The sequence below is a fragment of the Neolamprologus multifasciatus genome, chromosome 19 (assembly GCF_963576455.1).
Source record: "Neolamprologus multifasciatus chromosome 19, fNeoMul1.2, whole genome shotgun sequence".
Lineage (NCBI taxonomy): Eukaryota > Metazoa > Chordata > Actinopteri > Cichliformes > Cichlidae > Neolamprologus > Neolamprologus multifasciatus.
The window spans coordinates 24,896,274-25,124,028 of NC_140457.1; the positions used below are offsets into that span (position 1 = coordinate 24,896,274).

The window sequence follows — 227,755 nt, forward strand, 5'->3', positions numbered from 1 at the left end:
TGTCGCCTGCTCTGGCCCCTGGAAGACAATTGACTATGGTTGCCGGTGTCTCTAGCTTCACATGTCTGAGAACAGAATCACCAATTACCAGAGTCTGACCCCCGGCGGGTGTGTCACCGAGTGGGGAAAAACGGTTAGACACATGAACGGGTTGGTGGTGTACCTGGGGCTTCTGTTTAGGACTACGCTTCCTCCTCACCGTTACCCAGCCTTTCCCCAGCTGCTTGGGGTCTGCCGGGGAACAGCTAGCGGGGCCTACGCTATCTTCGGCTGCACCAGCTACAGGGGCCTGGCTAGCTAAGGGTGAGAGCAGGGTGCAAAGCCGAGTCTCCAATTCAGTAATCCTGGCCTCCAGAGCTGCAAATATGCTACATTGTTACAGATATCATTACTGCTAAAGGAGGCCGAGGAGTAACTAAACATCTGACACAATGAGCAAGAAAGTGCAGAAGGGACAGGTGAAGTAGCCATGGTGCTAACGGGTCGGCTACGAGCTAAGCTAGCGAAACAGTACAGAGACAGTGAGTGAATACTATAAATTAGGTAGTGAGTACACAGAAAGTGTGCTTCGGATGAAGCACGTGAAGATTATACTGTGAAAAAAGAATGTATTTAAAAGTTGTTAATTAAACTGCTAAGCAAATAAGCTACTCAGAAACACCACTGTGTTTGAGCAGGAACAGGAAGCGATACTATACCACTAGTGATGGGTCGTTCGCGAACGAAATGGCTCTTAGAGCCGGCTCTTTGAAGTGAACGACGCGAGCCGGCTCCTTATTGCGAGCCGTGAGGTTGTTTTTTTTGTTGGTTTTTTTTCTCCTTTCTCTCACCCTCTCTCTCGCCCTTTTTTCCGCTAAACTCCACATGCGCGGCCTGTACTTTGCGCTGGGCAGAGGGGGGAGGGGCGTTAGTTACACTGGCAGTAGCACAGGAACAGAGCCAGAGAGAAAGAGAGCGAGGGACAACAACGTCACATTAGAAAGGTATAGTAATCATCCGCTATTTTCAGTTGCAGATGATAAAGGATTCAGAAATCATGCAGGCCCATATGACAGAGAATGTGCATCTTCTTTTTGTTTTCATATTTTAATTTATATTTAATTGTGTTGTGGTTTGCAGTGTTTTGTGTTGTTTCACTTTAAATTTGTAAAAGGAAAAAGCTAAAAATTTAAATAGTTAAAATTTGAAATGTGAATAGTTGATTTTTGTATTATATGATTTATTTATTACATTTTATGCGGAGTGAATAAATAAAAGTATATTTACGGTGGCCCCTAGAGACAAAGCACAGACAAACTCCAAAACACGTACAAACTCCTAAGCATGTACAAACTCCAAAACACGTAAAAACTCCAAAACATGTACAAACTCCAAAACGCGTACAAACTCCAAAACACGTACAAAGTCCAAAACACGTACAAAACACAACAGAAGTGCTCCAGGATGCTAGGGCGCAGTGTTGAGCTTTTGTTACCCAGTGGCTACACAAGCCAGGAAGTTTCAACAACCGGATTTGGTGTGTGGTAGTAACAGGTAAATGAACTTTTTTTTTTTAATTATTTGAATAAATATGAGTGCTTGTCTATAAATACACAAACAATACACACATGCTCTCAATTGTGTAATTTAAGTGATCTGGGTAGCTCTGTTTTGGAAGTTCAGTTAACGCTAGAAATGTGTTTTGGAGTTTGTACGTGCTTTTTGGAGTTTGTATAAGCTTTAGAGTTTGTACGTGCTTTGTCTCTAGGGGCCATATATAAACATATATAAATAAAACCACTTTTTTTTACATTAGTAATTCCTTTTCTGCATAATTTTATATTATTGTTAATGATTAAATAATTAAAGCAACAAAACAACCTGAAGAGCCGGTTCGGAGCCGAAAGAGCCGGCTCTTTTTAGTGAGCCGAGCCGAAAGAGCCGGATCTCTAAAAAGAGCCGGAAATCCCATCACTATATACCACAGAGCGAGCGAGCGAACACCAAGTGAGAGCGCCACCACCAGCCAACAAAAGCATGTAAAGTTTTTGTTCAGTGAGCAGGAAACTTCGTACTGAACTACAAGAAGTGATTGGAATCAGGAAACTGATTTGTGCTTTGATACTGAAGCGTCCACTCAAAGAGCCATTTCAGCTAACATACATAGTATTGGAAGACTCCTTTAAATCTTTGAATTCAGGTGTTTTTATCACTGTCACAGGTGTAAACAAGAAGCACTCTGAGGGTGCAAACCTCCGCCAAGGCAGTTCACTCTCCAGGCAGTGTTGTATTTTCTATATACTGTTAGTTTTCCTTGTACTCTTTAAACTTACTTAAACAAGTCTAAGTGCAGGCTTTTGTTATTTGCCCTATTGAAACCCTATTTAATATTCGTGATGTAATTTTGACTAGAGCTATTTTTTATTTATTCATGTGGGTATAGTGCATGTGTAGCATTTGTTTCATCGTTTAGTAAAAGTCCTTTGAATGTAATAAATATCAAGGGAAAAAACATTTTTGATCAAAACTTTATTTTGTTTGTCCCCCCCCCCCCCCCCCCCCAAAAAAAAAAAAAAAAAAAAAAACTTATTCAGGAACATTGTACATGTATCCAAGGTGGTTAGGGCACCTGACAAGCATGCGTCCTGCGTGAGGTGTTCTGGGCATGTCCCACCGGGAAGAGGTGGGACAGACCCAGGACACGCTGGGTTTGCCCCGGGGCTTGGCTGGCCTAGGAACGTTTTGGTGTTCCCCTGGAAATTGGGTTCGGCACACGTCCCACTGCTGCTCTTCCCCAGCGTTGTGTACACGTTCTGACCTCATTCCTCTCCACTCCAGCGTCACTAAAAACAGCTCCATCATCACCCCATGTTGACCCACCTGCCTGGCTCTGCCCCTTGAGCTCATTGCACCAACCCTTCCCTGCAGCTGAGCCAGGGACCACACCATCGTCACAGATATGGAAATGAAAGTTACAGGAACTCAGACCTCGGAAACTTACGTAAAGTGAGTGTAGTGCATACACGCCACCTGCAGTATGTGTACAGCAGCTGGCCCAGAACCTTTATCCACAAAGTGTATTTTAATCCTTCCTTTTCTCATGCCAACCCTCTCTGCCTAGTTTCATGAAATCTGTCTGAGTCTTGCTAAGGTAGTGGGGAAGTGGCTTTGACTTTAATGCTTTTAGCCACCACAGCTCAATAAGGTTCTTTGAACTCCTTTTAGGTGTCAAAAAGCAAAAGATCATTGATACATTAATGCTTGTTTTGGAAGATGAGTGCAAAGGAAGCTCTCACTGAAAACAGAGAACCAGACAGGAAGCCCAGCGAGAGTATCCCAGACGGATGTTTATTATTCTGACACTACAGTTTAGGTGTGCAACTGCAAAACAATACATGAGTCAGTGTGGGAATCCAGTGCTGTGTCATACCACTGCTTCAACAATACAGTAGAAATTGAAAACATTCCAGCAGAAAAAAAAATAGAAAAGCTTTTCTAGTGGGCCCCATTTATTAAATTGATCCAAAGTTTGAGCTAAAGGTGAGATTGATGAAAAATTAATTCAGGTGAAAAAAGTCTGCAGGTTGTGTCCATAAGTGAAAAGATAAAAAACAATTCTATCACTCTCCGAGAAATGACTTCCATTTCTTTTCGAGTCATCTCGGATGCACTATGCAGAATTGAAAACAAACCAAAGGATAATTTTAATAAATGAGGCCCCTCTGTCCTGCCCGCCCATCCCAAGATTGGCGCGTTTGTTGTTTGTCAGTCAGTTGGCACGACAAAGAAGACGGTGCTTCATCAACATGCTTAAGGGAGCAGTTGCAGTTATGTGAGTGGGGATCATTGAGAAGGGAGAGAGAATGGAGGATCAGAAGGGTGAAGGTGGAGGAGACCTAAAATGACAGAACATAAATAAATAAATAATAAAACTAAAAAAACAAGGTGCTCATAGGAAAAAGAAGTGAGACAGAGCAGGACTTCCTATCAGGTTCAAGGCAAAAGACACAGAAAAGCTTCCAAAAAGTAGAGAAAAGCAAAATATTTTTTTCAGAAATAAAAAGAAAAGAAGAGAGAAGGGAAAAACTTCCATCCCTACTCCAGAAGAAATTCTCAGAGCACAGAGAAGGGACAGTATTTGGAGTGGGGGTGGGGTTGGAGGGGGGTTTGTACATTCAAGCGGCAAAGCCGAAAAATCCTGTGCTGAAAGGTGTGTGTGTAGGTGTGTGTGTCTGTGTGTATATAGGCCTCAGATCACAGAGTTGCCCTTCACTTGCTTGTCAAATTAATAAAGCCGAGGACGAGGACGCTGCTGTTTCTCCTCAGACAAGCCGTAAAGTTTCAGGTAAATTCGCTGACAGGAAAGCTCTCAAACTCAATCTAGTGCTGCAAGTTCTCCTGTGAGCCCCCTGTCCTGCACCTCATCATGTACTGCAACTACTCAGGGGATGATTTTTATGTCTGAGGACAGAATAGCAGTATTGTTAATGCAAAATTTAGGGTCACTTCTTCAAACTTGATCTTACTTAGCACTCCCAAGGTGCTCACAGTCTCGTCTTAAGACTTGCTGCTGCGTGATAAACAGACAACCAATTGGAAACCAATATTTTTGAGGTTTGCATCCAGGCCAAGACTTCCTGTTCCGTCTGCTGATCATTGTTTGCATTGTTTACAAAATGCAAGTACGTTTTTAAGAACCTGCAAAAAGCAAAACCATCATTAAATGGCAGCTGATGGTTTCTAAACTGCATTTAAGGTGCATTTAAGATGCAGCTCATCTTATGCTGTTGACTTCATGTTTACCTGCATAAAACCAGACTGTGCTCAGACCCTCAGTAGGTCTGTAGTACCTGGACTATAAGGAGACTATAAAAAGTCAATATGTGTCTGTTTATAGAGAACACATCGACCAATACATGATTTTTAATGAACAATTACAAAAGGAAACCTTCATGGTGGATTGATCTGATTAGCACTTTGCAGAGGTTTGGGTTGACACTCTGACCACTATGACTCACACATTCTCTTCCTGGTAAAGCTAAACTTTAATGACACTGTTTATTTTAATTTGAACTCCATTTGGAACGAGTACAAACATGACTGTGGAGGCCGTTTGAGTACAATGAACTCACTGTTGTGTTCACCAGAGCAGTTTGAGATCATCTTCAATTTTCTTTAGCTTTGTGACATAGCCCGTTATCCTGCAGCCGTCAGGAGATGGCTACACTGATCATAAAGGGATGGACACAGTCAGCAACAACACAGGTAGGGTGTTGTCATTAACATGATGCTATGTTCATACTAAAGGGCCCAAAATGTGCAAAGAAAATACCCCCTACACCCTTCCACCACTATTAGCCTGAAATATTCACACAAGGTAGGATGAATCCATGCTTACACCTACTCCAAGGTTCAATGTGTTGTCCATTCAGAGATGTTTATCAGCATACCTGGGTTGTAACAAGTGATTATTATTGTTGCCCTTCTATCAGCTCGATGTAGTTTGGCCATTTTTCTCTCATCAGCAAACTCTAGTAATGGCTATGTGGGAAACTTTCAGTAGATCAGCAGTTTCTGAAAGCCTCAGACCTGCGCGTCGCACCAACAAACATGTCACTATCAAACTCACTTAAATCACCTTTCTTTCTTATTCTGATGCTCACTTTGAGCTTCAGATGGTCGCCTTGACCATGTATGTGCCTACACGCATTGAGGATCCGCCATGTGTTTGGCTGATTAGATATTTTGTTAATAAGCAGTTGAACAAGTGTATCTAAAAAAGTGGCATTTAAGTGTTCATAAAATACATTCTTTAACCCCTCGCATTGAAAAGCAATGCTACTTAGTGACAGCAAGAGATCCTGAACAAGTCAGCTATAAATGAAACCAAGCTGTTTATTTGGGGTATGAATAATGTGTTTTTTAAAATAAAAATACACATTTTAGTTCCATGTTTGATACATTGTACTCTTTGCTTAATGGATATTTATTCTAACACATATTTTACTGCACTGAATAATTTTAAGAAGACATTTTTGAATCAATTATAGGTGATGTTCTGGGTGAAAAGTTGACCCTAATGTGATACTTTTAGGTTAAGGAAGTACTCTAATTCTCTTTTTTAGCACGTGCTGTATTTGTCTGTAAGGAAAATCTTTCCGTCAGGTAGAGAAAAACAACATATGATATACTCCAAACACAAGTATGTGGCATTGATCTCATGTCTTTTTGTGAAAACATATTAGACTCCTCCAAAGCCACAAATGTAAAGAAATGATCCCTTTAATGTCTTAAAATGTTTCTAAGGAGTTTGTATTGTGGCTTTATTTTTGTTATAAATTCTAATATGATAACATCCGACAAAACACATGTCTTTCAGATTCTCCCTAGACTTAAGAAGAGAAAAAGTCTGGGATGTTTGGTACTTTCTGAGAGCTATTAAGTAATTAATTTTACTGCTGCACTCACTCCTCCTCCTGCTGTGTCAGTAAGTGATTTCCTAGTTTCCCAAAACGCTTTTAACATTTCCATAGAAGAGTCTTTGTTGGTAGCTGAGCGTATGGTGGGGGTTAAGCCACAGTGAGTCATGCCCAGTTGGTCAAACTACAAAACCCTTTCACACACTACCATCTGCAGATCCACAAACATTAAAGACCGCTGTGTATTTTTGTCTTGTACTATGTTACTGTGGCTAAATAAGCTTGTTTGGTAGGTCTCACCGTGCACAGTGCAAAGTGTGAACAAAACCAGATCTTAAACTGAATTTCACAGCTTCAGTTGGAGAACTTTGAATATATGCAAGCCAATATGTGGAATGTAGCCTTTAGCTTGAGAGAAGATTGTTTTCAAGATCTCTTGTCCAAAGGTGAAGCAAGAGATCAATGTGAAAACCCCCTGATGGATATACTTTGAATAATTACTCTAATCCTGGCTTACCTATCTATCGTTACTATGACCTATCACATAGGAGAAGAAAGAAGAAAACTTAGGGTTCAATTGTTTGAATAGCTTTGCGTGATATTGACTCCAACTGTTAAGTGACGTGAAGCACACTGGCATGTTTTGCACTACACACATACATTGGGAGCCATCATTGAAGATGATTTCTGCAACAATCACTGGAGCCAAGTTGACTGAAAATGCTGCTGCGTTTCCCCTGAGCAAGGCACTTGCTGCTGATTCCAGCAGGGGATCTGCTTAGCGGCCTGAAGCACAGAGTATATGGCCCGCCGTGGCAAGTGACCAAGTGTGAGTGTAAAAAAAGATGTTGGTAGAGGGAATGGGCCTGTGCTGACAGGATTAATTTCCAATTTAAATTAAAAGTTGTCATTTGCATAAGTGCAGCCATTAAAACTGTATTCTTTCCAAATTGAACAACTTGATTAGCATGTCGTGACAGAAATCTAATGTCTAACTCGGACTACTGTGATTTTATGCCAATTAGCATCATAAAGTTATAATTTCTCATTATTTTTCTGCCTGTAGAGAACAGAGAGAAATGAATCTGAATGAGCCTTCACACCTATAATCACGAGAAATGGCAGGAACATTCAGAATAAATGCTTTGTTTTTGCTGCACCAAAAGTTTCTCCAGAATAAAAATCACGAGTTGTAACTGGGCTCATTAAAATTATAGCAAAACATCCCTTAATTTACTATTTTTCAAGCATGGGTGTCAGTCAAGATCAGACAGCACAATATATGTCTTTTGAAATGGTCACTATATCAGTTTGTGTAGTCATGATGGTTTAAATTTCTGCTGTGAATCCTAACGGCACGCAGAGGGGGCAGAGATGAGGTGTGAGAACAGAAAGAAGACATGGTGCCAATAGCACCACTGAAAGGCATCTAGGTTCTGATTTGTTAGAATTCTATTGGTCACTATTGGTCAAGCAGTGTACATTCATCCATAGAGTAACAATTGATTGCATTTCACCACTTTCCAGACTACATGTTTTATGTCGACAATGGAGGGCGATCGCTTTGGAACTTGCGTTTAGATGTATCTCCTTGGTGTTGCTTAAGCTACTAATTTGTCTTGTCTGTAGATTTCCTGGATCAGCAGTGTGACATTCTGACAGTCAATCAAGTTCAATATGACGCATTAGTCTGGTTAATGTGAATCCAAAGAGGTAAGACTTATTCCTAACAGCCTCCTGGAAGACATCTTTAGGGTTTGTACTCCTATTTGTTCACATGGGAGATGATAGAGATTATCTATGCTTATCAGAAGCTCAGCAAAGATGTAAAGCGAGGCTAAATATTGAGAGGATTGATTTTAATATGATATAGAAATAATTGCATGCAGGTTCCCTCTAAGGACTGATTTAGCCTTCAGCAGCAGGAAATCTACAAGAGAACTTGTATGACATAACCATGAATCCCTTTCAACCCTATTTCTAAACATTGGGTCAACAAAGCGTGGATTGACTGAATGGCTTGGAAGGTTGTAGCATAGGGTTAAAAAGTGTTTCTTTTTATGTCATTAGATTTCTTGCAGAAGCAGTTTCCACACCCATCCACTCTTTTGACAAAAGCCTATAATGGAGTATCTCTTTTTTTGTCCTGTCGCCCTCCCTTCACTCCCAACTGGTCGCAGCAGATGGCTGTCGCTCCCTGGGCAGAGGAAGCAACATCCAGAGGTTTCTTCCTGCTAAAAGGGAGTTTTTCCTTCCTACTGTCGCCAAGTGCTTGTTAGAAGATACTTTGCAGCAGCATCAAAACAGGTTCTTGTGTTTAAACCAAACCATTCACTGTGCAGAGGACAAACTGCAAAATCCTCAGTTTTGAATCTAATTCTTTACTTTTTGGCATATTTACTACTGTTCACTATTTAACTTACTATTCATTCAGCTATTCATTTGATATAACCACCAGAAAATAATTAAATGTTTATAAAACTTTCATGATGGCTACTGTACATTTGTGTTCTTATCGTTGTCTTATTAAATATGATTCTGAGAGTGTGTGTGTGTTTTTTCAGGGAATGAGCGCTGGTAGGAGGAGGGACATTGTCCAATTCACAGAGGACCTGAAAAGACCGTGACTTCTGACAAACCAACTGATCTGCCTTGTGTGAAGAAAAGGTCTTCGCGAGCCTTCGGGGTTCACACCACGAGACGCCTTCACACTGCATGTGTATGCACGAAGCAAATGTGTCACTTCTCACACGTGTATTTGTAAGCACTGCGGAGCATAAAACTGCTCCTTCACATGCAGATTTTTTACAAAAAATGATATAGAAAGTACGCTATTCCATTTTCATGACTTGCTAGCTTTGAGGCAAAGCTGTTGCTGCTTAATGGAATTCAGAGCAGACTTCAGAGAGACGCTAGCTGGTTAAGACTGCCGTGTGTGTTGCTGGGGCCGTGGGATTACATGTCACTGTGCTGAGTGGACTTTTGCGTGAACTGTGTTATTTCCCCAAAGCCTTCTTGTCACCCCAACTTTACCCAAAAGTGCATTCTGCCATCCCTGATTCATGCAGAGGAATGGAACAAAAAACCCCAAAGAAAACTAAACAAAAAACATCATTCATCAACGAGATTACAAAGGTACAATATTCTGGCAGCGTACCCGAGTGATGCATAGACACAAGGAGGGATCAAACAAAACAAGCATTTTTCAGGGTTTACCAGATATCAAACTGAGGCCAAGGGCATTTCTGTAATCAAAAATAGAAATCAATGATCATTATTATTATTATATATATATATATATATTAGAAAAACATATCAGAAATTCCCCTCCCTGTTTTAACAGATGCTGATCCTCACATCCTCACATCTCTGTGGTGTGAGAACAGAATCACACATCTGCTTCATCTGACAGGCAAAAGAAATGAAACAAAACCTCTGTCCCCTTATGTATAAATAATCCATGCACAATCCATCTGCCTGTAAACCCTTTGAGATTTTCAATGTTTATAGTGCTACTAGTATGCAAACCCTGAATGTCCACATAGTAAATTCATCAATGAAAAATATTTATATGTACAGTGTAGCTCAATAAAATGTCTCTTTGAATCTTATTTGCATGCAGTCAACTGCATAATATACAGGCAATAAGTACGTTTAGTAGTTGTTTCTTTGGCAGGCCAGAATCCAGCTGGACATGCATAGAGAGGTATGTACAATCAAAAAGAAAACAGAGTCCAGGTGACTGGAGAGTAAAGACTCTCACATCACCTGGAGACAAAAGAAAATCAGTGTGCAAACAAGAAGCCAGTTTTTTGTTTTCAATTTGGAATTGAGACCAGCGGTGTACGAGAGTCCACGAGGATGCCCAAAAATGAGAGTAACCTTGAATTGATAGAGCTAATGTTAATATAATCTCGCGCACTCTGCACCGCTGGTTCAGCTCTCTTCAGAGCCCGTCGTCTTTCTCTGAGTCTGGAGAAACGGGCCTGGAGACGGTGAAAATGTCTTGCCGTTGTATTTTGGTTTTGGGTGTGGCGGAGGCAGGTGGCGCCCCCGTGGACGGCTGTCTCTTATCCGACAGCAGTTTGATAATTTCAGCTACCTGACTCTCCAGGGCGCCCAGACGGCCTCCCAGAGTCTGGATGTCCCCCCGGAGCTCCATCCGGGTCTCGTGCAATGCAGCCTGCAGGGCCTGTTCCGGTATGGGGCAGAAAGAGTGAGGGGACCCCACTCCTCCGGGAAGAGGGCTGTGGAGAAGTGGGGTAACTGCCGCTGGGGTCCGCGGCTCCCCTGCCCGGTCGATGCGCAGCTCGCTCTTAGTGATTCCACTGTCACAGGAGTCCGTCTTGCGAAGTGGGTTGTTGCTGGAGACCCCGCCTTCCTCTCCATCCCTGCTCCCCCCTGTTTCCCGACCTTTACCGTCCTGAGAGAGCATCTCCACGGAAACAGCCTTGACATTGTTGTTAAGACCCTCCTTCCTCGTCTCCGCCGGAGCCATGTTGTTTTTGAGGCGCATCCAGCCACTCGCCTTGGCGGCCGGCTTTCCGAGCGCAGGGCTGGTGCTGACTTTGAGCCTGACAGTTTGCTCGCTGGCCCCTCCAGCAGAACTGGGCTGCAGCTCCATGATGTCACAGTTGTTCTGCTTTGCAGGTGCCTCGCTGGGATGGCCGTAAGCCAGAGAGCTCTGCATGGGTGTGACCTGAGACACAGTCAGAACGCTGCTGCTGGGTGGAGCCCCGTTCTGCATGGAGGTGAGGGGCCGCTGCAGGGTGAGCGGCAGGGAGTGCTGCAGACTGGAGTGGCCGAGCTGCAGGGTGTGGGGATGCAGGTGCTGGTGGTGCTCCACCTGCAGCTGGTTCTTCTCCAGGTCTAGTTGCGAGGCAGCTGCGGCTCCTTGGTTGCGGAGCTCCTTCTGCTGCTTGAACTTCTGGAAAAGCTTCCGGACAGGATGGTCCTGTGGGATGGTGAGCTGTACCTCGTTCTTCGCTCGCTGTCTCTCCTCCTCCTCCTTCTTCACCTCACTGATCTTGCGGAAAATTATCTGCAGGGGGAGGAGGGACACACATAAATAAGCAAAATGCAGCTTATCTGCAAACTTATCTTTTCATATGAATGCTATGAATAGTAATTCTGTCTCCGGTGCTCTCCGCTGAGCATTGCACATAATTCATCAGAGATAAAAGCACTTTTCTACAACATGAAGTAAACAAAGATTTATTATTATTATGGAAATCTGATGGTCTGTTTTAACATTTTTCACTTAAGAACACATGACACATTCTTCCTGCAGTGCACTCAGGTACTGCAAAATGTAGCTGACTTCTGGACAGTCATGTTAAATTATCCATCAGTGCTCCTACACCTCGCCTGTATTATTCAGCCTGGCGCCAGGCTCTCTTCTGGCTCCTCTTACACCCTAATTACATTGGAAATGACAGAAATCCCTGCCAGGCAGCCAGCCAGCCATCCAACTGGTAATTTAAGTGTTATTTTTGGTTAAAATGACGGTGCCCAATGGATGGGGAGCCGAGTCGATGTTTGACTTAAAGATGGAAGCGAGGGGAAGTCGCTCACTTCGCTGCCCAGCCATAATTGACCCAACTCACCACATCTAGCACATCTCCTAAACTCCTTCCATTCATCCATCCATACTTCCTGCTCGTCCAACCTGCTGCCGAGAGCTGCTGAGCCAACCCAAGCTAGAAGCTGCTCTGAGCTAGAAGAGAATCTGTGGTGGGGGTGGGGAATGCCTTACGTGTCACTTCATATCTCCATGTCTACCTGGAGGCATAAGCTGAAAGATTAGCACTTTTAATTAAATGAATTTTTGGCAAGAAGAGTACGATTTGATAAAAAGTAAATGAGAAGCGATCACTGGTGGGCTTTGTTCTCTTCCTCATTACCTTCTGACAAAAACAATGAGTCCACTGTTGCTGAATACAAATCAGGAGAATCTCTGTCACAGCTGAGCTGATGATACACGATGTGATCGGATTAAACATGATGAACCGTCATTGCTTCATATCAACTAAAGCAGTAAATGTTCCTTCCTATTATCATGATATGCATTGCAGATGTTATACAAAGTGCATCTAAACAGTGTGATTAAAGTGCTTCATCTGGTAAAGTGAAAGGGATACTGAGTGTCAGATGAAATTAGATTAAATGTCAGCAGATGTGAAAGTGCTGAAAGGAATTAGTGTCAGATAACTGTCAAGTAAAACAGAGGTTTCTTTCATCACAGTCCAAACTAACTCCCCCGGAAGAAATATCTGGAACAAATATATTTTTGCCTTTTGTTTGTGTAGATGAAATGTTTCACTGACGCTTCTGCCTGTTCAGTCAATTTACCGATTGAAAATGCTGGCCACAGGGACAATCTCCGCCAATCCTCTTAGAAAACGTCACATAGAGCTTAATATTAGAGTTGCTTTAGTGCACCCACAGTGGCTACAACCTGCAAGCCCCTTTGCAACCCATCTTGGCCCCAACTCCTCCTTTTAATGAAGTTTCTAACTAAAGCAATGTCATATTTTGGTGTCAATGATCTCTGTTCTGTGCTAAGTGTCTTGCTGCTGGTCCTAGAAGAATGCCACCAAATTAAAAAGAATTAAATGAATGATAAATAGACTGGCTCTTATTGTGCTTTTCAACTCGAGCAACTCATGGTTTAATCTTGCCCAAGGACACTTTGGTATGTAGACTGAAGCAGCCAGGAAACAAACCACCAACCCTCCAATTAGTAAATGACCGACTCCACCCTTAGTGGTTATTTACAAGCTAAATAACCACTGATTGCTCACTGATTGTCCTGACTGAAATCACATTTTTGATTGGTTAACTGTTAAATCACAGTCTTCTGGTTTAGAAGCTTTGTCACATGTCACTTTTCGCGCATCCAAATAAGCTGTCAGTGCCCAGCATTAAGCTAAATCTGATTAGGTCTAGAGCAGTTTTTAAATTCTTTTAAATGCCATTTTACTGGTAATAGGGGCTGAAACTGGTGAGTGGGCAGCTCAGATACCTGCTCTTAAGAAAGAGTGACATAAACATGACAAAACCTTGGAGAATAGCTGACAGCTGCCCACAGCAACCTTATGGATGCCTTATAATGATTTCTGTTCAAGGTGAAATCAGCCACTATCCCGAAAGATCAGCTGATCTGAGTACTATCCCGCTTCGGGCATCCAACAGGAAAATCCCTAACACCGCAGGTTATTTAAGCTGCAATACAACGCCTTCTTAATAAGGTCTGCTCTTTTCAGTGTTGGGGGCTTGCTGCTGCTCTGGGTGGGGAGGTCACATAACAGACAGTGCTGACGAAAATAACAATCCTTTTGACTGTAGTGGCCCAAGCTGAACCACAGCTTCTTTAATTACAGCGACAGCATCTGTTCCATTATGTCAGGACTTTTTCACAATAATAATAATCTTATAGTGTTTTTTTTCCTTCAAGTTCTCCGTGTTTCAGTTTCTGTTTCATTTTGTCATTAATATTTAATCTTTGCACACTCTTGTTGCTGACTATCGACCCTGAGGCAGGGATGCACACTTCACCAAGAATTTCCGGTCTATTTATACAAGTCGTTCCTAAACTCACGGCGTCTTTTCCAATGCCACAGTTACCTCATCTCCCAAAAAACCTTTTACCTCAAGCCAGCTCTTGGTCTTTAACTTACAATGTAAAATGCCTTGAGGCAGTTGTTGTGGATTTCTGCTTGACTTCAAAACTGACTCAAACTTATCAGCTGGTTATTGCCAACATATGGATCACACAAACTAACTCTGCTGTCACTGTTGGGATGAACTACTGAACTTTGAGGACTGACAGGACTCAACATTACTGGTTTCTTGGAGGAAGGCATGACAAAGATAATATTGATAATAGTTTGTGGTTAAATACAAAGTGTCGGGTAACCAGTGTTGGGTGTAACGCATTACATGTAATGCATTACTCTAATTGCATTACATTTTTCAGTAACAGTAAAGTAACAGATTACTATTAAATTCAGTCATTTAAATCTTTTTTTTTATTCATTTTTAATTATGTTGTTACTTGTGTTACAAAGGTTATCCAGTTATCTGGCCGAGGAATAAAAAACAAAAAACAAAACATCAAACAAACAGCCTTTTCCCCCTGCGTAAATGGGCTACGATCATTTGATTTCAGTTTGTGTGCAGGGCTACAGCTTTTGAGGAGTAGAGATATGCACATTACTTGTATTTTTATAGCACAGAAGGACAAGAGCTTAATAGTTAAGTGGAAACTGCATCCAAGACAGAAACAAATGGATTTTACTGATAACAGAACATTTGCACAGACAGCATGCTAACGCAAAGCTAGCCAAGAACACAGAGGGATTTTAAAGCTGAGTGTATGCCGACCCCCAACCCAGCAGGCAGAATCCGAACTTAAAACAGGTATCAAAAGTAGTGATGAGTCGTTTGTGCTTCTAGAGTATGAAACAGTGTGACGATCCTATCTCTTTGGGCTGATTTTCAACTGATTTTCAACTTTGCTTTAACTAAACTAAAACAAAGATTAGTTATGTTCTCATTAGAATTGGGATTCAGATTACAGTCCAACAGACTAACACAAGGTTTGTATTGTTAACTGATAATTATGAAACGGTGTGTTTTGGCTCATTTTAAGGAGTAATGAGAAAGTAATATAATGAGTAGTGTAACAAATTACTTTCTCCAGTGAGTAATTAAGTAACATACTGCATTACGTTTAAGAAAAGCGATACATTGATTTTCTGGAGTAAAAATCCCAACACTGGTTTTAACATGTAGAAACATTAGATCTAAGTTCTTGTCTCTCCTTTTTGCATCTCACTTTTTTTAAATCAGGAGGATTTAAATTTTTGTGTGAAGAGTTGGTTTTTAACTACCACATAAATATCAGATTCATTTTTTATATGGCTCAGAAGTAGAGACAAATCCTCTTACGGTAAACATGTTTCAACTAAATGAAAAAAATGAGATCTATTGTGAAACCGCCAGACTAACTCTAACAACTGAACCTGAACCTCTATTATCTGTGTAGACTTTAGTTTTCAGATGTAAAACGCAGTCGTATTGCCAGATAAGAATACACAATGGAGAACAATGGGCTTTGTTTAGTGCCAACATTATTTTTGCAGTGAGTATGTTTAAACAATAGGTGCAATAACTAAGGCGTTGGCTAGCAGCCATGCTGCTACTTTTCTCAAATGAAAATAAAGTTGAAGATGCTAAACACATACCGTAATTTATGACGGTGTTACAGACCTGGTGTGAACTGTGGTTTTGCTTGTGGGGGTGTTTTGCTCACTATCCTGCTATAAGCTTAATTTATGGTACTGCAATTGTGCCAGTTTGCATATGCACTGGAGGTTTTTAATCAATGCAAACATGTGTAGTATGCTGAATGCTGATGGCCTTCAGCTCTTTGTATGCTCTAACTTTGCTCTTCATCACAGCACAAGCAAGCGTACCCCACAGACATGTTGTATTGCATATTTTTGACACTGCCCCCATCTGACAGCAGACGCGCTCTGCAGACAGACAAGCAGTCTGCAGCTGCCCACGCTGCCAATGCTCGACCACTTCTGAAGCCCTGTAGGTACCGCCCTGAGATTTCACTCGGTGATTAGGAAAGAGAGTACTTAAGGTCAGGGAGACGAATGCTCCGGGGCCACAGTGACATTTTCTTGGCAGAGTTTGAGCTGTGTGTTTGTGGCATGGAGTAGGAGTGTGTTTTTGTTAACTTCTTTACTGATTTGTGTTTTGACCGATGTTCTTTTCCTAAAGTAATGATAACAGCTAGTCTGTCTCTTTTATTTTAAGTATTAATAACAAAAAGAAAAACCTGAGTTGGAAAAGAAACATTGTTATTTCCACAGTCACAGAAGAAGGTTTTCATCACAGCATAAAGATGTTTGCCAGCATCACTACTTAAAGATGAAGACTTTATTAAATATTTTAAAAAGGAATGGACTTCATATTTAGACTTTAATGACACTCCCGGAACATCTGCTTCTGTTCTATGGGAAGCAGGAAAAGCTGTGATGAGAGGTAAAATAATTTCTTTCTCATCACACAAAAAGAAAGAAGAAAACAAAAATATTCAGGAATTAGAAAAAACCATCAAATCCTTAGAAGAAGCCTACGCGTTCCACCAAGATCAAGAAATAATGAACAAAATATGCAAAACAAAACTAGAATTAAATGAAATTATTAATAGAAAAACACAATTCCTTGTACAAAGACTTCGCTTGCAGAATTTTGAACACAGTAACAAACCAGGTCGATTTCTAGCAAACCAGTTAAAAATAAATAAAGAAAAAACAACTATATGTGCCACTAAAGATTTATCAGGGAACACAATATATGACCCTGGAAGAATAAACAAGATTTTTAGGGATTTCTATGAAACTTTATATTCACCACAAATAAACCCGTCTAAAAATGAAATTGATTTGTTTCTTGACAACGTAACTCTTCCAAAATTACTAGACAGTCAAGCAATGGCACTGGATTCGCCACTGACGCCAGGTGAACTCCAGGAAGCCCTGATAAGTATGCCCATTAATAAAGCTCCAGGTCCAGACGGCTTTCCTGCAGAATTCTACAAAGAATTCTGGACAATTTTGGCACCAGTATTCCATGGAATGTTGCAGGAAATCAAGAAAAATGGCAGACTACCACCAAATATGAATTCTGCTAACATTAGTCTCCTGCTAAAACCAGGAAAAGACCCTTTATTTCCCTCAAGTTATCGTCCAATATCCCTTATAAATGTAGACCTTAAAATAATCTGCAAAGCTCTCTCAAAGAGATTAGAGAAAATAACCCCCCTCTTAATTCATCCTGACCAAACTGGTTTCATAAAAGGTCGGCACTCCTCAACAAATACTCGTAGATTTCTTAATTTAATAGACTACTCATACAATAAAAACATTGAAACCATAATATTATCTCTAGATGCAGAAAAAGCATTTGACAGAGTTAACTGGAAATTTTTATTTGCAACTTTACACAAATTTGGTTTTGGAAACTCTTTCATAAATTGGATAAGAATATTATACAATTCCCCAACAGCTCGTATCAGAACAAATGACCAGACATCCTCCAGCTTTTGTCTCCTGAGGGGCACCAGACAGGGATGCCCACTCTCCCCTTCACTTTTTGCAATTTTTATCGAACCTCTAGCAGCAGCACTTAGACAGGCTACAACAATTAAGGGCATAAAATGTAATAACGTAGAACATAAAATCAGTCTCTATGCAGATGATGTGTTGCTTTTTCTGCAAAACTCACAAATCAACCTCTCTGAGGTAATTACTCTAATAAACTGGTTTTCAAGAGTTTCAGACTATTCAATTAACTGGCCAAAATCTACAGTTCTTCCCATTAACTGCTCCTTCCACAATTCATCTTCTGCCCCACTACAATCTGGAAATATTAAATATTTAGGTATTATTGTTTCTCCTAAGCTTTCAGACTTAATTAAATTAAACCACATCCCACTTCTAAAGAAAGTAGAAGGCGATCTGACTAGATGGAAATCTCTACCCATATCACTCATGGGAAGGGTCGCCACTATAAAAATGATGATCTTGCCAAAAATAAATTACTTATTTTTAATGATCCCTAACAAACCATCACAAGATTGGTTCAGATCTCTGGATTCACATATTTCTAAATTCCTTTGGAAAGATAAACCCCCGCGCATCAGCTTAAAAACGCTACAAAGAACCAAGGATAGAGGAGGACTAGATCTGCCTAATTTTCACCAATACTTCTTAGCCAACAGGCTTCAGTTCATCTCAGAATGGTTAAAATGTACCCTCTTAGATGAGCCCTGGCTAGATGTTGAACAGGCACTATGCAATGATCTAGAGATTTCAGACCTACCATTTATTAGCTCAAACATCAAAAGACATGAATGCTTTAAAAGCATCAACATCAGCTTTTCTCTGTCAGCATGGTGGGAGTTTCTAAAAATAACGGAGTCTTCATTAATCCCATGCAAACGTACACCTATCTGGAATAACCCTGACATATTACAAAACAAAAATATGATTAATTTCCCAGAATGGAGTTGTAAAGGAATTAAATACTTAGAACATATATTAGAGGGAACAGAATTTATTCCATTTGACAGACTAGTTACACAATATGGGATCAACAAGAAAAGATTTTTAGAATATCAACAAATTAAATCCATAGTAAAAAAGAAATTTAACCTCAGTCAAGTTGAATTACAAACACCACCAAGTGTGGTTCAATTTCTTACTCTTAAATCCCCCAAACTATTATCTAAAATATACAGAACACTTTCTAAAATAGATGAATCAATATCCCTTCCTATTGCAAAGTGGGAAGCAGATTTATCAGTCAGCTTAGACCAAAACGTCTGGTCTCAGATTTGCTTAAAAACCTTTAAATTTATTAAAAATCCCAATCTGCAATTAATACAATACAAAATACTGCATAGAGTGCACTATACAGGTCATCGAATGTTTAAGATGGGCTTTACATCCGCCAACAACTGCTCACACTGTCAAGGCAATACACCAGACAGTTACATCCACGCTCTTTGGTTCTGTCCACCAGTGCAGAAGTTTTGGCACGAGATATGTGAGGACTTATCAAAGTGTCTGAAATGTAAAATTCCAACCTCCCCTTTAGTATGCTTGTTGGGAAATTTGGATGATGTCACTACAGAAATTAATACAGTCCACATGGTTTTTATTGCCCTATGCATCGCCAAGAAAATGGTCCTCATGAACTGGAAAAATAAAAATAATCTTAATTCTAGCCAATACAGAAACTATCTAATAGATCACATTAGTCTCGATATAGCCTCTGCCACCACATTAGATCAATCCCTCTGGGCTCCTTTGATCGGCTCCATCACCTAGCGGGGGTGGGGGGTCGTGGTTTGGTCCCGCCTTGGCTATTGTGGTTGATGTGGAGGTTGGGATGGGCTTAGGGCACCTGGAGGACCCCTAGAGACGTTATCCCTGGAGGGCTTAACCCGGGGGTTGTGTTCATAACCTGGTTAGTGGCTCTGGTCGCTCTCAGAGGTTGTTCTCCTCGTGGCCGCGTGCAGCGGGGCTGGAGGATGGTCTGTGCTGGCGGACGTAGGTTACTGGCCTGGTGGCCTGGCTGCCCCTGAGTGGATCCGGGGCGGGCGTGGGGGTTTGGGGTTCGGGGGTGCTTCGCCTCCGTGCTGGGGCTCTGGCTGGGCCTTGGGGGCTTCGGTCCTCGTCGGTGTGTCGCCGAGGTTGTGGGCGGGTGGGTGCACGGGGGCTCAGCCCTGGTGCAGGGGGCCTCTTGTGCATCGGCCTAACCGGGGGGCTCTTGAACTGGCAGGGAGGTTGTTCCATCTTTGCAGGAGTCCACTCTGCAGGTGGGGGAGAGACATAGGAGAGGTGGAGAATAAACTTAACCTGGGTGTCTGTGTCTTGTGTAGTCTGGGAGATGATTGAATGTTGGGGTGGGTACAGTTTCCTCTGCGGTGGGGTAGAGTGGGCTGCCCCGGGTCCTGTGGGGCTTGGCGGTGTTGCTGCCGTAGGCCCCGGTCTGGATGGGCCTGGGCTCCCTTGCCTTGGTGGATACCAGAGGACGGGGGTGCATATTGGGGTCAGCGGGGGAGCTGGCCCTAGGGAGGGACACCCTCCCCTCCCTTCTTTTCCTCCCCATCCCCGTCTGCCTCCCTCTTCACGCTCCACCACACCCACCCACACAGGTAGGGCTTTGGGGTGCGGGTGTGTCACCAGGGTGCAGGGGAGACATTCCCCCCCCCCTCTGTCCTCTTCTGGCCACCTGTGCCTCAATTTTATCTCACAACTTAGACATCCACATTACTTACACTCTCATAACACACACATATATATATATATAGGGCCTTGAGGGTGGGCACGTTAACGGCGTCCAGTAGACGGTCTGTGTATTCAAACCTGCCTCTGGCGCCGGTGCCCACCTCTCAATTTTAAATCCATGTAGACATTGAGGGTTCTCGGGAGGGGCCGTGCTAACACCTGCTGCTCTCTGGCAGCAGCACCATGCTCTCCCTTGTTTTAAATACACTTTAGAGCAACACGCAGCAACACTACACTTGAGCGGGAGGAGGGAGGTATGGGGTCTTAACACACCCCTGTTCTCTGCTAGCCATCGGGGCGGGGGGGCTGGGAAGAGATGCTGGCTGTCCGATTGGCCTCCCTGCTGCTGCGGAGCCTGGGGCGGTCTGCTTGCCTCCACCCCGGAGGGAAGGGTAACATCTCTTGGGTCTGGGTGCCGTTTCCATCTCTGGGGGTGAGGATACCTGGACCCGGGATATAGAGTATGTTTGGGGAGTGTGATTGTGTGTACATGTCCATTTACGTTTATTCCTGCGTTGGGTGAGTGCTGAGTGTTTGTATATGTGTGCATGAGGGTGGGAATGCATGTCTGTGTCTGTGTGTGCCTGTTTGTCTGTGTCTATATGTCAGGTCGGGTCTTAGACTTCACCTCTCTGGGAACTCCAAGGCCCTCCAAAGTGTGGAGGCCTATCTCCCCTCACCACACTCCCTGCCGGTGACTGATGCCCTCAGGGGTCGGTGCGTTGGTGGTTCTTGGTGTCCGGGGCTGGGCGCTCAGGTATGTACCAGCTCACTCCCGGTGACTACTTGGCGGGGCCTGGCGCCTGCTGCTCGGTCAGGCCTCTTCCGGGGCGCGGGGGGCCCTCGGGCCTCCGGCCTCTGTGCCTGCGGCTCGGTTCACTCTGGCACAGCTGGCTGCCGGCAGAGCCGGCGGGCACGCCGGTGCAGCCCCCTCTAGCTTCTGCCCGGTGGCTACTGGGTGACCCCTCATCTGGGGATCCTCAGCCCTTCCCATGAAGGTGGCACGGATGCCCCTCCGGTGGTCCTCCTTGGGCTCTTGCACTCTGGGGCCTCTGGATGTCTGGGGCCTGGATCTCCTCCATGCCTGCTTCATGCCCTGGGGGACGGGGCTATGGCTCTCTACATCCTCTAGCAGACCATTACATGGGGAAACCATTTGAATACAAGCGCGCCGATCCACACAGGTGTGCACATGGGTGTTCACTATTCGTAGACTTAAATCACACCTTTCTTGGCTGCTACTTCAAAGCACATTGTGCGCTGTCTGTCCTGCGTGCTGCACAACAACATTCAATATTTAGTATTTACTGCTGTTTTCACTTAGCTAGATTAATGCGATGGTGTTGTGTATAGTATGTTGCATTGTTTTGTTTTGTTTTTTGCTTGTTTTCTATTCTTTTTCTCTCAACAGGTGATCCCGGAGATATTTTTTCTTCCCCCCTTTCTCACTGTCCCTCTCCCCTTCTGTTTTTCTTTTCCTTCCTCTTTCTTTCTCCCTCTCCTATCCCTCACTCATGTCTGTCCCGTCTGTAACAACTGAAAATAAAATAAATAATAAAAACAAAGGTCGATCAAATGGACCAATACGGCAATGCCATGATGATCCATTTGGCAAAATAAATCCATTGGGTATCCTTGTTGGTCTTCAGACAACAATTCTGACGGCTAAAGAACCAAATGGGACAGGCGAAAAAAAAAAAAAAAAAAAAAAAAAAAAAAAAAAAAAAAAAAAAAAAAAGATGTTTGCCAGTATCATAGATGCAGTCGATGACCTGATTACGTCTACTTTGAAAGTCGGTCCAACATGAAAGAACTTGTAGTTTTGGCCATTAATCCCTTTCAGAGTCTGTTGCATCTCCTCACTAACAATGTCTGTTAAATTCTCCGTGTTCTGGTGGTGTCTGTGAGGTTGATCTGACCTCTTTAAAGTGAAACTTTGTGATCCCTGGAAAAAAACAAAAAATGTATTCCATGTTTTGTTTTCCCAGAAATTTTAAACTTGAACCTGAGGGTTTTTCTTAAAAATGTATGACTCCATAACCTTAAGAGATATTCAAGTTTTCAAGGTTTTTGTAGACTATTACCCCCACCCCAACATGTTTTCTGACCTAGAACAGCCCTAAAAATCCCTCTCAGTAATTTTTATTCAGATCCATCAGTATAAACACTTTGCCTGCTGGATTTTTAAAAGAAACAGAACTGGTTGGGTTTACACAGTTGTTGGGGGGCTCAGTGGACCTCAGGATGATCGCTCTCACTGCATACACTAGAGGGACCTGACTCATTTCTCACCTTTGACCCAAAGCTGACCCAATTATTCAGGCTTTCTGCCTGCTTGACAGCCAGCACTCACATACGAAGCCTCATTCTTAGTCTGAAGTGGCTGTCCTCCACGACTCATGTACAGAATATAACTAAGAGTTATGAGGACTGCTGCTGAACGGCTCCCTCTCAGCATCGTTCCGAAGTAAGAAGTCATAAGGAAAGGGAAGACAGATAAATGGGTTTCTTGTGAACCACTGGGCTGAACAGCTGTCAAATTAATGCAGGGATTACTGTGAACCTGACGTTCCAGTATGATTACTACAAAGAATACAAAAAAGTGGAGTGTGAGCTCTGCCGTGCAGCACCACAAAATCTTGGCAGATTGGTTTTGGCTTTGGATTTACTGCATGAAAAGTTTGAGATGACATTAAGGCTAAAATGATGAATCCTATTATATCATTTATATGTAAGACCTTTGATTAGATAAAACCTTTCAGCTCAGTGTTTGAATAGATTCTGAAATTAGTGCTTGTGTACTTCATTTGAATCAAAATGTTTGTTCATGTCTCGGAGTGAAAGGAATTGGATTTGATTTCCTCCCTTTGGCGAGTAGCGTTTTCACAAGCTTTTTAAAAGCTTTCCAAATTCACCAGCAGCGTATTTCAATTAATGATTCTTTCCTACTGGCTCTTCTTTTTTCATCTTTTCAATCTCTCGACCTGATGTGTCTCTTAAAGCTTCTCCTTTGTGCTTCATTTGTAAATATAAAATAAATGGGACACGTACTACGTGCAGCACTTGTGTTTGTTTAAAAACAGAAAAACAAAAAAATTATCTGGATATGGTCAAACAAAAAGCCAAAGTTGACAGTTTTTAAGCTGATAATCAGGCCGAGATTCCTTTTCCCTCTTCATAAAGACAAAAGTTGTGAAACTTTGAGTTGTTTCTTACCTTCACCACAAATCCTCCCTGCTATGGAAGGCTGCTAACAAAGCTTTGTTATGGCTAGTATAGTAATCTGTCATTAACCCATAAGTTGACTTTTTAGCAACCTGCACACAAGCTTCAATACGCTGATTAACAGTGTTGGGAAGGTTACTTTTAAAATGTATTCCATTACAGAATACAGATTACATGCCCCAAAATGTATTCTGTAACGTATTCTGTTACGTTACTCAATGAGAGAAACGTATTCTGAATACTTTGGATTACTTAATATATCATCATGCTGTTTACAGCTACATGAATGTACTATTGCTGTGATTTATTACTGTTACTGAAGGTCCGCGGCTCCGAACCGTAGTAAAGGGACCTCTGGCTAATACGGTGGGTTCTGTGTCGGCTCGTAGCCGAAAAATAGCTTTACTTTGTTGTCTGGGTCAACTTTGCTAGCGAGAGACAGAGAGAGGCGTTGAAAGGCTGCTCCAACAGAACTTATTGTTTTTGGAGGAAAACACGAACACGGTGTACAGTCGAGTCTTAATAGCTTACTTACAACTGGGCTCGTCAGGCACTCTTCTTGGCTGCAGTGGTTATTATTATATTTACATGCTTCCAGCTCCCGTTTTTGCTCGATGACAGCTCGTACTTTTCCTTTTTCTCCCTCCCTCGCTCACAGACACATAACGTGTATGGCAGTCCATTCTCCCTGCAGCACGGACTACACTGCCTATGATGCTACATTCTTTAGAGCTATACCTGTAGCATTCTGCCTGTTAGCTTAGCACAACAACAACAAAAAGGCCTCTCTCACCCAGGAAACACGCAGAGAGAGAGCGTAACCCTGTAACCATGGCGACCGTAACGCTGCCGCCTGGAACAACAGAACGTAGCTGTCAAACAAAACCCAAACAATCCTGACCCGTGACAATATGAAACAGGGAAGTACCGCCGTGTAATCCATTTATTTCAACAAAGTAACTGTATTCTAAATACCACCTTTTTAAACGGTAACTGTAACGGAATACAGTTACTCATATTTTGTATTTTAAATACGTAACGGCGGTACATGTATTCCGTTACTCCCCAACACTGCTGATCAGTAATTTAATACACAACAACTCTGGTGCACCATGTTTATTTTATTCCTGATTTTCTCCTGTTTAGTTATAACCTCGGCCAGGCTCTGCCTTCTGACATGTATTTTTCAACAGATAATGCAATGAAAGCTGCACAAAGCACAGACTTTGCGAGAGCAAGGATTTCTATTTTGCATGACAATTTTTAATTCTTAATTTCTCCTGGATTTCAACATCTATCTAATATTTGTGCAAGTAGTTAGGTACAGTCACAGTGCAGCTGTAGGTGAACGGTAGAACGGCTGCTTCCTGTCTGTTTCATTCTCTGCTTTTGCTGAGAAACTATTGTGCTACTTTAAAAAGGTGTTTGTCCCAAAAACGTATTAGTGTGCGTGTCTGTGTGTGTGTTCACCTGATTGTCACAGAAGGTCACAAGTATGAGCTGCAAACGTACTCTCAAGTCCATTTTCTCCTTATTGACTAATTGACTGATCAGCTAATGTTTCAGCACCAGTCAAAAGGTCAGCAGGACCATTGAAATAGTCTGATGTTACCACCTTTCCACAGGATAATCACTTTGGTGGCAATCATCTGAGAGCTGATGTCCATTAAGTCCGTACGGTCCTTTCATAGTCCGCCCACAGTACACTGGAAGCACTGCTGGGTTCCCCTGAGAGCTTCATATGCAAATTTGAGGATTCATAGAATGAAAACATAGAAGGGCACTGAGACAGTCTGGCGGCTTCTCTGGCTCGCTGCCTTGTTGTTGCTGCTCATGTTTGTTGTGAAAAAAGACTGACTTCCCTCAGTTTGGCGTTCCTGTCTTTTTTCTCTTTGCTCATTTACTGATCTATTCATCTGAGATTGAAGGTGACCATCTAGTTCTTGTCGCTTACTGTCAGGTAGTGGAAGTGGCTGCTTCCATAATTACATTGTGCCGTTTCAGAAAGGCTAAAAAACTGTAAGACATAGAGACACGTAGAAATATCACCCCAGTGATATATGAATGTTAAATGAACTTGTACAAAGTGCAGAGGCGAGGGGACCGTGACTGACTATTATGGCACAGGTCCAGTGTGTCCTTCTCTTTACATAGGAGCCAAATCAACACAATAAATCTGGTGAAACATTTCTAGAGAGGTCGAAGCGACCTGCTTTTGGCTCATACTAATGGCTCATTAGTAAAGAAGTTCCTCTGCTCTTCTGCTTGTTTTGTGACTCCCATTAACACAGCCCTGGTCAACAAATAAATACAAAAATGGGCAAAAAAAATAGAAATGCTTCAAAATGCATGTTTAGTTTAGAGGATTTAAGCATGACTAGAACCAGATTTGCATTAACGGAAAAACTTAAAGGCCAACTTTTGTGGCTACATGGTTGGGTTTAGTGGTCTGCTCCACCATCCACATACATGTACAGCCAAATGTAAATACCAGCCTTCCCAGTTGAACAAATAATTCAGTTATGGGGGACAAATATGGGGAATAATAATGGGTGGAAAAGAATATTAAACTGGATTACCTGTTGAACAACACATTAAGCGTCATTACCTCTAGTCTTTTTCAAATATTTTATATTAATCATCCATGAAATATGACCATGCTTATCGTTTTAACAGTGACACTCAAGGTCATTTTAATTGTTGAAAGCTGCAGAAAGCTGCATTTTTGCACAGTTTAGGTACAAAGAAGAGGGAGTGTTGGAAAACAACATGGAATTTAGATGGTGAACAAGCTCGTGTATAAAAGTTTTCTTCCTCCATTTTTATGCTAGCTATAGGGCAGAGTGAGGTTTCAATTCTGTATTGAACTACGGTAGAATTGTTGAAGAGCTGGACTTTGTGTTGGATCATACTGTCATAACGTCTGTGTGACAGGCAGGATTTGGGCTCAGTTGCAGAACACGGCAGACAGAATGTCAAAAACAGCTTTAACATTACACTCAAGCAAAATACAAAACAAAGGAATCCAAAAATTAGAGAAACACAGAGCAGGAACATAAACCCAACCAGGAGGGAGGACGTGACAATGAACAAAAACAAACTGACAGGAGACATCTGGGAGGACAGCTGAACCTAACTGAGAAAACGAGACAAGGGATGCAAATCTAATTAAAAAGCACAAGAGACCAGTGACTAACAAAATAAAACAGGAAGTGACTGAACACAGGAACAGAAATGCAGAGTTGACACAGAACAGAGGAGGGCAGGAAAAACAAACTCTGAGGAAAATAAAAGATTAAAAAAGGAGACTGAACCAAGACTAAAAGTAAAATCATGAAATGAAATAAGAATACAAATAAATACTCAAACTGGCAGAAGTATAAATAAATAAATAAGCAGAAAGATACAAACTGCACATTTATCAATAACTGAGCTTGAACTTGGGGCGATCAAGAGTTGTCCCAAGAGTTGGGAGTTTGCCTTGTAATCGGAAGGTTGCCGGTTCAAGCCCCGGCTCGGACAGTCTCGGCCATTGTGTCCTTGGGCAAGACACTTTACCTACCGCCTACTGGTGTTGGCCAAAAGGGCCGATGGCGCGATATGGCTGCCTTGCTTCTGTCAGTCTGCCCCAGGGCAGCTGTGGCTACAACTGTAGCTGCCTCCACCAGTGTGTAAATGTGAGAGTGAATGATTGGGTGTGTAAAGTGCTTTGGGGTCCCTAGGGGGGGACTAGTAAAAGCGCTATACAAATACAGGCCATTTACCATTTATATCCATGATACAAACAAAAAGAAGCTGGTTGCCACCACTACTTTCCAAACCAACCAAACCATTAAAGGCAGTGAATTCTCCCAAAAATAACTATGAATGAAGACAGAAAATACTGTACATATATTATAATATTAACATACATACAGCAACCCTGCAGTAGTGTTGCTGCAGGATTACTGTACATGGACTGAGAGTGACCGAAGCTTTTGTCTCATGAATTTTGTCCATGTGGCTGCAAACAATGAGCAGACCACTTTTTGGTGGCAAATCTCTCACAGAGCACAGTTTAGTTTGTCCAAAGTTGATGAGCATCTGCACGCCCCCACCTCCACCCCCAGCTCCTCCTTCCATGCTGCATCTGACTTAATCAAAGTCAATTCTGCTGTTGATGCCGGCACTCTTCTATGTCCAGATCTCGCTGCTGCTCTCCATGCCTCTACCTTTCCACACGTGCCCAATGCAGGGCAGAGAGCTCCTAGGAAAAAGCCATTTTCTTTTGACTGTCTGGCTCCTGACAGTCATGTATTTTATGTCTCTTTATCAGTTACATCAAAACTGTTCCTTCCACCTCACGCATCCAAAAAGATTTCAGTTTAAACTCTGTTAACCCACAGGGCTGAATGGAGAGAGTTTTATGATTGCAGTTTAAATTAGGACAGAATGAGCAGTGTCATTTTAACAAGTCGTGTGCGGCGATCTGCTTGATAATGAGAAATGTGACTGAATCCAGTTAGCTAAAACAGAAATGGATAATCACATTTGAAACATGCGTATCCCTGTGTTCTCAGCAGAGGTGCTCGAAGCATCTTGGCACCAAAGATCTATTTGGGAATTCAAAGTTTTAAAAACAGTTTAAATAGAAAGTGTATTTCATGACTATTTCAAAAGAGAGCACAGAGCTGGAGCGGGACTCACAACAAATGCGACATTGTGTTTGCGAGCTGTCCAAATGTACGTCGGGCTTGTTTAAATATTCAAGAGCAGAGCTGAGCAGAAGGAGAGTGTCAGGGTTTATCTAGGGGTTCGCACAGAGATGCTGGTTGGGCTGAGTAATGTCTTCATTTTACTCAGGTCATGATATTCTGACTGGAGGGGAGGAATGAAATAGCAAACTGCACACTGAGGAGGAAATGTGAAGAAGAGGACAGATTACATAATATTAAATGCAGTAAGTGTCTGATGTGTATAATATTTAATGCTGTATGTATGAACAGAATAAAGTGCTATGAACTTATGCTCATTTCATTTTTGTCTTTTATAAGTCCCTGGCCACACAATTCAGCGGTGCTAAATATGAAAGGATAACAAGAGGAACATGTGGACAGGACAAAAGAGACATGACAAAAGAAGAACACAGAGAAGACAAGAGGAAGTAAATAGTCGAGTGGAAAATGGAGAGAATGGGATCAAAGAATAAAGTAGTGAGGGCAGATAAATTAAAGCTGAGCAGCAACAGGAAACAACATACGTCATTACGAAGAGGGACCCAAAGAGAGCGAGAACAGGAAATACTAACAGAGCAACATGACACAACAAGAAAAACTGATGATCCAGAAAGAAAGGAAATAGATGGGTCAGAGAGTGAAAAATAACACTGTACAGTTAATTACGCTGAGAAAGGTTAGACAAAGCGGGAGGAAAAGAGCACACCACTTGCAAAAAAACAAAAACGTCATTACCGGAAGAATCTGTAATTGCACACATAATATGAAATACACAGAGTATATGAGAGCCTTCACTGCAGTGTGATTAAGCTTAGAGAAAGGTCATGTTTACTGCTAAATATATGATACATATGTTTATTGTCTTTAGAGGTAGGTGAAAAGATTAATGTCAGGCTTTTTAATACAAAGCTACAGCTTGCATAAAGACTAGTGATGGCAAAGGAAATGCTGACTAATGCTGTTGTACTTACAATAAGGATCAAACAAAAAGCTTTTATGCATCATTTTTAAAGGCAGTTATTGTACAGCTGATGTTTGGAAGACCCCCTAACACCTAGTGTGTCATATTTGATGCATAACTTTGTGACTTTGTGACACAGGGAATTTCAACGCAGAGGTCATTAGAAACATAACTGATATACGCCACATTGTACATCATGTGTTAGAACATCCTTGTACTTGTATATAATAACAGAAATGTCAGTTAGTAAAAGCTTTTAGCATTTGCTTTAAGATCATTTTCTGCAGTAACCTGTTTGGAAGAAGGTTTGACAAAGTCTTCGTGACTTTCATTTTGAGATTACCAAATGGGCTATGGATGTTAATATGAGGTACTTTGCAACATGCTTCTCCTGAAAATGCTCACATCTTGGAAATATATACTATATAAAGTAAAGATTAGCCTAAAGAAAGAAACAATGAAAAAAAACCAAAAACACGAGTAAATGAGGCATGAGAGTGAAAGAGAAAATGACCAGGAGGAATAACAGAGGACCTTATCTACCAAACTCAATATCAACTGTGGCCCGTAAAGAATTTGCTGCAAAGCATTGTGGGTCGTGATTACCTCCAGCCTCTCCCTTTCTCTGGCTACATATTATTATGAACTGATGTCACTCCTTTATCACTTTCACTTCACTCCTTTTTTATCTAGTGACGGTTTCTCGTTTATGCAGAGCTGCCTACAGTCATGCGGCGCTCTCACTCACCCATTCGTCACTGTAATTGTTCAACGGGAAGCAGCTACGTGTGAACGAGGTGAGAGGATGTTGTGGCAGAAATGACAGAGGAGGCCATTAGAGAGCGTGACTTGTTTATGTAACGGGTCAGACACATATACAGTACTGTGCAAAAGTCTTAAGTAGTCCCTCATTTCTGTATTTTTTCTAAATAGATACAACAATTTACTGAGCCTAAACTCTCTTAAGCAAACTTTCTTTAAATCGTGTTCAGAAAAAGCTAATAGGCTACTATTGAAAGGGAAGCCAAAGCTCTCCTTAGGATGTTGTCTGAATTTTGTTTGTTCTGTCAGGATGAGCCCACACTGCTTCAGTAACGCCGCGGTCTGGTCAGATCATCTTCCGATTTGCTTTTACTGTATTCCATCAGTTTTGACGGGATCTCCAATATCAATAGCTGAAAAGCAGCTCTAAAACATAACATAACTCATTTGGACTCATCATTCCACTGATTCTAATTGCTGGTCTTGAGTAATTTGGCATATCTCAGCCTTTTCTCCATATTTCCTTTCCTTAAGAAAAGCTTCAGTCTGCTTACATTTTGAGAACAACGTTTCTCTTTAATAAAGATTTCAAGCACACATGTTTCTTTGTAAGTTCTTAAAGGACAAACATTTGTTTTCCATGGCAGATGGCAGCCCAGCCTGAGTCCAATTATTTTGGACTCAGCCTTTGTAGAACCTGTTCCCTCCTCTGCCACTTAAGAACTAATTAAACAAAAAGATGGTCGCTCCTTCTACAGGACAAAAAAGGTTTCTTGTTTTTCCAATTACAATGTGTCAACTTTAATAAGCGGATAAAAACAAGCAAATCGAAAGTTTAATGATTTGATCAGTGGAAAAATTGCACTACTTTGTTTTTCTTGATCTCAACTGTGGAGATATACTGCGCAGTATATCGCTATAGATATAAATATATCCACCCAATATATCTGCCACCTCTTTCAGTTACAAGTTATTACACGCTTCTAAGCAGAATGTCAATAAGTCAGAAAGTTATATTCAGTTTATTTTTCTCTTCAGTTCCCAGAGTATCAAATGAAAAGTCGTTATTTTGTCCTCTCCAAGAAAAATCCAATTTGCCATGCTTCGGGTGTTATGAACATGCTATCTTAAGAAATAAAGATGATAGTATTGTTTCTATTACTTTTGCAACACTCTTTAATGAAACGTTTCAAACAGTACCCTAGCCTCTTTTGAACAACAACACCAAAAAATAAGAAGATAATTGAAGGTCAGCACTTCAGTAAAAAGTTTAGGTTTTTTTATTAAAAATGGTAGACGACAGCATTAGAACAAGTCTGCTGCCCTGTCTAAAGCAGAATGCATTCAAAGTTTGATTTTATTATTTAAATGTATCATACTTAAGATTTATACAAAACCATACCTGTTTCTGTCACTATAGTAGTCACCACAGTTTGCTGTGATGATTATACCGACGGAAAAATGATCCAACACAATGAAGCTTTATTTTAATACTGGATTTGTCACTAATCTCATGAAAAATCCCTACTAGAAATACTACAAATGTTCTAGTGTTGGACAGTAGCGAACCAAGAGTGATGTGAACCAGTCAGCTTTTATCCGGTCGTTAAGTGATGACGTGACGAATCCTACTTCCGGGCCTAAAGTAGTCTGCGTTTAATATGGCTTTTGTGTTGTTAACATGTTTAATGTTTTGTATTTTCTTCTATTTAATCTCAAAAAGCTCCTAAAACAGTCAGTGATCACTGTTGACCTCCCTCGGCTTTTATTACCGCTAATCATTTATTTAAGCTCAGTTTTTAAAACCTTAGGATGTAACTACAGCCCAGCCCATGCAGCAGTATATGAATGACTAGGGTTGCCAACTGTCCCTTAAAAAACGGAATCGTCCCGTATTTAGAAACAAAAGTACACGTCCCGTATTGAGCTGAAAAGGGACGCACTTTGTCCCGTAATACAGTGAGAATCAAAAGTAGTCTATAAGTTTTAATGTAATTAACGCTTTGTTTGAAAACATAATTCCCAGCCCCGCTCCTGCTTTGTGACCAATGAGCTGACAGCACACTTATGACAATTCGAGTATGACAATTCAGATTACCGCTCATCTCATTGGTTGAGGAAAGGACGCTTGCGGAGAAAATACCGGAAGACAACAGATGACCACAACAAAAAGCATGGCCAACAGGGAAACAAACGCCGACACTGGGGTGCAAGTCTCAGACGACAGTACACCTGAAGCTGGGCAAACACTGTGCGATTGGCTCGCATGGGTTATAAGTTCGTAGGTCACGATGCAGGGTCTCACACTATACCGCCCGATGCTCTGATGCGACCTGACTGCTCACACCTTGCCTCCATAAAATGAAGGTTATAACAGAAAATCTGTCGCTCGCTCTCCCTCTCTGTCTTTCACTCACACAGACACACACACCACCACCATCAACTTTGCTAAATTGCTAATGAAAAACATGATCAGGCAGCTGTGATTGAGCAGCAATGTAAATCCAACTATTTTCACGGTTGTTGTGGTCGTGATAATTTGGTGAGGTCACACCGAAAAGGCTCGGATGAGGTTTCCAAAGTTCTACAAGTTGTGCCTCCATCGCTTGTGTCCAGATCACACGCTGCACAGCCGTGCTGCGCCGTCTTTTTCACCGACGTTTACGTGTTTGCGTGTGAGCAGTGTGAGCGGCTGCGGTGACACCCTCACGAGCGATTGATGATCGGGAGCTGGTCGTGAGGTGTTAATCGCTTCTCGTTACCCCACGTACACTACACGATGCACGATGCACGATGAAGGCCAAAATCGGGCCGATCACCAAATTGGTCGCACGACTCAAAAATCGGCTCAAAATGGGCCACAAATCGCACAGTGTGAGCCCAGCATTAGACCAGCAATGTTTGTTCCTCTCAGAGAAAGATATAAGGCTGCAAAAGAAGAGGGAAGAATGGGAAAAGGAAAACACCTATACATGAAGCACATGAAGAACATGAGGGGCGTGAAAGCTCGGGGAACCCTTAACCAATTTTTGTCCACCAGGCCACGGCAGAAGCAGATATGGTATGTAAACACTGGTTTGTTTGTTTTTAAACCCTCTGGTTAAGGTTAAAATGGGCATGTGCAGTGAATATCAGCGCTATGTGGCCAGAAGTGTGATAATATAGTTTATTTTGTGTAATAAACAACTGCAAGGATAGATGATTACAACAAATAGATGAGTAATACATAAAAGTAATACATAGATGAATAATGATGATGAGTTATGATGCGTAATCATTGGAACAAGTGGGTTTACAAACGGGAGCAAAAGCTGAAATAATGCCTCTACTGAAGCCAATTGCACTAAATGCACTAAATGTGCACTGTTACAAGAATATTTTTCTTTCTATTGTTTTCTATTAATTTATATAATTTTAAGTTAAGCAGGACAGAGTTCTTTTAAAGAAAGATTTACTTTTATTCTCAAAAGTTAAGCATGACGGGCTTCTGTTTAAGAAAGAGACCTGTTTTATTGTGTTAATGTTGTCATTTTGAGCTAAAAATAAATGGCTAAATGATTTTTGTCTCCCATGTGTTGATATCACAAAGAATACACATCTACTTAAATCAAATTCAAGTCAAATGGTTAAAAAAATAATTTCACACACAAAAAAAGAGCTAAAAAATTCACCACACTGGGAAGAGTGAAGACAACTGTTGCTAGCGGTCACATAGCACATCATTATATACCAGCTAGCCAAACTTCAGTAACCCTACAAACGTCACTGCTGTTTAGTTTTCTGTCTTCATTTATGTTGGAAGTGATAACAGAGCTGTACGTTTTAATTTGTTTTCAAAACCCCGCAGTCAGGACATGCTATATTGTATTTAGATAGAAGCTAGCGAGCTAACTTCCTGCTAACTTCTAACTCCGTTAAATGTCATAAATTCCGGTTTCATGGATGCCTGCATGTGAACACAATTGTTACACCTGGTAGAGCAGAATGCTGATCATTTTATTAAAGATGAAAGACTTTAGACAGTTTTTCAACTGTCAGCAATGCCATAGTGATCGTTTGATATATGGACCTGCAGCGGAGTTTAGGCCCAGACACGGCTAGTGATGTCAGACTTAACGACCGGATAGAATCTGAATTTGTTACTGAGATCTTGGAGGTGTGTACTTTAGGGATGTGATATTCCACTGTCATATTAATAATATTGACACCATGCCTTTACGTTCCCTAGTGCGCACAACAATGAGATGAGACCAGACATGTCTGACTGCGAGAGAAAGCGTGTCACCCTCCGATGATAATTTAGCAAAAAGGGAGCTACTTCAACAACCTCCGGCAATGCACAATGCTTTGCAAAAAGAGCAAGAAAAGTTTTCCTGCTAAAGGTAGAAACACCAAATTTGTTTCATCACTTGAGGCAAAACTACAGTATCGAGCACAGCTAGGTTGTGAGGGCACATGAGTAGGAGACAGTAAGAGCTGATGATGTGTGGGCCAAAACTAAACAATAAAAAGATTCCACCAGGCATCATCGGAGCACATGCTGGTGCACTCCATATGATAGGAAGAGCGAATGGTGGATGAAAATTACTAAATTTTAATTTTCAGTTAAAATTTTCAATTTTCAAAGTTACGTTACTTTAATTTGTGATGTAATTACAATATATCGATAAGACAATACATGTGAATGCATCTAGGATACATATAGGCCAACCACTAGTCACCATCAGCTCTGTATAGTTTTGCAAACACATTGACACGTCTTGAAAGAAGCAGAAATTCTTCACTGAACATCTGATTAACACTGTGGAGCATTTGAAGCAAAGATGAAAATATATATGGACATTTTTACCATCATAACTTGGTTGTACTAATAAGTGCTAATTTTGACATGAAATTTTAGGCATCTAAATTATTTTAGTTTGTTTTTCCCAGGGGAAGATCAAACATTTGTTCCCACCATACTGCACAATGAGATAACTTCTAATTGGATCCCTTCCAAACGTGTCCCATCTTTCTACACAACTGAATACGTTTGATTGGCTCTCGTCTTTCCAATATATTTTCATCTTGTCTTTATTCGTTGACAAAACTGTCAATACAGTTGATCATATGTTTTGTCCTTGTGCATTCGTTTTTATTAATTATCTTGTTTTTGTCAGGGAAAAAAAGGTTGTTGATGTAAACAATGACAAAATTCACAGGTCAATAAAATTAGCACTGGATGGATGTATGGATAGAAGTTGGTAAAGACCAAAAACAAGGGAGTCCGATGGCTTTGCACGTAAATAATGCCTTATAGTGGATGGAGGTTTAAGTAATAACTGTTCACAAACATATTCACAGTATTATCTTAAGATTTGATGCTGTTAACCCTCAATGTTGTGTGTTTTTGCTGCCTGAAAGTGACCAAAGAAGCTGTCACTGGAGGTTACAAACTTACAGCATACATGCTCTCTGTCAGCTAACCTCATCATTTACTTATAAATACATAAATTAGACTCATTGAAATGATGATGACAATTAAAAGTATTTCTAAACTACCTTACTCTGCACTCTCTGATATAAAAACAATTTATGTAATTACCAGCAGGATATATACATAAAGCCAAAGCCAGCTCAGCAAACTGAAACACATCCAAACCCTCCCATTACCATTGCCAGCTAGAAATCTGTCAAACAGAGTCAATTATGCAAAGTAATCAGAGCAATAAAACCTAGTTGCAATCGAGGCGTTTTTGCTTTCATCTCACATTAGCTGTATCTATACAATAATAACATTTATGAAAAAAAGGTTTGAAGCAGCAGAAAGTGGCAGTTTAACAGCTCCTATAGCAGGCAACCGGAACCAGGATCCAAATGCAGATACAGCTGGTTTAGTAACAGGCAGTTTATGTAATTCAGGAATCAATACACAGGCTTATAGTTGGCAGGGTGTCAGGAACATAGAAGAGGCAGAGGCAGGTAAAGGGCACATTTGATCTTCAGAGAAATTCTACCCCTGGTTGTCCAGTATCGACACTTTATCACCTTTCTGCCCACGAGTGCCAAACCTGCTTTCACAGATGGTAACAATAGGCTTGTTTTGCCTTTCATAGGTGAAACAATGCTCATATGTGTAAAATGTGTTATTTCTGCATGTACTATATTGAATTGGAACCTGAGAGGGTTGCAGGTAAAACCACCTGAGCCTGGAACTGGCATGTGACTGAAGCATGTGATTTCTAAATGAAGACGATGGACAGTATGGCCCCCTTTTCATCATCATCATCATTAGTAGTACTTGCAAGGGTAGTTGCAAGAGCACCCTTTTACACACTGCAGTTTCAGTGCCACAGTGTAAACAACACAGTCACATAGAGTCAGCAGACTTATTTAGAATTCCCAGGTTAGCGCTGCAAGTTGAAGCAAAGCATACAAATTCTGCAGAAGTGATACTGATTAAAATGCCACTTTTTACCATCTGTTAGTCAGTCAGTTCCATAGCGATGCAAAAAACACATATTACAGCTGAATATTTTGTACTCTCAATTGAAATATGAATAGTAATTGTCAGTGTAAGGTTTTGTGGTGGAAGTTGAAGAAGGAAGGATAACGTTTTGGAAGCTTAATAGTGAAGAAAGTTTTCTGGGTGGTAGGGAAAAGTCACCAGTGAGAAAAGTAGACAGCAGAGAGAAGTGGAAAGTGGAAGGTCTGTTGGTCCAGACAACAAACTTGTCTTAAAGCTGATGAACCATACCATAAAGTTATGGGAAAGCTTTTGAAGCTAGGGTAAGATGAAAGGTGATCAGCGAGCAGAGAAAGTGCACGATACAGCAGGTGAAATAAGTATTGGACATGTCACCAATTTTCCAAGTAGATATATTTCTAAAGGTGCTGTTGACTTGAAGTTTTCACCAGATGTTGGTAACAACCCATCCAATCCACACATGCAAAGAAATCAAAGCATAGAGATCCATAAATTAGGATATGCGTAATAATGAGGAACACAGGGGAAAAAGTATTTAAAAAGGCTTATTGGAATGTGTTTAATACTTTGTCCAAAAGCCTTTTGAAACTATTCACATGCATTGTTCAGGTGTGATTTCGACCAATTTTGCCACAATCTTGAGGTTTCTTGAGCCCCTCTATAAACTCTGAGCTTTAATTCTTTCCACAGATATTCAGTTGGATTCAGCTCAGGTGATTGGCTGGGCCATTCTAGCAGCTTTATTATCTTTCTTTGAAATCATTTGAATTTCCTTGGCTGTGTGTTTAAGATCATATTCTTGCTGAAACATCCCCCCTCACTTTAACATCATCATCATGGAAATGGCAGCAAATTTTCATAAAGAATGTCTTGAAAGAATTTTTCCATTCATCCTTCTTTCCCTTACATGAAGCATTTCAGTGTCATTTGCTGAAAAACAGCCATGATGTTCCCACCTCCACACTTTACTGCTCGTATGGTGTTTTTGAGGTGAAATACAGTGCCTTTGTTTTGGTCTCATCTTGCAAGACTATATGCTCCCAGTATCTCACAGACTTATTATTTTGTACCTGTTGTGGCCAGTTTATGGTGAAATTATGTTCTTACTACTTCCACATTATGGCCCCAACAGTGCTCAATAGATACTTCAGTAGTTTAGAAATTCTTTTGTAACCAGTGTGTGTTGCACCAGTCTTAACAGAGCTCACTGGGTTTTGCCCATCATGAGATGTTTCTTGTGCGACACCTTGGTAATGAAACAGGTTTTTATAGGCCATCAGTTTGGTCTGAACCAGCTGATAGTAATTTGCATGTAGACAACGTATGTCAAAAGCACCTTTAAAATATACTTATTCAGAAAACTGGTGACGCCACCTCTCTGGGGACATCTCAGGCCCTCCAAGGTTTGGAGGCCTATCTCCCCCCACCACTTCCCCTGCCGGGGGCGGACTCCCTCAGACATCGGTGTGTTGGTGGTTCTTTGTGTCTGGGGATGGGCGTCCAGGTATACACCGGCTCACTCCCTGGCGGCTGCTTATCGGGACCTGGAGCCTGGGGCTTGCTCAGGCCACTTCGGAGGTGGGGTGCCCTTGGCCTCTTGGCCTGGGGCTCGGTCACTCAGGCACAGCTGGCTGCTGGTGGAGCTCACGGGCACGTCACTGCAACCCCCCCTGGCTTCTGCTCCGCGGCTGCTGAGTGACCCCTCATCTGGGGCTCTCCTCAGCTCTTCCTGGGACAGTGGCGCGGCTGCCCCTCTGTTGGTCTTCCTCGGTCTCTTGTGCTCTGGGGGCCTCTGGATGTCTGGAGTTTTGATCTCCTCCATACCTGCTTCATGCCCTGGAGGACGGGGCTGTGGCCCCCCACACCCTCTAGCAGATCATTACATGAAGGAACTTTTTAAAAACAAGCGCGCTCATGCTCACAGGTGTGCACACGGGTGCTCACACACACAAACTACACCCTTTTTGGCTCCTACCTCAAAGCACACTGTGCGCTGTCAATCTTACGTGCTGCACAATAATGTTTAATATTTAGTATTTACTGTTATATTCCCATAGATCATTGTTATGTTGTTTATTCTATTACTCTCGTTTTCTTCTGCTTGTTTTCTTTTTTCTTTCTCAACAGGTGATCCAGGTGATCGATATATGTATTTTTTTTTTCTGCTTATTCTGTTGGTTTTTGTTTTTTGCCCTTCTCTACCCGTTCCTCTTCTCAGCTGTTTTTCTTTCTCCCTTTTCTTTCCCCCAGTCAAGTCTGTCCCGTATTCAGCAAGTGAAAATAAAATAAACAACAAAAGGTGAATCAAATGGACCATTACGGCAAAGCTGGGATGGTCAATTTGGTAAAGTAAATCCGTTGGGCATCTTTCTTCGCCTTTAGACAATAATTCTGATGGCAAAAGAGCCAAACGGGACAGGCAAAAAAAAAAGAAAGAAAGAAAACTGGTGACGTGTTTAATACTTTTTTACCTGTTGAAGATGCAGTGTTTGTTTTGAGAGTGCTGACGGGCAAGAATAAAGTAAGTCAGAAGGTATCGCCACGTCTCTTTGTGGATCTAGAGGAAGTATGCGATAGGGTGCCAAGAGAAGAACTGTGCTACTGCACGAGGAAATCGGGAGTGGGAGAAAAGGGTGACATCCAACAGCGAGACAGTGGCGAGTTGTGCAGTAGGAGTGTGGTGGGAGTGACAGATGTGTTCAAGCAGTAGAAGCAACAGAGTGTGAATGAGAGTGAAACAAGTGTAACAGTGAAGCTGCAAGGGGTAGAAGTAGTGAAGGCAGACAAGTTTAAATAGCTGCAATCAACCATGCAAACCAACACACTGTGCACAAGAGAGGTGAAGACGAGAGCACAGGCAGGGTGGTGCAGGTGGAGCTGAGTTTTCAGAGGTGATTTGTGACAGAAGGATAGCAGCAAGAGCGAAAGACCTGCTGTGATGGATGGTTTGACAGAGTTAAAGATGTGAAGAGAATGGAGAGGATTAGAAATGAGTACATCAGGGAGACAGCTCCGGTTACGCAGTTAAGAGACAAAGTTTGAAAGGCTGAGAGGGTTTGGAGAGTGACAGAGGGACAGTGGATATACTGGACAAAGGATGCTGAATATGAAGCTAGCAGGTAGGAGGAAAAGAGGAAAACTACAAATAGGATTCATGGATGTGGGCTGGGGTGACAGAACAGGATGCTAAGGATACGGTGAGATGGAGACAGATGATTTACTGTGGTGAACCCCAAAGTGAGTAGCTGAGAGAAAAAGCAGAAGAAGTCAAGTAACCCATTCATGACTCATTTTAGCTACACTCTAAGTAAGTATGTCTTTCACAAAGATCGAGGTGGCTGTGGCTCAGGAACTGGAGCAGGTCATCCACTAATTGGAAGGTTGGTGCTATAATCCCTGGCTGATCCAGTTGGCATCCCGAAGCATCCTTAGTCAAGCTACTGGTGACTCATTCTCTGATGGACATTCTCTGATGCATTCATCAAAGTGTGACTGTTAGATAGAAAGCACTTAGGCATAGAAGAAAAGTCCTTGTATGAATGCGTGTGAAGGATGTTGTTCAAAGCACTTTGAGTGATCAAGTACAGTAAAAAAGCAATATAAAAACGAATCCATTTATCAAAGACGTACCTCTGGTATCAGCTCTGACAGACATAAAGTTGTGTTTACTTCTCATGTCATGATTTTAGGAATATTCTTTTCAGGTGAGAGACACTTTGGACTAGGGATGGGTATCGTTTAGGTTTTATCTGATACCGGTGCCAAACCGGTACTTTTGAAACGGTGCCGGTGCTTAAACGGTGCTCGAACCGGTGCTTAAAGAATGGAGAACACAAAATTGGTCCAAAAACCTCTCATGTTCAGCTGGTTTTTTGTAAAAAGATAACAATGTTAGCCTTTTCTGCAGCTATAGGGCATATATGGTATCACTCTTGGCTGGAAGCAGTGCTTAAACAATGGAAAAAACACAAACTTTGTCCAAAAACCTCTCATGTTTAGCTGTTTTCCTCTTTCTCTTTGGTCATTTTAGCCTTTTTGGCCAGGGTGAAGGGAGTATCTGCCATCAAACAAGAAGACAGCCGCATGTAGCTATGATGATGTTTGCTAGTTCACCTTACATGCATTAATTTAATAACATGGTTAGCCTACTCAACCTAAATTACACACGAACAGCATTAAGCTACTCACGCAGAGAAGAACGGCTGCTGCTGCATCATCATCCGTCATCATTTCTGCTACACTGGCAGGGCTACGGCTACACCCACAGTAGATGTGCACGGTGTGAGGTCTCGCAGCAAGCTATCAAATACGGCGCATTTTTCGGCTTTAAAAAAACACTATGCGTCGCCAGGTGTTTCATCGGATTTGAGGTGTTACCTCCTTTGACAGTATCACAGTATCAGCTTAAAGCACTTGTTGCAGGCTGCTGAGTTTGCATATTTTGCTGTGAAGTACAGTCAGACTTTGACTGCTTCGCCTTGGGCATTTTTAATCTGTAGCTCTGCTCTAAAAGAACGTACGTACCTGAGCCCGCCTACTATCCTCGGAAACGTAAAATGATTGGCTAGAATCTAAAGTGTATCACAGCTCAGGGGAAAAAAAAGCACCGAAATAAAGCACCGAAATGTGCGCTGCTTTTCGGTCTGGTTACTACCGTTTATGTCAGATACCGGTACCCATCCCTAGATCTTAGGAATATTCTTTTCAGGTGAGAGACACTTTGGACACATATAAACTTGGCAATAATAGTTTTTTAGCAGAAGATAATTGCAAGATATTTTCTTCTGGCACTAATTCTGAAGTCATTGTGAGGCTCTTCTGGTACCTGGTTTGAAGGTAACTCTACCATCTGTGCTAACATTTAGACACGCATCAGAAACATAACAGCCGTGCTGCTCTGTGCTTCTGTTATCATTACTCTTAAGAATCAGCATGTAGGGGGTGGCTCAAGTTTTAACAGAAAGTAGTTTTGTGTTTCACGTTACAAAGGGTGATGGGGGCGGTGAATCTTGTACAGACTTCGTGCAAGGAATTTATTGCTAACTGGAAGTAGCATTAATTATTTTAGTCATCAAATTAATTATTGTTTACTAACCTGGGTATAGCTTTATTTTACTTAAGACGCAAAGTCAAGTCCAGCAGATGATACAGGTAGATCATCTAATTTAAGCACCTTTAAAACATATTGCAATTTGAAACTGCTGCTGCAGTTTGATCCACCCAATTCCCTCCTTTTCATGCAGTGTATGACTTAATCAGTGTTGTATCTATTAGTACAAATGCCTACTCTCTTCCTAAATTGGGGTCTTCCTGCTCCCCCCACGTTTTTCCATGGGGACAGGGGCAGATCTAGAAGGGTCGCATGGGGTGGCAAGTGCCACCCTAAAATAATCTCTTAACACTTTGAGCATAGTTACAGTTAGTAGTGAATACAAATTCTAAAACTGAATATATTGCATAGTGTTACCCCGCTCCAGCATTAAAAAATGGTTCAGTCCATAGCGCAGACCGGCTTTTTTCTTGTTTTGCCTAGGATTGTGCCAGAGCACATTTTGAACAACACCATGGGAATTTAGGTTTCACGTAGGTGGTTGGTTGTTTCACTCTGGAAATAGAATGAAGGGGAGGGTTATTAACCCTCTGGGGTCCAGGGACACGCTGCACCTCCAAATCACATGACTGATTTAAGCTGACATAGCCATAAGACATAGTCTTTCAGCCTGTGTTGAAAGTTCGGACTTCAAAGTATACACCGGTTTTTAAATTTTAATTACAGGCCAGTAAATCCAGAGTTATGATAAAATATATATCGTCACTTTTTGTTTTGTTTTTTTTTTAAAAAAAAAGCATTTTCTAAGGACAGCGCAAAAACAGTAAAGAAAGAAAAAAAGTTACATGTATAGTTAGTCTGTTGTGCAGTCGTTGTTTTGTTTTGTGTGTCAGTGGGGGAACTAAGTAATGAATGTCACAAAAGCACATTGCAGTGTAAACACTGCCACCAAGTAGAAAACCAGCGGAGTGATACACCTCCTGTTGTCAGGCCTGCAGGTTTGTCCCTGTGGTGTTCTCCTCTGTCTTGTGGTGGAAAAACAATTTTCTTTTACTGGCACAAATAATTTGTGGGGCATCCTTTTGCGACACCTGATTGTTCTCTCATTTTAGTTATAGTAATATTTTGAAATGGTTGTACAAAATAAAAAAAAACGGCAGGTGTATTGGCTGCACTTTTAGATAACTAGTTGTATAAGTTTTCAAAATGTACAATTTATATTTGCATTTCAAGTTATAAAACTAATTTACTCAACATGTCTGTGTTTTTTTTACGGTAAAAAAAAATACTACTAGGATTTTTATGTTTTTTGCGCGATTTCAGATCAGTTGTGTTAATACAGTATATCAGTGAAAAAACAACTACATTCAGACATGTGAGGTTGAGCTGAAAAGAATGATACCAAGCCAAGGAAATAAAATAAAATGAAACAATTTGAAGGTGAAATACAAATTTAAATGAGGAAATTCGTGGATTTCACCCGTGAGCTCCACCGCTGCCGGTGGAGCTCACGGGAGCAGCCGCAGCTTCTGCTCCGCGGCTGCTGAGTGACCCCTCATCTGGGACTCTCCTCAGCTCTTTCTGGGATAGTGGCGCGGCTGCCCCTCTGTTGGTCTTCCTTGGTCTCTTGTGCTCTGAGGGCCTCTGGATGTCTGGAGCCTGGATCTCCTCCATACCTGCTTCATGCCCTGGAGGACGGGGCTGTGGCCCCCCACACCCTCTAGCAGATCATTACATGAAGGAACATTTTAAAAACAAGCGCGTCCATGCTCACAGGTGTACACACGGGTGCTCACACACACAAACGACACCCTTTTTGGCTCCTACCTCAAAGCACACTGTGCGCTGTCGATCTTACGTGCTGCACAATAATGTTTAATATTTAGTATTTACTGTTATATTCTGTTATAAAAATATTACTATAACTAAAATGAGAGAACAATCAGGTGTCGCAAAAGGATGCCCCACAAATTATTTGTGCCAGTAAAAGAAAATTGTTTTTCCACCACAAGACAGAGGAGAACACCACAGGGATAAACCTGCAGGCCTGACAACAGGAGGTGTATCACTCCGCTGGTTTTCTACTTGGTGGCAGTGTTTACACTGCAATGTGCTTTTGTGACATTCATTACTTAGTTCCCCCACTGACACACAAAACAAAACAACAACTGCACAACAGACTAACTATACATGTAACTATACGTGGCTTTTTTTTCTTTCTTTACTGTTTTTGCGCTGTCCTTAGAAAATGCTTCTTTTTTTTAAAAAAAAACGTGACGATATATATTTTATCATAACTCTGGATTTACTGGCCTGTAATTAAAATTTAAAAACCGGTGTATACTTTGAACTTTCAACACAGGCTGAAAGACTCAGCGTGGCTGCAGCTTGTTGCTATGTCAGCTTAAATCAGTCATGTGATTTGGAGGTGCAGCGTGTCCGTGGACCCCAGAGGGTTAATAACCCTCCCCTTCATTCTATTTCCAGAGTGTAAAAACCAACCACCCACGTGAAACCTAAATTCCCATGGTGTTGTTCAAAATGTGCTCTGGCACAATCCTAGGCATCGGTTGCTACTGAAAACAAGAAAAAAGCCGGCCTGCGCTATGGACTGAACCATTTTTTAATGCTGGAGCGGGGTAACACTATGCAATATATTCAGTTTTAGAATTTGTATTCACTACTAACTGTAACAACGCTCAAAGTGTTAATACTATCTTATTATGTTAAACAAAACTGTCATATGCGAAACTAGGGTGGCACTTGGGGTGGCAAGAGATTATTTTAGGGTGGCACTTGCCACCCCATGTCACCCTTCTAGATCCGCCCCTGTCCCCATGGAAAAATGTGGGGGGAGCAGGAAGACCCCTATTTATATAACCACCTATCGGGGATTAATTTTGGAACCTAACTCCCGCGATAAACGAGGGACCACCGTTTATAGATAAAACTTTTTATAGTTACCATGAACTATCCATCCATCCTCATCTTTCAAACCATTCGGGGGTTTTGGAGTCAATGCCACGAACTAATCTCGTATAAATTACAATCTTTGTAGTCCAAGATTGACTTTGACTTTACAGCATATCACATTAATAGACAACTGAGGCCGTCTGCTTCCTCTCCACACCTTGCCCTGCCATTTCAAAGAGGCCCCTGGAGACCAAGCACCAGGAGCCACCATGACAGGTGAAAGTCGAGTAATAACTCAGAGATGAGGCTGGTGTGGGAAGTTTAATTGAGAGCGCTGAAGAAAAAGATAGGTGTGTGTGTTTGTGTGTGAGAGAGAATGCCTCAGCGTGTGTGCGTGTGTGTGGACTCACTTGATTAAATTCTTTCTGTTGAGTTGTGGTTCTTTTGTTACACACACAAAATCAAACCAGCAGCAGTCACCATGATGGATAGATGCTCAATTGGCTCATACAACAATAGGTGGAGTGAATAAAGGAATCCAAACCGGACCACACGTCTGCCTGGGCTGGATCCGACCGCGATCCCACATCAATGGGAAAATGAAATAACAATAAGAGCATCCGACAGGAAGCGGCAGTGAGGGAGGGACATTACAGCTCTGTTCTGGCAGGCATCGAAGGAGCTCATATCATGAAGCCTCTAAAAATAGCAGCAGTGAGATCGAGAGACTGCTGGGCAGAAACAAGAACGTGAGGAGGTAGAATTGACTGACTTAAGGGACGAAATGAAGCTCATCTTTTTTTTTCAAGCAAATGTAGTCTCTTATAAATAGCAGGGAAACATCTACACACACTGTAAACATTAAATTAACATTAAATACAAAACATACAAACAAGAAAAAACAAAGAATCTCTTGCCAACCAAACATTTTTTTCATATCCAAAATATCTGTTACCACTGATGTGAGCATTGCCTTTAGCTGGGAGTCGAATTAGCCTTGTTAAAATGTTCAGGAAAATGACGTAATAGTTCACATATACTTGTTCATAATGATAACCTGGTTAACTTCATCAACAAAGTCTGTTGAACATTTGATCATATGCCAACTTTCTACAGACAGAAAGTAATGTACATAACTTTAGAATTATGCATGTGGATATATGTGAGTGCCTGTGTCAGTGAAGCATTCTGGTACTTAATCCACTACAACCATGATCAGGCTAACAGAAAAATAAACTATATTTCAGCTTCTCAACCATCCATGACTTTCATTAAGAAGTCTTTAACTGGAGATATGTCAAGAATCAATTTGATAATCCTAGGTGGCTTTCTTCTTGAATTATCAGATTCCCAGGATTTTCAGAAAACTTGACCTTGAGGTCGCGGTCACTGAAATTCTGGCTTGTTCAAGATTTTAAATAGATGCACTTATGGTATAAAATTGACGTACTAGGTCATGTCTTTCTTGAGTTATTGTGTTCACAAAGCTGGGTGTCCACACCGCCTGGGGTGACGACAATATGCCATCAGCTTTTTATCCTGAGGGGTAAAACTCCAGCAATCAATCTATGTATAAATTTCTCTGTATCCTGTACAATTGTGTCAGACGTATCATTTCGTATGTGTTATCAATTCTTATACCAGCACACTGTACAGCACAATAAATGTAATCAGGAGGTGCCAGCATCACTACAAAAGGATATTGCTGAACCTGCCCAAACACAAATAAATACAGTATATAAAGTGTATATAGTATCACATGTACAGTATTTACAGTACGATGTCCTTTATTTACTGTTGTATTTATAGCTTGTTTGTATGGCTCTCTGTCTCTCAGCCTCATGCCACATTCCAAACAGCCCTGAGGGACTGAGAGGAGAAGAAATCCTAATCGTGGCCGTCATCTCCCTGCCACGCAAACACCACGGGGGAACCAACACAGAAACTACATCCAAACATGCACACAGGGACTCCAGCTGCCTAGTGATGTGTTTACTGTATGTGAGGTGGTTCATGAGACACAGCAGGTTTTGCCTCACGTGGGATTGTCTGCTCTGCAACACTCCCACAGTTATTTCTAAAGAAACACCAAAGCACACCTCGCCATCACCGATCTCCACAAGAGGAATTGAACGAGACGATACAGAATACCAGGAAAGATCACTGCCCCCATGAGGATTATTTAAACTCCAATAAAGCAAAGATTAGCCTATTAGATGACTAGATTAAGGACATGGAGCTGGCATTGAGCAGAATATTTTCCTTTTGGACTTTGAAGGTCCTCTAACTTGAACCATGTTGAGCAACAGAGTGCTGGCACATGCTGCAACAGGTAGTTGTTTATGTTCAACATTTTCCTCTGTGGCATATTCTTTCCACAGGTGGACTTCACCAAAAGTCAGAGGGTAGCGATCAAGACCAACACTTATACTCTATTACATGTCCAATGATGACACTGATTAATCGACAATTTTTATAGAGGAGATTTAAAAGAAGAAAAATCCCGAAACAAAACAAAGTGATGAACAGAAACAAAATGAAATACATTTCAAAGTTCAAATTCTACTTCCTGTAACTACTGGACCTATCACTCTAATAATTGTTCATCTAATAACTGTTTTAGCACTTACAGGAAAATACTCAAAGAGTAATAACAGCACACACACACACACACACACACATCGGCTTTTATTGCTACTGTATTAAAAAAAAAAACTTTAAAGAACACCTACTACTAACTGTTCTGCTTTTAAAAGCATGTTAGTTTTTCTCATTTCTAGCAACTAGACCGCAGAGAAAATCCTCCCTCGTCTTTCATTAATGTAGCTCTTACTTCTCTGGAGACAGACACACAGGAGAGGAAAAGATGGGCTTCTTTTTCCTCTTAAGTTGAACAATTCATTATTTACCAGACAGGGAAGAAGAAAGAAAATGAGACTGTGTGCATGGATGACTTGCTCTACTCTCTGCTGCACCTCGTCCCTAATGCTGCTGCAGACTTTCTGCCCATCGAACCTTAGACAATCACAAACACACACACTCAACTAATGCACTGTGCTGTGCTACAATGAGCGCTCAGGCACACAATTGCACAAAGGGGCTCTCCTGTACAGCAATCAGGAGACATAACAGGAAAAAAAGTCGCTATGACTTCTACTAACAATATGCACACGTTTGAATACAGGAAGTGTACATTTTCATATTTTAAACACCAAAGGAAGCATAAACTATATGTTCAATCAGTTGTGAACATCTCTGCTCTGTTTATAGCCATGATATGTGCCTACATTATTTACCATGAGAATTATCCTCCACCATCGGGGCAAATGTAAAGGTATAATTATGGGAAATGCTAAACAAAATGAAATTTTCTATTTATTCACATTAGGACAGACTAGCTTGTCCAAAAAATACTCTTGCTAAAGCTGGGCAATAAAATTAAACAGTTTGAAACTCTACTGATGAGTGTCTCTACCAATTTTAATGACTCAACTACTAAAAACCAACTGGAAATCCATAAAAACAAGCAAGAGCTGAGGTTGACCACAGTTAGGTGATGCTTTACATTCTATTCTGAATGGACCACAGAACGGGGAGTGAAAAGTTGGCCGTCATACAATAGATCGTTTCTCCAAAAATATTCTCAGCTATCCCCAAAGTCAGTGTGGGGAAGGTTACTTTTAAAATGTATTCCATTACAGATTACAGAATACATGCCCCAAAATGTATTCTGTAACGTATTCCGTTACGTTACTCAATGAGAGTAACGTATTCTGAATACTTTGGATTACTTAATATATTATCATGCTGTTTACAACTACGTGAATGTACTATTGCTGTGATTTATTACTGTTACTGAAGGTCCGCGGCTCCGAACCGTAGTAAAGGGACCTCTGGCTAATAAGGTGGGTTCTGTGTCGGGCTCGTAGCCGAAAACTAGCTTTACTTTGTTGTCTGGGTCAACTTTGCTAGCTAGAGACAGAGAGAGGCGTTGAAAGGCTGCTCCAACGGAACTTATTGTTTTTGGAGGAAAACACGAACACGGTGTAAAGTCGAGTCTTAATAGCTTACTTACAGCTGGGCTCGTCAGGCACTCTTCTTGGCTGCAGTGGTTATTATTATATTTACATGCTTCCAGCTCCCGTTTTTGCTTGATGACAGCTCGTACTTTTCCTTTTCTCCCTCCCTCGCTCACAGACACATAACGTGTATGGCAGTCCATTCTCCCTGCAGCACGGACTACACTGCCTATGATGCTACATTCTTTAGAGCTATACCTGTAGCATTCTGCCTATTAGCTTAGCACAACAACAACAAAAAAGTGCTCTGTCACCCAGGAAACACAGAGAGAGAGAGAGCGGCACCCTGTAACCATGGCAACCGTAACGCTGCCGCCTGGAACAACAGAACGTAGCTGTCAAACAAAACCCAAACAGTCCTGACCCGCCACAATATGAAACAGGGAAGTACCGCCGTGTAATCCATTTATTTCAACAAAGTAACTGTATTCTAAATACCACCTTTTTAAACGGTAACTGTAACACAATACAGTTACTCATATTTTGTATTTTAAATACGTAATGGCGGTACATGTATTCCGTTACTCCCCAACACTGCCCAAAGTGCAATAAAGGGTTGGAAATTGGATTAAATGACATTTACATGTGATCATTTTCACCCCTGTATGACTGGTCAATCATAGCATGATGTAGATATAGTTTACCTAAAGGACATTGGAGGACGGTAATTAAAATTTACTTAATGCTTTCTGTTCATTTTGGCAAGAGGCATCCAAGAACAGAGCTTGAAACTCTCTCACTTCCACTGGTAATGGTGGACTAATTGCTCTGAGCAGCACAAGCGACAATGGATCTGTTTCCAGAGGACATCAAAAATTGATGAGCCATGCTGGACTTAAGATATTCACAGATTTCTGGGATCAATAACCTGGAAGCGAAAGGAGTCCAAAGAGCAACAACCTAATTTTCCTTAAACTAAATTGTCCTGTGAGACTCCAAAATCAATCACTAGCTTCACTGTTGCACAGCCACCAAACTCCCTTTACACCTCAATGGTCTTCTGTTGCCTTTCCTCCAATACTTGATTTGGAAAATGCACTTCCTTTTAGTGTCTTAATGGCAGGATAAAGAGACATCTTTATAACATATCTGCACTTACACCATTCTCTTACCCACAACAACTTACCCCTCATCTTTCAAAGACACACACAGCGATTCGTCTCATTCTGACAGTCCTGCCCACAAACATTTAAATTCCATTAAAAAGCCAGCCTCTTTAGGAGCATTTGAATGAAAAACAGTGCTGGCCTAAAGAAAGCAGAGACCATGACTTTACACAGTCACATTCAGTGAAACATTCAGTATTATACATATTAAAAAAAATTATATATATACATATACAATAGCAATAACTACTGTTTCATACTAGGACGCTGTTCAGGTCATAGCTCGTTTTGACTTAAAACATTTTAAATGCACTTATAGGAGCTATTATTTGGAGAAATTTTGATTTGCAAAAACTGATTGGAAAGTTATTTGATGCAGAGATCAGAGAACCTTTTCCACCAAATACAAGATAATCAAGAGAGATAATGACAGCTTACATATAACAGAACTCTTTCCTTGAACATGAACATAAGAGTTACCCATGTCTGGGTGAAAAGCACAGCAAGGGTTTAGTTGCCGTACAAGATCCATATATTTATAGAACATTAGACTGTGACAGATGTATAGAACAGATCTTGGAGAATGATAGCATACTAACTGACTTTGGAAACAGAGATCGTGTGAGAAATGAGTAATTGTTCTCAAAGCCTGAAGATATCCTGTCCTGGAAACTGAGATTTGGCTTGCAGCTTCTTTCCCTCTCACAATATGCCAGTTAGCCCATAGTTACATTCTACATTTCTATTTTTAGCTGTGAAAAATTGGAACCAACTATAGTACCAAACAAGGCTTTAGCCTAGTTTAGATTGTAACACTGTGAAGTGATAGTCAGGGTTAGACTAATATAAGATGTCCCAGAATACCATTAACCCAGGGGGAATTGTCTATAGAAACATTTGACTATATAATGCAAAAATGTAAGTTTTTAAAAACAAATGCTTTTGTATAACTGAAAAAGGCTTAACAACAGATCATCTCTGTGCATCTGTTTATGGGATGTCATAAGATATATTTTGCAAAAGGTGCAGTGAACACAAACAGCCGGGGTCTTTTCTAGTGTGTTTGCTCAAGAGCACACATGTGCAGCAGGGATGACCCAAAGACCTGAGCTTCTCTTAGTTATTTTAATCTCAGATGTGAGTAAAAACACAAAGATCCTCACTCTCCTTGTTTTGTTCCATACAGGAGAATGCTTTGTCAACAGAAACAGCTTTCTCCCTGCTGTTGGCTATGTATAATTACTGGCTTTCCAAAACATTATGAAAATGTTCAAATATTAATATGAAATATTAAAATTGACATTTCTAATGCACTGAAAAAAGACAAGATATTAACAGAGGTGTACATATCAATTAAATTACATTATTAAAGCCAAATTTTTACATAACAATTCCCTTACAGCAGACAAGTCAGGCAGATTATAATCTGTACCTAACATAAACTGTCTGGAGTTTTAGGGAAGAGCTTTCAGATGAGCAGTGAAAGTAGAAACAAACCCCTCTTCATGATCAGTTTGTTATCATGTTAACTTGAAGAGATGGTTGCCAGGGAAACGGGAGTGCTGCCTGCAAAAGTTGCAGAAGAAGAAACGTGAGCCGAAGTGCTGGATCTCAGCCAAATAACGAGAACTGTGGCTTTCCTGCAACTTTTGACCAATCACCTTAGTATCCTGTTAATCACACATAATAAAAAGCATGTACTGTCTGGGTGTGGGGCTCTTTGTTCATTTGGGTCTCCAGTGCGAGCAGAGAGAGAGACACAGCAGCCGTTTGTCTCTGAGCCAGAGAGAGGAGGCACCATGGCACCTTGTAAAACTAATTTGAAATTCTAAACGTTTTGACAATAAATTGTGGAGCACATTTGTCTTGTCTCGCATAAAAAACAGTTCATAAGTAATATTTTAGGTTCTGAACCAAACCATTTTTTCTTTACCAGTAACTCCTGTTTTGTAAGTCACATATCCAGCTTTGGCATGAACACAGCTGAAATGCCACCAGAGTGTGTAAGCTGAATATGTTAAAGAACACCATCAATGACATCATCAGAAGCTTCTCCATAGATATCAATCTAATTGACCAAGCTGCAAGGTGCTGACATGGAATAAATGATAAATATAAGCAGGAGACTGATTTAAAATCTGAGTGGCTTGTTTAACCCTTTAAGACCTACTATAGAACCAAGTCCGCCAGAGCTTATATTATATTTTTACATGTTGTGGAGCCATTTTTGGGAGCATTTTAAGTTGCTATACATCAATACAACCATTACAGCCTAAATGTTAATAATATGTCTGCATTAAGTGCATAGTAATTACATAAATTGCAAAAAAAGTGCAATAAACTACAAAAAAATTGAAAATCGTTTTTGTTTTTTTAACATATATTTCTAGTTAGAGAAATTTAAGAGGCTTATCCCTCAAAACTGTAAATACAAAAAAGTTGCACAAAATAGTTTCCCACCACAGGAAATTTATTTTGAGTGTCTTCATAGTTTTATTTTTGAAATACACCAATTTTTATACACTGCAGGAAAAACGAAAATAAATATTATAATGCAAATTTGCAAAAAAGCAGCATATGCATCAAAATAAACTATTTCCAGCAGTGCAATATGAGTCCTAAGGATCCCAGAAATGACACAGAAAGTCATAAAGTCAAACATAACTTTTAAAAACACCAGTATAGGCTCATGAGGCCCTGATGGTAACTCACTTCCGGTTTCGGGCAGGTCATGGCGGACATGCGATAGTTCGTGCTGACGTCTATTCCAACGTAGGAAGTGTTATGAACAGCTGATCGGATCGGCAAAGCGTGTTTCTGGAATATTACGTTTTTGTTGCTGCAAGTGCTTTTTATGCAGTTTTGCAAAGCTATATGTGGAAGGAAACCGTGACCGAGGACAAGCTGATGGCATAAGATGTAAGTACAACTCCTCCAGTTTCATATGCAAAAAAAATTATTGCGCTAGCTTACGTGGTTGCAGTTCTACTGGGATTTAAAAGTAGTTGCGCAAAACGGAGCGTGCCGCTCTGACCGGTTTTAAAGGGTTAAAGTCAAAACAGAAAGCGATCTGAGTCACTTCAGGAGAAAAAAATACAGTAAAATAAAATACAAATTCATCATGTAATGCAATAGTGTGGTTAGTTTTAGTTTAGTCAAAGTTACTGCGATGAATTAATGAACCAATATGACACTGATAGGAATTGTTTCCATGGTGTAGTTTGATTCTAAAATATCAGTAAAATATAAAAATTTTGTACCTATTGTGGGGTTTTTGTACCTTACAATATAAAGCATCTTGAGGCAACTGTTGTTGTGATTTGGCACTATTTAAATGAAATTCAAATGAACTGAAATCAAAGTAAAGAAATGGAAACGTGAGGCTTAACGCTGCACTGATAAATGCACTGGATCACAGCACTTGATTCATGTTTATTGTAATTGTTTGTGTGTGCACAGTCACTGATGTTTTTTCGGTCTTGGAAAAAATCCCCTCAGCAGTTCCTTTATTCGCTAAGGTTAGACGAGTGTCGGTGACATGCACACATGCTGCTGCACAGTCAAACTGCTTCCTCACACAAAAGGAAGTGCAGCCACACACAGGCAGGCACACACCAACTCAACATGCACGCCCATCCGCTTTTTATTCTCGGTCACATAAATAATCCAATTGAAGTCTGGTAAAAGCTTCCCAGTCTGCAGGCTTCAGCCCTTAAGTCTGTCCCTCCCAGCATACAAGCTGTCCCGAAAAACCCAGCACAGCATGCTAAGCCTCCCAGCAGACGCCTTTAGCAGCCCCACTTCGCCAAAAAAACACACTTACGAGCCCTGTTTATTTGGTTATTCATGTTCCCAAAATTCAGCAGAACAAGGATGAATACCTCAAAGAAGATACACACCAAGTCAACTGCAGCCAGCTCCTTCTGCTGTGTAATCAGATCTGTTTGTGTGAACTTACTTTGTGAAATCAAATCATTTCGCATGTACACAAGCATTTTTTATGGTTTTTACAATTAAAGTCAAGCTAGCAATATATGTTTTTTTTAATTAACCAGAATAAAAAACTTTCTCAAGACTATTAAAAGGTGGTTTTAATAAATGTGAAGGGATTTATTATAAAAATTGTATCTAAATATATTCTGATAAATTACAGGAAGTACCATTTGGTGTGTGCCTTAAGGTGGATTTTCCTTTGGTTTAGCCTCGTCTTTACATTTTACTCAAATCTTTCATTATTTATCATTTAATTTGGGTCGTATAAACATGATTAGCAACAAATCCGAGACCAGGTAAAGGCACAAAGAAGTATCCTTAAAGCTTTAAACTTAAAGGCACAGCCAGTCCAACACTGGAATGTTTGATGTTTCTGGTGTCAGAGGCTGAGCAGGCAGTGCACAGTAGGTTCTGCTGCTAAAAATAGCCAACAACTAAAAGAAGTCATGCTGGTAAATGTGCTGGCATTAAACCATACAGATCATCACAGGAACTGCACGTCCCATAAGAAACAACTCGGTGCTACTATTAAAAAGTTAGCGGTTTATTTAATCAGACGTCTAAACAGGCAGAAATATGTTCAGCCTTTTGTAACAGTTTTCTTTAAAGTTTGTGATCGCAACACTAAAATCACACACTGTACCTTCTGACTCCCCAGTTAACAAAAACAGAGGAATTTTCTGATGAAGACAAAGCTGCAAAGTTGGGATTTGAAATAATAAGCCCCGCTGATGCCCTGAGAACAGCAACTGAGAAACAGCAAATTTGCACTTTTCTAAGGGTAATAAATCCTTTTTAGACTGGTGAAGAGGTGTAGTAGCCTAGGGAAGTAGTAAAAAGAAGAGCCTCACTTACAGAGTAGTTATGTAATAAGAGCTCTGGTGACTTGAGGTTTGGCATGCTATGACTCCGAAGCCCCATTTGCACTGCATCCCTCTCTGGCTCACATTGTGCTGCTGCATCACTTCATTCTCTCTATTTACCTCAGTGCCTAATCTGCTCTGAAGGTAAGGACCTAGTGTCTACTCTCTGCTAAAGGCCCTGTGAAAAAGAGTTTTGAGTTTTTTCTGCTGACTTACAGATAGCAGGGCTAGAACAAATAAAATAACTCAATAAAATGACTCTACTGATGCTGGCACTTCTGTTTGCTTCATGTTAATGTGAGGAAGATGAGTTTTCTTTCTTCATTACGCCACACAGACACATTTATTCACTTGTTTCCTTTCATTGAACAGTTACATTCTCTGTTATCAGTACACACACTTTTCTGTCTCAGCCCTGTTTCCTGATGTATGATGTTTCCATGCAGTCTTTATACTTAATTTCAAAACACACAGAAAAACATGAGTGGATTTTAAAAAACAACGCAAGAACTGCACTATGATAACGCAGGATCCTAATTCATTTCAGTCTCGGTTTTAAGATACATGGCAAAAAATATTGCCACAGAATAGCAAAGTGCAGGTGGGTGGTGAACAATTCAGAAATATCTACTACATTTACTGTACGTTCACATCACACACAGAAGACCCTACGTGTCTTGTCTAAGATAAAGGTTAAGTGTATGTTTCACAAAGTTTTATTCAATTCAATTCAATTCTATTTATACTGCGCCAAATCACAACAAGTCGCCTCAATGTGCTTTATATTGTACAGTAGATATTAAATGGTAAATGGCCTGTATTTATATAGCGCTTTACTAGTCCCTAAGGACCCCAAAGCGCTTTACATATCCAGTCATCCACCCATTCACACACACATTCACACACTGGTGATGGCAAGCTACATTGTAGCCACAGCCACCCTGGGGCGCACTGACAGAGGCGAGGCTGCCGGACACTGGCGCCACCGGGCCCTCTGACCACCACCAGTAGGCAACAGGTGAAGTGTCTTGCCCAAGGACACAACGACCGAGACTTTCCAAGCCGGGGCTCGAACCGGCAACCTTCCGATTACAAGGCGAACTCCCAACTCTTGAGCCACGATCGCCCACTCTCTGTATCTATTATTATTACAATAATAGATACAGAGAAAAACCCAACAATCAGATGACCCCCTATGAGCAAGTACTTTGGCGACAGTGGGAAGGAAAAACTCCCTTTTAACAGGAAGAAACTTCCGACAGAACCAGGCTCAGGGAGGGGCGGGGCCATCTGCTGCGACCGGTTGGTCTACACTCATGAAGACACAATTGCTCCGGAAGTTTTGTGCAGCTTTACAAACCTGCACTGTGCTGCCTTGTTCTTTTTTAGAGAGAAGAGGCTACAACAAGCCATTGTTCCGTCTTTTCTCAATGGACTTTACCATTAAAGATGCTATCTGAGGCCTGCAGAGTCTAAGATGTAGCTCTCAGGGGTTTTATGCAGTTTCTGAGCCTTGCACGGTCTTTGACCATCATGAATATGTTGGGACATCCACTCCTTGTGGCACCGTGTTACACACAAGTGAACTGCTAAAACTTCTGCTTTTATAGACAAACAATCACACTTGATGACTACAATTGCTTAAAGAGCACATGTTCCACTTTGACATCGGGGTACAAAACTTATAATTCTTAAGATTCATCACACAAAATTAGATGTGTTTTTGTTTTGTTTTTTTAAAATCTAAGAATCTATTCTTTGTAATTCAAACTGATGAGTTCTGTTGGATCTGCCTATAATGGTTTTGATGTCATTTACAGTAGTCTTAACCCAATACTAGGCAAAGAAAAAAGCTATTTATATTATAATTTATTTTTTGATTCTAACCAGTCTGTGGAGCAAATGAAAAAAAGCCCAACAAGATAACAACAATCACAATTTTTGGTTTGTGAATCATCAGGTCCAAGATATACAATATAATGTAAATCCATCTATATAATATTAGTATTGCTTTAGTGTATCTTGTGTCGATGGTCTGCCCTATGAACATGCATTTATAGTCATGTCACATTACTGGGATGTCTTCAGTGTTGAAACATGACTGGTTCACAGCCTCTTGCGGCCACCAAAGGTTCAATATCTTGCATAAATCTATTAGAGCTCTAATCGCTTGTCTATATTAGTTTATACCTAAAACGACCTAATTACTGTCAAATTGCAAAGGAACAGACATACTGTACACTTTAACACTTTGTTTAAGGTGCTTTTCAAATATCTGGACAGCAGAGCCTTTTATCAAAAACTACAATTGTGCAAAAAAAAGAGTCAAGCACCTAAAAATACCACCAAATATTTATTATCAGCAGAAAAAAAAAACCCTCTCTGAATTTGCATCCCAGCAAGTTTTGCATCTTAATAAGAATGAAACTGCAGACTTAGCTGTAAATTGCTCAGCAGTATTGAGCTGTTGGCTTAACGTGTAGACGTGACCAGCGTGACCGAAAATCCTTTCTCCCCGACACACTTCTCAACATCCACGAAATATTGAAGGAAAAATGCAAATCCAGCTGTGTGTTCTGCAACTGCAGCATCAGCAAAGAATTTGCCATTTGTGATGTTGCTATTAGAGGATGAAGTTACTGCAGAAACCGAGACTCAGAACAGATGATGGTTTTCCATTCTGTGATTGTCCAATTTTGGTGAACCTGCAACAGTTGTAGCCTCAGTTTCCAATTCTTAGCTGACAGCATTCTGCTGCTGCAGACCATCTGCCTTGAGGTTCAGCATGATGATGCGTTTCTTCATACCTTGGCTGTAACAAGTGGGCTCCCTATCAACTCAAAGCAATCTGGCCATTCACATTTGACCCCCTGGGATCAACAAGGCAGAGAACTGCTGCTCACTGAAGATTTTTTAGGGGGGGACCTTTCTTTGTGTGTAGAATAATGCAGGTAGATTATCAGTTTCAGAAATACTCTGGCAAGCCAGTCTGGCACCAACAATCTTCCCCCTTTCAATGTCACTTAAACTGCCTTTCTAATTGTTAATATATCATCTTTAAGTTCAAAAGTTCAAAAACATCTAGATAAAAAAGACAATTTAAATCTCTCTTTAATGACTTGGAGGGAATGGACCCAAATTCAAGACACGCAGAGAGTAAAAGTTCAAAATCCAAATCTTAAGTCAAAGCAGACAAGTCATATACAGAAGAGGCAGCAGCAAGTTGATCAGGTGATCCACATTTGATGAGTGATGGTGATGAATTGACAGAATACAGGACATAATTGTGGAACACAACACCAATGAAACTAATCAGACTGGGCCAAGCAAGGATGGAAATTTACTAAATACTGACAGTAATACACAAGAGCCAATGATTACAAAGAATTTGAAAAAAACAAAACAAAACAAAAAGTCATCAAAACACAACAATTGAAAAAAATCATGACACTGATGGCTTTAGTCAAAGGTGCAGTGTTTTAAAAAGTACTGCGACCAATGGTTAATCAAGTGGATGGCAAATATTGGAGAAACTGATTGTTCCATTTCTTTTTGGATCACAAAGGAGGTCAAGGTGTCATCGAAATAATGGAAATCGATTAAAACTGTTTGGAAAGCCTGTAATGGCAAACTGTCTATCCTCAACATGATCCATCAACTCACACATAGCTGGACTGGCCATCGGCCCACTGGGCATAAGAAAAAAATACTTTTCTTTCTTATTCTCATTTAAAATATCTAGCTTTTAATAAATAATTATCTGAATCTTACAACAAAAGTGATCATCTGATGTAAAATGTATAGAAATTCATTATTGTATATAGTAAACATTAAGTCTAATATACCCTAGTAAGCTATAGTACTTTTTCCTTTGGAAAGGCACCATGTGTGCAGTCTGCACTTCTGTTGAAGAAAGATGTTGAATCTATTTAATTACTGTAGAAAAATAATTGGTTTCTGGGCATTTGTTTTACCCTGGCAAAAAATGAAAGTTGATTACGTCAAATAAGCATCATGAGGCGGAGGGTGGGGATGGTTCCCTATTTTTTTTTTGCTGGGAGTTGGCAACACTGCTAGTTAGGTATATGTAATTATGGATTAGGTTGTTTGATATTTCCGGTAAGTACTGTTTAAAATACCAGAATAGGGAGGATTGTTTAAGGTTTAAGTTTATTAGATTGATAAATATATACCAACAAGATAGTGTACATCACTGTCACAACAGCATTTGTTTTCATAGGCTTTATGCTTTTTCCTATAATACCTGGTGGGCTGGTCTCTAGTCAAAATGCCCGGGCTGATTTTTTGTCCCAGTCCAGTCCTGAACTCACATAATGCAGAGTCTCAGCCTCTTTTTGGCTGCAAGGTAATCTAAAGAACTAAAAGTCTAGTGTTTTAATATCAGTTTTTAATTCCAATGTTTGATAGCAAATATTTCAACAACATCAGTAAGATCCACAGTCTTGACATGCTGCACAGCTAATAGGACTAACCTTATCATCAACTTTGAATTTAAGTGTCATCCAAAATCAAAAACAACCAAAACAAGAAAAAAACTTTGTTTATATTCCTTTGTTTTCAGGCCACTTGTCTTGCTATAGTGCAACCTCATCTCATCTGAATGTTTTTGCTAGAATTCCTTGACTGTACAGCATCTAAATCAAAAGGTTACCAAACGAGTTATTTTAGAAATGGTAGTGCCAATTGTGTCATGTCATGAGTTCTACAGCAGTTTGTTCAAACATACACAGTTGAAGTCAACTTTGATGGGGTATGTGTGGCAGGGGTACAACTAGATATGAAAATTTAAAAAAAATATATTTGGGGGACGTGAGACTTTGCGTCGTGTCTTTGTAGTTAAATGGATTATCCCACATTTGGAAGGTAAATGCCAAAATGGAAGGCATTTTAAAAAGAAATTAGCTCATGTTCAAACTGCGTAGGTGAGCTGTTAGATGAACCAATCCATTAAGAAATCCACATCTATGAACGAGGTACTTGAGCCCTCCAGCAGGGTCGTAAATAAAAACGTTTGGCACTCTACTGAGTACTGTCTAACACAGAGTTCAAAGATTTAGCTTTTAGCATTCACGTTTCAAAAACAAACAATATTGTGCTGGAGAACAAGAAACATGAGGAGTCAACAAAATGAGGAAATATAATTAAAGTCAAAGCATGACAGCGAAAAAGAGAGAATGACAAAGAGAAAGGGCTGAAGGGAGAAGGTAAAGTGCTTACAGGCGTAGATTGGTAGCCAGCCACGAGTGACAGAACGAGTTAGAGCTGACACATATTCTGGTCTCCTCACAGTCCCACAAGCCCAGTCTTAGCTCCCTCCAGAAGCTGTATGTCTCCATCATGGCAGCAATGTAGCAGCTGTCAACCATCCTGGGAACTAATGAGCTACAGAAGAGAGGAGAAAGCTCTGGCTGCAAAGCTTTCTCTGTGTTTACATGAAGGTACCGCTGGGTGAAATTCCTACAGGGCACTGCGAATAAGTGTCCATCTTTACAATTACCTCAGTTTAGAAAAAGAGCCGTCCAAAGACCAGGGATTGCTTCCCACTTCTTCCCAGTGCAGCTAAGCTCGTTTAAAGGTTCGTTCATGAATCAAGTCCAGTTCTTAGGAAGGTGATGAAGCTGTCAACGCATGAAGGAAGATTGCGTTTAAAACTAAAGCAGCTAGCTTATTGTAATGTTTAGGGGTTTTGTTTTGGTCTTTTTTACTTTTTAAAGCTTCACTTAGCAATTTGTTAGTGCACTGCTGCTGCATAATCAGCCTAAATCACTCACTGGGGATGCAATGAAAATGAGCATCATGTCCTTTTCTAACTGACATGCACTCATTACTAAAATAACAATTGAAACTGAGTTGTTCTCAGTTCATAAGGACCGGACAGGACAAGTATACATGGAAAAGTAGAGAAATTACGCTCCAGCCTCCATCAGAAAACCAGAAATGTGTTTTTTTTCTCTCTTTTCACTTCTTAAAGTAATATTTCGCCCAGAGACTTAATAGTATTTGGTAGAAACAGATTGTTAAACAAAATGAATACAATTAAAATATAATTATGAGAAAGATGTAGGAAATTGACCCTTGGTATGCGCATGAATTATTAAAACATGATGAGCCACGATGAACACTGGTGAGCTTTACACACAACATTAATCCCATTATTAATCCCATTATTGTCACGTGATTGTAGCTTTCAAATGTATGGAGTAGTTCTTTTTCATTACTCTGATATTTTAGAATTTTAATTAGAGAATTTGGAAAGTTTATATGCAATGACTAACTCTCATTCATATTTTGACAAGTTAATGTCAAGTAATAAACTACATCTAGTGAAAGGTCATAGATGGACTGCCAAATCATTAACTAATTAATTTATTAAATTACAGTATTTTAGGACATGTAGATGGCTGGTGTGACAGAAGTGGATGCTAGGTATAGGATGATGGAGCAGCCAGACGAAGAGGATTAAAGCCTCTGGTAGACCTTTAGCTCACAGGTCTTTTTGCATTTTGGAATTTTATATTTTCAGTAAGTATTCGGGTGGAGTTTCTGTTTAGAGGGGTGCAATGGTGAAAGGCTGACATCAAGACAGTCCTGAGTTTAAATCTGCCAACCTGCTGCGGCCTCTCTGCTTGGAGTTTGTACGCTGGCCATCAGTGTTACTGTGGGAGTGAATTGTTGTCGGTCTATATGTCCTGCAATAGACTGATAATAATGGTTTGTTTAGTTTTTTACTGTTTCCTAAAGTTTTGTGTTTGTATACTTTACCCTGCAAAGTTATCTTTAATAAAAAATTATTATTTTACAGGAAACAACAAATTTGTTGCTATTATTTTCAGCATTATTTTCAATACTAACAATTATTGCTTAAAAGCAATTTGCATGTACATAAATTACAGGTAAAGAAAAAGAATTGAACAAATAAAAGAAGTAAAAGTCACATATGATAGGTTTACATTCCAACATAATTTGCAATTCAGAATAAATATAGCATCAGTCAAAGGGGCTTGCAAAGAAAAGCGTCTGGAATTCTTTAAGTTATTTTACAGTAAGTATATTTTACACATGTTGGTATGGGATATTGTATTTGTTTTAAATGTTATATACCTATGTGGTATGTGACTTTTGTTGCCATGATGCCAGGTCTCTCTTGGAAATGAGATTTTTAATCTCAATGAGATTTTTTACCTGGATAAATAAAGGATTAATAAAATAAGTTGCTTGAAGACATTTCAGCTCTCATCCAAGAAGCTTCTTCGGTTCAGAACTGACTACGATGACCTGGATGACTGAGAACCTTCACAGTGTTTTTCATTTCTACTTTTGTTTGGTTTTATGCAACTACAAACACCCACCCAGACACCCACAATCAAAAGTTAAGTAAGAAGGTCAGCTTAACTGACCAGTGAAATCAGGAATAACAGGAGCTACTGTCAAACCTGTACTTGATGCCAGACTAAAGCCGTGTGTATAGAGCACTGAAATTATAGGGCTAGATCGATGTGCAGCTATCCTGTTTTATCAGACAGGCAAATATATCTGCAGCCTGCTTAAGGTAATTTCTTTTAGACACAGGTAATCAATATATGGTACATGTTTTTACTTAAGAGAAGAAGCCTGGATCCATTCACTTCCCATTCTGAGTAAATGTAACTCTAGCTTGACTGAAAACATAGATATCCTAGAAATAATATCTTGAATTTGGATGTAAACCTTTTCACCCACATGTTTACATCATCTCTAAAATTAGAAATATCCTGTCTCAAAGTGACCCTGAAAAACTAGTTAATGCATTTATTACTTCTAGGCTGGAATACTGCAATTCATTATTTTCAGGATGTCCTAAAAAATCCCTGAAAAGCCTTCAGCTAATCCAAAATGGGTCCTTGTTAAATCCAGAATTGAGTTCAAAATCCTGCTCTTAAGGTCTTAAATAATTAGGCCCCATCTTATCTTAATGACCTTGTAGTACCATATCACCCTATTAGAGCACTTCGCTCTCGCTCTGCAGGCCTACTTGTTGTTCCTAGAGTATTTAAAAGTAGAATGGGAGGGAGAGCCTTCAGTTTTCAGGCCCCTCTTCTGTGGAACCAGCTTCCAGTTTGGATTCAGGAGACAGACACTATCTCTACTTTTAAGATTAGGCTTAAAACTTTCATTTTTGCTAAAGCATATAGTTAGGGCTGGACCAGGTGACCCTGAATCCTCCCTTAGGCTACGTTCACACTGCAGGTGAAAGCGCATCAAATCCGATTTTTTTTGAGCCTATGTGACCCATATCCGATCATGGTATGACAGTGTGAACGGCACAAATCCGATACTTTCAAATCCGATCTGGGTCCGATACATATCCGATGTTTTAGAAAGCGACTGCTGTTTGAACGGTCATGTCGCATTAAATCCGTCTTTTACGTCACTGACACGAGACAGACTCCAATTATCAGCGCCGGAGAAGCGCCCGAGAAGACATCGCGAACGCTTCCTGGCCATCCAGTGAAACTGTTAGAAAGACAACGTTGGAGAAACGTGAACATTTTATTTGTACTGTATAATCTGCAGATTCTGACAGAAATCTGCAGCTATCCTTTGAATCACCGCTCCTCTAAAACAGCAATAAGGATCATTATTAGGTTATCTACATTATTATGTAAATAACAAAATAACTTAAAGCAAAAATTGGGAAACGTAAAGTCTGAAGTCTTTATATTAAGGGCCATCAGTCAAACAATATTGTTTGCTCTGGGTCTAAACAGAGCGCGTTGTGTGTGACGTCTTCTTTTGCGCATGCGGGCCGCTTTGAGGGTTCACACTAGAGCGCGTTTGCTGTCGCATTTTATCTGTAGTGTGAACAACAACAAAAAAAATCGTATTTGATCAAAAAATCGGAATTGAGCATTAAGACCTGCAGTGTGAACGTAGCCTTAGTTATGTTGCAATAGGTGTAGGCTGCTGGAGGATTCCCATGATGCATTGAGTATTTCTTCTTCAGTCACCTTTCTCACTCACTATGTCTTAACAGACCTCTCTGCACTGAATCATACTTGTTATTAATCTCTGTCTCTCTTCCACAGCATGTCTTTATCCTGTCTTCCTTCTCTCACCCCAAACGGTCGCAGCAGATGGCCCCGCCCCTCCCTGAGCCTGGTTCTGCCGGAGGTTTCTTCGTGATAAAAGGGAGTTTTTCCTTCCCACTGTCGCCAAAGTGCTTGCTCAAAGGGGGTCATATGATTGTTGGGTTTTTCTCTGTATGTATGGCTCAGCTGGGGCCATACAATATAAAGCGCATTGAGGCGACTGTTGTTGTGATTTGGCGCATATAAATAAAATTGAATTGAATACATACATATTTAAACAACAATTGACAGTATACTATGTATTATAGATTATTATGGTGGGAAGATGCCAAAAATACAAAGGTTAAAAGGTAAACATATTATCCAAAATACAAAATGTCCTGTGTTATTAGTTACAATATACATCAACATGTTCATGTACTCTAGATGCAGGTTTAAGGGACAAAATAAAAGGTGTTCATGTGGCCATCAATAAATGGTAAACTACATACTCAAAGACATGAATACAAACAAACTGCAGCTTCAGAGAAAGACAAGATTTCCTGTTTGAATGTCAGTAAAATTGGGCAAAAGGGTGCAGAGCACAATGAGGCTATCTGTATTGTATGTATAATTTATCACATCCACACTTAAATGGGAAAAAAACCCTACTGAGCTGAGGGACCATGAAATATGAAACACGACAAGTAAACAACAACAACAGACTTGTTATGAAAGAAAATCAGACAATATGATGTGTGTGAAGAAAAAAAGAAAATGCGCCAGAATGGCAGAGAATAGTTTTTGATTAGGACTTGTGTTCACAAGCCCGTACTTTCAAATTCCTCTCAAAAAAGAGAGAGAGAGCATAGAAATCCCTAAAAACTTAAACAACAAGCCTCATGTGTGGCTGTGAAACTTCTGCTTGAAGCTTCACAGTTTTACAAAAGATGAGCAACGGTATCAGAAATTATCATCTTCTCTGGTAAAAAGGCCATAAAACCACTGAGGCTACAAATCTGCTCACACTGCACTAGAAAACTTATAAGATATTAAGCAAGTCAAATTTGTTCAACTGTATCGATCTGTTTTTAATGAATTCAGCTCTAGCTGAGCCATACTTTTCTCTTATTTGGAATGTCAAAACTTTTCAAATTTCCAAATAATATCCCACTTTTCCAGAGAAAAAAGAGCTTTGGCTCAAATGCGTTCTAGCATTTAGAGTTGATTGCATGAAATTGACAAGTAAATCATGGCGTCAGAAATTAAAATACTTGCTGTTGAACATTCACACGGCTTAGTCACTATTACAGTGAGTAAAAAAGCTTAGAAAGCTAACCAGCCTAAAGATTCATTCTCACTATCACCAGCATCCAACAAGTCATCAAACTGAACTTAAAGGCTTGATTACTACATAGAAAGTAGTGTATATGACACCTGAACTTCAATGTTTTATAGTTTTTCCAGTTGCAATGTTTTTTATATTTCAAAAGCAAGAATTTCATGCAGACTTGTCACATAAAAACAAGATTAGCCTTCAAATGAGGACTCGTGACTACCAATGTCAAACTTTGTGTTTTGATATATTCGTCACTAGAGCATGGCTGTGCCAGCAAAAGAAGTTGTATTGAAGATATATCATGTTAGCCAAAGTGTATCAAAGCTGTAATATTAAAAAAAACAACCTTACTGTAAAAGGTGAGCTGTTGTTTTGCAACAACACAGAATGCCCCCTCTGGTACAAAAGCAGTGCTGTGTGCTTCTCTTTACCCGACTGTTTTAAAAATTCAGTGTTACCGTGACATGTTTGTGTTGGTGTCTAGCATCAGCAGACACTGCTACAGCACAGACGTAATTCAACAACCAACCTGCATGATAATCTGATCTTGCGCTCTAATCTACATCATCTTGGCTTTCTGTGGGGAGTGGAAGTCCAGTCATCGCTTGATGCTATTGGCCAGAGGAGCAGACAGCTTGGGTTGGTAGACTAAATACAAAATTTAGGTGGCACTACTACTGACCCTGTCAACAGCAGCGAAGCCTGAAAAACTACGAGTCAATTGTGCTGTTGCACTGATGAGTACGGTTGTTGTCACAACAGCGTCAGTGCATCGACAATACTGTCTACTCATTAATGAAGCAAAGATGTAGATGTGTCACTTTGCTTAAATTTACAAAATCCCCAAACTTTTTATGTGTTTTTTATTTGTTTTATTTGATGGGTCTATGCACAGTTGTGGTCATGTACTCATGGTAATTTTGGGCTATTAATGATCTCTTAAACTGATCTTTTTACAGGGTGAAAGGATTTACAGCATACAACTTTATCCAAATCCAAAATAAACTCTACAAGTTTGAGTTTATTTTGGATTTTCCCTAATCCACACACACAGGGTCAAATACATACATACATACACCCTTGGACATTTAACCTTTGGTTATCTGTTAGAAAGCTGCACCTCAACAAGATATTTTTTCAACAGCTTTTGCATAATTCTGGCTGAATGTTTGACCATTCTTCTCTTCTTGGCACTGGTAGAGTTTAGTATCTAGGCTCATTTTTACCTGTTTCCTTTTAACTATCTGAAAACCTAAAATCATTCTAAAGTTGGCTTTAGAGAATAGGTTTTCTAAAACCAACTGTGAAGTCAAATAAAGAACAATCTGACTGTCAGTGATGTGAGAAGAAGTCATAAATAAATCCACCTACACAGAAAGCAGCAAGAAAGGTTTGTCACACTGCAAAGTGGAGTGATGTCTGTTATTATTACTATTCATGTACCATGTACAAAGAGCTGAATGCCTTACCCGCTTGCGCAAGTTACAGGTGAGGATGAGGTTGCGGGAGAAAGAGTTGGCGAAGGAACTGTAAAACTCCAAAACTTTGAGCAAAGCTTCCCTCTTGATGACGTGGAGGTCACAGTAGGTAAGCGCTCTAACATTTGCACACGCATGTGCAAGAGTCGTCTCTTTCCAAAAGACATCTCCGAACACGTCACCTTTTCCTGAGGACACAGTAAACAGGAAGAGCATTTTATTCATCAGTGACAACTATCGCAACATCAGTTGTTTACAAAGATGAGAGCTGAGGTAAAGCACAGAACAAGCCCCACACATTCAGTAAATTAAAACTGTGAAGTTACACATGTTATTCAGATTCCTGCTGCTGTGGCACAGCACAGCCTAATGTTGGAAATGCTTACCAACAATGAGTTACAAGCACGAACACACTAAGAAGAGCGCTGAACGAGCTCGTGTTCTCAGTGGGGAAAAAAAAAAGAAATCCTGTCCTGTTATCTATGAAACTGGAAAATCATATAAGATTTGTTTTGTTATATAAATCTGTTGTGTCTGCTTTTGTTTGGTAAAGTAAAATAAATCTATGTATGTGTACAGCGGCTCTTTTTATTTTGCAATTTGCAAGTTGGGAAAAGGTCTAATAATAAAGTTTAATAATTTATTTTATTATACAAACACAAATTTGCATTTAAGAAAACCTGACTTTTCTTTGTATAAATAAATAAATAAATAATAAATTAATTTTTATTTATATAGCACCTTTCAAGACAGAATCACAAAGTGCTGCACATAAGATTACAAGTCATAAAAGGATTTAAAAAGAGAAAATAAAACAGACAAAAAATTAACCAAAAGCAGTTTTAAAAAGGTAAGTTTTGAGTTGTTTTTTAAAAACAGCTACTGAGTCCACAGTTCTTAATGCTTGGGGGAGTCTAGGGGCCACAGTGGCAAAAGTATAGGCTGTCAGTTATTGGACATACAAAGAAAATCATAATTGGCAAAATACAGTATCCGCAGATCACACTTACAGAAAATGGTAAATGACAATCGGCCAATAAAACTGCAATTTGTGCATCTCTAGTTTAATTGAAAAAATATAGAAGCCTTTAAACAGTATCTGATAGAAAGCATGAATACAGTGTAGACCACAGTCATATAGGACTGGGGAGCTATCTGCGATCTTCTGGCAACTACGACTCACTACACCTGTCACTAGACCTGAATGAATGAGGCTGAATATACTATAAGAGCTGCTTGTAATGTATAACTTGAGATGTAGTAATTTACAAGCAATTTCTGAGTATGTCTACAAACAACCCTGTTGATGTCTGATATGGAGCCACATATAACACTGCTGCATATGTCTGTGTTTAACCACCACCCACCAAAGTGTGACTTTACATGAGTTAAATGGTCCCACAGCATGGAAATGTCATTTATATGAATTACATTAATATTTAATGAGAATGACATTAAATCTCTGAACCACACTCTTCTTCTTCTATCAGTCTACGCTTTGTTCCTTAGCAACAGTTTTACCTGGCCAAGTCCACAAATAGACCTGCTGATTTAACCATTTCCATCATTAAAAGTTGATGGCAGCTGGCATGTAGTGGGTATGGATACTGTTATGTTGCCAGGTAGATAACTAATAAACCATAGAATATTTTTTGAAACACGGACTATAGAGTTCTGCTTCACCCTTGGGTGTTGATCAATGTGTCTGAAGTATAGCAAGCTTCTTTGAAGCACTTCAAAGTTCAGCATCCATGACGTGTATGCTCAGTAGATGGTTCTTATATAGCCCTATTCTACTCTACTATTCCAAGTGCTTTATAAGCATGTTGGCACTGTTGGTAAACCTGGGTGAGCTACAGACAGCCCATCTAGCTGCCTCTATTGCCAGATGGAGCAAGTGTACAAATCATGTGGTGCAATTGCTCTGTAGGCTACTCTTGCTTGTGCAGTGGTTGGTCTGCCAACCAGTCGCAGAGAAGAGCAAAGCTATACCGTACAAACGTGTCTACTGTAGCCACTACCTGTGTTTTTTGTACTTTTTAAAAACTATTAAATACCTACACACACAGAAGACAACTGCAGTAGCATGACAGAGTATGCACGAGGCTTCTACATAACCTTTGTTTTTTTCTAGGAGATTCATAAAGTCTTTAAAATCTTTTTAAAAAATACAGTAGGGAAAATATCTGAAGAACAGCAGAATTTAAAAAATATCTTAAAAAAAAGTTATCACCTAGTAAATAAAAAAAAAATCGGCTAACACCTTCTGGATGATGAAGCAGATGACATATAGCAGATGTGTATAGAAAGAAAGAAGAAAGTGTACTTCATTGATCCCCGTGGGGAAATTCCTCTCTGCATTTAACCCATTCACTCAGTGGGCAGCCATTGGGCGCCCGGGGAGCAGTGTTTAGGGACGGTACCTTGCTCAGGGGTACCTCAGGGTAGCTGTTCAGGGGAATCGAACCCCCAACCTTCCGATCATGGGGCCACCACTCTACCTACTGAGCTATCCCTGCCTGCTTTTTTTTTTTAATTTTTTAAAGAAAGTATAGCAGATGAATGAATATTTACACTTGTGAGCACCTCCTGAGCAGTGCCATGCTTGTTGTCATAATAACAACACAGGAAGAGAACAACAATTATAGGAAAGAACGAATACATCATGTCATCAAAAAATGTTTGTAATTGATGAATTCAATGGGTGCCTGATAGTCAAACATGAATGTGTATCAATTGACTCCACAAAGGCTCCAACCCCACTGTGTTTCCTGATATGAAAAGAAATGAAGTCATAAAACACAAAAATAGCTAAAAAATGACCCATTATGAAATCAAGGTATCTTAAATAGGCAGCATACAGAATATAATGGTGCTTCTGCATGACTTTTCCCAGAAGACATCTAGGTGCACTCTGAGCTCAAAAAAGTGAAGACGAGACTCAAATCTGTGTCAAACTTTCCACAACTGTCGTCTCAGCACTTTTCTGACAGCTGACCTGGATAAGACGTGACAAAAAGCAGTCCACGCTGTCCACAAGCTGTCACAACACGCTGAGTAATACACATATACTGCTTCCAACATACAGTCGCAAAACTAAGCATGTATGCCACTGTGGGTGTGTGAGTGAGTGAATCTCGTCTTGACAATCCCTCCTTTGCACCCCCGAAGGCCCATTTCCTTCTGAACATCCAACAGAGGCTCAGGCAGCAGGACTCATCTGGAATGAGCTCCCTGGAGACCCACAGTTCCTTGCCAATTTGCAGTCTGGATGTGGATGTGGTCACGCACATTGCTGAAGATGGTGGCAATGTGTGCACTGAATCTAACGCGTACAATGAGATTATAGATGGATGAAGATGGATACATTGGGGCCATAACCCCCATTTCCAGGCTCTGCAATACTCCTGATCACTCAAACACATCTAAAGCCTTCATATTATTCTGCCTGTCTGCAAAAAGGAAAGTGGTGTGCAGTGTTAGACTAAAGATAAGAAGCAAAAAAGAAATAATCAACTCTCATATCCAGGCTTAAAGCCTAAATGTTATCTTTTTGACTGCATCCAAAGGTTACAATTTTTGGACTACCAGTGTAAGTCTTAAGTTATCAGCAAACACTGATAAGCTTTGTTAGAAACCATTCATACCTGCTAATAAGTAGCAAGTAACAGACTAATACAGTACTCGAATTTTACTCACCAAAACTGAAGCATAAACTTTGTTGCAGAGTCTACGTCATAGCTCAGCATATATTTTAATCTGGGGCAGAAAATGTGTGCCCACAGTAGCCTGCAGCGGGCTATTTTGGGTCGCTATATAGGTTTTCTATGGGCAAGACTATTATGGGTTGCCCACAGAAAACTGTAATGGGGGACCTTCAGGGTAAAACTACTATGGGGCCTGTATGGGCTAACCCACAAAGCAGCCACAGAGGGTTTTCTGTGAGCAAGCCCACCGTCAGGTACCCAGAGAATTTCCTCTTGGGGGTCCAAAAAGGCAAAATTGCTACAGGCCCCACATTGGCTACCTTTACCCATAGAAAACTCATGTTTAAGTGTTGTTCTGCGGCTCTAATTAGAAAACTGTCTCAAGCCCCTTGTGTCTGCAACCTGTTAATTAATGAAACCACACCCTTAATCTTAAGAATTAGGCTACGTCCACACGTACACGGGTATTTTTGAAAATGGAGATTTTCCGTTTTCGTTTTAAAAAATAATCCCGTCCACACGTAAAGGCGGAAATGAAGGAAAACGCTGCTAGGAACATGCCAAAGCAACAGGTGGCGATATATTCCTAACCGTGCAGAAATGTTGGCCAATCAGAAGTCTAGAAGCCTCGGAAAAAGTAAACAAAGCTGGGGCATAGAAGCAGAACCGAGTCGTATGTGTGGAGGGACAGTAACTGTGTGTGTATATGTAAGCATTTAAGCACTGCAGAGAGAACAATTAACAGTAACAGTATTGTAGAAATTCATTTCACCGAAACAATAACGTGGCGCACAGTGTGACGTCAAAAAAGGTGCACACTTTTGACGCTGCGTTTTCTGCGTTTTCTGCGTTTTTCTCATCCACGCGTAAATGCAAAAGAGTTTTCAAAAATATCCACCCTGGCCGGAGTTTTTAAAAATCTCAGTTTTCAGTGACCAAAAACGCCGTTTACATGTGGACGAAAGGTGCAAACGCACAGAAAAATCTGCGTTTTCAAAAATACCCGGGTACGTGTGGACGTAGCCTTAGTGTCACTAGTGGTGACAGCAAAAGTTGCAGGCCTTGAAACAAATAGCTGATGGGTTGTAGCAGCCACCACATTAGAGGCTAAAAACTATAAACCACCCTAAAATGGCAATTACCAGTTAGCATTTTCTAAACAGATACATTGCAAATTGCATTTTTCTTGCCCTCATCAATCAAATGCTGCTCTGCCAGTCTGGCATCAAAAATCTGAGATGATGAAAAGGAAATCGAGCTGACTAGCATGTTCTAATATTTGTTCATGTTGTTTGGACAGTATGTGTGACTGGTTTTCTCTACTATAGAGAATCTTCAACAACAGTTCAGGATTTTCTGTTTTCTGCAGTCCAGATGTTGATATTATTTAACCATCTATGACTAACAAAACCCTCACAAGAACAGCTTATTCAGATGGCTGGTAGTGAAAATGTTACAGCATGGCCTGGTAAACAAAGCCCACATTTTACTCCACCTTTGCTTTTGTGACCAACTTTAACGATTTTGGCTTCTCAGGCCAGACCACAAATTGTACGACCATAGCACTGGGATGTTGCACTCCTTCCTCTTGTAGAATCTTTAATTTGACTGTTTTATATGCTGTGAAGGAGTGCTACCTTTTCCTGATTGGGGCATGCACTTGTTCCTCATCCTGCCTTCCTCCCCTTTCTGCTTCTTCTCCATTCTGGCTTCTGTCACCAACTGATTGGATCAGTGCCATAGTTCTATGCTGCACCCTCAGAATATATATATTTCTGTTTTTTTAAAGGGCTGCCAACTTGCCATTCAAGGCAGCTGTGAGTTAGTATGAGCACCTAAACAATCTCTGCTCTTTGTGAGTAACTATATGTGAGACAAGCAGAGTTCAGGGTAGGGTTAGAATTCTTTTGCATTGATTTTTATAGTTCTTTATCCTCTTGCTATTCCCTGGAGAATGAGCCAAGAGTTAGATCTTTCTCTCTGTTGACTTAGATGGGGTCAGGGGCCTCACTTCCATTTTATTATTTTTAAATAGAATAATTAGGTAGGTTGGGATATTTCTGCACCCATTTGCCCTGGTTGAGCTGTGCTTGATTTGTATTTCCACTGTATAAACTTTACTCAATCAGAGTGTGTCCAAACGTTGCTTGGACCTCTGAACATTACTTTCCTGTTCCCTAGGAAGCTGCGGTGTAGCAGTACAATTATCTTCTTTCTTTATTATTTCTATTCTATTATTATTTCTTTATTTATTTCAACATAAAAACTAAAATCATTGAAAACGCTGAAGACAAATCAATCACAGGTCAGTAAATTAAATGAATGTGAAGTGCATTTCAGCATGACCCGATCTTAGAATGCCAATAAACAAGCTACCCTCGATCTCATAATAACCTCGTTTACTTGTTCAATCACATCTCATCCCGAATCTGTGTCAGTATAGTCTGAGTGCTTTAAATGTTCAATTTGGGGAAAAAGTCTTGTTTTTTTCTGATCTTTCACTAAGGAACCCCATGGTGAAACAGCCTTGGCAGAGAAAACAACAGATGTTAATTCCTCCCTGCTGAATTTACTTCCAAGGTTTGTTTCCCCCGTATTATCCCGACCCTCTGTGACACACTGTACAATAACACATCTTTGATCCCACTGCAATCCAACAGGACTCGCTGGGTGCCAAATCTTAGCCAACATAAACAACCCAGAAAAAAAAAAAAAGAATCAAAACAGATCACAGCTTTTCTTAGGCATCGGTGTCACTGAGACAAATGCGGTGTTATCCGGTGGTATTTGTGCAGATGAATGCATTTGCTCTAAATGAATTACACTGGAGAATTTCTTCTCTTTGCAAACACCAACTCACAGTTAACGTTCTGACATATGTGTATCCCCCATCAGCAGAAAAAGAAATTACTTGTGGGTGGATGTGCCCTTCTATTGCTTTATCTAGCAGTGCTGCTCAACCTGATGGCAGTCCAATAAGATGCATGTCAAGGTGGTACTTAGAACTGGTGTGCTGATGCTGCTGTAACCACTGTCAGCCCATTATCCTGAACCGAGTAGGTGGAGATAGTTATACAGCTGCAGTGACACTGATATCCTCCCACAGCAGCATTAGTGGTCCTTACTGTATTAGAAGCACCACTATTACCATTTGAAGCCCATGCTGGCCTTGCCGCAGATAAACTGTCCACTTGTAGAAATGCTGTAGATATGAATGATTAATAATTTCTAGCGAAGATATAATTAAGTTCATTCTATTCTCAACAACAGGAACTTGAACTGCCTCAAAGTCCCAACATGACCAACAAGGTATTAATCAACACTACTTACTCTAATTAAAATAATTAGCTAATTAAATAGAGAATGTTGCTGCATCTGGTTACAGCAAAATGTCAACAGCATTTACACAAGCTTTATGAAGTGTAACCAAGGTCACCTGAAGGTCTGAGAGGGTTTAAGCACCTGGGAAGGGATCTCAGGACTGCATTTTAGGTGGTTGACAGGTGGTGTCGTAAGCCACCACCTCTGTTTAATGATGGTTGTTTACAGTAGATACAGAAGGCTTCCTTTACTCGTCTCTCAAACCATCTGTCTTAATGGTCAGAAATGTGAATGTTCTTCTTCGGGTACAGATATACAGCTGAGTCTTGACTCGTTGAGGTAGCTGTTGAGGTGTTGTGCCATGCATCTGTAGAGTGGCTGTTTGGTTTGTACCATGTGGATGTCTCAGCACTCCTCACTACACTGCACAGCATAGACTATGTTGTGTAGCTTGTGTTTAGGAGTTTTGTCCTTGGGGCAAACCAGATTTTGTCTGACGGTTTGGCTGGGCCTCAAGTGCACTTCATCATACTTAGAATTAAATTGTTTCTCAGACAAACCTGCTACATAAAGGATGAAACAGAATGCTGTTCTGTTTGCAGTGTTGGGGAGTGATGGAATACACGTGCCGGCGTTACGTATTTAAAATACAAAACATGAGTGAATGTATTTGGTTACAGTTACCATTTAAATGGGTGATAATCAGAATATATTTACTTTGTTGAAATAGAATACATGGCGGTCATTTCTGGTTTCATATGTTTGGCTATCCCCTTTCTATGCCTTCTCCAATTTCTGTGATAACATGCAGTCGGGTGTAGGTTTAGCTCAGTTGGATGAGCATGTAGTCATCTATCGCATAGTTAGAGCAGCCGGTGCAGGTTTGAGAACAACTGGCGGCTCTTGTTTTAATGTTTTGTTTTTTTTTCTCAGTTTCCATCTGGGATTAATACAGTACAAAACACGCAAAAGAGGCTCTAATGTAAGCGTCCCGTTAACGCAGGTGACGTCAGTTACACAATAGACCCAAGCCAGCATCCATGGCCAGGATCTCTTATTTGGAAATTCCGACACCACTTCATAATAAGAATGGGATGTGTGAATCTTCAGTATCTTCAATGTGCTATTGCTATTTGATTTTCATTTATCTTTATTTATTAATGAACTCGTCACTGAGCTAACATTGTTAGCTGCCGTTAGCTGACTGCAGACTGTTAGGCCGTTTCTAAATACTCATGTACGCAGGTCTGTACTTGCGTTTTCTCTTGTCCGGACTTCGTAAGTTCACACGCGAGTCCAGACTTCCCGAGAACGCAGCGCGATTGTTCTACAATTGGAATGGCAGTGTACTTGATGACATCACAGCTGTCATTTTTACTGCCATCCCCTCTTAATGTAACTGTGATTAATATTTGCAATGGAAATTACACATGGCATAAAAACATTATACATGGTGTAGTAGACTTGTTTAAAAAAAAAAAAAGATAATTTGAACTGATTTGAACTAATCTGAATTGAATAAATATTTAAAATATAATCTGATCATTTTTGGAGCACCCTTCAGGATCTCCACATATTAACATGCTGTTTTTAGACTTGATGGATAGCATTAACAACCTGCTAGCTGCACATAATCATGTGCAGTTCCACATGATTAGAAACAGACCAAAAGAAAACATATGACTGATACAGAAATAGTTTTCTCTACCAGATCACTGCAAAAAGTGCAGCCTTGCCTAATGTCCACCCTATTGTTACTCATTTTATATTAAGATTTAAAAATCTAGTTGGTATTAGTATGGCGAGTAACTTTCAGTAATAGTAATAAATCACACAGCAATAGTACATTCATGTAGTTGTAAACAGCATGACAATATATCCAGTAATCCAAAGTATTCAGAATACGTTACTCTCAATGAGTAACTTGACGGAATACGTTACAAAATACATTTGGAGCATGTATTATTTAATCTGTAGTATCTGTAGTAACCTTCCCAACACTTTCTGTTTGTCATTCTGTTTCTTCCTAGTTGGTGTCTGGCCTTCTTTCCCATATATCTTCCCTGAGTTGATGAAGACCCAGTTGGTCTTCATCACGCTTTAAGAGGTCAGTATTTATTTATTTATCTATTTTTACGTTTCTGTTCCATTTCTTTTGTTGTGCCTTACAGGGAATGTTTTCTGTTGAGAATTGTAGGGTCCTGATTACTAGTGGTGCAATGGATCAAAAATCTCACGGTTCGGATCATGGTTTTAAGTCGCGGATCGGATCAATTTTCGGATCAGCAAAAAAAGAAAAAAGACGAAAATTGAACATTTACTTACCTACTTATTGAAGTATTTTTTGCCTGTTAAAAACATTCAACTCAAGACTCATTCCACGCAATTATTAAAAAAAAATTATGGTAGAATATAGGGCAGTATAGGGCTTTGTATCTACCACTCAATTCAATTCAATTTTATTTATAAAGCGCCAAATCACAAAAACAGTCGCCTCAAGGCGCTTTATATTGTAAGGTAGACCCTACAATAATACATACCGCTCATTATATCGCACTCCGCTATAATAACGTAGCTTTCCGTTGCCCTGGAGGTCTGCCCGTTTGTAGTAGTTAGGGCAACAGAAGATGCCTGGGACGGTTCAGCCATAACTTCAATCTTTTCCTGCTCATACATGCTTGGAACGATCTTGCCACTAAAGTGGACGCACAACAGGATATCATAGCGTGGCTCAAGCGCGTTCATCATAGTTTAAACCACTTGTTTTGCACAACGGAATACGGCCTCCCGTCTGCAGCTAAACACCCCAGTAGCTTTTGTAATGACTTTAGCCCAGTCGGACTGGGCAGCAAAGGGCTGCTTAAATACCGCAATTTCCTCTGCTCCTCCACTTGGACGGCTAGCACTGGCCATAACTATCACTTGACAGACCCACCACGCGCACCATACACATACTTTTTTTCTTCTTTTTCAGATCACGTGCGTGCCGAACCATACCACTACTGATTACCCCAAGTTTATGTTGGGTGGTGGGAGTCAAAGAGTACAGTAGGTACTGGTCTTTGTATTTGAGTTTCTGGTAAACCTTAGTGTTGAAGCTACATTTTGCACAAGATCCAGTCTTAGCTATTGTAGTAGAAGGTTAACTGGTGTAACTGGATTTAGATGATCAGTAGTTAGTAACACAAGGTTGCAAGGTTGAGTGAATTCTAATGCACACTTATACACACTTAGACATGCCATGATATCGGGTTATATAAGCATGTTAAAAGTCTGGTGTCTAAAGCAGATTTCCATTTCAGTAAAACTATATTAATTATTATTAAGTGTGTGACAGATTCAGCTGTAGCTGGTAGCAGTCTGTTTGAAGCCACGTCAAACAATAAAGTTGAGTTTGTATACTGAAGAACTCATAACAACAGTCACTTAGATGTAGATGAATATACTAATATTAATACTAATAATAAGAAAAAAAATACTGGCACTGTGGGTGAATTGTTAAGCATCACTACTCTGACTCAGATGTTATCTCACTGCACTCTTGAGATAATCATTCAAAGCAGCACTGCCTTAAAAAAGATATTACCCTCTCTGTGGAAGGTTCCCTTTTATCATTGTCTCTTTAACCTCTGCTTCTAATATATTCCTCTTTTAATGTATTACACATCAAAAAAGCTACACGATCATTCTTAGTACCGTATTTTGCAATGCAGCCAGTGCACACTTGTATGTGATTAGAGGCTCATCTCCTGCTGCTGACTGTTTCTCACTGGGCCAGAACATATTGCTATATGAATAGAATTCCAGGCCAAAATCCCATTCTCATAACAAAGCAGCATGAATATCTGAAAAATTAATCAGCTCGTCATTTGAGAGAAAAAACAGAAGTAAATTTTCTCAGAGCTATACCAGAGGAGAAATCAATACATATATAATACAGGCTAAAAGCCTGATTGTGAGCAGTTCCCTATTTATTCTTCTGTTCTTCCAAGTCTATGATGCCTGGACAGAAAGAAGGAGGGGAAACAAAGCCACCCTTTGTGGCCTCAAAATCCTTACATATATCATGGGAAAAAGCAAATATAGTCAGATTTAGGGCTGCCACAAACGATTATTTTGATAGCCGACTAGTCACCGATTATTTTTGCGATTAGTCGACTAATCAGATCATCATCCATTGGACATAAAACATACAGCTTATTGCACCAGCAGCATCAGCTCTTATATAACTATCATTAGCTTACAGCTTTAAGTGTTTAAGGTATGTGCTAACTAAAAATAAAGACAAGATTAAATTTATTAAATTTTAATGAAATTTGCAGATTGTTTCGGTGAAGTTTAATAAACTCCTTGCTATCTAAAATATAACGGGACACCGGAGTAAATTCTCAAGCATCTCACACTTCTGATAATCATTTGTCTGCTTGACATTTATTCAGCTGTGTAAAAACTATAACTTTAATTTCAGCCAACTACTCAGGAACAAATAAAATACTAAAAAAAAAAAGCCAAACAATATAATTTTTAAGTTATCTAAGTGACTCATATATCATGTTTAACCTGAGTAGCGAAAGACCGCAGTGGGTTTGAAAACGATTTGCCGGAGTCCGGTGCTCTCACGGGCTCTACTGAGCCTAGCCCCCGGCTAGCTATCAAGCTAGTGGGTAACAGATGTCTCCGAAAACGTCGGAGCGCTTTTGAAAATGTCTTGATAAACTGAGCAGATATTTGAGGTTTACACAGTTACATTCTCGCCTGAAATATCTTAAACGTTTATTTTGTGACCCAGAAAGAGTAATAAGAGTAACATTAAAACTAACTAGCTGCCGCCATTGTTGGAAACTGAGCTGGGCTGCGCTATTAATTCTGGGACACAGCTTCTTCTTCTTCTTCAGGGTTTGTCATCCTTGTACATGCAGTGCTGCCATCTTCTGTTTCAGTCCGTTATTACACTCTTAAATCCTACCACTTATTCCTGCGTCTTTTGTGATCTTACAAAGCTTCAAACGACGTGACGTCTATTAAATTAGTCGTCGACGTAATCGTGACTAGTGGACTAATGTGGCAGCCCTAGTCAGATTACACCCAAAGTTAATCTGGTTGCCCATAGGTTCATTTTCATTACCGACACTGTATTGCTCAACCTCACTTTTGCTGTGTGCTCAAGCACCTTATAGAACAGAGTTTAGTGTGGAAGGAGTAATGAGTAATGAGGGCCAATTTTTTCTCCCAGTCCAACCCTTGAAACAATCATAGCTAACCCACGCGAGAGATTCATAGATTTTTATTTTGAGCTATGCCTAATCTACGAAGACATTAAATCAGCACTTTGCAGTACACATGGTTTTTATATAAGTGACAGACATCTGTAGAGAGTTCTTGGTGTAAGGGGACACACTTATCACAAGACATATGTTGGTTTTGGTTGAATTCATTGACAACCAAGCAAAGCTAAAAGCAGGGGAAAAACTCTTTCTCAGGATCACGCAAAAGCACTTCTGTTTTTTTTCTCCAAGGTGCCTTGCGGGGCTCCGTAAAAGGCTGGTAATTGTTTTCCTAACATATTCAATAATGGAGTTAACACTACATGTAGTGTGTTGCATTTATGTGTGTTAATTTGTATGTCTTTGTTCTCCACTCTTCCACATTTCCACACAGATACTTTATTGTCCCTCAAGAGAAAATCTGTTTCCACAGCCTGTGTATGGAGACATTAAAGAGCCATTTTATAAACACACACTGGCATTACCACAAGTATCTTTGTTGTTCCAGAATATGTGTGCGCATACTTGTGTGTCACCTGATGCCACTGTACACTAATGAGAGCAGAGTGTGTTACATGCTCAAGGAGCATCCTCACCACTCAGCCTGGGGAAAATCACTGCTTCTAAAACCACATCCAGCACAGAGCAGCTTCATCCTCCTTTTCTTGTTCCTCCCTCTTTCTGCTTCACCTTCATTTCCATTAATTTCACTTCTGTCTTTAAGTTGTGTGATCATACTTATTTTCTCCTTTTTATTATTTTGTTTGTATAAGTCGACTGTGTTTTTCTCCCTGTTCCTTTGTTCCTTCATCCTTTCCTCATCTTCTTTCTACCCTCTCTTCCGCTCTCCACCAAGGATCATTGCATTCTGCTTTTTTTTATTCCTCTATTTTGAAATCACTTTCTTTAGTAGGCTATGATCAGACAGCTACCTCTTCTTTTCCCTTCCACCACTCCTTTCTTCAATTCTGCTGCTGTCCCTTTACATCCTGCAGTGCATTCTGCTTATGTTATTATATCCAATCATTGCTCTTTCCCTGTCTTCCTCTCCTCGTTTTTGTTTCTTTTTCACTAAAAGAAAAAAAAGACTAAGAATGGGACACAAGTACGAAGAGGAAAACTTTGCAGAAGAAGGCAATTATTAAAGTGAAGCCTTCTTTTCATGCCAGGAAATACAGAAAATACTCTTATCTTGCTTCCTTTAACCTCTACTATTTATTGCAATTCTTCTAGACCTTTCCGAGATCTTGTCGTTCCCCTTACACCTACACTGGCCTCACTCCATCCTCCTCTCAGTGCGCAGGCTATGATCAGACAGCTACCTTGTTCTCCAGCACAAAAGACATGTTGCAGCCCTAAGCACCACTACTGAGGAGACGTTTTCTTGGTTGCTATGCAACACAAACTTTAACAACAACTTGCAGGCAATCCAGTTAGGATCAGATGGGCTTGTTGCTACCCAAAGTGAATTCTGTGGAGAGATTTTCACATTCAATAAACAGTACTTAATTATTTCTTTCAGCATATGTGGAGAGGATATTCAAAGATCATCGAGTTTCAAGGTGTGCTATACATTATGTTACTTTATACATGCAGTCTGTTTATCTAGTTTTATAAAACATATAAATACATTTAAAAAACTGTGTTTTGTGCTATCATGCATACATAAATTACATAAATGCAGATATGTGTATTTGTGTGGTTTTTCTGATTGCAAGAGTCTATAACGAGTCTATAGTTATGATCACAACAGTAATGAAACTGTTATTATTGTAATAATTGGTTGAGCAGTGTGAGCTGTTACAAAGTGCTTTCAAAATGTCAGCGCCACAGTTTAAAGATAACGATAAGTGTAAAACGAAAACAACCATGTTAAAAATATATTTCAGTGCAATCTTGATCCTGTCTGTCTCCACAGTATCAGCAGCAGCAGACGACTAGCTGGCAATTTACTGATTAATGACCCCAGTTAGATCAAGCAATTTATCAAACATTTAATATGCTCTTTATGAACCTCAGGCTGCTTCCTCGCCTGCTGCAGTCTCCTAATGATGTCAAGGAAGCAAAGAGGCAACACAAACGGAGACTCTGCAGAGACCAGATAAGACAACAAGGCCCACTCTGACGTATTCTTGCCCGTAACCTTCATCTGCAACTGATTTGGTGATCTACGTGAGACCCATAGCTGCATAATAGCAGTTAACAATATTAGATGCCAGAAACAACAAGGGATTACTGTATTCCCTAACATTTGAACGTCAAGAGCGCACGCCATCTTGGAGATGTCCGCTGATCACACTGCATTCCTTCACACATAACTGTTGTGATCTAGTCCCATTTCAGAAGGTGGCATCCTGTTTGAGATCATTTTCCAATAATGTAATTTGATTGGCTCAGCTCACAAAGCTACAGAAAAATTCACTGGTCACCTATAGAAAACGTGTCCTCCAGCTTCTAGAAACATGAGACTGCAGAGCCCATAGAAGCAGTAACAAAATGGCATCAAAAATGAGTCTAAGTTGGACGTTGAAAAGACGTCCACAGCAAGGGCTGGACTGGGACAAAAAATCAGCCCGGGCATTTTGACTAGTGACGGGAACACCATGGTATTATAGGAAAAGCCATAAAGCCTTAATAATAAACTTAAACCTACACCATCCTCCCTATTCTGGTATTCTAAAGAGTACTTAGCAAAAATATAAAACAACCTAATTTATAATTACATATACCTAACTTATAAGGTTGCCAACTCCCTGCAAAAAAATAAAAATAAAATAGGGAACCACTCCCCCAACCTCTACCTCAAGATGCTTAATTGGCAAAATCAATTTTACTTTAATGCACGTATAAAACAAATGCACAGAAATCTATTATTTTTCTCCAGTAATGAAATAGATTCAACATCTTTCTTCAACAGAATCGCAGACTGCACAGATGGTACCTTCCCAACGGAAAGAATACTATAACTTATAGGGTATATACTAGACTTAATATTTACTGAATACAATAATGGATTTCTATACATTTTACATCAGATGAAAACTTTGGTTGTAAGATTCAGATAATTATTTATTAAAAGCTAGACATTTTAAATAAGAATAAGAAAGAAAAGTATTTCTTTGTGTCCCCCTTTCCCAGTTAATGCCCTACCTGGCCCCCCTGGTAAAACTTTGCTAGATCCGCCCCTGCACACGTAGCTGTCAGATACTTAGAAAAGGATCCTGGTGTTATTTGTCTTTCAGAAACAGTTCATAACTCCCCTTCAACTTATTTATGTCACCCATAAGATAAACCTGTTTCTCCATCATCTGCTCAGCTCTGATGAATCAGTAAGGACATCTCCTGGTTTCATCTTCATGTTTCCCTCTCACCACATATACAAACCGATATCATGACCAGCAGCTTTACAGCTGTGGCCCCAGCAAACATCAGCTGATACTAGAAAATAAAATTAAATAAATTCTAACAACAGCTGATCAAGCTTAAACGTGCTGCTGTTGTTTAGCGTGACCTCTGCCGGTTTCCTCTTTCTGGAGCAGAGAGAAAAGCTGATCATGGATCAGTTTCATGATTGAATTAGCAACTTTCTAGCTGAAGTAGTATAGGACAAATCGTCTAAGGAGCTTGGAAAGAAAAGCGTCTGGACTTCTTTAAGTTGCTTGAAGACGTTTCACCTCTCATCCGAGAAGCTTCTTCAGTTCTAAGGTCAAATGGTGGAGAGTCCCAGATTTAAACCTAGTGGGAGTATCCCCCCACAGAGGGACAAAGGACCCCCTGATGATCCTCTACCTAATCACATGAGCCGAGGTGTGAAAATAGGTGTGGGTCACAATCAGCCAGGGTTTCGGGTGAGCTCATTGTGAAACCTGGCCCCACCCTATCATGTGATTTCCTGAGGTCAGATGGCCCAGGATGTGGGCCACCATTTGACCCTTAGAACTGAAGAAGCTTCTCGGATGAGAGGTGAAACATCTTCAAGCAACTTAAACAAGTCCAGACGCTTTTCTTTCCAAGCTCCTTAGACTACGATGACCTGGATGACTGAGAACCTTCACAGACACAGCGTTCCTTTTCACCTCAACTTGAAAGTTCGACCTCCTCGGCTGTAATTGGTCCAGCCCAGAGTCGATCATGACCAACTGGCCAATCCACCACCATTCATTTATACCATTAAAAAAGAAAAGAAATAAAACCCCATGAGCCCATAAAAACGATGGCCAGTCCAGCCCTGTCCACAGCAACCACATCAGGACTATAAATAGCTCGTACACGGGGGTGGATGTCAACATTAGAGCATCAGTAGACATAAAAAAAGAGGTCACCTGATTTGGAGACAGAAAATTTTAAGATTTAAAAAAGATCACTGCAGTCTGAATTTTGGGAATGGCTGGTTTACAAATAAGGCTTAGAAAGGGAAAGACAAATAAAGAAACATAAAACCTGCAAATTTAAAGACTGTTTACAGAAAGTAATTGTGTATATTTTTTTCTGTAGCTTTGTTTACATATATATAGATATATAGATAGATAGAGATGCCGATAGTTCTATCTATCTAAAAACACCCATAAGTGAAATCATAACAACTATTCCTACATGCGCCTGCCTCTATAACCACAATGGCAGGCACATGCAGAAATACTTAATGGCTGGAGGGTGATGAAGATTATGATCTTCATTTCAAAGGTGAGAAAAGGAAGGTGAAGACGAGAACAGAAGACTAGAAGTAGTGTAGAGAGAAAGAGGTGAGGTTGAAAGATGAAGGTGGAGGGGTGATGGAGGAAAGGTTAAGAGAACTACTTGTTTAAAGGAGAGAGAAGTGGAGAGAGGAGGAAAGAATAGAAAATTATGGCTCAGCCTGAGCTGAACCTTCATCTCCTCCACCTTTGTGTTGCTGGGAGATTTTTTTGCTTTTGGAAGCAGCTCCAGATGCAGCTCTAGTTCGAGGCTTTCTTCTCCTGCTCTTTCACCTTCTTCAACTCTTTTACTTTCCTTTGTAATGTTTCCTTTGCTTCTTTTTCCTGCCTTTTCAGCCATTTGAGGGCTTTTTTACTGTCTCTCTCTGTAAGTTCAGTGTCTGCTATTTCTGTCTTAATTCCCATTACTTCCATCTTCTCCTCTACCAGTGTTGTCTGGACTTCCAACAATTCCTTCTTTCCATTTTCGGCTTTCTTCTTTGCACACAGTGTAAAGAGTTTGTCTTTGTAGAATGTTGTGAGTTTGTTTACTGAGTTTGTCTATTGTCACCTTCTTCTCCTTCAGGCTGCTTCACGTAGTTGCTCTTTCAGCTAGCAAAGTTTCAATGGCCTGCATATGTCTTTGTGAATCCTCTTTTAACTGGAAGTTCTCAGCCTGGGTTGCTTCTCAATCAATTCACAGATGATAGTTCGTGGAGCAGCGCTCACCAATCCTGTTGTTCACCTGGAAATGCAGCTACGTTAGAGAAGTTCAGAGTAGTTGATGTTTTCTTCTTCTCACGTTGCCTGTTGCAGACTGTAGTTTCTATCTTGTTGCACAACTACTTATGTAGCACACTTCTCTAGCAGTTGTAGATGTGGTAATGTGTCCGCTTACTGACAAATCAGACAGTTAGGAGGAGCTAAAATTTTTAAATAGTGTCTCAAGTCTTTGTTTTCCTGAATGAAAATCAGTAATAAATACGTAAGTCCTAAATGCAACTTTATTGCTTGGTTTTTAAAACCTTGTGGCTGCAAACAAAAGTGTCGCCTCATTCATGTTGTTGCGTTCACAAAGTTGGGCGTCCTTGTACGGTGAGAGCAACACCGCGGAGGCGTAAAAGCAAAAACTATCTTATGGAAATTTGAAGATGAATTTAAATGTCTCCCATGTCTTAACAATAAAGCTTTTATTTTTTAATTCACACAGTTGTCTTCCTGCCTTCAAACAGGTCACACCGCTCTTTTCCATTCTTACTGACCAAAACGTTTACAGCACTGTAAACACAAAGATACTGTACACTTTACCTCTTGCACCCAAGCCCAGTTACTTGCATTCTAATCTTATAGTTTACTCTTCCTTTGTAAAATCCACTGGGTTAACTTCGCAAGTTGATAATTAGTTGCTTGTGCCCACTTCTCCTGATCTCCTGAGTCAGGGTGTGTCAGTTCAGCTGGTAGAACAATACCCTGGGTGTGCTGAACCTGATTCATACCACAGGGCTCAGAGTTCTGCTGAACAGTCTATTTGTTCTAAAGTTTGAAACCTGCTCTGCCTACACTGAACAGTACACCAAAAACATAAAAACCTCTCCTGTTGCCAGTGTTGGGAAGGTTACTTTTAAAATGTATTCCATTACAGAATACAGAATACATGCCCCAAAATGTATTCTGTAACGTATTCCGTTACGTTACTCAATGAGAGTAACGTATTCTGAATACTTTGAATTACTTAATATATTATCATGCTGTTTACAACTACATGAATGTACTATTGCTGTGATTTATTACTGTTACTGAAGGTCCGCGGCTCCGAACCGTAGTAAAGGGACCTCTGGCTAATACGGTGGGTTCTGTGTCGGGCTCGTAGCCGAAAAATAGCTTTACTTTGTTGTCTGGGTCAACTTTGCTAGCGAGAGACAGAGAGAGGCGTTGAAAGGCTGCTCCAACGGAACTTATTGTTTTTGGAGGAAAACACGAACACGGTGTACAGTCGAGTCTTAATAGCTTACTTACAGCTGGGCTCGTCAGGCTCTCTTCTTGGCTGCAGTGGTTATTATTATATTTACATGCTTCCAGCTCCCGTTTTTGCTTGACGATAACTCGTACTTTTCCTTTTTCTCCCTCCCTCACTCACAGACACATAACGTGTATGGCAGTCCATTCTCCCTGCAGCACGGACTACATTGCCCATGATGCTACATTCTTTAGAGCTATACCTGTAGCATTCTGCCTATTAGCTTAGCACAACAACAACAAAAAGGCCTCTCTCACCCAGGAAACACGCAGAGAGAGAGCGTCACCATGTAACCATGGCAACCGTAACGCTGCCGCCTGGAACAACAGAACGTAGCTGTCAAACAAAACCCAAACAGTCCTGACCCGCCACAATATGAAACAGGGAAGTACCGCCATGTAATCCATTTATTTCAACAAAGTAACTGTATTCTAAATACCACCTTTTTAAACGGTAACTGTAACGGAATACAGTTACTCATATCTTGTATTTTAAATACGTAACGGCGGTACATTCCATTACTCCCCAACACTGCCTGTTGCCTAGCAAAAGCAGCTGTTGACCAATGGATGCTGTGAAAAGTTTTACTTTTTCAGGTTGTTTCAATGTTTATTAAAGAAGACACGTCCAAGTATCCCAGGCTGAGATGGAAAAGTAAAATAATGCCGGACAGTCGCTGCAGGAATTAACATCAGCCATTTAGTTTTCTTTAAACAGGAAGCAGGGTCCACCTCAGGAAAATTCAAGCAATCGGCACATTATTTCCTGCATTCTGGTGAACTTTTTCCCCAAATGTAATTTAACAGCTCAGAAGTGTTTCAGCTTATTTCTGCTCATGTTCAGAACTTTCTGTACTTTGCACACAGATCTGAGTTTTAGGACTCGCGTCTAAACAAGTCTGTCTCAAAACAGGAAGCACAGAACACACTATCCTAATAATAGGGAAATAACCATCACACCAATGTGACCATCACACTCTCGCCCTTTACATACTAGCATCTCCATCACTGAGATCATAACAGCAATTTTTATGGATGTGCATGTTTGTGCACGTGCTACTTCATCTAAGCCTCTGCACACGCACCAGTTGATCTTTAGCTGTGCAGCTTTGCACTCATTCTTCATTCTAATAATCGTTTTTTCTTGTTATTCGCTGTTGGTAAACGCTCATTTGGGGCCCGCTGATGATTATGAGAAAGCGCCTTTCACTGGATGCCTTGAGCATCAGTGCTATCTGTGCACACCTCAATAAAAAGCATTTTCCCTTTCTTCTCTCTTTCTTCTCCACCTCATAAATATTATACAGTACGAGGCAGCGGAGAGCAATATGTACAGCAGCAGATAAGAGACACACTGTTTGGGTTTAACACTTGAAAGTCCAAACTGACGTCAACTTGCTGATGTGACTGAACATAAATATTAAAGTGGCTCCTCTCTGAAGTGTGCCCACACATTCACTTTCTCTTGTTTGCAAGGTCCAATTGTTTATCTTGTGTGCTTGGAAAGGTTTGCAAAACCTGTTGTGTTGTGAAATCTGCTCAGATCTAAAGGGTCAAAAAGAAGAAAGAATCTTGAGATCAAACAATTTTGTCATGACCCTGTGCCTTCTCGGCTGACTCTGTATGGCTACAAGTGTTTTTGTTGTGCTGCGTCTCTCTCTCTCCCCTCCCGCGCTCTACCGGGGCGGAGTCATGACGGCTCCAGCCCCTGACTCAGACACCTGCAAGCAATCATCTCATCTCATTCACTTCTTAAGGCGGCTGCTGAGAGTGCTTCCTCGCTGGATTATTGTGTAACACTCGTCAGTGTCATTTCTAGTCTGAGCTTTTTCCCGAGTTTCTTTCGTGCCGCAACTTATCTGTTCTTCCTCCCTGTGCCAGATTTCTCGCCAGCCTGAGGACCGCCGTTTGGTGAGCTAAAAGCCGTATTTCGAGCTACCTGAGCTTCAGTGAAGGATTGTGTACATAGCCCGTCCCCTTCCCGTGCCTGTGTTCCCCGGAGACCCTCTTCCTGTGCCCCCTCACCTGTATATATCCGCACCTGGTGTCTGTGTGTAAATTAATTGTGAACTTAAGTGACGGTCTGCCTCCGAGTCTCTCCTGAGCCTGACAAATTTAACAAATCCACCTGTCACCTGGCCGACCTTCTCACTGGCTGCCTGAAATACACAAAATGATGTTTTTGCATTTTCAGATGTTAAAGTAGTTTAAGTGTTTTATTAAATTTTCTTCCTGATTTCGCCTGCTGGCTTCTCATGAACTCTTCTCGTGAACTCTTCCCTTTTCCCAAGGCACACATTTCATGTTTGTTTTCATTTTCATAATTGCTTTATGGATAACTGACTTATTCAATATTTATTGCGCATGTACAGCAATCTTTGAACATGCCAATGTCCTTACTTCAGTCAACATTTTGAGAAAGACTTTTTTGTTGTTGTTGCACAATGATAACTAATTTAAGAACTTCTACTTTCCAAACGTGGCATTACATCCAAATGATGACTACGTGAATATGTTTGTTGCTTAAAGGTCAGAAAAGAAAAGGTGATGCTTTGCAATTGTTTTGAGCAGCAGTCCGAATACTAGAGTTAAGTTCAATTTTCAAACCTGTCAGAATCAAACTAATTCAGTGATCACGTACCTAAGATGGCAATGACTTCGTCGTCCTGGATGACCTCCAGTGACCCCGACACCACGAAACAGAGGGTGTCAACGCTCTCCCCGGCGTGAAAGATCAGGTCTCCTGGAGCGCAGTGGGTGGTCTGAAACTCGACTGCCAGTGAGCGCAGGCAGCCATCACTAGCTAACCTGAATGCTGGATGTTCGTTGAACACCTGAATAAGAGAATCAGATTGGAGAGTTAGACTGGGAAAAAATGACCAGATAGGATGTGGCGCATTATACTGCTGAAAGAGGCCACAGCCATCAGGGAATAGGGTGTACATGGTCTGCAACAACGCTTAGGTAGGTGGTACGTGTCGATGTAACATCCACATGGATGGCAGGACCCAAGGTTTCCCAGCGGAGCAAAGCCCAAAGCATCACACTACTACTGCCGGCTTTCCTGTTTCTTTTCAGCACTGATGACAGTTTTTAGACCAAATTTTAAAGCAAGTTTTTCTTTCAACGCCTTTGGATGTCTGATGCTCGAGGAACACAGACACACTACAGCAGGCTTGGAGGGCTTTCTTTGGAAAAAAAAAAATGTTCTCATCTCATAAGTGGACAAGAACACTTTAGATTTCGTTGCTTCCTCGTTTTACTATCTGCAGAAGTACACATTTTCTGATATCCTTGAGAAAATGAAACCGCTTCCACCCGCTGAGATAATCCATCAGAGCACCAGGGGAAGATTTTATTTGGTTTGTGCAAGAGTGTTTTTATATCAGTGCTCCTTGTCAATCACCTGAAGCCCTCAAGCAGAAATGTAAGCCTCCATCTGAAATAATCACTGAGAAGCACATCTCTCAAACTTCAGTGTCGCGTCTTTGTGGTTTCGCTCTTGGAGTCTTGTTTGGCCAGGACAGCTGGCAGCACACCGTCAGCAAATTGCAGCACAATGTGAGTGTATGAAGTGACTGAGGTTTAAGGGATACAACACATGAAATGTATCTAGTGTGGCACCGTTAAAGTGTTCACATCATATTATGAGCTGCTTCATATTAAAACTGAAAGGGAAGAAAAAGGAGAGGTTCAGATTTTTCCTGTTTTCTTTTTGTTAATCGCTTTGAAAAAAATGTGGGGCTTAAAAACAACTTAATGGACGGGACAGGACATGAAATACTGGTAAAAGTAAACTAAAATCTTATTTTTTTAAAATAAACAACTAATTCCACTTCTTTTGTGAAATAAAACCAAAGCACAATATCTTCTACCTTTGAAACTCCTAAATGACATCCAGCTTTAACTTCCTCTTACAATTAAACAGAATGTCTTCTTGTCCTGTTTCACAATCTTTTATCATAGTCAAACATCCCTGAAAAATTAGATGTATTTGAAACGAATGTAGTGCGTGAGCTTTATTTCAGAAGAGACACTGAAAATCAGCCGCACTGCATGACAAGACTAAATTTAGTAACTTCTGACTAACTGTCATTGGAGACGGTTGTCACACAGCACAATTACCTGACTGAAGGTGTCCTCTGATCACGCCACTTTAGCATTTGACATCTCCTAGAGTTTTGAGAACAATATCATTGCATGTTAAGTGATATCTAAAAGACTCTGAGCACAATTAACCTTCACTCAGTTGTGTAACAAAAGCACCTGATGCTGATGCTGTATAGTCAAAAAAGCATAACATCTTTCACTGCTTTGTATATGACCCACAGATATATTTGAATATACAAACCAGCAGCCATGCTTCTATTCAGGCACTAGTGAACTATCCTGGAGATATACAATGATAAACGGAGACAAACTTTCTTTATCGGAACAAAAACAAAACAGAAATTCGATTTCTATTCCCTATGCCTTTCTCTCTTTCCTTTACGCCCAACCGGTCGAGGCAGCCAGTCATCAAGGAATCATCTGATTGTAGGGATTTCTCTCTTAGTACCATAGAGTCTTTACTTTATGACACAAGGCACTTTGAGGCAAATGTTGTACTGATTTGGTGCCGTATAAATAAAACTGAATCAAAATTGAACTAAAGAACTGAAAGGTATGTCATGCTATGCCACAGAAACATCATGTCTTACTTCCCATCTGACATAAGACATGATAGTTGTCATGTCAACTATCATTTTTCTGGAATGAGGGAAGACATTATAAGAAAAAGTGTGTAATTGCTGCAGGTGTTTGACTTAAAGCTGTGCAAAAGCCTTGACTCCAAGTTTATGCTAAGCCCCAGCAAGAAAAAGACTCTGTCCTCTCTCAGCAGTGTGCACACGCCTCTCTAATCTCAACTTTGTTGCCAACCATATTGAAAGATCTGACAAAGTGTAGTTATTAAAGAGACTCACTCAGACACATACGGTTACATATCATAGCAGGAGCTTATTTTTCACTACCTTGAGACACACATTATCGCACCTTTCATAACTCGATTAAGCATTGTAACAGAACTGATGTATGGATATATGAAAATAACTGCATACCTTCCTGTTGAGATGGACGCAGATGTCGGCCCGCATGTCCTTGGGACAGATGGATAAGACCTGTAACACAAGAAACATGAGAGGATGACGTGGTAGTTTAGACTAACAGCACCTTCCTGTTGTCCAACGGCTTCCTTGGTGACCTTCTCTGGATGCATACCAGGCATCCAGCTAGTAGGAGAATCCCAGGTAGACCCTGAGATTATATGAACCTCATCCGACTTGCGTTCTCTGGATTTCCCAAGTCTTGAAAATGTTGTTGGGGAGATAGATTCAGGGCTACTTTGCTTTGGTTCATCTAGACTAGGCAACAGACATTTGTAAAGAGAGGTCAGAGGTCAGGGTCAGCTACACTGTAGCCGTCACCTTCCTCTGTCATACTACATATGTCGGATTGTCAAGTAATTCAAAGTGTTAAGAAAAGAACGTTTGAAATTCAAACCTAAAGACAAATGGAAATCCTTTAAGCTGCGTGATGTTTGCTTTCTGCCTTCTTATTGTTTTTGCAGTGGGACCTGTTGCATTCCTGTTTTTATTCTCAGACCACCTAACTAACTCTGCATGATTCACAATTTAAAAATACATATCTTTATTTCTGTTGTGTGTGTCTTTACTCAACCACCCCAGTTCATGCTCTGTCTTAAATAATCTGTAATAGCTCCTGTCTTTTAAGGCCACTCTGCCCAAAAACCTACTATTTCTGTGCTTGGCCGACTTCTGTATGCCTTCTAGGGGCAGCAGCCAGTTCTTGTGAGCTGTGGGCAGTAGTGGCATCACCTGGATGTCATAGGTGTGTTGTGCCTGGAGCAGATGACCGTATCAATGGATGTACAAGTATTCCCTCTGAAGTTTTGGCTCACGAAGAACACTACATTTGTTTGCCTCATTATTTGAAAGCACATTTTATCTGATTGTTCAACAATATGAGGATATGAGAGAAGCGTAACAAGGTTCCTTTTAAAAAACTTCTCATTGATGCCACGTGGCTGAGGAAGGGATTTGGAAGATAAATATTTCAACGCTCAATGCAGTGTCTGAGAGACATGAGGTGTCTGTGCAAGGTGAAAGAACAATATATGTGCATTGCGTTTATTGAACATTGTTGCTGCAAACAAAAGCTAAATGATAAATGGGCTTTTACTTATATAGAGTCTTTCTACTCAATTTGAGCACTCAAAGCACTTTCCACTTTCTAAATGCTTTATCTGACATTCACACAGATGCATCCTGGTTCAGTATATTGCCCAAGGATACTTGAGCACAGGGCTGTTGGTGCTAGGGATCAATCCAACAGCACTCCAGTTGGCAGACACACCACTGACTACCACCTGACCCACAGCTGCTCCATCAGCCCTATCTTATTTTCATCCTGGGCAGTGTATTTGTAGTGTGATTGACTTGGGTCAGTAGAAAGTCAGTTGCAGAAAAAGACCAGAGGCTTTCTTGCTCAAGAACACTTCAGCAGAAAGCAGATGCTGTCAGAGAAGATCAAAAACCTCAACTTCAAACTGAAAGCTTATTTGTTTTGAAACCTGATTTTTCAGAAACTTCCCGTCTGTGTATGAGTGACAGATTTTATATTCCAGTTTGTTTAGTTGCATTCATTACCTCGCAGTGAAAACAACTGCAGCAAAGGCAGACTGTTAATGATAACCGTTTAGTGTAACTCATTACACACTTTTTAAAATCTGTCCCAATAAATGAAGTACTAGTAAATCAAAGAAAACAAAATATCATCCTCCATAAATGCTGCCATCTTACATATGAACAAAATTGAGGAGGGGGGAAAACTCAAGAGAATAAAGACCTATAAAAGTCTTTTATATTTTGTTTGCTCCATTTAATGTGGATGATACCGTATCAAGAAGCCTTTGGGAAACACTGGTCTTTTTTGGGTGTGTATAAAGAGCTGACTATGAACCATATAACGGCTCCCAAAGTGACAAACTTATCTACTAATTGGCCTCAGTTCTGACAGTGAGGTATTTATCCAGAGAGCAGGAGAAAAACTAGCCTTATGTCTCTTCAAAAGTGTATAATTATCTGGGACTGATGAAGAAGAGGCTAAACTGAAAATAACGTTACTGGGAAAGTAAACTAAATGGGCAGAGAAAGAAGGCATGGACAAAACTTGAAAACAGGAAATAAATAATAAGAAGATTACATGAGGCTTATCTTGGATCATGAGTTTATAATGTGCCAGTCTCCAGTTCAGCCAAAAAAACAAAAGAACAACAGGCTTTAATATTATTTCATATTTAATAAAGAACATAAAAATAAACAAAAGACAGCTAATCTGTTTAATATCCTCAAAGTTAAATCAAACTGGGGAAATTTCAACTCTCAAAGTCTCAAAAATGGAGGTTCAAACAGTATTATTGCAAAATGCAATATATACATATATGTATGTATGCATGTATGTATTTGGTTAATTAGCAACCAAGGCTTAATGTCTATTTGGTGCAAATTAGTACTTGGAAAAGAGAGCTTTTAGTGTATATCTGGCATTTAGAACAGTTCTGTTCTAAATATTATTTATTATTTAATATGTATTTAATGGTAAATGATGTGGGGTGATTAGCTAACTCTGATATACGCACAAAGTATACAGGTATTGTGGTAGTGTGCTGAAATATCATCATGAAACATTATGCCTTTGGATGACTTTTCTATGGGTAATCGTCATAACGTGAAGATTTTATGTATGTGTGTTCCTTATTTCCCCCTAGATGAGAAGACCGATCTTGAGGAAACTTTGTATAAAGAAAATTAAATGTCTAAATCACATATAAAAATGTTTTATACAAGCTCTACAATCATATTTATACATTTGACAGGTCAGCTGATTAGAGAATGGAATTTCAGATCTTGTGCCATAATATAAGCGTGCACATATTTGCATGTTCTCTAGCCCTGTGAAGACCATGCACTCGCTCAGGGCAGTCAACTTGATGATAGTGACAGTGAGGAAGAGTGGAACCCACAAACAGTTTTAAGGTGCAGTTAGGAGGTCAGGGGTCAGTTCAGGGTAACTTTATGTAATGTGTGTGGGTAAGCACCAACATCTGTGCTGGTGTATGTGTGTTAGGAACATAGATAGGACTACAGAGGGGCTCGTGAGGTACCAGGATTCAATGGTACTCCAAAAGTCAGAAATGTGATGTCCACCTCACATTTACAAGCAACTGCTTCCTGAAGTTCCACACAGAACGGTTATTAATGCCACACACACACACACACAAACACACACACACACACAGGTGTAACATGCAGGGTTCATACACCTCTTTCAGGGTCAAACTCGAGCATTTTTAAGCACTTTAAGGTCCATTTCAAGCTTTTCCAGCACATTAGCAAAAAAAGTATGCATGTTTCACTTCACATCACCTCAGTAAGACCATGTGAAAATTAAAACAAATCATTTGAGGTTGACTGAAACGCTTTTGTTCCCCTTTTGCTAAAACATAAAAAAAACACACCACACAAAATACTGCAAAACAAAAAGGCTGCCTTATATGTAGATAGTGTCGAAACTCAAAACGCACATCTCACTTAAAATTTAAGACGTGTAAATGTGAACAAATCCACTTGTTAGAGATATTAATCTCCCCACAAAACAAGAAAACTGCACCAAAAACCACAAAATAATACACAGCACGGCCAAATTAATACGTCTTCTCATCAGATATTGATGCTTCTTTCATATGTGACACAAAAAATAGGAGACAGATGTTTGTTTGTTTTTTAAAGCTCATTCATTCAAAACTAACTGTAAGATGTTTAGCTACATTGCAGCTGTGTTATTGTTGAAGTCCTAAATGATCACCTTTAAAGTGTTTGTGCTAATAACATCATGTACAGTAAGACAGGCATGGAGAACAGCACTGACTGGGAGAGGCTTTGGACAGATCACATAGTTCAATTCAACATATAAGACTTTAAGAATGCACAAGCATCTATCAAAAACCTATTTATTCAAACTATCATTTGTGAGGTTATTATGTACAATTATAATGTAATGTTAATCTGCCTTAAATAAACAGGCAGCCTTAAAGTACGAAATATTCATTTGTCTACTGTCTCAGTGGCTGATAGTGCCCCACAGGCCTCAATGTGAGCTTGAAGCCATTATAATGTTGAAGTTGTTTAACGATGAACAGATTTTGAATGAAAGCAAGGGAACTTCAGTAGCACAAAAAAGTGTCTATTCTTTGTGCACATATGGATCAGTCATATTACCACTATTTCCCACTAAGGTGTTGCCAAAGGCACCTAGTTAACGCTTGAAAAAGCTGCAGCAATATACAAAAATATAATCAATATTCTATTTACTTGGTGACAACGCCGCTTTTAGCCTTCAATCAGAAAGCCTTAATTTGGCTAGTTAAGCATCGGGCTAACGCTTAAAGCTTTCACTTAAGGAAGGTCACTCACATTACTGCTACTGCTACGTAATCTTAGTTAGGTTCATAGTATATTCCATAAATTACTGTGCCATAACTAACTGTTATAATAGCGCTGCCGTATTGCATCATACTGGGTGCATTTCAGTCATTTATCCCGTGAGTTTGCTAGCTAGCAAAATAATAATAGCAATTTTAAAAATTAGCATGTGTAACGTACACACTCTCAAAATAAAATACACGAATAGAACTTAAATTTAATGTATATAATCTTCACCAAAGTGCAGATGTCTGAAACAAAATGAGACAATAGCCTTTAATATGTACATTCCAAAATTTCATACATTTTGGGGGAAAAAATTAAGAGCCGTTTTTTGTTAAAAGTTTCCTGACACTAAATGTTTGTGTAAATTAGGTTTAAACTCATTTATATTCACTTTCATTACGGCACATAATACTCAAATGAACACATATGTGTATTTTAAGACGTTTTCTTTTTGCTCTGAAAAAAATGTTATGTAGATTTTTATTTATTGATTGATTTACTTTAAGACTCTTTGAGAACACTGATACAGCAGCTAATTTTGTGAGATATATGGGTAAATGCTCTTAAATGTATTGTTTTTGGATGTTATAAGCATCTATGACTATTAAATATAAAACCATCACTCTCAAGCTTTTGCTTGCTGACACGTCACTTGATGCTTTGTAATCTGTATAAATGGCAAAAAGCGACACAGTGTCTGGCTTTTTCAATTCCAGCCCGGATGATTACTGTAGCACAAAATCCCAAATCTCCATAAACAGATGGCACATCAGTAATACATTAGCTTAACCTGACATGTTGCGTCTCAGTCTCACCTTTTCCGTGTCGATGCCTTTGGTCATGGACCAGGTGGAGACGATGTAGTCCATCACCCTCTCACTTAGACCCTTGGGAACTTGGTAGAGTTTCAGGAAATCCCTGACGTTGTTGAGCATCTCATGGTAGCGATTGGTGTTGGCATACATCTGCTGGAAAATCGTGGTCACATTTCCAAAGATGGTGGCATAGAGCAGAGCTAGAAAGCAAGTAGGAGAAGAAATATGAAATGTATAAAGCGCTCATTTCAAAAACATTTGATGAAAACGATTATTTTGACTTGAACTAAATATCTGCTTACTGCAACACACCGAGCCAAAAATCGAATGTTTTAAAAAGAAATGGAGCCTGCTTTGTTTTAATTTCTAACCATAAATGTACACCTTGCAAGAAGCCAATAGAGAAACCAATACTGTGAAAGCACTACATAAATACTAATTTGGTTTATGTGCCCAATGAGTTACACCAATCCACCACAACATTTAAAGCAACTGGTCCTTCTAGATAGAAGAGTCTTGGCTTGGCATACCTTCCAAACAAATCGTACTTGTACAGTCATGAACATTAGCACGTATTACGCTAACTGAGGCATGGAGTTTGAGGTGAAGATCCTGAGTCTTTTGCAATTTCTCTGAGCATGGCACAGTCTGACCTTCAGTGAATTTGCTGGAAAGATTGAGGCATTGGGTTAATACCAATACTCCTGAATACTCCAGACTAGCAAAGCACCAAACCTCTGCTTTTATAGAGGTGATCCCATTCGCTGATGATCATTTAATCGGGTGCATTTAATTAGCAGAACATGGCTTCTACTTACCCTCTGAGTTTCTATGGAAGAAGTGAGGGTATATTTAGTTTGTTACACTGCATAGAGTCGCAGGAAAACTTTCTTTTTCACATGACTGTAGGTACAGCTTTTGGTAACAAGACCCTTCTGTCAAGGGTCCGATGCGATGGACAAATGGAAAAACTTCAACAACAGGAAAAGAGTCCTGTTGTCTAAGATGAAAAAGACAAAGATGACTTAGAGTGGCTGAAAACCAAAGAGGCTTTGGTTTGTGTTAGGTATTATACTGAATAACAGCTTAAGAATTTAGATGTCTAGACAGTGTCTAGTTAGAAATGGCGACAGTGTAGAAGCTTCAAGGTGAAGGGACACTAAGTCCTATGATAAGGTCGGTCATCCAGACCCTGTGAGATAAAAACAGTATCCAGTCTCAGCCAGAATTACTCTCATGGTCATTAGAAGAACAAGTTATCAGGGAAGAGATGTGAGGAAGGGGAACCTTCCACCTTCTAGGTGCAGGTCTCCAGGGCAGAGAGACACAGCGCTGAGAAGCTGGGACTGATAAGCGCCAAAGAAGGACAGTGTTGGGGAGTAACGGAATACATGTACCGCCGTTACGTATTTAAAATACAAAATATGAGTAACTGTATTCCGTTACAGTTACCGTTTAAAAAGGTGGTGTTTAGAATACAGTTACTTTGTTGAAATAAATGGATTAGACGGCGGTACTTCCCTGTTTCATATTGTCGCGGGTCAGGCCTGTTTGGGTTTTGTTTGACAGCTACGTTCTGTTGTTCCAGGTGGCAGCGTTACTGCTGCCATGGTTACAGGGTGACGCTCTCTCTCTGCGTGTTTCCTGGGTGAGAGAGCGCCTTTTTTGTTGTTGTTGTGCTAAGCTAATAGGCAGAATGTACAGGTATAGCTCTAAAGAATGTAGCCTCATAGGCAGTGTAGTCCGTGCTGCAGGGAGAATGGACTGCCATACCCGTTATGTGTCTGTGAGCGAGGGAGGGAGAAAAAGGAAAAGTACGAGCTGGAAGCATGTAAATATAATAATAACCACTGCAGCCAAGAAGAGAGCCTGACGAGCCCAGCTGTAAGTAAGCTATTAAGACTCGACTGTACACCGTGTTCGTGTTTTCCTCTGAAACAATAAGTTCTGTTGGAGCAGCCTTTCAACGCCTCTCTCTGTCTCTGCTAGCAAAGTTGACCCAGACAACAAAGTAAAGCTAGTTTTCAGCTACGAGCCGACACAGAACCCATGTATTAGCCAGAGGTCCCTTTACTACGGTTCGGAGCCGCGAACCTTCAGTAACAGTAATAAATCACAGCAATAGCACATTCATGTAGTTGTAAACAGCATGATAATATATTAAGTAATCCAAAGTATTCAGAATACGTTACTCTCATTGAGTAACGTAACGGAATACGTTACAGAATACATTTTAGGTCATGTATTCTGTATTCTGTAATGGAATACATTTTAAAAGTAACCTTCCCAACACTGAAGAAGGAAGAGTTAAATTTAAGCTCTAACTTCTCCCCACCTGTTTTAAGCAATCTGATACGTGCACATTTTCCATATAAAACTCTGTGTAATGCTAAGATAGGTACTCTCGTGGCTGCAGTTACTGTTTAGATTAACGATGTAGATAAACGAGCGCGTTCATAGTGTCAGCACGCCAAATATCTTTAGGTAAGATAATCACCCCACGCTGTTCTCTGATGCATTGATCGGAGTGTGAATGTTAGACAGAATGCACTTAAGCACAGGAAAAAGTTCTTGGGTGGGTAGATGAAAGGAGGCGTGTTGTATAAAGCACTTTAAATGCCATGGTAGAGCAGAAAACTGCTACATAAGAACCAGTTACCAGTTAAGTCCAGTTACCAAATATCTTCAGATGAGTATACACTTGTAGGAGAGAGCTGCATGACTTGAAAGACTTCAAAAACAACATTAACTTGGCATTATTTGAAGCAGATGGGTAATCACCAAAAACTGACTTTTTATTAGCCAAATACAAACAGATGTTTGTGACAGTGGCTTAGAGGGGTGCAGGTTTGAGTAATCATCTAAAGCATCTTACAAAAGTCAGACAAACTTAGAGATCAGTGTTAGATGTATATTATATAATGTCTCCTGGTGATCAAGAGTGTTTCTCACCTTTGAAATTTAAAGCCATCATGCGTCACTACTCCGCCTCCTCACTATCCTGCTTGTACTTTACTGTTTCCATAGAGACCTCACTCAAAATAGTTTTTTGCCTCCTCCCGGACAATACAAGTGACAAAGGAAAGAAAAAAGAAACAATAATTTGGAAGACTTGTGAAAAATCTTGTGGTTTGCAGGAGGTGGAGGGAATCTGACGACATGATGTGTGAGAATGCAAGGCTGGGGCAGAATGAATGTACAGTACAAAGGGGTAGTTTGTAAAGAAGGATCAAAGAGGCAAATGTTGGATTTTCTTGCAGTAACTGTGCATTCGAGATAAACTCTCTATATGGATGCCGTATGAGGTTGTGTAAAAATAGTAAATTAAAAAAACAAAGAAAGTGAACCAGAAACATGACAAAAACAAAGTGTGTATGTGTGCATTTTTTTTCCTCGGGCAGTTTATCTCACAGAAGCAAGTCTACAGAGACACAAAAAGAAAAGAGTGTGTCTGAAAGAGAGACAAAACAAAGAATAAAAGCAGGACAGTCACACACATAAAGGTGTTGCATGTCAGTGGTGAGATAAGTCCTTCAAAGCCTGCTGCCTCCCAGCCTAAAAAACCTTTCCAGGACCCTGTCAGCAATTCAGGAAGAATTCCAGCAGCACATCTGGCCTGGAACTTAAGGTTCAGACTCACAGCTCTCCGCCCACCAAACCCAAGACTTCTAATTGGCTGACCTGATAGCCCATAGGGAGGTAAGTGTCACCTCAGAACATAGAAAGGCAATGGTTTGAAGGTTAATTCAACCTTGGGATATCAATTTCTAGCCAATTTTATTTTATCCAAAGTAGTGACATGTGGATGTGTGGATGGGTATGAAGAGAAGCTGCAGAAGAAATCTGTGTCACCACAGTAAGTAACCACAGTTCAAAAACTATTTGGGATGAAAAGCTAATTAGTAGCATTCATCAGGTGTAAATGAGGTCTGGCTATCAGCACTTTGGACTACTGGTTGTCAAGGAAGCTCGAGACAAATAACAGGGCTCAAATTAAAACAGACTGCCAAAGGATTGAGCCTCCAAAGGTACAAAATTAAGATATTCAGGAGTCTTTAAGATAAGCACTTGAACTTATAGTGTTAACAAAACAGTTTAAATATGTTGAGTTTACAATTTCGGTACTTTCTCCTTTGCATTTCTATAACAGTTCAAAAGTCAAACCTTTTGAAGCTCACGACAATTGAGTCAGTCAAAGAAAGTCAAGAACTGGAATCATGCTGTTAAATAATATTTGCACCATATTTATAAACTAGTGTACAAAAATCTTGACACAAAGTTTTAAGAGTTCTGTCGATGAATCATTTCCCTGAAAACTTGGCTGACTCCATCTATTTTGCCAAAATTTCCTTTCAGCAACTCAAAATAGCACTCATTAGTTTGCATACATGAGAACTTTGGGGTATGCTCCAAATGAGATGATAAATGGTAAACTGAAGGATCTCCACCAGATCTGAACCAGAGCATCACTGAGCTCCTGGACAACCTGGTGACGTTGAACGAAGCAAAACATATCCCAGAGGTGTTCCAGGACAGGATGAAATCCTTGGACCCAAAGTTTCATCCATATAACTAACGGCAGTCAGGCTGCTATTGCGCAGCCTGTTGAAGTCTGTGTTTCCCTCCATGGCTACGTCCCACCAGACCATCAATGACCCACCACCAAACCGCATCACAGCATTCTCCACGGCTTCTCCAGACCATTTCCCATCTGTCACATGTGCTCAGGGTGAACGTACTCTCATCCGTGAAGAGCACAGATGGTGGACAAGGAGTGGACCTGCCATTTCTGGTATTCTACAGTAAATGCCAATCGGGCTCCACAGTGCTGGACCGTAAACACATGGTTCCATTAGAGCAGCGGTCTCCAACCTTTTTTGCGCCACGGACCGGTTTATGCCCGACAATATTTTCATGGACCGGCCTTTAAGGTGTCGCGGATAAATACAACAAAATAAAACTAGTACTGATACCGAAAAAAAAGAAAATTTATTCATAACACACGTGAAAAGACCAAGGAAAACCGAGTAAACGATAAAAAAGATAACAAAATAACGCTGAAAACCGATAAAAATCTTGAAAACTATACATTTCACACCAGAGCCTCAACTCTTGCGTCCCGGTACCAAACGACTCACGGACCGGTACCGGTCCGAGGCCTGGGGGTTGGGGACCGCTGCACTAGAGGATGTCAGGCCACCCTCATGAAGTCTGTTTCAGTTGTTCTGAGACATTCCTACAGTAGCCTGCTGAAGCTCATTTTTTAGGGCAGTGGCAATGCTCATTCTGTTCCACAAAGGAGCAGGTACCATCCCTGCTGGTGAGTTAAGGGCCTCCTGCAGCAGATGGCCGCCCTGCCTGAGCCTGGTTTTGTTGCAGGTTTCTTCCTGTTAAAAGGGAGTTTTTCCTTCCCCAGAGTGCTTGCTCATAGGGGGTCATATGACTGTTGGGTTTTTGTCTGTATGTATCATCGTAGGGTCTACCTTACAATATAAAACACCCTGAGGCAACTGTTGTTGTGATTTGGCGCTATATAAATAACAGTGAACTGAATGAATTCCTGGAATCTCCACACTCCACACTCTTGAAACTGTGCTGGGAGACACAACAAGCTTTTTGGAAAGGGCACGCATTGATGTGCCAACCTGGAGAATTGGAGTATCTATGCAACCATTGTAGAGTCTAGGTATCTCCTAATGCTACCAGTAGTGACAATGACCGTAGCCAAATGTAACCTAGTGGAAAAAACAGGAGTGTAAAAATGTCAGTGACCTCAACCTGTAAAACCATTCCTGTTTTGGGGTTTGTCTCATTGTTGCTCCTCTAGTGCACTTATTGTTTATTTCATTAACAGAAAGTAGCTGATACTGATTAACAACCCCTTCCTCTACTTATCTGATTAAAGTGTACCTTCAGTTTTTTTGCACAGTACATGTATTTTGGAGAAAATATATTCATACAGAAGTATCTGATCTCAGTAGGAGAGTAAATAAATAAATACATAAATAACCAACAAAGCCCTAGAATCACAGAAACCTGTTACTGATGGATTGCTGATTATACATCGTTCTGTATCAGCTTCCAAAAACACTTTTCTGGTCTCACGTGAATTTAGACAGTTAATCCATGTAGTCAGGCTACGGTTGAAGCTGTCATCTCAATACTGCATTTAAAATCTGACCTGTCCCCTATGGCTCTATTTTTTTAAAATCTGTCTGTGTTTTCCCATCTGGAGGATACAGAAACAGGGATGGTGAGTTTTGGGGGTGATAGAAAGTAGTAGATTTGCTAATATTTAATAAATGCCGAAGCACCCCAGGGAAGAGAAGACAAGATGCTGTCAAAAGTGAGGCTCTGATCAGCTGGTAAGAATCTTTTCAGGAAGTTTGTTTCTAAAACCACTGTGACACAAAGAAGAAAACTGGATTTAAACAATCCCCTGCACTGATGTCATATCAGCAGCAGTATTTTATAATAGCATACTCTGAACCCCATCAAGCAAACAGTGTGGACAGATCTGTCAGTTCAGCTTGTCTTGCTAAATTTGCTCAAATAGCTGTTGCCTTTAGTAAAAATATATTACTTCCTGTTTTGTTTTCTACGGGATAGCCTCTAATCATTACCTGTTGCTTTTGTGAAACAAAGGATAACAACATCACCTCTCACTCGATAAGATTTTTCTTAAAAAAGGAACAATCCACCTCCACTTACCACACTTTTTTTTTATCATTAAGGTGAATCATTGGATATGTAGATATTTCCATATAAGTATTAAAAAAAAGACCCCATTTACATTACTTTTTTCAGCAATCCAACCTCTGTGTTGATATATTTTCTATTTCTATTTTTTAAGTAATCTGCTAGAGGAGTTTAGGATGATTTGTCAGACTGAATGAGTGTGAGGGACAAAAATCTGTCAGTCTGTGTTAACGCCTACAACCCAGACACACAGAAAAAACCCTGTGATGAGGTGGCCTGCACACAAACAGAAGTACCCACACAAATGCAAAGATATACTGTAGAAGCATAAAAGACACACACACACACACATACACCCAATCAAAGTGTATGATTATTTTTAAGTTTAACTTCATAAATAAACAGTGAATTCCAAGTTAACTGTTTGAGGGTAAGATATTACTTTCTATATTAAATTACTACTACATTATTCCTGTATATTTACTTTAAAAACCTAGTCAAGCCAGAGTCAAAACCTGATGTACTCCTAGTGTCGGTTCCTGGGTGGGATAAACGGGGAAGTACAATCTGGCCAAATCAAACATATGGATCATAAAAAATGAGATTTCCGTATTGGATCTATATGGGCCCAGGTTAAAAACAGCAACCTGATGAAGTTGGCCAACAGGGTGCTGATGGAAACTGTGCTACTGTTGGTCAAAAACAATGGAAGAAGAAAGGGGGAAGATATATTAGCAGGTAGTGAGAGAGAAGGAAAGACAGGAGTTTTCAGGTGAGCGCAGGGACTTGGTGATTGGAGTAAACTTTAGTGGGTTTGTAGGTTAAGGGAACAATGATGATGAGGAGTTTATGGGTAGGTATGTTGCTAAGAAAGAAATGCAGGAGGTAAGAGAGAAGTGGACTATATCTTATGCCGAAGGTGCAATCTTAAAGAAATAGGAGACTGCAAGGTGGTGCAAGTTGCAAGCTGACGGGTTGGATCAAGTCAAGTATCGGGTCAATATCTGGAGTGACCAGGATGGGCAAAATTAGAAATGAGTATGAGTAGAGAGACAACTCTTACGTTGAGCAATTTGGATCCAAAGTTAGAAGGTTGAGACAGTTTGGACATGTGCAGAAGAGGGATTATACATTTATTGGACAAAGGATGTCAAAGACAAGCTGCCAGGAAGGAGGAAAAGAGAAAGACCAAAGAGAAGATTCATGGAAGTAGTGAAGGAGGACGTGCAGAGAGTTATTGTAACACAAGAATGCTAGAGATAGGGTTAGAGGCAAATCATTTGATAAGGCAACCCCTAAAGGGAGCAGCCAAAATAAGAAGACAGAAGGCCTTTAGAAAAAAAGGTTCATTGTTTTTTTTTTTTTTCACAGTATATTATTCAAATTAAATTCAGATTTTCATTTGTTTAAAGTGTAAATATAAATTAACAAGCACTTCTCTCACCCCAACCAGTCGCAGCAGATGGCCCCGCCCCTCCCTGAGCCTGGTTCTGCCGGAGGTTTCTTCCTGTTAAAAGGGAGTTTTTCCTTCCCACTGTCACCAAAGTGCTTGCTCATAGGGGGTCATATGATTGTTGGGTTTTTCTCTGTATCTATGAAGCGCCTTGAGGCGACTTTTGTTGTGATTTGGCGCTATATAAATAAAACTGAATTGAATTGAATTGAATACAACTTTCAGTCAATATAATCAAATGATTTACTGTCTCAAAATTTTTTGCTGTCTTAAAGATGAAAGATGAGACGACTGCTGCTTCTTTTGTATGTGCATTTTCAGTTAGGATGTAGTCCATGCAATGGTAGTCAAACAGTCAAATAAATTAACATGCAATCAGTGAGAAGACCAACAATAATCAATTTTTGTATGCTTTAATATATGAGGAATAAATATATTATAGTTATAAAAGCTTTTACAGTGAAAAGCTGATACTACCCATAAATTCCAGCATTGAAAATAGTGACACACACACAGACCTGACAACCTATGTGACCCAAATAGGCAAAGTAGAAATGAGCTCCCATCTGCCAGAGTCCTTTATTTTTAAATGATTTGTAGTCATTTCCACAAAGAAAGTGAAATAAATTGCCTTTTTAGTTTCAGACATATCTGTAATCAATTTTGACATTGCTGCAGCATCGCTATTGCTTCACAGACCCATGGGGGAAATGAATAGCAAGTTTTTACTACAAGCTAACAGCTTGTTATTTTTGATTTTATTGAATCGTGAGTTAGAATCTTTGTTGATGTGGAACAGAGCTCTCACTGGAATTAATTATGGTGAGTAATATTAGACAACCCTGCAGCTGGAATTCATGTGTCAAATAAATAATTACGTGATGGCAGGGGGAAAAATCTAGAAGAACGCATACTGGCTAGTTGCCATGTTTATTTAAGTAAGTGTTTTAGTTTACTGACTGATCACAGAAAATCTCTACATTGATGTGTTGACGTGCATGTGTTGTCAGATGATGGATTTAACAGAAGCTCAGCTGTTGGCTTCAGGTTGCAAATACATACCGAAAGAAAATTCAGTGGGGACGATGGTTCAAGAGTAACACCACCGCATAAATGTGTTTTAACGAGCACCAACTGTGCATCTAGATCTTTCTGAGTAAGTAAAATATTCTGGCTGATTGTCTCCAAATAAATCCTGACTAGAATGTATTGTTTACTTCTCATTAGGACAACCTAATAGACTATTTACTGCTGTGCAAACATTTTAATGGGTTTTGTAGTGAGTGAGTCGGGCGGCTGGTGGGAGGGTTGATGTGTGACAAACGTCTGTCTCCATCTTAGACCTAAACCCCCAAAGTGATTACACTCCAGAAATCCAGGAGAAAAACAGAAAGTCCTTGTTTCAGAGAAAATCTAACCTCCTGAACATAAGGGCAAATTCAAAGAAAATGAAGACTTACATCCTGTAGAAATAACATCTTCATTAGAAATAACTTGGAATTCTTTTTTTTTTTTAGTTATGGAGCTAAAGTAAGCAGTAGGGATGCAACGATACCAATTTTTTCAAACCGATACGATACCGATACTTGGATCTGAGTACTTGCCGATACAGAGTACAAGAACCGATACTTCTACCACACACACACACACACACACACACACACACAAATGCAATGAATTGGAAGACAGGTTTTATTTTATTCTCTGCCGATAAAAAATAAAATCTTAATAAAATTGACCACAAAAAAATTTCAAGTGAAAAATAAGCACTTCTGTTAAATTATTGCAGAGTCTCCACATTGTAATTTAACAAAATATCACTGAACTATTGGCACTGTCTCAAGCTTTCAGAATAATAAATAAACACTTCTGTTCATTTATTATATTTCATATCGCAGCTCGAGTATGCTGAGAAGACGGTGCAATCCTATGTTTTCCACGGACGGCATTGGCTGGTCATCCAGAGCGATAAAATGAGTCAGAGCCTCTGTTATTTTAACTGCCCGTGGATTTTCTCTTGACATTTTTCATCTCTTTTCCAAAACCTGAGTTAAAGTTGGCTGTTCCGGTCCACACTGCTGACATTTTGTTTAGCCTAGCTACAGCAGCCTCCAGTTTCTCTTGCCTAACCCTGTGCCTTTTTAGCGCGGGATGTCCCCCTAGTGGCCAATCTAAAAAACTACAACAGAAATGACAAGCCACCCTCTGATTAATGAAATAAGTTGGTATCGGTTCATGGTATCGGCTAACTTTTACGAGTATGAGTACACACACATTTTACAGTATCGGCCCCGATACCCGATACCAGTATCGGTATCGGTGCATCCCTAGTAAGAAGTACTGGAGCACTTAGCTAAGTTCTACTCAGGTAATAAAAATTACCTCCTTACAGCTCTAATTAACCTGTTTGCAGGTTGTGTCTTGCTGTTTAAGCTTATTAAGGTGCTTACTCTTAACTCTACATCTTTAACTGTGATCACTACTAGAGTAGCTTTCCATTACTCATCCAACTAATACTTGTTTAACTTATATAGTATTGGGTCCTGGTGCAGCACCTCTTCCTGTAATGCTACAGTCACACAGGGACAGTAGTTGGAGACACCAACACAACCAAAATTACAGTGACCATGTGTGCAATGAACTTGTAATCTTGTTGCCTTACATGGTTTCTTTAAGACCCAGACCAAAACTGCAAACGCTCGCACTCAGCTGCAACCTTCAAAGTAACTTCAGTGTGTGAAGATCGCAATAAGAGGGAGCAAACTGATCAGTCTATCGGTTTGAAATTAAATGTGCTCAAGGTAGCAATTACATGCAATAATGTTTGTGATAATGTCGCAGTTATGGCAGTAAAAGAAAGTGACACAGATGCTGGATAAATGTTGCTGTGTAATAAATGGTCACAGTTTAAGTTTCCAGAAACTGAAATTTTAAATTACATCTCACTCTGCAAAAGATACCCTGGTGCAAACCTGATAATGACACATATGAAGCTCAGAGATGAATCACCACATTTAGTTCTTTAATCACACCCATAAATCATGATTAAATGAATAACCTGGGGTCAGCCGAATGCTCAGCAGGGTTACTTTACTGAGCGATGGTGCAGTGCTCATTACATATCAAAACATACAATCACTATCAGGGGAAAAAGTCCTCAGACTTGTACATGTTTTAGTAGTATAGCACTTTTTTTAAATATTTATATTTATATATTAATATTTTACATTTATATTTCGCCAACACTTTCATTGAACCTAGCTTGTTAAAAATTCCTCTCCTGAGGGTTTAAACTAAGATGTTTCCAGTGTCTTTTTTTCAGATTACTTCATAGGTTTGTGTAGTAACTGCTAGGAAACTATAATACTGAGTGATGTATAATGTAAAACATTTTTAGGAACAGCGGCAATAATACAATTGTGTGTACTTCCTTTAAAAGAGCATACACCGTGGAAATCCCTCTGAACAAGAACATATTCGAAATACAAACAATGTGCATCAGTGAACTCTTGCCTTGTTTTTACTGTTACTGTGCTAATGTTTTTCATCTGGTGTTGTGAAGCTGAGAAGAGTGTTGTGGTTTCGCTAATGGGACCAAATTAAAACACAGCACAAACAAAACAACTCTGAGGTTTCACTGCTGAAGGTAACAAGGCCATCAGGGGCTGAGCGGTGCTCCCTGTGGACCAGGGCAGGAGTAATGAAGTCATGGAGGAGCACTCACATCGAACCACAAGCGCCTGGTAAACAATGAAATGGTTTTTATCAGGAGGGACAAGTGGGGCTGTGGAGAGCTTAAAATGAAAGTCGACTGTAGGATAACGTCAGGAAAGCAATGCCGTCATATGACGCGGCAGGTCAGGATGTCATCTTCTGATTTGGGCAAGTGAAACGAGGAGCAGGTGTTTAAAGCAGATGATTGTCCATGTTGTGTTTAGGTTCTGTTTGAATATGATAAGGGAGGTTGAATGTAGGACTTCAAGTAAGGACTGACTGCATTTTTTGTTTTGCAAATTATGCCTAAAGTACAGGCTTTAAAAAACAAAACAGGTATGGGGCAGCAGGTTAACAAAACCATCAGGTCACCAGTCTGTCACTGTCAGGGTCCTGGGTCTGAGCGAACCAGGATCCCTGAGCAGTTATGAATTATTATTATTATTGTATGTATATTTGGTGTTGCCGTCCTTCTCCCTGTTTGTGTGTGTATATGTATATGTGTTTCGGCGGGCGCCTTCAAGCCTGGTGGGTGTGGCCCTGCTGACGGTCTGGCCACACCCGAAGCCACACACCTGCTGCTGATCAGGCCTCGTCGGGGGAGCTACTTAGGAGAGTCTGGGGGTTCCCACCGACGCGGGATCATTCTGTCACGGTCTGGCTGGCAGACCGTGGGGGTGTAGGGAAGGAGGACCCAGGCGCGGTGCTCTGTGTGTAAACAGTGCGTTTATTTACAGTGTATGGAACTAAACAACAATAGATTCCCGTGCTTTCCCCAGACTCCCGTGTCGTGTCTTCTCCCAGTGTTTGTGCTCTCCGCTCCCGTGTCTCAACACTCCCCGTGCTGGCTGCTCTCTGGCACTCCACCCCTCTCCAAGCACAACTGGGTGACTAACGTGGAGTCTCAAGCAATGATCCCGCGTCGGTGGGAACCCCCAGACTCTCCTAAGTAGCTCCCCCGACGAGGCCTGATCAGCAGCAGGTGTGTGGCTTCGGGTGTGGCCAGACCGTCAGCAGGGCCACACCCACCAGGCTTGAAGGCGCCCGCCGAAACACATATACATATACACACACAAACAGGGAGAAGGACGGCAACACCAAATATACATACAATAATAATAATATAATTCATAACTGCTCAGGGTCCTGACAGTCACAGGGTTTATAAATACTCTACAGCTTTGAAACTACTATTGTGAATTTAGGAGAGTTTTAGAGTCTTAATTTTATATAATGTCTTACATCACATATCTGCAAAGACGTGTTTGTTGATCCATTCGAATGACTTATACATGCCTACTGGTTTGATATTTGCTTTTATTATGTTGTAAAGCCTTCTTAACACCTGGATTGACCTCTGACCCCCTTATCTTTTCCACAGGTGTGATTTCCTTTTTTTTTCTTTGAATTTTTGATCGTTCATTCTCTTCATTTCTTTTTCTCTTAAAATTTTGAATGTACTTGCAACATGAATTTCATGTTTACGCATTACACGAGGTTCAATGGTGCTAGGTTTTGGACCAGCAGCTTTGAATTAAGAAGGCACGTCGACTGAGAGTATATGAAAAGCGAATTTGTCACGGTGTCAGTGAGATCTTTAAGTTTTCAGTGGTGACTTCCAATCTCTCACTGTTAGGGTATGACAAGAAATCTCAAAGTTCAGTGCACATGTCTTGTATAAACTGTTCACTACTGTCAAGACTTGATACTTTTTGATTAGTCCTTGACGGTTCATTAGGAGACCCCAGACTGGCCTCTACGGAGCGCTGGCATCAGATGACACCTCCAGCAGACATTGATTGACCTCCCAGCTCCTGGTTTCGTCTCACTTTGGCAGTCAGGTTTTGCAGCTCAGGGAGGTTCCGAGGTCACACTCACTGCAGTTAGTGGACTTTGTCAGGGGACCTCACATCTGAGGGCAACACACACACACACTCTGTTCCGCAAAGAGGCTTTTTTAGTGCTGTGACTCGGATCAGCAGGTGAGACAAGTACAGAGCAACTGTGATAGCTCACGTGCTCTGGGACTCGTGGTAATCACAGCTTGGCCCCCGTTTTCCCCACTGTCAGCAATTATATTTGAGAAGGACTCATCTATCATGGTTGGCACCTGCTTGATTCAATTATCTCCCCACTATCCATATGACTGCAGGCTTCACACTTATGTCTCTGGCATAAATTAGAAGAGCAGAAATTTAAAAATTATAATAAAAATAGGACTGATTGCTGCCTTTAGAGGCTTTTCACTGTGGAAATGATCTCGTGATTAAGTTCTTAAATGAATGAGCGGGAAAGAGCCGTGAGGACGATTACAACTGGTGATAATTATGGAAATGGGGAGTGAATCACCACGAAACCAAACCCCTGGATGATTTGCACAGCACACATAAAGAATATGAAACCTATATTAATTATTTATGGCCAAGCTCTGGTGTAATATTGTGAAATTCATTGCTGGTAACATTTTAAGCATTTTTCTCTCTCACACATACCTCCATGTAAGGGCACTCACACAAACAAGCAGTGTCACTCATATACAGAAATCTAACAAAAGACCATTTATCCAAACCCTGCAATGTTACTGGAGACATTGTAACATTTCTTATCTGGTGTCATGTTCTAGCACAAGTATGACTCATATTATCATCATATGCCATTGAAAGCCCTCATATTTTCCTCATATTTTCCACGAAGCCAGTGGGTTGGCTACTCACACTCTAAATCACTCAAATCCCTGAAAAGATTACCTGAAACAACATCTTTTTCTGCACTGCAGTTTTGGAATTGCCTGTGAAAATGCCTCATTGTCAGTCCTGTCTGCTAGCAAAAAACTAAAAAATATCTGCAATCTGATGTGTGGGATGCATTAATAATAGGCTAAGTTTTAATGAACATCCAAACCAGAAAACTGACACTTTCAGGAGACAAAATGTGGAAGAAGGAGACCACTCCATTAGCTAGAAAGATGGAAATGATGGGCTCTTGTGAACTCCTAGATGTGAAGCCAGCACACTGTCACTGATACACAGGCAAATAAAACATTAAACAAAGACACAATTTGGGGATTTTAAAACATGCAGTCAACATACAACTAAAGTGCAGACTTTCAGCTTTAATTTAGGGCTTTACAAAACACTCTAATAATTTAGGAATTATAGTCATTATAAATAAATCCCTACATTTTCAAAAGCAGAAAATTAATTGGGCAAACAAATATGATTTCAAAATGCAACCCTAGCTCAAAAAAGTTTAGACCTTGTGTATAAAATGTAAGTAAAAATACAATGTCATGGTTTGCTAATCTCATTAAGTCAATGTATTCACAATATAACGTTAAAACAAACGAGTCTAAAATGACAAAATGTATTTTAGGGTCATTTGAATTTGATGGCAGCAACACGTCTAAAACGTTGGGACAACGCTGCCACCAGTGTTCACTAATGTGTAGCATTCCACTTGTTTTCACCGCAGTCCGTAAACATCTGGGAACGGAGGTTCTCCTACCAGCTGTGGAGTTTTAGGAGAGGAATGTTGTCCTGTTCTTGTCTCATATAAATGTCATGGTCCTGTTCCAGTTTTTGAAGTTTGTTTTGGACTCCTTAGTAGATCCTTCGGATTTATGAAATATTTATGTTTAAATTTTGTACTAGTTAGTCTTTGTTAGAGTTTTGTATTTTCTGTGCATCTGAGGTCATTTTTAATTCCTGGTTCTTGTCTTATTACGTTAGTTCCCTTTTGTGTCCAGTCTGTTCCTAGTCTCGTCTGTTTGTCTTGTCATCAGCGTTTCCTGTTGACGTCTGTCTGGTCTCTGTGGTTTGTTAACCTTTCTGTCTCCCTGGTTATGCCGCTTGTCTATCTGGTCTCTCTCTGTTCTGTCTCCGTGGCTGTCTGCGTTCCTTGTCTTGTCAAGTTTCTTCAGTCTTAATCCACTTCCTGCGTCAGGTTCACGTGTCACAGTCTAAGACTCAGTGTGCGTGTTACTTCCTGTTTTATTTTGATAGTCCCATGTCTTGTATGTGTGATTTTCAGTTTTGCTACCCCTGTCTCTTCAGGTAGATTCAATTCAGCTGTGGTCCCAGATGTGTTCACTCTGCCCTACCACGATCGCCTACTACTACGGGGCGATCGTGGCTCAAGAGTTGGGAGTTCGCCTTGTTCGCCTAATCGGAAGGTTGCCAGTTCGAGCCCCGGCTTGGACAGTCTCGGTCGTTGTGTCCTTGGGCAAGACACTTCACCAACCGCCTACTGGTGGTGGTCAGAGGGCCCGGTGGCGCCAGTGTCCGGCAGCCTCGCCTCTGTCAGTGCGCCCCAGGGTGGCTGTGGCTACAATGTAGCTGCCATCACCAGTGTGTGAATGTTTGTGTTAATGGGTGGATGACTGAATATGTAAAGTGCTTTGGGGTCCTTAGGGACTAGTAGAGCGCTATATAAATACAGGCCATTTACCATTTACTTCCTTTCTGTGCATTTATCTTGTATCTCATTGTACATCTGTATAGTGACAATAAAGGCATTCTATTCTATTCACGTCTCTCTCTGTTCTTTGTTATGTTTTCTCTCATGGTGTGTAAGCTTCTGTCAGTATGTTTACCTGTTAGATCATTCCTGCCTTTTAATGTTATTATTTTGTTTATGCCATCTTTTTGTCAGCTAATAAAGCTGTGATTTTTTTTACCTCTGCCTGCCAAGTCCTGAGTACTGGGTCCACCCTCTGACTGCCGACTGTATTGCATTGTATGTTTGTTTGCATGACGCAAAAATGTGTTTCAATTGGTGAATTGGATTGCAGGGAGAGCATTTCAGTACTCACACTGATTTCTTATACAGGTAGAGTTAACACAGTTGTAGTTATTAATATTAGAAAGTTGTTACATCTTTAAGTCACTGAACCTGCACAAATATATTGGCGTCATCAACTCATGTTACCATTTTTCCAGCTTCAGCAAAAGAAGATGACCTTACAGATTTTTGCCACCTACAAAGATCTGACTGGCTTGACCTTTCAAACTGCAATAAAAGTTGACAATGTGGGCAGTGATTCAGAAAGCTGGAACCAAGCTAATTTAATCCACCCTGCTCTGAGGTGTTATTTTTTTCTTTACATATGCTACTAATTTAAAAGAACCACAGACATTATATACACAGCATTCACAGGATTATCCACGTATTGTCACTTAAGTAAATAGATGTAGTTACTGACACAATGGCCAGTGTTGGTGACAAAGACTAGGAGTTGCAGTATACCCTAACGGCATATGCTCTCTCTTTTCTCAGGTTGGTAGGCAAAGCAAGGCAGGTCAGGGTGGATCAGGAATGGGTTCTCCCTTCTGTCTACTGCTGAATCTCTAAATAACAAACTTTCCTGACAGTCGGTCTGAGGAGGCTGATCAGCCGTCTATCTTGTACATCCGTCCACCCGATAGCTGATATATTTTATCTCATCTGACAGTAACAGCATTTGAAAGGTGAAAGAGTAACAGCAGCATGTAATCTGTGACCACCAGGTGTAAGTTAATTTCCTGTCGTGGTCCGATCAGCATGTCAGGGCCTGAGAGAGTAGCTGGCTGGGATCATTAAGAGCCATGTCAGTCAATCCTTGCAGGAAATTGGTTTTTGGGGAAACAAAGGAAGCTCAGCAGTAGGAAGACTTGCTTAAACATAAGGTTTTAGCAAAGGATCTTCTTCAGGTGGGAGGCTCAATGTATTTAAGGCAGGCTTAACTTCACTGGTTTAAATTCATCTTTGATGCAACTGAGATCTACCATGAAAACTGATGAATGTTTTCTGTGGGTAAAATGTGACATTAAAGCAACAAAACTGAACTAATCCGAGTTCTTCTCAGTCACTCCAGGTTTGTCATGTTTTGAAGTCTGTGGTTGACCAGCAATCCTCCTGTCGATAAAAGTGTACAAATTCATGCTGACATCACCCACTGGTTTCTGGACTCTACATATTGCAGGCTCAGCATCCCAGTTTTAGCCAAGGCCATGTTGGCGTTTTTGGAGCCAGACATGATCACATTTGACATCTGATGCGTTTGAAAAGTCTTAAGGTGAGTTTTTGATTTTCTTTTTTCTTTTATTTTCCTTACACACTTGGACTTAGAAGATTTTGTCAATGTGTTTCAAGCACTCACATGAACAGAACTAGTGTTAGTTAAGGGACTTCTAGTAATAAGTAATAACAGTAAAAGTTCTGTGTGATCGTAATCCCATGCAAACCTGTCATGTGTAATTATTTAAGAAAACAAATTGTATTTTGGAAAACACAAAGGTCCTTTCATTATGCTGGAATATGTGAATAGGCATCTTGGAAAATTCAGTCTTTTTCTCTGTTTGCAGTTTCATGTGATCTCTATATCTTTGCCGTATCTCTTTTGGAAACATGAGTGTCACGGAGGTTGCATTGACAATTATGACACCACTGTCACTACATGATATGAAAACCCAGTCACAAAATGAGCAAGATGAGATAGATAAGAGGCAGGGCAGCATTTAGCATAAATGTTTTGCTGTTTTTTCAGTAGACTTAATGGTTAGCTAGTAGCCACAGATGTGAGAAAATCTGAATAAACTTTTCCCATGCACAAGCCTCCCCCAGCAACACCACGCTTTTGTGAGTGCGGCTTAAAATGTTGAAGGAAATTCCCCCTTTTGTTCTCAGATTATAGCTTTATCATAGCCTGTGTTGTACAATATTTACTTTTTTCTGTGCCAGGTGTTACTTGTCAGCAACTATGACAAATTTTGTTTCCAAAACAATGGACTCATTTGCATTGTTATGCTTGTAACAATTTATTACCTAGACCAAGGCTGAAAACTTTTAAATTTATGGCCCACATATATGGGTCCTTTAGAAAACTTTAAGACGGAACAAAACCTGGCTCCCTTAGTCCCTCAGAGAGACTAAAAGTCATGTTGTCTTTAACTGCTTTTTATAAACCTGGATGTTAAAAAACTGTCCAAATTCATAGTCACACCTCTGAGGCTAAAACAATAACTAAGACATGTCTCAGTTTCAATAGAGATGAAGGTGTAACACTAAAACTAATCATAAACAAATAATGAGCCAACTCAATGTCACCTTATTCCCGTCCTCTGTTACACAAACCCTCTGTGTCTCCTCCTTCTTCTCATCTCCTTGTGGCAGCTCCATATTCAATAGTATGTCCACTGTTCCTCGTCTCCACATGTCCAAACCACCTTCACCTTGCTTTTTCCCCAAACTGCTAAACAAGAGCTGTCCCTCTCATCTATTCCATATCATTCATCCTGGTCAACTCTACCACTTCCACCTGCACCTCCTGTCTTTTTGTTGGTGCCACCATCTCCAAACAATACATCATAGCAGGTCTTACAACCATCTTGTAAAACTTCCCTTCCACTCATCACTTGCTGCTATCCTTCTGTCACAAATCACCCCTGACACTTGTCTCTACCCACTCCCTGCCCACTCTCCCTTCTTCACTTCACTCGTGCACTTGTCTCTACCTTCACCATCTCTGATCCTTGTATGTTCATCTTTCCATCCGCCTTCCTGTCATTCACACATGTATTCTCTCTTGCTTCTACTTACTTCAATTCCTCTTCTCTGCAGTGCAGACCTCCACCTCTTCAGGTTCTTTTCCACCTTCTCTCTACTCTGACTGTAAAATCACAATTTCATGTGCAAACATCATAGTCCATGGAGACTCCTGCCTGCTCATCTGTCACCCTCTGTACAACAACAACAACAAATTTTATTTATATATCACATTTAAAAACCAGTGGTGTACCAAAGTGCTTAACATACAAGAGGGTAAGATGAAGTAACAGGGAGGATGACGGCTATGGCAAAGTACCAACATGGTAGCATGTTAAATGGCATTAAAAACACAGAAGCAAAAGAAATGCATATAAAAGCATAAAAGAACAATATATGTAAAGGATAAAACAGTCAAACATTTTAAAAATGATTAAAAGTAGTTGAGAATAGACCGAAGATAGAAATAAGCATTAAACTAACAAACACACAATCATTAACCGGTAGAAAAGACGAGGCTAAAAAAGTGGGTTTTTAACCGCGATTTGAAGGATCGAATGGAATCAGACTCACGGATAGCGATGGGGAGGTTATTCCATAGATCGGGTGCGGCCAAGGCAAACGCTCAGTCACCTCTAGTCTTCAGGCTGTACCAAAAGTGACTGGGAAGATGATCTTAGTACTCTAGTGGGGGTGTATAATCTAAGTAGCTCAATGAGATAGCTAGGATCTATATTGTTAATAATTCGGAAGGTGAGCAGCAGGATTTTGAATTGAATGCGATACTTAACGGGAAGCCACAGGTGCAGCAGAGGAGAAATACTGATCGAGAAAAACCTATTAGAAAGATATGACTTAAACCGATCTAGGGCGGCACCTCTAATGCCAACTGTGTGTTCAAGCCTCGCTAATGGGTTGTTATGATCTACCATATCAAAGGCAGAGGATAGATCTAGTAGGACCAGGACTGAAGAGCGTCCAGAGTCAGCAATCAGAAGGAGGTCACTGAGGACTCTGAGCAAGGCCGTTTCAGTACTATAACAGGGTTTGTAAGCGGACTGAAATTTATCATTAACGGCATTCGCATCCAAACACGGCTGGAGTTGTGAAAGAACGATCCTCTCCAGTATTTTGGACAGAAATGGAAGCTTAGAAATCGGCCTATAGTTCGCAAGATCGTTATGATCTGTAACTTGCCTCTGTCAGTGCGCCCCAGGGTGGCTGTGGCTACAATGTAGCTGCCATCACCAGTGTGTGAATGTGTGTGTGAATGGGTGGATGACTGAATGTGTAAAGCGCTTTGGGGTCCTTATGGACTAGTAAAGCGTTATACAAATACAGGCCATTTACAGGCCATTTAACTCCTACGACACCCCTCACCCGTGTCTCGGTGTCCTCATACATGTCCTGCACCAATTCTTCTCTACCTTTCTGCCAGTCCTACTTCTTCTTTCCTTCTGACCTCCTCTATACTTCTCTATTAGCACTCTCAAAGCAAAGATCGCATCTGTAGTGCTCTGGAGATGAAGCCATAATGCTGCTAGCACCTCTCTCCTTTGTTTCCCTAAAAACAGAATGAACAATGGCCTTCTGCATTCACCATGATTACGACCTTTTAACAATTTTTTTTTGTCTGGACAATATCGTGATGTTATGTGCCATTATTTTTCCACAGTTGCATCAGAAGATATCTAAACAGATCTCTAGATGGAATATAGGAGTGTGTGTCTTTGGTTTGCTTCCCTCAAAGACCTTGGGGTGAAAACATTGCAAGGAAAGCAAGAAAATTATACTCTCACGGTCCATTTATTATTCAGTGTGCCAGGGTGCCCAGTGTGCTCCCTCTGCCATGTTTAGCATTTTGTTACGGGTAGTACCATGACTTTCCTAAGATGCTGAGGAGAGGATGCCATTGTGATGAAAGAGAATAAGACTACAAGTGTATGAGCAGTAATGCAACCTCCAGAGGGCAGAGAAAAGGATGCAGGAGAACTGCAACCAATCACAGATGTACAGCATTGAGACAGAGAATACAATAAAAAGTTAGAATGGTAACACAAAGGTACCACAACTAATGTTTGGAGCAGCTACGATATAACTCCCTCCTCACTCGCCAAGGCTAACACTGACTTTTAGACAATACAGCAGGCGCCTGTATTTGAACCCAGGAGAGCTGCTGAGTGTCCAACAACAGGAGACTGTAGGTTTAGTGGGCAGCTCCCAGGAGTAAATGTGAGGAAGTGTATGAATGTAAAGCAGCAAACTGCTGAGAACAGCAGATGAGAAAACGTGTTCTGAAAAGTTTCAGGTTTTAAAGGGAAGTTTTGTTTTACAAAGGGGGAGAAACTTAAACTTGACTCAAAGTGTCTGGCATTCCAAAACAAAACTCTGAGCAGTGAATACCAAACTTCTACAGGCAACACTTACTTGTCATTAATCAATGCGCAACTAGACCCAATTCTGATAATGTGTTGTACACAACTGCTGTTCTTTAGGGGGGAAAGTACAGGGGTGTGTGAGAAACCAAGTAGTAACTAACTGCTGTCAGTGTCTGATGAAGGCAGTTATACTGGTAGTGGTATACTGGTAGTTAGAACAAGTAAAACCCTGTTGAAGTTGAAGACTGTGGTCGTGAGTTCTCAGAATCGGCTCTTTGAGCACAAGAATGACAACATCGCAGGGCGCAAGTTTGATAACATCATGGAGAAGCTCACAGCTCTCCAACGGGAGATTGAGAGACCAGTGTTAGACTGTTAGAACAGCTTTGAAATTCATATGAGCTGTTCGCACTAAAGTAAAAAGCACCATCACTCGCAAGGCTGGAGCCGAACAAAAACACCCTGATAACGACTGTGTTGAGTCTGTTCCTTCCCATTCCATGCAAGGCCACCTGGGTTGGCTGGAAGACTGTTTACTTAGCCTAGCAGGGAGAAGGACACTGTCTCAGCTGAACTATGGACACGCACACACATACATATACACTGATACGCACACACTCATCCCCCCCTCCCTTTCCAAACGCCTTCGATGCGTGTTCCCTCCTGGGAACACGGCGGGTCTGAGCCCGCGCTGGAATGGTAGCGCTGGGCAGGATGGCTGCTGTGTTTGCTTCGGATAACTCCTCACCCCCCACCCGACCCTGTGGCTTGTCACGTGCTCCATAATGTTGTGCTGTGGACATTTATGTGCTTTTTGTGCAGAGGGGTTTTATTGTTTCCTGTTCTCATGCTGTCCTCCCAGGAGCCCAGCATGAGTAGAGGTCTCTTTTTTCCTCTTGTACTTTCCCATTGTAGTGTATATTTCAGTGTTTTTTCTGTAACGCTACCGATCTCCGACCTGTATCCCCATGCGATGTCTGTGTTGTGTGTGTAAAGTCGGGGGGGGGGTGTCCTATTTCACTGCATGGTAACCTGCACGTGGCGAATAAAGCCTTGATTGATTGATTGATTGATTGATTGATTGATTGAAGTACTGTATCAAGAGCCCTTGGCTGTAAAGCCATCTACTAATCACAAGGTTGGTGGTTTCTGGCTGCTCCAGTCTGCATGCCAAATATACTAAAAGATACTAACCCCAAGTTGACTTTAGATGTATTGATCAGAGTGTGAATATGAGTGATAAAGAGCACTGAGGTGTAGAAAAAAGGTGCTTGTGTGAATGTGTGAATGAGGCATAATTTGAGTGCTCTGAAAACCGCAACATAAGAACCTGTACAGTTATCACACAAACGGTTGTCTTGAATTAAACTGACCCAAACTGCTGTACAGTATCTGTACCAAGGGTATTATGGTTGCCTGATGAACCACTGATGGACGTGTTTATTGAGTCTCTGTAAGTCTACAGGACAGCGAGTCAGCTGCTTTCAAAAAATTCTGTGTTTTTGTTATATTACCTGGCCTGATTTCCCTTAATTTTGCCTCTTAAACATATCATTCATACATTAAAAACTAAAAAGACTAATCAAACAATAACACTAAACTGTAAAAAGAAAATTCACTGTGGAAACTAACAGAAATTAAACTGAATTGAAATCAAACAGTCGATCTTGGGGGTGGGCACGCTACACGGAATCCCAATTACCATCAGGGTGTACACCTCACCCCCGGCGTCGTTGCCCACCTCTCAATTTTAAATACACGTAGACATTGAGGGCTAGCAGGAGGGACTATGCGCTTACCTGCTGCTCTCTGGCAGGTAGCTCCATGCCCTCCTGGGTTTTAAACGCACCTTAGAACACACATACATCAACACTACAATGAGCGGGTGGAGGGAGGTTAGGAGTCTTCTCTCACCCTCGTTCTCTGCTTTCTGCTGGAGCAGGGGGGCTAGGAGGAGGAGTTGGCCGTCCGACTGGGGTCCGGAGTGTGGGGCCTCCCTGCTGCTGCGGAGTCGGGGCGGTCTGCTTCTCCCCACTGCAGGGAAAAGGGTAACACAACCTGGGTCTGGGTGCAGTTCCCCCCTCCAGGGGCAAGGGTACCTAGACCCGGTTCATAGAGTACGCTTGGGGAGTGTGATTGTGTGTACAGCGTCTCTTTATGTCTGTCTCCACGTTGGTTGAGTGTGGAGTAAGTGCATATGAGAGCATGAGGGTGGGAATGGATGTTTGTATCTGTGTGTGCCTGTATGTCTGTGTCTGTATGTCAGGTTGGGTATCAGATGCCACCTCTCTGAGGACAGCTCAGGCCCTCCAAGGTTTGGAGGCCTATCTCCCCCCACCACTTCCCCTGCCGGGGGCGGATTCCCTCAGACGTCGGTGCGTTGGTGGTTCTTTGTGTCCGGGGGTGGGCGTCCGGGTACACACCGGCTCACTCCTTGGCGGCTGCTTATCGGGGCCTGGAGCCTGGGGCTCGCTTGGGCCACTTCGGAGGTGGGGTGCCCCCGGCCTCTCGGCCTGGGGCTCGGTCACTCAGGCACAGCTGGCTGCCGGCGGAGCTCACGGGCACGTCACTGCAGCCCCCCCTGGCTTCTGCTCCGTGGCTGCTGGGTGACCCCTCATCTGGGACTCTCCTCAGCTCTTTCTGGGACAGTGGCGCGGCTGCCCCTCTGTTGGTCTTCCTTGGTCTCTTGTGTTCTGGGGGCCTCTGGATGTCTGGGGTTTTGATCTCCTCCATACCTGCTTCATGCCCTGGAGGACGGGGCAGTGGCCCCCCACACCCTCTAGCAGATCATTACATGAGGGAACCTTTTAAGAAAACAAGCGCGTCCATGCTCACAGGTGTACACACGGGTGATCACACACACAAACTACACCCTTTTTGGCTCCTACCTCAATGCACACTGTGCTGTCGATCTTACGTGCTGCACAATAATGTTTAATATTTAGTATTTACTGTCATATTCCCATATATCATTGTGATGTGGTTTATTGTATTACTCTCGTTTTCTTCTGCTTGTTTTCTTTTTTCTTTCTCGACAGGTGATCCAGGTGATCGATATATGTATTTTTTTTTTTTTTTTTTTTTTTTTTTTTTTTTTTTTCTTCTGCTTATTCTGTTGGTTTTTGTTTTTTGCCCTTCTCCCCCGTCCCTCTTCTCAACTGTTTTTCTTCCCCTCTTTCTTTCTCCCTTTTCTTTCCCCCAGTCAAGTCTGTCCCGTATTCAGCAAGTGAAAATAAAATAAAGAATAAAAGGTGAATCAAATGGACCATTACGGCAAAGCTGGGATGGTCAATTTGGTAAAGAAAATCCGTTGGGCATCTTTCTTCGCCTTTAGACAATAATTCTGATGGCAAAAGAACCAAACGGGACAGGCAAAAAAAAAAAAAAAAAAAAAAAAAAAAAAAAAAAAAAAAAAAAAAAACCTCATGAAACCAAGTTTCCATTTTCCTCTAAAGGGGCTGCAACACCCAGCTGCACAAAACCTTCACTTTTTTAAAAAGTTTCACTCTTTGAATATTTTTCATTTCTTACAATCAGAATTCTCCAATAGATTTGTAGAAGAAAATTATTTTCTTTCATGCATCACCAACTGAACCTGTTATGTTAACGTCTCAAGCTCCAGCCTAACCTCATTGAATTTTGCTTAGCAAAGTACTTTTCAACTCTAATAATTAGTAAGATTATATTTCTTATCATCTGTTGGTCGTCTGACCTGATAAACTTCAATGAACATTATGACACAGGAGTGATTGTCTCTAAAAATGGGCTCCTGCACGCTTGCAGACATTTTTCCTTCACAACTTATGGATGATGAAGAATTTGATTAAAGCTGTGAAACATTACTGATAACCTTCATGTGATGTTACATTAAAGCCAATTTTCTATTAAAATCAGGGACTTTTCTAACTGACCTCTGACCTTTGAGCAGTAGTGTGTACTGTATGCTTGTATGTAACTGTATCTGACCTGGATTTTATCACCAGTTTCAAATAAGAATCTTCTTTAAAGTCTGTCTTTCAATACAAATGAAGTTAAACTTTATCAAGGCTGATGGTAAACTGTCCCTAACAAGTCCACTTTATTGCGTGCTCATTGACTTTCTCCTATCAGAGCTATTTAACAAGTCCACTTTATACATGCTTATTAATCTATCATGCTTATCAGTGGCTCATGGTTGCTTAAAGCCTATGTCTGAACTTGACCACAGAGGCAGAGCATCATTCAATCTTGGCAGAAGCTCCAGGATGACAAACTCCACTTTCTCTGCATCAAGACAGCTCATAACTTTTAACAGTGTCTCTCTGTCCTCATACTTCTATACATTCTTCTGTAATAGATAATTATACCCTATCATTGTAAAAGAGGAAAAGGGAAAAAAAGAAAAAAAAGAGAAAGGAAGGAAAAAAAAAAAAAAAAAAAAAAAAAAAAAAAAAAAAAAAAGAAATCAAACAGTCGTACAGTATCATATGAAGTGGTGGGTAATAATAAAAATGGTAGAAAAATCATGGAGGCTTAACATTTTTTCTCAGGGTGTCCAAATCATCATCTTAGGTTTTTTACAGAGTGTACATGGCGAGCAGCGCCAAGCCTGAAGCCACGGGATCTCAGTCACCGTGAGACACTCGTGAAAAAATGGCACGATCACAACTGATCGGACAACCTGAAATACAATACTGAGAGAGTCATTGTGTGGGAACGTTATTCACAGGACAGAATCTCTGTGGCTCCAAAATACTTTAGATGTGAAAACCATAGTTACGTCATTTTTAAACTACATTTTTGATCGGCATTGTTATAAGAACAATAGTTGGACTAATATTCTGTTTGATGATGATTTTCCTGGTTGGTCTTAAAATGAAACACAAATTAGCAGAATATTAGCTGTTTACCTGAAACATGCAGCATGGTCTTCATCCCAAAATAATACTGACATCCTGAGTTATCATTGTAGCAAAGTTATGTGTTTACATCATCCACTGCCTGTCAGGAAACAGCCAACGGGGTGACGACAATACCAGTAAAAAGTACTGGATATATTATACAATCGATATATTTCAGTCAAAACAACAAACTGAAGTACATCCACACATTTAAAAAATCACCACAGGGCCAAGTAATCCAGTGTTTCAGTAACTCTGCTTTTCAGGAAACCTGATTGTGATAAACCGATGGATGTAGTCTTCAGGAGAAGGCTGTCTACAACTGGTCAACCTAATGTTCACAGATTAATCCCAGCTCTGATGAGTCAGAGGGAGAGAAACAAATCTCTGAGAAAATGGCATTGGGTGAGAGGAAAAGTAGGGATCATTAGAGAAGATAAAGAAAGGGGAGGATGAAAGAAAAAAGTGGCCAAAACAAAGGACCCGGTGGCTCCTTATGGATTAGAGGACTACTTGCCTCACGACTGCTGCTGTCAGAGAGGCCACACACAGTCCAGTCTCCCACAGGATGAGCTAGCACAACAATACAGAGCACATTTCATCCAATTGTTTCTGAGTGTACGTGTTTCTATCTCTCCAGCTCTTGCTTTCCAAACTAATCAGAGCATCTCAGCTGAGAGGCCAGAGGGGAAAACGACACGCCGAGCTGCTTCCTCTTCTCTCGGTCTTGCCGTCCTTCCCTTCCTCCCCTACCGTCCTCCCCCACTCTTCCTGTCTCCTTTCTCATCCTCGCGAGCCCCATTTTTCTGCCGTCCCCGCTTTCTGTTCTCACCACCTTCTCTTTCCTTGCAGCTCCACCACTTTATTCCCTTGCTCCCCCAAGCCTCTCTGCATCATTTTCATCAACCCGCCTTCTCTTCTCCATGCTTCCATCTCCTTCTCTCTTCCCCTTACCTCCCCGTCTCACCCCCGCGGGCCTCTGACTCTGTCAAGAGATGAATTAGTGGGCTGGGATAGATGGGTGGGGGTGGCAGGTCAGGAGCATTTCCAATCCACTCTGTGAAACCCAAACTTGTCATGAGATTGTGTGGAAGCAGCAACCAGTTCCAGAGGAGACACTACTGGAGCACTTTTCTTATAAGGCAGGGTTTTAATTCAGATAGATACTTAGCCGAGGGCGAGACGTCAAACAGAAGAGCTTCCCTCTGTGATTTTTTCACCTCTTTTTTTAAATGTTGTCCTCCCCTTTCCTCCTTTGAGTCTCGTAAGTCTCCTCCCCTTAAAAACCCACAGAAATCAGGCTCCCCAAGCTAAACCTATTGCAATCTTCCACCCAGTATTACCATCCAGCTGATGACCAGCCTCGTTTGTGTGATCATTTGTGATTTTTGTACTGCCTCACCTTATTTTCCTTTGCTTTTGCATTGCACAAAAATACTAGTTTGTCTGGTTCCTGTTAGAAACCCATACTGTAGTTACCTTAAAAAAGAGAGATTTTCAGTCAGCGTGAAGGTAACTCTGATAGTTATTGTCAGTCAGAAGCCTGAAGATAGATATTTTCTTTTTCACAGGAGTATTTGTGCCAAATCCCGATCTCCCAAGATTATCTTCTTCAAAAGTGGTGCAAGATGGTGTGTTTAACTCTAATACAGGTGCCCTTAGTCTGACTGATTTATTTAGGGTTTTTTGGGGGGAAGATGGAATGAAAAAGGACTTTTGGGGAGAATCTGGAGTCCATTTCTTTTGCTCAAAAAGGTCATTTGTATTGGACATAAGTGAACCTGCCTCACTACAGTGGTATATTCATTGGGAAATACCAGTAAGACTCTGTGCTTGCCTTAATGACTTGCTAATGTCAGTTTCCACTCACTGGCTGTGCGGAGCTTTAACGGCACATCCGAGTGCAGCCACTTTTTCATTGTTTTGTGGTTTCAACCTGCCTCACCTCTTTGATCCAGATGTCCTGCTGGATTACTTTCACACCTTTCTGTTCTGTATCATTAAGAAAACACTGCAGGGGTTACACTCCATCAATATCTGTTGATTACTTTTTCAATCTTGACAGATAAAAACATAAGAAAAAAAATACAGTGCTGAAGCTGAACTTCTCTCTCACTAAAAAAGCTCGATTCCATTTCGGAAATATGTTTGATTCCGAGTCATGGTTTTCCATGCCCTTTTCAGAGTGCCAGTTTTAGCGTCAAGAACAAGAAAACTCGAAGCAGCGGCGTCAGTTGGAGGCGGGAAAATGCAAGAATCCCATTGAGTTTTAGTTTGATAGAGAGGTCTCACACAAGACTTATGCAATGCTTTTCAGACTGTAATTACTGTGTGTGCTCTAAAATAACTGTTATTTCCCTCGAAGCCACTGCGGAAAAAACAAAAGCAAAAACACTTCTTCATCTACTCCACAATTAAACCTTTAAACAGATGTGTGTGTGCCAGAGATGTCGAATTAAAACCTTGGCATTTGACAACTCAAGTCGTTCAAGATAACAAGGAAAATGGCATCGACACATGAAAAGCGCTTACTGCACTGAATAGACAACAAATACAGGACTGTCAAGATGAAACCACCTTCGCTGACATCTCTCAGTGTGGAACAGCAGCACTTCTACTCTGAGGTCTTTCTGAATGTCTCAGTTCATCACTCTGTGTCTAAAAATATTTGCCGCTACCCCACAAAGTACATTTTGGCTGCTTGTATCTGCTATCTGTTTTTTTCTTTGCCATGTTAGACTCAAGGACAGCTTTTACAACAGGGCAATAGCCCTGATCAATGCAAATAGCTGACCTGATTGGCTACCTCCCTGGACTTTTTTAGGGGGGAGGTAACAATGTTTAAAACAATAACAATAATAATATTTATATTTATAACAAGGTGCAATAATAATTAATGTGCAATAATAACAGTGTGCAATACAAATACACTTATTCTTCTTTTTTATTACTAAGTTATTATACTGTGTTGTGTTGTTTGTGTTGCGTTGTGATGTGTCATATCGTGTTGTGTTGTGTTATATGTAGCGCCGACGTAGGACAGTTTTCCAATTTCATTGTACTATTGTACTATGTATGACTGTGCAATGACAATAAAGAGTTATCTTATCTTATCTTATCTTATGTTAATATTTCAGTCAGGACAACTATAGTTAAAAGAAGATTGTCACTGCAGTAATTTGTATTTGGTCATATAAGTCATCATGCACTTTTACATACGTACATGGAAAGTTAGAGGGAGGGAAAGCAGCAGCTTAAAACAGAGCAAGGTGGACGTCACTGACAACACGTGACAAAGATCACGTCTGGTGCAGCATGAAAGGAGGATATAAGGGGCAGTGGGTTGTAAAGCAGCTTGCAGTAACTGCACAGTGACTGTGCTTAGGCTAAAGCACCTTAAGTATGATGCCATATTTGAGATTTAGCAGCATTTGAAGCTTTTTTAAGCATGATGTGAAGCACTTTAGATGCTGCTAAATTAAATTAAATACTGTAAGGAATATTGCCACCTATACCCTCATACTATCAGTTCAAAATTCAAAATTACACCTCTGCATAGTTTCTTCATAATTAATGTAAGTGGCAGACAAAGGTAATAATAAAAGCTCAGAATACCACACACCCATGTGGAAAAATGTATGTACTCATTGCTTGGCCGGAACATTGTGACGAAAACCAATCCTCTCAGCATAATTAGCAGGTTAAGGAGCGTTATTTTGTTTCAATACTGCTGCATGAGCAGAACCATAAAGGCTGAACAAGTGTTTCTGTGCGCCTTTGGCATCTGTGATGCTGACTTTACAGCATCAACAAAATATTAAAGAGAACAGTGTCCCTTTACATCAGCTCATTTCTGCCACCCTATGAATGTTTTAGGGACTCTTTGAATATTGCACTCTGACAATTCGAGGTAGATAATTCTGCCCTGTAGATTTAGTGATTTTAACAAATCTTGTGGATTTAAATTCTCTGCTGATTGAAAAAAATAAAATCTCATAGGTGTGATTAAACAGTACTGTGATTGCACTTTTAACAAAAACAGTCTGGATTTGGTTGCCGTCCCGTTCAAAGTCACCTCATTCGTTAAAACAACACATCCAATGGTTCTGCCATGCTTGGTATTCACTCTGAACCTGATGGATGAGTGAATGGTAAAGAAAACACTCTGGGTCATAAAACTGAACTGAACTGAACCTGAAGTGGTCTCGGGCACCGAGTCCTCTTCCAGCTGATTGATCTCAGGTAAGTTGTTGGGATGTAACCACAGATCAAATTTTCTCAAAATTAAGGGCATGTGACACAGGTCTTGATAGCGATCAAGCAATACCAGACAGAATCTTGCTTTTGAGATTTACTGTTAGCACTCGCTGCATATGCATGATTGCACTGCAAAACTGTGCTCGGTAACGGAGCAAAGCTAACTAAAAATGTTTGACAGAACAAATTCAAATTTGCAACCTGAAACAAAATTTAATATCCTTTTTAAATTTCTTTTCTCTTCATAGAAAATATCAGATGAAGACACTCTCCCTATCTAAGTATGACTGGTGTTTCTTATAATCAGTTAAGTGGTATCTGTACAGATGGAAGCGTTTTATTTTTATGTAAAAAGTGGTGAAGTGAAAATATTGGGATCATTTCTAAAAAGGTATTTTAGAATTTGCTGCTCACCCATACCTTAAGTGGGATGAGCCGAGGTGGCCCAGCAGCTATGAAAGTATTCCACAATGTGATAATTCTACTATGTAATTACATACAGTATAATGGAATTAAATTAAAAATCATTAAGGGCTATTATACTAATGGCTCTTTAATGGTGCTGATCAAAGTTTCATGGTGTTTGGGTTCAGAAGTCTGTGCTGTCGCTTCGCTTGTGAGTCAAGCCTTCTAACAGGGAGGTATACATGAGTTCAGAGAGGTTTCTTGGCTCTCTGCTGATGGCCGCAGATACTGTTAAGCAGGCCCATTAATCCTGAACCGTCTCATGACAGACTGGGTGTAAGACGTGTGGGCGGACAGCTGGGAGAGAGACGGGCAGAGGGAAGCACGAAGGAGGAGCGGTACAGAACGATCTCTGCTCCACTGAGAGTCATTCCCATGGTTCATTCTGGTTTGATTATTTGAAATGACGACAAACAGACACTCAGTCACAGATTGACTTTCAGTCTGCCAGACAGAAGCACTGACAAAAGGACCAAAGGAGTGATGGTCAGATGGAAAGCAGACAGCCCGGGTTCGGCTGTCTGCTTTGTCATTCAGAGGCAACAGAGAGTCAATAACTGCTGAATGATGATGGGAGTATTACTTATTATCAGTCTGTCAGAAAACAAAGAGTTATGTCCTTGAACTGACTTGTGCTTTTCTTTCTGGATAGATAAAAGCTCTCACTGCACAGTCTAGAAATAGTGTTTTGTTACTTGAGCCTCTCTGCGAGATTTAGTGTGTGCTGAGGCTTTGTACTGTTGAGCTACAGTGCTACAGAGAATTTCACTGTTTTCAGTATTTAGACTATCAGGTAGGATTCAAAAACTACATGAAAAATATGGAAAATCACAAGTTAACCTTTAATGTACACTGTGGAAAGCACTTTAATATACATGAAAGAATATTTCACAAACAAATGCAAAGTATTTGACGTTGAAAATGTTTATCTAATATGACTTGATGATGGAGTTGCTTGTTAACCATCAGCCATTTTCAGGTGCAAATGTTCTGTCAGTTCTCAAAACCAAACAAGCACCAAGGAATCAGTGAAGGTTACATGTGTTCCCAGTTCACTGTGTTATAAACAGCACAGCTACAACTCTGGGGCAGGGGGTCTGTAGCAAAGTTGAGCCAAAGTAGTTAACGTATATTGATCTGCTAACCCATGGTTAGCTACAAACAGTAACACTGGTCATGCATGGCAGCTTTAAACTGTTCTCGAAGTAGTGGTATGACTACACACCTTTGGAGTGGGAGTCGCAAGTTCAATTCCCACCTCAGGGAGTTTCTCTAAGGTGAGATGGCGTGACCACGTCCACAGCCTGTCTGTTGGGACACATGCATTTCACTGCATGTTGTACTTTGTATGTTTGTGTATGTGATGAATAACATTTGATAACACACCAAGGTTATCAGTTCAGATGGATTTGATTCCTGTGTCTTCAGAGAAGACAAGTGGATAGTGTGGCATAAATGCTTCTACAGTAACATTGATTCATAGATTAGTTGCATGTTTTTCTAGTCAGTATATGCTGCCAACAGATATGTCATCCAGATGTTCCTGTCACATACAGCCGTTGCAAGAGCTTGGTTCGCATGGTTCTCAGCCGGAAAAGGGTGGAGTGCCCACTCCGGGTCGGGGATGAGTTCCTGCCCCAAGTGGAGGAGTTCAAGTATCTCGGGGTCTTGTTCGCGAGTGATGGGAGAAGGGAGCCGGAGATCGACAGACAGGATTGGGGCTGCAGCTGCAGTAATGCGGACGCTGCACCGGTCCGTCGTGGTGAAGAGGGAGCTGAGTGTAAAAGCGAAGCTCTCAATTTACCGGTCGATCTACGTCCCTACCCTCACCTATGGCCACGAGCTGTGGGTAGTGACCGAAAGAACGAGATCGCAGATACAAGCGGCAGAAATGAGCTTCCTCCGAAGGGTGGCTGGCCTCTCCCTTAGAGATAGGGTGAGAAGTTCGGCCATCCGGGAGGGGCTCAGAGTAGAGCCGCTGCTGCTCCACATCGAAAGGAGCCAGCTGAGGTGGTTCGGGCATCTGACAAGGATGCCTCCTGGGCGCCCCCTAGGTGAGGTGTTCCGGGCATGTCCCACCGGAAGGAGGCCCCGGGGCAGACCCAGGACACGCCGGAGAGATTATATCTCTCGGCTGGCCTGGGAACGCCTTGGTGTTCCCCCAGATAAGCTGGAGGAGGTGGCTGGGGAGAGGGAGGTCTGGGCCTCTGTGCTTAGGCTGCTGCCCCCGCGACCCGGCCACGGATAAAGCGGATGAAGATGGATGGATGGATGGATGGATGGATGTTCCTGTCACTGAGTAGAAACACACAACAGAATCAAATAGAATAGAGGATACAAAAGATCAGGGCGATCGTGGCTCAAGAGTTGGGAGTTCGCCTTGTAATTGGAAGGTTGCCGGTTCGAGCCCCGGCTCGGACAGTCTCGGTCGTTGTGTCCTTGGGCGAGACACTTCACCTACCGCCTACTGGTGTTGGCCAGAAGGGCCGATGGCGCGATATGGCAGCCTCGCTTCTGTCAGTCTGCCCCAGGGCAGCTGCGGCTACAACTGTAGCTGGCCTCCACCAGTGTGTGAATGTGTGTGTGAATGGGTGGATGACTGGGTGTGTAAAGTGCTTTGGGGCCCTAGGCGGGACTAGTAAAAGCGCTATACAAATACAGGCCAGGCCATCCTTGAAGATGTGTTCAACCATATAGAAACAATCTGCATCCTTTAAGTAGTTATAATTGTCCTTGATGCTACCTAACTCACTGCTTCCAAACTTGGCATGTCAGTGCCTCAAAACACTCAAACACAGGACCAAGCAGGGCTCACTAGGACTGAGCTAAGTGCCATTTTCCCTCAAGGCAAGACATCTGTGTTGTACTTGGCCTCCTGTCCCTAACTGAGAGCATTTGTCACGAGAGATTAACTTTGAATAAATGAAAGAGGACAGGCAAGCATTTAAACAGGCAGAAAACCTGACATGCTGCACTTGACCCGGACATCGTCGTCTCTTCATCTAATCTAATCTGTCTTTTTAAAATAATTTGTTGAAAATGTTCATCAGATCAACAAAGTCTCTAAACAATATATTTCCATCAGGGTCAGCCTTAGCTCTTCAACATATAAAATGACACAATGCATCTTTGTTCGCTTTTATTTGATTAACAAAGGTAACGTGAAATATTATATGTAGGCCTAATCAATAAGTTCCCATTCATTTTCATGGTCGGTGTGAATGGTTGCATTAAGAATAGGTCCTTTTGTAGCTGTTTAAGAGTTTGTTACTTTTATGCTCTATAAATAACAATAATACTTTGTTGTTAATACTTGATAGACCAGCTACAGGGTTAATAAAAAAGGACTAGGATTGTGTGTATGTGTTGGCAAATGATTAAAAGTCTCTTTCACAGGTGCTTGCCCTGTTTCAATGACACTTTGTCTTTGACATTAGCTCTTTAATTCACAGAGAAGACTGCAATGCTAATTACAATAAGGCAAATCAATAAGGAAATCAATTAGATTTCACAAGTGTTCTGCTGACGTTTGCTGATGTTGATTGGAGTCATGACTCTTTGAAAAGTGATTATATTCCCATAAAATGCTGTAATTATTGTGGGGTAGGTTAGAAAAAGATAAAAACATCAAAATAAATCTGTCACATCTATCTTTTTATTCTATACAGTCTACCAAAATCTGTCAACTGCATTACCCACAATTCAAGTGGACATCTGACACTTTTATGTGAGGTCAATGTGTCAAATGTTATGCTGATGTCAAAAAGTTGACTCTGTTCATCTGGACGTAGTGTTTTCAGGGGGGGAAACATTTAGTCAGTCATCCAAGTGATTCTTCAGTCTCAGCTCACTGCAGGTTTCCTCAACCTTATAAACATACATTTGCATAAAGACTGAAGCTAGTACCACTGAGGAACAATGGGCTGTGAGGTCAATTTCTTGATCACTGATATGCAAATTGTAATGACCATTGTAGAGATGGACCGATCCGATATTACGTATCGGTATTGGTCCGACACTGACGTAAATTACTGGATTGGATATCGGAGAGAAATAAAAATGTAATCCGATCCATTAAATATCAAAAAGGCACTCAGCTCATAACCGTAGCACATCGGAGCAGTGTGCTCACGTGAAAGAGCAGCTGTGTGTATTTGTAGCCTCGCTACCAAACCGGCATTTCATCTCCGAGGAAGTTATCCCAGAGAGAAGTAAAGCAAGGGTGTAAGTTCATCTCTGAATGTTTGTAAAGCATTCCCACGTTAAGCTTAACAACCGATATATGGAGCGACTGCCTCTCTCTCTCTCTCTCTTGCTGCTACTTCAGTCATGAAACTGCTTAATGATCAGCTGATCGGCTTTTCTGTCGCGAGTCCGTCTCTCTTGTTTGTTTTTGGCCCACTTCTCACCAGAAAGAGGAAACCAGCGGCTGAACAACAGCAGCACGTTTAAGCTTGATAAGCTGTTGTTAGAATTTATTTAATATTACTTTCTACACCAGGATCTTTTTCTACGCAGCTGACGGCTGGTAACTGTGCAGGGGCGGATCTAGCAAAGTTTAGCCAGGGGGGCCGATAGGGCATGAACAGGGAAAAGGGGGCACAAAGACATACTTTTCTTTCTTATTCTCATTTAAAATGTCTCGCTTTTAATAATTAATTATCTGAATCTTACACCCAAAGTTTTAATCTTATGTAAAATATATAGAAGTTCATTACTGTATATAGTAACTGTTAAGTCTAATATACCCTAGTAAGCTATAGTACTTTTTCTTTTGGGAAGATACCATCTGTGCAGTCTGCAATTCTGTTGAAGAAAGATGATTGAATTGAATCTATTTAATTATAGATTATAGATTAATTATAGATTATAGATTCTGAAAAATAATTTATTTCTGTGCATTTTTTTTCACACTGAATCAAATTAAAGTTGATTACGTTGATTAAGCATCATGAGGTGGAGGGTGGGTCCCTATTTTTTTTTGTTGGGAGTTTGCAACCCTATTAGCTAGGTTGGTTAATATTTCTGCTAAGTACTCTTTAAAATACCAGAATAGGGAGGATGGAGCAGGTTTAAGGTTATTAGATTGATCAGTGTTGCTGAACTATGAAATATTTTGGGTGCAGTGTATTTTTTACATACAGGTATAACAGAATAGCTTTAGTGTTGTTATTTATTTAAACTTGAGTATGAACTTATACAAAATGCAGCAAGATATTAAAAAACAGTTTTATTGATTAAAAAACACTATATCGGATTCATATCGGTATCGGCAGATATCCAAATTTATGATATCGGTATCGGACATAAAAAAGTGGTATCGTGCCATCTCTAGACCATTGTACAACAACCACTGATCAATGACTACTGATCAATGACAATTAAACAGTGGTCATGAGTACCATTCACAGAGAGTTGGGGAATGGCTGCCAAAGGCTGTTATGCTAATGTAGCTGTAGCGGCCTGAAGATATCTGGTTCAGTTTAATACCTTTTACTTTATTACACTTACAGCAACATAACATGTTGTCATCAACTCCATTAACATTTTAATAGTCTTTCACTTCATATTCTCTCTCATTTACTTCACTCTACACACATCACCATCACTATTTGTTACATCTTCATTGCACATTGGAGTGTTAATGTCAAATTAGATTTTGCCTTACACATTTAAAGAATAATTTGTATTCCAATCGGATTCCCATGCCTCAGTGTGACGAATACAGCATAAAAATTTAACACAGATACCGGATGAGTAGTCAGTGTCAGCAGATATTTGAAGTTTAATTGATGCATCTGTAACACCAACTGAAAGTTTTTGATCACCATCTCACATGTTAGTGCTCTGTGACATCAAAGGTGAGTGTGGCTACAGAGACAAAAGAGGACATTTACGACCACACAGTTACGTTACATAATCCAAGATTATGGAGTTCAACATTACCAGCTGGTGACATTGTTACAGCACTGCTCAGTATTTGCAAAATATTCAGAACACATAAAAACTTAGTCAGTAACATTACTTCAGCCTTATAAAATAACATGATAATATGATGTATTTTTCTAACATAAATGTGCAATATTAAATTTGGGGTATGGTTATTCAATTCAATTTTATAATATTTTTAGAACAAACATTCTTCTTCTTACATTTTTACATTAGCATTGCATAAATTGAAACATTAACTAAAGATTAATTGAATGAATTCAAATTAATCCAAGCTTTCCCTAAGCAATATTTTCCTTTTTTAAAGGAATTTCAGGAACATGGAACTTTTTAAAGAGCTGGTACTGAGTTGCTCTTTGATGACATCATGGGTATTATGCCAGAGAAATGTATTTTCACAACTCGGCATTCCAAAATCCTTATTAATGAGAACAGCAGTGACTGATCTGTGGACTACAACACAGGCATAACGCTTCAAGCTTATAAACCATGCTTAAATGGCACCTTGTTGGAAATATTTTTTCTCCTGCAGCTTGACGGTGGTGTAAATCTGACTATTTATATTGTAATGCACTGTAAGTCTCGGGAAAAATCCAGAAAGCGAAATGAATCTGTCCCACTATCAGCACTTGCTTGCTGAGATCAGTAAAACTGCCCACAGCCTGTGTGAGAGGCTGCCATGCCAAGAGGACTATCAGTCACAGCCAGACAGAACAGACACTGAAAAACATATCATGTCTCTCTATTGTTTACTACGGAGCCGAGGCTGTTTAAGGTCCAGGTGCCAGAAATAAACAATATGTAGTGCGGCCCAAGGAGGTTCTGGCTTGGCCCAGATACTAAACCTCAGGCTAGAAACAGATTAGTTAAAGGGAAAATTATAAAAACACTGCTTTTCCAAAATGTTGGCTTTCACAAAGTGGCTGATTAAAAAAAGAAATCTTCATAGTGTTTTTAAAATGGACAAACTTAACACTTTCTACAGGCTGGAATCTTTTGGATATTTGGCAAGCAGAGAAAGTTGGCTTTTTACATTTTTATAGGATGTGTAAGAGAAACACTGCTTAATGCCACCAAACACTTTAAGGAAGGCTAAGAACAAACGTGAACACCTAAAAATAGCCATTGGCTGCAAGCTGCAAGCTGGATGTGTGTTGCTTTGTTTCCCTGTCCTTAAAATGGACAAAGTCAGATGATACGACAGGTTGCCAAAAACTATTTGTTTGTTCCAAAAACAAATCTTTCAACCCCTAAATCCAAACAGCAGTGCTTTCTGCAAAAACGCTTACATTTTTGATTCAAGTGAACTCCACATCCTTAATCTATACTGAATAAAGCTGAAGGACACGGATCATCCCTCCAGCCAGAAGATATCAAAGATATCAAACCACAGGCTTTGAGTCGGGATTGATTCTCAGCTGAAAATCAAAACACAGCATGAAAACGAACATTTTCAGGGACAATATTGTTGATTTTTTAAAATAAAAAATATTATTCACAATGTTCACAATATCCAGATCTTTTTGAAAGTTTAATTTTTACCTGCAACCTTATACAGGTAAAACTCTGGAATATTTCATCAGAAAGACTGTACAGTAGACCAGTTATTCCTGTATATACAGTGGGGCAAAAAAGTATTTAGTCAGCCACCGATTGTGCAAGTTCCCCCACTTAAAATGATGACAGAGGTCAGTAATTTGCACCAGAGGTACACTTCAACTGTGAGAGACAGAATGTGAAAAAAAAATCCATGAATTCACATGGTAGGATTTGTAAAGAATTTATTCGTAAATCAGGGTGGAAAATAAGTATTTGGTCAGCTCAAACAAGGAAAATCCCTGGCTCTCACAGACCTGTAACGTCTTCTGTAAGAAGCTTTTCTGTCCCCCACTCGTCACCTGTATGAATGGCACCTGTTTGACCTCATCATCTGTATAAAAGACACCTGTCCACAGCCTCAACCAGTCAGACTCCAAACTCCGCCATGGCCAAGACCAAAGAGCTTTCGAAGGACACCAGGAAAAGAATTGTAGACCTGCACCAGACTGGGAAGAGTGAATCTACAATAGGCAAGCAGCTTGGTGTGAAAAAATCAACTGTGGGAGCAATCATCAGAAAATGGAAGACATACAAGACCACTGATAATCTCCCTCGATCTGGGGCTCCACGCAAGATCTCATCCCGTGGGGTCAAAATGATCATGAGAACGGTGAGCAAAGATCCCAGAACCACACGGGGGGACCTGGTGAATGACCTGCAGAGAGCTGGGACCAAAGTAACAAAGGTCACCATCAGTAACACACTACAACGGCAGGGAATCAAATCCCGCAGTGCCAGACGTGTTCCGCTGCTGAAGCCAGTGCATGTCCAGGCCCGTCTGAAGTTTGCCAGAGAGCACATGGATGATACAGCAGAGGATTGGGAGAATGTCATGTGGTCAGATGAAACCAAAGTAGAACTTTTTGGTATAAACTCAACTCGTCGTGTTTGGAGGAAGAAGAATACTGAGTTGCATCCCAAGAACACCATACCTACTGTGAAGCATGGGGGTGGAAACATCATGCTATGGGGCTGTTTTTCTGCCAAGGGGACAGGACGACTGATCCGTGTTAAGGACAGAATGAATGGGGCCAAGTATCGTGAGATTTTGAGCCAAAACCTCCTTCCATCAGTGAGAACTTTGAAGATGAAACGAGGCTGGGTCTTCCAACATGACAATGATCCAAAACACACCGCCCAGGCAACAAAGGAGTGGCTCCGTAAGAAGCATTTGAAAGTCCTGGAGTGGCCTAGCCAGTCTCCAGACCTCAACCCCATAGAAAATCTGTGGCGGGAGTTGAAAGTCCGTGTTGCTCGGCGACAGCCCCAAAACATCACTGCTCTTGAGAAGATCTGCATGGAGGAATGGGCCAAAATACCAGCTACTGTGTGTGCAAACCTGGTAAAGACCTATAGTAAACGTTTGACCTCTGTTATTGCCAACAAAGGTTATGTTACAAAGTATTGAGTTGTATTTTTGTTATTGACCAAATACTTATTTTCCACCCTGATTTACGAATAAATTCTTTACAAATCCTACCATGTGAATTCATGGATTTTTTTTTCACATTCTGTCTCTCACAGTTGAAGTGTACCTCTGGTGCAAATTACTGACCTCTGTCATCATTTTAAGTGGGGGAACTTGCACAATCGGTGGCTGACTAAATACTTTTTTGCCCCACTGTAAAAGGTGAACAGAGCCAGCATGATGTCATGCAAAGTCCTGGCTTGAGAAGCCTGTTCCAGTGTCCAAGTATCTAATCAGCCTGTGAGCAGCAACTCAAAACATTTAGTCATGTAGACATGATGAAGACAGCCAGCTGAAGTTCAAACCGAGCATCAGAATAAGGAAGAAAGATAACTGAAGCATGGCTGATGATGTCAGGCGGGCTGGTGTGAGTATTTCAGACATGTTGATGTACTGCGATTTCCCTGCACAGCCATCTCCAGGCTTTACAGGGAATGGTCTGGCAGAAGAGAATGGCCAGACTACTGTGAGCTGATAGGAAGGAAACAGTAAAAAATTAACCACTCGTTACAAAAAAGTTATGCAGAAGAGCATTACTGAAAGCACAACACATTTGACCTTGAAGCAGATGGGCTACAGCGACAGAAGACCACACCTAGCAGCTAACTGCAAGAAACTAAGGCTACATTTTGCACAAACTGGCCTAAATTAGACAACAGAAGACTGAAAAACACTGCACTCCAACGGCCTCCACAGCCACCAGATCTCAGCCCAGTAGAGCATTCTTGGGTTGTGCTTGAAAAGGACAATTTGGATGAGCAGCAGTGACACAAAACTGAATGTACGTATTTCAAACCTTGAAATACAAACCTTGGACAGTGTGTTACTGTATTTGCTCTTTCATACATATTTAAATATGTATGAAAGTTTGAAGTAATTTGACTGAAAACTCTAATTCAGTGCTGGAAAATATTCCAGAAAGTGAGCGAAATAGAGCTGTGACTGACAAAAAACTACTTTACAAACACCATGTTTGTCACGGTACTGGGTCGTGTGACCCCGTGTTTGAGTTTTATGTATTTTTGTATTCATTTTCAATCTAGTTAAATTCTAGGTTGCTGTTCAGATCTTCTTAGTTATTTCTGTCATCTCCGCCTGTACTCAGTCTCCCTGGTTTCTGCGTCTACGTTTCATGTCTACGCGGTTAAGTTCATGTCATGTTTCATGTCTATGTGGTTATGTTAAGTTCATGTCATGTTTTATCTCCATGTCTATGTCTCCGTGTTTCCTGTTTTATTTTGTAAGAGTCTGGTGTTCTTTGGCTGCATCCCAATTCAGGGTCTGCAGCCTTAAAGGCCGCATTTTAAGGCCGATTACGTCACAGCGACACGACGAAGGCTGTCCCAATTCGAAGGCTCGAAATGCGGCCCTCAAATGCGTCCTTCATTTCCCTGAATTTTAAGGACGTGGCGGTGTAGACTTCGTGGCCCAACATATCCCAGAATGCATAGCGCGGCGGTGGGTGTGGATAATTTTGCCGAAAAAAAACGGCGGATGAGGGGCGCCCGAAGAGTAAACTTTAAGTAAGTACTGAATATCATGTCACTTATTTATGTGCAAATGTTTAATAACGAAGAACATTAAAACATTACTGTTGGCCACATGTCGGCAAAGTTATGTGACATTAGTGACGTTTGTACTAACTTGGTTTTAAAACCTTTACTTTAAAATATACGGCGTTCAATAGCTGACCTTAATCAGAGAATGATCAAAGCTCATGTAGAAACAAACAAACAAATGAACAAAAGATTTTCTCCTTCATTTCTATCAAACAAAGCCGTATGAAATGTTTCCAGCTGTTAGTATCATGGTTGCTAGGCAACCTGGGCAGCGCAACGGAGGCTAGACCGTCCCATTTCACAAGCCTCGCACTTCTGGCCTTAGCGGTCTTTGAGTACGTGGCCCTTGAGGATCGTTGAGGCTGCGTACTTTAAGGCTGCAGACCCTGAATTGGGATACAGCCATTGTTCATTGTAGTTGGTGTTACTTTCCCCTGTATTGTCATTATGTTTCATTCGAGTCAGCTTTGTTCTCATGTGTCTCCACTTCCCCTGATCACCTCATGTGTGTATTTAAGTCCTCAGTCTTCCTTTGTTCGTCATCGCGTCGTCTGTGTACTTCCCCCCTGGTCAAGTGAAGTGGTTTTCAGGATTCTGTGCAGTTCATGTTTGCCATTTGGTTTATGTTGTTTTTCATGCAGCCGCACGACGAGGTTCCGTGCAGGTCATGTTCATGTCTCTTTCGTCACGCCACTTGGTTCACAGTTTCCATGCATCTGCACAACATTCTGTTCACAGTGATCATAGTTATGCCTTTCAGTCAGGTTAGTGTTTTTCCAGTTTAGGTTTTTGGTTAGTTGCAGTCTCTGTCCCTGTTATGTTTTGTCTACTCCCTTCTGCATCAGCCCAAATAAAAGCTCGCTTTCAGTTTAAGTTCACTCCCGTCTCCTCGCCTGTGTTCGCGCCTGGGTCCACCACACACACTCTCCACACGGTCTGCCCCCGCTGGCCGTGACAATGTTGCCCTGAACAAGACTTAATGATTACAACGATAAACTCGACAAAAATGCTTAACTACAGCCACAGTGTTCTAAAGACACATAACTTATTTGCACAGGATAAAAAAAAGAGCGACCGTAATTAAATTGTTCAGGCATAAAAGATGTGATAAATAATGTACAGCAGCTTTTCCCTAAGGCAGTTGTGTCTACAGAAAAAAGCAATTTCTTGCCAAGTGAAACAACTGCAAAATACAAGACAGGTACAAGATTCCTGATTCGAGTTGTGTAAAATATTGCGGTTGTGATAACACTTATGAGTTCTTAAGATTTGCGACTTGTACAACGAGAGAGATTTCACTTAAACATTTGTAATTTTGAGAAACATAATCATAGAAAACACTACTCACACTGCTGTTGGCAATTTGAATGCCTATTTTAGAGGTCATAGCTAAAATAACTATTTGACCTTTCTACCTAAACTGTTCTGTTCGTCTTTCCCCTGACGAAGCCTCCAGAGGACTGCTTGATAGAAAAAGAACACTGTGTAAGAATCTGTATTTGCAGTTTTGCAGACTGTGCGTACACTTAAATAATTGATGAGCTGAAAGTAGGTTTTCCTCCAGGATATAGACATTGTTACACAAGCCCCATCAGGCCAGCAGAAGCATCAAGAATGCCAGACAGAAATGCTTTTGCAATACAATTTAGGAGGGGAGAACTCATCTTCCTCAAAAACAATGAAAGGTTTTTAGAGAAACGACTGAACAAACAGGATCAAACAGATTGTTTATACCACTCGAATGGATAATAAATTGTGCCAAGCAGGCAGAGTCTTCATGGAGTTTTGGCAAACTGAAAACTGGCTTTAAAAGTTGTACGTGACACGTATGAGGAAAACTGCCAAATGCTTTAATGAAAGATCTGAAAACAAGCGAACACTTAAAAATAACCATTGGCCACATGATGTCTGCTTTTGGACTAATTGCTTAGTTTCACAGATTTTATCCTATACTTTGACTCCAAGTGCTAGTCCACAGCGCATTATCGCCCATTTTTTCTACTTATCTCAGTAATAAATAGAAACGCAAACTAGATTATGTCAGCCTGGTAGCATAGAAAATCAAACTTGCCAACATGTGGATAACATTGTGAAGGGGTTATTTTAATCCAAGCAATTAGCTTTTCTAATATTATGGTGTTTTATAAAACAGCATGTGAAAATTTGAGTCTCATTGAAGCTTAACAGACCCTTCAACTCCTGTCTAACCACTGCCACCGCCTCATGTTAACATTTATTCATGCATTTATTCCACCTCTTTTAGGCGGAAACATCCCCCACCTTTTTGGTGCACATTAACTATAAAATTTGACGATAATGAACCTGCTACTTTCTGAGGGTGGCTGTTTTCATCCACAATTTGTGAATCAACAGTGGATTTTAAATCAAACAACTGATATGTGATTGAAGTGTTAGACTTTCAACTTTAATTCAATGGGTAACACAGAGATTTTGTGGTAACTGTTACCACAGGGATTTTACAACCTTACTTTGAGCCTCTGAAAATGGCTCAAAGTAAGTTTGTAAAATCCCTTGAATTAAGGCTGAAAGGCTACACTTCAATCACATACTGATTTAAAATCCACTGCAATGGTGCATAAAAATTGTCTTTGCCCAACAGGTTGTGGATGTAACTGTACGGGAGTGACATTGACTCATAATGGCCCTTTACTGGACTGATAATATTTGAAACTGGAGTCCTGATCCATTCGAACTAGCAGAGCCATGATCCTGTCTGCAGGTTCATATCAACAAATGCTCCATCATATCTTCCCTCCATATCAGACAAAACAAAAGACAAAAACATCTGTCAGTCAGGGCAGATGGCTGCTCCTCCGTAAGCCCTGAGGTTTCTTCCTGTTAAAGGGAGTTTTTCCTTTCCACTGTCACCAAGTGCTTGTTCATACAAGGTTGTGTGATTGTTGGGGTTTCCTTTCTTTTATTATCAGGTCTTAAGGTGACTGTTTTTGTTATTTGTTGTTTCAATAAAACTGAACTGACTTCTACTTTCTAAAGTCTTGTATTCACACATAAAATGCACAGTGTAAGAAGATCCTGACTTATCTTCAGATAAAAACCAGGACCGAATCTTAAGGCACCACACAACTCCGTTACTTTAAGAAATATAACATGTGGGAACACTCTGCAAAGTTTTTCCTCTTACTCTTGTGCTTCATTCCTCTATGTAGTGTCCACCATGAGCCTGTGAAACTGTAACTAATGAGCTATAGTCAGGCTTTGGCAACTTGGGAAAGGTCAAGGGAACAAATAAGATTCACAGCTGAAGATGAAGCTGGATGAGATTTCCATGTGAGCATTTTTTTTCTCTGAAATGCAGAATAATGGAATTACTTTTTTTTTTTAAGGAAAAGGATTCGCTGTTCACTGTGAAATATTACATCGCTAAGTCATTTGTTCAGATGATTCTTCAGGTTAACCACAGGGAGCACAATTTTCCATTTTTCATCTCTGCCTCACGCTGCCTTCTATTGTTCTTTCTGGTTATCTCCTGCTTTCATCAGCAGTATGGTGCTTCCAAGCAAAAGCCTTTAATATGTTTAGAGAAACGTTTTCAGCAGCTATTTTCCTGTTAATGTTTTCCATTATTTAAATCAACTGTGATATCCTGTTCAATAATAACCTTAAAGCTTGCTGCATATAAACTAGGGGTGGGTTTTTATAATCGATTTATCGATTCTGGCTTGGATAACGTAAAATCGATTCATTAAAATCCTGAATCGATTTTTTAATATAAATTTATTTTTGCCCGAAATGCCAGAATCTCTGGTGAAATCTCACAAAATTTCAACAACCACCAAACAGCTAAGACAGTAAATGAGAGCAGGAACACGGATTCTGCACAAAGACTTAAACACACAGCGCAACCGCGGATCAGAAGATGTCGCCTTTCTCACGGTCGGGGCTGAAAGCCGACAGCTCGCTGATTCTGATCTGTCGGCGGGTCGCGCTTTGTGTTCACGCCCTTTATGCGCCGATTCTAAAGCTGTTAGTTTGATGTCTCTCCAAACAATATTGACCGAACCAGCAGCAAAAGAAGATCCAAACTACGCTTCACATAAACATCGTCATGTATTCACTCTGACTTTTACTGTTTTGTTTCCACCACGATGCACAGCTCTCTCTCTCTCTGTACTGTTTTCTTCATTATTCGCTTGCTTGTTACGCACAAGTCTACTGTTGTTCACAGCGCTGTCGGCCGACATTTTTTTTCCCATTTTATATACTTCCGAAAAGAAAACCTAATTTCTGCCGTTCAATACTGAACAAATTTAAACTTTTTGAAATTATGCAAAATGCAAAACGCTAAGCTGTGTCTCTAATAAAACCGCTGTAACTTCAGAGGTAATGTTCATGTGTTGATTAATGGTTTTCTTTCGTTTTTGATGTACTGCAGAATATTTTTATAAAATCCCAGAACAGGAAAATCACCTTCATGTTTTTCTGTGTTTTATCTTCAGCTACTTTGACACAAAGGCATCTGCTGTGATGCTCACACCTGTGATAAAGTCTTGCATGTGTCAGCTTCCTTTTTATAGATACAAAAATATGTAAATGTACTGATCTGAATTATAATATTTCTGATTGTCAAAATTTCCCAGATTCAAATCGAATTAAATCAAATCGAATCGAATTAAATCAAATCATGGATCGAATCGATTTGAGACCTTGTGAATCGGAATTGAATCGATTCTAGAAATCAGTGACGATACCCAGCCCTAATATAAACATCAGGTGGATTTTTGTGAAGAAGTCAATATTAGATACCAAGAATATCATGGTAATGATTAGCAGGGTATGTTAAACCCTGATATAGCCTGTTAAAAATGTAAAAATAGGATATAGAGTGGGTATTGTACTATATTTGTTTTACATTCTAATATAACTAAAGTATGTCAGTCAAAACTGAACTGAACTGGTCCACACAGCTGAGGAAAATATGCTGCCTTACACACAATATACATGACAATAATTAAACCGTATACGGTGCACATGTCAGGTACACACACACACACACACACACACACACACACACAGGTGAGCAAATTCAAATTCCTTCCAACTACAGTCTCTTGAGACAACAGCAGTCAAACATACAATGAACCTATTTGCACACAGCTGACCAGAATCTATCAAAATATGGACACTTTACGTGGCCCAAAAGCCTAACATAGACAGACAGTCAGAAATCCTTTTGCAACAAAGGCAGGACTGTGAAATTACTGCTTAATTATAATGTTAAATTGCTCTGCGGCAGCTCATACTAAGCCAAAGCACTCATCTGAGTGCACAGTTATGATACTCCAAATGTGGCTTGGCGTGTCCAGAGTTTAGGTAAAAAGTGTCCTCACAAGGGGAACTGATGTTAAAAGTCTGTGAGCGTATACATCAGGGCGAGGTATGTGTGTGTCTGGTTTGCGTCATGGTTATGAATAACCATGTTTTTTAATCCAAGAATGATCTGCAAATGAGGCCAACACTGGGACATTTCCGTGACAACTCCAACATGCTTTTCTCTTGGGCTCTTTTCTTAACATTGTTTTTAACAACGCCTTTAGTCACACGTTTGAATGTTTAAAGCGTCTCAATGCATTCTTTTCTAGCATTTGGCCAGGTGTGATGTGATGTTATCCTTTTGTGATGGGGTGTACCCTGAGCACAAATTTTGACCTTATAAATATCATAAGTCGAAAGTTGGTGTAGTTAAAATGTTAAGTATTCATTGTGGTCCATTCGTTGTGAATTCTGAGTGTGATTGCACAAATGACTGTGCAACAAGAATTTTCAACCTGATTTAGCCGTCAGTAAATTCATTAGTAATTACCTCTTAGATGTCTTAAGTGTTCAACTATATCTTTAATCATTAAAATTACTACCGTAGAAATAAAGCATTGGACTGACTAACTAACAACACCTGAACCTTTCAAACACCACATTATGTCAGCACATATCAAACCTCCATCACGTGCGTTCCTTCAGACAACTCTAATGTCTGCAAAGAATATTACAGCAGCAGAGGACAACTACTGGGTGGAAATGGTCTCCAGAAACATCAGCCAATACCCGTTTGCCCCATGAAAATCACCAAAAAGCCCAAACAACACATAGCTTGTACTTACATCCCACCATCATCATGGCCACAGAAAAGATCTTCTCTCCGTCTGTGGTGGGGGCAATGTTTCCAAATCCAATGGTCGTCAAGCTGGTCATGGTGAAATACAGGGACGTGATGTACAGAGAATCCTTGCCAGGGCCGCCCTCCCATTCTCCAGAACCGCTGGCGTTGTATTGGTAAGGCGATCCAATGCTGATAGCCAGCTGATAAAGCCAACTGTCCATCTTGATGGTGTTGGTGGCTTCATCGATAACCTCGTAGTCTCCGATGCTGTACCTGTTTGGGACAAAATCAGAATTTGAATACATTTAAGTACCTAGTTTAATAGTTTAAGTACATTCAGCTAGTCTGACAACTGAACAATTAGATTGAGATTTGATTTATTTCATTTACTTTCAGCAGCCTTGACTAAATGAGAGATTATATTCTAAGAAAGCTGATTTCAACAAATCTGTAAATGTGCTTAAATATCACCGTCTTCTTTCAAATACATTTATATGTATCAATTTAGTTATCCTGTTGGCCATTTGCTTACTTTATGTAAGACAATGTGGTGCTCTGGTTAAAAAAATGCTGCCCAACCCAAATTTAAAGCATGCGGCAGTTCAACATTACAGGTTTAATGTGCAAACATAGTAGGCTTCAAAGAAAATGACAGACAACATAATGCAGGAAAGAACTGTTTCATTACAGAAGCAATCACAACTATGATTTAGATGAAAGGAAAACTCTTTAAAAAAATATGTAAACCGTTTTTATTCCTTTCATTAATTGGGCGCATAAAATCTGACACTTTTGACAACTTCAGTAAATATTCATTACGGTTATTGAAATCGTTAATCCTTTATCATATGACAGACTTTAGGTGTGTTTATGGACTGTTCATTTTAATCTTAATAAAAATAAACTAATGCACCTTTGGAAGTATACATTAGAAGTATTTAACTAAGTAATTTAAGTGACTTACAAGAATACAAGAAATGTACAAAAATGACCATGGACTACATTTCAGTGAGCAATACGTTGTTGTGTTAAATGTTCATGATTATGTGAAATTAAGTAACGATTTGAAGTGGGTTTCTGCGTTTTCATGTGGGAACTGTTCCCCTAATCTTGCTATGGGGCAAATTAAATTAGCATATTCCTCAATATCATGTGGAAGAAACTAAACAAAGCAGAACAGCAGTGTATGATTTTTAAAACACAGATAGGGACAAGGAAGCAATGAGCATGCATGAGTAATTAGGTGCAGTGAGGTTAGGTAAATCCCTAGAAGAGCCAGCAGCAGCCTTTAGATGTTACTACAAGGGAAGGTTTCTTCAATGACTTTTGAAATCATTTCAAACACAGTGTACCAGATGCAGGCAAGCCAGTGGGCCACCAGTCCAAACACGCAGACCAGGAGGACCAGAACAGCAGCACCATACTCCAGGTAGTGGTCCAATTTTCTGGCCACCCGGCCCAGACGCAGCAGGCGGACCACCTTCAGAGAGCTGAACAGGCTACTGATGCCCTGAGCAGCAGTGAGAGAGAAAGGAGGAAGGAAAAGGAAAAAAAAGAAATATTAGAAATGTAGGAAGGTATGGGGAAGGAGCGGGACGAGTATGAAAAGAGAGAAATTGGTTATTATAAGTTGCATCCATGTCAAATCTGTCTTAACAGTGTCATCACAACGGGGGGAATGAAACCCTGAAACACGTGTAGAAATGCTGAGACTGATATTTTGTTGCAACAATACTTTTACATGTAATCAAAACAGGCAGAAAATCAGAGCCGCCCACAGCAGCAATTAAAACTTTTGAAAAAGTTTGTTAGAGACCTTTTATGTGCTTACATAAGAGCTGCACAAGGGAACATGAATTATGGAGCAAAGAAAACTCTAATTACAGCTTTTGTTGTTTTTAGTTTACCTGCAAGTTAATTGTTTCATTCAAAAAGTGCTTTATGTTCACGACTAAAAAAGACTTGAACTACCCAAATTAGGATATGTGCAACAAATAAGACGCATCTTTACAACCACATCAAGTAGTAAAGATATTGAGGTGTTCCTATTCATAACAGCAAGCCCAATTTTCATTACTTTACAATGTCATTAAGCAGCTACCATGTTTGTATTCATTTTATTGACAGAGAAACTGGTAGATATGGTCAAGCGATTTGCAGCAAAACAAGAGACTATTATGTTCTAAGTCGCACTTCAGCATCCATCAAAATTACAGCTAAATGACATTTTGTCATTTAGAAATAAATTGTTATGCAGCTCAAAGTTCAACGGGGGGAAACCAGCAAAACTGAGAAAAACACAGAGAAAACATAGTTATTAGCCTCTATAATCCATCATTATCTTTCACAACACAATTAGGAACCTAAACCAGCCAAGAATTTAAATAGAGAATCACATTTAAGATTAATGATTGTAAATGTTTTTCAACATTTTTCAGTAAAGCAGAAAAATAGATGCTGGTAAACGCTTGATAAAACTGGTTCTCTGGTGTTTGACCATTTGGATTACTACATGTTACTTTTCATACACAGAAACACCAGGATCTCTATCTTTTTGTGCATCCCAAAGACAAACTATAATATTGAACTAAGGCTGGTTGAAACATATGTTTGGGATGTTTATTTCTCCTTGGATTTGTTTTTTATTATTTTTCTAAAAAGTATTTTTATTACTATTAGTTTAGTAATAAGTTACACTTAGTTACACTGACCCAAGCTTCAATGTAAAAACTATCCCAATGTTTTGTATCCTGTTTACAAGCCCTGAAAATATATTAAAGCTCTGCGTATGTCTGTGGATGTTTCTCTGTTCAAAGCTTTTGTAGACTTTATTCATTCATTTACTACTTTGTTATTTACTTCATTTACTCCCTTTAATTTATTTGTTGACATGAAATGAGCTGCTTTCACAGGTACCTGAAATAAAATTACTTATGTTAGCACATAAAGCAATAAAGAACAACAAGCCTATGCACTAACTACACAACAACAACAACAACAACATGTTGCCATCTTATTTTCTGATTGATTGACATGGGTGTTTTTTGGTGAGGGGTTGTTTTACTTGCAAGCACTTTCAGGTTGTAAGCACTTGTCTTAGAAAATCTGTTTTTTCACCGTTTCTTCCTGCACTAAATGTGACGACAGTATTCTGAAAAAGGATGGTGCAAAATATTTAAACGTTAAATAGGTCATGTGATTTGGACACATTGTCGCAGGCGTTGACTCCAACGGGTTAAATCACATTTTTTGGTGTTTATAAAAAATGCTCGATGATGATGATGATGACAGTATTTATTTTTTTCTCTCCCCCTCATCAGTATGTGGATGAAAATACAGCAAAAATAACCGTGTTCCTAATATGAAGTATATGCAACAATAGTTTTAATCTCTTAAACAGATGAAGACATGCAGTGTTGCTCAATGTCTGATCCCTGAAGACTTCAAGGACCAGAGATGGACTATAGACAGAGTTGAGGATGGACTCCTGGATCTGTTACAACACTTACAAAGACAGACTAAAACACAGCAGCCTTAACACCAATGCCAAGCTTCAGTTTATGGATATGCTTTTAAGAAACGACTTCTCTTCTCTTCAGAGGACAGAGTGCTGTGGGTGTGCCTTCCCTACATACTGACTTCCCTAGACTCATCCAGTTCATCCAGCTAAAGGATATTTTGGCCCAGAATCTTACAGGTTCCTCAGCTTTGGTTTGATGCAGAGCAGAAACTGCTCATTTCACAGCCCTGAGGAGACTACAGTGAGAATGATGAACACTCCAAACACCCATGACAAACCAGAGGACATCAGGTCTACTAGCTGATAGACCAACAGATATTTGTAATTTGAGATTATCAAGACAAACACATACATTAAAATGAAAGAATTATATCGGTTTAACATAAGGTAACTAAATACACTCAACATTAAAAGAAGTTTAAATGTGAACAAACATTTTTGTGTTATATTAACATGAGATAACTTGACAAACTTGATAACTTGTTAATTTAACATGTAAAAGTTGTGCAGTTATAAAAAACATAAAGTTGACTAAACATAAGTTTACTTCCTGCAACCGATGTACTGCACATATTTTTTCATGTCAATCCAATAGGTTATTTTTTCAGTGTACTACTGCTACGTTATTAGGTCCTGATTATTCAAGACTTTTTATTTGAGGAGAAGGAAATTAAATTAAATTAAATTCTCCATTTAACAGGGAGTCAATGAAGAGAAGCCAATGTAGGAGAAATATTCTCTCTCTTTCTTCTCCCCATCAGCAGTCTTACTCATGCATGCATCAACTGAAGGCCTTTCAGGGCGTTTTTAGGGCAGCCTGATAATAGTGAATTACAGCAGTCCAGTTTAAACGTAATAAATTCACAAACTAGTTTTCAGCATCACTCTGAGACAGGATGTTTTTAATTATAGAGACGCATGAAAGCAGTCGTACATATTTCTTTAACATGTGGTAATCACACAGCCGAAAACCACTGAAACAGGCTTTTTAATGTCATTGTTGACATGGCCATGACATGCAGTTTTTTCCAGCTGGCTTCAGCCCCAGAGGTTAAGACTAAAGCACTGATATCACTAGTCTGGGTTCAGTGTAAGTGTTAATAATAATGATACTCATAACTGATTCAGTCTTATTATAGTAAGACGGCATTAGAAAAAAAACTGAGCAGAAAGGCCCGAAGCATCAACAGCACACCATACTTTTAACATCAGCGAATGAGACAAAGTAAATAAATAACACTACGACTCTTTTCAGCCGTGTTATTGTCGGCTTTGCAACACATCACTGCCGAGGCGCCTGAAAGAGAAAGGTCTGTCTGAAAGCAGGAACATGGTTTCAGGGGGTGTACACGCACTAAAATTCACGTGTATACAAAGAAAACAAAACCTGGAGCTCAGTTATTTTTGGTGTCATCCCCACTTAAACTCTAACGAGTCTTTACAGAATGATCACAGTGTGCAGGTGCTTATGCAGCTGAAAACAAAGCTGTCTTTGGACGTATCAAATGAAAAATGTGCCGAGAGATCAGCAGCTTTATAGAGAATACTTCTTTACAGTACTCTGCAGTCTAAAGGTTCAATACATACGGTTCCTCAAAAGCTGTAAAATATAAATGAGAGATTAGGCTAGAAATGAAAACAGCTTAAGTCTGTGAAGGTTCTCAGTCATCCAGGTCATTGTAGTCAAAGGAGCTTGCAGAGCTTGGAGCTTTCAGACCCAGCAACACGCTCAGACAAAAACTGGTTCACCCGAAAGACAAAACTCCAAAATACAGACTTAACAATGTGGTGTTTGCTGTACAGTGCAGCGAGGAATGCCCAGACCTCTACATTGGAGAGACCAAACAGCCACTTCACAAGCGCATGGCACAACACAGAAGAGCCACCTCCACAGGACAAGACTCAGCAGTTCATCTGCATCTTAAGGATAAAGGTCACTCTTTCGAGGACGCCAATGTTCACATTTTGGACAGAGAGGACAGATGGTTTGAAAGAGGAGTGAAAGAAGCCATCTATGTCCACTGTGAGCGACCATCTTTGAACAGAGGCGGTGGTTTACGACACCAACTCTCTGCCATCTATAATCCAGTTTTGAGATCCCTCCCCAGACGCCTTAACGCCCACTCACACCCTGGGCCATCTGACCTCAGGAATTCGCATGATAAGGTGGGGCCAGGTTTCAGAATGAACTCACCCGAAACTCTGGCTGATTGGGACCCACACCCAGTTTCACACCTTGGCTCAGGCGATTAGAGGATCATCAGGGGGTCCTTTTGTCCCTCTGTGGGGGGAAACTCCCACTAGGTTTATATCTGGGACTCTCCACCATTTGACCTTAGAACTGAAGAAGCTTCTCGGATGAAGGTGAAACGTCTTCAAGTAACTTAAAGAAGTCCAGACGCTTTTCTTTGCAAGCTCCTTTGAAAACAGCTTAAGGCAAAGCCTGTCTTAAATTGCAAAAAAAAAAACTTAAATTAAAAAAAAAGAAGCACTTGAAGGCGCAACCTTTGCCAGGTAAACACTGCCCACTCTCTGGGCTGTGTTTACCGTTAAGGATAATAGTATTGTATTGTCTATATATTAATTTTGTTTTATTTATTGTTTTTTAAACGTACTTTAAGAACTTTGTAGCGCAGTAAAAATCAGATAAAGATCAGATGTGAAAAGGCAGTAGAATTTAAGAATAATTTCATGAAAGTTTGACTTTATTTGACCTTGAAGAGGTCAGAGGTCCAAAGTATCGTGATATTTAGAATCTTCATATATCATTCTCTGTATGCCTAAATGTCAATACAAACAATGGCAGTACAAAACATGGTTTTAAATAGCTCTACAGAGCATTATTATCTTGTTGACCTTCAGATCCATATTGTAGGAGAGGTCAGAGGTCAAATGTGACCTGATATTTAAAAACTGAGACACCACACTTGGAAGAATCATAGTTTCTAAGTTAGAAGGCGTTTTGTCAATTTTCCACCAATAAATCATTAAGTTGACCTTGACGATCTTGGTGGATGTGATTGTTAACATGACTCCACTCTGTGTCTGTGAAGGTTCTCAGTCATCCAGGTCATCATAGTCAAAGGAGCTTGCAAAGAAAAGCGTCTGGACTTCTTTAAGTTGCTTGAAGACGTTTCACCTCTCATCCGAGAAGCTTCTTCAGTTCTGTACAGCATACACCACATTGTTAAGTCTGTGTTTTGGAGTTTTGTCTTTCGGGTGATCCAGTTTTTGTCTGAGCGTGTTGCTGGGTCTGAAATGCACCGGGATGTCATGCTTGGAGAAAACTCTCCTGAGCTTTTCTGATACACCGGCTACATAGGGGATGACAGACGCAACAACATTGTCATCCCCTGTGTAGCAACTTAAAGAAGTCCAGACGCTTTTCTTTGCAAGCTCCTTTGACGACTCCACTCTATACGTCTGCAAAGTTTTATCAGAATTCATTCAAAAGCTTTTGAGCTGTTGTGTTTGCAGCCAGAATTACAGAAACGCAAACAGTAGCAAAAACAATACTTCCACCAAGGTGTTAATAAGTCAGTTTATTATTGTATGAACTACTTGAACGTATAATAATATGAGTCAATGGAGTGTAAGCTGATATTGCTCCATTACTAAACAGCATATTGCTGATAAGTGACTAGAAACATGCAACAGAAGAGATGGCAACTAGTCCATACGTTGGTCAACATTTTGACATCATCCAATGATTTTCATTCAGCTAGTAACTAAGCTCCCTCTGCTACCAGTGTTTGTCTTCTAAATAGATTCCTTTATATTTTCTTTATGTCAAAAATCTACACATACCCAGTGAGCAGAGAACAAGGCTCATAAAAATAAGCATAAGTCATTCATTCTTCTTAAAAACAGGAGTAGTAGCCAGGACCCCCGAGGCTTCTGCACGCTCTGCACAAAGTGTTTTAACACAATTAACAAAGCTGCGTATTCAGAGCAGCAGGGGCCAACACTGTACAGCCCCTAGCTAAATATTTACAACATTAGAAAAAAAAAATTCTCAACTTTGAAGCAAAAAGATGGAACAGAAGACGGGGCCAGAGCCAGGAGGGTTATCTAAGGATGTTATGTAATAAAGAGGGAGATTGCTGAGCAGACAAGGTGAGCTGCAGTTTTCTGTGAGCCTTCACCTCCATCCTGACATCAGCATTCAACCTCAGTTTCCCCGTCTGCAGCTGGAAGCCAGCTCACTTGACTCCCTCGTTTTACTCTGACCTGAGTAGAAGACCAGAGCTTTGCCCTTTAGCTTTACAGTAAAACATTATTTCACCCTGACTGAAAGCCTGACAGCATCACTAGACTGATATTCATATTCATGTATGTTTTCTAGGAGATTTTCTTTCCCCCCCAATTCAGTACAACAGTTATCGGAAACCATCTGAAAAAGTCTTTAAAAACAAATTGACAAATGCACCTTGGGTACAAATGAGATAGACTTGCTTACTAATTCTTTCCAGTAACGTTATTAGATTAACAGCTTTCAATTAGCCTGACAGGAAGTAATCTGGCATTTAATCATTGAGGGGAAAGGAAGTGACCAGGGAGCTAAAAGTGCAGTGAAACTGACTCAACTAAATATGTCCAAAAAATGCTGTTTGTTGCCTGTATGATCCAGGTGGAAGAAACTAACTGAGAATATGTGAGTAAGTAGAACTACTTTTATATGTTACGTGCTTTATAAATAAGGATACCTGAGAGAACGAGGCATGTGAGCTGAATTTAATGTGTTGCAAATCTCCCTTTATATATATATACAAAGAAAAACTGTTTAAGTAAATTGTATCGTTTGGGTTAAAACAGTGTGCTATGCAAATAGTGACATATGGGATGTATCGGGGGAAAATAGTATTTATCAGCATTTGATTTTATCCATTGTTTTTCTTAACTACTTGTCTAGTCAAAGGTTAGGGAGGTGCAGGAGTCCATCTCATTACTATGGCAACAGGACCTAATTCATACAACAAAACTAAATCAAAATTCCAGATTTTACTAAAGATTACACATCCTATTACGTATCGTACAGCATATGTGGATCTTCCTACAAGTTCACTACAGCGTGTTCAGCTCTGAGTCTGAGCTGCATCTTTAGTTGGAACCTCCTCCATCAAAGCCGAAGTGTGAGCTGCTTCACACCCTAGCACCAGTTTTAGATCCAGCTCTTGTAGCAACAGTCCTGGTGCCAGAAATTACAATACCTCAGGCTCTCACACACGCTTCCAAAATACTAAAAGCACTGGCTGCACCACACATAAGGATGAATCTGCGTCTGTGCTCATCTTCAAGGCAGTGATAGAGAAACATTTTATGTCACTACTATTGCTGCTGAAGACTCATTTTAATATTGAGTTCTTTGTTAACTTGGCCTGGTCTTCACTGGACCAAGAAGGTCAAAGCTGCAGCTTCACATTAACTCCTGCTGCAGGTTTTGAGTCACTCTCTCACGCCACAATCCCAGCAGCCCTCTGCAGCCCTCCCCACCTCTCCTCTCTGCAGGCGCAGCTTCAAAGGCCTCCCCAAGGACTCGGACAGCTCCCAGCTCATATGTAAATGCCTCTAAATTAAGCAGCCACAGGACAGAGCAGCGCAGATGAAAAGAGCATGAGTCAAGAGCAAGCAAGCATGTAAAATCATGGCTCATAAGCACCTGTTTATCAAGAGAAAGCATGGCGAAGAGAGACGGAGTACAGGCAGAAATTATGTGTCCATCGGGAAGCTCTTTTTCACAGTGCAGGCTTTTTCTTTTATTATTTCCACAGCTCAGGACACATTGTTCAGTATTCCTAACAGCGCTGGGAGCTTAGTGTGTTGTCAGGGTTTAATGCGACAAGCATTAAAACTCAAAATTGTTGTAAAATCTCACGATTCGACTGTGTTTTCAATTGTCACTTCATGCAAAACAGGAACCAAACGCAAAATCCTCTCCAAGCTGCCAAAAAAGAATGAAAATATTTTTATATGGATTTTGATCCCATATAATGTTTGATTTAACATTAAAACATGAGAGAAAATGTGAAAGTAAATATCTTTCCCTTATCTTAGTACCCCAAAATAGCTCCAATAAAAACATATACAATTCATATCTGCAGATATAGAAAGTGAGGAGACACAACACCAAAACAAATTAGCAAAAAATTTGAACAAATAATTCGAGGGCATCTTCATCACCAGTTTTGTTTTGCATCTGTTTCAAAATGGCTCAGTGTTGTACATCATTTTGGTCAGAAACTATGTCAGAGGTTAACCCTGCTAACCAGGCATGCTAAAGCTAGTAAAATGCAATTTCTGTTCATTTTATATAATGAATTAACTTGCACTACAAATTTTCCCACAGCTAGTACCTGTTACATTTCTGCTCATACAGTAGGGGTCAATCTAAAACACAGTCACCAACAGAAAATGCAGAGAGGGCAACACATCGAAAGTTTTCTTTCGTCAAACCAGTGGTGACAACAGGAAAAGACAGAGGCGAGGTATTTACAGTGTTGGGGAGTAACGGAATACATGTACCGCCGTTACGTATATAAAATACAAAATATGAGTAACTGTATTCCGTTACAGTTACCGTTTAAAAAGGTGGTGTTTAGAATACAGTTACTTTGTTGAAATAAATGGATTACACGGCGGTACTTCCCTGTTTCATATTGTCGCTGGTCAGGACTGTTTGAGTTTTGTTTGACAGCTACGTTCTGTTGTTCCAGGCAGCAGCGTTACGGTTGCCATGGTTACAGGGTGACGCTCTCTTTCTGCGTGTTTCCTGGATGATAGAGGCCTTTTTGTTGTTGTTGTGCTAAGTTAATAGGCAGAATGCTACAGGTATAGCTCTAAAGAATGTAGCATCATAGGCAGTGTAGTCCGTGCTGCAGGGAGAATGGACTGCCATACACGTTATGTGTCTGTGAGCGAGGGAGGGAGAAAAAGGAAAAGTACGAGCTGTCATCGAGCAAAAACGGGAGCTGGAAGCGTGTAAATATAATAATAACCACTGCAGCCAAGAAGAGAGCCTGACGAGCCCAGTTGTAAGTAAGCTATTAAGACTCGACTGTACACCGTGTTCGTGTTTTCCTCCAAAAACAATAAGTTCTGTTGGAGCAGCCTTTCAACGCCTCTCTCTGTCTCTGCTAGCAAAGTTGACCCAGACAACAAAGTAAAGCTAGTTTTCGGCTACGAGCCCGACACAGAACCCACCGTATTAGCCAGAGGTCCCTTTACTACGGTTCGGAGCCGCGGACCTTCAGTAACAGTAATAAATTCCATTCACGTAGTTGTAAACAGCATGATAATATATTAAGTAATCCAAAGTATTCAGAATACGTTACTCTCATTGAGTAACGTAACGGAATACGTTACAGAATACATTTTGGGGCATGTATTCTGTAATCTGTAATGGAATACATTTTAAAAGTAACCTTCCCAACACTGGGTATTTAACAGTTAACTGATGGCCACCATAACTCACATACACATACTTTCTTTTGGCTTTTCCACTGAGGTTGAGAGAAGTTGGCCGGTCGGTGTTGAACAGAATGAGTCAGCGAGCCGCTGATGGAATTTTATGCTTTCCAAAATAAATGAGAAGCAAATCATTTTTCACATATTTTTTTCACTGCTGTGCCAAAATGTATTAAACCTATAAATGGAGAAATGCATTTTTTGTACCATCTCTACTTTTCCTGCTATCGCATATCTAAAGGTCTGCTCTCTTCATTCTGTGCTGAATTCACACAATGCAAAACAGAAAGAACGGGACGGGCTCTGATCATGCACTTTTAATGTGATCCAAATCTTTAATGAGTTCTTCCTGTGCTCAACTTTACACAAACTGTCAAAAAAAACTGTTGTTGTAGTTTTTATTGCAGTCTTGCTGACAGACAACTGATCAAATAAACACTTTCAACCTTAAATAAGAAACAGGTTATGAAATCTCTGGAGAATCCCTCCATTTTTCCAATTCCTAACACAATTACAGGCCTGATAAGGAGTTTTTATGTAATGTTATCAGTGTTAAAGTCATGTTTTCTTCAAGGCTTCGCAGCAATTTTGACACAGACTTGTTTACACTTGTGTAGTTTATATTGCCAAGTGGGTGATAGCTTACAGCTATCATTAATTTTCACACATCTCACACTTGTGATGACAACTGAGAGGATGACTGAATGGCTTTTCCACAACTCAGAATATGATATAGTGTAATACACTGTATTAAATATTAACATAAGATTGTTTAGACAGAACAATGTTATAACCTCACCATTCAATCGTTATCTAGAGCAAAGATTGGGCTGTACACTGTGCAGCAAGTATGTTCAGGATCGAATCAAAATAGATTTTTTTTTTTTCTTATACTACTGTCTAATGGTTTTCAAGAATGGTAAATGCAAAAAATACTTTTGGAAAACAATGGTATGATGTCCAAGTGAAGTTGAACTTTGACCTGTTGATTATCTTTGTTAACTTGTGATTATAATCTGCGAACTAAAATGTGTAAAACTAAATTTACAATTAACGTATGAACTCCTGAATTATGGATAAAAAATGACATTTGAACTTTAAACAGCGAAATTTGAATTAATTTAATAGAATCCAGTTAAACTGTATCTATAAAGCACAAATATCATCAGCCCTAGAGGTGACAACAGTGGCATAAAGTGATATATTCTCATATTGAAACCCAACCATCAGACAACCCGCTATAAGCAAGCACTTGGCAACAGCAGGAAGGAAAACCTCCTAATTAACAGGAAGAAACTCTGGCAGGACCAGGCTCAGGGAGAAGTGACCATCTGCCACGACTGGTTGGGGATGAGGGAAGGGAGACAGGACAACGGAGATTAATAATAAGCCAGAAATTAAATGCAAAGTGGTGCATTTAATCTTTGTGGCATCTGCATTTGATGCAGAACACCTGATTGTTCTGTAAATAGTTTGAAATGTTTATAATTTTTAGGTAAATAACTGCAAATAACTTTGTTGTTTGCAAAACTTGTGCATAAGTTTTTAAAATTTACAATTTATATTTGCATTTCAAGTTATGAAAGTGAAATGTAGAGGTAAAATCAAAAGTAGTCAAAAACAGGCAGTTATATCCTGGACCCCAGAGGGTTAACCATTCTTTTAACCCTTTAAGACCTACCATAGAACCAAGTCCGCCAGAGCTTATATTATATGTTTACATGCTGTGGAGCCATTTTTGGGAGCATTTCAAGTTGCTATACATCAATACAACTATTACAGCCTAAATTTTAATAATATGTCTGCATTAAGTGCATAGTAATTACATAAATTGCTAAAAAGTGCAATAAACTACAAAAAAATTGAAAATCGTTTTTGTTTTTTTAACATATATTTCTAGTTAGAGAAATTTAAGAGGCTTATCCCTCAAAACTGTAAATACAAAAAAGTTGCACAAAATAGTTTCCCACCACAGGAAATTTATTTTGAGTGTCTTCATAGTTTTATTTTTGAAATACACCAATTTTTATACACTGCAGGAAAAACGAAAATAAATATTATAATGCAAATTTGCAAAAAAGCAGCATATGCATCAAAATAAACTATTTCCAGCAGTGCAATATAAGTCCTAAGCATCCCAGAAACGACACAGAAAGTCATAAAGTCAAAGATAACTTTTAAAAATACCAGTATAGGCTCATGAGGCCCTGATGGTAAAAAACTACATTTCCGCGAAAATGACGTCACTTCCGGTTTCGGGCAGGTCATGGCGGACATGCGATAGTTCGTGCTGATGGACGTAGGAAGTGTTATGAACAGCTGATGGGATCGGCAAAGCGTGTTTCTGGAATATTATGTTTTTGTTGCTGCAAGTGCTTTTTATGCAGTTTTTGCAAAGCTATGTGTGGAAGGAAACTGTGACCGAGGACAAGCTGATGGCATAAGATGTCAGTACAACTCCTCCGGTTTCATATGCAAAAAAAATTATTGTGCTAGCTTACCACGTAAGCTAGCACAATAATTTTTTATTGTGAAAAATAGCACAATAAAGCTACCGGGATTTAAAAATAGTTACGCAAAATGGAGCGTGCCCGCTCTGACCGGTTTTAAAGGGTTAAAGTAACGCTTTCCTAGTAATTAGTTACTTTTATAATATTGTAACTCAGTTACTAACTCGATTACTTTTTTGAAGAAGTAGCTGGTAACTCTAACAAATTTCTTTTTCAAAGTAACTTGCCCAACACTGCTCATACATAGAATCTCCCACATCTAAACACTGATCTTTGATCACTTCTCTACTTCTCCATACAGTTCTTTCAATAATAACTCATTTACTGCAAGCACATTCATTTCCCACTTTCTGTTATCTTCTTTCAGCTTTACAGTCTCTGTGTTCACACGCAGTGTTAATATCCCCACCCCTAGCTGCATGGCACACAGCTTCCTCCCGGCCCTGTCAGCTTGGCCAGCCATGGCTGTGGCAACATGCACGGCACGCAGAAAGGTCAGGGTGGATTAGACCTTTTTGAGCAGCTGCAGCGCCTGCAGATGCACACTGTGAACTCCCGATGGCCTTCCGGGCTCCTCTGTGACAGCAGGTAGCTTCGGGCCCGTGGGGGGTACCTCCGTGCCCAACTCCCACACTTGCGTATCAAACACCCACGTCAGCACACACGCACAAATCCTCATCCAACACCAACCCTGCTGCAACCTGAGGGAGAGTCAGCACCACTCCTTATGCGAGCGTTACATCATTTTTTCTGCTGCTGTGATTTTACAGTAATAGCCCGACTACTTCACTTGTTTATGTTATTGCTGACCTCCATGCATCTTGTGCATGTGTGGGTGTTGCTATTTTTGAGCTATCCATAACCTCTGTCTCCAAAATGCCAACTAGAACGAACAGAAGAGGAGAGTGGAAAGTTTTGTACAACTTCAGGGTTTTGCTCTTGTCCTTTCTAACACACTCACTATCCTGTGAAAAAAACATTTCACTCAAAGACTTAACTGCAGAGATCTTTGGAAGTGGTACCACTGGATTCGAAAAGGATAAACACCACCAGCTGTCAGATCACGAACTGAAAAACAAACTATGAAAAAGCCATTTAACCACTTGTCTTGGGGTATCCTGTGGAGGATTCTTCAGAATTACAGGCCACTCAGTCACTGTACAACCAAAGCAAGAGCTTGGCTCATATTGCCGTCAGTACTCTGGGGGGTTGTCATGGATTCTGTTCATTTTAGTTGTATTACTGTATATATAACTAAAATGTTACCTCCATGTCCACCACTGACTCACTCACCTGCTCAGCCAGAGACGGAGGTCGAGGAGCCAGAGGGACCTGCTGTGCAGCCGGAGCCGGAGGGCGGCGCGAGGGAGAGACCTGCGCAGCCGGAGGGCATGGACAGAGGGCCGGAGAGTCCTGCTCAAATGGAGCTGGAGGTCAGCGTGAGTGAGGGACCTGCACAGCCAAAGCTGGTTGCCATGCCAGCTGGTCCAACAGCGTCCACGCCAGAGGCCAGCGCGCTGTCTGGACCTGCCTCATTCCCACCAGAGGCCCGTGCACCGTGAGGTCCGCCGGTTGCTACGCAGGCAGCCCCCGGACCCAACTCGTCACCACCGCCACTGGATACGCGGGCAGCCCCCTGAACTAAGACATCCCTGCATGCCTCAGCCGGGCGATGAGGTTATGTGATCTGTGGTGCAGCTGCGAGGGAGGCGGACACACCTGAGCTGCATCCACAATCACACCTCGCCGGCATAAATCAACTGAACTAGGTCCTGTCACTGTTATTGTTGGTGTGTGCTCGGCTGTGAGCTGAAAAACTGAAGCCGTCTGTGTGAAACAGCAGCCGTAAATAAAAGTTTATGTTGAAAAGCATGAAAATGCCTGCGGGTCTGTCGTGGATCTTTCACAATTACATATTAGTTCATTTGGACAGGATGATAGAGAGTCTGTACTTTGTTGACTTCCAGATTTCATCTTTGCTTTTTGCAGACGATGTTGTTCTCTTGGCTTGGTTGTGAACTCCAGCTTGCACTGATGTGTAAAACAGCAGGAATGACAATCAGTACTTCCCAGTTCAAGATCATGGTTTTCAATGAGGGAGTGCTCCGGGACTAGACCTCTGGGACTAGTTACTACACCAGGTGGACAAAATTAAGTATCTTCTTGTTCAAAAGTGAAGGGAGAGTGATAAGTGAATCTACGTTCCTAAGCTCAACTTTGGTTACGAACTCTGGGTAATGACCAAAACAATGAGGTGACGGACACCAGCAGTGGAAATGAGTTTCCTCTAAAGGGTGGCTGGAGTGAGAAGCTCAGTTATTCAAGACATACTGGTGTTACCTGTGGGCTCTGTCATGGTTTGGAGTTGAATTTAATGTGATGATGGGATTTTGTCAAAATTGATGAAATTATGACAACACAAAAATACCTGATGATTTGTACCTGAAGACCATCAAAATAAGTTAGAAGAAAGCTTGCCTAAGACAGCTCAGACTGTGATGAAGAATAAAGGTGGTCAAAACAAATACTGACTTTAAGGCTTGTTCAAATTCTACAAACTCAAACTTGTTAGTGCCTTAAATACTGTTTTTCCATGTATGTTTGTTAAATATAAAGAAGTGAGGTAGAGCTCAGGACTTTTGCACAGTACTCTATCTTCTATCAACCTCTTCCTATACAGTGTTGGGAAGGTTACTTTTAAAATGTATTTCATTACAGAATACAGAATACATGCCCCAAAATGTATTCTGTAACGTATTCCGTTACGTTACTCAATGAGAGTAACGTATTCTGAATACTTTGGATTACTTAATATATTATCATGCTGTTTACAACTACATGAATGTACTATTGCTGTGATTTATTACTGTTACTGAAGGTCCGCGGCTCCGGACCTCTGGCTAAGACGGTGGGTCCATAGCCGAAAACTAGCTTTACTTTGTTGTCTGGGTCAACTTTGCTAGCGAGAGACAGAGAGAGGCGTTGAAAGGCTGCTCCAACGGAACTTATTGTTTTTGGAGGAAAACACGAACACGGTGTACAGTCGAGTCTTAAAAGCTTACTTACAACTGTCGTCAAGCACTCTTCTTGGCTGCAGTGGTTATTATTATATTTACATGCTTCCAGCTCCCGTTTCTGCTCGATGACAGCTCGTACTTTTCCTTTTTCTCCCTCCCTCGCTCACAGACACATAACGTGTATGGCAGTCCATTCTCCCTGCAGCACGGACTACACTGCCTATGATGCTACATTCTTTAGAGCTATACCTGTAGCATTCTGCCTATTAGCTTAGCACAACAACAACAAAAAGGCCTCTCTCACCCAGGAAACACGCAGAGAGAGCGTCACCCTGTAACCATGACAACCGTAACGCTGCCGCCTGGAACAACAGAACGTAGCTGTCAAACAAAACCCAAACAGTCCTGACCCGCGACAATATGAAACAGGGAAGTACCGCCGTGTAATCCATTTATTTCAACAAAGTAACTGTATTCTAAATACCACCTTTTTAAACGGTAACTGTAACGGAATACAGTTACTCATATTTTGTATTTTAAATACGTAACGGCGGTACATGTATTCCGTTACTCCCCAACACTGTTCCTATGTGACGTGAGCTTGTCAAAACAAACTGTCACATTAAGCTCTGGGTGAATGTGATGGGCATATACAAACAAGCAAAGATTAAAAACCATTAATCACATTCCTACAAAATGCTAGTTTTTAACTGATGACAAATAACAACCTTTAATTGCTACTCTTAGTTTATGACCAGAACACCTCACCAGTGTGCAAGATGAATGTAGCTGTGTGCACTTCTTTTAAAGCAGACTCAGGAAGCAGCAGTGCAAAACTGAACTGATTTGTAATGCTTTACTTTGTATGTTTTAGGGTTAATTTATTTTTATTTTTCTAAATTGTTCAGAAAATACTTTCTCGTTGTTTCATGTGCTGAAACAATTATGGTAATTAGGTAGATGCAATTTAATTCTTGTCTTGTTTTCACTGCTGTAATGACTTTGTCTTTTTCACTTTCCCTCAAATACCCTAAAAATGGAAAACATTTTCACAAGTTTTCTCTGTTTTGCATCGTTGTAAAGTGATTATCTCTGATTGGATAGCTGGCCAGGCAAAGCAGCTGTCTGAGGACATTAGGTTTATTTTCTGACACTTAAAATGCTTCAAAGTCAAAGTCAATCATTAAAAGATGAGCAATAGAGGAACTGCATCTCTAGTTTTGATTAGCCACAATGTTAAGCAGTGTTGTGGCTCAAAGTACTGTCACTGATTGTCAACAACAATATAATTGGGACTAACAAGCCTTGTTGTTATGGAAAAATACTGAACATTGCCATATGGCTATACTATGTTGTTATTCAGACAGAAAAGAAAAGTTCTCCAAACTCTGGTATCTTCTGCATATATATATATATATATATATATATATATACACACATGGCTGGTTATGACTTTTAAGGGTCTTATGAGAGCCTTAAAAGTCATGCGTTTGTGTGTAAGCAAGTATGTGTAAGGATGTGTTGGCAGCACCTACATCTCACCATGCTTTGGCATGGCTTGACAACATTTGAAACCTGCTTTAAAATACAACTAAAAATACTTCCCGCCTGCTTCAGCCATAGGATGCATCAACACGAGGATGAAATGAGGCTAAAATAATTTCTGCCTTTCTCCTTTCACATTACACCTTAAGCCGCCCAAACACCGTCCTCAGTCAGCATGCATCCATTCTTCTAGCCTGCTAATACAGAAAAGCCGCAGCAAAAATGTCAATTAGGCAAAGAGGGGCAGAGAGGCTTTGACTGTGTCCTCTGGAAATTTACGTGCCATTGATTTCCTCTCTGCCTGTCTCCCCCACACCCCACCCCCTCTCCCAGTTCACTGTTGTCTACTATTTGAAAGGCAGCAACACAAAACTCCACCTAGCAGGGATCTCATCGAATCCATCAGCGACCGGCGGTGAGAGGCCGGAGGACAAGAGACACCTGAACTAACACGCAGCACAGCTCCAGACACTTACTGAATGATCCACAATATAATACATCATTCACTCTGACAGTGGACACAGTTGGCCAGCCAATGCAAACAACCACAAAAACATGCTGAGGGGGAGGTTTAAGGCTGGCTGTGACACTGGGCCGTGAATTAATTACCAGTAATTCAACCCTCACGCCATGTTTCAGCTGAAATAGAAAAAGAAAATAGTCTGAAAACCCTGCAACCGTTTTCACTCAGTGTTTACTGCATATTTATGCACATGTCATTAATATGCTGTTCACTGTTAACAGGTTATTGAAATCATAATGTAATACTGCAAGTAATTCATTCATTTATTCATTCATTTATTTGTTCATTTTCAGGCACAACAAATACCTATATTGAACATAAAATGCACAAAACAAAAAACAAAAATTGCCTGAAAAAGGAGTGGGACGAAGAAAACTTATTAAATCCCACCCCTATACTCACTATCAACAAAAAACAATAAACTTCCCGCAGCTACGCCCATCATTGCATACAGACCCATCAACAGCCCCGGACACATACAAGCATCTCAACGGCAGCTCGCAAACAACAATTAGAGCCTTCATAACTGAATACAGAATATATCAATTATAAATTGCATTACCACAGGTAACAGGCAGTAATAATTACAAGTAACAAACACACATACATATACATACATACATACATATATATCTACACACACATGCACATACATACGCACACTCTTCTTTCTTTTTTTTTCCCTCTTGGAATCCATACCAGCAATGGTAAGAGAACAGACATTACAGAGCACACTAAAAACCATCATTGAGTATACTGTGACCAGACCAACTGTTTGTAGAGGAATTTAAATCTATGAATATTTTTGCATTGTTTCAATTGTAAACTCAGACTGTTCCAGATTTTCACACCACATACAGACACACAAAAACCTTTACGGGTTGTTCGAGTTCTAGGTAATTTGAATTCTCCAGAGCCTCTCACATTATAAACCTTTTCTCGAATTTCAAATCTAGTTTGTAAATTTGCCGGTAGAAGTTTAGTAAAAGCTTTATACAAAATTATGGATGTATTGTAATTAACCAGATCCTGGAATTTAAGTAACTTTGCCTGAAGAAAGAATTTGTGAGTATGATCTAGATAACCAGCCTTGTGAATAATACGCAGAGCTCGTTTCTGTACTGTGACTAATGAATTAGTTGTATTTTTATATGTATTTCCCCACACTTCCACACAATATGGAAGATATGGAAGAACCAGGGTACAGTACAGAGTACGAAGTGCATCTTTATCAAGGTATGGTTTCACTTTGTTCAAAACTGCGAGGCTTCTGGAAATTTTGGTTTTTATGTGTCTAACGTGGGGTTTCCATGAAATTTTGTTATCAATTACGACTCCCAAAAATTTGTTTTCAGTCACATTATCAATTGGTACACCTTCAATGATAATTGAGTTGATAATGATAATGAGTTGAATTGAAACAGAAACTATAAAACATGAATCAATTCATTTAACCTTTTTTCTTACCTTTACCAAAAAAGTAATATTACAATATCTGACTGGTCCAACTGATCTATGGGTGCTACCAATATATCAGCTAGTATTAGCTATTTGCAATTATATATTGGTATCATCATTTGTGACGGCAGCTGAATAAACATTTTAAACTTTCTACTCAACACTTATGATTGTTGCTATTGCTCATCTGTTCACCAGAGGGCACTCTGCAACTCCTCTGTTGGCAACTTATCTTTGCAATGCCACAAACACAACAACCAGCTGAGCCAAGCAGTTGGGCAAGAATGTAAACAAGTAATCCTCGACTTGTCGTGACAGTGAAATTAGTTTATTTTTAAACTGCCTAAGTAAGGACTCATAAATTACTAAATGTAACAAATGTAAGGGGAAATCTGTAAAAGCGTAACATATGTTGAATCTGACACGTGAAAGAAACGCAAACAGAGAAGGTAACATTGCATTTGCGGAGAAATGAATGTAACATGTCAAAAAGCCAAAGAATTGCCATTTAAAATATCTTTTTAAAACGTATAGATCTAGATCATTGCAGTATGTGTGACATTGTTCATGCAGTTTTATTCAGATTTCCTGCCCGTTCAGGAGAAGATAGAGTACATACAGTACAGATCTATGTATATGACAAACTGTTTAGTAAATATCTATTTGTTTCTTTCAGAACAAATGATCTCTCTAAACACTTTTTATAAAGAATTATAAAATATAAAAATACAAAAAAAGTTAATTAACAACATCTGTACATCCTCACATGAAAATACCTGTCAGTGTGATATTTTTTTATCTCTTCTGTGTATGATTTGGAGATATTTTTATACATTAGAGCTATTTGTGACAGTGACTGTATTATTTAATACTGTTGGTACTTCTGTCCTTACTGTCTTTGAGCAGCTGTAACCACATAATTTCCTCTGGGATTAATAAACTATTCTGGTTCTGATTCGTAGGTGCACATTTAAGTTAGAAAACACAGAAAGATAACTTTGTTGTGCCTTTAAGAGCTGTTAAGAATAGTTACCAAAAAAAAGCCACTAGAATGTGTGAGCATTCAGCATGTTGTGTCAGTCCAAATGTTAACAAGAACAAAATGCCAAGAGAGGTGTGAAATGGAAAAATTAATAGATGATTAAAATTCAGCTGCTGGTAGTTTAAATGCTGCTATTATTATTGTTATTCCTGGCATCTGAGCACTCATGTGATTAAAGCCCAGCTTGGCAGACACACATGTATGCAAGTATACACTGAATGCAAAAAACACAAGTCGCACTTTGCTTTTTCACAAGCAAGTATCACAACAAGAGCAAAAATCAAACATAAATAATTAAATGTTGAAACACATAAAAAACGAAGAATTACACGAGTAAAACTTCAGTAGATATTAGTTGTTCTTTTCATTCTACGTTCAATTGATTACTCCGTACACTCGGGCTGAAATATAATTAACTGCTGGGAAATCAAGTGGAAAATCACCTTTAATGGACTTGAGGCTATATTGATATAACTGCACGATATCTGATGGGGGTAAGTGGCCGTGAAAAATACTCCGAATGAGCTCGATCTCATTATGAAACCTTAACCAGAAATCAAACTGTCTAATGTGCAGGAGAACATCAGTACAACAGTATTTTCTGTAACCTCCTTGTGAGGAAAAGCTGGGACATAGTTCTCCACCACTCTGAAAATCTGATGGCGGTACCTTTTAGCATGTTTAAAAATCCATGCTGCTTATGCTCAGTAATTAAGCCCTAGAGCAGACACTCACTGTCTTCTGGGAAGAGGAACAGCAAATCCTGTCTCCAATATTCAAAATCTTTCCTCCTCTGTGCATCCCTTTAACCTAAAAAGATTTAAAATCTGCCAAAATACAACCTAATAGCATCACAGAAGCTTAGATTTTGCTTCATATTCGTCCCCTTCATATTAGTACATGACCCCATGTACATCTGATTTCAACATATAACCTGCAGCTACATTTGGTATTAATCATAATTCTCGGCTTTCCAACATATGTTTGATTTCATCAAATGTTTTGATGTTTTTATTTCTTTAAATAGTGACCACACTGGACAGAATTCAATTGCATTACGAGATCCAATTACAGCTCAAGCTGTGACCATCTCCAGACCTGGTTTGGCCAATGTCATCACATTTTACATTTGCATTTACACCTGAATTAAATGCCTTCTTACCTTGTCCTGATAAGACGTGCAGACACAGACTGCCTGTTAATAGCAGGTGTAAATGGGGTCACAAACATTCACTGTGACTCATCTGTGCCCCCGAGCTTTAAACTCAACCAATCAGCAAACTGTGGGAAACGACTGACATAATGGCTCGATGAGTCATCATCTCGAGAGAACTTACAGTAATCTTGGAAGTATAACATGAAGCCTGATTTTTGCTGTGTAATCACATCTCTTTCATTTAGATGTAAATGAATTACGGAGCCACTAGAGCCCATGTGGTGAATCAAAAAACAATCATCAGTCATCTTCTGAATCATCTGAAAATAATCTGTTACACATCTCAAACTGACAGACTGACTACAGACAGAACAGTGCCGGGAAACATATTAGTCCCTTTTAAATGTTTACTCATTTCAGCCACAAAAAGAAGAAGCCCACTCTCATACGAACCCGTCATCTCAAGATCACGCATTGAGACGAGGACTGCATGAACAATCCTAGAAGAACTATAAAGCTTGAGCACTTAGGCACTGTTTAATAAAAAAAAAGCTCAAAAGCTTCTGTTCATTCACTGCATCGTGTACTTCAGTAACGATTTTTAACCCTGAAGTCTAAAGAAGGCAAAAAATTTGACGAATAGTGAAAAAGGTTATTTGAGAGGTGCACAATTCAGCCACAACATTTAAAGCACTGACAGGTAAAGTGAATAATAATATAAATCATCTTGTTACCATGGCACCTGTAAAGGGGTGAAATATATTAGGAAGAAACAGATCTATTACATTTTGAAATGGATGTGTTGAGCAGGAGGAGGGAGGAAAATGAGCAAAAGGGCCTGAGCACCTTTGATAAGAGGGAAATGTTCGGTCCTGGCATTAATGCGAATGTTACACTGACATGTACCAAAACCAAAGCAACACTGCAGGACACGTGCACCTCGTAAAGTCAACTGTATCTTCAGCCCCATTCAGCAGAACAATGCGTACTGCCACACAAAAGTTTGAGGTTCAAGATGTTGCTTTGGCTTCCAAATGCCACCTCAACATGACTCTGCATGGCTTAAAGCAGGGGTCCCCAATCTCAGTCCACGAGGGCCGGTGTCCCTGCAGGTTTTAGATGTGTCCTTGATCCATCACAGCTGATTTAAATGGATAAATTACCTTCTCAACATGTCTTAAGGTTCTCCAGAGACTTGGTAATGAGCTAATCATGTGATTCAGGTGTGTTGACCCAGGGTGAGATCTAAAACCTGCAGGGACACTGGCCCTCGTGGACTGAGATTGGGGACCCCTGGCTTAAAGGATATGCTGCTAGCATCTTGGTAATTAGTACCGTAACAGGTCTAATGGAGAACATACCTTGATGGATCAGAGCAGCTTTGGAAGCACAAGAAGCAGCTACACAATATTTAGACCGGTGGTTTTAATGTTGTTGGCCACTTTCAGGGCTGAATTGAGATTTAGGTTTGTGAGAATTCTAGGTAATTGCACCTCTAACAATGGTAGAAATGCCCAAACTTACCTCATCCACATTCTCAAAGGCATTGATGATGTCATAGGGCAGGCACGACAGCAGGTCGATGACGAACCAAGTCTTCAGATAGTTCATCCGAATGAGTTTGGGGTCAGAGATCACCTCTCCACCGGGCCCCACGAAGGTGGTGTGGAAGTTGAGAACGATATCCACCAGGAAGATGACATCGACTACGCTGTCTAGCACCAGCCAAACAATGTTGTTCTGCTTGGTCTTAAAAGAGACATTGTAGGGCACCATGATGGCCGTGTAGAAGGTGAGGATGAGGATGACCCAGTCCCAAGTGGTCTTGAAGGTGCAGTAGTGAAGTATTATGTGAGGTGGTGTCTTGGGGGCTTCCTGCTTGTACTGCGGGAGGATGTCAGAGTTTAGCTGCAAAACCTGGAGGTGGTTTTGCAGATGGAAACAGCAATATGATTAGACTTCAGTTCTTCATCAAAAGCACCCTTAGTCAAAACAAAATACAACAGTAAATGTACAGTATGGGGAAAAAACAGGTTAATGCTTTAGACATCTGTGGCTTTTGTATATTTAAGTGTACATTTTACTAATAACATGAATTAATAAGTGATTTTCCAGCTGTTTGGCATCTTTGTGTGTTACAAACTTGTATATTTAACTGCCAGTTTTGTTTATGCATTTCATGCTCTTTTTTTAAACTCTGAGAATGCATAAGGGTAAGTTTTTGTTTTGTTTTTATTTCTATCTCTGGGCTCTTAGTTGATTGTCTCTCAGAAACAAGTCATTTTTATCTGTTGTCTGTTTAAGAAATCCCTCCATAAAAGCCCATTTTCACTTCATTAGCCAATTCCTGGAATCCTGCTAAGGGCAGCCGGGTGAGCCATACTAACTGTACTGCTGGACCTGCTATTGCATGAAGTGAAAGACACTGGAAACATTGGGAAACCAGTTTCATATCAACATTGTGGCGTTGACATGAACTAAAGGAAAGCATAATGCTGCAGGTTTCCTTTAATACTGATTTGAATTAGCAGAAAATTTTATATATGCAAGAGTTCCAAAGAAAGCTAAAATTCCCCTGGTTCTTTCTCCAGTGTGAGAGTCCGATTTATTAGTTCATTAGAGAAAAGTTTGTCCTGTCAAGCAAATTTCTAACTGTCAGCGATGTTTGTAACAGCAGTCCAAGAAAGACGGCTGCACGTTTCAGTTTTTTACTAACTACATGCACTGTTTCCAGAAAGGAAACGAGAGAAAGGGGGAAAGTGATTAAATTAGTGAAATAGATGAAAGAAAGCTCAACAAAAACTGTCCTTGTTTTGTTTTTGTTTATTAAGTCGATCATCAGCCCATGCTGCTCAGCACTGTGAAGGAAAAGTTTTTCCTCTCAGTTTTAATCTGTATTCATCACGTCTGCTCCTCTGTAAGGCTGTTGGTGACAGAAATGTATTATAAATGCATTTTGGCTTGACGTGGGGAAGACACAGAAGGGGGACTGAAATTGGCAAGAAGAAAAGGAGAGAGGGGGGAAAGAATAGATGACCAAAAAATTAAATTAAAAACATTTTTTTAAAAGAACCGGTAGTTTATTTCCTAGCGTGGTGATGATCACCCTTGCCAAGCTCAGCCACCTCTCCATTAAATCCAGCAGCTGCAGTTTGATTTCGTCTGCAGGCCACATGCAGATCACACATTAACCATTCGACTCATTATTTATACAAAATAATATTCGTAATATTTGTGTCAGCTACAGAGCTGGAATATATTCTGCCGCTGCAAACATAACATTAACAGGTTTCTGTATTCAGTGAAAGAAGCCTGTTAAATATACATATTTAGTAATAATACAACTCTAATAGTAAAATTGCTGTTTTTATAGTTACTACCAATACAGCTCTTCTGGTTCTGGTATTATTGTATTTGCGATGACTACAAGTAATGACCCTAAACTACTGATACTGCATGTCATCATCATTTTCTCCTGACAAAACAGTTGGGACAGCGTGGCCTCAGTTAGCCCAAACTGTCCTCACACTGGGATTCAGTTTGATGCTAAATAAAACGATGGATTGGCAGAGCTGAGGTTTAACAGCAAGCTTCATAACATCAGAGCTCAGTCACTTCGAATTCTCTTCATCAAAGCTGTCAGTCAAACTGGTCAAGAGCTGCACCACAGCTCAGAAATGAGGCTGCCAATTAACCCACAGAAGCATTGTGAGGAGAAGAAAAAAAAACGCTCGCACACATCCCTGCTTACACGTGAGACACTCAACAGCATCCTTGACAGACGCCAGCTGTGCCTTTCAGACTGCAGAGCAGATGGCTCACCTGCAGTGTCTGCTGAGCATCCTCAACACATTACCCTGCAACCCATCCAGCACCAGGCCAGGAAAACGGCTGAGAGAGTGCATTAGCTTGTTATACCAGGTCTAACTTATTTCTTTTTCCCATCCTTCCTTCCTACTTCTCTCCTAAACATTACTGCTCTTACATTCTCCCACATCTCCTTCTCTCATGCCATTCTTTCCCTCTTAAGTTGCTACTTCCACTCCTTTCTCTTCCCTCTCTTTGTAGTTCTTTTTCGCCACCTTTCTCAGTTCACCTCTCTTTCACCTTTAGGACACCTGAGTCTGTAACACCTTCCCAGAAACCCTCACAACTTCTTGCCTCGTGCACTAAACTCAAACAAACTCTGATTAAAGGCATCACACCTTCCTCAAACATTCATGAATAAAACAGGTTGATGAACACTGGGAAAATGAACCATCTTCTTTCCACCCTGCAATCCATTTTCTAACTTTATAGCACAATCATTTGGAGTGCTCGCACCACCCTATTCTGTCTCTCCACCTGTCCTGAATGGTGCCCACAGTTCAGAGCAGCAGGGAATGTGTTACTTCCAATAACAGCAGTTATGGGGAGGGTGGTGTGCGTGTTTAGGAAAAGGTGAAGTCTGTGACTGTGTATGCATGTTTTTGACTGTAAAGGTTGATGTTCTCTTTTAGAGCTTTGGGAATATGGTCAGAAGGAGGCTATAAATCTTTTATACGGGGATTTTTTTGGTGCAGAAATATTTCAAGGGTGTGTTTATACAGAAGACTCCTTCTGGTGTGACAGGGTAGCTACAGTTAGCGACTATGTTGTTTGCAGAATGAAGAATTGGGAATAATTTTCAGTTTAAGTTGAAGAACTAAGCTGCTGCTTAAATGGAACAATTAATAGAAGATTTTGCACTGCTTAAAGGTTAGCAGGCAAACAGAAAATGCACTTAAATTTGCAATAATACATTTTTTTTTTTATCAGCTAGGATTAGCCAGCTAGCTGCTATTGCTAGGTAACCAGCAAATTTTCTATCTGTGTGAGCAGTTCAGCTTGTGTCACCAACTTCAGCCAGATCAAAAACTATTTGTATCTAGTGAAACCTTGTGCACACACGGCATAAGTACAATTTAGGTGGGGAAAAAAGCTTTTTAAACCTCAAAGTTGAGCAAGCTAATAATCAAATCATAACAACAGTTGCCTCAAGGTGCTTAATATTGTAAAGATACTACAATAATACAGAGCACCCTCAAAAATCAGGCAACCCCCTATGACAGGGGTGGGCAATCTCAGTCCACGAGGGCCGGTGTCCCTGCAGGTTTTAGAGCTCACCTTGGGTCAACACACCTGAATCACATGATTAGTTCGTTACCAGGCCTCTGGAGAACTTCAGGACATGTTGAGGAGCTAATTTAGCCATTTAAATCTGCTGTGTTGGTTCGAGGACACTCCTAAAACCTGCAGGGACACCGGCCCTCGTGGACTGAGGTTGCCCTCCCCTGCCCTATGAGCAAGCACTTTGGCAACAGTGGGAAGGAAAAACTCCCTTTTAACAGGAAGAAACCTCTGACAGAAGCAGGCTTGGGGGGGGGCAACAATCTGCCGCGACCGATTGGAGTGAGGGAAGGAAGACAGGATAAAAGACATGCTGTGGAAGAGAGCCAGAGATTAATAATAGCTCATAATTAATTGCCACCAACAGCCTAACTTTATTGCAGCATAACTAAGGGTAGGTTCAGTGTCACCTGATCCAGCCCTAGCTACAAGCTTTGACAAACAGGGTAGTCTTAAGCCCAATCTTATAAAGACATGGACATAAGTCCGTCTCCTACATCAGGACATTCTGAAAATAACAAAGTAATAAATAGATGAGCACATGTCCCCTTCTTGGCCAGTTACAATGTCTCAAACACAAATGCATATCACTCCATGAAGTCCTGTTGCACTTGTACATCTTTGGGTCATAATCTGTGGTCTGGTTCTTATCACCAGTGATGATCCATTACGCAAAACCCAAATCTACGAGATGATTACCTTGAAGGGGCGATGTGCCAAAACTGGTTTGGGTCTTTTTTTTTTATAGGTGGCACTGAGTAACTTTTTAATCGGACCTAGGATAAGTACCTGCAAAAAGAACTGTAAAAATGTTCTTCATATAACGTATGTGCTCACCTCAGCCAGTCTGGACTGTTTATGGCTGACTTCATGTTTGCCAATAGGCGCCAGTTGCTGTAGGGTGTTGCGGTTGTTGGTGAGTGCACGTGTGAGCCGTGCAAATTTGGTCCATCCTGAAAAAATGAGAAGTCAATTATTGCCAAAATCACAGTCATTACACTTTAACTGGTCTTATCATCTATGTCAGCTGATACTTTATGAGCTACACAAACACAGTCAGACCCCAGGCAGCTGTATGTTACCACTGTCCATGCAGTTTCCCTGCTCAAGGCTCACAGCAGTTCATCAGATTTTCACAAAATGTTGTCTACTGAATCATCGTGCTTTCATTGCAAAGCAACACAGTTTGCTTTAGGAGGTCAGAGCCATGGATTAAGTAACAGGACTTTCACCTACTACTGTCATAATTCCAATATTTTTCAAACCACTGACACATTCTTCATGCCAATTGTACTGAAGCCACTTAGTATTATGAAAAGATCATGGCAGCATTTAAGCATCACTTACACTTCTAGCACAGCAGCAAAATCCTTCTTAGTAAAATACATTATTTGTCTTCATGTAAACAAAAAGATGGCATTTTGTCTCCATTTCACTAATTCATGTAAACACAGCGCAAAACCCACAGCCATCAGGTGTGCCCTGACCACACAGGAATCACTGGAAATTTTGCACATTTTTGTCTTGTGAAAAAGCAAAGGCTTAGGGAACCTGCTGTCTGTATGTACTAGTCAACCAGACATTATTCCTAGGAAAATTCCCAGTAATTTGATACTTATTCACACCATCATCTGCGGTCGACCGCATGCAACACTCAGAGATCTGTACACCCTGATAGTCGTGAAAATCAGTGTTTAAATGGCAGAACTGAACTGTCATTGTAAATTGTTCCATTTGAAAAGAAGAAAAAGGGTAGAGAAGAGCCGTCCATAACCAAACAAACACAGAAATGCTGAAGATGCATCTCACACATCTGGATCAAACCATGTTAATTGTCCATCCCGTGTTTCCCAATCAGTATTGTTAGATTTCCTCTTTTGGTCTTTTAAACTGAAGCCTTTGGTCCTATCTCTGACTTCCATGTGATTCTTTCATCTCATAGAAAAAACTAGAAAAACAAGGATTAAGATGAACGAACACTTCTTGAGCCCTCGTGTTTGTGCGTCTTTGTCATTTTTTAAAACATGGTCATAAGAAATATTCCAATAAATAAAGATACTAATAGCTGCAGTTTCTTTGGAAAATGTAATTATTAACTAAAAACAGATTCATATAAAAGTTTGTAAGTCTACCTAAAAATACAGCCTTGTCAGCAGACGTCATTTCAGTAATGATGGCCGCACCTTTCTCAGTGAGAGCAAACAGTTTTGGAGGTCAGGTGCTTCCTGCTCTATTGCTCTAAAAATAAAATCAAATATTTCAAAGAGACAAGGGTCACACAACAGGGGCACATCACTTACAGTAGTCACACGTCGTGATCGACCCGGCACTTTGAAGAAACCATTACGAATAAAAAGCAGACTTTGAAATGGCTTTTAACCCTCAGGCCTCCAGCTATGTGAACATCCTCCTTTCATTCTCCCGGAGAGAAACTCAGGCGCTCACTTCTTTGTGCAGCGGTGTAGAAAAGCCTGAGACAATGCTGTGCTGATGTCAATACAGGATGAATATCAACACGACATCCAATTTATTCTGAGCGCCAAAACCCAATCACTCAGCTTCCCTCGAGCAAAACTGCTGCTGCAGCTATTGTAAGACTTACTGTACGGCTTCAGTTTCTAAGGCTTCTTTTCTTTTTCTATACATTTTTAAAGTTGGTGTTGCACAACCACAGAAAATGAGCCTTACTTTTTAGCTAAAATGAATATTTTAAAGTATATTTTCTTCAGGAAAATTGCTGCAGCATATGTACACTAGCATTGGTTGTGTAACTCACTGTATAATATACTGTATTTTGTTGGCTGTTGATCAATTTCACTTGTTCGTCATAAACCCTGCAGTGTGTTCCTATCTTTTCTACCTCACATTCTACATCAGTGCGCTTTAATATTACCTGTATACTTCCTACGCATATGCTGTAATATTACCTGTTACCTTTTAACAACTACAGCTAATACATTTGAAGATTCTAATTTCATATTTACACAAAAATACATATAAACCCACGAAACATCCTGCAGCTCAGACGGAAGACTGGGTCGGCTACCGATCGGAAGGTCGGTGAATCAATCCCTGGCTTCTCCAGTTTGTATGCTGAAGTATTTGTGGGCAAGATACAGAAAAAGGTACAGAGTTCCTCCCTGCATCCATCAGAGTATAAATTCAATGTGGCTTGCACAACACTGGACATTATATTCTTCATTTCCAGTTAATACTTGTACAGCTGCTGTTATTGTGTATATATATATTTATATTTCTCATACATTCTTATATATTTCTATACTGTGTATTGTGTATTTTGTTGTACAGTTATTTTATTTTCAACTTTAATTTATATATTTTATCTTATTCTTTCCCAGTTAAATTTACCCTTCATTCTAATTTGTGTTGTACAGTTATTTCATTTTTAACTTTAATTTTTATATTTTATTGTATTTTATTCCTTCCTAGTTAAATTTACCCCTTTTTAATTTTCCTATTTATTTCCTATCTAATTCATAGCCTTTTCCTTTTATCTTTAGGTCACGAGCAGTTGTCTAAGCATTTCACTGCATATCGTACTGTGTATGACTGTGTATGTGACAAATAAAATTTGAATTGGAATTTGAATGATGCTATATGAACAACTTGTCACATCCTCAACAGAAAAAAGTGCTTTACCTGTCCATTTACCAAATTCACATCCCATCTCGAAAGGCTTAATTTGTTATCTTTGGGGTTGTTTTTTAAAAAAGGGTGTAGTTTTTTCTTTCCTCAAACTTTGGATTGTTACAATTAAACTGTTAAATTACAAATAATTATTACTCATCATTATTATTATTAATAATATTATTCCTATGTTTCATTCACAAGAACACAGCTGTGCTCACTTGTGTACATGTAAATAGATATCGCTGTGTAAACAACATTCTGTGCATAAATGTGTTGAAATGGTTGCAGCGGAGTACAACAAATACGACACATGGAGCAATTGGGAAGTGATGAATAAATACAGCCCCAGAGCCTACAGGTGGATGCTGGCTGGGGGAGGGGGTTAAAGTAACATGCAGTGATGCTGAGCAGTAGCAGCTGTCAGAGGTACAGCTGGGAACTCATGAACATAAATGTACTGTCAAAAGGAAAGTAAGGCAACCAGTTTGGGGAAACAATGAGACAAATTACTGTGTAGGACACGATGCAGCTCGAGTTGATTTGGCGCATAACTGCCAATTTTTAGTCAAGGTGCCTACTGATTAAAAAATGTTGCTCAGTGGATGCTAAATGTACCTATTAATGATATGAGATAATAATAAAAACACAATATTCTGAGACTCCTAGTTGGTCACTCTACTGACATCATTGCACAAGTGAGACAGGATATCAGCCAAAAAAAACACACTAACCCAAATAACTTCAACAAGCAAGGGAGACAGCAGAGGCCCTCAATGCTGACCCACATTAATGTAGCACTACTAATGCATTATAACACTAAAAACCTTCTTCCTCAGAATTTTTAGGGACACAATGCTGAGTTTCTAACTTATAAGAAATCACCTTGGGGACAAAGCCTTTCAAGATGTGTTATCTTTGGCATTTTTGTAGATTCAGCTGAAAAAACTGGAACATATAAAATGTTTTTGATAGAGGCTGCAAGTAATTAATTCAGCAAATTTAATGTTTAGACAACACTGGAGTATACACCTTGAGTTGGGTGCCTTTTTATACTTGAATGGCTCATAGATCCACAAATGTGCAATAATCTTTTCTGGCATCATTGTATTTTTACTCAGTTGTATATAGCATTTGTATTCTATTTTTTTCTTATTGTATATTTTATTCTATTTTATTCTACTGTATATAGTATTTTATTGTATTCTATTCTGTACAGTTGTGTACTGTATTTATTCTTATTGTATTCTAATTTTTGCTTCATAACTTTTGCACTGTCCACTTCCTGCTGTGACAAAACAAATTTCCCACGTGTGGGACTAATAAAGGTTATCTTATCTTATCTTATCTTAGATCACAATAATAATAATAATGATGATGATGATGATGATGATAATATTAAACATTCTTCTGAAAAAGGTACAAGGACTAGACTGAAAATACATGAAAAAGTAGCAAAATGTCCAAAGAAAAGCAACGTTTACATTGGCTAACAAGCTGCTAACAATATAAATTAGATCATTACTAATAAAAATCTTGCTGTCTATGCTTTTCAAGTAGTTTTAATTTACTATGAAGCTGACCACCAGGAGCTGCGATCGAGGCTTACATTAACTAAGCATCCTTTTCACTCATGATTGTAATAGTATTAAAAAATTAACATAAGACAGCAAATTAATAGTCTCTTATGCCGGGCTCACACTTTTTTTTTCAGTCGCGCGATTCAGCTCCTGCTCAAACTGTACGATTGACTCGCAGGGGTTAGAAGTTCATAGGTCACGATGCAGGTCTCACACTATACGACCCGATGCTCTGATGCGACCCGAGTGCTCACACTGTGCGTCCATAAAATGAAATTCTGTCGCTCGCTCTCCCTCTCTGTCTTTCACTCACACAGACACGCACACCACCGCCATCAACTTTGCTAAATTGCTAATGAAAAACATGATCAGGCAGCTGTGATTGAGCAGCAATGTCTATCCAACTATTTTCACGGTTGTTGTGGTCGTGATAATTTTGTGAGGCCACATCGAAAAGGCTCGGATGAGCTTTCCAAAGTTCTACAAGTGCCTCCATCGCTTGTGTCCAGATCACACGCTGCACTGCCGTGCTGCGGCGTCTTTTTCGCTGACATTTGTGTTTGCGCGTGCGCAGTGTGAGAAACTGTGGCGACACCCTCACGACCAAGCAATTGATGATCGGGAGCTGGTCGTGAGGTGTTAATCGCTTCTCGTTACCCCACGTATACTACACGATGCACGACACACGATGAAGGCCAAAATCGGGCCGATCGCCAAAACGGTCGCACGACTCAAAAATCGGCTCAAAATGGGCCAAAAATCGCAGAATGTGAGCATTAAACAGGGAGATCCATCACGACACCTGATATTTTGTGAAACCTGAACTATTTCTAACACTTAAATCTTGTATATGAATTTATGTTAGAAACCGTGACAAAGAATGACTTTCCTTTGTGATGTAATTCTTATCATTTTCATATCATTCTGTGTGACTGTTTTTCTGTGCTGCCTATAATGGCTGAATAGTTCACGGTAAAATGCGCATGCATTACAGAGCAGCACAATACATTAACAGAAAAACAGCGAGCCGCTGGCAGAGAAAATGAGCCAATGTGCTCTTTTTCATACAAACACTTTCATCATGAAGCAAAATGAAAGAATTTGTCTCGCTGGCATTCACGTAAATACATACTGACAGCCCACAGGCTTCCACTGTACATTGTGGCAAAAAAAAGGACAAAGGCCCCTCACAGAGAGCATGAAAGGAAACTGCAGGACAAGAAAATAAGCGGTCTTTTTCACGGTTAATGCGTCTGCCTATGTTTCACAAGAATGCAGCAACCGTGTGATTTATCAGACTTGAAATGGAAATTGAAAAAAAGAAAGAAAAAGGCATTCGGCTAAAAATAACACAGGAGCGGAACTAGTGCACGCACCAAACAAAGTAGAGTCTGAGATTAGATTTTGGTTGAAAATACTACACACAGCAAACTGCATTGCATGACATACGCCTTTATAAACAGCACATGTCGGACACATGACTTGTACAGTATACATGCAGTGCAAAAGCACATCATTCTTTCTCATTTTGTAATACCTGGAAGTGCAGATGAAAAAAGATGTCCTGTAAGAGGTGAGATATAGAGGTCACAACAGAGTTTGGCAAGAGGTCACAGACGGTTTTAAAGATTAACTCTACCTCCAAGTATGGCGCAGGTTGAAGCAAATTGCAGCAAATCATGTTTGTTGCTAAGAATTGAGTGGAATTAAACAGCCCAATCATTTTTATGACTTAGAAGATAAATTCAACAAATGTTAACAATATTGCTGCGTAATGAAAACCTTGGCAAAAGAACCCTAAATCCAAGCAATAATTTGGACATTTAGCCAAAATGGAAGTCAGATTGTTAAATGAGTGTTTTGTGGCCATTGAAATGCCGTCAAGTTCCCAGCACACTGTTTTTGTGCTGATGGAAATACCATAATCAGTCAGCAGAGTGTTGGCAAACGTTTCCCAGCCTCAGCACTCGCCAACCCTGCTCTGTAAATTTACGTGGTCTGCCACTTCATGACTGAGCTGCTGTGGGTCTTCACCTTGCAGAAATGCCACTTCCAGCTGATCGTGGAATACAAGCAGACTTTTTTTATTTTATTTTTATTTTATTTTATTTTTTGTTTCACACATGGTACAGCAGTAATTCATTTCCCATACACAACCTTCCTTTCAATTAAAGTAACACTGTTTCCATGCATGAAAAGGAGCAGGAAGAAGAATAAATTCTTATTGACATCTGCCCCCTATCTGTGATAGTACAAGTAGGCACTTACAACCAAAATTACACTCTGACAATATTCTGCACATAACAAAACAAAACAAAGCAAACAGAACAATATACTCAACAATGAGCAATACCACTAAATCTCAAACTAAAAGGATCATTTTTCTACAATTAAATTCTATTATTTTCAACTTCTTCATATTGGTTTATCATTTTATTCTTATAGCAGAAACATTTGTACAACACTTAAGATGATCACTGAGAGAATTCCAGTTTCTTATGCCTGTGACTGTTGGACACATTTGCCTTTGTGTGGTTCGAGCAAACCGGTGCTTAAAATAAAACTTCCTTCTGCCACACAATACAAATAAACTTTGTAACTTAAGAGGTAGTGTTTTATTTTTTGCCCTAAACATAATAGTTAATGTCTGTAATTTCACTATGTCTTCTAGTTTTAATAATTTTGATTTTATAAACACACTTGTTACAAAGATGGCATTCAGTTACAGCACAAATGTTTGTAAAACCAGACTGCATGGTTAGGTGCTGTGATTTTATACACGTGTGGCTTCGGGACTGAAAACACCCGAATTCAAAGATTCAACAGTGTGGTCCTATTTTTTTTTTACATATAGTGTAGCTATTGCACAATTTGTTGTAATATATCAGTGCTTAGTAAGGTTCCTTGAGCTTTTCAAGTTGTAAAAAACTTGTGTGTGACAAGTTGTTCTCACCCAAAGATGGATTACAATTAACTAACTTGGAGAGTGAGACAGAGTGACGAATCAGACCACACAGTTCGCACGTTTTGACCCCTTTTATTTGGCTGTTCGTGCCTTTAATACACGGTCGCAGCTTTTCAGCTGCCAGCCACACACACAACCCTAACTCAGGTCCCGGTACATTTCTTTATAGGTGAGACGTAATTGGCTGATGGAGCTCCGGTGTGTCTCAGCCTCCCCTGCAGCTGAGCCCCAAGCCACACCCTGCCACAGATAGATTTCCAACAAATGAAATGAAATCTATGCATTTTTTAAACACAATGGATGGCTAGGGTGGCTGTAGCTATATAAGAACCATTTACCACATTCTCAAATATTGTATTCCTTAAAAAAAAGGTCACCATTTAAAAAGACTTCCGTTCTTCTCAACAGACCGGACTGTAATTTCCACAGCACAAAACCACTTTGAGTAAAGGTAGCTGTTACTGGTCAAGCTAAAAAACTGAAGGATTACACTTAGTGCCTGAGGCACTTGTGTTCCTGCCACAGTACTTGTCACTCATTGTGATCAGCTGTCAGCCTGAAATGTTGTCTCGCCTGAGGCTGAGGTAACAGCACTTTGTGAAGCACTTACAGGTGCTGACAAAGCAAAGCAGTCAACACAGCCACTCTACCATAAAACAACAACAACACAGTGACCATTATTTTTTAATAGTTCTGCTTTCCTGTGTTTTCTTTTTCCTCTTTTTTTTCTTACTGCTTCAGTCAGTGGATGATACTGAGACGAATGAGCACCGGCCAGCTGGTTCACCTTGATAACCACAATCAGCCACGTGCAAAGAAAATTGTCTCGATCCAGATGTTTAGGTTCGTGGGAGAAGCACCATTTAAAGCTCAGTTTAAGTGGAAACATGAAGGAAAGAATGCAAATCTCTTCTCACGTGCAGAAACATCCAGGTTTAGACCAATAAATGTGTATAAATGGTTTATTTTTAGGTGAAACGGGGACACGGTGTCAAGAAAGCACACAATGAATTTGAAATCCCCTGTTAGAGTTTTACTGCAATCTCTCCCACTCTGATGACGCTGACATGCTGTGGCGTGCCGCGCTGTGGGAGCAGCCGGAGACGGAGCCCAGAGTGAATTTTAGTCTGCAGCACGAGCCAACTCCACCAACGCCTGCAGCAGCGAATCTCCCTTCCCTACAAACGGCCTCTCCCACCCCCCTTATCACCAGGCGGGCTAAACTGCTGAACCCAGTACCCCCCTGTGTGCTCTGTGGCACAGCAGGCAAAGGCTGCATCCTCTCTGTGGCCTCTAATGAGCTGTACTGTACTGAAATACACCACAGTGCACTAGCTGGTCTGAAGTTGGAGTATGCCAGTCAAACCACCACCTGCGAGGTGGAGCTTTGTTACCAAGGAGATCGTCTTTTAAAAGGTCAAACTATACGCACTTACATGCATGTCTAGAACAAGACGCCATTTCTTTAATAGTCCATTCCTTTTTAACATTATGTTTAATTTCATGTTGAAATGTCAGAAATTAAAAGATTAAAAGTATTAAATGCTAAACTGTTTTCTGCTCAAACCAACCCTGTTTACATTAGCTTGAACTTATATTAACTGTAAATAAATAAAAGTAAATTAGTGTTGTGTTTTATACACACAAACCATTGCTTTTGACTTTTAATGAACTATGACTCTCAAAAACTTTTAATATAGCATCCAAAACTGACAGACACGAAAATGCATTTTCTTTATTGGCAGTAAATATTCACCCACTTTATTATCACTTGTTCAACTGCTTGTTAACATAACTATATAGTCAGACAATCACCTGGTAGCAGGTCACGAGTGTCAGTATGGGGAAGAAATATGACTTAAGTAACTCTCAACATGGTTGTTTGTACCAGGCAGGCTGGTTTGAGAAACTGCTGATCGACTGAGATTTTCCTCCACAACCATCTGTGGGGTTAACATAGGATGGCGTACAGGAAAAGTGAAACTATCCAGTGCAGATCCAAAATGGATAAAGATCATAGATTCAGACCAGATCAGGCCCAGATCCATTTCAGATGAGGTAATTTCCCAGCTCTTCCCATTCAGGTGAATCAAGGCGGGCTTATTTTGTCTGTATTCCTGATTTTAACCCGTAAGAGCCCAGACCAGTTTTTACTGTCAGGAAAACTATGGGAGAGTCAGTGTCAAAACTTTAACAAGAACACCTGTGTGACCTTGGTTTCTTATGGGTTGAAATAGGTCATCTCGCCAAAGCTATAATGAAATATGTCAAATCTAGCTGATGTACAGTAGACAGCGCTATAAAAGCTTAGACGTGTCTTACAAAACTTGGAAAGCTGCATTTTTTTTAGTTAAATGTGAAACAGTTACTACTGACTGTATGACAGCTATCAGCTATCAGTAAAGGCTGATATTACATCAGATTAAAAAAAGGTTAAACTGGGAAACAAAGCATAGTTTTTCTGTAAATCTCATTAAGCATTTTTATCCAGTAATGGAAGAAATAATTAAATCCTCTAACATTAAAAATCAGACTGTCACAGCACATCAGTATATTAAATGCTGATTGAATTTCATTTAAAAAAATGAAGTGTCCATTAACTGTTGCATGTCTGATGTTTTTATCTTCAGCTTCTGTCACCTACATTTTTCCTCTGTTAACTTGCAGCTGAATAATTAGATGGAAACACAAACTGTGATGTCAAATTAAGATTGCAGCTTTAGCAAATGAAAACTCACGTTAGCTAAGATAAATGGTGACCATGGAGAGCACGAAAAGTGTAAATATTTGTATGCAACTTTTTTTTTTGTCTGATGATGACAAAGTGAACTAAACTTTCCCCTTTTTTATTTTTATTTTCTTAAATCAATATTCTGGGCCTTACCTGGCACATGTTCATATTCAGCACTGGTACAATTTACCCATAATTATAACTCGTGTTATTACAGCTCCACTGATGAGGAGTTTTTTTCTCTACGCATGCATGTAGTTAACTCAAGATGATCATACTCAGAGTCTATTGAATTCACTCTGATCTCCCTTTTTTTTAAAGGGAACTCGGTTTATGGCTAGACTCAGAGTTTGATGAACCTGCTTCCTGGAAAAAGGCCCTGATTGAATACTGTTACAGCATAACTGAGGGAACAACTCAGTGATTTGGTGCCACTGCTTTTTCAGATTCTACATAGCTTTATAGCGTTAGGGTTATTAATATGTAACAACTGTAATGTTTGTGAGAATACTTTAATACAACATTTTTAGAGCTTCTCTACAGCACCATCACTGTATAAGGTGCTAGCCTAATCACGGACAAAAAATACTTTAACTTGTATAAGCTAAGTACACTCATACTGCATAAAACTTGATTCCTCACTTTGTCAAAAATATTAAGCAAAGTTTGTCACACTGTCAGAGGCAGCAGCCACAGCTAAATCACAAAGATGTCAACACGCTAATGTGACAAATAGATCCACTAAGGCTTCGATTGTATGTTCAGGCCATGTTTTTCATGTCGCTGAGAACACATTAAATTAATTAATTAAAAGAAACACACATGATACTTGACCATAAACTCTGTTTTGAATCTCATGCTGATGCCACTACTACAAAAGTTCAACAAAGACTGTTCTTTTTAAGGAAAATGACATCTTTTAATGTCTCATCTGAGATGTTGTCCTTGTTTTATAGAAGTTTTATCGAATCTGTGATGTCTTTTTGTATCGCTGCGTGGTTTGGTAACCTGACGGTGAAGAATAAGAATCGGTTGGGACTTCTGGTAACTGCTAGCAAAATTTCAGGGCGCTAGCAAGATGGACTTTTGGCCAATTACAATAGAAATGTGCTTAGAAAGGCTCATTCTATTATTAATTGTGTGAACCATCCACTTCACAGTGAGTTTGAGTTGTTGCCTTCCGGCCACCGTTTTAGAGTACCTCCGAGGAGGACTAAGAGACTCCAGGTCTCTTTTATCCCTACTGCGTCTTGTCTCCTTAATGGCAAATAATTGTCCTTGAACTTTCTATCATTATTGTTGTTATTATTATTTTATAGTATTGTTCTGTTTATTTTTATCCTGCTGCTAAACTAATTTCCCCTTGTGGGACAATAAAGAAATTGAATTGAATTGAATTGAGGAGGCAGGAGTACATCAGTGCATGTGTGCGCACATGTTTACAGGTGCCTATATATCAATGAAGGGGGAAGGGTGCAGGATCGTTGTAAAAAGGGAAAACACACCAGAATGGCAGCACCAGAACTGACTCCCAAGGCGGGGAGCTGACACTGTACATCAGTCAGGGTGCGGAGGATAACACCGGTACCCACTCCTCCAGTGACTCCTGACAGCATCACAACCTTGTCAAACACAACCTGACAGCTTTGCAGGGAAACTGCAGGGAGACTTGACATGTTCCTTTTTTTCACATTCAGCTTGGGATGAAAAACAAAAGAAAGGAAAAAGGTTTGTAGCAAGTACTAATCTTCTGAGACTTCTCAGCGTGAGAGAAAGGACACAGGAGAGCTTGGTACGCAGAGTCAAAGGGAGCAGGAGGATGAGGTGGATGACAATTGAGACTAATTTGCTAATTGGAACGTAACACAAAGTGCAGCCCAGGCTAACAGAAATCACATTAACTTGGAGATAATAAGACAGATAAATTTTGCCTGACGATGGCACATACCGATAAGTCAACAGATCACCAACGATATCAGGCATTTCCTGAGGGTAATGTAAATTTGAGTATCCATTTTCACAGCCATCCACTGAGGCAAAGAACAAGTGTCAACATCATGAGGGTCCCAGGGGGAAAAACCTCTAAAGCTGCAGTTTGAAGCAAAAGTGGTGGACCAGTCAGCCAACTGGTATTGCAATGCACTGTGCCAGCAAGGATAAAAAGAATAATGGGCATAATTACACAGAGAATGTAACGGAGGTAGCAATCAGTAACCAGAGAATATCAGAGAGAATTCAATGAAAGGCGAAGACGATGACTGAGCAAAACAGAGGAAGAGAGAGAAGGATGATAAACAAAACAGGTGCTCAAAGAAAAAGATGCAAGAACGAAGAGGAAAAGCTAAGAAACTAGGATAAGGAAGAGAACGTCAGTACCGTAAATGAAGGGCAAGAAAAGGTGGGGAATGATAAAGAAAAGTTAAAGATAAGGTGAAGGAAGTTTAGAGAAACATCAGGTAATAAAAGGAAAAGAATAAAGTGTAGGAGTGTAAATATGCAGAAGGAGATGGAGAGAAAGGAAGAAAAAAGCTGTTGAAGGACAAGGATGCAGAAAGCTAATTACACGTCCGATCACAAGCCAAGTGGTGTTAGATTGCATTGCATTGGAGCATCCAGCCATGTATTAATTTCTTTTGCACTCAGACATTTTGTCACATGTCATGCACTGCTCTGCTGTTATTCTTCATAGTGTGTTGCTGTCTAATAAACCAGAAACACAACATAATCTTTTCAAGTGGTTCAGAGCACCAAGCTGATCATCATCTGCACTAGGGAGCGTCGGGTTTTCAAATCTGTCAAGACTTTGGGCCCTCCGTCGTCCTCCACACAAAACGAATTTTCAACAGAAGGAGGGAAACATTTGTGCAGTGTGAAAACACCCACCTTTAGTAGTTTCATCTTCGATGGGCTGCTTGAAGAGGGTAATGTCCTTAAAAGTGCAGAGGAACAGCACCACCTTGTCATTCTCATTCCTGATGGGAGCCACTTGCATGTAGAACCAAACAGGACTTCCTGCAACAAAACATCATCAAATCTTAGAGTACCTATGTGCAAAGGAAGTCACTATAAAACAAAATAACAAATAGACCCAAGACAGTGTCACCATTGAGGATTTAACATCCATGATGCTCGAAACAACCTTACCAAATGTAATCTGAACAATCTCTTGTGGAATCCTTACTAGGTTTGAAACATTATACCTTTATGTTGCTTTACTAAAAGAATGTTTCAAACTACTTATCAATGCTTCCATTAGGGTTTTGTGTTAGGGTGTCCACAAACCTTTGACCACTTCTTTCAAAGTGTGAAAAATATATGTTGCACAGGAACAAGTTGTGGAAAAGAAATGTTTTATTACTGCACTAGCTTTTATGACATCTCTGCTGTCTTTGCAGAAAACAGATTAAAGTGATTTCACATCTAAATTGCTGCTCTGGGCTTGCTCAAACAATCAACAGAGGGCAGATACAAATATAGTCTAGCCATTAATTATGCTCCATTATCAGGACCAAACAACCACATTAAGACTCTCAGAAGACAATCTTTGTGCCACTGAGTCAAATGTGGTTGGTTTCATAAGAGTCTGTATCAGATATTAGAATAAATGTAAAAAAATATATACGTTTAAATCTATATGCCAATAATGGATTTTAGAGATATTTATCTTAACAAAGAAAACAACTGAATTACACACCAGTGTGTGATAACCATTATTTTTATATCTGGTTAAAGATTTAGGTTTTTTTGCAAAAAGTGCTTGCTCATAGGGGGTCGTCTGATTGTATAAAGCACCTTGAGATGAATGTTGTTGTAATTTGGTGCTATATAAATAACATTTTATTTAATTGAATTTAAAAACATAAGTCATTCTGGCATGAGAATAAAAAGAAATATCATATTCTGGTTTCTTACTTTGAAATTTAAGCAATTTTGTGGCAATGAACATGCTAACTCATTAGTACAAAAGGCTGAGTTGAGTCCTGAACCAGCACTCACATGGCACTTGGGTACTTTGTGAGAGTGGTAAACATGGCAATTGAACTAAGTGGATGTGTCAGAGGTCAAAGTGATATTCTTTCAGCTTTTAAGGGGGCAGTGGATGGCACCCTAAGGAAGCCAGTAGATAAAGAAGCAAAACAATTAATCCTCGTGTACTAAGGAAAAGAAGAGAAAATACTTCACACATAAAGAATTCGCCTCATTCACGTATTACACAAACGCCTCTATGAGCGCCCTGCTCTCATAATTTGTCATCATCGCCTCTGTCAGTGCGCACCAGGGCAGCTGTGTGAATGTGTGTGTGAATGGGTGAATGACTGAATGTAGTGTGAAGCGCTTTGGGGTCCTTAGGGACTAGACTAGCGCTATACATATGCAGGGCATTTACCATCAAATTTGTGCCATGGTAAAAGTTTTTATTTCCTTGTCCATTCTGCACTCAAAGATGGACCATTTTGTAGTTCCAGCTTGTCAGTTGTCCTAACACACTGATCTAGTACCTCTCAGGTTAACATTATAAGCACTGACAGGTAAAGTGAATGGCTCATGGCTCCTGTTAGTGGGTGGGATATCCGGTCTTTAAGTGCTGACATATGAACCCTGCTTCTGGGTCCAAACTACTCTGCGTTTATTAAGGTTGTTGTGTTTTTAACGTGTTTTAAAGCTTTGTATCTTGTTCTACTTAATCTGAAGAAGCCTCTAAAAAAAAGGCTGTAATCACTGTCCGCCTCTCTCAGTTTTTATTAGCACTGTTCATTCTAAAGCTCAGTTTTTAAAACCTTGTTATGTGATTACAGCCCAGCCCATGCAGCAGTATATTAATGACTAACCTCGAATTGTGGATGGATTATCTCAGTTGTTCAGTTGTTTGGTCTATTTTCAGGATTCTGCCATGCAATTGTGTTTGTCCCTAACCATCGGGAACCCTCACGTTAACTTTTATCAAGTGGAAAAAGGTTTTCACTGTGCTAATGTGTTTATAGTATGCTAACCCTAGCTGTGTAGCTAGCCACCATGTAGCACACCGTTATATACCAGCTAGCCAAACTTCAGTAGCCCTACAAACGTCACTACTGTTTAGTTTTCTGTCTTCATTTATGTCAGAATAGATAGCAGAGCTGTACGTTTTAATTTTTTCAGAAATCCCTCAGTCAGAACATGGTATATTTAGATGGAAACTAGTGAGCTAACTCCCTGCTACCTTCTGAACCAGCAACAGGGTCATGGGCAGGCAAGTCTCATTCATATGTGGGGAGCGAAATCTGTTCCATGTGATCCAACAGATGAGCTATTGTAGCTCGAATTGCCAGTAAAGTTAAAGCTGGTTCTGATAGAAACATGTCAGAATCCACAGTACATCAAAATTTGTTCTGTATGGGGCTGCATAGCCGCAGACCAGTCAGGGTGACCACGCTGACTACTATCCATGCCGAGAGCACCAACAGTGGCCATGTGAGCATCAGCATTGGAGAACGGAGGAATGGAAGAAGGTGATGATGAATCTTTTACATCATGTGGAAAACCGGATACATCTGTGTCACTTACATGGGAAACACCTGGCACCGGGATGCACTATGGAAAGAAGTCAAGCTGGATGAGGCAAGGCAGGTGGTCATAATGTTATGCCCAGTTGGTATACTTTACTATTGTTCAAATACACAGTCAACGACCCTGTGTTTACATTTTTAAATTCATTTTATCAAATTGTATCTGCCCTCCATTTATTGCCTTTATCTAACATGAGCAGTGATTTAAATCTCACATCCTTAAAAGACATATAAATTTTAAAAAATCTATATTTCAAACATGGTGCACTAAAGTCTGTCAAGCACATGTGAAATCAAACAAAAATGAAAAGAAATAATCGATTGATAGAATGTTGAAATCAAAATACAAAAACATAACTGACCTTAACATAACTCAACTGAATACACACTGATAGAAATGATGACAACAATGCAGACAGAAGGCTATCAGTAATGTATATGTGTTAAAAAATTACATAAAAGACATGATGAGACACATCAAGAAATAACTGAAGTGAACACTCACTGTTCTTTCTGTACAGCAGGATTTCAAAGCAGTTAGATTCATAATTGTCGAACGTCTGTCTGACTTTATCGATGGTCTTCTTGTCTGTCAGCTCTCCGTACATAAAACTGTGAAGGGAAATAAGCAATATGAGAAACTGCAACAATCAATCATCAGTCTTTCATACCTCTGTATGATATTTCATATATGTTATTAATGGTACTGTCAATGTGTTATCTCACCATCAAAACTCCATTAATTCTTATGTTTTGGTTCAATAGAAGTAATAGAGTAATCATAGAGTAATCATTCCATAAAGGGAACATTTATACATTTCTCCTACTTTGTTTTCCAAGATCAAATTCCAGTTCCAGTTTGCACATCCACACACATTTGTACTTTTTAGTGTGGGCACAGATTCAGTCACTATTGTATCCATTATACTGCCACAGTGCAGGTGACCTTCGACCATTTGAAAATGAAATACCAGTTTAGACTTTCACTTGATCTTTCCTTGATACACAAACAAACTCAGTGACTAGATCCTGATCAGTTCATCCTTGAGTTCAGTAAATGCTTTTATGTTTTCTTCCAGCTTTGCCAAAGAACTTAAAATGAGGATTTTATTAAATTTCAACATCTTTTGGTTAGAAATGCAAAGTATAGCCATCCATTTTTTAAAATCCAAATCAGGGATGCAGGAGCCAACAGCAGCTATCATACAACAAGAGACAGGGTACACCCCGGACAGGTCTACCAAAGAAAGGCTAAAGCCCCACATGGAAAGACTACAGACTGGATTCAAACCTAGGACCATTACTGTAAGGCACCAGTGCTACCCACCACAGCACCATGATGTGAACACAGAAATTGGACGTTTTCAGAAAACTGGGATTTGACATCTAACCCCGCCCTCTAACCTCTAATGGAATGGGCCAAAGTTGAATGTCGCCTTGTAGCAATGATGTCACCAGTGATGTCAGACATATTAGTAAGCAGAGTGGAAAATTCAACCTGGCCTTACTGCGAGCTGAAGACATAGTTCAGTGAAATGATGTGAAAAATCAAGCACAGCATTAGTTTAGGATTAGCTGTTGTCAGTGCCAGCCCACATCCTCCGCTGGCCTTTCTATCCATCCAATAAGTGAATCTGTGAATCAGTGTGGGCAGACTAAAGCTGCTTAATCTGCCCACAGTTCTTAAGTTAATTAATGGCATATCTTTCTTGTTCTGTATGGGGGTCTCCTGCTCTCACGGGCTTTGGCTTTCCACATTTGCATGTTGAATTACTTGGAAATCCAGCAATACACGTGTAGTGGTGTGGTGATCGGCCTATGGGACCAGTCTAAGACACGAGTCCTTTGTAGGTTGGCTGATAAAAATCCAAAAGCAAAACACTGCAATTTGTATAGCATACTGTTTCATCTTCAATTCCCAGCTGAAGAGATCTACCTTCACTTTTTATGAAATTGTTTTGTTATTTCCTGGACTTACTGCTATTAGGATTTTATGTGAAATGTCAGCACATCTGCACCACTGTTACAGATGCATACCTTTTGTACCACAGTTAAAAGACTGAAAAGAAAAAGAAATGTCTCTGGACCCCATTAACAAGCTGCTGTCTTCCATCAGTTTGGCAGCAGCCTGTAAGTTTAAGCTCTCAGTGGCCTCTTCAATCCTCTCAGTGTCACGACTGAGCGCATTGTCAGTCTCAGCGTCCTCTTCAGCCCAGAGCAGCAGGAAGCACAGGGATAAATCCGTGTCTCTGTTCTCACTCAGCTCAGTGTCCGAATGGAGTCTTTTTAGCCGCAGGCTAGTCAAGGCCGACCCCACCCCCACCCACCACCCACCCACCCCACACACACACACCACCCTCCAGTCACATCTGAGAGCAGCCTGAGGAAAGGGAGTCAAATTTTAAAACATCTTGACTGACAGGCGAGCAGGGCACCGTCCTCGAGGTGGACTGGGAAGAGCTCCCCTGACAGCTCCAGACTGGATTCATTTCAGACACTCACTGAGTGGTGTGCCATCCTCTCTCTACTTCCTCTCTTTCAAAACAAGAGTTTTTCTTTTGGCTAGAGGAGGACAGAATTAGGGAGGTGCAAAACAATTGACACTTTGAAACCTTTTCTTTGTTTGCGTGTATCTTTGCAGGCTAAATAGAGAACTTTGAAAGTGACAGGGTTTGAGCTATGAATCATGGCTAGTCTGGTGTGGTTATAAATACAATAGTGTTGAAAAAAATTGGTTTTTTATGAGTCCCACTCTCACTGAAGAATAAACCATTAAAAATGCATAAACCCGGGAGCTAAATAAGACATATGAGTCTACTAGAAATTCAGCAAAGAACTGTATGCAAATGTGAAGATGAAATTTAATGCATATATAGCTAAACTGGGATTGGATTATTGCTCCATTACCACGCTATAACTAATAATGCTGTGTTACACAACAATATGTGCATATTTGCAGTCTTTAAAATGAACCTATTCTTATTTCCACCTTTTTTCTTCTTGGACTCAAAGACAGTAGCTCTGCATGATTCAGAGTTCAAAATAGTTGATCTCATGCTGGACCTTGATGCACCCCTCAATCAACCCAGTGTCTTAGCCAACCTTCTTCTGATTGGCTGTTCCTTCCAGACATTAGGCTCAAACAACAAGCAGGCAGGTCGACTTTGGTCGCAGCCAATCACATGCAAGTAAACTGCTCTGACTGCAGTTTACTAAGTTTTTCAGTTTATTACCTGAACTTTCAGATATTTTTAATTTGAGCATCCTTCAGTGCAACAGTGAATATATGCCAGAAAACAAATAAAAACATATCAGGTCCACTTCAAATGTCTGGTAATGATACAAAATCTAATTTGACTTGTACCTGCATGTGCTGCTCTTCTGCATGACCTCGGCTCTGTGGAAGCCAGACAGCTTGCAGAATCCGTCATTACTGTAAACTATGGGCCACTCCACGATCTGGGCGTTTCCCAGGAGAAAGCTGGTCTCTGACAGACAGACAGGAAAGACAGAACATCAGCTCCAGACAGCATCAAATATAAATAACAGATAAAAGCCTACAAAGCTTCTAAGCCTCTGAGGAGGACTGGATAAAGATGTGTTAGACTGGCCGTGTCAGTTTTAGTTTTTCTCTTCATGAAGCCAACATGTTGTTCTGTTTGTAGTCTTAGTGGGAAGAGATGAAAGGAGAGTTTCTGGTTTGAGGACCTCAGAATTTCAGAGGATGCATACTTTAATGGATCTTTGAAAACTGATTGTAAAGGTTCTTTAAGCTTTGCTTTAAATATACTATATTACTATACTAGTAATGAACTTTTTGTTTAGCCAAACCACAAAAAAGTGATTCGACTTTAAACCGATTTGTTAGAGCTCTTGTTGCAAAGCTATTAAACCAGAGGAAATGGTTTGACTCTGAAACAACTCACAGCGGAGGGGACATGCTGCACTGCTAACATGAGGAGGAACGATTACAGCAAGCAAGAACTCTGTGAGCCAGCATGCAGTAAGACAGACTTCAAAAACTCTGAACTTAAAAGCTGCAGCCGTATGTGTGCCCTATGGAATAAGGAGCTGAGTAAGGCTTACTTCAAGACAGTCCGCCTGAATCATCTCGAGCTTTTGGCCCTCTGCTTTCATTACACTCGATTACTTGATTTAAAAAAAATCACGATTATGATTTTTCAGTCTCGGTAGTGATGCTTTCAGCTGCTGGGTACTGAGTACTGATAATGTTGCAGTAGTCTGAGCAGTTTAATTCTTATCATTTTAGCCTTTGAGCGTTTTTTTATGAAACCAAAGACTCTGCCAAACAACTTTAATCAAGACGGGGAAGCCAAAGTGGTGAAGTGTCTCTCTTCCTGTGTGAGCCATAACAACGATTCATTAATAATCCTTTCGGCTTAAAATAATTGAATTTTAGAAAATAAACAAACATTCGGGTGAGGAATTACTAAATTGCTCCTAGTCAAAGAATTGTTTGGTATAGTCATGGTTCAGTATCGATGCTGTTTCAAAGCATTTCTAAAACAGAGAAATGAGGACTCGACTTTAAACTCAACTTTGTGGTTGTTTTATGTCTTTTTGCTTTGTCCTCTAAGCTGTGTATCCATCGGTCCAAACTAATCACATGTAAAGAGCGAGCAGGCTTTACGTTTCATTTAAAAAACGACACTTGATGAATAGTCCTTTCCAGAGCCGGGCCAAGGTTTTGTGAAACTTAAATAATTATGTTTGTAAGTTTGCTCACTTGCACAAACTTCACTTAATGAACAATCTTTTTGTAGTTTTGCTTTAATGGAGAGAGACAGAATATTAACCAAAAATCCAAAAACACATTACATAAAAGTTTGACTGATTGCGAGTCACTGAGTGAAATAAGTATTTGATCGCCTAAACAAAACATGACTCATGACTGAGTACTTGTTGGAGAAACCTTTGTTGGCAAGCACAGCAGTAAGATATTTCTTAGGTTTGCACACATCTCTGGAGGGATTTTGGTCATCGCCTGTTTACAGAAACTCTCTGAATCCTTCAGGGCTCCTGGCTGCTGCTTGGCAACTCCAAGCTTTAGATCCTCCACAGATTTTCCTGATGACTGAGGTCTGGAGATTGGTTAGGCTACTCCATGACCTTAATGTGCTTCTTCTTTAGCCACTCCTTTGGTGCCTGAGCAAAATGTTTTGGGTCATTGCCGTGCTGGAAGCTCCATGATCCATCTTCAGTGTCTCGTCCATGATTTTAAGGGGTAAATGGACTGATTCCTATATAGCGCTTTTCTACTCCCCCTGAGCACTCAAAGCTATAAGATGCACATTCACCCAATCACACCCATTCACACAAGCACTTCCTTCTATGTTTACTATCTAACATTCACACTCATTCATACTCCAATGGATGTATCGAAGAGAACTTGGGGTTAGTATCTTGCCCGAGGATGCTTGGCAGGCCGGGGATCGGCAGGGATCGAAGCACTAACCTTCCAATCAGTAGATGATCTGCTCTACCTCCCGAGCTACAGCCACCCCTTAATACTGTGAAGTCATCCTGTACCCTTAACAGAAAAACAACACTAAAGCATAATGTTTCCACCTCCATGCTTGACTGTGAGGATGATGTTCTTTGGGTCATCCTCAGCATTTCTCTTCCTCCAAACATGGCGAGTCGAGCTTAATTTTGGTTCTTCTTTGACCACGACACTTTCTCCTAAGCCTTCTCCGACTCATTTAGATGTTTACTGTCAAACCTAAGATGGGGGTGCTGCAAGATTTGAGTCCATTATAATGTAGTGTGTTACCAGTGCAGTTCTTGGTGACTGTGGTTGTCTTCAGATCATTAACAAGCTCCTCTTGTGTAGCTTTGGGCTGATCCACCACCTGTTTTATGAGCTTCCTCGACCCTTGAGACTTGATGGAGCTGGATGGAGATGCACAGAGCTCCAGGCTGAAGGCGACTGAAGTTCATTTCTTCTGTTTTCAAATAACTGCACCAAAAGTTGTCACCTTCTCACCAAGCTTCATGTTTGCTTTTTGATGGTTTTGTAGGGATCAAATACTTATTTTTCTTAAACACTGTAACATTGTATTGTAGATAATTCCCTGCCTGTACACACACACACACACACACACACACACACACACACACACACACACATATACACATATATTAGGGGTGGCTGTAGCTCAGGAGGTAGAGCAGGTCACCTACTGATCGGAAGGTTGGTGGTTCGATCCTTGGCTCCTCCAGTCTGCATGTCAAGTATCCTTGGGCAAGATACTAACCCCAAGTTGCTCTCCGATGCGTCCATCGGAGTATGAATGTGTGTGAATGTAATTAGACAGCACTAAGTATAGATAAAGTGCTTGTGAGAATGGGTGTGATTGGGTGAATGTGGCATGTTGTATAGAGCGCTTTGAGTGCTCCGAGAGAGTAGAAAAGCGCTATATAAGAATCAGTCCATTTACCATATATATATATATATATATATATAATGTACTATGAGAAGAAAAACAGCAGGATACTGGCATTAAAACAGATCATTATGACATTAAGAGTCTGAAGAGTTCCTGTTTTATTTGTTTAATGATATTTCTTTATATTCACATATATGTGTATATGTATTGTTTTCTAAAGATTAATGATTCAGTGGAGTTGAAGATAACATTTAGATCGTTATTCCTTTCACATTTGAATTCAATGCCCCTGGTAACTTGATATATTTGAGATGTCACACATAGCTCCGCGCTTTCCTCCACCTTTTTTGGGTCTTAAACTACAGTGCACCATGTAAGGCTTGCGCCATATCATACCGTTCACAGTAATACCGGTATAATGTTAGGATATAATATATATAAATATAAAGATATAATGTTACTGACCTCGAACTGATTTTATGTGCTACACGGCGCTCGAAAATCTGTCAAAAAATGTTTTACTACGAAGCTACGAACCTGCACCGCTTGATGGATTGTTGGAGCATTACGGCTATCGTAGGCAGGAGCCTCGCGGAGTGACACGTACTGCGCTTCAACATAATATTACCATATTGTGTGTGTATAATCTAGGTTTTGTGGAAATTATACATGGTTATGCTGAGGATATGTCGGCCAATTTCCACTGGAAATGCCTTTTAGTTAAACTGTCAGCAAGGAATTTGCATTTGCACTGTTACATTTTTATATAACTTTAATGCACATAAAACTCAGCTGCTTGTTTAAGTGAAAATACATTGATGGGTTTTTGTTTTATTTTTTTGCACTAATAAAGTTGAGGAGTTGTAAAGTATTTTGTCTCGTGTCAGTTATATCGTTATCGTAAATTTTAAAATATATATCGTGATAAATATTTTTGGCCATATTGCCCTGCCCTAATACCATGTATAGTATGCTATATATTTTGTTAGTGTTTATTACTGTTTTAGTTTATCAGATAGAAAAACACATCTGCATCATGAATATTTGGTCCAACTTTATGGATACAAAAGTCACCTGAACCTGATTCTTCAAGTCAATTTTACTTATAAGGACAAAATAAATAATGGACATGACCTTATGAACAAGAATGAACACAAATTCCCCCCAGACATGCAATCTATAAGAATGAGTGAGAAAACCATAAACCTCCCAGACCCCCTTCTTCAATCTGAATGAGTTACCCAGCAGCTACAGTCTGGCACAAATGAGACTGCAGAAACATCAGGGCAGAGGAAAAATACCACCAGCAGCTTCTTGCCCTTTCTCCTTTCCCTTTTTAACCACACAGACATTAATAATTCATTTGATATATTCTGCATGGTGATAGCTTGGTCACTGAGGAGAACAATGCAGAAGGTTTTGACTGTTTAACAATTAGCTGTACAAATCTTATGCAAATCATAATGCTGCTTAAGTTTAACAGATGGGAGCAGTCCCAATGACATATTCAATTTTTTGTACATAAATTATCTGGAGTATATTAAAACACACACACATTGAGTTTCAGGATTAGCGAGGTTCAGTTTTTTACTCTTAATGTATTTGAGGTGTAGCGCAATACAATCAAAGCTAAAAATGATAAATGACTCTTCATCAGGAGCAACTATGACTAAAGAAATATGGAGGACGGGTATTGTTTATAATTTAATAATAATTATAAAACACATTATTCCTTTACTTGAAATTAAAACAGCCCATGAGAAAGATTTACTTACTTGATGGCTCTGGCCCCACTGTGCCTCTGATTCCCTCCTTGTGCTTAACCCAACAAATTATCACTGCTCATGAGTTATGCATCAACCTATCACACTAAACACAGCCCAATCAGCAGCACTGCAGGGTAGGCCAAAACTCTGTTTAATCCCTTAGAGTCTTTTCAAAGTAAAAGCCATCTAGTGCATCAACTTTTACTGTCTTGTTTTCGGAAAAGCTGGAAACAGCCATGACTGCTCTTCATGCTATGAAATACCCAGATATTGCTGAACCATTTAATAATATATATAACTGATAGCCAAACTCAAAGAAATAACACCCTAATCATAATGGGCCGAGATGATGTTTTAAGGGTTTTTTTTTGGCATGTTTGCATTTATTAGATAGTAAAGCAGTGAAAATAGACAGAAAAGGGGGAGAGAGAGAGAAGAGGGAAGACATGCTGCAAAGGTCCATGGGTTACTTGAACCCAGGTTGCTGCACTCTGGCCGCGAGGTTGTCTGCTCACCCGCTGAGCTAAAGAGGCAGCTGAGTTTTTTAAAGCAAATAACCTTTTCATTGTTAAGCCGTGCACAACACATCTCCCAAACTCTCCTGTCGCTGTCTGTTATACACCTAAACATCCTCAAGCTGACAGTCAGCTGCTGCATAAGGAAATCCCAAAAGACTTCAGCTAAATCTATCCGATCTCTCCGATGTTTGCATCTCCTCGAAATCACAACAGAACACACGAGCAAGAAAATAGTAACAACTGTTTCATTTTTAAGGCTCTTTCCATTAAAAAGTAGGTGATTACAGAAAATAACAATATCATAATGTTAACAAAGTAAATAAAGGTTCACTGTAATAGTTACTAATTATATGAAGCACGTTTAAGGGCTGCATGGTGGCTCAGGGGGTTGGGAAGCGTATCTGTAACCGGAAAGTCGCCGGTTTGATCCCTGGGCTCTCTGTCCTGGTCGTTGTGTCCTTGGGCAAGATGCTTTACCCTACTGCTGTTGGCCAGGGGGGCCGATGGCGCGATATGGCAGCCTCGCTTCTGTCAGTCTGCCCCAGGGCAGCTGTGGCTACAACCGTAGCTGCCTCCACCAGTGTGTGAATGTGAGAGTGAATGAATAATGGCATTGTAAAGCACTTTGGGTGCCTTGAAAAGCGCTATATAAATCCAATCCATTATTATTATTGCAGTGATTAGCACTGTTGCCTCACAGCATACACCTCCTTTTCCACCATCAGGCTGGTCTTTCTGTGTGGAGGATGTTCAACCTGTTTTTGCGTTCTCCGGTACTCCGGCTTCCTCCCACAGCTCAGAGACATGCAGGTTAAATGATGTTTCTAGGTGCCCATAGGTGCCCGAATGGTTGTCTCTATGTGAGGCTAACGGTGTCTTGCCTCTCACCCTAAGACAGCGGTCCCATACCCCCGGGCCACAGACCTGTACTGGTCCGTGAGTTGTTTGGTACCTGGCCGCGAGAGATAAGGCTCAGGTGTGAAATTTATGGTTTTCAGGGTTTTTATCATTAACTCTGTCTTTTTCCGTGTTGTAGTTGTGTATCTTATTTTGAAAGAAATATTTACGCATTACCATAGCGACCAGAGAGCATTAAGAGGCAGAAAGGAGGACGTTGCTCTCAATGTTGTTGGCGCATTTCAGGAGGACGCTGATAATAAAGTTACACAATTACACAGTGAATTCACATTTATTATTATATTTTGTCTTGGTTGTATCATTTTATTTTGTTGTATTTGTCCACGACACCTGAAAGGCCGGTCTGTGCAAATATTATCTGACATTAAACTGGTCCGTGGCGCAAAAAAGGTTGGTGACCGCTGATTTAAGACAGCTGGGATAGGCTCCAACCCCAATGTGGGCCTGAATTGAATAAGCGGAAGAGAATGGATATTTATGAAGCTAACTCATTGGTTAACATGTCTGAGAAGTCAAAAAACAGACAGCAGTATTTGGCATGAACATGCAAAACCAGTGACGTCCTTTATCACCTGCCAGGAATATTGTCCTGGTAACTCAGAGAGACTTCTCTCTTCCAAAATAAAACAGTTGGCTGGTCAAAGGTTGGATTGTAGATAAAGATACTGTAGCAGCCAATCAAATAAGACTGCATGTATGCACAAAAAGCAGCATTTCCACCTGTTCTACATTTACAGCATTGAGCAAAACTCTGTGAAACAGCATTTAAGCTCTGGAAAGACAATAAAATTTCTGCAGTGAGACACGAGCGGATGAGTTGTTGAAGGTGTGTCAGCAGCTCTTTCAGCCATTTACAGACTGATGGGTAAAACCCTCAAGCAGCACACTCTATTGATTTCACCAGTCAGCCATCTAATGATAAAAAAAAAAAAAAGCGATCATAAAAACGTTCTTGCTGTAGTCAGGGGAAAACCTCTATCACTGCATTGGCCTGCCAGCTGGCAGGGTGATATTTGATTTTTTAACAATTGTACATTTTTTAAAAACTCATCAGCTGAACGCCTTGCAATGATCATGTGACCACAGATATACTGGAAAAGCATATAGATGGCATTTGAAAGTGTGCGAGTATATTCAAAGGGGAACGGTGATCTTTTATAATATTAACTATCTTCATGAAGCCGTAACAGCCGGCTGACAGTCAAAGTATCACCGGGGGCTGGTTTTCACTTTTTTTTTTAAATGATATTCTCACTGATTTTATGTCTCCACTGACACGTTTTTCTTTCCTGCTACAAGAAGAGAAGTTTTTTCTTTTAACAGCCCCTCCTGTTATGAGAGAGCACTTCTACAACATGAAAAATGAGGAGTGGAAGGCCATATCCAAACAGGACATGGCTTGTAAAAACACCTTGAATTTTGTTTTTGTGGTTGTGGAAGCATCACGGATAATATTTTTAAACTTCACTGTAGCTATTTATTTTTTTCCTGGATTCAATGGAAAAGAAAATCCAAGTACTGTATAGAGTGGGTTCTTTAGAGCTCAGCAGGGATATTATGAAATAAAACCTTTGAATCAATGTCCCACAACAGCAGATTAGCTGGAAATTTCCATCAATCCACTTCCACGTAGTGGAGCCTATCCCTGCTACCATAGGGCAAGAGGTGGGATTATACAGAGAGACAGACCATTCACACCTACGTCCAACTTAGAACCACCAATTAACCCCACAAACTGCGTGTCTTTGGACTGTGGGAGGAAACCAGAGTGCCCAGAGAGAACATTCAAACACCCCACAGAAAATGTAAATGTGGTATGTGGTTTCAGGAAAACTGAAGATTTTTAAATGCACAAAGCAAAAACAAACGATTTGCTTCTAGGAGGACTTTTGGTGTAAGTTCAATTATAACCAGCTCAGCGAAGCATAACCTCATATCTTATTCAGAGTTCAGCGAACTGATGAAAACTAAGCCAAGTCTTACACGAGTCTCAGATGTCTTAACTAACAATCTGATAAATGAACAACTGAAAAAGCTTAGGGGTTGCCAATACATCTGAGACTTTCACCTGGTCTTGTCCACCTTCCACCATCTCCACTGAGCCTAATATGATGTGTTCTCTGGCACCACCCACAGGAGAACATCTCCAGATTTTTCATTCACCCAAAAGTTTAGTTTGAAACAGGCATTTGATTAAAATAACTTTTTTATTTAATTTAGTGCAAAATGCTTCAGGCTTACGTGCTGATGGAGCTGAAAAATGATCCCCCAAAAAATCCGCAGAGCATCATGGGTAAGGGGTGAGATGGACAGAAGAGTCCGGAACAATATCAGCCTCATCTGTTCTCTGCATCACTTTCCAAACAATTACTTAACAGATTTTTTCAACACTAAAGGGAACGAGAGTTACTTAATTTATCACCTTCTTGTTTTAAGCCTGAAACCTGATGACTGCAGCCTCCTGTGGGCTCTTTAAAATTAAAGTGCTGACTAAGACTTAATGCCACACACACAAAAAACACATTGAATCATCTTGACCTTTTCCCACTCTCCTCTTTCATCCCAGCCAAGTCGTTAGCTGGGCTGTGGTATCTGCCCAGTATGGCTGCCTGAAGGCAGATACCACAGGAGCACCTGAAGAAAAACTAAAGCCATCGTGGGACTTTATTAAAACCCACTTTTAATAGATTGTTCCAAAGTTAAGAGCTCTGATTTAATTTTCAGAGAACTGTGTGACAGGCTATGAAACCTGTTACTGCTAAACTTTTATTAAAGCCGAATGAAAGAAATAATACATTTAAATTAAAAAAATGCTTCAGTCTTTTGTTTTTTTTTAATCTGTTGTGCTGTAAGAGCTCATCCTACCAACACATTCCAATGTCCTTAAAAATGTCAGGAGCTGCTTAGCAGTACTGAACTTCCAGCTGGAAATACAACCCCAACTCCAAAAAACTAGGATGCTTTTTAAAATATAAAACAAAACAGAATGCTGTGATTTGCATATCTTGTACTGACTGGGTAGGCAGAGAGCTCAGGCCGGAAAGGATGTGCAGCAGGTTAGAGCGATTGAGGATAGAGAGGGAAATGTACTAATGAGTGAAGAGTGTGTCCTGAGAAAATGTTAGGAGTGTTTTGAGGAGCTGATAAATGAAGGAAATGAGACAAAGGTGGATGGAGGAAAGTTAACGAATAAGGAAGTGAAGAGGAACAATAAGGAGGAATTGATGGCAGCTATGAAGAGGGTGTAGAGTAGAGGTTGGGCGATAAAGTTAGAGAGGCAAAACTGAGATGGTTTGGACATGTGCAGAGGAGGGATGGTGGATATGCATGAGCAAAAACAACAAGATTTTTCATAGATTTGGTCAAACAGAACATGCAGAGGGCTGGAAAAGTAAAACAAACTGCTAATGGAACTTTTGTTAACTGGTCAGTACCATGATTGGATATAAAATTAGCATCTTAGGGAGGGAGAGTTTCTCAGAAGTGATGATGGGCAGAGGTTCACCTCAATCTGCAAAAAAACAATGTCTATAAACTGTAGAACGGAAATGAAAGAGATGCTGTCGGAAATCACAGCATCATTTTCTAGAAATCGCTGTCTGTGAGCAGAGTTCACCATGCCAGCCACAAATCCAGGTTGCAAAGAAGAAGCCATGATCCATTTTTTGGAATTGGGGTTGTATACCCATCATTACTCACTGAAGTTCTACATTAACACACTTCGGCTGCTGTCATCATTTAAATTTAAGTTTACATTTGTAAACGTAAAACGTAAATTTGAATTTTGCTGTTTTTTGGCTCTCCTTGTGCCCTTGATGGAAGAGTGATTGGCGTATTTTCAGGCTTTTATCCTGGGATAGAACATTTTGACACTGGTGAAGTTGTCTTTGTTACCGATGACCACGCACACTTCTATAGGGCACATTAACACAAAATCTGAAAGTGATGTGAGCCAGGTGCTATGAATTTTGCAGTCACTAACCTCCATTCAGTTGAATAGTTATGGGAGATTTCGGATTTATGTGACAGCACTCTCCTCCACCATAATTAAAATATCAAATATCAAATGAATATGGTTTTGGAAAAAAATATTCCAGCACTCCAGCAGAGCATCAGAGACTTGGACAATCAATGCCAAGGTGCACTGAGATCAATCCTGAGGTATGGAGGAGCTGACAGGCCAGAGAACAATGTACAACATCAACATCTTTTGCTGCTCACATTATCCCAGACAGTTTCATTTGTGACTTCTTGAACAAAAAAAACCCCCGAAATAACACGAGAGAAACTACAACAAATGTTTTTTTGACTAAGGACAAGCGACAGAAACACCTTTCCGGAACCATCTTTTTGACCTCAATACCACCACACAGCCTGAACCTCCTCAGTTCACAAATGTGTTCAAACGTCTGCCGGCCAATTACCCGGCAGACGTTTTTGGGAAGATAAAGGAAAGCAATCAATCTAATAGAGACGAGAGCGCGTTTTCAGGCCGGTGCCAAGACAAGGCGCAGTTTACAACAAAGATTTTTTCCCTCTCGTGCAGAAACAACACAAAAAAAGCAGTCAACAGTGATGCAGAGTAATACCTAGCAATTTAAGGAAAGCGGGGCACGTTTTTATTATTTAACCAGGCAGATCGTTCATTCCGTCTAACTAAACCTAACGCAGATACAGCATTACATGACGGAGCATGCTATAAAACATTCAAACCACTGTGTAGTCCTTTCAGTCTGTTCCCGTGTAATAATAATAATTATTATTATAATAATAATTATAATAATAATTATAATAACTTCAGTTTATGACAAATAAACTTTATTAAAAAAAACTGGCGACATAATGGCCTCGCATAAACTCAATAATTTAACATGAAAAGTTAAAGGCGATGCGTAAACTGTAACTGTTGAGGGACCTTAACGAACAAAATCCAATGTGATTGGAAAATATTCTCATTTCTGAAATCAGCTTCTTTTTTATCTCTTGCTTGGGTTTGACGGGCATCGGCTGATGAATAATATTGGGTTCACGTTGCCTCACACGGGGAGCAAATAAATAAATGCAGGTATAAAGTGACTTTATTTGATTATATCCTACAAACCTCCCTCGTTGCACTGATATAAAACACACACACACAGAGACACACACACACACTGTATTCCATCAAAGTCCTGGTCCAAGCGATCTGGTAAAACCAAACCCAAAGCAAGCTTCGCTCCTACGCGTGAACTCACCACTTGAACGCCGGACTATGTTCTCCAGAAAAGTGTTTTGCGGTGCCACAAGCCCTCTCTTTCCCCCGGGCATCCTGCTGCGGGCGGACGGAGCTGGTGTCTGTGGCGGTGTGTCTGCTGCTGGGATGTCGGTACTGACGCTGGCTCTCAGTCGGACCGATGGGGAAGCTCATTGTAACCGTGCGCTCTGGATGCTCGGTGCGCACTGAGCCACAGCAACGGCGCTACATCCCGCTGCCTGCCCGGAGCTCCAGTACGCATGCGTATCGGCTGCCGAGTGCTCGCTCTTCAAAATAACGATGTACTGTAATGTTTGTGTAATAAATGCTGTTTACTGACTAATATTTAGCAATAAGTGGAACCTTTATATATTTATCACACATTCGGTTTGCATCGTTAGTAACGCAGATGACAATATCAGACTAGTTATGTTTTTCATTTGCATTTTGATGAGATTTTCTAAACAATTTACATAACTGCTCAATAGCGCAGTAGAATTAAAATTATTTGGCACTAGAACTGAAGCTTATTTATTTCTTAGTGTTTTCCTCTGTTGACTAATTTGCTGTTTGCTCTCCAACATCACATGCATTTTAAGATTGAAGAAGAATTTATGAAAACAGAAAATCAGCCCAGACTGAAAGAAAGCAGCAAATACTTCCAATGGAGAAGCTAGAACCAGAGGACCAAAAGGTAACTGTAGATTATTAATAAATCAGCTATACTTGGTCAGTTTACAGACATCAAGTTTTAATGGCAATTTCTTTCAAAAGATCTAAAGTGTGTTAAAACCATAATACAGTTCTTTTTAAGTTGATTTCATAGACATGTCCATCTACGGTTATAGGATACACAGCATCGACAGTCTACAGTTCAAGAATATAAGGTTAACAATTTAACTGTTTAGGCACCAGAAAGGAAAACTCAAATGTTGGTCTACTGGAGCAGAGGGCCCAACTAGAGGAAGGAGGAAGGTATAATGAGTTAAACCTGGCAGGTTTTCATCAACAAACTTGTAACACAGCAGGAATTAATGCCAGGAGAAATAAAGAGCCAAGTGAAACAAACAACAAAATTCCCCTTTTTAACTTTATTTCAATTCATGCTGAGCAAAAGTGATATAGTGTGTTAATCAGTGAGATTTAGAGCTGTCAACAGAGGCATTTTTAATCTCAGGACAGAGTCAGGCTGGCTGTTTCCTGCATCCACCCTTAATAAACTATCTGTGCTTCCTAATTCAAACATGGTACATGAGAGAAATTTAGCAGAATAATTCTAAATAGTGAGCAGATAAGTAACTGTGAGTTGCTTTAGTATGAAGCAGTAAAACTAGTGTCTCCCTCTGCGAGCTTCCCCCAGGAACGCTCATTAGCTTGCATAAAGGATTAATGGGGCACCTGGGAGCAGAAGGCCTCCACTGGAGCAAGAGACCACACTTCATGCTGACGTCACCACCAGTGATGGGAATAACGGCGTTACAATAACGGCGTCACTAACGGCATTACTTTTTTGAGTAACGAGTAATCTAACTAATTACTATTCCTATCGTTACAACGCCGTTACAGTTACTAACAAGAAAACGCGGTCCGTTACTATATTTCAACAAACAGACGGTTGAAGCTGTGTTCAGCTTACCGCATCTTATATCAGTTGCACGGAAGTAGCTGTAAGTAATCTGGACGCTACAGCTTTAAGCAGCTGCGCGCGCTCCCGCAGACGGTAGTCATGATCACTTTTTGGCACAACACCTGGAGCTAAGGGGGCAAAACAATCACATGAGTGCTGCTGTTTGACTGAGGAAGAATGAAGTAGTCGTGGTAAGCGAATCACATGACCACTTAAAGAAAAAAACAAAAAAAACGGGAAGTTTTAGGAATGACGGCGAGAGAGAGAGAGCAGAAAAAGAGAGAGAGCGAGTTTTAAGATGTGAGAGATTTGTGACGTTTAGCGTGTTTGTAGTGTGTAGTTAGTGTGTTGTCTTGTGTAGTTAGTGTGTAGTGTTGTGGATAGTTTTGTGATGTGTGTCAGAACAATGAGGCGACTGCTGTCTCCAGGTAGAAACAGGAGTGATACACCTGCTGCTGTCAGACCTGCAGGTATCAGGCTGTGATGTTCTCCTTTATGGTGGACAGAAATAATTTTTTTGGAGTGGCACAAATAATTTGTGTGGCGTCTTATTGAATAAAGAACAGCTGATTGTTCTGTAAATAGTTTGAAATGGTTATTTAAAAAATCAAGGTAAAAGGTAAATTGATGCAAATAACTTTGTTGTTTGCAAAACTTGTGCATAGGATTTTAAAATTGACCATTTATATTTGCATTTAAACTTATGAAATATGATTCATTAAACATTTTTAGTGGTTGTTACACTAAAAAATATAACCTTTTCTACTCTGATTTTATGTTCTTTGTTTGATTTTAGATCAATTGTGTTAATACAGTATGTCAAAATGAAAACATAACTGTAAATTCAGACACGTGAGGTTGTGCTGAAAAGGATGAAACCAAACAAGGCAAATAAACTGTTTTTAAAGGTGAAATGTGGAGGAAACATCAAAAGTAGTTATATATGACCAATTACACCCTGGACCCCAGAGGGTTAAACGTTTTTTTTTTGTTTTGTTTTTTTTAAGTAACGCAATAGTTACTTTTCAAGTAATTAATTACTTTTAGAATATTGTAACTTAGTTACTAACTCAGTTACTTTTTTGAAGAAGTAACTAGTAACTATAATTAATTACTTTTTCAAAGTAACTTGCCCAACACTGGTCACCACATTGTATCTACTGCACTGTACATAGCAGGTCTAAAAACTGCACTAAAGCTGATCAGATTGTCTCAATCTTTGACTGTTTGCACTTTAAATACCCGGTGACCCTCTCTTCTACTGTAACCCCCTAAGAAAATCAACCTTGAGTTTGAAAACTAAGTTACTAACCTTATTAAGAATTTGAATGTGTCTGTGGAGATGATCCAAAAACACAATTATAAATGTTCAAAAAGGACAAAAAACACCTACAGTAACCATCCCATTGAGCTTTAAGTGGCCATTAAAACCAACATTATGGAAACCCTACGGTGACTAAGTCTTTGAGTTAACACTCAAATGTTGGACTCTATCACAAAGTCTTACGTGCAAATCTCCCTTCTCATTTTTGCACCTACTAACGCTCTTTTCATCTGATGCTGTCAAGAAATCTGTCAGCATCACCTCGGATATTCCAGCATGTGTGTAAACACACAAGGTGGCAAATGCTCTCATGAGATAACCTTAATTGGCCCAGTTGCATCATGGGATATCAACCATATGTGACAGCGCAGGTCGGACAGCTGCCGTCTGCTCTAACAGGCTGAGCTGTGCAGACGAGCCTCTCTCTCTCTTACACAAGGTGAATGTCTCTCACTCTACAGAGGTTCATTAACGACAAATCTGTTTCTGGAAAGGAACCAGTCAGTTGGTGTAGCTGACTTTATATTGAAGTGGACGGAAGAGAGGTTAGTGTTTTCAGCGTGTCAACTAACAGAAGAATACTAGTGAGCTCAATATGCACCTTGTTTATGCTTGTTAGTCTGAAACTTGTACTGGCACACGAAAAATTAGCAGTCAGACGAGGTCATGGCATGTTAGAACGCAAAGGTGTCTGGTTTCCTCAATGCAAAAGCCCATAATATCCATGTGAACTTCTCAAACCACTACTGACGTATAATCCACTTTAGATGTTTAGGTCCATTTCCATCAGACCATACTATTAGGGAGGCATCAGGTTGCAGGATTGCAATAAGTCCGAACATCAGGCAGAGTCATAACTTTAGCTAAATGTTACAAGCATGGCCCTTTGGGCCGCGGATCTGGCGCGGTAACATAAAGGAGGAGTGAGTGATGGTATGGCCCCCAAAGGAGACCTTATCTCATTGTCACTGTGAGATTATATGAAGTTAACGAAGCATCTAAATGTATCGGATTTTTCTTTAACGGCAGGAGACGGCAGGAGGAGGAGACGGCAGAGGTAAGCGGAAGTGACAGTCAAGGTAAGCGACTAATGTTGTAACTGACGTCAGACGCCGGAGATTTTGGCGGAAAATTAAAGCAAATGGTAGTTTAGATTTGAACAAATTTCTTTAAGCTTCAGTATTACCAAATACACTTTTCAATTGTCTCATAACTAACAATATTTGCCTAAATTATCTCCAACACCCTGGAGAACAACGGGGAGAGTTTAGACGCTCTCCAAGATTATATTGATCAGTGCTTTCAGGATCTCGTGATGAAGAAGGCCCAGAGTGCAGCTTCCCCGGCCAAATCTGAGACGCCGTCGTCGAAAAGACAACGCCCGGCAGATTCCCCCGGCACAACATCGCCAGCTGGCAAAGATATTGCCGACATACTGGAGTCAATCGACAAGCGATTGTCCAGTTTCGACGCAAGGCTGTCCCTGGTGGAGATTCTTCACCGGGAATTTAAATGCTTGCGAGAATCCCTGGAGTTCAGCCAGCAGCAAGTGGAAACGCTCGCTGCTGAAAATGCCACGCTAAGGGAGTCGGTGAAATCTCTCACAGAAAATGTTACCCAGCTCAATAGAGAAAATAAAAAAATAAAAGAAACGGTTATTGATCTACAAGCTCGTAGCATGCGTGATAATCTAGTATTTTCTGGTATTCCAGAAGCCGCTGGAGAGGACGCGGAGACCACGGTAAAAAGCTTCATCAAAACCCACCTGAAGCTGCCGGAGGACACGGTGAAGAACATCGTCTTCGATAGGGTGCATCGCCTCGGCCCCATTCGGGCTACGGCCGGGAGACCACGTCCTATCGTGGCCAAATTCGGCCACTTCAAACAAAAGCAACATGTGAAAAGCCGCGGCAGGGAATTAAAAGGAACGGACTTCAGCGTGAACGATCAGTTCCCCAAAGAGATCCTGGAACGACGCAGGGTCCTTTTCCCAATCCGACGCGGCTTCATCCAGAAGGGCTCCCGCGCTGTCATCGCTGTGGACCGGCTGTACGTGGACGGACAGCTCCACCGCGACCCCAACATCACTCCGTGGCTGTATTAACTTCAGACCAGATAAGAATCCGCTACACCCTTTCCCTATCCACTCACACTAACTTGGATTAACATTTGTTTAACTTACCGGTATCAAATCGCATCTTAAGTGTGATTTCATAGCAGTATTAACACCGTCACTCTCCGTCAGTGATTTAATTGGAATGTTTACGTTTTCTTTTCTCTCTTCTCGTTTTTTTTTTTTTTTTTTCTCTCTTTTCCCCCTCTTGTTTTTATGCTGCTCACCCTCGTCCTTGGTTTCTTTCTTTATTTCTTTCACTGCTTCGATCACCTGCTTCCACACTCATCCACAAACAACATCATTTATTTCGACACTTACTCACTGCACGATCACGCACAGTCATGCGCTCAACGGCAGCACATTTACATCAGTCAGACAGCGCACACAGACCTATGGGATACACACACTTAAGCCAAGCATACTCATATTAGTAAATATGCAAACACATAGTCAGACTCGGGGAGCATCTCGCCACACATTTTTTCTCTCTCTCCCTCTCCTTATTTATGAACAAGTGAGGTATTCTCTCCACCTGTCTAAGCGACACACACAGAGTACACCCCTAGTTATGCACAGACATCTATGGGTGCACTAAGATTCGTTACATGGAATGTAAATGGAGCTGGCTCCAGAGAAAAGAGGTTAAAAATATTTAACCAACTCAAAAAACTACAGGCAGATGTTGTCCTTTTACAAGAGACCCACAGACCTCTTAGAGGTTCGAATGAACTTAAAACACCTGAGTTTCCTAATGTGTTCTCAGCCTGTTATAATTCTAGACAAAGGGGAGTAGCAATTTTAATTCATAAAAAAATTAATTTCACAGTACTCGATACAGTTATAGATCCAGAGGGCAGATTCTTAATCATTAAACTATCTATACTTGATAAAAAGCTATGTATTGTAAGTGTATATGGTCCAAATGTTGATGATCCCTCATTCTTTCACGGTTTTTTCAGTGCACTCTCTGAACACTTAGATGGCACACTTGTGCTTGGAGGCGACCTCAACCTTGGACTGAATGAAGAAATGGATAGGCTCAATACAGCAGGAACTCAGCGTAATTGGCAGTCCACAAATATAATCAAACAGTATATGAGCGACTTTGGTCTTTGCGATGCATGGCGCTCCCTTCACCCCACCAGTAAGGAATATACTTTTTTTTCACATGTTTATCACTCCTACTCTCGTCTAGATTATTTTTTGGTCAGCAGCTCACTGCTGAGTGACGTTTCAGACACTGAGATTCACCCTATAGTTGTCAGCGATCATGCTCCTGTATCTTTAACACTAATGCACAAGAATAATACTATGCCAAGTAAAAACTGGAGATTTAATACATCACTGCTTAAAGATGAAGACTTTATTAAATATTTTAAAAAAGAGTGGACTTCATATTTAGACTTTAATGACACTCCCGGAACATCAGCTTCTGTTTTATGGGAAGCAGGGAAAGCTGTGATGAGAGGTAAAATAATTTCTTTCTCATCACATAAAAAGAAAAAAGAAAACAAAAATATTCAGGAATTAGAAAAAAACATCAAATCACTAGAAGAAGCCTACACGTCCCACCAAGATCAGGAAACATTGAACAAAATACGCAAAACAAAACTAGAATTAAATGAGATAATTGATAGAAAAACAAAATTCTTAGTACAAAGACTACGCTTACAAAATTATGAACATAGTAATAAATCCGGTAAATTTCTAGCAAACCAGTTAAAAATAAATAAAGAAAAAACAACTATATGTGCTGTTCAAGATTCATCTGGGAACACAATATATGAACCGAAACAAATAAACAACATTTTCAGGGATTTCTATAAAACGTTGTATTCACCACAAATAAACCCATCTAAAAAGGAAATTGATCAATTTTTAGACAACATAACTCTCCCAAAATTATTAGACTCTCAAGCAATGGCACTGGATTCGCCACTGACATCAGGTGAACTCCAGGAAGCCCTGATAAATATGTCCAATAATAAGGCTCCAGGTCCAGACGGCTTTCCTGCAGAATTCTACAAAGAATTCTGGACGATTCTAGCACCAGTTTTTTACAGAACGTTGTTAGAAATCAAAGAAAAGGGCAGACTTCCATCAAATATGAATTCTGCAAACATTAATCTCCTGCTAAAACCAGGCAAAGACCCTGTATATCCCTCAAGCTATCGTCCAATATCCCTTATTAATGTAGACCTCAAAATAATCTGCAAAGCTCTCTCGAAGAGACTAGAGAAAATAACCCCCCTCTTAATTCATCCTGACCAAACTGGTTTCATAAAAGGTAGGCACTCATCAACAAATACACGTAGATTACTTAATTTGATAGACTACTCATACAGTAAAAACCTTGAAACTACAATATTTTCCTTAGATGCAGAAAAAGCGTTTGACAGAGTTAACTGGAAATTTCTATTTGCAACTTTACACAAATTTGGTTTTGGATCTTCTTTCATCAACTGGTTAAAAATATTATATAATTCCCCAACAGCTTGTGTCAGAACAAATGACCAGACATCCTCCAGCTTATGTCTCCTGAGGGGCACCAGGCAGGGATGCCCACTCTCCCCTTCACTGTTTGCAATTTTTATCGAACCACTAGCAGCAGCAATTAGACAGAATTCAGCAATTAAGGGCATAAAATGCAAGAACGTAGAACATAAAATCAGCCTTTATGCTGATGATGTGTTACTCTTTCTCCAAAATTCACAAACCAATATCTCTGGGGTGATTGAATTGATAAACTCTTTTGCAAGAATATCAGATTACTCAATTAACTGGTCAAAATCTACAGTCCTTCCTATTAATTGCTGCTTCCATAATTCCTCTTCTACTCCACTGCAATCGGGAAATATAAAATATTTAGGTATTAATGTTTCTCCCAAGCTTGCAGATCTAACTAAATTAAACCATACCCCACTTTTAAAGAAAGTAGAAGGTGATCTGGCTAGATGGAAATGTCTACCCATATCACTCATGGGAAGGGTTGCTGCTATAAAAATGATGGTATTACCAAAAATAAATTATTTATTCTCAATGATCCCAACTAAACCGCCGCAAGATTGGTTCAGATCTCTAGATTCATATATGTCCAAATTCCTTTGGAAAAATAAGCCCCCACGTATAAGCTTAAAAACACTACAAAAAACCAAGGATAAAGGAGGATTAGAACTACCGAACTTTCAGCACTACTTCTTAGCCAACAGGCTTCAGTTTATCTCAGGATGGCTAAAACATACCCTCTTAGATGAACCTTGGCTAGATGTAGAACAAGCACTTTGCAATAATCTAGAGATTTCAGATCTACCATTTATCAGCTCAAACATCCAACGACATGAATGCTTCAAAAGCATCAACATCAGCTCTTCTCTGACAGCATGGTGGGAGTTTCTAAAATTGACGGAGTCTTCATTAATCCCATGCAAACGTACACCTATCTGGAACAACCCTGACAAAACAATAATATGATAAACTTTTCAGATTGGAATGGTAAAGGAATCAAATATGTAGAACATATACTAGAAGGAACAGAATTTATTTCATTTGACAGACTAGTTACACAATATGGGATCAACAAGAAAAGATTTTTAGAATATCAACAAATTAAATCCATAATAAAAAAGAAATTTAAACTGGGTCAAGTTGAACTACAAACACCACCAAGTGTGGTTCAATTTTTTACTCTTAAAACCCCCAAATTACTATCCAAAATGTACAGAATGCTTTCTAAAACAGATGAATCAATATCACTTCCTATTGCAAAATGGGAAGCGGATTTATCAGTTAACTTAGACCAAAACTTCTGGTCTCAGATTTGCTTAAAAACCTTTCATCTAATCAGAAATCCCAGTCTTCAATTAATTCAATACAAAATACTACATAGAGTGCACTATACAGGTCATCGGATGTTCAAGATGGGCTTTGCATCTACCAACAACTGCTCACACTGCCAAACCAATTCACCGGACAATTATATCCACGCTCTTTGGTTCTGTCCACCAGTTCAGAAGTTTTGGCGCGAGATATGTGAAGACTTATCAAAGTGTCTGAAATGTAACATTCCAACTTCCCCCTTAGTGTGTTTGTTGGGCAGCTTAGATAATGTCACTTCAGAAAAGAATATAGCCCATATGGTTTTCACTGCCCTATGCATAGCCAAGAAAACAGTCCTCATGAACTGGAAAAATAAAAACAATCTTAATTCTAACCAATATAGAAATTATCTATTAGATTACATTAGTCTTGATACAGCCTCTGCCACCACATCAGATCAATTGCTCTGGACTCCTTTGATCACCTCCATCACCTAGTGGGGGTGGGGGGTCATATTTTGGTCTCGCCTTCACTGTTGTGATTGGTGTGGGGGTAGGGTCGGGCTTAGGGCGTCAGGCGGTTCCCCGGGAGCATCTTCCTTGGGGGGCTCAACCCGGGGTAGCGGTCATGGCCAATTAGGGGCTCTGTTGGCTCTTAGGTGGCGGCTTCCTCGTGGCTACGTGCAGCGGGGCTAGGGGAGGGTCTGTGCTGACGGACGGGGGTTACTGACCTGGTAGCCTGGCTGCCCCTGGGTGGGTCCGGGACGGGCGTGAGGTTCTGGGGGCGCTCCGGCTCTGGCCTGGGGCCCTGGCCGGGCCTCGGGGGCCTGGGTCCTGGTTGGTGTGTTGCCGGGGTTGTGGGCCGGTGGGTATATGGGGGCCCGCCACTGGCGCAGGGTGCCGCCGGTGCGCCGAGCCACCTGGGGGGCTCTTCAACTGGTGGGGGGGGGGTTGTCACATCTTGCAGGAGCTTTCCTCTCTCAGGAACTCTCTCTGCAAGAGGGGGAGATACAGGAGAGGTGGAGGAAGATCTCAGCCTGGGCGTCTATTGTCTTATGTAGTCTGGAAGATGAGTGGATGATGGGGTGGGTGTAGTTTTCTCTGTTGTGGGGTTGGGTGGACTGCCCCGGGCTCTGTGGGGCCGGGCGGCGCCGCTGCACTGGTCCCCGGTTCGGATGGGCCTGGGCCCCCCTTCCCTGGCGGGTCGCGGAGTATGGGGGTGCCTACTGGGGTCAGCGGGGGAGCTGGCCCCAGGGAGGGGTCACTTGCCCCTCCCTTCCTTCCCTCCCCATCTCCAGCTGCCTCCCTCTTCCCGCTCCACCACAACCACCCACACATGCAGGGCCTTGGAGTAGGGGTGTGTCACCAGGGTGCAGAGGAGGTAACCCCCCCCCCCCCCTCTGTCCCCTTCTGGCTGCCTCTGCCTCAATTTTATCCCGCAACTTAGACATTCACATTACTCACACTCTCATTACACATACATATAGGATCTTGGGGGTGGGCACGCTACACGGAATCCCAATTACCATCAGGGTGTACACCTCACCCCCGGCGTCGTTGCCCACCTCTCAATTTTAAATACACGTAGACATTGAGGGCTAGCAGGAGGGACTATGCGCTTACCTGCTGCTCTCTGGCAGGTAGCTCCATGCCCTCCTGGGTTTTAAATGCACCTTAGAACACACATACATCAACACTACAATGAGCGGGTGGAGGGAGGTTAGGAGTCTTCTCTCACCCTCGTTCTCTGCTTCCTGCTGGAGCAGGGGGGCTAGGAGGAGGAGTTGGCCGTCCGACTGGGGTCCGGAATGTGGGGCCTCCCTGCTGCTGCGGAGTCGGGGCGGTCTGCTTCTCCCCACCGCAGGGAAAAGGGTAACACAACCTGGGTCTGGGTGCAGTTCCCCCCTCCAGGGGCAAGGGTACCTAGACCCGGTTCGTAGAGTACGCTTGGGGAGTGTGATTGTGTGTACAGCGTCTCTTTATGTCTGTCTCCACGTTGGTTGAGTGTGGAGTAAGTGCATATGAGAGCATGAGGGTGGGAATGGATGTTTGTATCTGTGTGTGCCTGTATGTCTGTGTCTATATGTCAGGTTGGGTATCAGATGCCACCTCTCTGAGGACAGCTCAGGCCCTCCAAGGTTTGGAGGCCTATCTCCCCCCACCACTTCCCCTGCCGGGGGCGGACTCCCTCAGACATCGGTGCGTTGGTGGTTCTTTGTGTCCGGGGGTGGGCGTCCGGGTACACACCGGCTCACTCCTTGGCGGCTGCTTATCGGGGCCTGGAGCCTGGGGCTCGCTTGGGCCACCTCGGAGGTGGGGTGCCCCCGGCCTCTCGGCCTGGGGCTCGGTCACTCAGGCACAGCTGGCTGCCGGCGGAGCTCACGGGCACGTCACTGCAGCCCCCCCTGGCTTCTGCTCCGTGGCTGCTGGGTGACCCCTCATCTGGGACTCTCCTCGGCTCTTTCTGGGACAGTGGCGCGGCTGCCCCTCTGTTGGTCTTCCTTGGTCTCTTGTGTTCTGGGGGCCTCTGGATGTCTGGAGTTTTGATCTCCTCCATACCTGCTTCATGCCCTGGAGGACGGGGCAGTGGCCCCCCACACCCTCTAGCAGATCATTACATGAGGGAACCTTTTAAGAAAACAAGCGCGTCCATGCTCACAGGTGTACACACGGGTGATCACACACACAAACTACACCCTTTTTGGCTCCTACCTCAATGCACACTGTGCTGTCGATCTTACGTGCTGCACAATAATGTTTAATATTTAGTAGTTACTGTCATATTCCCATATATCATTGTGATGTGGTTTATTGTATTACTCTCGTTTTCTTCTGCTTGTTTTCTTTTTTCTTTCTCAACAGGTGATCCAGGTGATCGATATATGTATTTATTTTTTTATTTATTTATTTTTTTTCTTCTGCTTATTCTGTTGGTTTTTGTTTTTTGCCCTTCTCCCCCGTCCCTCTTCTCAACTGTCTTTCTTTCCCTCTTTCTTTCTCCCTTTTCTTTCCCCCAGTCAAATCTGTCCCGTATTCAGCAAGTGAAAATAAAATAAAGAATAAAAGGTGAATCAAATGGACCATTACGGCAAAGCTGGGATGGTCAATTTGGTAAAGAAAAACCGTTGGGCATCTTTCTTCGCCTTTAGACAATAATTCTGATGGCAAAAGAGCCAAACGGGACAGGCAAGAAAAAAAAAAAAAAAAAAAAAAAAAAAAAAGAGATTATATGAAGTTGTCAAAGGCTCTTGGAATAACTTAGGTCTCAATCACCTCACAAAAGTGCAGAAGAGGAGGTATCCCCACTGAGGGGAGCCAGGATGATAAAATTCCTGCTTTTTCCTAGTGTGGTTAGCAGTTTGTTGTAGTTTCTGGATGAGGTTAGTCAGGTGTGAAAAGATGTATGCATGTGGATGTGCGGAAACAGAAACAATCTTTTGAAAAACTTTTTTTCTGAATTGAATGTGATCTTGGATGCCAGCAGGTCACAATGTAAAGACAAACTCTTATGTTTGATTAGATATGACGTCAAAAAAAATGCAACTAATCTGCAACACAGAATATTTCTGACAGATTCACAGCATCCCAGATTTTCAATTGAGGACACAGACCACCCATGTGCGTTGCCTGGTGCTAATTTCCCATTTAAACATCTGTCTTGCATCCCAACGGAGGGCCAGATTCACTGAGTAGAGCAAAACAGCGTGAGTGTAATCCACAAACAGTGCTCACAGTTCTGGTTAGTTTTACAGGTGATTTAGAAAAGAAAACCTCTTTTCTAAATATAGGCACCATCAGTTTATTTCAGCATCAAGCACAAAATACAGGACATGCTTTTTTAACTAAGTCAATTTTGCACATTTTGCAGTAAACTGTGTTGCAAAATTTAATGTTTGAACTCCAAGAAATACATCTGTTAAAGGGTCATTTCCAAAAATCTCTGAGTTCCCACTTCTTGTCACTGCACTCTCTTTTTAAAATGCCAACTGTACTATTTTTTTTGTTAACCGCTTTTGCAACGGGGCAAGAGAACATAGAAAACTAGGTACGTAGACAAGAATTTAGAATGAAGGTGATGGTGAAGCTGGCCATAAACACCCTCCATTGATAGTCATGAATTATTCCAGGTGCGAGGACGGCAGACCCTGCCCAGAGGCAGACACAGGAAACAAGGATCCACACAGGCCACACCCAGCTGCTCACACAGCAGCCATGACAAATAGTATATGGAAGTCTAATAGTTTGTCACTGTTAGACTTCCATTTATTGGGTTTTCAGACTCCTCCATGAAAGGAAATGATGAGTCAGTGCTGGTGTGTCGGTACCCAAACTCAATTAGCATTTTATTAGGAACACCTGTGCAATTTAACAATAACATAATGCCATCAAGGACAACACCAACACACAAAACAGCTTAAATAATAAAGTCAAATATCACCTACAGTATTTTCTTCATTTACTGTTATTAAACATCTTTTTTAATATCTGTACAGTGTGTTCACTGCAGGTGTTTGTGCACATCCAGAGTTATTTCAGGTTGATTTCTCTAGATTTGTCCAAGACAGCATTATTTTAAAAGGTACCTCGCGAGTGATTCGCCCGTGTTTCTTTAAACTGAATTTGCCAATATTTTTTATATTAATAATGAATGAAATGACTGCATGCAATCTAATAGAGGCTGCTTACAGTCAAGTAACTGCAGCTTTCTGGATCTTTTTAGTCACCCAGAAGGATTTTAGAAATAAAAAAAGCTGATAAGCATTTCCCAGGTGAGCATTTTACTGTGTGTTTGTGTTGCAGACGGGTGGAGGGGAAGTTTTTTATCCCCAGCAGGCTCACAAAACAAGTATCATCACTTGGGTGAAATGTGTTCAGGTCCATTACACCCACTGAGGCTGTGTTTGCTTTTTAATGTCAGGTTCTGTTTGTAAGGCAATGAAACAATCCATACTGCAAAGTAAGTTACGGGAGTTTTTTATATAATTATAGAAATGTCCATGAAACAGTCTGAATTAATGCTAGTAGGGAGAAAGTGTGTGAGTAGAAAAGTGTTGTGTAAAAACCAGTGCGTTTACCATTTACATAAAAATTCAAGTGCTAAGCCAACATAAATGTGCAGTTTGTGCAGTGGCCACTTGTGACTGACTCCAAAAGTGAGTCCATCCACACAGACTGCCATGTTAAAATGCCTTATTTAAGATCATTACAAGCAACATATAGTCCAGAAACCAGCAGGTGATAGCACACAGATGATATTTCACATGCACTGTGTACATAAAGTAAAACATTGAGTTTTACATAGATGCTCATACAGATGGCGTGTGATACACATGCTTCATCATCAGTGTTGAATTAGTGACTTGCAGTGTTGGTCAAGTTACTTGAAAAAGGTTATCAGTAACTAATTACTGATTACTTCCCCAAAAAAGTAATCCCGTTACTTTACTGATTACTTATTTTCAAAAGTAATTAGTTACTTAGTTACTTTTAAAAAAAATATTTACAACCTGAATAGGTGATAAAGAAATAGATCTTTCAGCCCAATTCTATTTTTTCTGCATAATCCATCATACAAAATGTAATCAAATGAAAAAGTCTCTTTTTGAAACTAGTTTTATTAATTTTAATCTTTTAACTTTATGCATCAAGCAAACATTAAATTATATGCAACATTCTCTGACTGGAAGAAATTAGTTTAACATTTAAACCTATTTTCTGCACATTCCAGCACATAAAATAAAATATTTTTTTGTGTTTACACTCAGTCTTTCAAATAGATGCACATAAAACACAGCAGAAAATAAATAAAATCAAAGACTCAGTGGTCCTGTTGCTCTATTTTCACCTCTATAGCAGGAGTGGGGCAGGCGGAGGTTTGCCCTGGTGCAGGCAGCCCGTTCTCACTCCCGAGGCGTAACATGCTGACGTTTTGTCGTTTTGTCCTTTGAAAGGAGACCTTCTGCGTTCTTATGGTACGCGGCGGGTTATGGGCGAAATCCAGTACAATGACGCTCCTGCGGTAATAGACGTTCCAGCCCTGTATTCCAGCCCTAAACCTAACCTTATCCCCAGCCCTAACCATAATCTTTTTCTTGACCTTAACCAGGACTTTAATGATGTTAAATAGCGTGTTTCTAAGCGATTTGAAGAAAAAGAGCGAACATGTGTAGATTGAGTCCATATGGTTCTCATATCTATGAAGCGCCTTGAGGCGACATTTGTTGTGATTTGGCGCTATATAAATAAAATTGAATTGAATTGAATTGAATATTTCCTCATTTTTCCGAGGTCGTCATTTAGGAACCTGGTGGGTAGCTGAAAACGTAATATGTTGACAATTTGTCACCTAGCGTAAAATGTTACGCTTTGGCAGTGAGAACGTGTTGGTGCAGGTGTGCCGCAGCAGTCAGTGGAAGCATCTGGGAGTTTCCCATTCTGTGGCAGCGCACTCGGTGCTTGCTCGGAAGTTTAGGGGTTTTCTTGCTGCAAAAAGATGTTTTTGTTACTTTTTACAGAATCTAACTCAAAGTAAGGTCAGTACTTCCACGCTTTAAACGCTGCACGCTCATACTCTCTGCTGCACTCGTTATATTATCCATAGTTGATCTGCACACAGCTGTTGTCACGAACGTCGCGCTCACTTACGTCATTATCATGAGACACTCTCGCAAAAAAATCACGGTTTTAGTAACGCAGTAACGCAGCGTGCTTACGGGAAAGTAACAGTAATCGAATGACCTTTTTTGCAATAGTATTCCCTTACTTTACTCGTTACTTGAAAAAAGTAGTCGGATTACGCGTTACTGCCCATCTCTGGTGACTTGTAATCGAGACTGATATTCTTCCCTGGAAAAGGGCCACATGACAAATCGAGTGCACACTAACACACAAGTGTGGACTTTTCAAATTAAAAAATGATGAGCAGGGTTTCAAATTTCCCTGATTTATGTTTCCTATAGCAACGAAGTAGTGTGGCCTATAGGTATGATGTAATGTGGAAATTGTAGGCCTGATTGATTGATTTTATTATTATGTCACATATTAAACAATATTCCCAGTCTGAATATGCTTACAACAATAAAAAGACACCAATAACCCGAGCCAGAGTAGACCGTATGTCACAAGCACTAAATAAAAATCCAACTTGACATCGTTCCTATTTGTTGCTGTGAAGCAAAAGCAGTTGTAGGTTTGTGTCAGTGTAGTCGCTCTCGGCCTTAAAACTAAAATGCATTATTGCTGATGCGGGCAACTCCACATCATCGCTAAACCGCTTCATGTATCTTTGATTGGCCATGTTGGACAGAAAAGAGCACTTCTATAGAGATTTAATGACTGTAATCACTCTAATTACATCAGATCACCAACCCCTCAATTAAACCCAAACATTATTTAGCAAGCAGGCCTGCTTTATTCATGTGACAAAGGCGCTGGTGCTCACCATCCTCACAGTGAGCCACGCTCCAGCCATGAGCTGGATAAATGTGATTCTGGATGTCGGGGGCACTGAACAAAACAAAACACCGGGTCCCTAATGAGCATTAAAAAAATCAGCAGGAAGAAACCGAAATCTTCTGTCTGTGCAGCTCCACGTCTCAGCATTAGCTAATTCCAGCTTGCTGCTCATTGAGTAGAAAGGAGTAAATGTCACATGGTAGAGATCAAAGGCAGCAGTGGGATGACACTGACGCCTCATTTGGGGAAGGAAAGTGGGACTATACAGGGATAGAAGTATTGAACCGCCCAGAGCCGATCAATGAACCGCCTGCACATCTGGAGGAAGGCATAGCTGCATCCCTCTTTATTGATCTCAGAATTAATTAGTGCAGCTTCCACCAGTGTTCTCACTTGCTCCTTAAAAAGGAAGAGGATCAAAAATCAAAGCGTTCTCTGCCCCCACCCAACCGCAAAGTCCACTGACCCCACCAAACCTCCAAACCCTGCCCCAGACTTAGGTCATCCTGGGAAAAAATACACCGGGTGGACTGATGATAAAGGTGGGAGGAGGATGAGAATAGCATAGCCGAGGGACATGGTGGTAAATGGGTTTTATGCCATACAGACAGGTCTCTGTTGTGTTGCCAGTGTGCTGCATCAGGGGGCCAGCGGGAGGTCTAAATTGCCGCATTAGTCAATAAAAAGAGGTCCATTACACTTATTGGAGAAAGAGTTTTCTCAAGGACAGATTGACCTGTTGGAGGGATCCACTTGGCAAAAAAAAACATGTTTCCACTATTTCTCTGTGTCCTCAGTTGACAAGCACAGACAGTGGCTGTAATCCACAGCTACAACTTGACCGCCAGGGTTTAGGCATGAATCCCTCTTTCTGTGGTAAAGCAGCAGTCTCATGACCCTCAGATGTCATATGCAGGAACACCTTTATTCATTTTCCACAGCATATATCCACTGAGAAAATGAGAACTTTTTTCACGTAACCATCATTTTTACAAAATAAAACATGGATAAAGCAACTCTGTTGGTAAACATCCATCCTTGAGCCTTGAGGCGACATTTGTTGTGATTTGGCGCTATATAAATAAAATTGAATTGAATTGAATTGAATCCATCCATATTCTTCTGTTTATCCGCAGTCAGAGCCTGTCTTCAGTCACCATGGGGCAAAAGGACAGATGGGGTGGCTCGACTCAGGAGTGAGAGTGGTGGTTCAGTGCCTCCCTGCTCTAGTCTGCATGCCAAAGTATCGTTGGCTAAGATGCTGATTTCCTCCCGATGTGTTCATCAGAGTGTGAGTGTTATGATTATCTTAAACAAGGCCTAAGTTACAGTCAAAATTGAAACTAAAGTGATATTTGGGAGATTTGGATTTTTTTTAGGCTCTGTATGATGTCATAGAGAGCAGATATCAGATACCTAAGGCCATCTCCCACACTCAGGCACACAGCTCTGGCTGGGACTACAGAAACACCAACCTGACACTTTTAAACGTTCTGTTTGCCCCTACGAGGGGCAGCCAATCACAATAAAAATGCTTTCTGGACAAAGGAGTTAAAAAGCCTGTTTCAGACAGTGGATGAACATGAGGGCTGCATAAAGGCCGAGTATAAGCCAGATAAGAGTGTGACAGCGTAAAACACAATGGAAAAACCAGAGAGAATTCAATTCAATTCAATTCAATTTTATTTATATAGCGCCAAATCACAACAAAAGTCGCCTCAAGGCGCTTCATAGATACAGAGAAAAGCCCAACAATCATATGACCCCCTATGAGCAAGCACTTTGGCGACAGTGGGAAGGAAAAACTCCCTTTTAACAGGAAGAAACCTCCGGCAGAACCAGGCTCAGGGAGGGGCGGGGCCATCTGCTGTGATTGGTTGGGGTGAGAGAAGGAAGACAGGACAAAGACATGCTGTGGAAGAGAGACAGAGATTAATAACAGATACGATTCAATACAGAGAGGTCTGTTAATACATAGTGAGTGAGAAAGGTGACTGGAAAGGAAAAACAATGCATCATGGGAATCCCCCGGCAGCCTACGTCTATTGCAGCATAACTAAGGGAGGATTCAGGGTCACCTGGTCCAGCCCTAACTATATGCTTTAGCAAAAAGGAAAGTTTTAAGCCTAATCTTGAAAGTAGAGATAGTGTCTGTCTCCTGAATCCAAACTGGAAGCTGGTTCCACAGAAGAGGGGCCTGAAAACTGAAGGCTCTCCCTCCCATTCTACTTTTAAATACTCTAGGAACAACAAGTAGCCCTGCAGAGCGGGAGTGAAGTGCTCTAATAGAGTGATATGGTACTACAAGGTCATTAAGATAAGATGGGGCCTGATTATTTAAGACCTTGTATGTGAGGAGCAGGATTTTGAATTCAATTCTGGATTTAACAGGAAGCCAATGAAGGGAAGCCAAAACAGGAGAAATATGCTCTCTCTTTCTAGTCCCTGTCAGGACTCTTGCTGCAGCATTTTGGATTAGCTGAAGGCTTTTCAGCGAGTTTTTTGGACATCCTGATAATAATGAATTGCAGTAGTCCAGCCTGGAAGTAATAAATGCATGAACTAGTTTTTCAGCGTCACTCTGAGACAGGATATTTCTAATTTCTAAGAGAAGACAGAAGTGGATCAAGTGTGAGCTATTAATGCTGCCTTTGATATTATACAACAGTACTGTAATTCAGTGTTTTGCCTTGTTGCTGTTCTTGTTATGGGACTTCCTCTGTCTCTCTCTGCTTTCCTGTTTTTGGATCTAACACCTAATAGCCACTTTGTGTCAGCTGGCGGGTGCATGAACAGCTTGCTGTGGCATTTAACAAAGCTTTTTCCGCTGTAGGCTAATTACTACTTCTTGAATCTGAAATGTAAATGTTTTGTTTTTTGTGTTTTTTTTCTCCCAGGCATAAGCTTTGTTGAAGCATTTGGATTAGCCACCTGAGGTAACCTGCCTGTGATGACTTCGCCTTACTGTTTTTAGAATTAGTGCTTAATTACAGCTGTTTCTGCTCCCGCTGCAGTTTGCCTCCCCTCTCTCTCTCTTTGAATCCCCTTTCCTACATCTGAATGTTGCAGCTTGAATAGGCTCATTTTGGAGCTTTTAGTTAATCACTCTCCTCCTAATCTCGGATATACAGTAGCAGTTGCAGCAGTGTAAAGACGCACAGTCTCAGCAGTGGGAAACAGCCTGATATCAAACGTTAGCCATATTTGAAGACGGTCAGCAAGAGGGAGGAGTGATATAAGGTTTCTTTACTTGAGAAAGAAGAAAGCCACAAGCCAGATGCTTTATATTATAGTGTAAAGACCCTCCACTATTAGAAAGACAACAATCATACAACCCCTATGAGCAAGCACTTAGCAACAGTGGGAAAGAAAAACTCCCTTATAACAAAAAGAAGCCTCAGGCATCCTGGTCAAAAATGACTCCAAGGTTCCTGACAGTGTTACTGGAGGTCAAGGTAATGCCATCTAAAGTAAGTATCAGCTACACATCGTGTTTCTGAGATTTTTAGAACAGAGTACAATATCTCACAATAACAGTTTAGTCTGAATTTAGAAGTTGGATATTTTCCAGATCAACCAGGTCTTCATGTCTTTAAGACTACAATTCTAGTTCTAATAATATTACCCAAGAAAAGCATTAATGACATGTTGTGATCTCTGCAGCAAAATATTGTGGCCAACATGGTTGAATGCTGCACTGAGGGGTAGCAGAAGCAGCATCAAGCATACTGTAATTTGACCAAATGTACATGAATACATGAATATATGTACATGAATTTCCAAGTTAGGTTCAGAGCTGTTCAGGCTTTTCCATTCGAATCACAGTGATAATAAATTTCCTCTTTAGCTAATGTCTTTTATAGAAATTGCTTCACATATTTATACTTGTCAATTAGTAATAATAATAATACATTTTATTTGAGGGCGCCTTTCAGAAACCCAAGGTCACCTTACAAAGAACACAATTAATAAAAGGAATAGTAGTCATAAAATACATAAAACAAGTTAAAATGACAAAACAGAGCGTGACAACAGATAAAATCAGCATTAAAGCGAATAAGCCAGTTTAAACAGGTGTGTTTTGAGCTGTGTCTTAAATACGGAGAGGGAGTCAATATTTCTTAGTGCAGGAGGAAGAGAGTTCCAGAGCCGGGGAGCAGAGCGACTGAAAGCTCTGTTCCCCACAGTGATAAGGTGTGAGGACGGAACGGTAAGATGAGTAGCAGATGATGATCTGAGACGGCGGGAAACAGTGGTGATATGGAGCAGGTCACACAAATATGAAGGAGCAGATTTATGGATACATTTGAACGTGAGAAGTAAGATAGTAGTAGAGGATCAGTAAGTCAAGATCAGTAAAGCTGATGTTGAATTCCTTAGACAAACTCCTCCATTGCATTGTGTTGGTATTAAAGGTCCTTGGCGTGGTGCACTCATGGTCCCCAGAGGTGAAATCGTGAACTGTTTTCAGAGTTATCATCAGAACAAAATCCTTTATCGGCACATGCACAGCATCACCCAACTTCACCTGAAACATAACAACACTCTGTAACAGTTTAAAGGGTCTAAAATGGCTTTTTGTGCCAGAGTGATGAAGTGCATTTTAAATCTCCACTGTTGCCGTCACTGTCTGTCAAGCTGGGAACCAAGAAAACAGCGAAGAAGCTTAGAGAATTTGTCCTCAGGGCATTGGCTATAAAGGCATGTTAACATGTGGTCACTGTTTTGAAAGGGTGCAAACCTGCAAAGCTGGGGTGGCTGTAGCTCAGGTGGTAGAGCAGGTCATCTATTGATCAGAAGGTTGGTGGTTCGATTCCTGGCTTCCCCTAGTCTGCATGCCAAATATCCTTGGGCAAGATATTAACCCCAAATTGCTCTCCGATGCGTCCATCGGAGTGCGAATGGGTGAATGCACAAGTTGTGTAAAGCGCTTTGAGTGCTCAGAAGAGTAGAAAAGCGCTATATAAGAACCAGTCCATTCTTTTAACATGAACCCCAGTTTTTGTAGCTGAAGCACTGATAACAGAGCAGGAAGTAGCTAAAACATGAGAACCACTTCTTATCAAGTTGTCTAAACGAGCTCAACCTCAGCACTGAACTTACTTGGGTCAAGAGCAATACACCTGCTAAGTTTGAAGCTGAACAGGCTGTTGATGAGATGGGTGGAAAACAGATGGCTGGAAAAAGTCTTCTTAAATTATTAGGAAGATATACTCAGAAGCAGCAGTTCAAGCAGAAACTTGAGCAAACTTTGGGAGAATAACCATCCTGCCTTGCTTCTGCCAGTGTCCAGCTGATGATTACGAAACCAAAATCTATGTAAGTTATTCATCTATGTCTCCACGTAAGCATTTCCCCAGCTGATTACACCGTTTCACTTTCCACCTGAGGGAAAAAAAACAGACTTCACAAAAAGCTACTGGAATGACTTATGATTATTTACATCAGCAAGCTCTCAGCTGGCTGGTTGTTAGGTAATAGCAGGAACTTCAAATAAACAGATGTTTGGTCACAGGGAGACATTTTCCAGGCAGGAAGATGCACAGTGAGTCACCTTGTCGCCCACTGTGGGCTATTCATGGCTTCGTTTTCAGTTTCCATGTCAACTAGATGGCTTACATATAGCTTAAACGTAAGGCAAGAAAGATGCATCGCAGGGAAGTGACGGCGAGGATGGAGCAGCAGTTCTTTTACTGGGAGCAGAAGAGAAGATCATGTACAAGATCACAGAAGCTGCGAATTAGGAGAAAATAATAAGAGAAAACACGACTCTGTGAGACGTGAGGTCGTGGATTGACATGACCAAACATTCCTCAGCAGCACAGGAGCAATCTGAAACATACAAACCTCATGAAAACTCATCGTCTCACATGCTCTCACACAGTGTTGGGGAGTAACGGAATACATGTACCGCCGTTACGTATTTAAAATACAAAATATGAGTAACTGTATTCCGTTACAGTTACCGTTTAAAAAGGTGGTATTTAGAATACAGTTACTTTGTTGAAATAAATGGATTACACGGCGGTACTTCCCTGTTTCATATTGTGGCGGGTCAGGACTGTTTGGGTTTTGTTTGACAGCTACGTTCTGTTGTTCCAGGCGGCAGCGTTAAGGTTGCCATGGTTACATGGTGACGCTCTCTCTCTGCGTGTTTCCAGGGTGAGAGAGGCCTTTTTGTTGTTGTTGTGCTAAGCTAATAGGCAGAATGCTACAGGTATAGCTCTAAAGAATGTAGCATCATAGGCAGTGTAGTCCGTGCTGCAGGGAGAATGGACTGCCATACACGTTATGTGTCTGTTAGCGAGGGAGGGAGAAAAAGGAAAAGTACGAGCTGTCATCGAGCAAAAACGGGAGCTGGAAGCATGTAAATATAATAATAACCACTGCAGCCAAGAAGAGTGCCTGACGAGCCCAGTTGTAAGCAGTGTTGGGACTAACACGTTATTAAGTAACGCGTTACAGTAACTACGTTATTATTGTGGTAACGAGCACGGTAACTAGTTATTATGCCAAAATCAGGAACGCGTTAGTCGTTACTGGGATTTAGATAGGGTCGTTACTCGTTACTTTGTGTGGTGGCTATCGCGGAGCTTCCACAGATTCTGTAACATTAGGAAGTGTTGGAGGCAGCAGGTGGATGAGGGAAAGGGGACGCAGAAGGAAAAGAGACCCGAGGCGGCCGCCGGTCCAAGTGTGAACTGAACTTCAGGTAAGAAGTTATGACCTGCAGTCTATCTGGGTCAGATATAAACCAAGTTTAGGTGGAGTTTATTTTCGTTATTCTGACTTTTTCCGTACTGCGTACTAGCTAGCATGACGGAGTTTCTATACAGCTGTGTGGGTGCTATGAAGTTAATCATGTTGAACTTTATTTTGTTCATAAGTTATTAGAGTTGCCAACCGTCCCGTCTGGTATTCAGAGAAAATATTATGCGTTTCTTATTGAGGTGAAAAGGAACAGTTTGTCCCGTAATTCAGCTACAATGAAAAAGACACAAAGCTGGAGTTATTCTGTGTATTTGCTGCACAGCTGCCTCTTCTTCTTTCATTCTCCCCCCTCCCTCTCCCGTTTCTACTTCAATCATGAAAACTGATCAATGATCAGCTGATCGGCTCTCTTGTTTGTTTATCGCCCACTTTGCGCCAGAAACAGGAAACCAGCCGATTTAAACAACAGCAGCACGTTTAAGCTTGATCAGCAGTTGTTAGAATTTATTTAATATTAATTTCTAGTATCAGCTGATGTTTGCTGGAGCCACAGCTGCAAAAAAGCTGCTGGTCATGATATCGGTTTGGTTATCTGGTGAGAGGGAAACATGAAACCAGGAGACGTCCTTACTGAATCATCAGAGCTGAACAGGTGATGGAGAAACAGGTTTACCTTATAGGTGACATGAATGAGTTGAAGGGAAGTTATGAACTGTTTCTGAGAGACAGATAACCCCAGGATCCTTTTTAGGTAGCTGACAGCTGGTAACTGTGCAGGTGCGGATCTAGCTAAGTTTTGCCAGGGGGGCCAGGTAGGGCATTAACAAGGAGAGGGGGGCACAAAGAAATACTTTTCTTTCTTATTCTCATTTAAAATGTCTAGCTTTTAAAAAATAATTATCTGAATCTTACAACAAAGGATTGATAGATTGATGCATATATACCATCAAAACAGTGAACATCACTGTCACAACAGCGTTTGTTTTCATTCAAAGGCTTTATGATTTTTCCTATAATGGTGGCCCGGTCTCTAGTCAAAATGCCCGAGCCGATTTTCTGTCCCAGTCCAGCTCTGTATGCAGCTCATCTGCAGTCTGGTGTTACCTACATCTTCCTATTCAGAAGGCAGAATTTCTGAGTTCTGAGTACAATCAAAGCACCACGACTGCAGTTTTTGTGTTGGATGTAAAAGGCGCACATGACGCTGTGACGTAGGCTAGAATCATGGCAGCAGTCAATGACGGTCCAGGCGTGGGATTTCTCTCGTGGAAATATGCACATTATCTTTTCCTTTCTATTGGTAGGTGGCACAGTGCACTTGTGGCAAGTAAGCAAGCTAGAAGACTGGCAAAGTTATGGAAGCAACACATTAACAAGAGAATTCTGAGTAAAACCAAAGTTACTTTCCCTAGTAACTAGTTACTTTGAAAGTAATGAGTAACTTGAAGTAACTGAGTTACTTTTGATAGAAGTAACTAGTAATGTAACTAAGTTACTATTTTAAAGTAACTTACCCAACACTGGTTGTAAGTAAGCTATTAAGACTCGACTGTACACCGTGTTCGCGTTTTCCTCCAAAAACAATAAGTCCCGTTGGAGCAGCCTTTCAACGCCTCTCTCTGTCTCTGCTAGCAAAGTTGACCCAGACAACAAAGTAAAGCTAGTTTTCAGCTACGAGCCGACACAGAACCCACCGTATTAGCCAGAGGTCCCTTTACTACGGTTCGGAGCCGCGAACCTTCAGTAACAGTAATAAATCACAGCAATAGTACATTCATGTAGTTGTAAACAGCATGATAATATATTAAGTAATCCAAAGTATTCAGAATAACGGAATACGTTACAGAATACATTTTGGGGCATGTATTCTGTATTCTGTAATGGAATACATTTTAAAAGTAACCTTCCCAACACTGCTCTCACATCACTGCACCTGTCCCGTGCATCTGCACACAAACAAGCTGCTGCTTTTACAGATCATGAAGTTTTGCATCTGCGCTGTGTTCTTTCTACTACATGAGATGGCAGCAAGGAGAAAAACTCTCTGAGATACAGCTTTTAAAAAAATGCTTTGGCCCCCGAGCTCGGTCAGGGAGTTGGCGGAAGAACGGATGTGTGAGAGTGGGGGAGTGGTTTCTACACGATCTGACAGTCTGTTTCTCAACACGGTGCATTAAGCTGTGTTAAATATTTAGCTGCGCTGCCTTCAAACAGCCAAAGTGGATGTTTAGAGTCCTTGGTGGATTTCCGACCTCTCCTGGCCTGCTTCCTAGTTTCCGAGCATTTCCGCCTAATAA

The 227,755-nt window shown here is 40.5% G+C and overlaps 1 protein-coding gene across 3 annotated transcripts; it reads right to left on the reverse strand.

Annotated features, from left to right (window-relative positions):
* Positions 1 to 3,306: 3,306 nt before the first annotated feature.
* kcnh5b (potassium voltage-gated channel, subfamily H (eag-related), member 5b) lies at positions 3,307 to 202,652 on the reverse strand. 3 transcript variants are annotated; one of them, XR_014871273.1, is made up of 14 exons: positions 202,412 to 202,649; positions 190,930 to 191,053; positions 188,071 to 188,177; positions 184,903 to 185,031; positions 171,933 to 172,048; positions 167,472 to 167,864; positions 145,065 to 145,222; positions 143,714 to 143,985; positions 95,635 to 95,834; positions 90,371 to 90,430; positions 87,913 to 88,105; positions 66,282 to 66,478; positions 6,943 to 11,439; positions 3,307 to 6,900 (listed from the first exon to the last, which is right to left on the reverse strand). XR_014871273.1 is itself a non-coding variant. In XM_085144145.1 (13 exons), the coding sequence occupies exons 1-13, from the start codon at positions 202,482 to 202,484 to the stop codon at positions 10,345 to 10,347; spliced, it is 3,084 nt and encodes a 1,027-aa protein (XP_085000271.1). In that variant the 5' UTR covers positions 202,485 to 202,652; the 3' UTR covers positions 3,307 to 10,344. The 3 variants fall into 3 exon arrangements, 2 of the variants coding, with proteins under 2 accessions (XP_085000271.1, XP_085000270.1); XM_085144145.1 differs by having other exon boundaries at positions 3,307 to 11,439; positions 167,472 to 167,831; positions 202,412 to 202,652; XM_085144144.1 differs by having other exon boundaries at positions 3,307 to 11,439.
* Between the last annotated feature and the right edge of the window lie 25,103 nt (positions 202,653 to 227,755).

What these genes read in the sequence shown, in the direction of transcription:
- kcnh5b (XM_085144144.1), bottom strand. Translation starts at nt 202,484, where the DNA reads ATGCCCGGGGGAAAGAGAGGGCTTGTGGCACCGCAAAACACTTTTCTG. An exon ending in GGCCATGATGATGGTGGGAT is followed by an intron (nt 95,835 to 143,713) that starts GTAAGTACAAGC and finishes CTTGCTTTCTAG; the next exon opens with CTCTGCTCTATGCCACCATC. An exon ending in CCTGTAACTTGCGCAAGCGG is followed by an intron (nt 11,440 to 66,281) that starts GTAAGGCATTCA and finishes CTCCCCCTGCAG; the next exon opens with ATAATTTTCCGCAAGATCAG.